Source organism: Bombina bombina, chromosome 3 (assembly GCF_027579735.1).
Source record: "Bombina bombina isolate aBomBom1 chromosome 3, aBomBom1.pri, whole genome shotgun sequence".
Classification (NCBI taxonomy): domain Eukaryota; kingdom Metazoa; phylum Chordata; class Amphibia; order Anura; family Bombinatoridae; genus Bombina; species Bombina bombina.
The window spans coordinates 917986448-918274805 of NC_069501.1; the positions used below are offsets into that span (position 1 = coordinate 917986448).

Sequence of the window (288358 nt, forward strand, 5' to 3'; positions counted from 1 at the left end):
GAAGAAACAGTAACTTATTACCAATGTCTGATTAACATCCAGAAAAGGTAGAGAATATTGATTTAAAGTTCCATAACATATACTAGTGTGGAGCTGCAATAATCCAACTTTAAATATTATCATAAAAGCACCATGTGATGTTTAACATTGTACAAGGAGTAAGATTATGATGAAGAGTATAACAGTTCTAAAAGATATTGAAAGGAATGAGTTATAGATGATGAGGTCAAAGCAGGAGTATAGGGTTATGTGAGAACGTCTATGTGAACAAGCTGCTCTAGTTTCACCATGAGCCACCATCTTAGCCCACTCCTGACTTTATGCCTAAAATTGAAAGTCCCATAGATAACCTCTCTTTTCTGGTTGTGGTTCTAGTGGTACAAAGGTTGCCCAAATGAGTGGCAAGTAGATAATACTGTGTAGGTTGAAAGCACCAAGTAGCTAAAACATTGTGGGAATCTAAGAATTTTATTTTCCCTGATTTCTACTTACTTACTTTTGTATGTTCCCTCTTTTTCAGCCCTCTTTCATCTCAGTCATCCCCTTGATCAGTAGAGTGTGACACTCTAATTTCACCATTTAAGTTAGCATGTTGTATTACCATAGTGTTCATCTGATGTTCTTCTTCTGCTGTGCTCTATATGTCCTCAAAATCTCTCAGGTTGGTGGAATATATGGGATTCGCAGAGAGATCCCCATCAACAGCCCCCGGCTCCAATGGGGCCTTCAAATCGGGTCCCGGTCTTGAGAAGAATACCGCCACCACGTGCTTCTCTAACTTGCAGAAGTGATCACGTACTTCCATGTGTGCTCCAATGGGGCCTTCAAATCGGGTCCCGGTCTTGAGAAGAATACAGCCACCACGTGCTTCTCTAACTTGCAGAAGTGATCACGTACTTCCATGTGTGCCAAAAACTTTCACCTGATACTCCACTGCAGAGTAAGACTCTTACGAAAGTGTCCTTCAATATAGCCAGTGGTTTTGAGAGTTCGCTTTCACATAGCTGGTTATAAGCAGTCGACAATTATAAGCAAATGACGATTTGCTCTACTTAGGTTGCTTTCTAAGGGTTGGGGATATTTATTTTATCTTCCCATGTTAATATCCGCAACCGAGGCATAATTTGGGCAGCCCGGAGCAGTTAAAGATATGAAATTTATCGGCCTAAAACCGGAGCTGTGATGATACACAGCTGCTCAGATGCATGGCTGGCTCTGCCACCCTATCTGTCTTGTTTTAATTCTGATTTAGACCCAAATCTTTTGCTTCCTGTATCTTATAGTTTTCCATAATGATTGAAATACCTTTAAATATATATCAAGCTCCTATACAATAATTTTGCATGTCAATTGAAACATTTTAAAGTGGAGGCCAAATTGAGATGTAAACTACAACTGCAAAAATACAGTTGTAAGATATTGCAACCCCCAAACATGTTAAATCAAAAACTGAATTACTTTACATAGTGTTAAAGGTTTGGTTTTTTTTTTACTTTCGTTACTCAACTTTTAAAAAGTTAATTTATTATTAAAGACCCATTTATACAACTTTATAAGGAGTGAACTGCTGCATTTGTGTATAGAAAATACATTATGTGCTTCATTACTTGAGGTTTATTTAGGAGTACATATTTGTTTTAGGAATATTTCCATATATTAAAGCAATACTGCACTATTTTACTTGGGTGACACATATGGATCCACTCCCTTGACTAAGATGACTTTACCATTCTAATATATACAGAGGATTCTAAACTCTGATAACTGTCAAACTCCATCAGGCACAAAGGCTCCAGATACTACAACCTCCCCAAGCTTTTCACAAATCATATCTGGACTAAGATTTAAACAAGTAAGTGTACTACAAGAAGAAGGGCTCTCTAGCAGATTTATTTAGAATAACATTTGGCTCACAGACATATGTCTTTTTATGACTGCAATTAAACTGCCATCATTGGGGTTAACAACTCCGGTGTTAAACATGCCAAGATATGTGTAATTATGATGCAGCACTCTCAGGACTGTAATATATATCAGCGCTACAGATTATACGGCGCTATATAAATAAATTATAATAATATATATAAATATATTCATATTCATGGGAGGATAGGTTCAAAGTCCCCCAGTGGATGCCTAAAACTGCACATGGTACTGAACACTATATGCTGTACATACTTATAATAAAGCTTAATTTACAAATTAGGCATAATAAGACATTAACAACAATAACTAATAATGAAATAGAACAATAATAATATAAGAGTTATGTGATTTGAGCAAAATAAGAATTACTTCAACACAAGCACTGCAATACCATGAGAGTTGATTTGATAACCAAGATGGCTACTAAGAGACTAACAGCTGGGTAGCTTATACAACGTGAAAAAAATGCATGACCACACAAGATTTCATAACATTACTCAGAATTTTACACAATTTTAATTATGAATGTATGGACTAAAGTCAACAGTGGATAAGTGAAAACACGGTAACTGAAACAGCGGATACAGAGGTTTTACTGTATATATATATATATATATATATATACACTGTAGATATATATATATATATATATACACTGTAGATATATATATATATATATATATATATACACACACACACACATATACACACACACAGTATATATATATATATATATATATATACATACATACATATACTTTCACACACATACATTCACATATCTACACACAACAAGATGCATTCAAATGTGCATACTGAGATTATCACAATGAATTAATATTTTTCAAGCTTTCATCTATACATTTCAACCCCTGGCTGTAATACCTTTCAGTCCTTTCTGGTGACCGAGGGTTTAACTCATTATACACAGTATAACACATATTGGCAGTGTAACATTTAAAGTGGGAAATACAGTTATTTGTAATGTCAAAGAAGTTGCTGTACTGTTGCTGTGTAATTAGTATTAGCCAGATCCCTGTTTACAAATCTTTAAAAATTCACGATTGTCATACTGTATCTTGCAGGCAAAGAGAAAAGTTCGATATGTGAAATGAGAATTAAACTCCTGTAGTGTGGTGATAAGGAAAAAAAAATAATCAAACCATGCATAGTGGCAATTTTCAAAGTACCATGTTTTCACTGTATCACCGTTTCTTTAATATGATATGAAACTCATTATTGCAACTGAAATTCCATTTTATGTAGAGGATGGAAGGCTAATGTATGGCAGGGATAACATGAAAAATACATTGTGTTTTTAAACTCTGATACCGTTTTGAACGCTCTTTCAAATTAGGTCACCAGCAATTTCCTTGAGTTGCTGGTTTATGTGGAAAGCATGGCGGTTATAGCAGATAAAGTATTTCAGCAGCTGATATAAGCTTGTGTACTAGTTTTAATTAAACATTCCTGGGCTGTGCTGCCAGTTATCACACAGAAACAGCCTTAATAGGATTTCTGAAATATAATTGTTTTAACGGTAGCATCTTTAGGATAAAAGAAAATACACTTAAAACTACTTTTATTCTTTTTATTTTAATAACCACATACAATGTAACAGAACATAAAATTACCTCATTTTAAGTAACAATTATTTTGCCAGGTATTTGGGTGCTAATCACTTTTTTATAGGTAATTAATTCAGAGTGAAAAAAAAAAATTCAGACAAAAATAAACTACACTTTTCTTACAGTACTTAATAATCATCTGCTAATTAATCCTAATTAATAAAGGTAGTTTGCATGTTAATGACCAAATAATGTTTCACAAATGTAGTTATTTATTTTTTTAATCTTTAATTATTATTTTTATAATTATCATTTCATTTACCATCAAACATTATACACCATTGCTTGTTTTAATGAAAAAAAGGAAACACAAATCATGCACAGACATGAAAGTCCAAATAAAAAGAGACATGAAACCCAGAAAATGTATTTTATGATTCAGATAGAACATACAATTTTAAACAACTTTCCAATTAGCCTCTATTATTTAATTTGTTTAAAAGCATACCTAGGAAGGCTCAGGAGCTGCTGATTGGTGGGTGCACATATATACCTCTTATCTTTGACTTACCGTTGTGTCCAGCTAGCACCCAGTGATGCATTGCTGCTCCTTTAATAAAGGATACTAAGAAAATGAAGCACAATTGATAAAATAAGTCAGTTTGGAAGTTGTTTTAAATTGTTTCATATCCCTTTAAACTTTCATGATTCATACAGAGCATGAATTTTTACTTTTCAGTTAACTTTTTAAATTGTACTTTGTTCTCTAGGCATCCATTGTTGAAAAGCTTGGTAGCCTAAGGAGCATCTATGCTCTTCAGGGAGCAAGTTCTATGCAATCTCCTCCCTTTCCTGTCCTGAATAATCTATCTTTCTTTATAACTCCATTCTGACCTCCACCCTTGACAAAATAGCCCGTCCTTCCATAGCTTGCACCCCACGGAAACACCCCCAAGCTTGGCTCACACATCTAACACGCTAGCAGCAAAAAATGCACCCGCACTGCAGAATGGCACTGGAGGAAATCTTGCTCCTCTTCCAAATTCTTGCATTACATATTTATGTTGCACTCCTACTCATCTGCCCTCAACTTTTCCAAACAAAACAACTTTGCAAATATCATTTCATCTATGTCCCACCATCCTAAGCATCTTTTCTCCACTTTTAATAGCCTCCTATCCCACTCCTTACATTACCACTTCTCCCACAGCAAATGACTTTCAATGCATTTCAAAAACAAAATTGATTCCATCTGACATTAAATAATTTTCTACCACAATAACAGTAACAACACCTAGCAAATCACCACAAACGTTGACAGTCCACCTACCCCACATTCACTCCTGTTACAGAGGAGGAGGTTTCTGCTCTCCTTTCATCTTCCCATCTTACTATCTGTCCTCTTGATTTTATTCCCTCACAACTGCTACCTTCCCTTTCCCCAATTCTTACACCCATCTGAACACATATTCAACATCTCCCTTAAATCTTGTACATTTCCACCATCCCTCAAACATGCTCTAATCACACCTATTCTTAAAAAACATTCACTTGATCCAGCATCCACTTGCAACTATCACCCAAGCTATTTTCTTCCCTTCACCTCTAAACTTCTTGAGCAGATTGTTTATAAACACTTCTTATTTTGCCCCCAACACTGCCATCACCAAAGTGACAAATGTCCTGCTTACTGCCAAGTCTAAAGGTCATTTTCCCCATGCCTCTACACTGCATTGCTGCTCCAGACCCATCAATCCTTAGCTATTTGTGACACAGCTCTACTGTGGCTCTCTTCCTACCTTTCTAACTGTACCTTCAGTGTATCCTTCTCCGACTCCTTCTCCCCTCTTCCCCTCTCTGTTGGGGTACTACAATGCTGACTTCTAGGTCTGAGACTACACATCATCTCTAGTCTCATTAATCAAGTCCTGTGGGTTTCAGTATCATCTTTATGCTGACGACACCCAAATTTACCTTCCTGCACCAGACATTTCCTCCTCCCTGTTTACTTGTGTCACCATTTGCCTAGCTAATATCTCATCCTGGATGGCTTCTCACTACTTACAGCTAAACCTCTCTAAAACTGAACTCATTGTATTTCCTCCCTCGTCCAATCTCCCCATTCCCCAAATCTCACTTACTGTGAACAACACTGTTATCACCTCTACCCATCAGGCCCGCTGCCTTGGGGTTACACTTGACTCAGAACTTTATTTTGCTCCCCACATTAAGCCCTTAGCAAACTCCTGACAATTCCACCTTAAAAATGTCTCTAAAATACGCCATTTCCTCATTCAAAACACAACTAAGATTCTTATCCACTCTATTATCATTTCCTGCCTTGACTACTGTAATTCTGTCTTCTTTGCTCTCCCAAGCTACTGCCTGTCTCCACTGCAATGCATCACGAATGCCTCTGCTAGGCTCATTTTACTTAAGCATTGCAACACATCTGCTGCACCTCTTTGCCAACACGTCCACTGACTTCCCTTAGCCTGTAGAATAAAAGTAAAAATTTTTACCCAAACGTACAGAGCCCTCACCAACACTGCACCCTACTATAGCTCTGCCCTTGTCTGCAAATACTCCCCAACTTGCCCCTTCCACTCTGTCAAATACCTACTTCTCTCCCCATCTCGTATTACTTCCTTACACTCTTGCCTTCAATACTTTTCTAGAACAGCATCTATAAGAAGAAAACAATAATAGTCATATAGAAAAACTGATAGCACAGGTTTCCGTTAAATCAAACAACTTCCCTTCTGGATGAGGACACAGCATGCTTCAGCTTCTCTTTATGCTGACAGTAAAGATTGGTAGGTATGTAGCAGCACTGACCTCTTCCAAGGATAGCTTCACTCCAAAGGCTCTCCCTTTCGATTTACACACTCAAATAAAAGATATTTTTATCTACAATTTAGTATGTTAAATTAACAACAATACACTAAAGTACTGTATTCGCAGACATGAAGTTAATTGCCTTACTTTATTTGTAGTTCTGCATAAAACACTGTAATTTAGTGTTCAACAAAAACTCTGTTCAACAGTATCGGCTGTCTTTATCAAGAGATAAAAAAGTTCTCACAAAATGAGCTCTAGAACTGCACCTAACACATGTAACTCCTTCAAAAAAGAAAAAGGAGCACCAGGCAATTCCGTAGATAAAATTTAACTTTTATTAATCTTGCAGCAGCTTACAGCAACATTGCTTAAAAACAGTTCAAAACATCACAGCATTCAAGGGTAACGCATTTCAGTATTCGCCGTACTCATAGCATATAGGAACTTACCAATTGACTCTATTTAAAGGCCTTACCAACCTCTGATTGGTAAATTAAAAACAAAACAAATTTTCTATCTACCCTATCACTGACTAGATGTATTGTGGGTTGCATCATGCTAACAGACCACAGCACCTGGTGCATCCAAAATAACTCAAGAAATCATTTAACTGACTGTTGTCCGCTACAAGACATGAACCATTATATGTGATACAACCCAGGCTGATATTTTAATGGTCTTTATAAAGGACTTGAAAATAACCCTGTATTTGTGACACAATCTATCATATATTCATACTATGTTTCCAATAAAGATAACATACCACCAATGAATTGTTACTATCAACCTGTTTCCTTTTTTAATTTTGATATTTAAATCTCTATTATATCAGACTTACGACAAGGGAGGTCTGGGAAAGGGTCAGAGAACACTTCACCAATATAAAAAATGGTTCTTTAGCAACAACTTTAGTCCAGCATTTTAAAAATTAACATCAGAAGTGTCCTAGCTCTTTAAGATGGACAATAATAAAAAAAAATGCCAGTTATGAAGCAGGGGTCTAAAGACTGCTGCTCCATAACCTTTCCACCTGCTCTGAGGAGGCAGACAGACATTGCTGCAATTCAACCCGATCCAATACGATCGGGTTGATTGACACCCCGCGCTGGCGACCGATTGGCCGCATATATGCAGGGGGGCGGCATTGCACCAACTCACAAGAGCTGCTGGTGCAATGCTGAATACGGAGAGCATATTTCTCTCCGCATTCAGCGAGGTCTGTTGGACCTGATCTGCACTGACGGATCAAGTCCGACAGAACTTTGTTAAATAGGCCCCTAGGACTCAATTTTGAGTATCATGTGATAAATGTCTGGCAATGAAAGAATAGCTGGTAATATACAAATCACACAAACTTATAATAAAGTATGGTCCTTCTGTGTATATAAAAGCTGTTATCAGGATCATAAAACTGAAAATAAGATGTATAGATTATGAGATCTGGCTGTATATATGAATTGATTAAAATGAGTGGTATTGCCTTTGCCAAAAAATTTAATACATTTGCCTTTAAATATGTGAACAGTATAGAAAAGAGTCTTGAAAAAGATTATCACTAGACGATATGCTCTCTACATAAGGAAGTTTTGATTCATTAATCTTGCAAGCAATCTGAGTAAATGTTTAAAATGGTTGCTAAAGAGTATGAACTTATATGAGATAGATTATAGAGTTGATTTAAATATCCAAATTAAAAAAGGAAACATAGGTTGATAGTAACGATTCATTGGTGGTATGTTATCTTTATTGGAAACATACGGCTAGATTACAAGTTGTGCGTTAGGGTAAAAAAGCAGCGTTAAGAGGTCCTAAAGATGCTTTTATACTCCTGCTGGTATTACGAGTCTTGGAGGTTTAGAGTGACCGCACACTTCTTTGGCCTTACCGCAAAACTATGGGACTTCCATAGCGCTGATATTACGAGTCTGTCCTGGGAGGCCAAAAAGTGAGCAGTACACCCTAGTGTGTCAAGATCCCTAACGCATTTAAAAGTCAGTAGATAAGAGTTTTATGGTACAATGCTGTAGCATAAAACTCATAACTAAAGTGCTAAAAAGTACACTAAAACCCATAAACTACCTATTAACCCCCAAAACCGAGGCCCTCCCACATTGCAAACACTAAAATAAAATTTTTACCCCTAATCTGACGCTCCGGACACCGCTGCCACCTACATTATATTTATGAACCCTTAATCTGCTGCCCCCAACATCGCTGACAGCTATATTATATTTATTAACCCCTAATCTGCCGCCCCCAATGTCGCCGCCACCTACCTACACTTATTAACCTCTAATCTGCCACCCCCAACGTCGCCGCCACTATAATAAATATATTAATCCCTAAACCGCCGCACTCCTGCCTCGCAAACATTAGTTAAATATTATTAACCCCTAATCTGCCGGCCCTAACATCGCCGCCACCTACCTACATTTATTAACCCCTAATCTGCTGCCCCCAACGTCGCTGCTACTATATTAAAGTTATTAACCCCTAAACATAAGTCTAACCCTAAACCTAACACCCACTATCTTAAATATAATTTAAATAAGTCTAAATAAAATTACTATCATTAACTAAATTATTCCTATTTAAAACTAAATACTTACCTGTAAAATAAACCATAAGCTAGGCCTTAACATTGCCGCCACCTACCTACATTTATTAACGCCTAATCTGCCACCCCCGACGTCGCTGCCACTATATTAAAGCTATTAACCCCTAAACCTAAGTCTAACCCTAAACCTAACACCCACTATCTTAAATATAATTTAAATAAGTCTAAATAAAATTACTATCATTAACTAAATTATTCCTATTTAAAACTAAATACTTACATGTAAAATAAACCATAAGCTAGCTACAATATAACTAATAGTTACATTGTATCTAGCTTAGGGTTTATTTTTATTTTACAGGCAAGTTTGTATTTATTTTAACTAGGTAGAATAGTTATTAAATAGTTATTAACTATTTAATAACTACCTAGCTAAAATAAATACAAATTTACCTGTAAAATAAAACCTAACCTAAGTTACACTTACACATAACACTACACTACAATTAAATAAATTAACTAAATTAAATACAATACCTAAATTAAATTAAATTAGCTGAAGTACAAAACCAAACAAACACTAAATTACAGAAAATAACAAATTACATAAATTTAAACTAATTACACCTAATCTAATAGCCCTATTAAAATATAAAAGCCCCCCCAAATAAAAAAAAACCTAGCCTAAACTAAACTACCAATAGCCCTTAAAAGGGCCTTTTGCAGGGCATTGCCCCAAAGTAATGAGCTCTTTTATCTGTAAAACAGAATACAAACAACACCCCCAACAGTAAAACCCACCACCCACACAACCAACCCCCCAAATAGAATACTATCTAAAAAAAACTATGACCCCCATTGCCCTGAAAAGGGCATTTGGATGGGCAGTTAGCTCTTTTGCGGCCCAAACCCTAATCTAAAAAAAAAAAAAACCCACCCAATACCATTAAACCATTAAAAAGACCTAACACTAACCCCTTGAAGATTGACTTACCAGGAAACGTCTTCATCGGCAATCAGCCAATAGGATTGAGCTTGCATTCTATTGGCTGTTCCAATCAGCCAATAGAATGCGAGCTCAATCCTATTGGCTGATTGGATCAGCCAATAGGATTGAACTGCAATCCTATTGGCTGATTGCATCAGCCAATAGGATTTTTTCTACCTTAATTCCGATTGGCTGATAGAATTCTATCAGCCAATCGGAATCTAAGGGACGCCATCTTGGATGACGTCACTTAAAGGTACCTTCATTCGGTTTTAGTCGTCGTCAGAAGAGGATGTTCCACGTCGGATGTTTTGAAGATGGACCCGCTCCCCGCCGGATGGATGAAGATAGAAGATGCCATCTGGATGAAGACTTCTGCCCATCTGGAGGACCACTTCTGCCCATCTGGAGGACCACTTCGCCCGGCTTGGATGAAGACGTCTCCCGGTAAGTCGATCTTCAGTTGGTTAGTGTTAGGTTTCTTTAAGGGTGTATTGGGTGGGTTTTATTTTTTAGATTAGGGTTTGGGCCACAAAAGAGCTAACTGCCCTTTTAAGGGCAATGCCCATCCAAATACCCTTTTCAGGGCAATGGGGAGCTTAGGTTTTTTTTAGATAGTATTTTATTTGGGGGGTTGGTTGTGTGGGTGGTGGGTTTTACTGTTGGGGGGTTGTTTGTATTTTGTTTTTCAGGTAAAAGAGCTGATTACTTTGGGGCAATGCCCCGCAAAAGGCCCTTTTAAGGGCTATTGGTAGTCTAGTTTAGGCTAGGGTTTTGTTATTTTGGGGGGGCTTTTTTTATTTTAATAGGGCTATTAGATTAGGTGTAATTAGTTTAAATTTCTGTAATTTGTTTTTTATTTTCTGTAATTTAGTGTTTTTTTTTTTGGACTTTAGCTAATTTAATTTAGGTAATTGTATTTAATTTAGTTAATTTATTTAATTGTAGTGTAGTGTTAGGTGTTAGTATAACTTAGGTTAGGTTTTATTTTACAGGTAAATTTGTATTTATTTTAGCTAGGTAGTTATTAAATAGTTACCTAGTAAAAATAAATACAAACTTGCCTGTAAAATAAAAATAAATCCTAAGTTAGATACAATGTAACTATTAGTTATATTGTAGCTAGCTTATGGTTTACTTTATAGGTAAGTATTTAGTTTTAAATAGGAATAATTTAGCTAATTATAGTAATTTTATTTAGACTTATTTAAATCATATTTAAGTTAGTGGGTGTTAGGTTTAGGGTTAGACTTAGGTTTAGGGGTTAATAACTTTAATATAGTGGCGGCGGTGTTGGGGGTGGCAGATTAGGGGTTAATAAGTATAATGTAGGTCTCAGCAATGTTGGGGGCAGCAGATTAGGGGTTCATAAGTATAATGTAAGTGGCGGCGGTGTCCGGAGCGGCAGATTAAGGGTTAATAATATAATGCAGGTATCGGTGATGTTGGTGGCGGCAGATTAGAGGTTAATAAGTGTAAGATTAGGGGTGTTTAGACTCAGGGTTCATGTTAGGGTGTTAGGTGTAGACATAAATTTTATTTCCCCATAGGAATCAATGGGGCTGCGTTAAGGAGTTTTACGCTGCTTTTTTGCAGGTGTAAGACTTTTTTTCAGCTGGCTCTCCCCATTGATTCCTATGGGGAAATCGTGCACGAGCACGATACACCAGCTCACCGCTGACTTAAGCAGTATTGGTTTTGGAGTGCGGTAATGAGCAAAATTTTGCTCAACGCTCACTTCTTGTCTTTTAACGATGGGTTTCTGAAAACTGGTAACACCAGCGCTGCATGTAAGTGAGCAGTGAGGGAAAACTGCCCGTTAGCACCGCATAGCCTCTAACGCAAAACTCGTAATCTAGGTCTATGTATGAATATATAACAGATTGTGTCACAAATACAGGGTTATTTTATCCTTTATAAAGACCATTAAATATCAGCCTGAGTTTTATCACATATAATGGTTTATGTCTTGTAGTGGACAACAGTCAGTTAAACGATTTCTTGAGTTATTTTGGATGCACCAGGTACTGTGGTCTGTTAGGAGGATGTAACCCACAATACATCTAGTCAGTAATAGGGTAGATAGAAATTTTTTTTGTTTTTAATTAACCAACCAGAGGTTGGTAAGGCCTTTAATTAGAGTCAATTGGTAAGTTCCTATATGCTATGAGTACGGTGAATGCTGAAACGCGTAAGCAGGAACTCTCCCCTTGGATGCTGTGATGTTTTTAACTCTTTTCAAGCAATGTTGCTGTAAGCTGCTACAAGCTTAATAAAAGTTAAATTTTATCTATGGAATTGACTGGTGCAACTTTTTCTTTTTCGCTTGATTTACCTTTGAATTGGGGGCAAGTGAGCATAGGCACCAAAGGCATTGTTATCAGATCCTGGGAGCCAGTATCTATATATCTATACGCTGACAGTGCAAAATACTTTGAGAGAGAGACGAAGTTCACAGATGACGTCATCAGCTACTGCCCAAGGTTGACCCTCCGTCAACCTTGGGCAGTAGCTGATGACGTCATCTGTGAACTTCGTCTCTCTCTCAAAGTATTTTGCACTGTCAGCGTATAGATATATAGATACTGGCTCCCAGGAGCAGAGACAAGTCAGAGGCAGCGGTATATTGCGGCGACTCGTGTGAAGCCAAGCAGACTGCTTTCTGGACAGCTCCTGTAGACCGACCATGGAAGCCAGATACATCATATGGATGATCAACACAGCCTACTGGTAAGGCTAGAATGCAATGTGTGAGCTGACATTTGTGACGTGAATACTCTCTCAGTACTGACTGTCTGTTAGTTTGCTGTTGCGGGCAGTGGACTTAAAGTGATAATCAAGGCTGCGGAAGAGCAACATACCTGGTTTCCCAGTGTGTATTATAAACTACTGATTCATATGGTGCTAAGACTTTTTTTGTATCTACTTGTTTATATAAAAATGCCTTGCCTTGTTCAGCCAGACTTTCCTCTAGTCTCAAAAACCTCAAGTGTTCCTTTTAAAACATAGCTGTTCATGGATTCATATAACTTAGTTTAAGATGTCTCTACTACTTATGTTTCCCTATTACTCAACTTTCCTTAGATTGTGATCTTAAAAACCTCTCTAACTGTAACTCACTTTGTATAAAAGTGCATCCACAACTGATTGTGCTCAAGGGAAGGGCGCTCCTCTCCTTTTGTTTGCCAATGTAAGTTTAGTAATATACATTGTATAGTCTAACATAATGTAATGTAATTTTCTTTATTGTATTTTACCCTTATGATTGTAATGTCCCTTTTTATAGCACTGCCTAAAATGTTGGTGCTTTATAAATACATTATAATAATAATACCTTACATCCATGAAAGTGACAAGCTCTGTTCTAATGCAATCATTTGCTTATGCAATATTAAATTCCAATAGCAGGTGCCTCGCTTCATGCATTGGTGTGTTGACAGAATTCCTGCCTGGGGCCCAAGTAATTTGAAAAGCTTATAAAAGCTATAAAATAAATAGTTTAAGTAATTCATCCGATACAGAATAAACATTCTAGTTTCTGACACAAGAATGCAAACTGCAAGCTTTTATGTAACAAGCCATTGATATGAAAATACATAGATATTTGATTTCAAGTATTTTTACTTTTAAAATATTGCAAACTGTAAGATCTAGTGTGAAAAATATTCATAATTATTCTTAAAAGATTGTGATATCAGAATTGAATATCATGAATTTAGTTATTAAATGTAATCAATTAACCACAACCTAGGTATTTACAGAGTTTTATTGGAAAAGGCATCCAGTATCAATAAAGTACCTGAAACACTGTAAGAATCTTTATGAAAGACACCCCATTATCACTGTATAATAATTTTACACAAATCTCCAGCATGATATTGAACAAATTCCTCAGGCGAGAAACCCGTGTCGCTCGTAATTTAACCTCGCACATCGGGGTATCACATATACGGCCCAGCAGTTCATAAAGTGCTGTAAGTCGGATAAACTAGCGATGTCCAGAAATGTGCGTAAATACAAATTTCTGGAGTCGCCAGTGACTTACGGCACTTTAGAAACTGCCGGCGCCTAAAAAAATAATACAAAATATCAAATCTCCCGTAAAAGTCTAACCTGTCTCCAAGAAATAAACTCGACACGTAAAACCCCCTATATCCACAATCCTCCCACATTGCAACCAATAATAAATGTATTAACCCCTAAACAGACAACCCCCCACAACGCAATATGCCTAATTAAACTAGTAAACCCTAATCCGCCATTCACCCACATCGCAATCTACCTAGTAAAAGTATTAACCCCCTAAGTCCACCAACCCCAACATCGCAAACTACCTAATACATGTATTAACCCCTAATCCGTCATTAACCCACATCGCAAAGTACCTATTAAAACTATTAACTCCTAATCCGCCATTATCCCACAGCGCAACAAACCTTATAAATCTATTAACCCCTAATCTGCCAATCCCCCACAACGCAAATAACTAATTTAGTTACTAAGCCCCCTAACCTAACACCCACTAAATGAACTCCAAATTACATAAAATAATAAAATTCTAAATTACAATTAAAATAAAAAATCCTAACAGTACTAAGAAAAATAAACCTAAGATTTAATTAAAATAAATTAATCTAAAATTACAAAAAATAAAAAAGTCTAACATTACAGAAAGTAATAAACAAAATTATCCAAAATAAAAAAAATAAACCTAATCCCTATGAAAATAAACGACCCCCCCAAAAAAACACTAATCTAATGCTAAACTACCAATAGCTAAGTTAAACAGCTCTTTTACCATAAAAAAGTCCCCCTCTAACAGTAAAACCCACCACCCAAAAAAAACAACCTAACACTTGAAAATCCTAAACTACCCATAGCCCCTAAAGGGGTATTTGTATGCGCATTTCGCTTAAAAGGGCATTCAGCTCTTTTACTGCCCATAAAAAAACAGTCAGCTCTTTTAAGAGTGCCCAATAAATCCCTAATCTAAATAACCCCCTCAAAAAAAAAAAATCCTAACTCTAACCCCCAAATAGGTACTCACCATTCCTGAAGTCCGGCGTAGAAGGTCCTATTCCAGGAGGTGAAGTCTTCTTCCAATAGGAATGCAAGGAATGGCATATTTAAACCCGTACCTTGAATTCATTATTTAGTATACGGCAGTGATCGTACAAAGAGGATCCTCCACGCCCCATGGCTCCGCGGTTACCGGTCCTGCTCCACGATCATCTCCGCTCCATGCCGGCTTGGTCCTGGATGAAGAAGGAATTGGTCCCCGCTTGGAAGAAGATTCTGCCGCTTGGAAGATGTCTGCGCTTGGAAGAAGACTTCACCTCCTGGAACAGGACCTTCTCCGCCGGACTTCAGGAACGGTGAGAACCAATTTGGGGGTTAGAGTTAAGATTTTTTTATTTTTTGGAGGTTTTTTTTTTTTTAGATTAGGGATTTATTGGGCACTCTTAAAATAGCTGAATGCCCTTTAAAGGACAATGCCCATACAAATGCCCCTTTAGGGGCAATGGGTAGTTTAGGATTTTTTTAGTGTTAGTTTTTTTTTTTTTTGGGGGGGTTTGTTGGGTGAAGTTTTACCGTTAGAGGGGGGGCTTAGTATTTTTTTTTATGGTAAAAGAGCTGTTTACCTTAGGGCAATGCCCTACAAAAGGCCCTTTTAAGGGCTATTGGTAGTTTACTATTAGATTAGGGGGGGGTTTAATTTGGGGAGGTTTATTTTCATAGGGATTAGGTTTATTTTTTTATTTTGATTAATTTGGTTTGATTTATATGTAATAGTAGACTTTTTTTATTTTTTGTAATCTTAGATTAATTTAATTTTTTTATTTTTTATTTTTAAGAATTGTTAGCTTTTTTATTTTAATTCTAATTTAATATTTTTTATTTTAGGTAATTGGGGTTAATTTAGGGGGTGTTAGGGAGCTTAGTTTTTTAATTAGTTATTTGCGTTGTGGAGGTTTGGCAGATAAGGGGTTAATAGATTTATTAGGATTATTGCGTTGTGCGAATTTGTTGGATTAGGGGTTAATAGTTTTATTAGGTTTATTGTGTTATGTGGGTTTGGCGGATAAGGGGTTAATAGTTTTATTAGTTTATTGCATTGTGGGTTAATGGCTGATTAGGGGTTATTTGTTTTATTAGGTTTATTGTGATGTGGGTTAATGGCGGGTAAGGGGTTAATAGTTTTATTACGTTTATTGCGATGAGGGTTAATGGCGGATTAGGGGTTAATATACTATTAACTCCTAATCCACCATTATCCCATATCACAACAAACCTTATAAATCTTTAAACCCCTAATCCGCCAAACCCCCACAACGCAAATAACTAATTTAGTTACTAAGCCTCCTAACCTAACACCCACTAAATGAACCCCAAATTACATAAAATAATAAAATGCTAAATTACAATTAAAATGAAAAATCCTAACAGTACTAAGAAAAATAAACCTAAGACTAAATTAAAATATATTAATCTAAAATTACCAAAAATAAAAAAGTCTAACATTACAGAAAACAAGAAACAAAATTATCCAAAATAAAAATTTAAACCTAATCCCTATGAAAATAAAAAAGCCCCCCCCCCCTATAATCGAATGCTAAACTACCAATAGCCTTTAAAGGCACCTTTTGTAAGGCATTGCCCTAAGTTAAAAAGCTCTTTTACCTTAAAAAAGTCCCCCTATAAAAGTAAAACCCACCACCCAAAAATATAACAAAAACTAACACTTAAAAATCCTAAACTACCCATTGCTCCTAAAGGGGCATTTGCGTGCGCATTGCCCTTAAAATGGCATTCAGCTCTTTTACTGCCCTTAAAAGGCCAGTCAGCTCTTTTAAGAGTGCCCAATAAATCCCTAATCTAAATAAACCCCCGCAAAAAAATCCTAACTCTAACCCCCAAATAGGTACTCACCATTCCTGAAGTCCGGCGGAAAAGGTCCTTTTCCATGAGGTGAAGTCTTCTTCCAATAGGAATGCAAGGGACGCCATATTTAAACGCGTACCTTAAATTCACTACTTAGTGTACGGCAGCGACCGTACAAAGAGGATCCTCCACACCCCAGGGCTCCGCAGTCGCCGGTCCTGCTTTGCACTCATCTCCACTCCGTGCCGGCTTGGTCCTGGATGAAGAAGGAATTGGTCCCCGCTTGGAAGAAGATGTCCGCCACTTGGAAGAAGACTTCACTGCCTGGAACAGGATCTTCTCCGCCGGACTTCAGGAACGGTGAGAACCAATTTGGGGGTTAGATTTAGGATTTTTTTGATTTTTTGGAAGTTTTTTTTAGATTATAAATAGCTGAATGTCCTTTTAAGGACAATATCCATACAAATGTCCCTTTAGGGGCAATGGGTAGTTTAGGATTTTTTAGTGTTAGGTTTTTTTATTTTGCGGCGTTTGTTGGGTGGAGAGTTTTACCATAAGAGGGGGGACTTTTAAGGGAGGGGGCCCTTTTAAGGGATATTGGTAGCTTAGTATTAGATTAGGGGGTGTTTTTATTTGTGGGGGCTTTTTTATTTTTATAGGAATTAGGTTTAATTTTTTTTTTTATTAATTTGGTTTAATTTTTATGTAATGTTGGACTTTTTTAATTTTTGTAATCTTAGATTAATTAAAATTTTTTATTTTTTGTTTTTAAGAATTGTTAGCTTCTTTATTTTAGTTGTAACTTACGGATAGATTTAGAGTTTTGTCGGTAAAAAGCCGCGTAGCTAACGCTGCTTTTTTTCCAAGCACACCCTTGGCACCCCTGATCGGAACAGCCAATAGAATGCGAGTTCAATACGATTGGCTGATTGGATCAGCCAATCGGATTGAACTTCAATCTGATTGGCTGATTGCATCAGCCAATCAGATTTTTTTCTACCTTAATTCCGATTGGCTGATAGAATTCTATCAGCCAATCGGAATTGAAGGGATGCCAACTTGGAACCTTCATTCATCGTTAGTCCGTCGGGGAAGGAGGAGGTTCCGCGTCGGCGGGATGAAGAAGGATCCGGAAGAAAGAAGATAGAAGATGCCGCTTGGAAGAAGACATCGCCCGGATGGAAGACCTCTTCTTTGCCGCTTGGATCAAGACTTCGCCCGGATGGAGGACCTCTTCTTTGCCGCTTGGATCAAGACTTCTACCGGATGGAGGACATCTTCTTGCTCCACTTGGATGAAGAATTCGGCTCGGCTGGGTGAAGACTGCTCAAGGTAGGGAGAGCTTCAGGGGGTTAGTGATAGGTTTTTTTAAGGGGGTTTTGGGTGGGTTAGAGTAGGGGTATGTGGGTGGTGGGTTATAATGTGGGGGGGGGTATTGTATTTTTATTTTCATGCAAAAGAGCTGATTACTTTGGGGCAAGGCCCTGCAAAAAGCCCTTTTAAGGGCTGGTAACAGAGCGGATTACTTTTGTATTTTAGAATAGGGTAGGGAATTTTTTATTTTGGGGGGCTTTTTTATTTTATTAGGGGGCTTAGATTAGGTGTTATTAGTTTAAACTGCTTGTAATTCTTTTTTATTTTTTGTAATTTAGTGTTTTTTTTGTATTATAGAATAGTTTATTTTATTATATTTTATTTTAGGTAATTGTATGTAATTTATTTAATTAATTTAATGATAGTGTAGTGTTAGGTGTATTTGTAACTTAGGTTAGGATTTATTTTAAAGGTAATTTTGTATTTATTTTAACTAGGTAGCTATTAAATAGTTATTAACTATTTAATAGCTATTGTACCTAGTTAAAATAAATACAAAGTTGCCTGTAAAATAAAAATAAATCCTAAAATAGCTACAATGTAATTATTAATTATATTGTAGATATATTAGGGTTTATTTGATAGGTAAGTATTTAGTTTTAAATAGGAATAATTTAGTTAATTATAGGAATATTATTTCGTTTAATATGAATTATATTTATGTTAGGGGGGTGTTAGGGTTAGGGTTAGAGTTAGGTTTAGGGGTTAATAACTTTATTATAGCAGCCGCGACGGTGCGGGCGGGAGATTAGGGGTTAATAATTGTAGGTAGGTGGCGGCGATGTTAGGGAGGGCAGATTAGGGGTTAATACTATTTATTCTAGTGTTTGTGAGGCGGGAGTGCGGCAGTTTAGGGGTTAATACATTTATTATAGTGGTGGCGAGGTCCGGTCGGCAGATTAGGGGTTAATAAGTGTAGTTAGGTAGCGGCAACATGGGGGGGGGCAGATTAGGGGTTAATAAATATAATATAGGGGTTGGCAATGTTAGGGGCAGCAGATTAGGGGTTCATAGGGATAATGTAGGTGGCGGCGGTGTCCGGTCGGCAGATTATGGGTTAAAACATTTTATTAGAGTGGCGGCGATGTGGGGGGCCTCGGTTTAGGGGTACATACGTAGTTTATGGGTGTTAGTGTACTTTAGAGCACAGTAGTTAAGAGCTTTATATTCTGGCTTTAGCCCATAGAGCTCTTAACTACTGACTTTTTTTGGCGTTAGGAGTCTTGTCGGTAGAGGGTCTACCACTCACTTCTCCCAAGACTCCAAATACCAGCGTTAGACAGATCCCATTGAAAAGATAGGATACGCAATTGGCGTAAGGGGATCTGTGGTAGCCTGGAATCGCAGTAGGAAGTGAGCGTTAGACCCTTTCCTGGCTGACCCTATATACCAGCGGGCAGCCAAAAGCAGCGTTAGGACCCCTTAACGCTGCTTTTGACGGCTAACGTAGAACTCTAAATCTAGGTGTTAGTTTTTATTAATTTTGGTAATTGGGGTTAATTTAGGGGGTGTTAGTTTAGGAGGCTTAATAATTTAGTTATTTGCATTGTAGAGGTTTGGCGGATAAGAGGTTAATAGATTTATTAGGTTTATTGCGTTGTGTGGGTTTGGCGGATTAGGGGTTAATAGTTTTATTAGTTTATTGCATTGTGGGTTAATGGCGGATTAGGGTTTAATAGTTTTATAAGGTTTATTGCGATGTGGGTTAATGGAGGATAAGGGGTTAATAGTTTTATTAGGTTTATTGCATTGTGTGGGTTTGGCAGATTAGGGTTTAATAGTTTTATAAGGTTTATTGCAATGTGGGTTAATGGCAGATTAGGGGTTAATACATTTATTATGTTTATTGCGATGTGGGTTAATGGCGGATTAGGGGTTAATATACTTTATTAATTATTGCAGTGGGGGATTGCGGTTGACAGGTAGATAGATATTGTGCATGCGTTAGGTGTTAGTTTATATTTTCAGGCAGTTACCGGAGTTACGGTGCTTACATTTTAAGCATAAGACTTGCTGCGCCTGCCTATGTGTGACGAGGTGAAAATGAAGTAAGTCCTGCGCTGAATATGTGATACCGATTTGTGACAGGGTTCTATGTTAGCTTATGGGAGGAAAATTGCGGGCGCATATAAATGCGGCGCGGTATATGTGATACCAAAACCAAGTAAAGACCGGCGTCACTGGCTTTTGCAGGCGACACCGCATATGTAATCTTGCCCCTCATGCCTTCACATGCTGGGAAAGGATTAAGTAAATAGCTTCCTCTAACAGCAATCAGCAGAGAAAGGATTTTTCAAGTTATCTGCTAAAACACTATCTCCCCTGTTTTGCAGCACCCACATCTTGCTAACACTGAGGGTTATTTAATGTGACCACATAGAGTGAGAAGCTTTCTGCTCACAAGAAACTATTACAGCTCCAATTATTGTCTAGGATTATGGGAGAAAATAAGAGAGAATAAGATTTGCTCAAGAATTCATGAAAATAAATCTGTTTAAAAGAAACTCACAAAAACATTGATCAATGACTAGAAAATACAAATTAAAGGGACATGATACCCACACTTTTTCTTTCATGATTTAGGTAGAACATACAATTTTAAACAACTTTCCAGTTTACTTCTATTATAAAATTAGTTTCATTCTCTTGGTATCATTTGTTAAAGGAACAGAAATGCACTTCTGTTTTTTAACTGAACACATGGGTGAGTCAATGACAATCGGTGTATATATGCAGTCACCAATCAGCAGCTAGAACCTAGGTTCTTTGCTGCTCCAGAACTTACCTTAGTTAACCCTTCAGCAAAGGATAACAAGATAAGGAAACAAATTAAATAATAGAAGTAAATTAGAAAATTGTATACAATTGTATGCTATGTCTAAATCACGAATGTCTAATTATGACTTTACTGTCCCTTTAAATATGATAATATAAATAACAAAACTTGAAAATTAAAGATAAACAAAAAAACAGAAAGCCCATAGCTTAATATATAAGAATCTTTTATCAAAGAAGAGGCATTAAAGGCAAAAAGAAGCAACCACCATTACCCCATGCAGTAAAAGTTAAATCTGGGGCGAGATTACATAAGCGGTGTCGCCCGCAAAAGCCGGCGTCGCTGGTTTTAGTCAGGTATTGCTATCACGTATACGGCGCAGCATATAAAATGCGGCAGGTATATTTCACCCGTCGCCTGCAAATTTTACTCCCATAAGATAACATAGAACCGCATCGCAAATCGGTATCACATATTCAGACTTTTGCAGTGAAAATGGAGACATTTTACTCCATTTTCACAGCAATAACTAATAAAGTCTATTAACCCCTAATCCGTCATTAACCAATAACGCTATATACCTAGTAAACACCTAGATTATGAGTTTTGCGTTACGGCTTTTAAAGCAGAAAAATGGCAATTTCAGCATCAAAGCAGTAACGCAGCTATTGCAAGCCGTGTCGGTATAGCTATACCTCAAGCATTTTAGCCTGTAACACAACGTCCATTCCACACTCAAAAAAATTATGTTTTTGTGTGGGATTTTCATATTGCCGGTGTTGCAGGCTGTGCGGTGAGGCTAAATTGCTTGGTTACAGCCTATACCGCCTTCTGAGAGCGGTAGTTATGAGTTTTGCGCCACAAAAATGTTTCACAAAACTCATAACTAAAGTAATACAAAGTACACTAACACCCATAAACTACGTATTAACCCTTAAACCTCCAGCCTCCCACATTGCAAACACTATATTAAACTTATTAACCCCTAATCTGCCGCCCACCCACATTGCGACTATTAAATAAATTCGTTAACCCCTAACCTGCCGCTCCTGACATCACCGACACTAATAAAAAATATTAACACCTATTCCGCCGCTCCCTGACATCACAGTCACTATAATAAAGTTATTAACCTCTATTCTGATGCTCCCCGACATGACCCCCACTATAATAAAGTTATTAACCCCTAAACCTTTTGGCCTGCCACATTTCCGCAACTAAATAAACCTATTAACCCCTAAACCTCAGGTGTCCCATATCTCCGCCACTAAGTAAACCTATTAACCCCTAAACCACATCACAAAACACTAAATTAAACTATTAGCCCCTTAAACCTAATACCCCCCTAACTTTAAATAAAAATTACAATTTAACTATCTTTAAATAAATAAAAACCTACCTGTGAAATAAAAATAAACCTACCATTATACTATAAATTAACCTAACCTTACTATTCTAATAAAATAAAAAATACCAATTAAAATATCTAAATTACAAATGTAAAAAAACCTAGCACTACGAAAAAAATTAAAAAATCTAAAATAATAAACACTAAAAATACATAATACAAAATAAAGGAAATTATCAAAAATAAAAAGAATCAATCTAATAGCCCTATAAAAATAAAAAAGCCCCCGAAATAAAAACACCCCCTACCCTATAATAAGCTACCAATAGCCCTTAAAAGAGCCTTTTGTAGGGTATTGCCCTAAGTTAAACAGCTCTTTTACCTGTAAAAAAAAATACAAAGTCCACCCCAATTGTAAAACCCACCACCCAACTAACCCCCCAAAATAAAAAAAACTCTAAAAAAAAACATGTTACCCATTGCCCCTAAAGGGGCATTTGTATGGGCATTAAGCTCTTTTTTCATTGCCCTTAAAATGGCATTTAGCTCTTTTTCAAAAGCACAAACCCTAATCTGAAAAAAAAACACCCGAAAAAAAAAAAAAAAATACTAACACTAACCCCAGAATATCTACTCATGGTTGATGAAGTCCGGACATCCAGGCGGCGAGAAGTCTTCATCCAGGTGGCGACATCTTCATCCATAGCGGGGGCGTCTACTATCTTCATCCCGTCAGCGCGGAGCATCTAAGACATCCAGCGTGGAGCGTCCTCTTCATATGGTCCCCGCTGTACACTGAAGTTTAATGCAAGGTAGCCGTTTCAAAATGGCGTACCTTGCATTCCTATTTGCTAATTTGGATAGTTTTATTTATTTTGGAGGATTGGTTGGGTGGTGGGTTTTTACTGTTGGGGGGACTTTGTATTTTATTTTACAGGTAAACGTGCTGTTTAACTTAAGGCAATGCCCTACAAAAGGCCATTTTAAGGGCTATTGGTAGTTTATTGTAGGCTAGGGGGTGTTTTTATTTTGGGGGGCTTCTTTATTTTTATAGGGCTATTAGATTAGGTGTAATTGTTTTTATTTTTGATAATTTTGTTTATTTCTGTAAGCTTAGTGTTTTTTATTTTTCGTAATTTAGTGTATTATTTTTTATAATTTTATATTTTTTAATTTTTCTCGTAGTGTTTTTTTAAATTTGTAATTTCGATTTTTTTTATTTTATAAGTATAGTAAGGTTGGGTTAATTAATAGCTTAATGTTAGGTTTATTTTTATTTCACAGGTAAGTTTTTATTTATTTAAAAAATAATTATATTGAAATTTTAATTTAAAGTTAGGGGGGTGTTAGGTTTAGTGTTTTGCAATGTGGGGACCGGAGGTTTAGGGGTTAAAAGGTATATTTAGTGGCGGAGATGTAGGAGGCCGGAGGTTTAGGGGTTAATAGGTTTATTTAGTTGCAGAGATGTGGGAGGCCGGAGGTTTAGGGGTTATTAGGTTTATTTAGTTGCGGAGATGTGGGGGGCCAGCGGTTTAGGGGTTAAAAGGTTTATTTAGTGGCAGCGATGTGGGAGGCCGGAGGTTTAGGGGTTAATAACTTTATTGTAGTGTTGGCAATGTCAGGGAGCTGCGTAACAGGGGTGAATAACTTGTATTAGTGTTGGGGATGATTAGGGGTTAATAACTTTATTTAGGTGTCAGCGATGTTGGGGGCAGCAGATTAGGGGTGTTTAGACTTGGGGTTAATGTTAGAGTGTTAGGTTTAAACGTAACTTTTTTCCCCATAGACATCAATGGGATTGTGTTACAGAGAATTTTAATTCAGATCGCAGGTGTTAGAAAAAAACCTAACACTCTCTCGCCATTAATGTCTATGGGGGAAAGCGTGCACAAGCACGTCAAAGAAGCCCTTGGCTTTTGTGCGGTATGGAAGCTAAATGCCACCATATTGCACGCACAAGAAGGCATTTCAGTAACTTGTAATGGCAGCGCTATGGAGAGTGAAATAACGCAACTTTTTTGGCGTTAGTTTTGCACCCTTTTTAGCGCAAAACTCGTAATCTAGGTGAAAGTGATTAACCCTCAGGGTCGGACTGGGAATAAAAAGCAGCCCTATATCCCATCAAAGACATATAAATATAATTTAATGTGTGTTTTAAATATATATATATATATATATATATATATATATATATATATAAATATAAATGTTTGTGCAAATCCGGATTGGTGCTTTTCCCATCTTGTACTATATGAAATTTTTTAAATAGCACCATGGTGGTTGTTTCTATTAATGAGTAGTGATGTCCCGAACTGTTCGCCCGCGAACGGTTCACAGCGAACATAGCTTGTTCGCGTTCGCGTTTGTGGGCGAACACATGGCGATGTTCGATCGGCCCCTATGTGTCATCATTGTGGAAACTTTGACCCTTTATGTCACAGCCACCTGACACATTAGAGCCAATCAACGTCAGACACTCCCTCACAGACACTCCCAGCTACTCGGAATCCGCCATTTTAGACTCATAACGACCTTGCTTTTTTAATGAGAGGACGTGTTGTGTTTTTGCTCCTGACATTAATAGGAAAAACATAGCTAGGCTAGTGTATTTACAGTCCAGAAGGACTCCACTCATCTCTGCTGCAAGCACAGCACCCCAAAAAGCCCTTTTTAGGGCTATATTTCGTGCTGTTTTTTTTTTTTTTTCGTTTTTTTTTTTATTAGCATTTGCCTGGCTTTCAGCTGTGTGTTTAAGGCTCACAGCATATACTGTGACTACTGCCACCACTGATATCTCCCTAACAACATTAGTTTAAATTTAACTAACCCAAAAATTTAATTATTTTTCTAGTGTAATTTTTTTTTCATTTTCTATCAGGCCAGTGTCACACAGCATATACTCTGGTTCATTGCTCTGTGCCAGCCAGCAGCCACCAGTGTTAATATCCGTTTATAACATTATTTTAAATTTAAAAAAAAATAAAAAAAAAAAAATTGCTAGTGTAATCTAATTACATTTACTATCATGCCTGTGTCTGTCATGCTCACTCAGCATTAATATACCTCCTTTTTTTCAGTCTTTTGGTTAATTGGTCTGTGCCAGGCAGCCACCCAGCACTCATATCTATTCTTCTTCACCTTAATTTTAATATATATATAAAAAAAAAAAGTTTAAATTTGTTTGCTAGTGTAATCTAATATAATTTTCTATCCGGCCTGTGTGTTTTGCTGACATAGAGAGCCTTTTTTTAATTTCCCCCCCAAAAAAATAATTTCAATCATTTTTCTAGTGTAATCTAATAGTATTTTCTATCAGGCGTGTGTGTATCCGACTTACAGAGCTTACTGTTTTTAATAGCTGCCCTTCCAAGGCTATCAGCCACGACTCATATGTATGTGCTTAACCTTTTTCTAAAAATTTCCAAAAAAAAGTCTTTAAATCATTATGCTAGTGTAATCTAATTGTATTTTCTATCAGACCTGTGTCTAACTGTCTATCTGACTTACACAGCATACTGTTGTTATAATTGCTGCCCTACGTAGCAGCCAGCCAGTGCGAACACTCATAGAGTCATATGTGCATTTCACTTCTTAACATAATTTTAATATTAAAATCTAAAATTTTAAAATATTTTGCTAGTGTAATCTAACTTTATTTTCTATCAGTCCTGTGTTTTTGTCACTTACACAGCATACTGTGTTAAATTGCTGCCCTACCTACCATCCACGACTCATATCTGCCAGCCTGTCTGCCAGGGCCAAGTAGCCAATTAGTGGCACCAATCACAATTCTTGTAACAGTAATTAAAAAAAAAAATCATAATTTTTTGAACTGCAAATATTCAGTCTCCTAGTGCCATTGAATTTCATTTACCTCCTGCCTGCTACTGCCAGTCTTTTGTGCCAGGCCGTCTAGCCAACTATTTACACCAATCATAATTGTTGTCACAGACAGTATAGTTAGTAATTTAAATAAAAAAAATTTTTAGTGTTGATCTTAATCCTCAGTTTGCTCGTGCCCTAGAATTGCACTTTTCTACTGCCTTCCAAGCCTGTGTGCCAGGCCTACTTGAAAAATATTTACACCAATCATAGTTGTTGTGACAGTATTCTTAATAATTAAAAATTAAAATTGTTGGTAATAGTTGTTGTAAATCCTCAGTTTGCTGGTGCCAGTGAATAGCACTTTCCTCCTGTCTTGCAGCCTGCTGTGTGCCCGGCCCACCTAGCCAATTATTGCCAGCAATCATATTTCTTTTAACAGTATTGCAAAAATTGTCAATCATCATTGTTTTGACTGTCAGTAATCAGTCTCCTAGTGTCCTTGAATTGCATTTACCTCCTGCCTGCCAGCCTTTTGTGCCAGGCCGTCTTTCCAACTATTTACACCAATCATAATTGTTGTCACAGTATAGTTACTAATTAAAATTAAAAAATTCTTGATTGTTGATGATCTTAATCCTCAGTTTGCTCGTGCCCTAGAATTGCACTTTTTTACTTCCTTGCAAGACTGTGTGCCAGGCCTACTTGAAAAATATTTACACCAATCATATTTGTTGTGATAGTATTCTTAATAATTAAAAATTGTAATTTTTGTTAATAGTTGTTGTGAATCCTCAGTTTGCTGGTGCCATTGAATAGCACTTTCCTCCTGCCTTGCAGCCTGCTGTGAGCCAGGCCCACCTAGCCAATTGTTGTCAGCAATCATATTTCTGTTAACAGTATTGCAAAAATTGTCAATCATCACTGTTTTGACTGTCAGATGCAATTCAAGGACACTAGGAGACTGATTACTGACAGTCAAAACAGTGATGATTGACAATTTTTGCAATACTGTTAAAAGAAATATGATTGCTGGCACTAATTGGATAGTTTGGCCGGGCACACAGGCTGGCAGGCAGTAGAAAAGTGAAATTCAATGGCACAAGCAAACTGAGGATTAAGATCAACAATCAATTTTTTTTTTAATTTTAATTAGTAACTATACTGTGACAACAATTATGATTGGTGTAAATAGTTGGCAAGACGACCTGGCACAAAAGGCTTGCAGGCAGGAGTTAGATGCAATTCAAGGACACTAGGAGACTGATTACTGACAGTCAAAACAGTGATGATTGACAATTTTTGCAATACTGTTAAAAGAAATATGATTGCTGGCAACAATTGGCTAGGTGGGCCTGGCTCACAACAGGCTGCAAGGCAGCAGGAAAGTGCTATTCAATGGCACCAGCAAACTGAGGATTCTCAACAACTATTACCAACAATTTTATTTTTTAATTATTAAGAATACTGTCACAACAACTATGATTGTTGTAAATATTTTTCAAGTAGGCCTGGCACACAGGCTTGGAAGGCAGTAGAAAAGTGCAATTCTAGGGCACGAGCAAACTGAGGATTAAGATCATCAACAATCAAGAATTTTTAAATTGAAATTAGTAACTATACTGTGACCAAAAATTATGATTGTTGTAAATAGTTTGCAAGACGGCCTGGCACAAAAGGATGGCAGGCAGGAGGTAGATGCAATTCAAGGACACTAGGAGACTGATTACTACCTCCTGCCTGCCATCCTTTTGTGCCAGGCCGTCTTGCAAACTATTTACAACAATCATAATTTTTGGTCACAGTATAGTTACTAATTTCAATTTAAAAATTCTTGATTGTTGATGATCTTAATCCTCAGTTTGCTCGTGCCCTAGAATTGCACTTTTCTACTGCCTTCCAAGCCTGTGTGCCAGGCCTACTTGAAAAATATTTACAACAATCATAGTTGTTGTGACAGTATTCTTAATAATTAAAAAATAAAATTGTTGGTAATAGTTGTTGAGAATCCTCAGTTTGCTGGTGCCATTGAATAGCACTTTCCTGCTGCCTTGCAGCCTGTTGTGAGCCAGGCCCACCTAGCCAATTGTTGCCAGCAATCATATTTCTTTTAACAGTATTGCAAAAATTGTCAATCATCACTGTTTTGACTGTCAGTAATCAGTCTCCTAGTGTCCTTGAATTGCATCTACCTCCTGCCTGCAAGCCTTTTGTGCCAGGTCGTCTTGCCAACTATTTACACCAATCATAATTGTTGTCACAGTATAGTTACTAATTAAAATTAAAAAAAAATTGATTGTTGATCTTAATCCTCAGTTTGCTTGTGCCATTGAATTTCACTTTTCTACTGCCTGCCAGCCTGTGTGCCCGGCCCAACTATCCAATTAGTGCCAGCAATCATATTTCTTTTAACAGTATTGCAAAAATTGTCAATCATCACTGTTTTGACTGTCAGTAATCAGTCTCCTAGTGTCCTTGAATTGCATTTACCTCCTGCCTGCCAGCCTTTTGTGCCAGGCCGTCTTTCCAACTATTTACACCAATCATAATTGTTGTCACAGTATAGTTACTAATTAAAATTAAAAAATTCTTGATTGTTGATGATCTTAATCCTCAGTTTGCTCGTGCCCTAGAATTGCACTTTTTTACTTCCTTGCAAGACTGTGTGCCAGGCCTACTTGAAAAATATTTACACCAATCATATTTGTTGTGATAGTATTCTTAATAATTAAAAATTTAAATTTTTGTTAATAGTTGTTGTGAATCCTCAGTTTGCTGGTGCCATTGAATAGCACTTTCCTGCTGCCTTGCAGCCTGTTGTGAGCCAGGCCCACCTAGCCAATTGTTGCCAGCAATCATATTTCTTTTAACAGTATTGCAAAAAATGTCAATCATCACTGTTTTGACTGTCAGTAATCAGTCTCCTAGTGTCCTTGAATTGCATCTACCTCCTGCCTGCAAGCCTTTTGTGCCAGGTCGTCTTGCCAACTATTTACACCAATCATAATTGTTGTCACAGTATAGTTACTAATTAAAATTAAAAAAAAATTGATTGTTGATCTTAATCCTCAGTTTGCTTGTGCCATTGAATTTCACTTTTCTACTGCCTGCCAGCCTGTGTGCCCGGCCCAACTATCCAATTAGTGCCAGCAATCATATTTCTTTTAACAGTATTGCAAAAATTGTCAATCATCACTGTTTTGACTGTCAGTAATCAGTCTCCTAGTGTCCTTGAATTGCATTTACCTCCTGCCTGCCAGCCTTTTGTGCCAGGCCGTCTTTCCAACTATTTACACCAATCATAATTGTTGTCACAGTATAGTTACTAATTAAAATTAAAAAATTCTTGATTGTTGATGATCTTAATCCTCAGTTTGCTCGTGCCCTAGAATTGCACTTTTTTACTTCCTTGCAAGACTGTGTGCCAGGCCTACTTGAAAAATATTTACACCAATCATATTTGTTGTGATAGTATTCTTAATAATTAAAAATTTAAATTTTTGTTAATAGTTGTTGTGAATCCTCAGTTTGCTGGTGCCATTGAATAGCACTTTCCTGCTGCCTTGCAGCCTGTTGTGAGCCAGGCCCACCTAGCCAATTGTTGCCAGCAATCATATTTCTTTTAACAGTATTGCAAAAAATGTCAATCATCACTGTTTTGACTGTCAGTAATCAGTCTCCTAGTGTCCTTGAATTGCATCTACCTCCTGCCTGCAAGCCTTTTGTGCCAGGTCGTCTTGCCAACTATTTACACCAATCATAATTGTTGTCACAGTATAGTTACTAATTAAAATTAAAAAAAATTTGATTGTTGATCTTAATCCTCAGTTTGCTTGTGCCATTGAATTTCACTTTTCTACTGCCTGCCAGCCTGTGTGCCCGGCCCAACTATCCAATTAGTGCCAGCAATCATATTTCTTTTAACAGTATTGCAAAATTTGTCAATCATCACTGTTTTGGCTGTCAATCTGCAGTCTACTAGTGCCCTTGAATTGCATTTTCCTCCTGCCTGCCTGCCTGTGTGCCAGTCCCAACTAGCCAATTAGTGCCACCACTCATATTTATTGTAACAGGATTGGAATTTTTGTTAATCATAACTGTTTTGACTGTGATTCTTCAGTCTCCTAGTGCCATTGAATTGCAGTTTCCTTTCTCCCAGCATGTGTGCCAGACAGGCCCATTTGACAAATAGTGTCAAACAATCATATTTGTTGCCACAGTACTTGTAAGTTGTAATATTTTAAAAAATTAACAATTTTTGATTTTTAAAACATCTGTCTTTTTTGTTGTTGTCAGTCTCATAGCATATACTGTGCCCACTTTCACAGTGCCACCACTCAATTGGTGTAATAGTATTGTTAGTGTCCATTTAAAAAAAAATGACAGGCAGAGGCAGGCCACCCTGCAGGTTCCATGGTCATGGTCGGGGTGCTGTGATTCCTTTAGACCCTACAAATATGCACATTGTTCAGACGCCGGGTGCCAGGGGGGACGCAAAAACTTCTGAGGAGGACCTAGTTGAATGGCTAACACAGGACACCCAATCTTCTTCAGCTTACGCTGCTAGTCCTCCTAACCTTAACGCACCATCTAAGTCCAGCTGTGCTTTGGGCAGGTCTCAAGTGACCAGTGCCACTCCGCTGCCTGTCGCCACCACCAACACTAGCACCACAGCCACTTTACTTGATTTGTCACAGGAGTTATTGACACATCATTTGGAAGAAATTAGTGATGCGCAACCATCATTGACAGAGGATGTAGATAATAGTGATCAGTCTCAGTCAGGCAGCATTACCGACATGGAGGTACGGTGTGATGATGATGATGATGTTGTACCCACTGCTGCTTCCTTTCTTGATGTTTCAGATACAAGTGAAGCGGTTGATGATGATGTGTCGGTGGATGTCACGTGGGTGCCTGCTAGAAGAGAAGAAGAAGAGGGGGAAAGTTCAGATGGGGAGACAGAGAGGAGGAGGAGGAGATGATTTGGAAGCACAGGGAGGTTGTCTCAAGGAGCTAGTGGCACAGTCAGACAGCATGCATCGTCACCAGGAGTCAGCCAGACAGCACGCCGACGCCCATCAACGCATGCTGTTGCCACCACCAGAATGCCGTCATCGCAGAGCTCAGCAGTGTGGCATTTTATTTTGTGTGTCTGCCTCTGACAACAGCGATGCCATTTGCAACCTGTGCCAAAAGAAACTGAGTCGTGGGAAGTCCAACAGCCACCTAGGTACAACTGCTTTGCGAAGGCACATGGTCTCCCATCACAAAAGCCGATGGGAAGAACACATGAGTAGAAGCAGCACACAAAGTGAAAGCCGCCCTCCTCCTCCTGCTCCAGCATCTTCAGCCACGTCAACCAGTGCTGTGCTCCTTGCCCCCTCTCAACCATCCTCCACTCAGTCTCTCTTACGTAGCAGTTCCTGGTCATCTGCCCACAGTCAGGTGTCTGTCAAGGACATGTTTGAGCGTAAGAAGCCAATTTCTCAAAGTCACCCCCTTGCCCGTCATCTGACAGCTGGCTTGTCTGAACTCTTAGCCCGCCAGCTTTTACCATACAAGCTGGTGGAGTCTGATGCTTTCAAAAAATTTGTATCTATTGGGACACCGCAGTGGAAGGTACCTGGCAGAAATTTATTTTCACAAAAGGCAATCCCAAACCTGTACTCTGTTGTGAGAAAGGAAGTTATGGAATGTATGGCACACAGCGTTGGGGCAAAGGTCCATATGACCACGGATAGCTGGTCTGCAAAGCATGGTCAGGGCAGGTATATCACCTACACTGCGCATTGGGTAAACCTGCTGACTTCTGACAAGCATGGAATGCGTGGCTCTGCAAAAGAGTTGGTGACACCGCCACGACTTGCAGGCAGGCCTGCTGCTACCTCCTCTACTCCTCCTACTCCATCCTCTTCCATAACCTCTTCCTCGGCTGAGTCCTCTTCAACTTTTGCGTCTTGCTCCACATCTATGGCACCCCCCCCAGCTCCCCAGGTACTATGCTACATCCCGGGTACGGCAGTGTCACGCCGTCTTGGGGTTGACTTGCCTGAAAGCGGAGAGTCACACAGCACCAGCACTCCTGACCGCCCTGAACGCACAGGTGGATCAGTGGCTGACTCCGCACCAACTGGAGATTGGCAAGGTTGTTTCTGACAATGGAAGTAATTTGGTGGCGGCATTGAAATTGGGCAAGTTGACACATGTGCCGTGCATGGCACATGTGTGTAATCTAATTGTACAACGATTTGTCCATAAGTACCAAGGCTTACAGGACATCCTGAAGCAGGCCAGGAAGGTGTGTGGCCATTTCAGGTGTTCCTACACGGCCATGGCGCACTTGTCCGATATCCAGCGTCAAAACAACCTGCTAGTGAGGCGCTTGATTTGCGACAGCCCGACACGGTGGAATTCAACACTCCTAATGTTTGACCGCCTGCTCCAACAAGAAAAAGCTGTTAATGAGTATTTGTATGACCGGGGTGCTAGGACAGCCTCTGGGGTGCTGGGGATATTTTTGCCAAATTACTGGACGCTCATGCGCAATGCCTGTAGGCTCATGCGTCCTTTTGAGGATGTGACAAACCTTGTCAGTCGCACCGAAGGCACCATCAGCGACATCATACCATTTGTTTTCTTCCTGGAGCGTGCCCTGGGAAGAGTGCTGGATCAGGCAGTAGATGAGCTTGAAAAGGAAGCAGGAGAGTTGTGGTGTCCATCACCCCCGCAAACAGCCGAATCAGCATTGCTTGCTGGACCTGTGGCAACGCAGGAAGAGGATTGTGAGGAAGAGGAGTCAGAGGAGGAATGTGGTTTTGAGGAGGATGAGGAGGAGGAAGACCGAGCACAACAGTCATCCCAGGGTGCTCATTGTTGTCACCTCTCTGGTACCCGTGGTGTTGTACGTGGCTGGGGGGAAGAAGATACCATCAGTGAGATCAGTGAGGAGGAGGAACGCGACATGACTAGCTCAGCATCCAACCTTGTTCAAATGGGTTCTTTCATGCTGTCGTGCCTGTTGAGGGACCCTCGTATAAAAAAGCTGAAGGAGAACGACCTGTACTGGGTGTCCACGCTCCTTGACCCCCGGTATAAGCATAAAGTGCCTGAAATGTTACCAAATTCCTGCAAGTTGGAAAGGATGGAGCATTTTCATAATAAATTAAAAACTATGCTTTACACAGCGTATAAGGGGGATGTCATAGCACCATGGGAATGTAACAGGGGAAGAGATAAAATTAATCATCCTCCTCCCACGACCACGGCGGCAAGGACCGGGCGCTTTCCTGACGTCTTGTTGATGGAGGACATGCATACCTTTTTAACTCCCATGCACCATCACAGCCTTTCGGGATCCAGCCTTAGAGAAATACTCAACTGACAGGTAGCAGACTACCTAGCTTTAACTGCGGATCTCGACACTCTCAGGAGCGATGGACCCCTTGACTAATGGGTGTGCAGGCTGGACTTGTGGCCTGAGCTATCCCAATTTGCAATGGAACTTCTGGCCTGCCCCGCTTCAAGTGTCCTGTCCGAAAGGACTTTTAGTGCAGCAGGAGGTTTTGTCACTGAGAAGAGAAGTCGCCTAGGTCAACTATCTCACTTTTATAAAAATGAATGAGGGCTGGATCCCGAAGGGACTGACATTGGGTGATACATTTGAATAAAAAACTCCTGATGATGAGATGAGCTGGCTTGGGCTACAACTGGTACACAGGCTGGCCTTTTTTTTTTGGTTATAAAGCCGGAGGACTTGCTTGACTTATCCTCCAACAACTAGTGTTCAAGCCACAAGCTTTTAGGGCACTTTATAAATGTTTTACAAACATCAATTTTTCTGGCCGCTGCTACAGCAGTTGCTACAACAATACCCCAATTTTTCAGTCATTTGTACATTCCGAATTTTTCTGGCCTCTGCTACAGCTCTGTGGGTACAAAACTCAAATAAAAAAAATAAGGCACATTACACTAGTGATTAAACTGTTACGAATTGTACAACTTAACACACCACTCATATCCGGTGGACCATTAAATTGAACGCAAAATACCACAAATTTGAAAGAGTTGGACTGACCAAGCACCTTTATCCGTCTCTTGGTTGCTCTAAATTATCTCTGTGTTCCATCTATGCCATACCTGTACTCTATTGTGCAAAAGGGTGGCATATGTGGTGTTTCATGCTGTTGTGCCTGTTGCGGGTCGTGGCCCATGATATAAAAATGCTGAAGGAGAAAGACCTGTAATGGGTGCCCCATCCAGTTTTTAGAAAAATGTTACTGGTTCCTCTCAATTATCTCTGGGTTTCTAAAATGGATGCCATACCTGTACTCGCTTGTGCAAAAGGATGGCATATGTGGTGGTGTTTCCTGCAGTTGTTTCTGTTGAGGGTGCTTGACCCTCTTATAAAAAAGCTGAAGGAGAACGACCTGGAGTGGGAGTCCAAGCATGGTTTTTGGGGCTATTTCACTTTTACAAACAATTATCTGTGGGTTTCACAAATCAATGCCGTACCAGTACTCTATTGTTCCAAAGTATGCCATATGTTCTCTTTCCTGCTGGTATTTTGTTTGAGGGTCCTGGACCCTCTTATAAAAATGCCTAAGGAGAAAGAGGTGTACTGGGTGTCCACTCATTTTTCTTTTCTATTTCACATTTGACCAAAATTATTTCTGGGTTTGTAAAATTAATGCTGTACCTGTACTCTGTTGTTCAAAAGGATGCCATACGTCCTCTTTCCTGCTGGTGTTTTTTTTGAGGGTCCAGGAGTCAGGACCCTCTTATAAAAAGGCCTAAGGAGAAAGAGGTGTACTGGGTGTCCACTCATTTTTCTTTTCTATTTCACATTTGACCAAAATTATTTCTGGGTTTGTAAAATTAATGCTGTACCTGTACTCTATTGTTCAAAAGGATGCCATACATCCTCTTTCCTGCTGGTGTTTTTTTTGAGGGTCCAGGAGTCAGGACCCTCTTATAAAAAGGCCTAAGGAGAAAGAGGTGTACTGGGTGTCCACTCATTTTTTTTTTCTATTTAACAATTGACCAAAATGATCTCTGGTTTTGTAAAATCAATGCTGTACCTGTACTCTATTGTTCAAAAGGATGCCATACGTCCTCTTTCCTGCTGGTGTTTTTTTTGAGGGTCCAGGAGTCAGGACCCTCTTATAAAAAGGCATAAGGAGAAAGAGGTGTACTGGGTGTCCACTCATTTTTTTTTCTATTTCACATTTGACCAAAATTATTTCTGGGTTTGTAAAATTAATGCTGTACCTGTACTCTATTGTTCAAAAGGATGCCATACGTCCTCTTTCCTGCTGGTGTTTTTTTTGAGGGTCCAGGAGTCAGGACCCTCTTATAAAAAGGCCTAAGGAGAAAGAGGTGTACTGGGTGTCCACTCATTTTTTTTTTCTATTTAACAATTGACCAAAATGATCTCTGGTTTTGTAAAATCAATGCTGTACCTGTACTCTATTGTTCAAAAGGATGCCATACGTCCTCTTTCCTGCTGGTGTTTTTTTTGAGGGTCCTGGACCCTCTTATAAAAATGCCTAAGGAGAAAGAGGTGTACTGGGTGTCCACTCATTTTTCTTTTCTATTTCACATTTGACCAAAATTATTTCTGGGTTTGTAAAATTAATGCTGTACCTGTACTCTATTGTTCAAAAGGATGCCATATGTCCTCTTTCCTGCTGGTGTTTTTTTTTGAGGGTCCAGGAGTCAGGACCCTCTTATAAAAAGGCCTAAGGAGAAAGAGGTGTACTGGGTGTCCACTCATTTTTTTTTCTATTTAACAATTGACCAAAATGATCTCTGGTTTTGTAAAATCAATGCTGTACCTGTACTCTATTGTTCAAAAGGATGCCATATGTCCTCTTTCCTGCTGGTGTTTTTTTTTAGGGTCCAGGAGTCAGGACCCTCTTATAAAAAGGCATAAGGAGAAAGAGGTGTACTGGGTGTCCACTCATTTTTTTTTTCTATTTAACAATTGACCAAAATGATCTCTGGTTTTGTAAAATCAATGCTGTACCTGTACTCTATTGTTCAAAAGGATGCCATACGTCCTCTTTCCTGCTGGTGTTTTTTTTGAGGGTCCAGGACCCTCTTATAAAAAGGCCTAAGGAGAAAGAGGTGTACTGGGTGTCCACTCATTTTTTTTTCTATTTAACAATTGACCAAAATGATCTCTGGGTTTGTAAAATCAATGCTGTACCTGTACTCTATTGTTCAAAAGGATGCCATATGTCCTCTTTCCTGCTGGTGGTTTTTTTTGAGGGTCCAGGACCCTCTTATAAAAGGCCTAAGGAGAAAGAGGTGTACTGGGTGTCCATCGAATCATTTTTTTGATTCAAATTTCCATTTGCAAAAAATGATCTCTGGGTTCCTAAAATCAATGCCTTTCCTGTACTCTATTGTTCAAAAGTATGCCATATGTCCTCTTTCCTGCTGGTGTTTTGTTTGAGGGTCCTGGCCCCTCTTATAAAAAGGCCTAAGGAGAAAGAATTGTACTGGGTGTCCATCCAATCATTTTTTTTATTCAAATTCACGATTGCAATAAATTATCCCCGGTTTTCTAAAATCAATGCCTTTCCTATAATCTTTTTTCCACAAAGGATGCCATATGTCCTCTTTCCTACTGCTGGTTTTGTTGAGCGTCCTGGAGCCTCTGCTAAAAAGGCCTAAGGATAAAGAAGTGTAGTGGGTGTCTATTCAATGTTTTTTTAGATTTCCTGGTTGTAACAAATTTTCTCTGTGTTTCTAAAATCAATGCCTTTCCTGTAATCTATTTTTCAAAAGGATGCCATATGTCCTCTTTCATGCTGTTGTTTCTGCTGAGGCTCCGGGACACTCTTATAAAAAGGCCTAAGGATAAAGAAGTGTACTGGGTGTCCAATCAATGTTTTTTTTCTATTTCCCGGGTCATATAACTGATCTCTGTGTTTCTAAAATCAATGCCTTTCCTGTAATCTAATTTACAAAAGTATGCCATATGTCCTCTTTCCTGCTGCTGGTTTTGTTGAGGGTCCTGGAGCCTATGCTAAAAAGGCCTAAGGATAAAGAAGTGTACTGGGTGTCTAATCTATGTTTTTTTTAGATTTCACGGTTGGAACAAATTATCCCCGGGTTTCTAAAATCAATGCCTTTCCTGTAATCTATTAGTCACAAGGATGCCATATGTCCTCTTTCATGCTGTTGTTTCTGTTGAGGCTCCGGGAGCCTCTTCTAAAAAGCCTAAGGATAAAGAAGTGTACTGGGTGTCTAATCAATCTTTTTTTAGATTTCACGGTTGCAACAAATTATCCCAGGGTTTCTAAAATTAATGCCTTCCCTGTAATCTATTAGTCACAAGGATGCCATATGTCCTCTTTCATGCTGTTGTTTCTGTTGAACCTCAGGGAGCCTCTTCTAAAAAGGCCTAAGGATAAAGAAGTGTACTGGGTGTATAATCTATGTTTTTTTAGATTTCACGGTTGCAACTAATGATCTCTGGGTTTCTCAAATCAATGCCTTAAATGTAATCTATTAGTCACAAGGATGCCATATGTCCTCTTTCATGCTGTTATTTCTGTTGAGGCTCCGGGAGCCTCTTCTAAAAAGGCCTAAGGATAAAGAAGTGTACTGGGTGTATAATCTATGTTTTTTTAGATTTCACGGTTGCAACTAATGATCTCTGTGTTTCTAAAATCAATGCCTTTCATGTAAATCTAATTTTCTAAGGGATGCCATATGTCCTCTTTCATGCTGCTGGTTTTGTGGAGGGTCCTGGAGCCTCTGCTAAAAAGGCCTAAGGATAAATAAGTGTACTTGGTGTATAATCTAAGTTTTTTGAGATTTCACGGTTGCAACTAATGATCTCTGTGTTTCTAAAATCAATGCCTTTCCAGAAATCTATTTTTCTAAAGGATGCCATATGTCCTCTTTACTGCTGCTGGTTTTGTTGAGGGTCCTGGAGCCTCTGCTAATAAGGCCTAAGGATAAATAAGTGTACTGGGTGTCTAATATGTTTTTTTAGATTTCACGGTTGGAACAAATTATCTCTGGGTTTCTCAAATCAATGCCTTAAATGTAATCTATTGTTCAAAAGGATGCCATATGTCCTCTTTCCTTTTTTTTTTTCTCTGTATTTCTGTTTATTTTAGAAAATGTAATGCACTTATAGGTTCACTAAGATTATGACTTTGCACACTGCCATTTTCCATGCAGCATTTTGACATGTCGTGTGATATGACTAGAAGATTGAAGAATGGTATGTTTTGAATCTGCTGAGCATAATAATAAAAAAAATTTTTAATTTAACTTGAGTTAATAACTGAAGCATGACTTCAGGAGTCAGGTGTGGTCGTAGGTAGTGGTTGTTGTTAGCAGATTATTTTTGTTGCAAATTGCAATTGCCACAGCGTGCATAAAATGTGCGTCACTAGTCCAAATCTTACCTTTTTTTTCATTCAGGATTAGTTTGGGGTCCGGCGCAATATTGGAAACGCAAAAAACAGGTCTCTGTACCCATTGATATAAGGGGTGACTACTAGTGCTTTTACCAGGCTCCTCTTGGATAGCCCCATAAAGTGTGACTATGAATCCCAAAAAGAAAATTAAATTAAGGTTGAAAACTAACTCCTAAGTAAATTGTAAGACCTGGAGCTCCTCAAACACACGTCCTACCGCAACAGCTATAGGCGCCGCCCACCCAAATCTTACCTTTTTAATGCCAATTGATATTGCCACAGCTGGAACAACAGTAAATAACATGTGTGTCACCACAGTCTCCGAAGCTGTTGCCGGATGTATACAAAAACGCTGATAAAGTATTCCTTTCGGGGCGCAAAGAGATGGCTACCGGAACACTCCAGGAACTTCCCAAGACTAAGAGTTGCTGTCTTGTGTTTCTGGTGATGTTGGAGACATCTGGGTAGTGTACAGGGAGGGCAAAAATCCTCTCCATCTCTGTGCACCACAGGACAGGACGTCCTTGTCATCCATAAGCACATGAAATTGCTGGCATTTTCGTTGCTTCAAGAAGTTCAGTTTTTGTGGTGATAGTACATAATTAAATAAACTTTGGTTTCCTACCGTACTCAAGACAATCTTGTAGTTCAAGCTTCGGACTTGCTGTGGGAAACAGTGGCCTGTCCATACCAGGAAGATGATTTAGACAGAAGTAACAGGCTCTGATTGCAGGTGACACATGTTTATCGTCAATCATCAAAGGGGTTGCGTGCAGAATATGGCTGATGGCCCCTTATTCACATGTTTGTGCAGAGCAACAACATTTGCAAACAGCCAGAAGAAAGGTCGGTTCTCACCAGCCTTAAGTTGAGCTTCAATTACCAAATGCTGATATTCAAAAAATAGACAAACAGTGCCCTAAAAAACACATTTGCAATATGGATTCACCAGAGCAAGGTCATTGCAAGTATTTCCCACAATAACAAAATTAAAATGACACAACTATGAAATCTTGCCCTTCAAATTATTATTGTCACACTCCATTGTACTCCTATGCCCACCTCCCTGCTCTTGTTTTTGTTGAGGCTCCGGGAGCCTCTTATAAAAAGGCCTAAGGATAAAGAAGTGTACTGGGTGTCCAATCATTGTTTTTTTCTATTTCCCGGGTCATATAAATGATCTCTGTGTTTCTAAAATCAATGCCTTTCCTGTAATCTAATTTACAAAAGTATGCCATATGTCCTCTTTCCTGCTGCTGGTTTTGTTGAGGGTCCTGGAGCCTCTGCTAAAAAGGCCTAAGGATAAAGAAGTGTACTGGGTGTCTAATCTATGTTTTTTTAGATTTCACGGTTGCAAACAATTATCCACGGGTTTCTAAAATCAATGCCTTTCCTGTAATCTATTATTCACAAGGATGCCATATGTACTTTTTGATGCTGTTTCTGTTGAGGCTCTGGGAGCCTCTTATTAAAAAGCCCTAAGGAAAAATAAGTGTACTGGGTGTCTAATCAATGTTTTTTTCTATTTCCCAGTTGCAACTAATGATCTCTGTGTTTCTGAAATCAATGCCTTTCATATAATCATTTTTTCAAAAGGATGACATATGTCCTCTTTCCTGCTGCTGGTTTTGTCGAGGGTCCTGGAGCCTCTGCTGAGCATAATAAAAAAATAAAAAAAATTAACTTGACTTAATAACTGAAGTATGACTTCAGGAGTCAGGTGTGGTCGTAGGTAGTGGTTGTTGTTAGCAGATTATTTTTTATTGCAAAATGCAATTGCCACAGCGTGCATAAAATGTGCGTCACTAGTCAAAATCTGACCTTTTTTTTTTCATTCAGGGGTGTCCGGCGCCATATTGGAAAGGCAAAAAACAGGTCTCCGTACCCGTTGATATAAGGGGTGACTATAGTGCTTTTACCAGGCTCCTCTTGGATAGCCCCAGAAAGTGTGACTATGAATCCCAAAAAGAAAATTAAATTAAGGTTGAAAAATAACTCCAAAGTAACTTGTAAGACCTGGAGCTCCTCAAACACACGTCCTACCGCAACAGCTATAGGCTCCGCCACCCACAAATCTTAACTTTTTAATGCCAATTGATATTGCCACAGCTGGAACAAAAGTAAATAACATGTGCGTCACCACAGTCTCCGAAGCTGTTGTCGGATGTATACAAAAACACTGATAAAGTATTCCTTTCGGAGCGCAAAGAGATGGCTACCGGAACCCTCCAGGAACTTCACAAGAGTGGCTGTATTGTGTTTCTGGTGATGTTTGAGACATCTGGGTAGTGTACAGGGAGGGCAAAAATCCTCTCCATCTCTGTGCACCACAGGACAGGACGTCCTTGTCATCCATAAGCACATGAAATTGCTGGCATTTTCGTTGCTTCAAGAAGTTAATTTTTTGTGGTGATAGTACAGAATTAAATAAACTTTGGTTTCCTACCATACTCAAGACAATCTTGTATTTCAAGCTTCAGACTTGCTGTGGGAAACAGTGGCCTGTCCATACTAGGAAGATGATTTAGACAGAAGTAACGAGCTCTGCTTGCAGGTGACACATGTTTATCGTCAATCATCAAAGGGAATGCGTGCAGAATATGGCTGATGGCCCCTTATTCACATGTTTGTCCAGAGCCACAACATTTGCAAACAGCCAGAAGAAAGGTCGGTTCTCACCAGCCTTAAGTTGAGCTTCATTTACCAAATGCTGATATTCAAAAAAATAGACAAACAGTGGCTTAATAACACATTTGCAATATGGATTCACCAGAGCAAGGTCACTGCAAGTACTAAGTTCCCACGATAACAACATTAAAATGCCACAACTATGCAATCTTCTCCTTCAGATTATTATTGTCACACTCCATTGTACTCCTAGGCCCAGCTCCCTGCTCTTGTTTTTGTTGAGGGTCCTGGAGCCTCTGCTGAAAAGGCCTATGGATAATAAAGTGTACTGGGTGTCTGTTCAATGTTTTTTTTATTTCCCAGTTGCAACTAATTATCTCAGTGTTTCTAAAATCAATGCCTTCCCTGTAATCTATTATTCAAAAGGATGACATATCTCCTCTTTCATGCTGTTGTTTCGGTTGAGGCTCCGGGACCCTCTTATTAAAAAGGCCTGAGGATAAATAAGTGTAACAGGTGTCTAATCAATGTTTTTTTCTATTTCACGGGTCATATAAATGATCTGTGGGTTTCTAAAATCTATGCCTTTCCTGTAATCTATTATTCAAAAGGATGACATATGTCCTCTTTCATGCTGTTGTTTTGGTTGAGGCTCCGGGACCCTCGTATTAAAAAGGCCTGAGCATAAATAAGTGTAACGGGTGTCTAATCAATGTTTTTTTCTATTTCACGGTTGCAAATAATGATCTGTGGGTTTCTAAAATCAATGCCTTTACTGTAATCTTTTATTCAAAAGGATGACATATCTCCTCTTTCATTATGTTGTTTCGGTTGAGGCTCCGGGACCCTCGTATTAAAAAGGCCTGAGCATAGATAAGTGTAACGGGTGTCTAATCAATGTTTTTTTCTATTTCACGGTTGCAAATAATGATCTGTGGGTTTCTAAAATCAATGCCTTTACTATAATCTATTATTCAAAAGGAAGACATATCTCCTCTTTCATGCTGTTGTTTCGGTTGAGGCTCTGGGACCCTCGTATTAAAAAGGCCTGAGCATAAATAAGTGTAATGGGTGTCTAATCAATGTTTTTTTTCTATTTCACGGTTGCAAATAATGATCTGTGGGTTTCTAAAATCAATGCCTTTACTGTAATCTATTATTCAAAAGGATGACATATCTCCTCTTTCATGCTGTTGTTTCGGTTGAGGCTCCGGGACCCTCGTATTAAAAAGGCCTGAGGATAAATAAGTGTAACGGGTGTCTAATCAATGTTTTTTTCTATTTCCCGGGTCATATAAATGATCTCTGGGATTCTAAAATCAATGCCTTTCCTGTAATCGATTATTCAAAAGGATGACATATCTCCTCTTTCATGCTGTTGTTTTGGTTGAGGCTCCGGGACCATCTTATTAAAAAGGCCTGAGGATAAATAATTGTAACGGGTGTCTAATCAATGTTTTTTTCTATTTCACGGGTCATATAAATGATCTCTGGGATTCTAAAATCAATGCCTTTCCTGTAATCTATTATTCAAAAGGATGACATATGTCCTCTTTCATGCTGTTTTTTCGGTTGAGGCTCCGGGACCCTCGTATTAAAAAGGCCTGAGGATAAATAAGTGTAACGGGTGTCTAATCAATGTTTTTTTCTATTTCACGGTTGCAAATAATGATCTGTGGGTTTCTAAAATCAATGCCTTTACTGTAATCTTTTATTCAAAAGGATGACATATCTCCTCTTTCATGCTGTTGTTTCGGTTGAGGCTCCGGGACCCTTGTATTAAAAAGGCCTGAGGATAAATAAGTGTAACGGGTGTCTAATCAATGTTTTTTTCTATTTCACGGTTGCAAATAATGATCTGTGGGTTTCTAAAATCAATGTCTTTACTGTAATCTATTATTCAAAAGGATGACATATCTCCTCTTTCATGCTGTTGTTTCGGTTGAGGCTCCGGGACCCTTGTATTAAAAAGGCCTGAGGATAAATAAGTGTAACGGGTGTCTAATCAATGTTTTTTTCTATTTCCCGGGTCATATAAATGATCTCTGGGATTCTAAAATCAATGCCTTTCCTGTAATCGATTATTCAAAAGGATGACATATCTCCTCTTTCATGCTGTTGTTTTGGTTGAGGCTCCGGGACCATCTTATTAAAAAGGCCTGAGGATAAATAATTGTAACGGGTGTCTAATCAATGTTTTTTTCTATTTCATGGGTCATATAAATGATCTCTGGGATTCTAAAATCAATGCCTTTCCTGTAATCTATTATTCAAAAGGATGACATATGTCCTCTTTCATGCTGTTTTTTCGGTTGAGGCTCCGGGACCCTCGTATTAAAAAGGCCTGAGGATAAATAAGTGTAACGGGTGTCTAATCAATGTTTTTTTCTATTTCACGGTTGCAAATAATGATCTGTGGGTTTCTAAAATCAATGCCTTTACTGTAATCTTTTATTCAAAAGGATGACATATCTCCTCTTTCATGCTGTTGTTTCGGTTGAGGCTCCGGGACCCTCGTATTAAAAAGGCCTGAGCATAAATAGGTGTAACGGGTGTCTAATCAATGTTTTTTTCTATTTCACGGTTGCAAATAATGATCTGTGGGTTTCTAAAATCAATGCCTTTACTGTAATCTATTATTCAAAAGGATGACATATCTCCTCTTTCATGCTGTTGTTTCGGTTGAGGCTACGGGACCCTCGTATTAAAAAGGCCTGAGCATAAATAAGTGTAACGGGTGTCTAATCAATGTTTTTTTCTATTTCACGGTTGCAAATAATGATCTGTTGGTTTCTAAAATCAATGTCTTTACTGTAATCTATTATTCAAAAGGATGACATATCTCCTCTTTCATGCTGTTGTTTCGGTTGAGGCTCCGGGACCCTTGTATTAAAAAGGCCTGAGGATAAATAAGTGTAACGGGTGTCTAATCAATGTTTTTTTCTATTTCCCGGGTCATATAAATGATCTCTGGGATTCTAAAATCAATGCCTTTCCTGTAATCTATTATTCAAAAGGATGACATATCTCCTCTTTCATGCTGTTGTTTTGGTTGAGGCTCCAGGACCCTCTTATTAAAAAGGCCTGAGGATAAATAAGTGTAACGGGTGTCTAATCAATGTTTTTTTCTATTTCACGGGTCATATAAATGATCTGTGGGTTTCTAAAATCTATGCCTTTCCTGTAATCTATTATTCAAAAGGATGACATATGTCCTCTTTCATGCTGTTGTTTCGGTTGAGGCTCCGAGACCCTCGCATTAAAAAGGCCTGAGGATAAATAAGTGTAACGGTGTCTAATCAATGTTTTTTTCTATTTCACGGTTGCAAATAATGATCTGTGGGTTTCTAAAATCAATGCCTTTACTGTAATCTTTTATTCATAAGGATGACATATCTCCTCTTTCATGCTGCTGTTTCGGTTGAGGCTCTGGGACCCTCGTATTAAAAAGGCCTGAGCATAAATAAGTGTAACGGGTGTCTAATCAATGTTTTTTTCTATTTCACGGTTGCAAATAATGATCTGTGGGTTTCTAAAATCAATGCCTTTACTGTAATCTATTATTCAAAAGGATGACATATCTCCTCTTTCATGCTGTTGTTTCAGTTGAGGCTCCGGGACCCTCGTATTAAAAAGGCCTGAGGATAAATAAGTGTAACGGGTGTCTAATCAATGTTTTTTTCTATTTCCCGGGTCATATAAATGATCTCTGGGATTCTAAAATCAATGCCTTTCCTGTAATCTATTATTCAAAAGGATGACATATCTCCTCTTTCATGCTGTTGTTTTGGTTGAGACTCCGGGACCCTCTTATTAAAAAGGCCTGAGGATAAATAAGTGTAACGGGTGTCTAATCAATGTTTTTTTCTATTTAACGGGTCATATAAATGATCTGTGGGATTCTAAAATCAATGCCTTAACTGTAATCAATTGTTCACAAGGATGACATATGTCCTCTTTCATGCTGTTGTTTCAGTTGAGGCTCCGGGAGCCTCTTATAAAAAGGCCTAAGGATAAAGAAGTGTGCTGGGTGTCCAATCAATGTTTTTTTTTATTTCACAGTTGCAAAAAAATTATCTATGGCTTTGTAAAATCGATGCCTTACCTGTCATCTATTGTTCAAATGGATGCCATATGTCATCTTTCCTGCTGTTGTTTATGTTGGGGGTCCGGAACACTATTCTAAAAGGCAGAAGGAGAATGACCTGTACTGTACTGGGTGTCCAATCATGTTTTTGTTTTCTATTTCAGGGTTATAATAAATATCGCTGTGTAACTAAAATCAATGCCATACCTGTACTCGGTTGTTCAAAAGGATGGAATATGTGGTGTTTCATTCTGTTGTGGTTGTTGAGGGTTGTGGCCGTGGGACAGCGTATAAAACGGCTGAAGGAGAACAACCTGTACAGCCTTGCTCCTCTTTTTAGGCAGGCCAGCTCTTTGCATACATGACCACAGACTTTGTAAAGCATGCCTCTTTTAGGGAGAGGTGCAGCCATAATGCAGGGTCAAAAACTCTGCCTGCAACTGTTATACTCGATTTTGCGAAAGGAAGTAAGCTTACCATGGTTCCCTGCACGCACGTATTGTTGTTATATTTTGGTGAGGGTAATCATGATGGCCATGTAGACCACCACCGAGAGTCCTGGAAGTAACAGGGATGAGATGAAAGAGCTAAGAATAGTAGAACTTGAAACAACAGAGTTAGCCATGGGTGTTAGTGCAAAACCGCTTGGCTTTTTTTTGGCTTTGGGTGCGGCTATTCATGCAGGCCATATAGAGCTGACAACATTCGGTGTCGTATCAGCTATTAAACTAATAAGAACAGTACTACCAAAATACAGCCAATGAAGGGCCTTGGTAAGACTGAGCCAAGGTTGCATTGTAGTATTTGGTTAGGCTAGTCATGATGGCCATGTAGACCACCACCACCGAAAGTCCTGGAAGTAACAGGGATGAGATGAAAGAGCTAAGAATAGTAGAACTTGAAACAACAGGGTTAGCCATGGGTGTTAGTGCAAAACCGCTTGGCTTTTTTTGGCTTTGGGTGCGGCTATTCATGCAGGCCATATAGAGCTGCCACCATTCGGTGTCGTATCAGCTATTAAACTAATAAGAACAGTACTACCAAAATACAGCCAATGAAGGGCCTTAGGAAGACTGAGCCAAGGTTGGATTGTAGTATTTGGTTAGGCTAATCATGATGGCCATGTAGACCACCACCACCGAGAGTCCTGGAAGTAACAGGGATGAGATGAAAGAGCTAAGAATAGTAGAACTTGAAACAACAGAGTTAGCCATGGGTGTTAGTGCAAAATCGCTTGGCTTTTTTTTGGCTTTGGGTGCGGCTATTCATGCAGGCCATATAGAGCTGCCACCATTCGGTGTCGTATCAGCTATTAAACTAATAAGAACAGTACTACCAAAATACAGCCAATGAAGGGCCTTAGGAAGACTGAGCCAAGGTTGGATTGTAGTATTTGGTTAGGCTAATCATGATGGCCATGTAGACCACCACCGGGAGTCCTGGAAGTAACAGGTATGATGAGATGAAAGTGCTAAGAATAGTACTACTTGAAACAACAGAGTTACCCATGGGTGTTAATCCAAGACCGCTTGGATTTATTTTTGTATTGGGTGTGGCTAATCATGCAGGCCATATAGAGCTGCCACCATTCGGTGTTGTATCAGCTATAAAAATAATAAGAACTGTACTATCAAAATACAGACAATGAAGGGCCTATGAAGACTGAGCAAAGGTTGGATTGTAGTATTTTGTTCGGCTAATCATGATGGCCATGTAGACCACCCGTAACAGGGATGAAAGTGCTAAGAATAGTACTAATTGAAACAACCGAGTTAGCCATGGGTGTTAGTCTAAGACCACTCGGCTTTTTTTGGGTTTGGGTGCAGCTAATCATGAAGGCCAGATAGACCTGCCACCATTTGGTGTTGTAACAGGTATGAAACTGCAAAGAACAGTACTACTTAACACAACCGACTTACCATGGGTCCCAGAGCATATATTTGGTTGTTATATTTTGTAAGGGTAATCCTGCAAGCCATATAGACCTCCACCAATAGGGTGAGTATGAGTAACAGCTATTAAAATGCGAAGGACATTACTAATTAACACAACATAGTTACCATGGGTCGCATACCAAGAGCAGATGTCTTATTATATTTTGTATGGGTAATCATCCAGGCCGTATAGACCTCACCAAATAGGGGGAGTTACAAAGATTAAAGTGCTAAGAATGGTACTTAAAACACAACCTAGTTAAAATAGGTAGCAGACCGCATGTCTTATTATTATAATTTTTCAGGGTAATCTGGCAGGCCATATAGAACACCCCCGATAGGGGGGGGAACAGGGATTAAAGTGCTAAGAAAAGTACTAATTAACACAAGCTAGTTGGGTCCAAGAACGCATGTTTAATTATTAGAATTTATTAGGGTAATTATATATCTAACAAATCTATCTATTTCTCTTCTATCGATTCTATCTAACTATCAATCTATGTATATCTATCTATTCTACCTATCAATCTATCTTCTGTCCGGGATGTTTTGAGACAGCCACTTTGGGAATGTTAGTTGATTTAGACCCATTATGGCTTAAAAGCAGACTCTGCATAAACTATGTAATTTTCCATGGGAGTTTTGCCAGGGATCCCCCTCCAGCATGCGACAGTCCAGGTGTTGAAAAAACTTTTCCATCACTATTGTGGCCAGAAAGAGTCCTTGTAGGTTTTAAAGTTCGCCTGCCTATTGAATTCAATGGCGGTTCGCGACATCACTATTAATGAGTGCTGCGTTCCCCTGCAACATATATATATATGACAAAACTGAAACAAAGGGAAATAGATCTGAATCTGCACGGCTCGTACCTCTCTGATTATCATAAAAAGAGGATGATACCAAGGGGGTTCAGAATCAGAAACATCCCGACCATTGGAAGATCTAATAATGAATTTTGCATCAATTGGTGCAAAATTCTGAACAAGTGCTCATTTGACTTAATGTTACTTGTTATCAGAGATGTGGGTTGTCTACTCCAGATAGTCAAGGCTGAGATACAGACATTCGAATTGGAAAAACTGAATATATTCGAATCTGACACCAATACCAACTGGCTATATAAACTCAGTCTACAGATCAAGAGCTATAAACAGGAACTGATAGCCTTCAAGAACCGCAAGTTACAGACTGTCACACAGGACTACACGTACAAATCTATCTATAGGTGGATGCTGTCCCCAGAGGATAGGAGAACATACCGACCTAGACGTGAACGTAGATATACTAAAAAAATCGATGACAACAGTGGATACGAGCTCAGGAGATAGCTCAGGCACAGAAACCCCATTGGAAAGTTCCACTACTACTCAAAGAGGAGTTACGACCCGATCAAGGGGCAGTAGAAGTGAATGGGAGACCTCAAGTGCCAACAGATCGGCACTACCTCCATTGGCGGCTCATCCAACAGCCAACCGTTTTTTAGGAAGAAGCGGAGGCCACACACGAGGCGGGGGGGGGGGGCACAGCCCGCCGCCACCAACAACGGAGAATCTAGAAAATATTGTGATCAACATTAGCTCATGTATCTTGACCAAGACTGAATTGAGCTTACTGAACAAGGGTCTATCTTTTGTGCCATCCACTGGGATTAATGAGTTCGATGCTTATATTGATATTCAGAGGTTTGGCAGAAACTTAAGACTCAGAGAATTTTTTAATAGTGATCAAGAACAAGAGTGTAAATTTAGAGCTAAGGGTTTGTTTGACCCCTCCTCCAATAATTCCACCATCCATATTCTTACAAACTTTCTTACTAAATCCATTAAGGATAGACCAAGGATGAGGATCAGAGATAATCTCACCAGGGATGAGAGGTCAGCCCTTAAATCCTTGAAAGAAGACACCTCAATAGTGATTCGCCCAGCCGATAAGGGTGGGGCGATAGTCCTGTTGGATACTACATACTATAAGAGTGAAATCCTTGGACAATTATCTGACAAGGAAACATACATGCCACTAAGGGGTGACCCAATGTTCAGGCTAAAAAAAGAGAATTGACACAATATTGATGGAGTTCAAAGAAAGAGCACTTATCACACAACAAGATTATAATTTTCTATGCCGTGAACATCCATTAATCCCCTTGTTGTATACTTTACCTAAGGTGCATAAAAATGCTAATAACCCCCCAGGGAGACCTATTGTCTCAGCGAGGGGTTCGTTACTTCAACCACTAGCACAGTTTGTTGACTATTATCTACAGCCTCTGGTTCAATCGATGCCATCATATATACTGGACTCTAATGATTTTATCACTGGCATTAAGAAGTTGGAGAACATCACTAAAGGAGACCTTCTGGTTACTCTCGATGTGTCAAGCCTCTACACGGTCATTCCCCACCAAGATGGTATCACAGCTGTAACACAGGCCCTCAGGAAGGCTGCATACATTGGCCCATCTGAAGAGGTACTCATCTGTTTCCTCTCGCTATGCCTTATGGAAAATTATTTCCTGTTCGATTCTACATTCTACTTACAGATCTCTGGGACGGCGATGGGGTCCAATGTGGCCCCATCGCTAGCCAATCTATTTATGGCACTATATGAAACATCAATTATGAAGGTCTTCAACAATGACAACATCAGGTATTATTGTCGATATATAGACGACCTGTTTCTGGTATGGTCAGATGGGGAAGAAAGTTTAACACGATGGATTGACCATCTGAATACTCTTGAGAGTCCCATCAAATTTACTCACACAATCAGCAACTACACTGTGGACTACTTGGATGTCAGGGTCTTTAAAGTTGAAGGAAGATTGGGCACAACCCTATTCCGCAAAGCCACTGACCGGAACTCACTACTACATGCCAGAAGCTGCCACCAACCCAGCCTTATACATAATATCCCTAAGGCCCAATACCAACGGGTAATTAGAAATAACACCAATGAGATATTATGTGAAGAACAACTACAAGATATGACACAGCGATTTATTGAAAGAGGATACAGGCAAAAAGATCTGCTATATATGAAATCACATGCACTATCAGCTATGGAACCAAGAGCAGAGGCTCCACCCAAGCAAGATGATCAACTCACTTTTGTAACCACATACTCTCCAGAGATTATACCACTAACTCATACCATTAAAGAGGAATGGAAATTGGTTGAAGCAGATCACACGCTACCCTTCAAGAATTGGAAGGCACCAAGGATCAGTTTCAGACGAGGAAGAAACCTGAGAGACTATCTGGTCAAAGCTGACGTCAACCCTGAAGGGGGTACACGGACATGGCTGAGGACAAACAAGAAAGGCTGCTATCGCTGTATTAGCTGTGTCACTTGCAGTGGGATGATTACTGGCTCTCAGTTTCGTCATCCTGAAAGCAATAAAACATATGAGATTAAGCATTATCTAACTTGCACTACGCAATTTGTAATATACCTTCTGAATTGCCCCTGCGGAAAATTTTACATAGGCAAAACAACTGATGACGCGAGAACTAGGATGGCCAATCATAGGTCTAGTATTCGCTTGGCCATAAGAAATGGAAAGGCAGACCAGCCTGTGGCAAGACACTTCTTGGAGGCAGGACACACTGTCAATGATCTGAGATTTAGACTGATCGACCACGTACCTATTCCACGAAGGGGAGGAGACAGAGGAAATATGTTGTTACGCAAAGAATCTAGATGGATCTATGAACTGGGTACCCTCTGCCCCAGGGGTCTCAATACCCACACAGGATGGCAATGTTTTCTATGAACTGTGAGGTTCAAGATACACCAGTGGGGTGTTTGATGTTCTACACTATTGGGAGTCCATGATCCATTACTCCTCTCTCTCCCCCTTTCGATTCTCTTTTTCCTTTTTATTTTTCTCTTTTTCCTTTTCCTCTTTCTTTTCTTTTTTCTCTCTTCTAATTCTTTTTCTTTTCTTTTCTTTTTCTTTTCTTTCCTTCCCCCCCCCCCTTTTTTCTTCTTTTTCTTCTTCTATCTCTCATACCCTCTTTCTTCTCTCTTTTTTCTTTCCCTTTCTTCCTTCCATTCCCTGGCCCTTCTTTTCCTCTTTCTTTTTTCCCTCTTGACTCTTCAGTTTTCTTTTCTTTCTTGATTTTTCTTCTCTTCCCCTTTTCCTCTTTCTTTTCTTTTCTTTTATTCTAGTAATATGTTTTACTTCCTTATGTGACACATTAATTACATTAGGATTGAATTATGAGCGTAGAATTACAGATGGTAAGGTCTAATCATCTGTCCTCTCGGTCCTATTTTGCCTCTATGAGATTCTCATAGGTGGCACTCCGTTCATTATGTTGCTTTTTGTCCATTACATGGTTTTAACTTTATTTTATTTTATTTTATTTTAACCTTTGTATTATTTATTCACTTGTACACTTCTTTTGATACCCCGTGTTGTTTTTGTTTGTGGGGGTTTTTCTCATTCCGTACTGACATTCAGTATTACTAGTAGAATTTATGTTGTCATATACAGGGAGTGCAGTATTATTAGGCAAATGAGTATTTTGACCACATCATCCTCTTTATGCATGTTGTCTTACTCCAAGCTGTATAGGCTCGAAAGCCTACTACCAATTAAGCATATTAGGTGATGTGCATCTCTGTAATGAGAAGGGGTGTGGTCTAAGGACATCAACACCCTATATCAGGTGTGCATAATTATTAGGCAACTTCCTTTCCTTTGGCAAAATGGGTCAAAAGAAGGACTTGACAGGCTCAGAAAAGTAAAAAATAGTGAGATATCTTGCAGAGGGATGCAGCACTCTTAAAATTGCAAAGCTTCTGAAGCGTGATCATCGAACAATCAAGCGTTTCATTCAAAATAGTCAACAGGGTCGCAAGAAGCATGTGGAAAAACCAAGGCGCAAAATAACTGCCCATGAACTGAGAAAAGTCAAGCGTGCAGCTGCCAAGATGCCACTTGCCACCAGTTTGGCCATATTTCAGAGCTGCAACATCACTGGAGTGCCCAAAAGCACAAGGTGTGCAATACTCAGAGACATGGCCAAGGTAAGAAAGGCTGAAAGACGACCATCACTGAACAAGACACACAAGCTGAAACGTCAAGACTGGGCCAAGAAATATCTCAAGACTGATTTTTCTAAGGTTTTATGGATTGATGAAATGAGAGTGAGTCTTGATGGGCCAGATGGATGGGCCCGTGGCTGGATTGGTAAAGGGCAGAGAGCTCCAGTCCGACTCAGACGCCAGCAAGGTGGAGGTGGAGTACTGGTTTGGGCTGGTATCATCAAAGATGAGCTTGTGGGGCCTTTTCGGGTTGAGGATGGAGTCAAGCTCAACTCCCAGTCCTACTGCCAGTTTCTGGAAGACACCTTCTTCAAGCAGTGGTACAGGAAGAAGTCTGTATCCTTCAAGAAAAACATGATTTTCATGCAGGACAATGCTCCATCCCACGCGTCCAAGTACTCCACAGCATGGCTGGCAAGAAAGGGTATAAAAGAAGAAAATCTAATGACATGGCCTCCTTGTTCACCTGATCTGAACCCCATTGAGAACCTGTGGTCCATCATCAAATGTGAGATTTACAAGGAGGGAAAACAGTACACCTCTCTGAACAGTGTCTGGGAGGCTGCGGTTGCTGCTGCACGCAATTTTGATGGTGAACAGATCAAAACACTGACAGAATCCATGGATGGCAGGCTTTTGAGTGTCCTTGCAAAGAAAAGTGGCTATATTGGTCACTGATTTGTTATTGTTTTGTTTTTGAATGTCAGAAATGTATATTTGTGAATGTTGAGATGTTATATTGGTTTCACTGGTAAAAAGAAATAATTGAAATGGGTATATATTTGTTTTTTGTTAAGTTGCCTAATAATTATGCACAGTAATAGTCATCTGCACACACAGATATCCCCCTAAAATAGCTATAACTAAAAACAAACTAAAAACTACTTCCAAAAATATTCAGCTTTGATATTAATGAGTTTTTTGGGTTCATTGAGAACATGGTTGTTGTTCAATAATAAAATTAATCCTCAAAAATACAACTTGCCTAATAATTCTGCACTCCCTGTAGATGTATCTGGATTTATATTAGGGGTGTTTGATTGGAATTCAATTTTTTTCTGATTCGATTTTTTCTGATTCTTTTTCTGATTCGATTTTTTCTGATTCGATTTCTCATTTTTATTGTTTTATTTTGATACACCATAGGAGCTGAGACTCCATTTAACTTAGGGAATAGTAGGAATCATTATTGATTATACTTTAAACCATTTTTGTGTATATTTATATAGGGGTAGGTGTAAGCATATTGTTTATTTGGGGTGTTATCTATTTATTATATCATTTATTATGTGTTGATATTGTATCCCTTTTTTGTTTTGCTTTTATCATATACTTTTTGCTTTAAGTTTTTGGCTTTGGAGCAACACACCTTTTTGCAACTATTGCTTACGCAATTATCGCTCATGCATTTTTTCTTTTAATATTTGGAGCCCGCTCCTTGTGAGATAGTAGAGCTCATACAGTATATTTAAGGTGGGTGTGCCCATCAGTGTCAGTGTGACACGTAGAACTTGTCAAATCTCTGTGTTGTTTCGATACGCGCACAAGTGGGCGGTCTAATCCATGATTGGTTACATCACGGCACCTTGTTTACCTTTGTGAAGAGTGCCGTTGCGGAAGGATTATGTGCGGCACAAATAGGACTTATTTATTTGTGTAGTTATTTCTTATTTGATGACTCTCAGGCTATGCGGTATTGATTATCCGTATTCTAGTATCACTTGGGGTAGCTGATCTGATTAGGCTATTGATGTGCGCTAAATATAAGCGATTTATAAGTTGTCCCTCATTAATTTTAATTTTAGTCATGGATATGCAGCGATCTAAGCGAACGCTTATTTGGGATTTACAAATGTGACATGTCAGTTTAGAGGGGGAATGCGTCCCTAGTGACAGGTGGGCGTTGTTTCTGATCATACAACAATGACGTATTGAGCCTTGGGTGACAGGATGCTGCTGATTGGTGGAATTACGATCCCCAGGAGCCAGGGCGATGCTGATTGGTTGAATTACGATCCCTATTCTCACTGTTTGTTTGCGGTTTTGTCGGTATATTTACGCAATTTTTTAGTTGTTGTTTATGTCAGGTTGGAATGAGATTGCCCCTCTTTATTAACAATACGGAGTTTTATGTTTATAATGTTTTATTACTATTCACTTGATTCACTGTATATATTGGTGGTTTTCCATCATTGATTTGCTATTGGTCACTATGAAAGGTGTGCTATGTATCTTTGGCCATGATTGGTCAACCACTAGGGGAGGGTAATTTGGAGCCTATTTAAGGCCTGTATTTTCACATTGTTAATTTGTCAGAGGAAGGGACTGTTGCTGTCCCGAAACGTCACAATTTTGACTTAAAACTTTTTGTCACAGTTGGAACAGTTCAGTGAGTGCTTCTTTGCTACACTATAGATGTATGTATATGTTTTCGAAAGGACCTGCACTCTCACTTAATGGTGGCAGTACAAAGCTGCACATACTGTACATTGAAAGGAGGACCACACTCGTGGGATTTAAAGCATAAATTCTCACATATACAGTATATATATATATGTGTGTGTGTAATATTTATAGGGTTGTATATCTAAATATGTATATATACAAAAGAGCGTATAGAAAGTAAGCTATCCCAATTTAATAAATAGTAGATTAACCCCTAACTCATAGATATGCAGGGTAGAGGAGGTGATCTGGACAAAAAATTACTCCAGATGAAATGTAAATGGATATACAATATGAATACACTCAAACCCAAAGGCATGAATGAAGAGATAAATTTCGCCCCATTTTTGTAAAAAAAAGGTTCTATCTGCATATGCTGGAATACCATGTATATTATCATACATATGTCTGAATACCATATATAAATGACCATTATATGGTGTACATGTAATTATTAATAGTAGAATAATAGGATCAAGATATAATATATGTACATTTCCTTCGCAATTTTATTAATATATTTACAATTTGTTAGATGGATTTCCATGCAATACTATATTTATCATACTTGAGCACCTCCTATAACATTTTTTATAATGTATATAGGCATGTAAATAATCATAGTAATAGGTTTACATTATTGTGCAATATGAATTAACTGAACAAGTTTTTCTGAGAATACTTAAATTGGATAAATATCTTCTTAATTAGCAAGATACCACCTTAACATGAGAACACACCACTCACAGGAAGTACCAGGATTGGAACTTCCGAATAGAGTTTAAATTCCCGGCGGGGAGCATAATCAAACAGGAAAGGCACACTTTGAGAAAGCCGCATTGAGTTGCCCTGGTGGCGAAACACGTGTAAGCATAGTTTGCAGCATAACACCTCAGCTAGGCCGGCTGAGGGCTCTGTAACCTTTAGACCGTTGGAGGATTGCAAGAATAATGACCGCAGCTGACAGACACATAGGAGACCTAATGGACATTTACTTTGAGGAACGGCTTGACTACTCTGTGATTTACAGGAACTGAGTGGGTGAGATCATTACATTTGCATTTGTCTGCACTGTGGGTCCTTGAAGCGAGGGTTATCCCTTAGAAGGTAGCACCCTGCAGCAAGCATTGTTTGGTTATATATGAACATTGTTATCATACTTTCACGTTACATGACCGCAACCTGACTCGCAATATCATCTGCTAAACCATCTGCCTATCACATTGCTATGTTACATTGCAACGTTGCTTATTTTATTCACTGCTGAGCATCACATTGCTTTATACCATGACCCCACATTTCCAATTCATCCGTTCTTTCACCACAATAAAAACCAATACTCGCTTTTGGGAAAGAAAAGGCCGCAGCTTATTTATTAATAACTTTAACAGTTCACTTTATTCAACAACACTTTTTCAACTTTTGTTAAATTTAAATGCCCCCCTTAAGTGCTTGCCCACAGTCCTCATTACCAGCCCCCACCCCTTTTGGGGCGGGGCATCCACCATCACTTTCTGCTATGCAGACCACCCAGGTACAAGCCACTAACCGTCGGCGTAAGCCTCAACGGACCACAGCAAGCACCCCGCCAAAGCTGCGACATATCAACCTTCAACTTAATTCAGGGAGGGAGGGCGGGCAAAACCAGCCGTGATGCTCCTGGGCCTGAATGTGACGTCTCAGAGAAGGGGAGGGTATTTAACACCTCCTGTCCTGCTCCTCCCCTCCAGCGGAACCTTCCACTTCTCCAGGTAAGTGGGGGTCAATGTGCCCTCTTTCAATTTCCTTTAGGTGGGCTTTTCTTGACCCCACATTTCCAATTCATCCGTTCTTTCACCACAATAAAAACCAATACTCGCTTTTGGGAAAGAAAAGGCTGCAGCTTATTTATTAATAACTTTAACAGTTCACTTTATTCAACAACACTTTTTCAACTTTTGTTAAACTTAAATACCCCCTTAAGTGCTTGCCCACAGTCCTCATTACCAGCCCCCACCCCTTTTGGTGCGGGGCATTCACCATCACTTTCTGCTATGCAGACCACCCAGGTACAAGCCACTAACCGTCGGCGTAAGCCTCAACGGATCACAGCAAGCACCCCGCCACCACTCGCCCTTAGCGAGTACCGCCACACATAGCTAAGGCCTTTTCAATTCCCTCTTTTAGTGTAAAATTGAACAAGTGCAACCCCACCTCATTTAAGTGCACACCATCCTTAAGGTAAAAACACTTACCCGACTCACCCTCAAATTCAACATGTCTTAAACCAAACCCCCCCAGCCTCTTCACAAACCCACTAACCATCCTGTTCACCTTGCGTCTAGATGCCTCCAACTTTTTAATGTCCCATGCCGACTTCCACACCTGCCTACTCTCGATCTCCGACCATATGATTCTTAAACCTGGGAATAACTGACACAACCTCACAAAAACTTCCTTTTATCTCCTCCACCAGCTCCCTCTGTGAAATAAATCCCAAGTCATTCCCCCCCGCGTGAACCACGAGCACCTGAGGAGGGCCAAATCTTCTAGCGTGTTCAACCACCGTTCCCACCACTTGGCCCCATCTCATGCCCCTTATCCCAAACCATCTCACAGAAACCCTGTCTTCAGCGAGACCTAGCTGCATCCCGTTGTCTCTAACAGCCGCTGCCTTCCGCGCCCAAAAAACATATGAGTATCCTAAGATCCAACACCTCGCTGGACCTGTGAATTGAAAGAGATCATAAAACATCAGACGACCCCGCTGGCAACACCAAACCCGGTCTCACATACCCCCGATATCTCTCTGACCTCCATCTCCCGATTCTTCTAATGACCCTGCTGTCTAAACCCAGATTAGCTGCCTCCATAGCTGCCCCTATCCTGAATGAATGAGACCCAAAATCCGAACTCTGTAGCCCCATTGCCGTCAACCCCTTACGCAACACCGCCGTAAATTGAAATCTGGAAAGAGACGAACTGTCCGCATGAACCAGCAATGGCCCCGCCACATCGACTGATGCCCCAAGAAATTCTTGAACTGCTCCCACCGGACAGCAACGCCCCCCAACCCTATGCAGCCTCACCACCATCCCTCTGCCTTCCTGGTCCGTCTTAGACCGCCGGACCCACAATTCCACCACTCCATCCTTCAAAACCACTTCCTACCTTCGCAACCCGTTCCTATCCACTCGGCTCATTCCTACCAACTCCGACACCCTGAATGCCCCAAAGAAAGCCAAGACAAATGCCGTCGTAAACAACAACTCCTCATACCGTGAGGCGCAAATCTCCCTCAATTTCCCCATCAGCCCCTTGAGAATGGCAAACGTCACCGGTCTCCGACCGTCTGGCCTAGCGCCCCCCCTGCACAACCCTCTAACCGTCATGCGTACCACAAAAACCTTAGTCACATCCACGTGACCCAACATCTGAAACAAGAAGGCCAAAGCCACCATCCTTTTGCGACACTCGGAAGGAGATAGCCTCCCAGCCTTTGATCCATTGCAAAAGCGCACCAACAGTCTCCTCCCCTTCCCTCTGTCTCTGTTCCCGTTCCACAAAAAACCACCACAGTTTCCACACTCGGGCGTAAGCCCTCCATGTGCTCGGGGCCAGCGCCCCTTTCACCATGCTCACTGCCACCAAGCTGCCACAGATCCCCTGGACAATTGACTCCTACCGCGTCCGCCTCCGTGGCCGCCTCTCGAAACCTGTCCCACTGAAATCGTGACAGAGAGTCAGCAATCACATTATACTGGCCCGGAACGTGCACTGCCCTAAATGAAATATTGCACCGCAAACATTCTAAAACAAACGCCCTGAGCAGCCATATTACCGCCGGCGAATTAGCCGTGAGACGGTTGATGGCCCATACCACACCCAAATTATCTGAGTGAAAGCAAACCCTCTTGTTGCTCAGCTGCTCCGGCCAGATTCTGAGTGCCACCACCAACGGAAATAGCTCTAAGAACGTCAAGTTCTTCGTGAGTCCGCCTTCAATCCACTCGAGCGGCCAAGGCGCCATGCACCAACGACCCCCCAGGAAAGCCCCAAACCGAGGGCTCCCGATGCGTCCGTATACAGGCACAACTGGTCGTCCGACCACCCCGTCTCCTGCATCAGCAATTTACCATTGAAATCTTTCAAAAAGATTCTCCATACTTTAAGGTCCTCTTTGACCTCTTTTGTCAAGCGCAGATGAAATCTTGGGTCAGTGACACCCACCGTGGCCAAGGATAACCTCCTACAAAAGACCCGCCCATTAGGGTATTATTCGCCCAGCAAAATTCAATTTACCCAAAAGCGACTGAACCTCTCTCAGTAATACCTTCTTACTCCCTAGCGTCTTGTCAAGCACGCTCAGCAGATCCTGGATCATGTCATCTGGGAGTCTGCACTCCATTCTGACGGAGTCAATCTCGATGCCTAAGAAGCTGATCACTGTTGCCGGCCCTTCCGATTTCTCCGCTGCAACCGGGATACCAAAATCCCGCGTTACCTCCTCGAACACCTTGACCAACCGCTCGCAGGTCTCCGATCCCGCCGGACCGACAAACAAAAAGTCATCCAAATAATGCACGACTGAGGCTCGTCCTGCCTTCCCTCTTTACCACCCACTCCACGAATGAGCTGAACCTCTCGAAATACAAGCATGAGATGGAGCAACCCATCGGTAAGCAAAGGTCCACGAAGTAGAGCTCATCGAACCTACAGCCCAACAGATGGTGGCATTTTGGGTGAACCGGGAGAAGCCGAAAAGCGGACTCGACATCCGCTTTCACCATTAATGCTCCCCTACCCGCAGCCCGGACCAATCCCACCGCCTTGTCAAAGGAGGCATATTTTACCAATTCCGGGTCGATGCCACCGTTCACCGACCATCCCTTCGGGTACGACAGGTGATGAATCATCCGAAATCAACAACCCCCAATGGGGACACCCTCAGGTTCGGCAATGGAGGGTCCTTGAATGGACCGCCATCCTTCCCAACTTGACTTCCTTCAACAACTTCTCCCTCAAAATTCCCGGATATTCCCTACCCGATTTAAAATTGCCCACGACCCCAGACCCCTGATGCTCCATGTATGGGATCCTAAATCCCGTAGTAAAGCCGGTCAGGAGCAATTCCGCATCCCCGGCATGCCCCCGCTTATGGGCGTATGCCTCTAGCCACGGCACCATCCTTCCTACTTTCACCGGTGTCCGCGCCCTGTGCACTCACATCACCTGCACGAGCCCCTCCTCTCCCTTTTTTGAAGCACTTTGCTCCGGAATGAATCCCGCCGCACACAGAACACTCATGCTTGTATTTGCATGACGCTCCGAACCTGCACTGCCCTTCGTTGAACTGAAAGCACAGTCCCTTCCGAATTGCCGACCCTGAACCGCTATTCCCACTGTTGCCTCCACCTGCCTGTCCGTAGCTACGAAATGAATAGCTCCCCCGTAAAGGGGTCATCATCTCAAGCCAAATTCCCATGTCCCTATCGTCCCACCGCATCTCGGGAAGTACCGCCATTCGCTGCCGAAAACCCTCATCATATCTCCACCACACCATACGTCCTGTATGCACTCGATATCTCATCGTAGTAACAGAACAACGGAGCTCCGTGCTCCGGGGACTTTTCGCAAATAACGCTAGCCATGATACAGAATGCCCGGGACCAGTTCCCGAATGTCTTCGGTATCTTCCTCCACCTCTTTTTTCTCTCCTCCTCCTTCTTTCCTTTCTCCTTCTCATTCTCCTTAACCTCCAGTATATGCTCCAGAGGCAGCAGAGAGAATATCTCCACAAACCCCCTCTTCCCTATCTTTTCCTTCAGTTCACTCATCAGGTGAATACCCAGCGGTCCCACCAAGCACAAGCAAGGCCTCCTGAGGGCCCCCTCCGGGACCAGTACGACCTCCCCACCTCTCTGACTCACCGCCACATTGACCCCTTCACTGCTGCTGCGGCCCCTCCCGGGGTCCCCCCGACTGGGGCCACCCATGCTGCCGCCGCGACGCCCGCATTGCTCGGCCTCTCTAGCGCCGCCAACAACCCCTTCAGCCCTGCCACTATCACCTCTCTCTCTTCCCTCCCCGGAGCACTCACCCCTGGTGCCCCTGCGGCTAACACCTCACCTGCCTCCCGTTGAACCTCGCCCGGTCTGTCCTGCTGCTCCTCCGCAGGCTCCCTCCTTCTGTCCCTGTCTGGCTTCGCCGCGGGCTACCTCCTTCTATCCCTGTCACTCTCACAAGCCCTGCTGGTGTCCAGACGTCTACGCACGTTATCCATTCTAGCCGGGGAACGTCCTCTGCCAAGCCTGCTCCGTCCGGTATCCCTCTCCATACGCCCCCAAGTCGGGGATGGGCTATGGCCCCCTCCGCGTGGCCGTCTCAACGGAGACCTCGACCTCCGGCGTCCGCCGGACCCCCCCACTCTGGCCGTGGTCAGGACCTCTCTCACCCTACCGGTATCCGCCTCGAGCCCAAAGAGCTCAAACCTGTCTCCTCATCTTCTCCTTCCCCCCTCACGCCTAGCCTTTACACTGGTGGCCCCACCCCACCGCACTCTCTGCCTTATGGCGCGGCATTCTAGGCCTTATTGCACGGCTTCTTTTGCACCCACACCCTAGTCGTTACATCGGCCCCTACCGTCAGGCACTCCATGCCTATGGCGCGTTTTTTTTTCCCCTTTCCACGTGGCACTCCAGGCCTTATACGCGGCTTCTCTTGGCTCTCTCCCCTAGACTACTCTGAGGCCCCTCACCTAATCTGCCTCAAGGCCTTATTTCCGGCCTCGACCCCCACCCCGATTCTGCCCCCCCGTAAGCCATATCACCGGGACCTTGCCCGCTTACCCCCCAGACCCTGCTCAGGCCTTAGCTCCGGCCTCCCTCATAGCTCTCCCCCATGCTCCAGTATGCCCCCCAACTTCTCCCGTATCTGCTGCCAGCATTCTATAGCTCAGCGGCCTTACCTGTACCTCCGCCGCCTCCTCTCCCGGTCCACCGTCTGCCACGTCCTGCGCCCGGCTCTTCCCGACCTCGCCCGACCATGACGTCATCCGCCTCCGCCACCGCTCCGGATCTCCGGCCTCTTTGTCCTTCTGCTCGATCCGCCTCAGCCGCTTGACATCCAGACCCTCCACTCCGAAGCCTGGAGCCGTATCCTTCCGGACTGAGCCGCTCCGGAGGCCTCAACCACCTGGCCAGCCGTCTGCTGCTCCGGTCTGCTGCCGCACCCCCGCCTGGGGCTCCCGGCGTCAGCGTTCCCTCCTGCAGCCGCTCCCGGATCCACTGTTCCCCGTTTCTTCTCGCCGCCTCCAGCAAGTCCTGTAACAGCGCCTCCATCACCGCACTCAAGCACCGCTCTCAAAACCACCCGTGATGCTCCTGGGCCTGAATGTGACGTCTCGGAGCAGGGGAGGGTATTTCAGGTGTGCTTATGACAGTGTAATAGAGTTGTGAATAAAAAGCCAGGGAGTCTCATTCTATTATGAAGAGTAAAAGCAGCAGGAATGATTCAGCCCTCTGTGGCAAAAGGCAGTGTTAGGACCAGTCGAATTGGGGCACCTTGTAAGTGGTGACTGGCTAAGCAAAATATGGCCATATTGTGTGACTAAGTTCCCAATATTATTTAAAAAGAATAGTTGTCTCTTGATGTATTTGCAGGCAATTTTTTGCAACAGTTAAAAAAATATGTTGTACTTTTGAAAATGGATGTGCGCTGATACCTTATTGTTTGTGTAATTACTGGGTCATATTGGCAGCACTCCCAGATGTGCATCTAAACTTTTTGTAAGATGTGCTAAAAAAACAAATTTTGTATTTGTATTTAACATAACCAGGGAGACTGACCATCTCCCATTGGTTTAAGCACCCCACCCAAGTTCAGGTGTGCTCATGACAGTGTAATAAAGTTGTGAATAAAAAGCCAGGAAGTCTCATTCTATTATGAAGAGTAAAAGCAGCAGGAATGATTCAGCCCTCTGTGGCAAAAGGCAGTGTTAGGACCAGTCGAATTTTGGCACCTTGTAAGTGGTGACTGGCTAAGCAAAATATGGCCATATTGTGTGACTAAGTTCCCAATATTATTTAAAATGAATAGTTGTCTCTTGATGTATTTGTGTGACTAAGTTCCCAATATTATTTTAAAAGAATAGCTGTCTCTTGATGTATTTGCAGGCAATGTTTTGCAGCAGTTAAAAAAATATGTTGTGCTTTTGAAAATGGATGTGCGCTGATACCTTATTGTTTGTGTAATTACTGGGTCATATTGGCAGCACTCCCAGATGTGGATCTAAACTTTTTGTAAGGTGTGCTAAAAAAACAAATTTTGTGTATATATATATATATATATATATATATATATATATATATATATATATATATATATATATATACACACACAGAAACACATACACATATATATATTATAAAGAAAGTTACCAGATGTGATGATTAAAGGGAGTGAGGCTGGGAGCACTTTGTCAAGGCCGAACAACAACAGACATTAAAGAAGACAATAATTACTTAAGTCAGAAGCCCCCCTGTAGCCCATCCTGATCAGCTGCTTGCTTGACTCGTCTGCCTCTCTGTCACAATCTGCCTAAAAAGCAGGGCGGCTGTTCTGCTGCTCCCTCACCTGTTTACATATGATCATGAAAGAATTATGTAAATCACTGCCTTAACCTGTCAGTCTGATTGCACTGCTACTCGAGTCGTCAACCATTAAGTCACTCACTCTGCAGCTACCGGCCCACCCTGGGCCCTGACAACCCGGGCCACCAGGATTTTTCCAGGTATCCCGGTGGCCCAATCTGGCCCTGTTAACCCCTAAACCACCATCACCCCACAACACAATATACCTTAATAAACTATTAACCCCTAATCTGCCATTCACCCACATCGCAAAATACTTATTAAACCTATTAATCCCAAAACCGCCATCCCAACCAATGAAATAAACTTAATTAACCTTATAATCCGCCAACCCCCACAACGCATTAAACCAAATTAACCTATTAACTCCTAATCCGCCAACCCCCCACAACGCAAATAACTAATTACTAAGCCCCCTAACCTAACACCTCCTAAATCAACCTCAATTACATTAAATTAAAAAATACTAATTTACAATTAAAATAAAACTATTAACATTACTTTAAAAATAAAAAATACTAAGATTAAATTAATCGTACAAAGAGGATCCTCCACGCTCCATGGCTCCACGGTCTTCAGTTTCATCCATTACCAAGCCAGCGTGGAGTGGAGATGATTGGAACTGAAGACCGTGGACCTAACCTAACACCTCCTAAATCAACCCCAATTACATTAAATTAAAAAATACTAATTTACAATAAAAAAAAACAATTAACATTACTTTAAAAATAAAAAATACTAAGATTAAATTAATCATACACGCTCCATGGCTCCACGGTCTTCAGTTCCAATCATCTCCACTCCACGCTGGCTTGGTCATGGATGAAAAAAGAAGAGGTTCCCACATGGAAGAAGATATCAGCCACTTGGAAGAAGACTTCACCGACGGACTTCAGGAACTGTGAGTACCTATTTGGGGGTTAGATTTAGGCTTTTTTTTATTTTTTGGTGTTTTTTTTTTTTAGATTTAATGGGCACTTGTAAAAGAGCTGAATGCCCTTTTAAGAGCAATGCCCATACAAATGCCCCTTTAGGGGCAATGAGTAGTTTAGTTTTTTTTAGTGTTAGGTTTATTTGATTTGGGGGGTTTAATGGTTGGGGGGTTTTACTGTTAGGGGGGGACTTAGTATTTTTTAGAGGTAAAGAGCTTTTTAACTTAGAGCAATGCCCTACAAAAGACCCTTTTAAGGGCTATTGGTAGTTAAGTTTAGATTAGGCAGTGTTTTTATTTTGGGGGTTTATATTATTTTCATAAGGATTAGATTTATTTTTTTTTATTTTTGATAATTGTGTTTATTTTTTTCTATGATTGTAGACTTTTTATTTTTTGTAATTTTAGATTTTTTTTTATTTTTAAAGTAATGCTTGGATTGTAATTGTTTTTTTTTTTTAATTTTAGGTAATTGGGGTTAATTTAGGGGGTGTTAGGTTAGGGGGCTTAGTAATTTAATTAGTTATTTGCATTGAGGGTAGTTGGCAGTTTTGGAGTGAATTGATTTATTAGGTTTATTGCATTGTGGGGGTTTGGCGGATTAGGAGTTAATAGTGTTGATAGGTATTTTGCATTGTGGGGGTTTGCAGATTAGGGGTTAATAGTGTAATAAGGTAGTTGGCGTTATGGGTGAATGGCAGATTAGGGGTTAATACATTTATTAGTTAGATTGCAATGTGGGGGGTTGGCAGATTAGGGGTTAATACATTTATTATTAGTTTCAATATGGGGGTGATGGAGGATATAGGGGTTTTACATGTCAGGTTTATTTTTGGGAGGCAGGTTAGACTTTTACAGGAGATTTGACATATTTTATTATTTTCTTAGGCGCAGGCAGTTTCTAAAGTGCCGTGAGTCACTGGCGAGTCCAGAAATTTGTATTTACACACATTTCTGGACATTGCTAGTTTATCCAACTTACGGCAGTTTATGAACTGCCGGCAGGGGTTTATTGGTATTCCCCGATGTGCGAGGTGAAATTACAGGCGATGCGGGTTTCAGCAGTTTCGCTAAAGCCTGCGCCGTATATCTTGCCCCTGATTTTAGCACCATGCACAATTATTATTTTAAAGTTAAACAAACATAAGCAGAAAATAAGCACAGTGCACACTCACACTGGAACTTTTTTGTCATTTACACCCTGGCAGGATTAAGCTCAGCCGCTGTGAAACTTCCAAGTGATATAAATAATGTAGGGGGCACATGGGGATGGTACACAGATATGAAAGTGCAGTTATTATGTATGGAAGCAAATGTGCCCGCTCCGTCCGTTTTAACTAGCCGCTTTAGCTAGCAATATTGTCCTGGACAGGAAAGGAGGCAGGTGCACACAGAACAAAATCGTTATTATATATTAAATGTCCTATAATAAATCACATGCCATTTAAATAGTATCACAGAGGTCACAATCCCTAATTACTACTAATAACACCTTATAGTCTCATATTCATAGATTGGCACACCCTAGCTACAAATAAAATCACAATGAATCAATTTCAACATAATGATAAATATAGATAGATCTGCACTTACCATTTCTATCTATACAAGCTGCAGTCATTCACAAATATAAAGAGGAATTTAATTCCTTATTCATTCCTCTTAGTATTATAGACACCAATTTACAGTTCAAATAAACTTCAGGTAATTACCAGTTTGGATAAAATGATAGGAAATGGGTCCTATTACATTCTAACACCTAATATCCGATTTCTGTTCATTAATTTAAAACCTGTATATTTATATATCATCTCAATTTAAATGTAATATGGAAGGATTTGCACATGCTTAATTAAAAGAACAGTAAAGTGAAATTGGAACTTTCATTATTCTGATAGAGCTTGCAATTTCAAATAACTTTTCAATTTATTTCTGGTATCAAATTGCTTTTGTTCTCTTGGTAAACTTTGTTGAAGAGTAAACCTAGGTAAGTTCAGAAGCAGCAATGCACTGGTGGGTGCTAGATGGTGATGCACATATATGCCTCCTGTCACTGGCTTACTAGCTGTGTTCAGTTAACTGCCAGTAGTGCACTGCTGCCCCTCAGCTCCTACTTCAACAAAGGACACCAGAAGAATGAATGACATTAAATAACAGAAGTAAATTGTAAAAGTATTCAAAATGGCATGTTTTCTCTTACTGATTTTAATACCTGTCCTTAGGCCTCGCCAACAGGCCAGATTTTCAGGATTACCTTGGGTGAGGGCAGGTAAAATAACCATGTTTACTAATCAGCTTATTATTTCACCTGTGCTCTAGTTCAGATATCCTCAAAATGTGGCCTGTTAGGGAGCCTGAGGATAGGTTTGAAAACCAGTGCTTTATCTGAATCATGAAAGTTTAATAATTTTGACTTAAAGGGACAGTCAAGTCAAAATTAAACTTACATGATTCAGACAGGGCATGCCACTTTAAACAACTTTAACATTTAATTTTATCATCAAATTTGCTTTGTTCTCTTGTTATTCTTTGTTAAAAGCTAAACCTAGGTAGGCTCCTATGCTAATTTCTAAGCCCTTGAAGGCAGCCTATTATCTTAGTGCATTTTGACAGCTAGACAGTGCTAGTTCATATGTGTCATATAGATAACATTGTGCTCACTCCTGCAGTTACCTATGGGTCAGCACTGATTGGCTAAAATGCAAGTCTGTCAAAAGAACTGAAATAAGGGGGAAGTCTGCAGAGGCTTAGATACAAGGTAATCACAGAGCTAAAAAGTTTATTAATATAACCATATTGGTTATGTAAAATTTGAGGAATGGGTAATAAGTGTATTATCTATCTTTTTAAACAATAAAAAGCCTGGAGTAGAATGACCTTTAACTGTCCCTTTAAGTGTCTATACTCCCTGATTTATATTGGAGAAACCACAAGGATGGCAAGGGATTGGATTAGTGAACACAAATAAAACAAGCAAAAAGAACAGCCATTTCCTACAAGCTGGTCATTGTGTGCCACAAATGCATTTTGAAATAACAGATCATTGTCCAGTGAAGTTGCAAGGAAGAAATTGGGAGATTCTGTTAAATACATGTTTTTTTTTATATCTGCATATTAAGTCCATTATACCAAAATTAATAATTAAAGGGACACTGAACCCAAATTTTTCTTTGTAATTCAGAAAGAGCATGCAATTTTAAGCAACTTTCTAATTTACGCCTATTATCATTTTTTCTTCGTTTCTCTTGCTATCATTATTTGAAAAAGAAGGCATCTAAGCTTTTTTTTGGTTTCAGTACTCTGGACAGCACTTTTTTATTGGTGGATGAATTTATCAACCAATCAGCAAGGACAACCCAGGTTGTTCACCAAAAATGGGCCGGCATCTAAACTTACATTCTTGCATTTCAAATAAAGAAAATTTGATAATAGGAGTAAATTAGAAAGTTGCTTAAAATATCATGCTCAATCTGAATCACATTTTGGGTACAGTGTCCCTTTAAGGATTCTTAAAATCTCCTGTCTGGCGAGACTCTGTAAGACGACTGATAAGTATTATGAGACCATTCAGAGAATATTTCAAAGGCAATTTTTACCTTGGGAACTCATTAATGAGACTACACTAACATTTTTTTATGTAAAGAATATACACTTACTTTACAATATAATGCTAAGTGACATAAGCTATCAATTTCACTCTATTTATATGTATGAATGTTTGCAGATTGTATAGATAAACAATATAGAAATGGTAAGTATATGGACATTATCCTAATGCAAATGTTTCTTTATCTCTAGATATGTTGAACTTGATTAATTGTGTGTGTCATTAATTGGTCACAGCAGAGAAGGTAAGCTAAGTTACAACATGGCATGTTGTATAGACACTAAAACACTTACGGCTAGATTTAGAGTTTTGTCGGTAACGACCCGCTGGCTTTTTTCTGGCCGTACCATAAAAAATAACTCTGGTATTGAGAGTCCACATAAAGGCTGCGTTAAGCTCCAAAAAAGGAGCGTAGAGCATTTTTAACGCAACTTCAACTCTCGATACCAGAGTTGCTTACGGACGCGGCCAGCCCTCAAAAACGTGCTCGTGCACGATTCCCCCATAGGAAACAATGGGGCTGTTTGAGCTGAAAAAAAAACCTAACACCTGCAAAAAAGCCGCGTTCAGCTCCTAACGCAGCCCATTGTTTGCTATGCGTAAACACTTCCTAAGTCTGCACCTAACACCTAACATGTACCCCGAGTCTAAAACACCCCTAACCTTACACTTATTAACCCCTAATCTGCCGACCCCGCTATCGCTGACCCCTGCATATTTTTTTTAACCCCTAATCTGCTGCTCCGTAAACTGCCGCTACTTACATTATCCTTATGTACCCCTAATCTGCTGCCCCTAACACCGCCGACCCCTATAGTATATTTATTAACCCCTAATCTGCCTCCCACAACGTCGCCTCCACCTGCCTACACTTATTAACCCCTAATCTGCAGACCGGACCGCACCGCTATCATAATAAAGTTATTAACCCCTAATCCGCATCACTAACCCTATAATAAATAGTATTAACCCCTAATCTGCCCTCCCTAACATCGCCGACACCTAACTTCAATTATTAACCCCTAATCTGCCGACCGGAGCTCACCGCTATTCTAATAAATGTATTAACCCCTAAAGCTAAGTCTAACCCTAACACTAACACCCCCCTAAATTAAATATAATTTTAATCTAACGAAATTAATTAACTCTTATTAAATAAATTATTCTATTTAAAGCTAAATACTTACCTGTAAAATAAACCCTAATATAGCTACAATATAAATTATAATTACATTGTAGCTATTTTAGGATTAATATTTATTTTACAGGCAACTTTGTAATTATTTTAACCCAGGTACAATAGCTATTAAATAGTTAATAACTATTTAATAGTTACCTAGTTAAAATAATTTCAAAATACCTGTAAAATAAATCCTAACCTAAGTTACAATTAAACCTAACACTATACTATCATTAAATTAATTAAATAAAAATACCTACAATTACCTACAATTAAACCTAACACTACACTATCAATAAATTAATTAAATACAATTCCTACAAATAACTACAATGAAATAAACTAACTAAAGTACAAAAAATAAAAAAGAACTAAGTTACAAAAAATAAAAAAATATTTACAAACATAAGAAAAATATTACAAACAATTTTAACTAATTTACACCTACTCTAAGCCCCCTAATAAAATAACAAAGCCCCACAAAATAACAAAATGCCCTACCCTATTCTAAATTATTAAAGTTCAAAGCTCTTTTACCTTACCAGCCCTGAACAGGGCCCTTTGCGGGGCATGCCCCAAGTAGTTCAGCTCTTTTGCCTGTAAAAAAATAACATACAATACCCCCCCCCAACATTACAACCCACCACCCACATACCCCTAATCTAACCCAAACCCCCCTTAAATAAACCTAACACTAAGCCCCTGAAGATCTTCCTACCTTGTCTTCACCCTGCCAGGTTCACCGATCGGTCCAGAAGAGCTCCTCCGATGTCCTGATCCAAGCCCAAGCGGGGGGCTGAAGATGTCCATGATCCGGTCGAAGTCTTCATCCAAGCGGGGCAGAAGAGGTCTTCCATCCGACTGAAGTCTTCATCCAGGCGGCATCTTCTATCGTCATCCATCCGGAGCGAAGCGGCAGCATCCTGAAGACCTCCGACGCGGAACATCCATTCTGCCCGACGACTGAACCATGAATGACGGTTCCTTTAAATGACGTCATCCAAGATGGCGTCCCTCGAATTCCGATTGGCTGATAGGATTCTATCAGCCAATCGGAATTAAGGTAGGAATATTCTGATTGGCTGATGGAATCAGCCAATCAGAATGAAGATCAATCCGATTGGCTGATCCAATCAGCCAATCAGATTGAGCTCGCATTCTATTGGCTGATTCTAAAGGAACCGTCATTCGTCGTTCAGATCGTCGGGGCAGGATGGATTTTCCGCGTCGGAGGTCTTCAGGATGCTGCCTGCTTCGCTCCGGATGGATGACGATAGAAGATGCCGCCTGGATGAAGACTTCAATCGGATGGAAGACCTCTTCTGCCCCGCTTGGATGAAGACTTCGACCGGATCATGGACATCTTCAGCCCCCCGCTTGGGCTTGGATCAGACATCGGAGGAGCTCTTCTGGACCGATCGGTGAACCTGGCAGGGTGAAGACAAGGTAGGAAGATCTTCAGGGGCTTAGTGTTAGTTTATTTAAGGGGCGTTTGGGTTAGATTAGGGGTATGTTGGTGGTGGGTTGTAATGTTGGGGGGGTATTGTATGTTTTTTTTACAGGCAAAAGAGCTGAACTTCTTGGGGCATGCCCCGAAAAGGGCCCTGTCAGGGCTGGTAGGTAAAAGAGCTTTGAACTTTAGTAATTTAGAATAGGGTAGGGCATTTTGTTATTTTGGGAGGCTTTGTTATTTTATTAGGGGGCTTTAGGAGTAGGTGTAATTAGTTTAAAATTGTTGTAATATTTTTCTTATGTTTTGTAAAAAATTTTTATTTTTTGTAACTTAGTTGTTTTTTATTTTTTGTACTTTATAGTTAGTTTATTTCATTGTAGTTATTTGTAGGGAATTGTATTTAATTAATTTATTGATAGGTAGTGTTAGGTTTAATTGTAGGTAATTGTAGTTATTTTATTTAATAAATTTAATGATAGTATAGTGTTAGGTTTAATTTGTAACTTCGGTTAGGATTATTTTACAGGTAATTTTGAAATTATTTTAACTAGGTAACTATTAAATTAGTTATTAACTATTTAATAGCTATTGTACCTGGTTAAAATATTACAAAGTTGCCTGTAAAATAAATATTAATCCTAAAATAGCTACAATGTAATTATAATTTATATTGTAGCTATATTAGGGTTTATTTTACAGGTAAGTATTTAGCTTTAAATAGGAATAATTTATTTAATAATTGTTAATTAATTTCGTTAGATTAAAATTATATTTAATTTAGGGGGTGTTAGTGTTAGGGTTAGACTTAGCTTTAGGGGTTAATACATTTTATTAGAATAGCGGTGAGCTCCGGTCGGCAGATTAGGGGGTTAATCATTAAAGTTAGGTGTCGGCGATGTTAGGGAGGGCAGATTAGGGGTTAATACTATTTATATAGGGTTAGTGAGGCGGATTAGGGGTTAATAACTTTATTATAGTAGCGGTGCGGTCCGTTCGGCAGATTAGGGGTTAATAAGTGTAGGCAGGTGGAGGCGACGTTGTGGGGGGCAGATTAGGGGTTAATAAATATAATATAGGGGTCGGCGGTGTTAGGGGCAGCAGATTAGGGGTACATAAGGATAAGTTTAAGTAGCGGCGCTTTGCGGTCGGCAGATTAGGGGTTAATTATTGTAAGTAGTTGGCGGCGGCGTTGTGGGGGCAGATTAGGGGTTAATAAATATAATACAGGGGTCGGCGGTGCTAGGGGCAGCAGATTAGGGGTTACATAAGTATAACGTAGGTGGGCGGTCGGCAGATTAGGGGTTAAAAAAAATGTAATCGAGTGGCGGCGATGTGGGGGGACCTCAGTTTAGGGGTACATAGGTAGTTTATGGGTGTTAGTGTACTTTAGGGCACAGTAGTTAAGAGCTTTATAAACCGGCGTTAGCCCCAGAAAGCTCTTAACTACTGACTTTTTTCTGCGGCTGGAGTTTTGTCGTTAGATTTCTAACGCTCACTTCAGCCACGACTCTAAATACCGGAGTTAGAAAGATCCCATTGAAAAGATAGGATACGCAATTGACGTAAGGGGATCTGCGGTATGGAAAAGTCGCGGCTGAAAAGTGAGCGTTAGAAATCTAACGACAAAACTCCAGCCGCAGAGAAAAAGTCAGTAGTTAAGAGCTTTCTGGGCTAACGCCGGTTTATAAAGCTCTTAACTACTGTACTCTAAAGTACACTAACACCCATAAACTACCTTCTTTGAGTGACTCCAAATACCGGAATTAGCCTAAAACCAGCGTTAGGAGCCTCTAAAGCTGGTTTTCACGGCTACCCGCCAAACTCCAAATCTAGGCCTTATACTCCAGATTTTTATTGAATAAACATGCAACTCTTTTTTTTCTGCCCCCACCTGGCATGGCCAAAATCTCCCCAATCCATTTTGATTGAAGTTTATTTTTTCACAATGTTTTAGATGGGTTTCCTGAATCACAGCTATGTCTGGTTTTGTCATACTCTGCAGGTTCAGGAGTAAGGAGCTGTTGTGCAGAGGTGTCAGGTTTTGGGTTTAATGTTGTGTTTTGTCTGCGTGAGGTCTTTCCTTTTAGGCATAATTAAACAGGTACAAAGGTTTTAGGAAATAAAGGAGATGGTTTTATTTATAGGATAAAGCAATGTAGAGATATGCAATTAGATAAGACAAAGTCATATAGGTTGTTGTATTAGGCAGGAATACAGTTCTTTGTAATAACAGGCAGGATACTTGCATATGCTGTAGACTGGAACAGTGAAATAACAGGCAGGAATGCAGAGCTTTGTAATAAGCAGGATACTTGCATATGCTTGTAGAACTGTATAATAACAGGCAGGAATGCAGAGCTTTGTGTAATAGACAGGATATTTGCATATGCTGAAGACTGGAACTGTGTAATAACACGCAGGAAAGCAGCGCTTTGTAATAATAACAAGCAGGATACTTGCATATGCTGTAGAACTGGAACTGTGTAGTATTAGGCAGGAAAGCAGAGCTTGTATAACAGACAGGATACTTTGCATATGCTGAAGACTGGAACTGTGTAATAACACGCAGAATGCAGGGCTTGTAATATCAAGCAGGATACTTGCATATGCTGTAGACTGGACACAGTTGTAACTAACTGGAAACTTGCATAAACTGCAAACGGGTACTTTAAGGAAACTTGCATAAACTGCAAATTAGAACTTTGTAGAAACGAACAGGAAACTTGCATAAACTGCAATTTGGAACTTTGTAGAAACAGGATACTTGCATAGACTGCAATTTGGAACTTTGTAGAAACAAACAGGATACTTGCATAGACTGCAAATTGGAACTTTGTAGTATCAGTAAACAAGCAAGCAAAAGTACCTGAGTCAGTCCTTAGGAAAGAAAGTTTAGGGCATCAATTGCCAGGAAATCAGTCCAAAAATGAAACACAGTGCCAAGGGATTATCCAGAAAAGTAGTCAGTAATTTGAGCAGAAATCAGGAACCAGGGAGATCCAACAAATCTGTATTTTCACACAGGATGCAGGAGCAGAGAGTCTTTCAGAGTATTAACTCTTAATGTCAAGGCCCAGAATTGCAAACAAACCTCCAGATAAAGCAGGCTGCTGATTAAATGATTTGTTTCAGCTGGCAAGCAGATAGAGCCAGAGAGCCAAAGTTGCAGCAAACAGAAAAAACACAATTGGTCTTTTCCTGTGATCAAGCCAATCTGGTGGCATAGTGGTAAAACAACAGCCTGGGAAAGAACAGCTGCATAAATAGAGACAGGTCCCAGGTTCAATTCCAGGCTGAACCATGACAGGTTTAAACTTGTGCAGGTGTCTAACACTGCGTTTCCTTTTGACTGGGGAAGTTATACCCGCAACGTTCCATGACACTATATTAAGATATCATTTAAACCGTTCACTCTCTGTGGCAATAACCCAAAACAAGAGGGAGAAAGGAAAAAATATATATATAAAAAATTAAAACTTAAAGAAAACGTAAAATATGAAAATAAAACAAACTTTCAAGCTTAACAATAAAAGATATTAAACATCCATCCCAAGTCCACCAAACAGGGATAGCAAGGTGTCCGTACACGGCCCTTGCAGTGTCCCACCACAACCTTATTATATCTTTTCTTTCTGATTAAATAATAGGAAAATAAATATGTATGTGGGAATAAAGTTAGTGGCTTGTCAAGAGACAGCTAGCGATATTGGGGGATAAGTTATGGAATAAATAAAGCCAGAGTGAAATACTGGATGTGTATCTGGCATCTGTATAATAACACCCAGCTCTATACAGTAGTGACACTGGCACATGCGTATAGCCAGACAAGGGCTGGTTATAGGGTCAGTGGTATCTGCATCAGTATAATAACACAACCCAGCTGCTATATAATAGACACAGTAGTGACACTGGCACATGGGTATAACCAGAGAAGGGGTGGTTATAGATTCAGTGGTATTTGCATGAGTATAATAACACCCAACACTATATAATGACACAGTAGTGACACTGGCTCATAGGTATAGCCAGAGGAGGGCTTGTTATAGAATCAGTGGTATCTGCAGTCAGTATAATAACACCAAGCACTATAAAATAATGTTTTTATGTCAAATGTTCCTTGGTGTCCTTCAATAATGTCTGTACTTTGGAAAATGTCTGCAACAGCCTTTGCCTGTGCCTATCCCTGCCACCAAACCAATATCACCCTCCTTAAAAGCCTTCAGCGCCTTTTAAAAAAACAAAAACATAATCTATTGCTTCCAAAACCTGGGTTCTAGCTTGAAATTACAAAATGTCCTTACTTTTTACTGACAAGTAATAGATGAAGGAGACAGAATGCTAATAGTTCACTTTGAGGTTGAAAAGTATAAGATGGCAGAAGACTTCAACATGTCAATGCATCCTAAATTAAAATTAAAGTACGAGTTCCCCTAGACGCTACAATAGAGAAGCCAACATTCTCAATGATTTTTGTAAACACTTAAAATAAAAGATATTTGGAGAATCCATAATCTAGATAAAAAAAAATATAAACCTGTGAGTCAAAAGGATATAAAACATTTTCTAGAATAGATTTCGTCTTGATCAGTGAAAATATTCTTAGACAGGAGCTAGAAACAGGCATTAAAACTTTTTATTTATCTTAAAATTGGAAAATAGACAGAGTTGGGGGAGAGATGGCAAACATTTTTCCTTTCCTTAATATTTATTGGGAAATATTACATTCCAAAATTGGATGAAGAGCAAGTGAGGGAATTCCATCTATTCAATAATACCTACGCTAGAAAAGAGTGAAATCTATTGGAAACAGCCATGGCCTTCTTCAGGAAGAAATTAAAGCATTCTTAGTCAAATGGAAGAAGATTGCTAAGGCTCGAGAATTTCTAAGCCTTGAAGGTAGTGCTAGTTCATATCTGGTCATATAGATAATATTGTGCTCACCTCCTGCAGTTACCTATGAGTCAGCACTGATTGGTAAAAAAGCAAGCCTGTCAAAAGAAACTGAAATAAGGGGGAAGACTGCAGAGGCTGGTAGATGCAAGGGTAAGCACAGAGCTTAGAAGAAAGAGTAAAAAAAAAAAAGTATATTATATACTTTTCTTTCCTAAATATTTATTGGGAAATATTAAATTCCAAAATTGGATGAACAGCAAGTGGAGGGAATTTCATTCAATAATACCTACTAGAAAGATGCAAAAATCTATTTGGAAACAGCCAAGGCTTCATCAGCTAGAGAAAATCAATTAACAAATACACTAAAAATTGTAACAAGAAATATATAGATAATCCAGGTGGGATAAATACAAGAAGACAAAAACTGAAAGAGAGAGATTCTTAAAATAGTGCAGGAGGAGATAAAAAATAGAGCAACATTTGCGAATTTTAGAGGCAAAGCAGTAAAATGGTTGGCACATTTAGCAAAGGCGCGCAAGAAGGAAATTATATTGAGGCTATCAAAGATAAAAGAGGGAGATTTACAGACACTACAGAAATTAAAAATATCTTTCATGAATTATTTAAGAAACTGTGTACTCAAGAAATATAAATAGCAAAAAAAATCTTTCTGGGAGAAAAAACAGAATTTATGCTTACCTGATAAAAGTACTATCTCTTGCGGTTGTATCCAGTCCACGGATTCATCCTTACTTGTGGGATTATTCTCAATTCCCTACAGGAGAGTGGCAAAGGAAGCACACAGCAAAGCTGTCCATATAGCTCCCCCTCTGCTCCGCGCCCCGACGGTTAGGAGAAAAAGGAGAAACCATAGGGTGCAGTGGTGACTGGTAGTTTAAACAAAATTTTAAACCTTACTTTAATTGCCAGGGCTGGCCGTGGACTGGATACACCGCACAGAGAAAGTAATTTATCAGGTAAGCATAAATTCTGTTTTTCTCTTGCCAGGTGTATCCAGTCCACGGATTCATCCTTACTTGTGGGATACCAATACCAAAGCTTTAGGACACGCGGATGAAGGGAGGGAACAAGACAGGTAACCTAAAAGGAAGGCACCACTGCTTGCAAAACCTTTCTCCCAAAAATAGCCTCAGAAGAAGCAAAAGTATTTGAATTTGTAAAATTTGGCAAAAGTATGCAGTGAAGACCAAGTTCGCTACCTTACAAAATCTGTTCAACAGAAGCCTCATTCTTGAAGGCCCAAGTGGAAGCCACAGCTCTGGTGGAATGAGCTGTAATTTGTTCAGGAGGCTGCTGCCCAGGCAGTCTCATAAGCCAATCGGATGATGCTCTTTTCAACGAGAAGGAAAAATCTAAAAACACATTCACTTTACCCTCCCGTGGAGATGCTACTTGTTAGAGTGGCAAAGAGAATGACTGGGGGCAGAGCCAGAGGGGGAGCTATATGGACAGCTTTGCTGTGTGCTCTCTTGCCACTTCCTGTAGGGAATGAGACTATCCCACAAGTAAGGATGAATCCGTGGGCTGGATACACCTTGCAAGAGGAAATGATGGTTCCTAGACTCCTCTAAACAAGAGCATGGACTTGATAAACGGCCCCCATTTCAATAGAAGAAATCCTAAAAGGAATTAGACAAGCGAAAGCAAAGAAGGCGCCCGGGTCAGATCAACTCCCATAGAGTTTTACAAAATTCTGCAGGAAGAAATAGCTCCAGTAACTCCAGACCCTTTTCAATAGATATTATATACAAAATAAAATGGATTCCCGCTACTTCACAATGTTAAACATCACTCTCATTTTAAAAAAAAAAGATAAAAAATAGGGAATCAGTTTATTCTTACAGACCCATTTCCCTGCCTTAATAATGATTACAAGCTGTTAACAGCAATTATAGAACGTTATCAAAAAGAAGAAAATATATCCAAATTTATGTAAGAAAAAGTGCATCCAATTCCAGGGATCAACTACCTCTGCCCCCTGTTACACACAAAAACAACTTAGTCCGTATAAACATCTAAGCGTAAGCATGAGCTAAAGGATCCTACTGTAGAACCAAGGATCAATTATCCATGGCACTCTATCAGGATGTGTCTTAGCATTCCATGGTTGCTCCGTTGCACACAAAGCCCAAACAACTCCGGACACCATCTCTCACCTACTGGCCGATAGCAGCCCTCTGCTCATCACTCGTCTACGACGTGGTTGCTTTTGGTTGATCAGATAATTTATCTTTCCAAGCTCATTGGGTAACAGGGAAAAGCAAGAGGAGGGTCCCAGCACCAACCACCGCTCAACGGAGCAGGATACTGGTATGTTAATGTTGAAAAACAAGAAAGTCCAGCTCTGTACAATTAAAACAAAAAAAAAACCTTTATTATTCCATTTTAAAATAGGAGGTACAGCAAAAAAGAAGAGGCATAGATGCTAGGCTTACAAGTTTCGGCAAAGGAGCCGTAATCATAGCCTGTACATAACACCTTTCTCTAGGTATTTAACACACTTCTGTTATCTAATTGGTTAAAACCCAAGTACTTAATATGCCCTCAAATATGTTAACCCTTGCATTCGTCAGCTCTATATAGCACATGGTGCTCAATTGATACAAGCGGTAAAACACTGTTGTGAAGTTATATATAATATTTCAAGTTGTTTGTCATTAAATTACAGAATGACATATAGTACATTACCGTGTATAACCACTATTATTGTCAAAATCTCGCAATTATAGCTCAGAGATTCATCACGATCAGACCGGGTTTAATGTCAGCAGAAATCCCACTAAAAATATGCGCAGAGTGTTTGTTTGGGGGGCTTTTAATTGAACATATATACTTAAAAAGAAATAAGGTGCAAAAAAGATATACCTGATGCAGCCTTGATCACAATAGAGACTGCCGAAAAGGCATTTGATTCAATTATATTGGGATCACTTATTTACGGTCACTGAGAAAATTCGGATTAACTTGTCATTTCTTTGACTTTATTAAACTAATATACAAAAACCCTTCTGCATGTTTAGTAGATAAATGGATCGCCTACTGATAAAATTCATATCTTCAGAGGTACTAGACACGGGTGCCTGCTTTCACCCCTACTCTTTAATGTAGTAATTGAACCTTTGGCAATTCTACTAAGAAAATAATTAGAGGGGATCTATTTGGGTGGGGAAAAGATGGTTTTATCTCTCTATGCGGATGATTTATTGATTTGTATAGGTAATTAAAAAAAATTCCCATCCTAATCCAAATAATTCAGGACTATAGTTCTTTTACAGGCTATGAAATCAATCTGGCCAAATCAGAAATTCTATGGTTATTCAGAAAGACTAACAGTTTATTAGATCCCCCTTTTAAAGAAGCTAGGGATCATATTAAGTATTTAGGTATTATACTCAGAGATGAGGAGTGTTACCAATTCCCCTATCGGCCAAAGTTCAGCTAGTTAAAATGATCATTCTACCCAAAATTCTCTTCCTCTGTCAGAATCTCCCATTCTTCATAAGGAAAAACAATCTCAAAAAATTCCATGCAGAATGCAATCATCTTCAAAATAAAATCTTCAAAATATTTTTTTGCATATGTCCAAGTTAGGCACTATTATGAGACAATAACTAAAAATTATGGTCAAGATAGGTCTCTGGGAGTGACTTTACAAAAAACCCATGCACTTAAAAACAGTGACCTTATCAACACAGCAATTCTCCTAGGCAGAAATATGATCTTGAAAACATGGAAAGGGAGGTATAGTCCATGAATAAAATAATTCACTAAAAATATACTCCTTCAAATAAATATAGAACAATTTGAGGTCAATAAAACACACCAGAAAGGGGTTAGAAACTTTTTTTTGGAAGTGGCAAAAAGTAATATTATCTCTAGCAGAGAGAACCCAGAGATAAATTATAGTTCCCTTCAGGAAATCTGAATACTTTTGTATGGCAGTTCTGACAGGGAGACTCCCAAGTGCTTTGGGAGAAGAAATACGACAAGTATAGCAATAATACTTCTCTCTGGCAGCTTTTTTTTTTTCCCCTTCCCGGTCCACCTGGCCAGGCCATACTCCAGGAGAAAGAGTATAGGGCAGAGAAATCCAATAAAACATAAAGGTGTAGGTTTGAATATTTATGATTAATGTTTGGCGTAGGTTATGCCTTTTTTGTTTCTTTTTCTCGTTCGTTTTCTTTTTTTATCCTTTATTATGTGTAAATTTAGTAATTGGACAGGGGCTTAGGATTTTATAATAAGAAAAGATAAGAAATAAGATTCTGAAGAGAGAGCTATTTTTTTTCTTTTTTCTTTTCTTACATTGTATGCTGCCTGCCCCTTTTTCTTTTCTGTCATAGGTTACCAAAGCCTAAAACGATTATAAAAAATACATTAATTTTGTTCATAAGATGATTTAAGGCTCATTACCGATGTTGCTGTCTCTTTCCTTTTTTGTCTTTTGTCTTTTTCTCTTCATCTATGTGGAATGAACTATGAGATGAACAAATCATGTTAACTTGTACTATACAGAGATGTATCTGAACAATTATATTGTTTTTAATTTTTTGTTATTGTTGATGGTTGTAAGATGAATTTCTTATATTAATAGAATTTAATTAAAAATAAAATAAAAAATAAAATAAAAAACTTTACACTTAATTTGTCAATATTTAAACAGCTAATTAAACTTGAAAAAATACATCTACATGTTATTATCAGACTAATCTTTTCTTTGAATGCATTCTAGCTAGCATTCATTTAGTGTTTAGTGTCCCTTTAAGTAATCTATAGTAATATATGTTAATGTTGCCTACAAAGATACTTAAAATGCATTTTTCTTTACACACATAGACATTTGCACAATCAAAAAAATTAGATGAAGAAAATATTTCAGCAAGGATGAAGAATTAAAACATAGTCCTGATCCAACAGTGACACATGAATGCACCCCAATGATCAAAAGTGCTACAAGGTGGCATCACAGAGTGGCATTTACTATACATGCCATTGGTCGGCTCAGCGGGCTTTAGACAACAACCAGCATCGCCAACCATATTGGCGATGTATAGTAGAGTATCTCTAGAACATAACGTCCTTCTGCCTAACACCCCTAAACTTAAGTACCCCATGATTGCAAACTAACACTACAATAATAAAGATCTAAACCACAACATACCAACCGCAAGTCGCTAACTATTAACCCATATGCCACCAATAACCACCGCAAGTATCTATTATCCCCTATGCGGCAACATACCCACCACTATATCTAACTATTAACCCCTATGCTGCCACATATGCACCGCAAAAAACTATAAACCCCTATGTCTCCAACTATAAACCCCAGTGCCACCACATATCCACTGCAATAAACTATTAACCCCTATGTCCCTAACTATAAACCACTAGCCGCTATATACCCACTGCAAGTACTATGCTATTAACCCCTTTGCCGCCACATACCCCAAATACAAGCTAGCCTAACACCTAACCCCCCCCCAAACTACATCGCCTAAGTTACAATTAAAATCGAAACCACCAAACGCAATTTAACATTACTGTACCTAACGCTTAACACCCCCCAATAAATTACCAAAAAAAAATAAAAGTTACAAAAAAATAAAAACTAAGTAACAAAAAAAAACTACAGTACCCAGAATAAAAAAACACCATTATGCCTAACGCTAAACTACATTCCTCATAAAATAAAAACCCACCCAAAACAAAAGAAAAAACACCTTTAAAGGGCCTTTTGTAGGGCATTGCCCTAAAGTGATCAGCTCTTTGGGGGAAAAAATACAAAACCCCCCATCTAGATTACACGTAACCCCCCACCCCTAAATTCACAAAAAATAACTAAAAAATAATTGGGCTAGAAAATAAAAAACACTATTCTTAAAAATATAAAACTTACCCAAAAAAAACCTAACTACCCCAAAAGTGGTACTTACAGTTGATGGTGAATCTGGCTCCTCTTGACCCGATGTTGGACCCTCTTTATCCTGGAACCAGGCACGGAGGGCCTATCTTTGTTGTGGCGGAGGTTCACTTCAGCGGCCTCTTCTGCGGACTCCGCTCCGCAATCTTCTTCCACGCTGAGTCCCTATTCATCCAGGCTTCAGGCACCGGTGCCCCATCTTTGCGGTGAAAGAGGCGGCTTTTGTGACCTCTTACACTACCTGCCGCTCCACAATCTTCGGCTCTTTGGGGAACCCTGCTTTTCATGCGGTCACCGCCGCACACTGAAATCCTGGAAGAGTAGAACTCCAATATATAGGGGTGCCACTTAATTCCTATTGGCTGATTTTCAATCAAGTAATCCCTGTTGGCTGATTTGAATCAGCCAATAGCAAGAACTTTTTTAAATTTAAATTTGAATTATCTGCTTCTGGCATTTCCGTGTGCGGTGCCTGGAGCCTGGATGAAGAGGGACCCGTAGTTTATGAAGATTGTGGAGCAGAGGAATCGGAAAAGGCCACCGTGAAGATGGGCCCCCTGTGCTTGGAGCCTGGAGGAAGAGGGCCCAACATTGGATCAAGAGGAGCCGGATTCCAAATCAACTGTGAGTACCACTTTTGGAGTTAGTTATTATATTTAAGAATAGTGGTTTTTATTTTTACTTTTATTTTGCAGGTTAGGTTTTTTTGAGATATATTTAGTTTATTGGGGGGCTGGAGGTTGCTTGTAATGTAGATGGGGGTTAAGTCTTTTTTTTTTCTTTTTGGCAAAAGAGCTGACAACTTTAGGGCAATTCCTTACAAAAAAGGGTTAGTTTTTTTTGTTTTGGGTGTTTTTTAATTTTTGGCCATGTAGTTTAGTGTTAGGTATAATGTTTTTTTTTTTTTTGGATACTGTAGTTTTTTGTTTTTTTGTAATTTTGCTTTTTTTTAATGTTTTATATTTTTTTTTACTTATTAGGGTTAGTTTAGAGGGGGGCTTTAGTTTATAGTGGGGGGGGGGTAGGTGCTAGTGTAGTCCTAGTTTGCGTTGGGTGGTGGCAGTTTAGGCCTTAATCTCCTAACCACCCCCATACCTGCATTGGGGTTGATTATTGTTAGTTAATATTTAGAAGCCTTAATTTTCTAACCACCCCTCATACCTATATGGGGGTTAATTAATGGATTATTGATGGTTACCATTTATTAGGCCTTAAACTCCTAACCACCGCTCATACCTGTATGGGGGTTGATGAGGGGAATATTGTTCGTTAGTATTTTGCAGGTCATAATCTCCTACACCCCCCCCCCTTATTTGAATGAGTGTTGATTAGGTGATTATTGTTAGTATTTAGTAAGCCTTAATCTCCTAACCACCAGTAATACCTGTATGGGGGTTGATAAGGTGATTGATGGTTATCATTTTAAGGACTTAATTTCCTAACCACCCACATACCTTTATGGGAGTTAATTAGGTGATTATTGATAGTTACCATTTATTAGACCTTAATCTCCTAACAACCACCCATACCTCTATAGGTGTTTATTAGGTGATTATTGATGGTTACCATTTAGTAGGGCTTACTCCCCTAACCACCCCCCATACCTGTATGGGGGTTGAATAGGTGATTAAACTAGGGCAGCTTAGGGGTTAATATGATAATGCAAGGCATCCATACACTAATAAACATGCTGTACTGTATAATTAATGAAGAATAACTATGCACTGATAACATATATATGTTAGACACCTGAAGTATCTCACTGTTATTCCTATGAAATCTTATCTGTAAATATGTGGTTGTAGCTCTTTTGTATTAATACCTCAAATTTAATTCTGATACAAGAGGAGATAGAAAACAGTGAGCAGTTTATGATATAGATAGGAATTTGTGATCTGTAGAAATGTTCACAAATAGTGGTGTAGTCACTTTAAATAGCAGAGTGGAAAGTGAACCATTAGAAAGTTTGTCGTAGTAATGTTTAAACAAAGACAGAGTCTATAACGGTAATTTCCTTTGACAATCTGAATTTCCATTCATCCAGTTATCTTCCTTTTATTATTGACACACTCACACACAGTAAAAGCTATATACAAAATGAGAAGTGGTGCGTCTCTAAAATATGCTGCTGAACAGGTAAGCGTATCAATGATATGAGAGCGGTTTCCTTATGAAGATACACAGTATAACAAATATGCATACACAGATCAAGAGTCTGAAAACGTGTAAGTACCTTGGCAAATAAAGCGAGTGAAAACAAAGCTCTCAGTTGTAGCTGGAACTGTGAGCGGTTAGAATACTTACAATTCCGACTGGTGTGAGTGTGACTTACTTCCGGTTGAACAAACAGGATCCAGTCCAAAGCCGTGAACGGCAAATGAATGTACTGAAGTCCCAAAAAGGTATTTACAGAGTTGCTGCAAATATATGGCAGATGAGCAAATAGAAAACACTAGTGGCTGTAGATGACCTGCAATCAAATTAAGTGATAACCTAGAAGCAACTAACAAACGTCAGGTTAAACTTTAATTATCCGGCAAGTATCAGGTGTAACATGGTGGTTTGTAAAGGAGATCAAGAAGGTGGGAGTGAACCATCTTAAAGGTACATCACAATATAGATGCTTCCAGCTGTTCTGGTTGACATGCACTTTCTGCCTCCCTATGTTTCAGGGAAGTCTCCTCCCATTCTAGCCATTATGCCTACACATATGGGTCCTACGATGAAGCCCAAAAAATTAGATATACCCTTTAAAAAAAGAATGTCATGAACCAAATTTGTGCCTCCCCACCTGCAGGGGAGTCCTAAGGTGGTTGCTTAGTCTGCCTCTATTGTTTCACCGGCCTGAATATAATGCTAAAAAACATGTGTGACTTCTCTCCATGCCAGCGATTTTTAATCATCAGGCCCAAAGTCAAATCTGGTTTAGATAGGTCATACAAATTATGGTCTTTCAATGAAAATGATGGGTAGTTTCCTGTTCACTTGGAAGAGCACATATTAGGATTGGAACAATTTACCCTTGGTTGTAAGGGGAAGTTAAGATCCCCATTAGTAAAGTCTAAGATTCTCGTGAAAATTTTGTTAAAAAAGGAAGCAGCTTAAAACTTGAGACGTAAATTCACCCAAATGTCATACAGTCACTGTGGTGTTAATGTTAATTTATATTGTAAAAAAATACTTTTTACACTCTTTTGGCTTAACATACATACATATCCCGAGCTTTGTATTTGTCTAAGCAACAGCATTTCAGTCTTTTTGGGTTTAGAGTCTGCCCTCCCTGTTCTGTATTGACGATGACTATCTGATGACTTTTCAATCTTTCTGTGGTACAGTAAGGTACACCTACTGCTGTAGATAATCATCCATCTAAATTTTGGTTTCCTTAGAAACATTTCTGCAGACACCTCCTGCATAACATCCTTTTATCCATTTTCACTAACTTTCATTTTCTTATTAACATTCATAGTTTATTGATTATAAGCAAACCTACCTTCTCACACATATAACCACCTACAGTGCATGCAGACTATTTCTCACACTTGCATGCATGTTCACATATTCACTGAAACTCACATTCATGCATCTTCCATACTCATTGACACATTCTTAAAATCACACTATATATAATTTAGATTTGCTAACCTACAGATTAGATTATATGCTTATTTGTTATTTTTATGTTATATGATGTGTAGATTTTTTTTCTCATGTATTCTTAGGCTTATTTTACAGAGTAGACAGTTTTAAATGTTTAGTGGTTTAGCGATTCTCCTTACGTCTCTAATCCTAATTTGCGCCTCGCACTGTATTACTATCCCTCTCTACTTCTTGACAATGTGCTTGCCCGCTTTATTCACTGGTATTAACCACCAATAAATTATTCTCACACTTACCATAACTCCCTCCTTCTCCTGCTCCCATTTACTATCTCTCAAACTTGCTTACATTTGCTCACTCCCACTCACATTGATATACCCTACTCATGACTCATGACTATAAAATGTGTTTATAATAAAAAAAATATTAATAGTATTTAACTACTGATTTGTGTAGTTAAAAAATGTCAGGCATTTTGTTTAGTTCTTTGTAACTGGACATTCAGGAAACACCAGTTTCCAGTCGTAGATAATTTGAGACAGGACCAGTTCATACTGGAAGCTTAAATCATAAACAGTTCTGACATATTTAAAATCAAAATTTGGTTTAAAAGCTTTTAGCCAGATTCCCATAGGGACAAGTTGAAAAACAGCGTGACTGCTGTTTTTTCCATGGAAACAGCAAAAGGCATTTTGCAGCAGCACCAGAATAATGTTGCATTTTCATTGCCACTGTTTTACTATACCTGCATTGACTAAAGGAGGCTAAAACTCAATACGAACAGATCCAGTATAAATATTCATTCAAACCAGTGCATTCAGAGTATAAATTCCCCAGTATTCTACCAATACTGGGCTAGATTACAAATGGTGCGCTGTTGCATGCGAACAATATCGGGTTTTTGAGTGCTATGGAAATAGCGCTTGTATTACAAGTTGAAAGTGATCGAGGGGACACATTTGCATTTTACGCTCATTGGGTTAACACAACTAAAAACCTTGCATAAAGGGTAGTGCATTAAAAAATATAGTTGCTCTAAACACAACATAAATACATTAAAATTTACAGTTACACTCATATAAACACTATGTAATAAAAATTAGTCATAGAAATATAAAAAAAACAGTTATAAGGCTAACAATAAATATGTTATATGACAAGGTATTTGACTACATAGGGCTATATTGTATATATAAACGTGTCAACATATGTGTATGCATGTATGTGTATATATATTTATATATATATATATATATATATATATATATATATATATATATATATATATATATATATATAAATATATATATATATATATATATATATATATATGTGTGTGTGTTTGTGTGTGTGTGTGTCTGTATACATATGTATTTATGTATGTGCTTTACTGTTGATTTACTGTAGATATATATATATATATCACATACATGAAAATTGTCTTTTTATTGTAAATATGTATTCCTATATATATCTGTTAATTGCACACATCCTTGCACTAGCTTACATGACATCTCCTGTGCTAACACCAACAATTCAAGGGACCCCAAGCTCCTATGGGAATGCATTATCAAAATAAAATATATAATCAGCCCTTCACCTTGGTGTATATTCTAGTCTTGTTTTTGAGTATGTTAAGCTACCCTATATACATCAGCATAACATTTTTGCAATATTAGATTGGTTACATGGTCAAATGAAAAAACAGGGAAGGTAGCATTTTTACTGTTTCTTCAAGTGCTTACAAGGAAGTAAAATAGTATAAGCCACTTTAGACCACAGAGTGACCATCAAAGTTGCATAAAATCACTGAAAAACATGTGAAGCACCACATAGTGTGCATTTTCAAGTCCCCAAAAGGTGACCTTGCAACTGGCTACTGACATGTAGTTGGACACCAGACCTATAGCTAGAGCTTAAAGAAAGTTACCATTGTGAAACATAGACAAATGATTAAGTGTCCAATTGCATGGGTATTTGAAAATACATAGAAACATAGAATTTGACAGTAAAAAAGAATCAAAAAGGCCCATCAAATCTATCCATGTAACATGCTACTTTTTTCTTCTTAGGACAGCCTTATGCATGTCCCAGGCATTTTTAAATTTATTTGCAGTCTTTGTGTTTACCACCTCAATTGGAAGTTTGTTCCTTGAATCCACCACCCTTTTCCTCATATTTCTCCTGAAAATGCTACCCTCTAAATTAAGCTTAAATTAAGTATTTAGTCAGCTACCAATTGTACAAGTTCTCCCACTTAAGAAGATGAGAGAGGCCTGTAATTTTAATCATAGGTATACCTCAACTATGAGAGACACAATGTGGAAACAAATCCAGACAGCCAATCACATTGTCTGATTTGGAAAGAATTTATTTGCATATTATGGTGGAAAATAAGTATTTGGTCACCTACCAACAAGCAAGATTTCTGGCTCTCACAGACCTGAATCTTCTTCTTTAAGAGGCTCCTCTGTCCTCCACTCATTACCTGTATTAATGGCACCTGTTTGAACTTGTTATCAGTATAAGAGACACCTATCCACAACCTCAAACAGTCAAACTCCAAACTCTTTGGTGAAGACCAAAGAGCTGTCGAAGGACACCAGAAACACAATTGTAGACCTGCACCAGGCTGGGAAGACTGATCTGCAATAGGCAAGCAGCTTGGTGTGAAGTAATCAACAGTGGGAGCAATAATTAGAAAATGTAAGACATACAAGACTACTGATGATCTCCCTCGATCTGGGGCTCCACGCAAGATCTCACCCTGTGGGGTCAAAATGATCACAAGAACGGTGAGCAAACATCCCAAAACCACACGGGGGGACCTACTGAATGACCTGCAGAGAGCTGGGACCAACATAACAAAGGCTACCATCAGTAACAAACTACGCCACCAGGGACTAAGATCCTACAGTGCCAGACGTGTCCCCCTACTTAAGCCAGTACATGTCTGGGCCCATCTGAAGTATGCTAGAGAGCATTTGGATGATCCAGAAGCAGATTGGGAGAATGTCATATGGTCAGATGAAACCAAAGTAGAACTGTTTGGTAGAAACAAAACTTGTCGTGTTTGGAGGAGAGAGAATACTGAGTTGCAACCAAAGAACACCATACCTACTGTGAAGCATGGGGGTGGCAACATCATGATTTGGGGCTGTTTCTCTGCAAAGGGAACAGAACGACTGATTTGTGTACATGAAAGAATGAATGGGGCCATGTATCATGAGATTTTGAGTGCAAACCTCCTTCCATCAGCAAGGGCATTGAAGATGAAACGTGGCTGGGTCTTTCAGCATGACAACGATCCCAAACACAACGCCCGGGCAATGAAGGAGTGGCTTCGTAAGAAGCATTTCAAGGTCCTGGAGTGGCCTAACCAGTCTCCAGATCTCAACCCCATAGAAAACCTTTGGAGGGAGTTGAAAGTCCATGTTGCCCAGTGACAGCGCCAAAACATCACTGCTCTAGAGGAGATCTGCATGCAGGAATGGGCCAACATACCAGCAACAGTGTGTGACAACCTTGTGAAGACTTACAGAAAACGTTTGACCTCTGTCATTGCCAACAAAGGATATATAACTAAGTATTGAGATGAACTTTTGATATTGACCAAATACTTATTTTCCACCATAATATGCAAATAAAATCTTTCCAAATCAGACAATGTGATTGTCTGGATTTGTTTCCACATTTTGAGGCCTAGTTATCAAGCCGTCAACCTCAAATACGCTGGAATTCCGCAGCGTATTTGTGGCGAGGCTGCCCGGCAAAAGTAGAATTTTGTGATGTAAGCTTCGATCCGCCGGACTCAGTCCGACACAGATCGATTCTTACGTCACTCCAGATTTCCGAACGCAAGTAATTTTGGTAGTTATCAAATAACTACCAGATAGGCTCGGCACTTTTCCGGCCCAGCGTACCTGGTTTTCAATCTGCCGCCCTGGAGGCGGCGGATCCCATAGCGAAAGTTCATGTTCGCTGCTGCCCGACATCCCATTGATTCCTATGGGAAACATCTGCACCTAACACCCTAACATGTACCCTGAGTCTAAACACCCCTAATCTGCCCCCCCTACACCGCCGCAACTAAATAAAGTTATTATCCACTAAACCGCCGCTCCCGGAGCCCACCGCCACTCTAATAAACTTATTAACCCCTAAACCGCCGCTCCCGGACCCCGCCGCAACCTATATTAAACTTATTAACCCCTAATCTGCTCCCCCTACACCGTGACCACCTATAATAAATTTATTAACCCCTATCCTGCTCCCCTATACCGCCGCCATCTATATTAAACTAATTAACCCCTAAACCTAAGTCTAACCCTAACCCTAAAACCCCCCTAACTTAAATATTATTTTAATAAATCTAAATAAAATTACTATTATTAACTAAATTAATCCTTTTTAAAACTAAATACCTACCTATAAAATAAACCCTAATATAGCTACACTATAACTAATAATTATATTTAAGCTATTTTAGGATTTATTTTTATTTTACTGAGATATTTCTATTTATTTTAACTAGGCACAATAGCTATTAAATAGTTATTAACTATTTAATAGCTACCTAGTTAAAATAAAGACAAATTTACCTGTAAAATAAAAACTAACCTAAGTTACAATTACACCTAACACTACACTATCATTAAATAAATTATTCCTATTTAAAACTAAATACTTACCTGTAAAATAAACACTAAGATAGCTTAATTACATTGTAGCTATTTTAGGATTTATATTTATTTTACAGGTAACTTTGTATTTATTTTAACTAGGTAGAATAGTTATTAAATAGTTATTAACTATTTAATAACTACCTAGCTAAAAGAAATACAAAATTACCTGTAAAATAAATCCTAACCTAAGTTACAATTAAACCTAACACTACACCATCAATAAATAAATTAAATTAATTATCTACAAATACCTACATTAAATACAATTAAATAAACTAACTACAGTACAAAAAATAAAAAAACTAAGTTACAAAAAATAAAAACATATTACAAGATTTTTACACCTAATCTAAGCCCCCTAATAAATAACAAAGCCCCCCAAACTAAATAAATGCCCTACCCTTTTCTAAATTACGAAAGTTAACAGCTCTATTACCTTACCAGCCCTTAAAAGGGCTTTTGCAGGGCATGCCCCAAAGAAATCAGCTCTTTTGCCTATAAAAAAAAACACAATACCACACCCCAACATTAAAACTCACCACCCACATAACCCTACTCTAACCCAAACCCCCCTTAAATAATCCTAACACTACCCCCCTGAAGATCATCCTACCTTTAGCCGATTTCAGCCAGCCGACCACCGATGAAACAGAAGAGGACATCCGCAGCGGCCGAAGTCTTCATCCAAGGGGCGCTGAAGAGGTCTTCCATCCGATTGAAGTCTTCATCCAGGCGACGTCTTCAATCTTCATTAATCCGGAGCGGAGCGGAACCATCTTCAAAGCAGCCGACGCGGAGCCATCTTCATCCACCGATGCCTACTCGCCGAATGAATATTCCTTTAAGTGACGTCATCCAAGATGGCATCCCTCGAATTCTGATTGGCTGATAGGATTCTATCAGCCAATCGGAATTAAGGTAGGAAAAATCTGATTGACTGATCCAATCAGCCAATCAGATTGAGCTTGCATTCTATTGGCTGATCGGAACAGCCAATCGGATTGAACTTGAATCTTGAATCTGATTGGCTGAATGGATTGGCTGACTGGATCAGCCAATCAGATTTTTCCTACCTTAATTCCGATTGGCTGATAGAATCCTATCAGCCAATCGGAATTCGAGGGACGCCATCTTGGATGACATCACATAAAGGAATATTCATTTGGCGAGTAGGCGTTGGTGGATGAAGATGGCTCCGCGTCGGCTGCTTTGAAGATGGCTCCGCTCCACTCCGGATGGATGAAGATTGAAGACGCCGCCTGGATGAAGGCTTCAATCGGATGGAAGACCTCTTCAGCGCCCCTTGGATGAAGACTTCGGCTGCTGTGGATGTCCTCTTCTGTTCCATCGGTGGTCGGCTGGCTGAAGACGGCTAAAGTTAGCATGATCTTCAGGGGGGTAGTGTTAGGTTTATTTAAGGGGGGTTTGGGTTAGAGTAGGGGTATATGGGTGGTGGGTTTTAATGTTGGGGGGTGGTATTGTGTTTTTTTTTACAGGCAAAAGAGCGGATTTATTTGGGGCATGCCCTGCAAAAGGCCATTTTAAGGGCTGGTAAGGTAATAGAGCTGTTAACTTTCGTAATTTAGAATAGGGTAGGACATTTTTTTTATTTTGGGGGGCTTTGTTATTTTATTAGGGGGCTTAGATTAGGTGTAATTAGCTTAAAAATCTTGTAATATTTTTTTATTTTTTGTAACTTAGTTTTTTTTTATTTTTTGTACTTTAGTTAGTTTATTTAATTGTATTTAATTGTAGGTATTTGTAGATAATTAATTTAATTTATTTATTGATATTGTAGTGTTAGGTGTAATTGTAACTTAGGTTAGTTTTTATTTTACAGGTAAATTTGTCTTTATTTTAACTAGGTAGCTATTAAATAGTTAATAACTATTTAATAGCTATTGTACCTAGTTAAAATAAATACAAAGTTGCCTGTAAAATGAAAATAAATCCTAAAATAGGAAACAATATAATTATTAGTTATATTGTAGCTATATTAGGGTTTATTTTCTAGGGCCTAGATTTAGAGTGTGGCGGTAGCCATCAAAACCAGCGTTAGAGGCTCCTAACGCTGGTTTTAGGCTACCGCCGGTATTTGGAGTCAGTCAGGAAAGGGTCTAAAGCTCACTTTCCAGCTGCGACTTTTCCATACCGCAGATCCCCTTACGTCAATTGCGTATCCTATCTTTTCAATGGGATCTTTCTAACTCTGGTATTTAGAGTCGTGTCTGAAGTGAGCGTTAGAAATCTAACGACAAAACTCCAGCCGCAGAAAAAAGTCAGTAGTTAAGAGCTTTCCGGGCTATCGCCGGTTTATAAAGCTCTTAACTACTGTGCTCTAAACACACCCCCCTTTGAGAAAGCCGTGAGAACGGCGAAACATGTTAGGGCACTGGTGAGGAGTCAGGGAGCTCCTGTGTATAGTTAAATTAATCAGGAGCGCTAGAAAGCTAAAAGCGATTATCTGATGGTATTAGTAAAGTGCCAAGTGTATGTGCAAAGAATTGTGAAAATATTAATAAAGTGCAGAAAATGTAAATACTTCAAATAGGTGAGGTTTAATCGATAATTATTTATCTGAAATATATTATAAAGTGAATACGTGTAATCATAAAACCAGACAGGTATATGTCTATTAGCATATGCCTCTATGGATTACTCAAAAAAAAAGGGGTGAAATGATCATCTGATCAAAAATCAGTCTGTAATTTAAAACTGTGTATGGTGTTTAGAAAGTGCTATAAGATAGAATTAGGCGAAGGAAAACAGTCTCTTCATTGATTATTAAAATTATAAATATTAAATCTATAAATGCAGATTTAAATACTTAAATAGTGTAATGTGGGATTTAAAACACAAATTATCAACAGTTAATAAAAATGTATCAGAACATTCGGATTGTATGTAGTGGTGATGGTAATAAATGCACAATGAATAAGAAATTAGGCTCTGCCTAAAATTTAATCTGTTATAAACAAGTGCAAACAAATCTTATTATTGCTAAACACGGACATCTCCGTGTAACATCAAAGTTAAAATTAAGGTTGCCACCACATTTAAAAAGGAGAAATTGGCTTATAGACAGAAAAATTCCGGATATCCAATTGAACAGTCTGTATTATAAACGGGAAATCTTTTCTTACCCGTAATCAGTCCACAAAATCAGTTTGGAGGGGAGATTTTTCTGACTTACCCCCAAACAATTCAGCCATCAGTCCTGTAGTTAGAAAATTACCGCCGTAGCGGAGTGACGTCACTTTTTTATAGGCGCTGTCTGCAGAGTGCAATCTGATTGGTCCTTAGGTGGGCAGTGTCAGATTTCTCACTGCCGTGATCCTTTTGAATGGAGTATCCGCTCTTAAGTGCCAACGAGCACGCAGGATACTGTTTAGATCATCCGCTGTAAGGGGACAGCAGTCTCAGCGGTGTGTAGATACTATAGTCTCACCTCACTTCAAAGATAGAGCCGGTCTGATGCACACAGTTTCCAAATGTGTAGTAGATGTAGAATCTTTTATTTCAAAAGTGCTGGTGCCTATATGGAAAGTGCTGGTGCTATTTCACGGATTATGTTAACCAGACATTAACCAAGGCAGTATTTATGAAATAAAAAGTTTTTTTGGAAGCAGAATATCAATTCAAACTGCAAATGTAGCAACAAAGTTCAACAAAGTTCATAGGCAACTAACATCAACGCGTTCCTCCCTGTGCAGGGCTTTTTCAAGATGAAAGTGTTGCCAACAGTTGCACCTTTTTAAAGGTGTTCCTAATTTTCTATTGGTTCAATGAAATTAGTTAAGGTGGGTATTTGGAGTCAGTCAGGAAAGGGTCTAACGCTCACTTTCCAGCCGCGACTTTTCCATACCGCAGATCCCCTTACGTCAATTGCGTATCCTATCTTTTCAATGGGATCTTTCTAACTCTGGTATTTAGAGTCGTGTCTGAAGTGAGCGTTAGAAATCTAACGACAAAACTCCAGCCGCAGAAAAAAGTCAGTAGTTAAGAGCTTTCCGGGCTACCGCCGGTTTATAAAGCTCTTAACTACTGTGCTCTAAACACACCCCCCTTTGAGAAAGCCGTGAGAACGGCGAAACATGTTAGGGCACTGGTGAGGAGTCAGGGAGCTCCTGTGTATGTTAGGGCTTGCTCAATTTAGGATTCTTTTGATTTAGTTCAATCCTACCGGACACCTCAGATGGTATCCATGATCAGTATAGGACACTATTTGGTATTAATGTGGTATTAATAGCTTTATATAACTTGCGGTCACACGAATTAACAATATACGTTGGGTCTACTACCTTAGCTAATTTACTTCACTCTAAGACTGGCATGCTATGCAATAACGGCCCCAAGGCTCAAGGACACTTATACACCTGAATATACTTTAGGGGTTAATGTAAGGGCCAGGGAATATATCGGCTCATACAGATCTAAAGACTGGTGTTGAAATTAGCCATACTAAGTGTTTATTCTCTGGTGTGCGTGCAGCTAACATTGATTTTAGATGCAGCTGGCTAAAACTTTGTAGCTAATTTAATCATTCAAGCGAACCTGTAAGCACACACTGCCGCGGTGATGCTGCTGCTTAAATCTTGCAGTTAATCTAAGGATACAAGTGAACTTCTAACCACACACTGTGGCAGTGTCTAATACAGGTCTTAACTGCTGCCGGATAAGATATATTAAGTCGAATGAATCGACTAGACATACATATAATGACAGCTCTGTTGAGACCTTTAATTGTCTTTATTTAATTAGAACTGCACTAAACATCCTTGCGCAAATGTGTAAGGGCTGCACAATTTATTTTGCGCACTAATATTATATTCTTATAAATTACACTTACTCTCATGCAGGATTTAGCAATCCATTATTGACAAACTCACCCAACAATCTAGGGAATCATTAACCCTTCCTAGTATTGACAGAGTATGTGTTAAAACTATTTATATAAGAATGTTATATATGGGCTAAGATAAATATGATTAAATCTGTGTTGGAGTAACCACATATAATACCAGCCAATTGGGGTATTATCCAGCTAACTCTACCGATTGTAGAAAATATTAGCAAATTCAGCTACGAGTCTTAGAAATAACCAGACTGACTGGAGAATACTGAAACATTACAAACTGTATTAATCACATTGACATTGATACCCAAGTGTAATATTGGTTTTAGTACTGGAACGGTGGAGTGGAATCAATCCACGAATTCAGCTACTAGCACCACAGGTGACCTTATTGTGAGGCAAGCTATAAATACCACAGTATGCATAAAATCCATTGATATTTGATACAATTTAGCTGTCAGCCTCACTAATAACTTGATTTCTTGGGAAAATGCTGAAATATCACAGTATGCACTAATCACACTGATATCTGATACCCAAGCATAATTGTATTCTCACTTTGTGAAGAGTGTAGTGGAATGAACCCATAAACTTAGCTACCAGCATCAAAAGTGCCCTTATTGTTAGGCAATCCTGGAATACCCAAGTATGCATAAACGCACTGATATGTGACATCCAAGTATATATTAACATATTGACCACTGCCAATTTTTTGGATACTCAAGTATGCAATACATATACTGATCTATAACTCCTTGTAATGAACTAATCTTATTGATATTAGTTATTTGTACAAATAGTTATTATACTCTCACAATCTATTAGGTTCATAAGTATTATTATCTTCCAATATAAGTGAAGTTTATTATGTGATTTGGATTTAACATTGTATTAGATCCAAGATTTCTCACATATATAAATAACACATTTTATATACATCTGAACCTATTGAATCACAATTTGAGACATAATATTTGTAACATATTGTTTTTAAATATGCACATCCCTTAATTTTAACTCCATTTTTTATGTGTTAAAAAATTAAAAGTTATGTTTTATTCACGCTAGAGATCTTGCGATTCTATTTGTTGATCATTTCAAATTTCAAGTATTATTTGAACTCTATGCCTACCATGAGTGCTATAAGTGTATTCTAGAATGGGACTCATCCCATTCCTTTTTTTGTGCTCTAAAGTACCCTAACACCCATAAACTACCTATGTACCCCTAAACCGAGGTCCCCCCACATTGCCGCCACTCAATTACATTTTTTTAAACCCTAATCTGCCGACCACCACCTACGTTATACTTATGTACCCCTAATCTGCTGCCCCTAACACCGCCGACCCCTATATTATATTTATTAACCCCTAATCTGCCCCCCACAATGTCGCCTCCACCTGCCTACACTTATTAACCCCTAATCTGCCGACCGCACCGCACCGCTATTATAATAAAGTTATTAACCCCTAATCCGCCTCACTCTCACCTCAATAACCCTATAATAAATAGTATTAACCTCTAATCTGCCCTCCCTAACATCGCCGACACCTAACTTCAAACATTAACCCCTAATCTGCCGACTGGAGCTCACTGCTATTCTAATAAATGTATTAACCCCTAAAGCTAAGTCTAACCCTAACACTAACACCCCCCTAAGTTAAATATAATTTTTATCTAATGAAATAAATTAACTCTTATTAAATAAATTATTCCTATTTAAAGCTAAATACTTACCTGTAAAATATACCCTAATATAGCTACAATATAAATTATAATTATATCTTATTTTAGGATTAATATTTATTTTACAGGCAACTTTGTAATTATTTTAACCAGGTACAATAGCTATTAAATAGTTAATAACTATTTAATAGCTACCTAGTTAAAATAATTACTAAATTACCTGTAAAATAAATCCTAACCTAAGTTACAATTAAACCTAACACTACACTATCAATAAATTAATTAAATAAAATACCTACAATTATCTACAATTAAACCTAACACTACACTATCAATAAATAAATTAAATAAAATACCTCCAATTACCTAGAATTACCTAGAATTAAACCTAACACTACACTATCAATAAATAAATAAAATACAATTCCTACAAATAAATACAATTAAATAAACTAACTAAAGTACAAAAAATAAAAAAGAACTAAGTTACAAAAAATAAAAAAATATTTACAAACATTAGAAAAAAATTACAACAATTTTAAACTAATTACACCTACTCTAAGCCCCCTAATAAAATAACAAAGACCCCCAAAATAAAAAAATGCCCTACCCTATTCTAAATTACAAAAGTTCAAAGCTCTTTTACCTTACCAGCCCTGAACAGGGCCATTTGTGGGGCATGCCCCAAGAAATTCAGCTCTTTTGCCTGTAAAAAAACACATACAATACCCCCCCCCCCCAACATTACAACCCACCACCCACATACCCCTAATCTAACCCAAACCCCCCTTAAATAAACCTAACACCAAGCCCCTGAAGATCTTCCTACCTTATCTTCACCTCACCGGGTATCACCGATTCAATCAGCCAATCGGATTGAACTTGATTCTGATTGGCTGATTCCATCAGCCAATCAGAATTTTCCTACCTTAATTCCGATTGGCTGATAGAATCCTATCAGCCAATCGGAATTCGAGGGACGCCATCTTGGATGACGTCCCTTAAAGGAACCGTCATTTGTCGGGAAGTTGTCGGAAGAAGATGGGTCCGCGGTGGAGGTCTTCAAGATGGAGCCGGTCCTCATCGGATGAAGATAGAAGATGCCGCTTGGAAGAAGATGGTTGCCGGTCCGGATCTACTCTTCTTCCCGGATAGGATGAAGACTTTGGAGTCTCTTCTCGACCTCTTCAGCCGCCGGATGATGGATGTCTAGCTCCCGCTTGGGTTGGATGAAGATTTTGCAGCCAAGACCGATCGGTGATACCCGGTGAGGTGAAGATAAGGTAGGAAGATCTTCAGGGGCTTAGTGTTAGGTTTATTTAAGGGGGGTTTGGGTTAGACCCATCTTCTTCCGACAACTTCCCGATGAATGACGGTTCCTTTAAGGGACGTCATCCAAGATGGCGTCCCTCGAATTCCGATTGGCTGATAGGATTCTATCAGCCAATCGGAATTAAGGTAGGAAAATTCTGATTGGCTGATGGAATCAGCCAATCAGAATCAAGTTCAATCCGATTGGCTGATTGAATCGGTGATACCCGGTGAGGTGAAGATAAGGTAGGAAGATCTTCAGGGGCTTGGTGTTAGGTTTATTTAAGGGGGGTTTGGGTTAGATTAGGGGTATGTGGGTGGTGGGTTGTAATGTTGGGGGGGGTATTGTATGTGTTTTTTTACAGGCAAAAGAGCTGAATTTCTTGGGGCATGCCCCGCAAATGGCCCTGTTCAGGGCTGGTAAGGTAAAAGAGCTTTGAACTTTTGTAATTTAGAATAGGGTAGGGCATTTTTTTATTTTAGGGGGCTTTGTTATTTTATTAGGGGGCTTAGAGTAGGTGTAATTAGTTTAAAACTGTTGTAATATTTTTCTAATGTTTGTAAATATTTTTTTATTTTTTGTAACTTAGTTCTTTTTTATTTTTTGTACTTTAGTTAGTTTATTTAAATGTATTTATTTGTAGGTTTTGTATTTAATTCATTTATTGATAGTGTAGTGTTAGGTTTAATTGTAACTTAGGTTAGGATTTATTTTACAGGTAAATTTGTAATTATTTTAACTATTTTAGCTATTAAATAGTTCTTAACTATTTAATAGCTATTGTACCTGGTTAAAATAAATACAAATTTACCTGTAAAATAAATATAAATCCTAAAATAGCTATAATATAATTATAATTTATATTGTAGCTATATTAGGGTTTATTTTACAGGTAAGTATTTAGCTTTAAATAGGAATAATTTATTTAATAAGAGTTAATTTATTTCGTTAGATTTAAATTATATTTAACTTAGGGGGGTGTTAGTGTTAGGGTTAGACTTAGCTTTAGGGGTTAATACATTTATTAGAATAGCGGTGAGCTCCAGTCGGCAGATTAGGGGTTAATGTTTGAAGTTAGGTGTCGGCGATGTTAGGGAGGGCAGATTAGGGGTTAATACTATTTATTATAGGGTTATTGAGGCGGGAGTGAGGCAGATTAGGGGTTAATAACTTTATTATAATAGCGGTGCGGTCCGGTCGGCAGATTAGGGGTTAATAAGTGTAGGCAGGTGGAGGCGACATTGTGGGGGCAGATTAGGGGTTAATAAATATAATATAGGGGTCGGCGGTGTTAGGGGCAGCAGATTAGGGGTACATAGGGATAATGTAAGTAGCGGCGGTTTACGGAGCGGCAGATAAGGGGTTAAAAAAATATGCAGGGGTCAGCGATAGCGGGGGTGGCAGAATAGGGGTTAATAAGTGTAAGGTTAGGGGTGTTTAGACTTGGGGTACATGTTAGGGTGTTAGGTGCAGACGTAGGAAGTGTTTCCCCATAGCAAACAATGGGGCTGCGTTAGGAGCTGAACGCGGCTTTTTTGCTGGTGTTAGGTTTTTTTTCAGCTCAAACAGCCCCATTGTTTTCTATGGGGGAATCGTGCACGAGCACGTTTTTGAAGCTGGCCGCGTCTGTAAGCACTGCTGGTATCGAAAGTTGAAGTTGCGTTAAATATGCTCTACGCTCCTTTTTTGGAGCCTAACGCAGCCATTCTGTGAACTCTCAATACCAGAGGTATTTAAAAGGTGCGGCCAGAAAAAAGCCAGCGTTAGCTACGCGGGTCGTTACCGACAAAACTCTAAATCTAGGCGTAGGTAAGTATTTAGTTTTAAATAGGATTAATTTAGTTAATAAGAGTAATATTTATTTAGACTTGTTTAATTAATATTTAAGTTAGGGGGGTGTTAGGGTTAGACTAAGGTTTAGGGGTCAATACATTTATTTTAGGTGGCGGCGGTATAGGGGGGCAGGATAGGGGTTAATAGGTATTATGTAGGTGGTGGCGGGGTCCGGGAGCGGCGGTTTAGTGGTTAATCAGTTTATTAGAGTGGCGGTGGGCTCCGGGAGTGTCGGTTTAGGGATTAATACATTTATTATAGTTGCGGCGGGGCCCAGGAGCGGCGGTTTAGGGGTTAATCAGTTTATTAGAGTGGCAGTGGGCTCCGGGAGCGGCGGTTTAGGGTTTAATACATTTATTATAGTTGCGGCGGGGTCTAGGAGCGGCGGTTTAGGGGTTAATAACTTTATTTAGTTGCGGGGGGCGCTGGTATAGGGGGTAGAACAGTGTAGTTTAGTGTGGGTGCTTAGTAACAGCTTATCAATAAAGCTGTAGAAAAGCCGAAGAGCAGCGAGATCGGATGAGTGATAACTATCACAGTCTGCTGCTCATCGCCCCGTACTTGGTGCGCGGCTTTTTGACAGCTTTATTGATAACTTTGGCGAGCGTATTCAGGTCCGCGGCGGTGATGGTAGGCGAGCTTAGGCGGGCGTATTGGGGCCGGCGATGGCAGGTAAGTAGACAAGTTGATAACTAGAGGCCTTTGTCTCTCATAGTTGAGGTATACCTATGATGAAAATTACAGGCCTCTCTCATCTACTTAAGTGGGAGAACTTGCACAATTGGTGGCTGACTAAATACTTTTTTGCCCCACTGTATGTTTTTGTGGAAAATGCTTAAGCTTCCACTTTATTAAGTCCCTTCATTTATTTAAAGGTTTCTATTATGTCACTTCTTTCTCTTCTCTCCTCTAAACTATATATATTTCTGTCATATATTCTTTGTTTGTACATGTTATATTTTAGACTGTGTACTATTTTTGTAGCCCTCTACAAAGTACACTATGTGGCAGGCACCACACTTGCTGTTATACTTGCTCTAGCATGGAGCATTCTACCCTTGCTTCGGCTTGTCCTTCACATCCTTTGCTGATTTCTAAAAGTCATTGGTCCTGTGTGTTGATGGACTTTATTGTGGTTCTTCCTCTTTCAGATGGTTATGCCACAATCCTAATGATTGTGGATAGTTTAACTAAAATGGCTAATTTCATCCCTGATGTGTGTTTACCTACTGCCAGTGTGACTATGTGTAATCTGAAGGCATTATTTCAAAATTACAACAACAATCTGTAAAGATAAAAAACAGTACAACTCCAAGTTAAGGTTACATTTATACACACAGCGATCAAGCACTGTACATGCCCTTACATAAAACAAGAGGATTAAAAGCACAAGATTAGTTAAAAAGGTCCATTCATCAGAGTATCCCATGAGTCACCTGGCCAATTAGTCTGCCATATCCTACTCCGGAAAAGTTGTGCCTGTGATGTAGTACCAGGGGTACAGAAGCCTGTGAGGTTTTAGTCCCTCACAGGCTTCAGTACCCCTGTTAGAGTTTTTTTGTCCCTCACAGATTACACTTTCCACCATATTCCACTTGGCCGAAGAACAGCCACTGCCACAGTAAAAGAAGCCAGACCCACACTGAGGAGGCACACCCCTTAAAGCCCTTTCAATATTGATTTTGGTGACTATATGAGATTGAACTCAAATGTTTTTTTGAAAGTGGCAGCAACGGTTCTATATGAACTTATTTTAATTATTTTATAAACTGATTTGGACATTTTGAGAACGTTCTACTTTGTTGATTTAATTGAATCCTATAGGTATAGTAGGGCTGAATGTCATTCTGCAGTTCTTCAGATTACATGGATTACTCCCAGATATCTTATTAGATAGAGGTTCTAATTTTACTTCTTGATTTTGGAAACACTTCTGCTCCAGTTTACATATCTCTCATTCTTTGTCATTCCTGCAGATTTGGTTCCAGATCTTCAACTAAGTCCCGTATTACCTTGTAACCTCCAATTATGCAGACAAAATTGTTATCTATTTATCCTTAAAATAGGGAACAACATTATATCATTGTGTCATGGCCATCCAAAAGATGAAGTCCGACAACACACAGGAACTTTTAGGAAACAGTAAAAGATGTAAAGGACCAGCCAAAACCAGGGTAGAATGCTTCATTTTAAGTGTGGTTTCACCTAGTCTACTCTGTGTATTTGCAAATCCCTAAAAGGTGGCCTTGCAAATGACTACTCACAGTATAATATTTAAAAATTAATTTTATTTAAAAAAAAACATGTATGCTTAAAGGGACACTCAATCAAAATTAAACTTTCATTATTCAGATAGAGCATGCCATTTTAAACAACTTTCCAATTTACTTCCATTAACTAAATGTGCACAGTCTTTTTATATTTAAACTTTTTCAGTCATCAGCTCCTACTGAGCATGTGCAAGAATAAGTGTGTATGCATTTGTGATTGGCTGATGACTGTCACATGGTACAGGGGGAGTGGAAAAAAACTTTTAAAAATTGTCAGAAAAAAAATCTACTATTCATTTGAAGTTCAGACTAAGTTCTGTTACATTGTCTTGTTATCTTGCATTTGTTGATTATACAAATCTACTGTGTTGACTGGTCCTTTAACTCAATGGTGGAATACATTACTATATATATATATATATATATATATATATATATATATATATATATATATATATATATATATATATATATATATATGAGCTAGGAAAGGGAGGGCACTCTCAGGATTTATATACATCAAAGTTAGTTTATTGTTTATAACAACAACGTTAGAAAGTCATAAGGATAGGTCGACGTTTTGGCTTACATAGAAGCCTTCATCAAGACAGATGAACAACTGTTAAACGAAGAAGAAAAAATAACAGATTTAAAAACACAAAACACAACATCAATACGTAATCCCACCACCAAATTGTTTGCAGGCAGAAAAATAAACCCACAAATAATGAAAATAAACATAGAAAAAATAAAAATAAGGCAAACCCATACACATAGCGCTAGGAGATACAACAATACAGTCCCTCCAATACTCTCAATCTGCTCTGGATATACACTGGTGGGGTATATATTATAATCTTAGAAAGCAAACAAAGCGTATGTAACTCAATTGTAGGTAAAACACCATACGGCTGCACAGTTTATGTGTTATGCAAAGTCCAGTATACACTGGCCTGCCATATACATAAAAGACCCTTCAAAAGAGACTAGCAAGTCCCTGTGCAAACCTTAGTCCCATGTGCAAACCTTAGTATTGCACTAGTACCCCCTAAGTATATACACATGTACCTTACCAACATTTGACAGTAGTTACAACCTTGCAAATCCACAATGCCGTTAATACGTGCCCCACATGGTATAAGCTCAATAGGTAGTCTAACTTTCCAGTCCACAAATATAGATTAAACTCAGGCAATATGCGTTACACACCCACCGTTAACTACATGTGGTGCCCACAGCCCTAGCAAAAACATAAACAACCCCCATGTTTTGGGGCACAATATTAAGAAGCAGACAAATTATATTACCTCACAACGGCGACTTGCAGCCGCACACAACACCACCAGCAAAACAGAATGCCATTAACAGAAACTGGAAACTATTTAAGCCCTGATCACCAGGCTCTCATTGGTTGGCAATAGGGGTGTGTCAAAAACACACCTGTAGCAGCTGTATCAACTACAGAGAAGTGCAGACAGTGCTGGATACTCTAATTAACTCAATTATAACCATGTTCAGCTGATACCACAACAGCAGACACTATGGATGCTTAGAATTGGCAGGTGCCACAGATGTATATAACATAGTAGATAAAGAATGGAAGCCATAATAAACCAGAGGTAACTGCATTCAGCTACTGTATAGATCAGAGTATACAACAAAATAAGGATGGGATCGCATATTCTCATTATAATGCAGAGCAAATTACCGTTCCTCAAACGACCATAAATACATAGTCAAAGACATGACTAACAGTGTACAGATGTGAAAACCCAGAGATTTAGCGTTCCACAAACAACCATAAATACATACACTATGGATGCTTAGAATTGGCAAGTGTCACAGATGTAAATAACATAGTAGATAAAGAATGGAAGCCATAATAAACCAGAGGTAACTGCATTCAGCTACTGTATAAACCAGCGTATACAACAAAATAAGGATGGGATTGCATATTCTCATTATAATACAGAGCAAATTATAGTTCCTCAAACGACCATAAATACATAGTCAAAGACATGACTAACAGTGTGCAGATCTGAAAACCCAGAAATTAACGTTCCTCAAACGACCATAAATACATAGTCAAAGACATGATTCCCAGTATACAGATGTGGAAACCCAGAACCAATATATGGGGTCCATCAGCCATTAGACACACCTCAAGTGGATGTCCCACTAGGAGGGGGGAGTATGCAGAACCAACACTAGAGGATATATAATAGTAGAACGAAACATATGACGGCACACACCAAGGTAGCACCCCAAAGTGTCAACAAACTGGGAGTGCTCAAACCACTACGCATCATTTAATTTTGAAATGGGTAACCCATCCAGTGTAACATCCCAGCAGAGAGGGGGACAAGAGAGAAAAAAATCATATTACAAGATATTGGAAGTAATGACTACTATTCATAAAAAATGTCAAGATCAATATATTATTAAATGCATAATCAACTTAATAGAACAGGGAATAATCTAAATGCATATTAAGTCCATGTGGGCAGAGTGTGTTCAGGCGATAGATCCACCGGCTTTCACAGCATAATAGTTCCTTATGCCTGTTGCCACCCCTTCTGGGGGGGATCACCATGTCAATGAGCATTGCTTTCAAGGATGACACAGAAAGATTGTGTTCAATCAAGTGGCGTGCCACAGGCTGGTCCGCACTGCCATCCTTCAGTGCTGCCCTGATGGCACTTTTATGATTGGCAAGCCTCTCCCTGAAGGTAGTGGTGGTCTTACCAACATAATAACGGCCACAAGGGCAAGTCAAAAAGTATACCACAAACTGAGAAGTACAAGTTAGGCAATGCCTGATCTGGTAGGTCTTATTCGTATGGGGATGGTGAAACTTAGAACCAGTTAGCAGCGAGTTACATGTGACACAATTACCACACTTGAAACATCCTGGCTTGGCATTAGCCAGCCAGGTTTGGGGTTTCTTTCACAGATGCGTTTTCATCAACATGGATCGAAGATTCTGGTTGATCCTATGCACCACTCTTGATGGTGATGATCCAGCAAAAGGCAAAAAGTGTTCGTCCCTTATTAGGTGCCAGTTCTGGCGAACAATATCACCAATTTTATTTGATACTGGGCTGTATGAGGTCACAAAATTTAATTCATTATCATTTTCACCCGTCTTTGGTTTCCTTTCAATCAATGAAGATTGGTTCAAATGAGACACTTCCTTGAGAACCTGCTCCACTAGTCCCGGGCTGTACCCTCTCTCTATGAATTTCATCTTCATATCCTGTAGCTGCTTAGCCTGATTCATGAGATCGGAGTTATTTCGTATAACACTCAACAGTTGTGATTTGATGATGCCCGTTTTTAATTGTCTGGGGTGGAAGCTGTTACTTTGTAAGAGGGTGTTCCGGTCTGTCGGTTTAGAATACCAGGTATTATTCAATCTACATCCATTCTCTGTTATTGTTTTGAAGATACACAGGTCCAAGAAGTGGATTTGTTCATCACTGTGTTCACTTTTGAATCCCACCGAGAGTTCAGCTGTGTTGAGTTGATTTATCCATAGATCCAATTCCATTTGCGTACCACCCCAAACAACAAACAGGTCGTCAATGTAGCGTTTGTACAACAGAACTTGAGGATTACGGTTAAGGAAGATGTATTTTTCCTCAAACCAGGCCATAAAGAGATTGGCGTATGATGGTGCCACGCTTGATCCCATGGCCGTCCCGACCATTTGTAGGTAGTACTTATCTTCAAATCGAAAATAGTTATGCATCAATACCATTAGGAGCCAATCTAGGAACACCTCAATTGGAGGACCATCATACTCTGTACTCGCCACTAAGAAGCTTCTGACAGCCTCTATCCCTAGCTCATGCGGGATAATAGTATACAGACTATTCACATCTAGGGTTACCAAGATGCAGTGAGCAGGAAATGTGACATTTTGTACCATCCGTATCAATTGTATTGAATCTAGTAGAAAGGCCTCTGTGTTTCTCACTATGCACTGGAGATGAAAATCTATGTATACTGATACATTCACGAACAAAGACCCGACCGCTGAGACTATTGGTCTTCCATGGGGTTTCATCAGATCTTTGTGGATTTTCGGGATCGTGTATATGATCGGATATTTCGGGTGGTCAACTGTCAGGAAATCCAAAGTAGTATCATCTATATAGTTGTTATTGTAAGCCACTTGTAGACTGGTATCCAGCATCGTTTTGTATGCTTGAGTAGGATTGAATGTTAGACGTTGATATGTGGTAGTGTCATTCAACTGGGTTAACAGTTCAGATCTGTAGTACATGTAGTCCATAACAACCACCACCCCACCCTTGTCAGCTGGGCGTATGATTATGGTATCATCAGACTTGAGTCTCTCCAGGGCATCAAGTTCCAGTTTATTCAATTTTTTCCGACCAGAGGTCACATCTTTACAGGCGTGTTCTATGTCCCGGACACAGATATTTGTGAATGTTCGAATAGTCGGATGGGTGGTCTTGGGTTCAAAGTTTGAAGGTCGTGACAGAGCAGGTTTAGGTCCTGTAGGAGGAGAATGCTTAAAGTGATCTTTTAACTTTAAAGTACGTTGAAATGTCTGTAGATGTCTACCAAGCAGTGAAAAGTATTGGTCTTTGGAGTGGGGACAAAACTTAACCCTCTACTGAGGATATTGATTTCATAGTTGTCCAACGGTCTACTGCTGATATTGATGACCAAACCCTCCCTTTTGTTCAATTTCTTGGTGGTTTTCTTCCACATGCCTCCTCTGCGAGTAGCTGGCCTGTGTCTTTTTTTCTTTGAAGCCTCCTCGTTTTTTGGCGGTACGGTGGTCCGTCTTTGGGATCTTGTAAGCACCCTGTCCTTGAACTGTGCACTGTGTGTGGTTCCAGTAGCATTGTCTGACCCACTGGATTCTCCTCCACTGGTGTCCACTGTGTTTGCCATGGAATTCGCACTCCGTTCATATCGTCTACGCCTGTAGGAATTTTGTTTACCTGAGAGCCATTGGTACACCCTCTTCTCCCTATAATCAATTTCAACAGTATTTAGTTTTTTATTTTTGAAGCTGATAAGTTCTTTTTTGTATTTGTCAAGTTGTGTGGTCAGTTTATTAATCCAATCTTCATTGGACGAGTCACCTCCTCAATGACTAGGAGGATCCAGTTCAATGAACATTTGTTCGCTATGTAGCACCACTTGCGGCAGAATTCTGTATAGTTTCTACCAATAGCTGGCGAGTTTCTTACCCTAAATCCTTGAGGGATCATTCTCCTCTTGAAGTAGTCCGTGAGGTAGTTGGCATGTAATTTGTAGTCCACCTCTTTTCTCCTCAGGTTCAATATTTTGTAATAGATATTTAATGGCACCTCCTCAACTGTCTCTGATTCACATAGTTTCAGGATGCGTGCCGCATCTTCATCTGTGAATGCAAATATGCCTTCTTCCACGGCTACTCCTTCCTGGATGCCATATGAGAGACCACTAGTCTGTGGTAATTCATCCATATTGAGTTAACCATATATAGGAGGTTACTGAGATGTTGCAATGTCCTAGCACAAAAACAATTAATAAAGGGTTGCCTAGTTGCACCGCAAGTGATATTTAAAAACAACAGGTGAGTTGATGAAACAGTTATAGGCAGGACACGTATGATATACTATGCGGGTGCGTGGAAGTATATATTATATTATCCAATTAGCACGTGTTCCAGCACTCCAGCTTCAACTAATAATGAAGCACCTGGGTGCAATCCTCAATGGATTGTAGATAAGAGCTAGGAAAGGGAGGGCATTCTCAGGATTTATATACATCAAAGTTAGTTTATTGTTTATAACAACAACGTTAGAAAGTCATAAGGATAGGTCGACGTTTCGGCTTACATAGAAGCCTTCATCAAGACAGATGAACAACTGTTAAACGAAGAAGAAAAAAACATAATTTATGCTTACCTGATAAATTCCTTTCTTCTGTAGTGTGATCAGTCCACGGGTCATCATTACTTCTGGGATATTAACTGCTCCCCTACAGGAAGTGCAAGAGGATTCACCCAGCAGAGCTGCATATAGCTCCTCCCCTCTACGTCACTCCCAGTCATTCGACCAAGGACCAACGAGAAAGGAAAAGCCAAGGGTGAAGTGGTGACTGGAGTATAAATTAAAAAATATTTACCTGCCTTAAAAACAGGGCGGGCCGTGGACTGATCACACTACAGAAGAAAGGAATTTATCAGGTAAGCATAAATTATGTTTTCTTCTGTTAAGTGTGATCAGTCCACGGGTCATCATTACTTCTGGGATACCAATACCAAAGCAAAAGTACACGGATGATGGGAGGGATAGGCAGACTCTTTATACAGAAGGAACCACTGCCTGAAGAACCTTTCTCCCAAAAATAGCCTCCGATGAAGCAAAGGTGTCAAATTTGTAAAATTTGGAAAAAGTATGAAGCGAAGACCAAGTTGCAGCCTTGCAAATCTGTTCAACAGAGGCCTCATTCTTGAAGGCCCAAGTGGAAGCCACAGCTCTAGTAGAATGAGCTGTAATTCTTTCAGGGGGCTGCTGTCCAGCAGTCTCATAAGCTAAACGAATTATGCTACGAAGCCAAAAAGAAAGAGAGGTAGCGGAAGCTTTTTGACCTCTCCTCTGCCCAGAGTAAATGACAAACAGAGAAGACGTTTGTCGGAATTCCTTAGTTGCCTGCAAGTAAAATTTTAGAGCCCGGACTACATCCAGGTTGTGCAGTAGACGTTCCTTCTTTGAAGAAGGATTTGGGCATAAAGAAGGAACAACAATCTCTTGATTGATATTCCTGTTAGTAACTACCTTAGGTAAGAACCCAGGTTTAGTACGCAGGACTACCTTATCCGAATGAAAAATCAAATAAGGAGAATCACAATGTAAGGCTGATAATTCAGAGACTCTTCGAGCCGAGGAAATAGCCATTAAAAATAGAACTTTCCAAGATAACAACTTTATATCAATGGAATGAAGGGGTTCAAACGGAACGCCCTGTAAAACATTAAGAACAAGGTTTAAACTCCATGGTGGAGCAACAGTTTTAAACACAGGCTTAATCCTGGCCAAAGCCTGACAAAAAGCCTGGACGTCAGGAACTTCTGACAGACGTTTGTGTAACAGAATGGACAGAGCTGAGATCTGTCCCTTTAATGAACTAGCAGATAAACCCTTTTCTAAACCTTCTTGTAGAAAAGACAATATCCTAGGAATCCTAACCTTACTCCAAGAGTAACCTTTGGATTCACACCAATGTAGGTATTTACGCCATATCTTATGGTAAATCTTTCTGGTAACAGGTTTCCTAGTCTGTATTAAGGTACTAATAACTGACTCAGAAAACCCACGTCTTGATAAAATTAAGCGTTCAATTTCCAAGCAGTCAGCTTCAGAGAAGTTAGATTTTGATGTTTGAAGGGACCCTGTATCAGAAGGTCCTGTTTCAGAGGTAGAGACCAAGGCGGACAGGATGACATGTCCACCAGGTCTGCATACCAAGTCCTGTGTGGCCACGCAGGTGCTATTAGAATCACTGATGCTCTCTCTTGTTTGATTCTGGCTATCAATCGAGGAAGCAACGGGAAGGGTGGAAACACGTAAGCCATCCTGAAGTCCCAAGGTGCTGTCAGAGCATCTATCAGGACTGCTCCTGGATCCCTGGATCTGGACCCGTAACGAGGAAGCTTGGCGTTCTGTCGAGACGCCATGAGATCTATCTCTGGTTTGCCCCAACGTCGAAGTATTTGGGCAAAGACCTCCGGATGAAGTTCCCACTCCCCCGGATGAAAAGTCTGACGACTTAAGAAATCCGCCTCCCAGTTCTCCACTCCCGGGATGTGGATTGCTGACAGGTGGCAAGAGTGAGACTCTGCCCAGCGAATTATCTTTGATACTTCCATCATAGCTAGGGAGCTTCTTGTCCCTCCCTGATGGTTGATGTAAGCTACAGTCGTGATGTTGTCCAACTGAAACCTGATGAACCCCCGAGTTGTCAACTGGGGCCAAGCCAGGAGGGCATTGAGAACTGCTCTCAATTCCAGAATGTTTATTGGCAGGAGACTCTCCTCCTGACTCCATAGTCCCTGAGCCTTCAGGGAATTCCAGACGGCACCCCAACCTAGAAGGCTGGCGTCTGTTGTTACAATTGTCCAGTCTGGTCTGCTGAATGGCATCCCCCTGGACAGGTGTGGCCGAGAAAGCCACCATAGAAGAGAATTTCTGGTCTCTTGATCCAGATTCAGAGAAGGGGATAAGTCTGAGTAATCCCCATTCCACTGACCTAGCATGCACAGTTGCAGTGGTCTGAGGTGTAAGCGTGCAAAGGGTACTATGTCCATTGCCGCTACCATTAAGCCGATTACCTCCATACATTGAGCCACTGACGGGTGTTGAATGGAATGAAGAGTGCGGCAAGCACTTTGAAGTCTTGATAGCCTGTCCTCTGTCAGGTAAATCTTCATTTCTACAGAATCTATAAGAGTCCCCAGGAAGGGAACTCTTGTGAGTGGAACGAGTGAACTTTTCTTTTCGTTCACCTTCCATCCATGTGACCTTAGAAATGCCAGCACTAACTCTGTATGAGATTTGGCAGTTTGAAAGCTTGAAGCTTGTATCAGAATGTCGTCTAGGTATGGAGCTACCGAGATTCCCCGCGGTCTTAGTACCGCCAGAAGAGCACCCAGAACCTTTGTGAAGATTCTTGGCGCTGTAGCCAATCCGAATGGAAGAGCCACAAACTGGTAATGCCTGTCTAGGAAGGCAAACCTTAGGTACCGGTAATGATCTTTGTGAATCGGTATGTGCAGGTAAGCATCTTTTAAATCTACAGTGGTCATGTACTGACCCTCTTGGATCATAGGTAAAATTGTCCGAATAGTCTCCATCTTGAACGATGGAACTCTTAGGAATTTGTTTAGGATCTTTAAGTCCAGGATTGGTCTGAAAGTTCCCTCTTTTTTGGGAACCACAAACAGATTTGAGTAAAACCCCTGTCCCTGTTCCGATCGTGGAACTGGATGGATTACTCCCATTAACAAGAGCTCTTGTACGCAGCGTAGAAAAGCCTCTTTCTTTGTCTGGATTGTTGACAATCTTGACAGATGAAATCTCTCTCTTGGAGGAGAGTATTTGAAGTCCAGAAGGTATCCCTGAGATATTATCTCTAGCGCCCAGGGATCCTGAACATCTCTTGCCCAAGCCTGGGCGAAGAGAGAAAGTCTGCCCCCCACTAGATCCGATCCCGGATCGGGAGCCCTCAATTCATGCTGTTTTGGGGGCAGCAGCAGGTTTCCTAGTCTGCTTGCCCTTGTTCCAGGACTGGTTAGGTTTCCAGCCTTGTCTGTAGCGAGCAACAGCTCCTTCCTGTTTTGGTGCAGAGGAAGTTGATGCTGCTCCTGCTTTGAAATTACGAAAGGAACGAAAACTAGACTGTCTAGTCTTGGCTTTGGCTTTGTCCTGAGGCAGGGCATGGCCTTTACCTCCTGTAATGTCAGCGATAATCTCTTTCAACCCGTGCCCGAATAAGGTCTGCCCTTTGAAAGGTATATTAAGCAATTTAGACTTAGAAGTAACATCAGCTGACCAGGATTTTAGCCACAGCGCCCTGCGTGCCTGAATGGCGAATCCTGAATTCTTCGCCGTAAGTTTAGTAAGATGTACTACGGCCTCCGAAATGAATGAATTAGCTAGTTTAAGGACTCTAAGCCTGTCCGTAATGTCGTCCAGAGTAGCTGAACCAATGTTCTCTTCCAGAGACTCAATCCAGAATGCCGCTGCAGCCGTGATCGGCGCAATGCATGCAAGGGGTTGCAATATAAAACCTTGTTGAACAAACATTTTCTTAAGGTAACCCTCTAACTTTTTATCCATTGGATCTGAAAAAGCACAGCTATCCTCCACCGGGATAGTGGTACGCTTAGCTAAAGTAGAAACTGCTCCCTCCACCTTAGGGACCGTTTGCCATAAGTCCCTTGTGGTGGCGTCTATTGGAAACATTTTTCTAAATATCGGAGGGGGTGAGAACGGCACACCGGGTCTATCCCACTCCTTAGTAACAATTTCAGTAAGTCTCTTAGGTATAGGAAAAACCTCAGTACTCGTCGGTACCGCAAAATATTTATCCAACCTACACATTTTCTCTGGTATTGCAACTGTGTTACAATCATTCAGAGCCGCTAACACCTCCCCTAGTAATACACGGAGGTTTTCCAGTTTAAATTTAAAATTTGAAATATCTGAATCCAGTCTGTTTGGATCAGAACCGTCACCCACAGAATGAAGTTCTCCGTCCTCATGTTCTGCCACCTGTGACGCAGTGTCTGACATGGCCCTAATATTATCAGCGCACTCTGTTCTCACCCCAGAGTGATCACGCTTACCTTTTAGTTCTGGTAATTTAGCCAAAACTTCAGTCATAACAGTAGCCATATCCTGTAATGTGATTTGTAATGGCCGCCCAGCTGTACTCGGCGCTACAATATCACGCACCTCCCTCTGAGCGGGAGATGTAGGTACTGACACGTGAGGCGAGTTAGTCGGCATAACTCTCCCCTCGTTGTTTGGTGAAATTTGTTCAATTTGTACAGATTGATTTTTATTTAAAGTAGCATCAATACAGTTAGTACATAAATTTCTATTGGGCTCCACTTTGGCATTGCAACAAATGACACAGGTATCATCTTCTGAATCAGACATGTTTAACACACTAGCAAATAAACTTGCAACTTGGAAATACAATTCAAATAGAATAATATTAAAACGTACTGTGCCTTTAAGAAGCACAGAAGATCTATGACAGTTAAAAATTAATAAATTGAAACAGTTATAGCCTCAATCCTTGTAAACAACACAACTTTAGCAAAGGTTTAATCCCATTAGCAAAGATAACAATTTCTGAAAGCAGGAAACAAATTACAGAATAAAAGTTTTTATTTCAGTCAAACTATAATTCTCACAGCTCTGCTGAGAGAAATTACCTCCCTCAAAATAAGTTTTGAAGACCCCTGAGCTCTGTAGAGATGAACCAGATCATGCAGGGAATACAATGAGTTGCTGACTGAAATATTTGATGCATAGTAAAAGCGCCCCTCCCCCACACACACAGCAGTGAGGGAGAACAGAAACTGACAGAAAAAAACAGATTTAAAGGGACACTGAACCCAAATTTTTTCTTTTGTAATTCAGAAAGAGCATGCAATTTTAAGCAACTTTCTAATTTACTCCTATTATCATTTTTTCTTCGTTCTCTTGCTATCATTATCTGAAAAAGAAGGCATCTAAGCTTTTCTTTGGTTTCAGTACTCTGGACAGCACTTTTTTATTGGTGGATGAGTTTATCCACCAATCAGCAAGGACAACCCAGGTTGTTCACCAAAAATGGGCCGGCATCTAAACTTACATTCTTGCATTTCAAATAAAGATACCAAGAGAATGAAGAAAATTTGAAAATAGGAGTAAATTAGAAAGGTGCTTAAAATTTCATGCTCAATCTGAATCATGAAAGAAAAATTTTGGGTACAGTGTCCCTTTAAGCAACTGCCAAGTGGAAAAATGGTGCCCAAACATTTATTCACTCAGTACCTCAGCAAATGAAAACGATTTTACATTCCAGCAAAAACGTTAAACATAATCTCTAGTTATTAAACAGCTTTATGTCTTTCTTACAGTGTAATTCTAGTGAAGTACCATTCTCCCAGAATACTGAAGTGTAAAGTATACATACATGACATTATATCGGTATGGCAGGATTTTCTCATCAATTCCATTGTCAGAAAATAAAAACTGCTACATACCTCTATGCAGATTCATCTGCCCGCTGTCCCCTGATCTGAAGTTTACCTCACTCCTCAGATGGCCGAGAACAGCAATATGATCTTAACTACTCCGGCTAAAATCATAGCAAAACTCTGGTAGATTCTTCCTCAAACTCTGCCAGAGAGGTAATAACACACTCCGGTGCTATTTTAAAATAACAAACTTTTGATTGAAGATATAAAACTAAGTATAATCACCATAGTCCTCTCACACGACCTATCTAGTTGCTGGGTGCAAGAGAATGACTGGGAGTGACGTAGAGGGGAGGAGCTATATGCAGCTCTGCTGGGTGAATCCTCTTGCACTTCCTGTAGGGGAGCAGTTAATATCCCAGAAGTAATGATGACCCGTGGACTGATCACACTTAACAGAAGAAATAACAGATTTAAAAACACAAAACACAACATCAATACATAATCCCACCACCAAATTGTTTGCAGGCAGAAAAATAAACCCACAAATAATGAAAATAAACATAGAAAAAATAAAAATAAGGCAAACCCATACACATAGCGCTAGGAGATACAACAATACAGTCCCTCCAATACTCTCAATCTGCTCTGGATATACACTGGTGAGGTATATATTATAATCTTAGCAAGCAAACAAAGCGTATGTAACTCAATTGTAGGTAAAACACCATACGGCTGCACAGTTTATGTGTTATGCAAAGTCCGGTAGTGATGCGTAGTGGTTTGAGCACTCCCAGTTTGTTGACACTTTGGGGTGCTACCTTGGTGTGTGCCGTCATATGTTTCGTTCTACTATTATATATCCTCTAGTGTTGGTTCTGCATACTCCCCCCTCCTAATGGGACATCCACTTGAGGTGTGTCTAATGGCTGATGGACCCCATATATTGGTTCTGGGTTTCCACATCTGTATACTGGGAGTCATGTCTTTGACTATGTATTTATGGTCATTTGAGGAACGTTAATTTCTGGGTTTTCACATCTGCACACTGTTAGTCATGTCTTTGACTATGTATTTATGGTTGTTTGAGGAACGTTAATTTCTGGGTTTTCACATCTGCACACTGTTAGTCATGTCTTTGACTATGTATTTATGGTCATTTGAGGAACTATAATTTGCTCTGTATTATAATGAGAATATGCAATCCCATCCTTATTTTGTTGTATACGCTGGTTTATACAGTAGCTGAATGCAGTTACCTCTGGTTTATTATGGCTTCAAATCTTTATCTACTATGTTATTTACATCTGTGACACTTGCCAATTCTAAGCATCCATAGTGTATGTATTTATGGTTGTTTGTGAAACGCTAAATCTCTGGGTTTTCACATCTGTACACTGTTAGTCATGTCTTTGACTATGTATTTATGGTCTTTGAGGAACGGTAATTTGCTCTGCATTATAATGAGAATATGCGATCCCATCGTTATTTTGTTGTATACTCTGGTTTATACAGTAGCTGAATGCAGTTACCTCTGGTTTATTATGGCTTCCATTCTTTATCTACTATGTTATATACATCTGTGGCACCTGCCAATTCTAAGCATCCATAGTGTCTGCTGTTGTGGTATCAGCTGAACATGGTTATAATTGAGTTAATTAGAGTATCCAGCACTGTCTGCACTTCTCTGTAGTTGATACAGCTGCTACAGGTGTGTTTTTGACACACCCCTATTGCCAACCAATGAGAGCCTGGTGATCAGGGCTTAAATAGTTTCCAGTTTCTGTTAATGGCATTCTGTTTTGCTGGTGGTGTTGTGTGCGGCTGCAAGTCGCCATTGTGAGGTAATATAATTTGTCTGCTTCTTAATATTGTGGCCCAAAACATGGGGGCTGTTTATGTTTTTGCTAGGGCTGTGGGCACCACATGTAGTTAACGGTGGGTGTGTAACGCATATTGCCCGAGTTTAATCTATATTTGTGGACTGGAAAGTTAGACTACCTATTGAGCTTATACCATGTGGGGCACGTATTAACGGCAGTGTGGATTTGCAAGGTTGTAACTACTGTCAAATGTTGGTAAGGTACATGCGTATATACTTAGGGGGTACTAGTGCAATACTAAGGTTTGTACATGACTGTAGACCTAGTTGAGTCTTTTGAAAGTGTTACGAGTGCAATACTAAGATGTGCACATGCTTGTATACGTGGTTGTGGTTTTCTTTGAAGGTAGGGTCCAGCGTGACTACTGCACGCAATGTCAGGTTGTCAGATGCAAGATAAATGAGAATCAGGAAGTGATATAGTGCCTTTTTGTTGCTAAATGTATAATGTATAATGTATGGTGCACCTATCTGCTTTGAAACATTAGAACAACTGTATATGGTCTCAGAGCCTGAGGCGGTTTCTAATGAGGTATGGGGACTTGCTAGTCTCTTTTGAAGGGTCTTTTATGTATATGGCAGGCCAGTGTATACCGGACTTTGCATAACACAAACTGTGCAGCCGTATGGTGTTTTACCTAAAATTGAGTTACATACGCTTTGTTTGCTTGCTAAGATTATTATATATACCCCACCAGTGTATATCCAGAGCAGATTGAGAGTATTGGAGGGACTGTATTGTTGTATCTCCTAGCGCTATGTGTATGGGTTTGCCTTATTTTTATTTTTTCTATGTTTATTTTCATTATTTGTGGGTTTATTTCTCTGCCTGCAAACAATTTGGTGGTGGGATTACGTATTGATGTTGTGTTTTTAAATCTGTTATTTTTTCTTCTTCGTTTAACAGTTGTTCATCCGTCTTGATGAAGGCTTCTATGTAAGCCGAAACGTCGACCTATCCTTATGACTTTCTAACGTTGTTGTTATAAACAATAAACTAACTTTGATGTATATAAATCCTGAGAGTGCCCTCCCTTTCCTAGGTCTTATCTACAATCCATTGAGGATTGCACCCAGATGCTTCATTATTAGTTGAAGCTGCAGTGCTGGAACACGTGCTAATTGGATAATATATATATATATATATATATATATATATATATATATATATATATATATATATATATCTACAGTATATATGTACTGAGCAACTAATTTATCTGCATTTCACAATTGTAGCAGTCATCTCTTTAAGTTATATTTATAGTTTTCAACTACATGTTAGTAGTCACATTATTTGGGGATTTAAAAATACACAGTACACTATGCGGTGCTTCACTTATGTTTTTCAGTGATTTTATGCAACCTTGATGGTCATCCTGTGGTTTAAAGGACAAAATGGGAATTTTATGTTAAAAAATAATTAATCTAAAGACTGTATTCAAAAGAACTATAAGCTGCAATATTTTGTTATCTGATTAGATCTTTGTATGGAAGTGAGTGCTTTATTGTGCTTTTATTTTTACAAGTAATACAAGACAGTACAAATTTAGGCCAAAAAAAGGTTCTAGAAATCAATTCCAGTGTCTTTCTGATTTGCCCACAACCAGCAGCTGGATAATCATGATCAGTTTGCACAATCTCAAGTACACATTGGGGTGGATCTAAGATTGAAAATCTTCCCTTTATAATACAGAATCCCATTCACAAAAGTCAAAGAAACTCTAGAAGCAGGAAGGGGATCACTGAAAGACTTCTTTTGTCCATTAAGAAACGACAAGTCACCAAAAATTTTCACTTTGCAAAGTAGTATCAGACTGAAGGGATTAATATGGAAAGGCATCAGGGATCCTGGATAAATTGTATGCCTTGTTATTCTTAGACCCAGAATGATACTTAACAAAATTCAATCTTGTAAAAAGAAATGTAAAAAAATGCCTATATACCTGTATGGGACAAAGCTGCTTAGCAGAAAGGAGATATGATAGTTTACAATCTCCTGCATTATAATTATCCTCTCAGCAGGTGGCAAACGTTGAGAGAATAAGGCAACTGGATGCATCTGATACTTAGGATCCACCTCTGAGACAAAATATCACCTATAGCTACATTAGAGGCATCTATTTCCAAAAAGACGGGTCTCTGAACATTTAACTGGAGGAATGCTGGTGCTGTTTGAGCCTCTGGTGTCCAGACTAAAAAAATCTAATCTCTTAATAAGGTGAGTAATAGGAGCACAAACTCTGGAAAAATTAACTGTCTATGGAAAGTAGAAAAAAAAACTAACATTTGTAATGCCTTCTTATAAGTAGGGATAGGCAATTCCAGAAACACAGACATTTTCTTAGGATCTGATCTAATATGGTCCAGGCCAAAGGAACAGTAAAAGGTATTAAAACATAGCTGCATAGTCCTTATTGTTTTCTCCAAACTCCTTTTTAGGCCCCACAGGACAATCACTCAAGAAATGACCAGTCTTGTCATTGCAGAAATAAATATTATGATTCCTATGCTTTACACATTCAGAAAAGGAAATAATTCCCTTAATATCTCTAATTTGCATAGGTTCCTCCAAAAACTCAGGCTCAGCAGTGGAAGTTGCTACAGGCACATCATGTATTAATGTTTTTAATGCTATATAGTTTAACTATTAGGGAGTTTATCAATAAAGATAGTTATTCCAAATGTAAAATAAAATGCTTTACTGTGTTTCTTAATAAATTTATTTCAATGCAGTGCTTTATTATAATATGCAATAATATATATAATAGTTTAAAATAAAATAAATAAAAAATTAAGCAAAATTATATGCTATTGTGAAATTAACGTCTTGTATTTTCCCCCAAGGTTATACAATTGTTTATGTCTTATGACCATTCTTAATGGCGCCAATATTGTACTTTTTGTGTTTTAGCTCAAGGTTATAGGATTTGCTAATTACTCATGATGTAATGCCAAATAATTGTTTAAAAGTGTATAAATACCCCTTCCCTGAACTTAAAAGAGGGCAGAAATTATTATATGACCCAAAATACTCTGAAGACAGTCTGGAATGGTATAATATTTATTTATAAGCCCATTTTTACTTACATAATATTAGAGGTAGGTGCCTGGAATTTAGATTTCAGAAAAACCTCTCTCTAAGGCATTATAATGGGAAATAGCTACAAACCATTACAATTGGAACCCCAGATGGGTAAGAGAAAAAAATTAAATATGTATTTGATTGAAATTATACCTAGGTCCTCTTACATGTAAGAGAAGGTACTAAGATATCACGGCTAACCAACATATGCAGAATGTTCAAAAGCTGAATCAATTATTTTAATTGCAGAATGGCAGAGGAATTCCCAATGTAGAGGTTGTCTAACAATATACAATTAATATTGTAGTCTAGGAGCTAATTATAATTAGCAACATTTAAGAATAATGAAAGTGTAGCTTTATAACAACTAACATACTACATTGTACAAAGGGTAAAGGTCCAATAACATATAGAGTTATGAAAATTGCTTATTAGAAAGCCAAATAAAGTCTAAATAGATCTCCTGTCCCTTGTTTTCTTTACAAGTATATAGAAAATGTCTTAGTCTAAAAAAGGAAAACTTAAATCAAACGTAATGCACAAAGTGTAGCTGTAAAACAGTACTGCTAATATTTTAATTATGTATTACATCCCTCAGGTGAGCTAATTAATTGTGATAGGCCTTACTTAGTAGCAAATAATTTGTTAGATATTTCCTGTAAACCTGGTCTTATCTGTTGACAATAAAACCAGGTCTGTCAGGAAATATGGTAATAAAATTAACATTTTTATATGGATTAGCATGGAAATTAGCATACCTGCAATTGTACAGCTATACTGAGAATTTAATTTTTTCTATTACTGTATGACCTTAATGGCCATAGTCGTTATGCATTATTCAGAATTGAGCCTTCATAGCAGCAGTTGTGACCTTACATAATATATTTTAAAAACTACTAAATATTAACATGTTTAAAAATAATGTGTATGTATGTAGGTATATCTACAGCACAATAAATATGTGCTTAAATATCTATAAAAATGATTTATAGTAGAGTATTTTTATAATTATCTGGTTAATTATACATACATTAAAATATATTAAATGAAAATTGCATAATACAAAAGTACTAAAATATCTGCTCGAAAGAATTCCAAAAGGATAAAATAATTGTTGAATGATTGTTTAATTATGAATATAATTATGAATAGAATTAATATTTGGTTGCAGTAGAAAATGCATTTTTTATAATTCTACAATGAAATTAAGCTTGTTATAAGTAAAACAGGATGCATTCTTATTTACCTTTAAAAAAGTTATACTCCAAAGAAGAACATTTGGTGATTTGTATTTAACGCAACAGAATACATTTTATCTAGGGACAAGAGGCTAAAATAAAAGTAAAAAAGGGAAATTTTCCTTACAACTATTACTAGGAGGGGTCAGATTAAAATAAAGTCTTACATAACATTTAAAAGAATAAATGATACCAAACTAGAAATAAAATAAGGAAAATAATGATAATTGAAGTTTAAATGCACATGCTGCAATATCAATAGTTCAACCAATTATATAACAAAACAGCCTTTAATAAAAATCAGTTATTATTCAGCATTTTTTAATTCATGTAGCAAAAATATAGAATATTTCTGAACCATATATAGACGCAAATGGTTAGATAAAACATAGCTAACCAATACATAATTTACTTAAGTTAGAAATTTAGTAACGTACTTAAATATTAATATTAAGATACTTCTCCAGTAGAAATAAATAATCAAACAGCAACAAGTAATTATGCAGTTGTACACAAATAGTGAACAGTTTTTGGTACAACATGATAAAAAGAATAGGTAAAGGATAATTGAAAATTAGTATTAATTTATAAGGAACCTGTGTAACAAAATTATAATATACAAACATTTATTGTTCAGCATATTACACAGGGCAAGATACTATGGGGTAGATTTATTAAGCAGCGGATGCTGCTGTCTCCAGCCGAGGTTTCAGGTCCGCCTGAAACATAAGTTAAGAAGTAGCGTCATAAGACCGTTGCTCCCTTAACTTGTCCGCCACCTTTTAGATCGGGATGATTGACATCCCTGCTAGTGGCCGATTGGCCGCGAATGTGCTGGGGGTGGCATTGCACAAGCATTTCACAAGAAATGCTTGTGCAATGTGAAAACTAATCATGTTCGCTCCACATATGATAAATCTACCCCATTGTATGTATCATTTCCTAGATGTTTTATTTACCGTTACATTCTAATGATTTAAGAATTCTATTAAAAAGGTTTGCAGCTTTAACCACTTAAGAATAGTTCCATGGCACAACTGGATTACTTCATTGAGTAATTTATTTCTAAATTTGAAACTTTTTAGTGCTCCTTTACATACTTCATTTGTAATGGAAATACAGAATATCAAACATTACACAAATTAAAACACCTTTCAATGAACAACTTGAGCACTAATTCACTTAAAGCATACGTTTCAAATAGCTCTCCTATTTTATGCTGTTCACGGACACATATTATAAAGATAAGCACAGCATTGAGTAAAGAAGAAAAGCACAAAAATAATGAAATAATAAAAGTGAAATTTTACTGATATAAAAGTTAGACAAAAAACTAATGACTGAGATATATACAGTATATAGTAATCATGATGATCCACAATACTTGGTTTCTATAATATATAGAAATATTAGATCAAACAATTAAAAACAGAGATAGGTTCACTAATAATATAATACTCTACCTGAAGGTAGTTGTGTCATATAATTTGCCATGAATTAACAATCAGTCCCACATTAGACGATTGGTGTCAGTAAAGATGAATCAATCTTTCCGAATGAGTGAGATATAGGGGTAGATTTATTATATGTTGAGCGGCATGTTCACTCTACATCGCTAAATGCCGACAGCATACGCTCTCTGCATTTATCATTGCACAAGCATTTCATATCGGATCAGGGTGATTTCAATCCACCACCTAAAAGGTGGCAGACAGGTTAAGGAGCAGCAGTCTTATGTGAGCTCAAACGATGGGCCTCCGAAACAGCATAAATGGAGCCCATAGTGTGTTATACACAACAGATTTTAGCAATCCTAAACAAGTTTGCTAATAGAATGGAATACTCTCCCTAACCATACTGAAAAAGTAGACAGTATCTGCTTATAAAAAGGAAATTCCTTCTCCTTAATATGTAAGCTTTCTCAAGGACACTCGCTGGCAAGAAATTAAACAAAGCAGATAAAAATCCAACAAAGAAAAAGACAGATTTTAATAAGAAAGCAAATAATTACATAAGAAACAGTAAATTTAATTTAAGTCAAATACAATTTATACCTATGTATTGCACATATAAATTACTTAATACCAATAGAGTGTGCAATTATAACACAGAGCAATTGTATTCACACCACTGAAATCCATAATGCAGTGACTAAAGATACGTTTATTCATGCTTCAGTAACCTTACAACAGTCTCTTCAAGAATGATTTTATACACAAAACATAAATCTTACTACACTTGATGATTTGCTGCCTCCTATAAACCCTCAAACTGAAACGCCTAAGCACATTCAGATGACCACTGTACTATGTTATACTGATAACTCTGCACAAAGAAAATTTAGCATGTGAAAACACATACAAATAAAACTATGGCGCTCAAAAAGAGCCAAACATTTGCAGTATCCGGCTGAACAAACAGAAATAAAATTAATGTATTAATTTATACATGATAAAAGTTAAAATTTAAAAAAGTACTTTTACATCAGCATGATGCAATGCAATACAATAAAATCAATCTTGCAATGGTTATACACCAATAATGCACACATATAGTAAAGCCTTGCATGAGGGAGGCAACAGTTAAAATGGACAACAGCAAAGTCCAGAGAACAAATGCAATCAATAGTGGTAATGTGAAGTCGGTTATGGTGATGAGAAATCCAGGGACTTTGAATACAAAGTTCCCACAGGAAGACACGTGATCTGGAACTCCTGTAGTGAGACAAGGAATCCTTATCACAAAGTATATAAGTGAGTTAAAAAGGTATTTCTCAGTACTTACACCAGATAGGTGCTGGCGTCCTTAAAGGTTTCCAAAGCGTCCTTCGCTTTTTTGCAGGTGGTTATTGAAACCAATCAGAGTGATTGAAGCAGTGTGAAGAGGTAAGACAAACGTGTAGCAAATCCGACCGCTTGTATCTTTTTCGATTGCGGTCTTCACTATAGTGGATTTTTTGCTAACTACGCAAGCCTGACTTGGACAAAAACAGAGCAATGCGTTTTGGCAAACATGCCTTTCTCAAGCTCTGTTCTTACCAATCATTTGCAACGCTATATACCCTGCTGGAGTAAGTTTACTCCCATATAAATCCGCATAAACACTCTTGCAATTGTGAATATATGAATTAAAAAAATTAAATATATGGGAGTAAACTTAATCATTCAACTTAGTTTGCAGAAATCTCTGATTTGCAATAAAACATAGTTGCACAAAGGTCTTATATTAATGGCAACTAATTCTACATGTCTAACTTGCTTTGTCAATTCAAGTTTTCTACTTGGATTTCCAATGGCTTTCTCTGAGAAAAATGGTTACTAAAATGAAAGGTAATTGCTTCCTACCATAAAATAAAGCCTTATATTAAAATAGTATATCCACTAGCTAATAAAAAGCTTGGTTACACAGTATATATTGCTAAAAATACTTTAGCAGATTCACTTGCACAAAGTGTAAGTACAAATATGCAGTTATACAGTTTAAACTCATTCAGCTATTGCTGTAATAAGCCAGAAGTCTTGATGCAGAGTTGAATGCTTGCTTGGATAAATCCAGAACTAATCCACCTGGATATCCAATTACATTTAAAAAACAAACAAAAAAACAGAATTTATGCTTACCTGATAAATTACTTTCTCTTACGGTGTATCCAGTCCACGGATTCATCCTTACTTGTGGGATATTCTCAATCCCTACAGGAAGTGGCAAAGAGAGCACACAGCAGAGCTGTCCATATAGCTCCCCTCAGGCTCCACCCCCCCAGTCATTCGACCGACGGTTAGGAGAAAAAGGAGAAACTATAGGGTGCAGTGGTGACTGTAGTTTACAAAAATAAATTTGAACCTGACTTAATTGCCAGGGCGGGTCGTGGACTGGATACACCGTAAGAGAAAGTAATTTATCAGGTAAGCATAAATTCTGTTTTCTCTTACATGGTGTATCCAGTCCACGGATTCATCCTTACTTGTGGGATACCAATACCAAAGCTTTAGGACACGGATGAAGGGAGCGAACAAGTCAGGTAACCTAAACGGAAGGCACCACTGCTTGCAAAACCTTTTTCCCAAAAATAGCCTCCGAAGAAGCAAAAGTATCGAATTTGTAAAATTTGGCAAATGTATGCAGTGAAGACCAAGTCGCTGCCTTACAAATCTGTTCAACAGAAGCCTCATTCTTGAAAGCCCATGTGGAAGCCACAGCTCTAGTGGAATGAGCCGTAATTCGTTCAGGAGGCTGCTGTCCAGCAGTCTCATAAGCCAATCGGATGATGCTTTTCAGCCAGAAGGAAAGAGAGGTAGCAGTCGCTTTCTGACCTCTCCTCTTACCAGAATACACAACAAACAAGGATGATGTTTGTCTGAAATCTTTAGTTGCTTTTAAATAGAATTTTAAAGTACGAACCACATCAAGATTGTGCAACAGTCGTTCCGTCTTAGAAACTGGATTAGGGCACAGAGAAGGAACAATGATTTCCTGGTTAATATTCTTATTAGAAACCACTTTTGGAAGGAAACCAGGTTTGGTACGCAAAACAACCTTATCTGCATGGAACACCAGATAGGGTGAATTACACTGCAAAGCAGACAATTCAGAAACTCTTCGAGCAGAAGAAATAGCTACCGAAAACAAAACTTTCCAAGATAATAACTAATAACTTAATATCTATGGAATGCAAAGGTTCAAACGGAACCCCTTGAAGAACTGAAATAACTAAATTTAGACTCCATGGAGGAGCCACAGGTCTGTAGACAGGCTTGATTCTAACTAGGGCCTGTGCAAACGCCTGAACGTCTGGTACAGCTGCCAGACGCTTGTGTAACAGGATAGACAGAGCAGATATCTGTCCCTTTAAGGAACTAGCTGACAAACCTTTCTCCAATCCTTCTTGGAGAAAAGACAATATCCTTGGAATCCTAACCTTACTCCACGAGTAACCTTTGGATTCACACCAACAAAGATATTTCCGCCATATCTTATGGTAAATTTTCCTGGTGACAGGTTTCTAGCCTGGATCAGAGTATCTATAACTGATTCAGAGAACCCCCGCTTAGCTAGAATTAAGCGTTCAATCTCCAAGCAGTCAGTTGCAGAGAAACTAGATTTGGATGCTTGAATGGACCTTGAATTAGAAGATCCTGCCTCGATGGCAGTCTCCATGGTGGAGCCGATGACATGTCCACTAGGTCTGCATACCAAGTCCTGCGTGGCCACGCAGGCACTATCAGAATTACCGAAGCCTTCTCCTGTTTGATTCTGGCTACTAGCCAAGGGAGAAGAGGAAATGGTGGAAAGACATAAGCTAGACTGAATGACCAAGGCGCTACTAAAGCATCTATCAATGCCGCCTTGGGATCCCTGGACCTGGATCCGTAAAGGGGAAGTTTGGTGTTCTGACGGGACGCCATCAGATCCAATTCTGGAATGCCCCATAGCTGGGTTAGCTGAGCAAAGACCTCCGGGTGGAGTTCCCACTCCCCTGGATGGAAAGTCTGACGACTCAGATAATCCGCCTCCCAGTTGTCTACTCCTGGGATGTGAATTGCAGATAGATGGCAGGAGTGATCCTCTGTCCATTTGATAATCTTGGTTACTTCCTTCATCGCTAGGGAACTCTTTGTTGCCGCAACCATTAGACCGATTACCTCCATGCACTGAGCCACAGAAGGCCGAGGAATGGAATGAAGAACTCGGCAAGTATTCAAAAGTTTTGACTTCCTGAATTCTGTCAGAAAGATTTTAATTTCTACCGAGTCTATTAGTGTTCCTAGGAAGGGAACCCTTGTGAGCGGGGACAGAGAACTTTTTTCTACGTTCACCTTCCACCCGTGAGACCTTAGAAAGGCCAGAACAATGTCCGTATGAGCCTTTGCTTTGTGAAAAGACGACGCCCGTATTAAGATGTCGTCTAGGTAAGGTGCTACTGCAATGCCCCGCGGTCTTAGTACCGCTAGAAGGGACCCTAGCACCTTTGTGAAAATTCTGGGAGTGGTGGCCAACCCGAAAGGAAGGGCCATGAACTGGTAATGCGTGTCCAGAAAGGCGAACCTTAGGAACTGATGATGATCTTTGTAGATAGGAATATGTAGGTACGCATCCTTTAGATCCACGGTAGTCATATTGATCTTCCTGGATCATCGGCAAGATTGTCCGAATAGTTTCCATTTTGAAAGATGGAACTCTGAGGAATTTGTTTAGAATTTTTAGATCCAGGATTGGCCTGAAAGTTCCTTCCTTGTTGGGAACTACAAACAGGTTTGAGTAAAAGCCCAGTCCTTGTTCTGCAATTGGGACTGGGTGTATCACTCCCATCTTTAGGAGATCTTCGACACAGCGTAAGAACGCCTGTTTCTTTGTCTGGTCTGAAGACAAGCGAGAAATGTGGAAGCTTCCCCTTGGGGGGGGAGTCCTTGAATTCTAGAAGATACCCCTGAGCAACAATTTCTAATGCCCAGGGATCTGGAACGTCTCTTGCCCAAGCCTGAGCAAAGAGAGAAAGTCTGCCCCCAACTAGATCCGGGCCCGGATCGGGGGCAACCCCTTCATGCTGTCTTGGCAGCAGACGCAGGCTTCTTGGCCTGTTTACCCTTATTCCAGCCCTGCAAGGGTTTCCAGGTTGCTTTAGACTGGGAAGCGTTACCCTCTTGCTTAGCGGCAGCAGAGGTTGAAGCAGGTCCGCTCCTGAAGTTGCGAAAGGAGCGAAAATTAGCCTTGTTTTTGGCCTTGAACGGTCTATCCTGCGGGAGGGCATGACCCTTCCCCCCAGTGATATCCGCAATAATTTCTTTCAACTCAGGACCAAAAAGGGTCTTTCCCTTGAAAGGAATGTTTAGTAGTTTTGTTTTGGACGACACGTCAGCCGACCATGACTTGAGCCAAAGCGCTCTTCGCGCCATAATGGCAAAACCTGAATTTTTCGCCGCTAACTTAGCTAATTGGAAAGCGGCATCAGTGATAAAAGAATTAGCCAGCTTTAAAGCGTGAATTCTATCCATGACTTCGTCATATGAAGTCTCCCTCTGGAGCGACTCCTCCAGCGCCTCAAACCAAAAAGCTGCTGCAGTAGTTACAGGAATAATGCAGGCAATTGGCTGGAGCAGGAAACCTTGCTGAACAAACATTTTCTTCAGCAAACCTTCCAATTTTTTATCCATAGGATCTTTGAAAGCACAACTGTCCTCTATTGGTATAGTTGTACGCTTAGCAAGCGTCAAAACAGCTCCCTCTACCTTAGGGACCATCTGCCACGCGTCCCGCCTGGGGTCATTTATGGGGAACATTTTCTTAAAGATAGGGGGGGGACAAAGGGTACACCTGGTCTCTCCCACTCCCTAGTCACAATGTCCGCCACCCTCTTTGGGATCGGAAACGCCTCAGTGTGTACAGGGACCTCTAAAAACCTGTCCATTTTACACAATTTTTCTGGGACCACCATGGGGTCACAATCATCCAGCGTAGCTAAAACCTCCTTAAGCAGGACGCGGAGGTGTTCCAGCTTAAATTTAAACGCTAAGGAATCTGACTCTGCCCGCTGAGAAACTTTTCCCGTGTCAGAAATTTCTCCCTCGGACAGACCATCCCTCACTGCCACTTCAGAGTGTTGTGAGGGTACTACAGATAAATTATCCAATGCTTCTGATTGCTCATCCTCTGTATTTAAAACTGAGCTATCGCGCTTTCTTGGAAAAACTGGCAGTTTGGATAAAAATGCTGCAAGGGAATTATCCATTACTTCTGCTAATTGTTGTAAAGTAATAGGGGCCAATGCACTAGAGGTACTAGGCATCGTTTGCGCGGGCGTAACTGGTGTTGACACATGAGGAGAGAAAGAAGGACTATCCTCGTTACCTTCCATTAAAGAATCATCTTGGGCTACATTTTTAAGTGTCACTGCATGGTCTTTAAAATGCTTAGATGCTTTAGCACACTTTAAACACAAATGCAATGGGGGTACCGCCATGGCTTTTAAACACAAAGAACAGGGTCTATCTGAAGGCTCAGACATGTTTGACAGACTTAGACAGCACTACAATACAGTAAAAAACACTCTTTGAAAAAACGTTACTGTGCCTTTAAATAATAAAAAGCACACACTTTTTTACCAAATCACCAAAAAACATCCGATCTTGATTAAATTTTCAACGCATGATCCTAATGCCTTGAAATGATTGCACACAAATCAATTAACCCCTTATTGCTCAAACCGGAGCTAAATGAAGCAGTCTACCGGTTTAAAACACTACAGCACAGTGCCACAGTGCTGTGGCTTTACCTTCCTTAGGGATTATTTGTAGATGAAAATAAGTCTCCCTGGAGTCCTCCCTGCAATCTCTGGGCTCCCCACGTGAAGCTGCATGAAGCTGTCTTGTAAAACAACTGCGCAACTGAGGCGCGAAAATGAGGCCCCCTCCCTCTTCACTCCGGAGTTAAGGGACCTTCCTGAGACAGATTAGGTGTTTTATAATATGCCAGGCGTAATAAAACCCCAAAAAGTGTTCCAAACGTCTAAAACACTTGCACAAATATGAGATTATACTAATAAAGTAATCAATTTAGCCCATAACAGTGTCCACCAGTATTTAAGCCCTTAACCTAAGCCATCCTTCTATACTGAGTCTCAGAAAATGGCTTACCTTCCCCCATGGGGATTTCTGTCAGTCTTCTAGCATTACCAGGTCTTGTTAGAAAAAAATGACTGAGCATACCTGAAGCAGTTAAGCCTGCAAACTGTTCCCCCCAACTGAAGTTCTCCGGTACTCAACAGTCCTGTGTGGGAACAGCAATGGATTTTAGTTACAACATGCTAAAATCTTTTTCCTCTCAGGAGAAATCTTCATCACTTTCTGCCTCAGAGTAAATAGTACAAACCGGCACTATTTTAAAATAACAAACTCTTGATTGAAGAAATAAAAACTACAAATCTAACACCACAAACTCTTTACCCTCCCGTGGAGATGCTACTTGTTAGAGCGGCAAAGAGAATGTCTGGGGGGGCGGAGCCTGTGGGGAGCTATATGGACAGTTCTGCTGTGTGCTCTCTTTGCCACTTCCTGTAGGGATTGAGAATATCCCACAAGTAAGGATGAATCCGTGGACTGGATACACCATGTAAGAGAAAGAAACCACTGTGGACTAGATTACAAGTGTAGCGATAAATTATCGCGCTCACGCAGACTTGCAAATTTGCTCATTTGTGGGTGTGTGATAAATAACCAGCCATTACAATTGGCTGGTTATTGCTAACGTAAGCTCGCAGTAGCAATTATCACTAAGAAAATTAACGCAAGGTTAGGCCTCTTGTTCATTTTCTAAATGCCCCATAATAGCCTCCAAACTTGTGTGTTTTTTTTTTTTTAAATGTAGCAAAAATGTAACGGAAAAAAACTAAACAACTGCACTTAGCAGTTTTTGCAGAAAAAAAAATGGCACTAAAAAGTGCCTTTACATTGTGGTCTATGGGAACTGTGCGTTTCCTGTAAATACATATGTATATGGCTTGTATATTAATGTGTTAATATGTGTATATACACATATTAACACATACATATACTGTATATATATATATATGTATATAAGCATATACATATATATTTACATTTGAGGCCCATCACTGCATGACTCCCATGTAAGCGCACTCATGAGAGCAATGCTTCCGTGCAATGTGAGCGCAAGGTCGCGTTCATATTGCACCTCACCTGTAATACCAGAACACATTTGCAATAAATTAGCGCTCCACTTGTAATCTAGCCCATTATTGGGAAATAGACTTTTGATGCTTGCAATAGGTTTTATCATTTAATTTGGTAACTTGTATCGTAGCCTTTTGTCTACAATGGATTCATCTTGCAATGAGACCAGGAGCTATCTTGACATGGAACTAGACTAGAGCTTATGAAGATGACAAATCTATTATATTAAGAATAAAAAGACCTGTACATTATAATCTGCAACATGTAGTGATGAAGACCAATGGACTGAAAAAAAGTATGTACTGGAAACATCTTGTATTACAAAGAAAGGAAGTTTTAGGAATATCACAAACGATACTTCTAGATTCAATTATTTTATAAAAATAATAAAAACAAGTCAAAATCATCACCCCGTATGCAAAGAAAACTAGCAGAAGATCACATTAATGGACAATTATAAAAGATATAAGCTAATAACTTGGAATTACTTGCCTTTATACAATATTAGAAGCAAAAGCCATATAGAATAGAGATGTGCCATTCTGCATTTGTACCTTGCTACTATTTCAACTTTTAAGAAAAAAGAAAGCAACCTGCTGAAAAAAATATAGCAGACTTACTGTCCATCTGCTGAAATTACAATATAAAAGGTTAGATATCAAGAATACTGTGGGCTAGTGTTAGGATTTCACCTTGACTTTAATAGTTATTTTCTGATTTTTATCTTGACTGCCATTTTTGACTCACCTGTCTTGTCTCTGCCTGTAGCAGAGTTTGTAATGCTGCTCACTACTCGCAGGCTCCCTCTTATGGCCAAACTGGAGAACATCATTAGAGAGAGACATCACTCCCTATTAACTGCATTAGTTCTGTTTGCCATTGCCCTTGCATTGTCTCTGATCTCTCTGTGAGTTCATGACTCTGAATAACCTGGCTTGTTTAACATCCATTCTGGTTCCTGATCCCTGGCTAGTTCCTAACTTCACTGATCTTCGTGTTCCTGATCCTGGCTCTTCTGACTACTCACTTTGTAACAAAGGTGTCATAAATTTAGCATTTTACTTCTCTGTCTGGTTACTGGTACACTGACAGCTAGATTGCAAGTGAGCCGCAAACTATTTTGCAAGGGTTTTTGCGATCGTTTGCTCTGTTTTAATTATGCTCATATTACAAGTTGAGCGAAATCACAATTGTGCTAGCACAATCATGATTTTCACTAGAATCCTTACTGCAATCTGTTTTGCAAAACAAAAAGTGTCACAAAACACAAAAAACTAAATTTATGCTTACCTGATTAATTTGTTTCTTTCTTGACACCGTGAGTACACGGATCATCATAATTACTATTGGGAATATCACTCCTGACCAGCAGGAGGAGGCAAAGAGCACCACAGCAAAGCTGTTAAATACCACTGCCTTACCCACAATCCCCAGTCATACGATCAAAGGGAAAGGAGAAAGGAAGTAATATAAGGTGCAGAGGTGCCTGAGGTTTATGGAAAAATAAACTGTCTGAAAATACAGGGCGGGCAGTTGACTCACCGTGTCAAGAAATAAATACATTGATCAGGTAAGCATAAATTTAGTTTTTTTTCTAATGACACTGAGTCCACGGATCATCATACTTACTATTGGGAACCAATACCCAAGCCAGAGGACACGGATGATAAGGGAGGGACAAGACAGTTAGCCTAAATGGAAGGCACAACTGCTTGAAGAACCTTTCTCCCAAAGAAGCCTCAGCTAAAGAAAATGTAACAAATTTGTAACATTTAGAAAAAGTGTGCAAAAAAGACCAAGTGGCAGCCTTGCAAATCTGATCTACAGAAGCTCCATTTTTGAAGGCCCAAGAAGATGAAACAGCCTTTGTGGAATGAGCTGTGATTTTCTCAGAAGGCTGCTGTCCAGCAGTCTTATATGCCAAGCAAATAACACTTCTCAACCGACAAGAAAAATTAGTAGCTGTAGATTTTTTACCCTTAAGCTTCCCAGAAAAACAACAAACAAAGAAGAAGACTGGAGAAAATCCTTAGTCGCCTGTAAATAATATTTCAACGCACGAACCACATCCAGGTTATGCAACAAATGCTCCTTATGAGAAGAAGGATTAGGACAGAAAGAAGGAACATCAATTTCTTGATTAATGTTCTTATCTGAAACAAACTTAGGAAGGAAACCTAGGGCAGTACGTAGTACAACCTTATCAGAATAAAAAGAAGGAAAAAAAATTCACACTGCAATGCTGAAAGCTCCGAAACTCTTCTAGCCGAAGTGATAGCAACCAAAAACAAAACCTTCCAGGATAACAACTTAATATCCAAAGAATGCATGGGATCCAAGACTCCAAGGAGGAGTTGCAAAGTTAAACATAGGCCTAATTCTAACCAGGGCCTGACAAAAAGACTGAACATCTGGCACATCCACCAGATGCTTATGCAACAAAATATACAAAGCAGAAATTTGACCCTTCAGGGTACTAGCAGAAAAACCCTTCTCCAGATCCACCTGAAGAAAGGAAAAAATCCTAGGAATCCGAACTCTACTCCAAGAGGATGGATTCCAATGGATTCACACCAATACAGATATTTATGCCATATCTTATAATAACTCTTTCTGGTCACAGGCTTATGCGCCTGAATCAAAGTCTCAATAACCGACTTAGAAAAACCACGCTTGGATAGAATCAAGCATTCAATCTCCAAGCAATCAGCTTCAGAGAAATGAGATTTGGATGAAGGAAAGGCCCCTGAAGTAGAAGGTCCTTCCTTAATGGAAGACTCCAAGGTGGAAAAGATGACATCGCCACCAGATCTGCATACCAGATTCTGCGAGGCCACGCCGGTACAATGAGACTCACCGATGCCCTCTCTTGTTTGATCCGAGCAATGACCCGAGGAAGAAGTAAATAGATTGCACATCAGCAAAACTCGTTGCACCCTTATTTCAGGACTTTGGATGTTGCAACCAAGATACTTTTCCTCCCTATAGACTTAAATGGAGAACAAAAAGAAATCTAACACTTATCACTCACACACTAACCCAACACCTGTCAGGGTCCTTACCGCAGTCCTAGTCACTTGTAGTGAATTCATGGCCCTGGTGGTCCGTCTCGGCATCCCACATGGAGAGAAGCCGAGACCAGTCTAACTATCATCTACGGCTGCAGCACTCTAGGCGCACGTGGCAGCATGCAGCCTAGATGTAAAGGGCCAGTCACTAATTGCAGGAACTCCCACCTGGAAGGCGCAGGTGTGGGAGTCCCTATAAAAGGCTACTCAGTACATCACTACTTAGTTATTGCCTAAGAAGGTCCTTACTTGCTGATTCCTGCTCCTGATTCATGGCATACCTGTGTATACCCTGCATTTGAAGCTAAGTATCCTATGCTGTGATACCTGTGTATGCTTACCTTACTGCTGAGACCACCAGTACATTGTCAATTGTAATTCTCTGAAATATAATATTTTTTTTATTATCTTCAGGTTGGATTTTGACCTTTCAGTGCTTCACCTGTTTCTTTGCATTACCTCAGTAAAGTTTGTTCACAAAAAGACTTTCTTTGTTTTGATTTTCCATTCCTGCATATTAAGTTCCATACACCTCCCCTCACCCTCACAACACCTCAACTACAGCACTAAACAGAAAGTAGTTATACAAATTTTACACTCCAATGTTCTTTACTTGGAAGAAAATGTTCTTTTTAGTTCGAAATATATTTATATATACGATTATTTTTGTGAAAACGATATATCTATATGAACATATAGGTATAGATGTGTGTGTATATATATATATATATATATATATATATATACACAAACACATACATACACACACACACATAGTATATATTTAAAAAGAAAAAATATTTTTTTCTAAGTGTAAAACATTGGAATCTAAAATATTTACAGTATATACAGTACATAGTTAAACACTTTATTAAATATTACAATTTTAAAAAAGAAATTTTTTTTTTTTTAGCTTTTAAAGGGTTGTCCATTTGCACATAAATAAATCACATCATTCAAATTAATATTACATAATGAATCAATTAAAAAAAAAATGTTTTTAATGAAGATTCTGCATACCTTTTTTTTAGATTTCAAATGATCTTAAAATGAGCAGTAACCACAGCCCACAAAAGGCCGATTATTTTATGTTAACTAAGCTACCTCGCCCCATCCAATTGGCCAAGCAGTTGCACCCATTAGTTTTATGTGCACTTGTTTTGCAAGGTTATTGCATGAGCAATACTGGCATAAACGCACAGTAGCCCTCTTTGCTTTGACTAAAGATCACATGTACAGATGGGGCATACGTCATTAAAGCGCTGCTGATTATGCCGGCATTTGTATACTCGCAGCGCCTGCATATTGACACTTAGCAAGAGGGAGGGACTGCATATGCGAATGTGTGAGTCGGTAAGCACTTCTAATGTTCATGTGGGCCACCATCATGTTTCTACCCAGAAAGAACATCAGTATAGGGCCAACATAAGTATAATTATGTCTTAAATTATAAATTTAAATCAGAAATTACAAGGAAAGGAAACAAAATGTTTGTTAATTGCAAATATTTATAAAATATAAAACAGTTTTAAATGAGAAACATTTTTGGGTTTCCTTTTCCTTTAAGGTATTTAAGTGGAAAAGGCTCCAAAGTGTGTGTGTTGGTGTATATATACTGTGGATATAAAAAGTCTACACATCCCTACAATGCCATGTTTCTGTGATGTAAAAAATGAGACAAAGATAAATCATTTCAGAACTTTTTCCACCTTTAATGTGACCTATAAACTGTACAACTCAAATGCAAAACAAACTAAAATCTTTTAGGTGGAGGGATGTAGCAATAAAAATCTAAAATAATATGGTTGCATATGTGTGAAGTAAATAGATTGCACATCAGCAAAACTCGTTGCACCCTTATTTCAGGACTTTGGATGTTGCAACCAAGATACTTTTCCTCCCTATAGACTTAAATGGAGAACAAAAAGAAATCTAACACTTATCACTCACACACTAACCCAACACCTGTCAGGGTCCTTACCGCAGTCCTAGTCACTTGTAGTGAATTCATGGCCCTGGTGGTCCGTCTCGGCATCCCACATGGAGAGAAGCCGAGACCAGTCTAACTATCATCTACGGCTGCAGCACTCTAGGCGCACGTGGCAGCATGCAGCCTAGATGTAAAGGGCCAGTCACTAATTGCAGGAACTCCCACCTGGAAGGCGCAGGTGTGGGAGTCCCTATAAAAGGCTACTCAGTACATCACTACTTAGTTATTGCCTAAGAAGGTCCTTACTTGCTGATTCCTGCTCCTGATTCATGGCATACCTGTGTATACCCTGCATTTGAAGCTAAGTATCCTATGCTGTGATACCTGTGTATGCTTACCTTACTGCTGAGACCACCAGTACATTGTCAATTGTAATTCTCTGAAATATAATATTTTTTTTATTATCTTCAGGTTGGATTTTGACCTTTCAGTGCTTCACCTGTTTCTTTGCATTACCTCAGTAAAGTTTGTTCACAAAAAGACTTTCTTTGTTTTGATTTTCCATTCCTGCATATTAAGTTCCATACACCTCCCCTCACCCTCACAACACCTCAACTACAGCACTAAACAGAAAGTAGTTATACAAATTTTACACTCCAATGTTCTTTACTTGGAAGAAAATGTTCTTTTTAGTTCGAAATATATTTATATATACGATTATTTTTGTGAAAACGATATATCTATATGAACATATAGGTATAGATGTGTGTGTATATATATATATATATATATATATATATATACACAAACACATACATACACACACACACATAGTATATATTTAAAAAGAAAAAATATTTTTTTCTAAGTGTAAAACATTGGAATCTAAAATATTTACAGTATATACAGTACATAGTTAAACACTTTATTAAATATTACAATTTTAAAAAAGAAATTATTTTTTTTTTAGCTTTTAAAGGGTTGTCCATTTGCACATAAATAAATCACATCATTCAAATTAATATTACATAATGAATCAATTAAAAAAAAAATGTTTTTAATGAAGATTCTGCATACCTTTTTTTTAGATTTCAAATGATCTTAAAATGAGCAGTAACCACAGCCCACAAAAGGCCGATTATTTTATGTTAACTAAGCTACCTCGCCCCATCCAATTGGCCAAGCAGTTGCACCCATTAGTTTTATGTGCACTTGTTTTGCAAGGTTATTGCATGAGCAATACTGGCATAAACGCACAGTAGCCCTCTTTGCTTTGACTAAAGATCACATGTACAGATGGGGCATACGTCATTAAAGCGCTGCTGATTATGCCGGCATTTGTATACTCGCAGCGCCTGCATATTGACACTTAGCAAGAGGGAGGGACTGCATATGCGAATGTGTGAGTCGGTAAGCACTTCTAATGTTCATGTGGGCCACCATCATGTTTCTACCCAGAAAGAACATCAGTATAGGGCCAACATAAGTATAATTATGTCTTAAATTATAAATTTAAATCAGAAATTACAAGGAAAGGAAACAAAATGTTTGTTAATTGCAAATATTTATAAAATATAAAACAGTTTTAAATGAGAAACATTTTTTGGGTTTCCTTTTCCTTTAAGGTATTAAAGTGGAAAAGGCTCCAAAGTGTGTGTGTTGGTGTATATATACTGTGGATATAAAAAGTCTACACATCCCTACAATGCCATGTTTCTGTGATGTAAAAAATGAGACAAAGATAAATCATTTCAGAACTTTTTCCACCTTTAATGTGACCTATAAACTGTACAACTCAAATGCAAAACAAACTAAAATCTTTTAGGTGGAGGGATGTAGCAATAAAAATCTAAAATAATATGGTTGCATATGTGTGAACACCCTTAAACTAATACTTTGTTGAAGCACCTTTTGATTTTATTACAGCACTCAGTCTTTTTGGGTATGAGTTTTTCAGCATGGCACATCTTGACTTGGCAAGATTTGCCCGCTCTTCTTTGCAAAAACACTCCAAATCTGTCAGATTGTGAGGGCATCTCTTGTACACAGCCCACTTAAGATCACCCCACAGATTTTTGATTGGATTCAGGTCTGGGTTCTGACTGGGCCATTCCAAAACTTTAATCTTCTTCTGGTGAAGCCATTCCTTTGTTGATTTAGATGTATTCTTTGGGGTGTTGTCATGCTGAAAGATGAAGTTCCTCTTCATGTTCAGCTTTCTAGCAGAAGCCTGAGGTTTTGTTCCAATATTGTCTGGTAATTGGAACTGTTCATAATTCCCTCTACCTTGACTAAGGCCACAGTTCCAGCTAAAGAAAAACAGATCCAAAGCATGATGCTGCCACCAAAATGCTTCACTGTGGGTATGGTGTTCTTTTGGTTATATGCAGTGTTGTTTTTGCGCCAAACATATCTTTTAGAATTATGGCCAAAAAGTTTAATCTTGGTTTCATCAAACCAGAACACCTTTTGCAACATGCTTTTGAGAGACTTCAGATGTGTTTTTGCAAAATTTAGCTGGGCTTGGATGTTTTATTTCGTAAGCAAAGGCTTCCGTCTTGCCACTCTACCCCATAGCCCAGACATATGAAGATTACAGGCGATTGTTGTCACATGCATCACACAGCCAGTACTTGCCAGATATTCCTGCAGCTCCTTTAATGGTGCTGTAGTCCTCTTGGCAGTCTCCCAGACAAGTTTTCTTCTCGCCTGCGCCATATTTTCTCCACTTGATGGTGACTGTCTTCACTGTGTTCCATGGTATATCTAATGCCTTGGGAATTCTTTTGTACCAATCTCCTGACTGATACCTTTTAACAATGAGATCCATCTGATGCTTTGGAAGCTCTCTGCGAACCATGGCCTTTGCTGTAGGTTGCGACTAAGAAAATGTCAGGAACGACCTACTAGAACAGTTTATAGGTCAGTTTATAGGTCACATTAAAGGTGGAAAAAGTTCTGAAATTATTTATCTTTGTCTCATTTTTTTACATCCCAGAAACCTGACATTTTAACAGGGGTGTGTAGACTTTTTATATTATATATAATATATATATATATAATATAATATATATATACACACATACACACACACACACATATATACTGTATATGTATGTGTGTGTGTTTATAATTTTATATTAGTTATCGCAACCTGCACTAACAATAGCGCATCACTCTTAATCTAGCTCTATATCTGACACTGAAGATAATATAGTGGCAAATAATACCCAAAAATCATCTCTTGATTTTGAGCACATAAACACAGTTTTTGATGGCATATGTTTTCATCAAAATCCTGGTAGTTAAGTATCAGTATGGCAACAGGAAAAAGATGAAAGCAAAAATACATTAAATTGACATACGTCAGTAGTATGGTGGGACCAATAAGTAGAATGGCCGCACATATAATTTTTGTTGAGTTTTTTTTTATCAAAGGCACTAATTATGTTTTACATCAGGGACTGTACTGGACTGTGGATCTTCTACAAAAAGGTTAACTAGATTAATGGATGCTCCTCAGCCTGCCAAGTTGTCTTATTCAAGTCAGATCAAAACTCATTGAAGCTGTCTTTACCTATCACCAGTGGGTATTCTAGCAATTAACATGTGGTGAAGTTGTGGTACGTTTTTTTCAGCGAGATTTTAGTTTCAGAAAAAGGTTTTATGGAATCTACGCCATTGCAATGTCTAAACATTTTGCATATATTTATATATTATTCTGCATGAATTTCAGTGAATTAGACAAATAATAACCTCTTGCGTGTATTTCTGAGAATAACCTCTATAATGAAACAGCTTTAAATGGGATTGTTTTTAAGGGATATGAAACCCTAAAATTTTCTTTCAAGATTCAGATAGAACATGACATTTTAAACAACTTTCTAATTTACTTCTATTATCAATTTTTCTTTGTTCTTGTGGTATCATGTGGTTAAAAGCAGAGATGTAAGCTTAGGAGCCGGCCCATGTCAAGAACACTATAAGGCAGCAGTTTTGCAAGCATGTTATCTATTTTCAAGAACACTAAATGGCAGCACTATTTATTTCCATGCAGTGCTCCAAATGCCTACCTAGGCATTTCTCCAACAACGAATATCATGAGAACAAAACAAATTTTTATAATAGAAGTAATCTGGAAACCTGTTTAAAATGGTATGTTCTGTCTGATAGCCTGATATTCAAAACACTGCTGCCATTGGAGAGAAATCACACAAAATCTTTGAGATTTTTTTAGACCTTGTATTGTAAGAGTCTCTGCTTCACATAGAACATTACATAGCTACATTTCTCAAGATAACATTTGTGCTTCTACATTTTTTTTAGGGCCTCGCCATACCAATGAGACTTCTTAGAATATCTTGCCCGAGTGGTGAGATTTTGAATATGAGGCTCTGAATCACAAAATATTTTTGTTGGGTTTAAGTATTACTGCATATGGATTTTGGCCATCATATATAGGGTAGTGCAAACCGTTATGTCTTGTTTATATTTTGAATAGTAAATAAAATTACTTCCATTCTGTCTCCACTTTGCAATATTTTATATGTATATATTTAAGTCTTAGAGATTCCAGTGACACCCAGGATTTCCCAATAATTGGTGAGCTAAACACACATGTTGCTTTCTTTTGTCAATGAAATCTCAAAACTACCTCTGTGATCAGAGCAGGGCTTGTAGTTAGAAAACCCATAGAAACTGATTTTTCAATATTAAATATAAAAACATGTAATTCACAATGTTGTAGAGGTACAAAACCCTTTATCTAAGCTGCTTGGAAATGGAAAAGGTTTGACTTTTAGAATAGTTTGGATTTCAGAATATTTGTATATTTGCATCTTGAAAATAGACAAATTGGAGAGGGGATGGAACAAAGTGTAAACAATAATATTTTATGTCATTTAGGCAATATTTACATGTCATAATACAATTTATAAAGGCAACCTAAATGTAGTTTTAAATAGACTTGTGCAGCACTGAATAATTTGTTTCAAATAAATAATTTGAAAAGGATATTTTGAAAATTTGATTCTCATAATATTAGTGTGCTGCACTATTCAGTTTGTTTCAAATGAGACAATTATTGAATATTTGTGGACATTTATACTAGTTTTTGTTAACACAAATTTAAAATGTTCTCTATGCCTCACACCTTTGATACTTACCTGTAGAGAGCAGGAGAGCTGTGCTAATTCTCCTTCATAGACTCCAGGGCTGCGCTAATCCGACCCGTTTTCACAGAGTCCAAGGGGCCAATTTATCATAGTGCGAGCGGACATGATACGATGTAGCGTATCATGTCCGTCGTGCATCGATAAATGCAGACAGCATACGCTGTCGGCAATGCTGCCCCGTGCAGATTCGCGGCCAAAGAACTTTTCCAGGAATGGAAAGATGCTCTGACAGTATGTTCACTAACATTCATGGACATTTTGGCGAGAAGTAAAAACTCAAAAAGAGAATCCTTAAAGGGCCAGATCAATGATTTAAAAATGGAATTGAGGAACCATAAAGAGGTTGAATATACTACCCTCAAGTCTAATATGAAAAGGAAGATCAGGAAATCTGATGATGATCTAATGAGGATTATGTGAGAAATAAAGTGTATGATTGGTCCCGTTTTGAAAGGAGAATAACCAGAAGAAACAAGGGAATGGAGTCGCCAGGGATGACAAATCCAATCAAGATGGGGCATCCTCACATAATAAGAAAAAGAGATAAAAAAAAAAAACAAAGCTAATACGCCGAAACCGGAACCTAAATTAATCTTTAAAAATAAGTCATCTTTTCTTCCACTGAACCTGAGATCTTTGATCAGGATTCACAGCTTTCAGATGAAAGCTCTTCCTCCTCCTCTCTCTCCCCCCACCCCTCCTTCTCATTGCAGGGTTCCACTAATGAGAGATCAGAAGGGAGTGAGCCAGTGGTACGTCCCAAGATGAATAACAAGGATGTCCCTTTAGGCAGAGGAAAAGAACACGTAGAGCTGGATGGAGAAGAAGGAAGAAGAGCCTCAAAACGGAAGGCAAAGAAGAATTAACCCGTACAGTCATGAATTTATCTGACTCTACTCCTACTATGGACCATATTGATGTGTTATCTAAGGGCTTGGGGTTTGCTCTGACTCATACTTTTTCAGCTTTTAATGCTCTGTTGGACATTAACAAATTTGTGAGAAAGTTAACTTTAAAGAGATTTTTTTCAACTGTTGATGATACTAATGGGGTATGTATGAGTAGTAATGAGATATGTGGTGAGACCCACTCAGGTCCAGATGAGTGTTGTGTTAATTCCAATTTTAGTTTAAATTTTGCCGATTTTTTCAATTTAGAACAACTTAAAAATGTGGATGCGAGTACAAGCCCTCTGATGGGGACATACCTAGGCCAAGGAAAGGCCAAGGAAAAGGGGATCAGAGTTTTATCCCACACATTTTAGGGGTACCATTTAAATATGTTTCAGAAGAAGGTAGAGCAGGAAGTCATGGATTTAGGAAAAGCAACAAAAATTGGTAACTCACATAATAATCTTACATTCAAACAGAGGATAGCAGTCAAACAATTGAAAGATAATCAAGATATTGTGATTAGATCATTGGATAAAGGCGGCAACGTAGTAGTATTGAATAAATCATACTATATTGCAGAAGCTAAGAGGCAGCTTTGCGATGGAATAACTTATAGAAAACTATCTTCCAATCTGGAACGGGATTTTACAAACAAATTGGCAAAGCTATTGGATGAGGCAGTTGCATTGGGATTTATGACAGGAGAAGTAGCTGCGTCGCTCATACCTCATTATCCAAAGACACCGGTCTTTCACCACCTGCCTAAAGTCCACAAGGATCCTCTGAATTCCCCTGGGCGTCCCATCATTTCTGGAATTGATTCATTATTTGGAATGGGTGGATTCAGTATTACAGCCCCTTGTTTAAGGGCTTAGTAGTTATCTGAAGGATTCAGGTCATCTTTTGAAGATTCTCAGAAATGTACAATGGGAGGAGGACTTTAGGTGGGTGGTGACTGATGCTGTGCGATTGTACTCAAGTATACAGCATGAATTGGGTATACGGGCAATATCTTTCTTTTTAAATAGCAGTACCAATTACTCATACGAGTTTAAAATATTTTTCTGTGAGGTTGTTGAGTTCTTGCTATCCCACAACTTTTTTATGTTCGATGGAGAATATTATTTACAGATTTGTGGAACAGCAATGGGGGCTAAGTTTGCCTCCTCATTTGCTAATTTGTTTGTGGGGCGGTGGGAACTCAACCCCCTCTATGATGTTGAAAAGAACCCTTTTGCAGACAATATAAATTTGTTTATGAGATTTATCGATGATCTGATTTTTGTGGTTAGAAACAATTTTGTATTTGAGAACTTTTTTTTTTTTATTATTATTATTTTTTATTGAGGTTTTGCATAACAAACATAAAACATAGATTGCCTTTTGATAACAGAAAAAAAAAATACAAATAGAATTGAGCAAACTATTTCAACCGTTATAAAATACACAATAGGCAGGCTAATGAAACCTCGATTTTACGATATAGTAGCATAAATGACTGACCAGTGTAGAGCATACTTTAGGACCAAATGGTCTATTATTATAAGAGATAACTGATGGTCGGGTGGGTAGATCTTCATGAGCTTCAAAAAGAAAAGGAATGAATTTATATAATTTGGGGGGGGGGGGGGATTTCAGCGGGTAAGCACCGCTATGTAAATAAGGGGAAGGGTGGAGGGGCGGAGCCAAATGTATGCATAAGGGCAATTTAAGGAATATGACGGGACCTCTAAAGTTGCTATTAAGGAATTAATTATAGGTTAAAACGTTGGTAAAAAACCACATGACATTTAGTAATTTGAAATGTATGTGTACATAGAAGAGGGTATGTCATCAGGGGGTGAATGCTGTATGCATGGGTTGATGACTAGAAGAGTCATATAATAAAATATGGGGGGAAGTCCGGAGCATACGGTAATACTACATATATGGAGTAAGGCAAATATTATACTAGTTTCTAGACTAAAAGGGGAGAGGTAATAATGCTAAAATAATTTGTTTAACATTAAAGGAAGATGGCGTGGGGGATAGGCAAAATATAATTGCTATAATATGCTGTAAGAAAAAATAGCAACGTTCAATACCATTTATACTATGTAAAGTATAACTAACAAGAGCAAGGTATAACCCAAAAATAATTTTACACAAAACTCTGGTTTTGGAATAGTATAAACAACTTGAGTTAAGGTATCCTCATTGCATATTCATGAGGGCTATGCAACCTCTCTGAGTATAAATCTAAGTAAGCTGATAAAAACATAAACAATATAAATATGCAGTCTTGCGTATAATATGTGATAAAAAGAGCTAATTACATGAGTCCATATCATTGCTAAAAACTAATAGTTAACTTAGATATGATGCAGAGGCATATAACACAAGAGAGATGTAGTCTCTGAGGGAAATACACATGCCTGTATCAAGATGGAACCTGAACTAGATTTACTGATATCTCACATTAAATATGTGATTAGCCAAAGCTGGAATTTTCCCCTAGAAGGGTATATTTGTATAGACCCAATGTAGAGTCAGGGCACATAAAAGGCTATTAAAGATATCCATATTATGAGTAAAGGTAAACATATACGCAATGAACAATAGCTATAAATGCCCTGGACTATAAGCATTATAAATGAAAAAGCAAAAGAGCATAGTAAGTGTCACGATTAGTGATGTCGCGAACCTAAAAATTTGGGTTCGCGAACGTCAAACTCGAACTTCCTCAACTGTTTGCGAACCAGCGAACCGCCATAGACTTCAATAGGCAGACTAATTTTAAAACCCACATGGACTCTTTCTGGCCACAATAGTGATGGAAAAGGTGTTTCAAGGGGACTAAAACCTGGACTGTGGCATGCCGGAGGGGGATCCATGGCAAAATTCCCATGGAAAATTACACAGTTGATGCAGAGTCTGGTTTTAATCCATAAAGGGCATAAATCTAACATTCCTAAATTGTTTGGAATAACGTGCTTTAAAACATCAGGTATGATATTGTATCGATCAGGTAGTGTAGGGGGTACAGTGCGCAGTGTAGGTGATATACCTGCCCTGACCATGCTTTGCAGACCAGGTAGTGGTCAGATGGACCCTTGCCCCAACACTGTGTGCCAGACATGCCATTATAGCAGACTTATATGGCTTTGGCGTTGCTTTTTGGTAATTAGAAGGCTGCTAAATGGGTTAATTAGGGAGCATGTAGGCAGCTTGAAGAGTTAATTTTAGCTTAAGTGTAGTGTAGTAGACAACCCAAAGTATTGATCTGGGCCCATTTTGTATATTTCATGCCACCATTTCACCGCAAAATGCGATCAAATTTAAAAAAAAAACTTTTTTTCGCAATTTTAGGTTTCTCACTGAAATTATTTACAAACAACTTGTGCAATTATGGCACAAATGGTTGTAAATGCTTCTCTGGGATCCCCTTTGTTCAGAAATAGCAGACATATATGACTTTGGCGTTGCTTTCTGGTAATTAGAAGGCCGCTAAATGCTGCTGTGCATCACACGTGTATTATGGCTAGCAGTGAAGGGGTTAATTAGGTAGTTTGTAGGGAGCTTGCAGGGTTAATTTTAGCTTTAGTGTAGAGATCAGCCTCCCACCTGACACATCAGACCCCCTGATCCCTCCCAAACAGCTCCCTTCCCTCCCCCACCCCACAATTGTCCCCGCCATCTTAAGTACTGGCAGAAAGTCTGCCAGTACTAAAATAAAAGGGTTTTTAAATTATTTTTTTAGCATATTTACATATGCTGTGGTGTAGAATCCCCCCTTAGCCCCCAACCTCCCGGATCCCCCCCAAAACAGCTCTCTAACCCTCCCCATCTCCCTTATTGGCGGCCATCTTGGGTACTGGCAGCTGTCTGCTATTATTTCACAGTCAAAAAAGTGTTGTTTTTTTTAAATGTACACTACTGTTACACCAGATATGAGTGGTGGCACTGGGCAAGTGGGCACAGTATAAGCTGTGAACCTGACACGCACGCTGGCAGGCAGGCAACTGCAATTAGATTACACAGGAAAAAAAAAAAGCAGACTGATGTTCTAGCCCTAAAAAGGGCTTTTTGGGGTGCTGTCCTTACAGCAGAGATCAGATGAGTCCTTCAGGACTGTAGTGGACACTGAATACACTAGCCTAGCTATCGATTTCCCTATTAAATCAGAAGCAGCTACACTGTTCCTCCTCTCACTAAGAATGCAGCTTCCGAATGAATCTAAAATGGATGCTGTCCAGGAGGTGGGAGGGTCTGGGAGGGAGAGTCTGCTGCTGATTGGCTGTAATGTGTCTTCTGACTGTGAGGTAGAGGGTCAAAATTTACTCAATGATAAAGAATAGGGGGCAGATCGAACATCGCATATGTGATTAGCCAAAGCTGGAATTTTCCCCTAGAAGGGTATATATGAATAGACCCAATGTAGAGTCAGGGCACATAAAAGGCTATTAAAGTTATCCATATTATGAGTAAAGGTAAACCTATATGCAATGAACAATAGCTATAAATGCCCTGGACTATAAGCATTATAAACGAAAAAGCAAAAGAGCATAGTAAGTGTCACGATTAGTGATGTCGCGAACCTAAAAATTTGGGTTCGCGAACCGGCGAACCGCCATAGACTTCAATAGGCAGACTAATTTTAAAACCCACATGGACTCTTTCTGGCCACAATAGTGATGGAAAAGGTGTTTCAAGGGGACTAACACCTGGACTGTGGCATGCCGGAGGGGCATCCATGGCAAAATTCCCATGGAAAATTACACAGTTGATGCAGAGTCTGGTTTTAATCCATAAAGGGCATAAATCACCTAACATTCCTAAATTGTTTGGAATAACGTGCTTTAAAACATCAGGTATGATATTGTATAGATCAGGTAGTGTAGGGAGTACGCCCGCTTCACAGTGCGCAGTGTAGGTGATATACCTGCCCTGACCATGCTTTGCAGACCAGGTAGTGGTCAGATGGACCCTTGCCCCAACACTGTGTGCCAGACATGCCATTATAGCAGACTTATATGGCTTTGGCGTTGCTTTTTGGTAATTAGAAGGCTGCTAAATGGGTTAATTAGGGAGCATGTAGGCAGCTTGAAGAGTTAATTTTAGCTTAATTGTAGTGTAGTAGACAACCCAAAGTTTTGATCTGGGCCCATTTTGTATATTTCATGCCACCATTTCACCGCCAAATGCGATCAAATTTAAAAAAAAAAACTTTTTTAGCAATTTTAGGTTTCTCACTGAAATTATTTACAAACAACTTGTGCAATTATAGCACAAATGGTTGTAAATGCTTCTCTGGGATCCCCTTTGTTCAGAAATAGCAGACATATATGACTTTGGCGTTGCTTTCTGGTAATTAGAAGGCCGCTAAATGCTGCTGTGCATCACACGTGTATTATGGCTAGCAGTGAAGGGGTTAATTAGGTAGTTTGTAGGGAGCTTGCAGGGTTAATTTTAGCTTTAGTGTAGAGATCAGCCTTCCACCTGACACATCAGACCCCCTGATCCCTCCCAAACAGCTCCCTTCCCTCCCCCACCCCACAATTGTCCCCGCCATCTTAAGTACTGGCAGAAAGTCTGCCAGTACTAAAATAAAAGTTTTTTTTTAAAAATGTTTTTAGCATATTTACATATGCTGTGGTGTAGCATCCCCCCTTAGCCCCCAACCTCCCTGATCCCCCCCAAAACAGATCTGTAACCCTCCCCATCTCCCTTATTGGCGGCCATCTTGGGTACTAGCAGCTGTCTGCTATTATTTCACAGTCAAAAAAGTGTTGTTTTTTTTAAATTTACACTACTGTTACACCAGATATGAGTGGTGGCACTGGGCAAGTGGGCACAGTATACACTGTGAACTTGACACACACGCTGGCAGGCAGGCAACTGCAATTAGATTACACAGGAAAAAAAAAAAAAAAAAAAGCAGACTGATGTTCTAGCCCTAAAAAGGGCTTTTTGGGGTGCTGTCCTTATAGCAGAGATCAGATGAGTCCTTCAGGACTGTAGTGGACACTGAATACACTAGCCTAGCTATCGATTTCCCTATTAAATCAGCAGCAGCTACACTGTTCCTCCTCTCACTAAGAATGCAGCTTCCGAATGAATCTAAAAGGGATGCTGTCCAGGAGGTGGGAGGGTCTGGGAGGGAGGGTCTGCTGCTGATTGGCTGTAATGTGTCTTCTGACTGTGAGGTAGAGGGTCAAAATTTACTCAATGATAAAGAATAGGGGGCAGATCGAACATCGCATATGTTCGCCCGCCGCGGCAAACGCGAACATGCTATGTTTGCCGGGAACTATTCGCCGGCGAACTATTTGCGACATCACTAGTCACGATGCAATTAATTATGTAACGCAAGGCAGGAGGAGTACTTGGGGGTGGAATTGTATATACCTCAGAACATGAATCAGCATTAGCGCTAATACCTTATATAGGTAAAGTTTACCAGAGTTTATAAGGGCATAACTAGAAAAATAAGTGCTGCAAGTCTTATCCATAATTGAGGGTTAATGGAGTAGTCCATATGATCTGTAGGAAATAGCAGCGCTGCGCAAGTTGCAGCGTAGCTAAACTAAGTTCAGGAGTGTTCCGAGGGCCATAATCGTGTCTTTTTTAGTAATCACGGGAAACAGACACGGGAAGCAACTTCTCTTTAGCCAATACCCCTTCTGAGGTTATAGAGGGCAACCGAGTTCAACAATTACCATGATATCCTGTAGGCGCTCCTTCTAGCTGCAATATCCGGAGGCTTCCTCCTGTCAGATTCCAGTGCAGGGACGCCATCCAGTAACTTAGATGGATTTGCGCAGGCCTTCAATGGGGATCCCATGCTGGTATAGCGGACGGTCTCCACCATGTCCGGTTGTGGCATAGCATCTAAATGATCTATGGGTAAAGAGGCATTAACCACATCTCTAAGGTAATAATGGGGTGGTCAAATTGGCGCTCCAGATCTGAGAGCCCTCGGCAACAAGCAGGTACTGGAGAATCAGCCCTACACTATTGAGATCCGTCAAGCAAACAGTCTTCATTGACTACTTCCATAGTAGGCAAAACAGCTGATATTACACAAGTCTGCTCCGGCTTAACTGGGTTCTCTCCTATTACTGTGAGTTGGTTTGTCAAATCTCGATTAGTTGGCTGCAGCAGCATTGAGATTTCAGCAAAGTTCTCATCCATCCGCCATGCTAGTTTTTCCAGCAGGTACAGCACCGTAGCATGTGAGTCTTCCATAGGTGCCAGTGCCATTTTCATAGACATAGACAGGTTCATGAAAGAAATTATTATAGAAGTAGTTTGAGCTCCAATCTATTGCGAAGCTTTTAAAAGTCGCAACTGAGCTCTGCATCCTCGTGGCAGTTTCAAAAGATGTAATTTGAAGTAGAAGGTCTCTCTCTCACTCCTGATTCGGAATTATTGTTCAATTTCCAACATAAATTTGTAGGCACTTTGGGTGCAACAAATATTACCAATTATTCCCCAAAATTAGCATGAAGAGCCAGAGCTCTTACTATATGCGCCCAGCAAGCTTGGCAGTTGGCTCCGCCCCCCTATTTGAAAACTTTTTGAGTTATGTTAATAACAATGATCTTGGTTTAAGATTCACAGGAGAGATGCAGAAGGAGAGAATTAATTTCCTGGATCTCACACTTGTGGGATCGGTAGAAGAAAACAGAGTAGTCACTGATACCTATAGGAAGTCTTCATCAGGTAACACCATTTTGCATGCTAGATCATGTCACCCACTTCAATTGATTAGGTCTATACCAAAAAGCCAGTTTTTAAGGCTCAGAAGGAATACCAATTCTGATGAGCTTTTTGAATAACAAGCTGAAAATCTAATTGCCAGGCTGGGATCTAGGGGTTATGACGTTGAGATGTTAAAGCAGATAGCAAAGGAAGTTAGTGATGCCCATTCAAGAACAACAGTATGCACTAGAAGCACTACCAAACAATGCAGATTTAATGATGACACAGTGGTATTTTCTACTGAATTTTCATTACAGTTTAAGCAACTGTGTGATATTGTTAGAAGAAATTTGCCTATTTTGAAAGGGGATGATCTTTTGTTTAAAGTTATTGACAATGTCAAATTTGTTCCAAAGAAAGCCCCCACTTTGGCTACTATCTTTTCCCCGAGTTTGGTCACCAGTAATCAAGACATAGGAGCCAGTAATTGGCTGTCTAAAAAAAGGCACTTTCAAATGCCTGTCTAGAAATTGTGTCACATGTGAGGTTATATCATCAGACAATTCATTTCAGAGCAGTGTCACTGGTGAGAGGTTTAACATAGGACATTATGCCAACTGTGGTACAAGTTTCATGGTTTACCTTCTGGAGTGTGAGCTGTGTCAGGAACAGTATGTGGGTCAAACTTCACGCACTTTATGATCCAGAATAGGTGAACATAAGAGGGACATTAGGAATTACATTTCAATGGAATTAATTTTAGTAATGAGCCTAGGATTTTGGTAAAAGTTATAGATATAGCTAGAAAGCCATTGCGGGGTGGTAATAGGTTTAATATTCTTACCAAAAAGGAGCTATATTGGATCTGGAAGCTGAACACTAGAGTACCAAAGGGTTTAAACAAAGAGTGGCATATTAAATATTATGTAGGGTAACTTGTGTAGTATAGAACATATATGTGTTTTTTAGGAGTGTATTTATACATTTATACATATATATTTTCACGTTCTTATATATTCACAAAAGTGCTTAATAATAATTGATTATTGATTTATTGACTAATATTTCAAATGCTACCATATCACTCCTGTCTTGTTATTGGGATGTTTCATCATTGTGATATACTAATTGTCTTTTGTTTTTCTTTTAACAATTTTTCCTTCTAACAATTCTTTCCACTAATCAATATCAATATTGTGGTTTTATTGTTTGAGCACGAATCTGTCATTGAAATATTTATATGTTATAAGGATGTACATGCATATATTATTGATATATTATTCATGTAAAGAAAGATGTACACTACAGGATATTATTTCAGTATCCCATAATATTTGATATTATCTTGTTGAGAGTTATAAATGAGTACAGCTCTATTAGTCCAGGGTGTTTGCTTTAACACCTGGTATCTTAAAGTTTACTTATTTATTTTAAATATTCACATTCATTAGTGTGCATTATATTGATTTTTTTGTACTCATGCTGCACGTTGAAAATATATTGTATACTCAGCTTACCTGTTGATGTGGCAACTATGTGTGCTATTTTGATTGGTGGAGCAGGGTATAAATTGTTTTCCCAAGTGAAGGAGATTATGCCTATAATTAAGTGCCGCAGGGCACGAAACATGTAAGGTCTTCTCCTCCTCTATACATGTTTGTAACATGAGTGTTGATTTTTATCACTTTTTCGAATAAAGGATATTTTTTAATTTTTACCCTGGAGTGCCGCCTATTCCTCTTTCCGTCTCCCTGGCTGGCTCAGCCTTTTTGTCGGCTGGCACTGCTCCAATACGGACATACCATTTCTGGCTTCTTTGAACCCTGCTTGGATCATTCCTCCTGCCGTGTGATGCGGACTTGAGCGACGCCGTCCCTTTCTATTACATGGAGCTTGATGCCCCTTGTCTAAAGACCGCTGCTCCATAACTTGTCCGCCTGCTCTGAGGCAGTGCAGAAATCAACCCGATCGAATACGATCGGTTTGATTGACACCCCCTGCTCGCGAATCTGCAAGGGGCAGTATGATACGTATGCTGTCGGCATTTATCAATGTGCAGCGGTCATGATACGCTACATTGTATCATGTCCGTCCGCACTATAATAAAAATACCCCAGAGTGTGGCTGGCTCCCCCTGCTCTGCAGGTAAGTAATACACCTAATTTAAAGAATAACAATTATACTCATGAATTAAATTTGCTATTCTTTAAATTAGATAGTGAATTCATTTGAATATTCATTTTGTGAAAATGAAATGAATAGCTACATTTTTGTTATGAATTGTCATTTGTAACTAAACACCTGTAATATATAATAGTAAGAGTATGAGGTACAACAGATGTGCACACATATATAGCTGATACTGTATGTGTAGTTATTAAAAGAGATTGTAAATCTTTAGATATAATGACTTTACAGTCACATTTTTATTTGCACAAAAATCTTTTTAAAAGTGTGTCTAATGCAGAGATATAAGGATGGCATACTGTAGACATAAATATTCTAATGTTGATGGATAGTAAAGATAGGGGGCACCCTTGTAAGTCTGTATATAATATACTCAAAGTGAATGATATTAATTGAGTATCGTCAGATTGGAGGCAATCAAACGAATGGAGCTATTCCACCTAAAATATAAATTATTAATATATATCTATGTACACACAAATAGACATAGAATTGAATATAAGTACATATAAATGTGATCACATATATTAAGCAGAATAAAATATGATAATCTCTGAAAACTAACGTGGATGATAAAATCCTAGATAAATAAACAATAGTGTTATCTATAAAATAGTTGTTAAAGGGACAGTCTACACCAGAATTTTTATTGTTTTAAAAGATAGATGATCCCTTTATTACCAATTACCTAGTTTTGCATAACCAACACAGTTATAATAATACACTTAAACCTCTGTGATTATTTTGTATCTAAGCCTCTGCAAACTGCCCCTTTATTTCAGTTCTTTTGACAGACTTGCAGTTTAGCCAATCAGTGCCTGCTCACAGATAACTTCACGTGCATGAGCACAGTGTTATCTATATGAAATACGTGAACTAACACCCTCTAGTGGTGAAAAACTGTTAAAATGCATTCTGAAAAGAGGTGGCCTTCAAGGTCTAAGAAATCAGCATATGAACCTCCTAGGTTAAGCTTTCAACTAAGAATACCAAGAGAACAAAGCAAAATTGGTGATAAAAGTAAATTGGAAAATTGTTTAAAATTGCATGCTCCATCTGAATCATGAAAGTTTATTTTGGCCTAGACTGTCACTTTAATAGATATTTCTTGGTAAAAAAATAATTTCTCATTAATAGATGGTAATGTCCACAGTGGAAAAATGGTGATAAAGGTCAAAGGCAGCTATCTGTAGAGGATCTAGACCACAACCTGGGAAACAGCCACTGGTTGGCTGAGAAACGTGTTGCTATTATATTTTAACTTTTTATTAAAGAAAGTTTAAATATATTTACCACTTGCTGCCGGACCATTATTATTGTTTGTTCTTTGTCCTATACTTCACCTTCGGATTATTGGGAGTTCCAGACTGCCGGATACAAGTCTACTGGGTGACTATATTGATCCCAGCTCTACCAAATGTGAGTGTAATACTTACCTTTTCTATACATTCCCTGCCTGTATAGACAATACTAGGCCATATAGGCACTTGTTTGTGTTCTCTTTCTATCATCTTCTGCAGAGTATTGAACATCCACTGGAGTACAGTCTTCTGGGTGACTGTTATTGACCGCAGACCGCTCATTCTGCACCATCAGGGGTGCTTCACCTAATGTGAGTGCATCTACTCAACCTAATATTTTCATTTGCATTAAACAATATTGGGCAATGTGGCGCTTCTGTGTTCTTATGTTGTCTTCTAATGTTGATGCTTAATAATAAACTTTTTATAATTATGTACTCCTGCTCATTTATGAAGAAGGGGGGGGGGAAAGAAAATTTTGCACTTGTAATTAATATGAGCAAACTGAAATGTGAAGAAACAGAGCAGAAAAAAAGGGCGCCTCCTAGTGTAGCCAATTTTTATAAAAGGAATAATGCAAAAGTAAGCATACTCACAATGTGTGAAGGCAGAGATAATGCCTAGGTGAACGTTCTGGGAACTTCACAGTGTCCCAGCTAACTGTGCACTTTGCTTAGGGCTGCTCCTCCCAAACGCAGAAAGGATATCTGTAATCTGGAAATCAAGAGAGAAAACAAGAGGGCGACCCCTAGTGCAAATCAATGTGGAACCAGTGATGAATATCTGTTGCAGCTTGCGAATGGATACTCACAGAAAGTATTGCACCCTATAGTGCAAATGAAGCATACTAGGAATAATATGGTGTCCTAGTGCACAAATCCGCCCAAAAGTACTGTCGTGATGAGAGGTGAACTTCAAATATATCAGGTTGATGAAAAAACAGAGAACTCCAGTATCGATAAAAAAGTTTAATTAAAAAAATACACAGATCTACAATGACATCTGTAGTAAAATTGCAACGCGTTTCTAAGCGCTAACCACGCTTTTTCCTCAGGCAAATTTGCCTGAGGAAAAAGCGTGTTTTTTCATCAACCTGATATATTTGAAGTTCACCTCTCATCACGACAGTACTTTTGGGCGGATTTGTGCACTAGGACACCATATTATTCCTAGTATGCTTCATTTGCACTATAGGGTGCAATACTTTCTGTGAGTATCCATTCGCAAGCTGCAACAGATATTCATCACTGGTTCCACATTGATTTGCACTAGGGGTCGCCCTCTTGTTTTCTCTCTTGATTTCCAAACTGAAATGTGGTTGTTCTAGTGCTACTTAACATTTGGGTTTAAATGCTATATAATTGCAGTAAATTAAGTTGTCTAGTTATCAGCACAGAAAGCGATTATGAGGTATTTAGTTAAGTATTAAAACGTCTTGTATACAGTATATATATATATATATATATATACATATATATATATATATACATATATATATATATATATATATATATATATATATATATATATATATTAGTTAGCGCACAGCACAAGATATATTTTTAAAAAACAAATAATAAAAATATAAATAAATTTAATTGCTATCATTGCTACATTATTAGGGTTAACTGTTCATTCCTAACTGATACATACCTCAGTAGTCCTTAACCTTTTTTTGGTGTATTATTGCTTCTAAATAGTGTGTAACATTTTATTTTTGTCTGGCATAATTTTTTACCTCAGGACCATACTAGGCAAGGGCATCTATCTGTAATTGGTATAATTATCAAAGAAAAAAGGGACTAGAACTCATTAAATACAAAGCACAGGAACGCTGTGTAAATTGGCTACACCGCTCAGCCATTCACTATATTGTTGTGAATGGTCTCCGGAAGTTATCCACTATATTGAAATGTTTCTGTAAAACAGAAGTGAGATCAGGGAGTATAATTCATATATTTTAAGATTTTGATGGTTGTTTATGATACAGCACCAGGGCCGGAAGTTTTTTTTTTAATAAATGATGGTGGTCCAGGGAATTTGCCCACCAGTAATTGCAAGTAGAAGTTAGTTCACATTATTATAAGCGGGAGATACAAGGTGGGAAAGACTTATTGTACCTGCCTGTGGTTTGTGACTGAATGCAGTGGTACAGCGGCAGAGTCAGAGGCTCAGTAACAGGGTAAGTAACCCTGCTTAAAGCAAAGGCAACTTTTATCTTCTGAAGCTGGTACAATTGTGCTTATAAAAACAGACTCCAAGGGATCACAGGACAACAAATTGTGTTACAAAAAGGTACAAAATACTTTTTTTTTTTTAAATACATGTGCAACAAGTTTTTTCACACTATACAGAATGCAATAAATTAAATCTTTATATAAAGTCCTTTTTATAAGGGTAATCCGCTGAAAGGTATACTCTACTCAGAGAATAAGCTGTGAAAACTCCCAGAAATACTTTGTTCTTTCTTCTGTCTATATTTTTATTAACATACAAAAAGTGGACTTCCGGTGGGCGGAGCTAGCGGCTGGCAGCAGGAGAGAAGAGCTCCGCAATTCAACTCTAAATATATCCTATTTTCTGCTGCCGGCTGCCTTATCCCACGTTGCCGCCTTGTTGGGTAGCTGTAATAAGACCGCAACCGGCCAGGACAAGATCGTGAAGGGCCGAAAATCGACCTTGCCTCGGAAGGCATTTATGACTGCGCCACGTTGTGCACCTAACGGACCTTGCGGGCGCCATCTTGGAGGATCCCTCCCCATCTCCATACCCGTCTCAGCCCTGACGGAGCTGCAAAATCATACAGGCTAAGGAGTACACCAGCAATGCTACATGTTACCGGTCAGGCCGGACTATCTATCTTTGCGACGGCTGCAGAGGGGACAATAACAAGCGGTACTCAGGTAACACGCACCCTAAAGGAACACTGCAGGCTAACTGATTAACTCACTTTAAAAAAGCAATGCCGATGGTAACAGACTGCACCTAAGTAAACCGGCCTGCTTCACTTTACCTTAGAAAACTTATATCAGGACACAAGTTGGTAAATAGTTGGGGGCCTGGTATAGAGAGCTGCAGCACTAGAGCTGTGAACAAACCCAGCAACTTCTGAACGCATAGGGGCTTGACAAACAGAACACTTTACCCCATTGCATAGCTGGTATAGCTAAATTTTTTCAGGACTATATCTATGGTCTATATCTTCAGAGCGGGGCAAAAAATTTTTCCTACTGCGTAGCTGGTATAGCTACATTTTTACATCTGTCTTTTGTGATCCTGTGATTGTACTCGAGGCCTATAACTTCTGAATGAATAATTTGCCAGACAAGTGATGCACTTTACTGTTTCATATCTACCTCAGTGAACTTATCTTATTGCACTTGGGACTAACATTTCTGGTGTGAGACAGGAGGGGAGTGGAGCCTGTTGGGCAGGAGGAATACTTTTGTGGTGAATGCAGCTTAATTGTTTGTTTCTTACTCATCTTGCTTTCTCACAACCTGAGGGGCTGTAGTATCACACAGAATTTCAGTGCCACTTCGTGGTATATTCACAACGTTCCAGCAATCTCAGTCCTCTTGTATAATTTGTTCTATGAAAGTGGACGAGTATTTTCACAGGCTGTCTTCGCCTTCAAGTAGCACCATGAGTCAAAGATCAAAAAATCAGGAAAAGAGGCACAAAATCCTTATAGAAACACAGGCAAACACCTCACTTGCATACATTGAAAATAATTCGCCAGGTGATCACTCCTCACTCTTGCAAGAGCTTAAAGCATTTTTCTTACCAAAGATGGACAGTTTGCAAGCTGGTGTTGATACCTTAACCAGTGAGGTGAGGCTTTTTTCTACACATATGTCTGCTGCAGAACAGAGAATCTCAGGGGTTGAGGATAGGCAACAAGAATCAGAAATTTCATTGAAGCACTTACTGAAACAAAATCAACAGCGAATGGATAAAGTAGAAGATCTAGAGAACCACAGTAGACGAAATAACCTGCGAATTGTGGGTGTTCTTGAATCCATCAAGGATAAAGATCTATTGGACTTTGCCGCCTCAACCCTTCCAAAGCTTCTAGGTATGCCTCCGGATTGCCTTCCACTGGATATCGAAAGATCACACCGCATTGGCCCTAACAGATATCTGGACAACTCCAGGGAAAAACCACGTCAAGTAATCTTTAAGTGTTTAAATTTCCAGGATAAGCTAGCCATTCTCAGAGCATATAGAGCAGCTAAAGAAGTCACTTATGAAGATCACCGCCTCTTGTTATTTCAAGACTTCTCGGTGGAAGTCACTAAAAGACGCAAGGACTTTGCCTCACTCTGTTCCACCCTGCATGAACAGGCGTAGATTTGCTCTTATGTTTCCAGCTACCCTGAAGATCCAGACCCTTTCAGGTCCAAAGACTTTCCATACGCCTGCAGCAGCACAAGCTTTTCTGTCCACAGAGCGAAGGCAGGATAATGGCTGATGAGACTAACAAGTATCATTGTTCTCAGTTTTTGCATAAAATGTATCTCATGATATGCTTTGTTTTTCTCTTGCAGAGATCCTGGTTGTGGTTGGTGTGTGCGCTTGTGGGGCTTGGGGAGGGAGCACTGGGATGCCGAGTCCCCTTCTGCTTTTGGGTACTTGCCTCTGTTGGAAATACTCTCTTACGTCAATGGCGTTTGTAGGTGTTGCAGTGCCTCCTCTCCAGCCCACGTAGGCGACATAGGTTTCACAATAAGTATAGTTGTTCATATGGTTTATTTTCCTAATACTCTCAATGTTTGCTCTAGTCCCAGCTCCTACATACACCACTTTATTAAGGCTATGCAATACCCCCCACGGCACAAAAATCATGGTTCAGAAAGGTATGCTACTGGTGGAGTCCCTGTTCATCCTAGGTTTCCCCCTCCCTTTCCTGCATGCTTGGCCCTTGTCCTGCATTTAGCACCTTTGGACAGCGATCCCCTGTCTGCCCTCCATCTCCTGGTGTCCACTGCCGTTGGTGTTGCAGGGATACTTTGTTCCGGGGGTGTTGATTCTGAGTGTATGCTATGTAATCTCCCACCTCAACCCTTGTCTGGCCATTGTATGTCTGTTGCCTTCCCTTTGCCCTGTGCTGCATCCCTTGAGGTAAAGCCATACCTTGAAATGTTGAGTATGTTTTTCAATATAAATGCAATCGTGGTTGGCAATTTTTGGTCCCAATACAGAAAATCTAATCATTGTATATCTGGCCCCATTGTCTTGCCCTATGCTGAGCCTCTTGAGGTTATTTTATATTTTGCAATGTTGAATATATCTTGCACTGTTTATACAGCTGTGGTTGGAAAACTTCGGCCTCAGCATAATACTAATGCTACTATGTGTTCTTGCTTTCTCTGCAGCTGCTGTGGAATCAATGCCTGGGGGCCTCTGGCTCCCCCTCCTCCGCCACACCGCCAACTAATGAAAGCTCAACACTGTCATCATACAAACATAAGTCAAAATACACAGCCTATACCCATTGCATTCATTGTAGCAGCTGGATGGGCTCCCCTATCGAGCCGCATGTTTTCCACCACTATAAGTTTCAGACGTGATACCCCTGCATCCCTTGCATTTAATGTAACACCTAGATGGGTTTCCTTGCCGGGCTGCATGTTTTTCACCACTATAAGCTTTAGATATGTTACCTCCAATTAAAGTCATTGCTTGGAATGTAGGGGGCATCACATCCCCGGCAAAGAGGAGCATGATTCTTCACCACTTAGACTCATTACGGGCTGACATAGCTTTGCTCCAAGAGACGAAACTGACAGCTGAGGAACATGAGAAGTTAAAAATATGTTGGGTCGGACAAGTTCTAAGCTCCCCCACGGAGGGTAGGAAGAGGGGGGTTGCAGTCCTAGTACGCAAAGGCTTAGCAGCTGCTTTTTCTAAGGTAGAGATAGACAAGAAGGGGAGATCTATAATTGCCTTAATCCAGATGGACACTTCCACATACACCCTTTGCAATGTTTATGGCCCTAATACATACGACCCTGACTTTTGGACGAACCTTCTAGCCACATTGGCCACATACAACGCTCCTATAATTATGGGGGGGGTGATTTTAACTTGGCCCAGGCTCTCCCCCTGGATAGGTTTAAGGACCCTTCTGTCTCAAAAGCCTTGAAGATAAGTATGTCTAGATATAAACGTGAGGTATCCCTTGTTGGCTCCTTTAAAGAAACTTTGAACCTGGTAGATGTGTGGAGAGCTAGAAACCCTGTTGAGAGAGATTTTACTTGCCTTTCTAAAACGCACCATACCATGTCGCGTATTGACTATTTTTTGACTGCACCAAGTATTACGCCACAGATTTCTTCCACAAGTATAGGTCAAGTTACTATTTCAGACCACGCCCCAGTCACTCTGATCCTTCAGCCTCAGCTTCCTAAGCTTCCAAATAATAATTGGAGATTCCCTCTTCACCTTTATAACAATATTGAGTTCCGTCGCCATTTAAAGGCCTCCTGGACACACTACACGTCAGACAATACTTCCCACTTAAGAACTCCAGATTTATTTTGGCATGCCTTCAAAGCAGTGATGAGAGGCCACATAACCTATTTTACAGCGCATCATAACAGGCAGCTTAAGAGGGTGGATGGGGCTCTTCTTTCTCAGCTCACTGAGGCCTACAATAACTATCTATCTACCCCTACGTTGCTGACTAGGAAAACGTACTATGACCTTAAGCAGACTAGGGATACATACCTCGCTCAACAAGACAATAAAGTCAATATTCACAGGCAGGGGCGTTATCGGCATGGTAATAAGGCTGGCAGGTTACTCGCAAAATTGGTTCACTCTTATAAGCCTAAGTCCCAGGTTCTAGCTATTAAACCCAGGGGTACCATAACTGTTGACTCTAAGGAAATCATGGCCGAATTTGTAGACTATTATACCTCCCTATATTCTAAACAACTAATTCATTCAGAAGCAAAGCACCATTTTTGGGACGCAGTGCAACTCCCCACTCTTACGGAGGACCAGACCTCCCTCTTGAACTCCAAGATACACCCTCAGGAGGTTCTTAGGGCCATTCGGCAGAGCAAGCTGGGCAAAGCGGCGGGCCCTGACGGGCTGCCCGCGGAATATTTTAGGTTATTAGATGAGGAGCTGGCCCCTGTCCTATCTTCCCTGTACTCTGCGTATTTGGCAGGCACTGAGCAAATGAATGATAGATTTTCTGAAGCCAACATTTGTCTTCTATTGAAACCCGATAGGGATCCCACTCTCACCTCCTCTTATCGCCCCATTTCATTGTTAAATGGAGATTATAAACTTCTGATGAAGATTTTGGCGGATAGGTTGGCGACGGTTTTACCACACATAGTCCATGCTGACCAAACTGGCTTCGTAAAAGGAAGGTCATCAGTGTTAAATATTAGGAAGACTCTTGGTGTGGTGGCCCATTATTGGTACAACGCACATGCACAATCCCCCTCTCAGCTACCAGATGCTTGCCTTTTGGCGCTTGACGCTGAAAAGGCGTTTGATCGGATTGAGTGGGACCATCTACACACTTCATTATTTCACTTTGGTATCCGGGGTAATTTTTCTAACTTCTTACAGCAATTGTACACGGCCCCTAAGGCATCTCTCATAATAAATGGAGAACTTTCTCCCTCTTTCACGCTGCAGAGAGGTACGAGACAGGGGTGCCCCCTTTCTCCTCTCCTCTTTGATCTGGCTATTGAGCCCCTAGCGTCCTACATTAGACAGCACTGTGCAGGTCTAAACATACATGGCCGACGGCAGCATCTATCTTTATATGCTGACGATCTGTTGCTCTTCGTAGGTAACCCTGGTACCAATTTGCACCCTCTATTGGATATTATTGAGAATTTTGGCAAGTTTTCAGGATACAAGATTAAAGTGAAGGTAAAGTTTTATTATCCACCTATCGTATTTATGATCCTGTTACTAACTTAAATCCAGTCGCTAGGTTTGTTTTTAATAAATAATGATTTATTTAGGTATTTTTCTAACTATATTTGTCTTACTGTTCCCTGCATATTCTCCTCCCATCCACCATTTCCTGGTTTATCATACTGTGACGTATAGAGCGGTCCCACCCGCTCTATACGTGTCTACTAAGCTCGTGCACATCGAGCATGGGATAACCACGCATGCGCATAATTTTTTCACAGCGATCTTTGCGCATGCGTTAATAGCGGTTTTTGCCGTCTGAGTTCCTATACTATGCCCACAAAATACAGTTTATACTCTGCATGCGCGAAACGTGGATGCGCACGCTTGGCAAATGCGAAGTTGAAGATCTTACGCATGCGCATCTACAGCCATCCGATAATGACGTAAATTGACGGCCGCCTAACGGCCAGAGAATCAATTGAATGGCTGAGCAACGTGATCGTTGTTTATAAAAAAAAAAATATTTCACGGGTTGAATTTCGGATAGCCGAATACATAAAAATAATATAAGATATCGCAGGTATTATAAAGATTGTGAAATATCGATGAATGAAAGTTATATTTATTTTGCTTGATATATGTAATTATTTATAATAAAGCGTTTCACTTTACCTTCACTTTAATATCGACAAATCTGAAGTCACATGGTTACAGAACTCTTGTAACACAAATCTGGCGGATACTGGTCTCACAATCACTGAAGGCTGCTTTAAATATTTGGGCATTCGTATACATGTTAATCCTCATAAATTATATTCTCTTAATCTCAGTGGGATTGTAAGTGATATTAAACAAATGTTGCTGAGTTGGGTGAAGCTCCCCCTTTCTCTTTCGGGAAGGGTGCATCATGCGCAGTGCATTAGAGTGTTAATAATACTATGTGTCTAGCTAACAGTATAGGTGTTTTGATTGACAACAGCAACTGAATGTAAATGTCACAGTTTTAAATACATTGTCTTTAAAACACTCACTATTTAACCCATTACTAACTAAACTGACTAATCCTATCTAAGTTAATTTAATTTATAACTCTACCATATTCTATATCTTAATTTATATCTAAATGTTTTATCTATGAATAACATATTTAATGTGTAATTCTTCTTTGAAATTGTATATTTTCCTAATCATGATTTTATAATTTATTCTAATCATGATTTTATAACTCCACAGCTCTTCCTAAGCTTCTTTATCCCTTGCAAATGTTGCCCCTTCTTCTCACCCAACAAGACATCGCCTCCTTGCAGACTTCCATTGGCAATTTTATTTGGCAGGGTAAGAAACACAGGATAGGTAAGACTCCTCTGTCAATGCCGGAAGGTGGGGGTGGACTCCGTCTTCCCAATATCATGTGGTATAATTGGGCAGCCCTTTCTAGATTTATACTGGATTGGCTGGTAGGGAATGACTTCTACACTGTCCCTGATCTAGAGTCTAACTTCATTAAACCACTACACTTGGCTTTATTGCCTCATGCGGATCTTAAATCATTACCCATGTTTGTACAAAACCATGTCTTATTTAGGGACCCCTTGAGAGCCTGGGCCAAGATTTGCAGACTCTGGGGATTGCAGAAATCTACTAGTAAATATCTTCCAATACAGGGTAACCTCAACTTCCTTCCTGGATACACTACACAGGCATTTCAGACATGGCAAGAATCAAAACTCACCAGACTTTATCAACTACTGCATCCCTTGACCTTTGACATAATACCCTTTCAAGACTTGCGGGTGAGTTACGACCTCCCGAGCACTCACAGGTTTGCATACTTCCAATGCAGACATTACATCTCTACACTAATTTCAGGGGGATTGTTGTCTAAGGAACCTTCCAATATAGATAGACTATGTGCCTTGGCAAAATTGGGACCTTACAGACTCTCACACACATACAATCTATTGCATCACCATTTTGAGGACTCCACTTTGCGTGGGATTGTATCAAAATGGTCTCATTTTGAAGACTTAGAGGTGGACACTACGCTGATTACTTTGAGCTTTGAGAGGGCAGTTCAGGGTACTATTTCTGCAAAACTGAGAGTATTGCACCTAAAGTTCCTGCACCAAGCTTATATTACCCCTGGCATGCGTGCAAAATGGGTTCGGGGGGCACGTGATTTATGCAGTAAATGTAGCCGGGATTCCCCTGATTGGATCCATCTGATGTGGGGGTGCCCAAAAGTGCAGAAGTTTTGGCAGAAGATTTCGTTTTGGCTGGGCAAATTAACCAAACAAAATCTATCCCTCTCAGCACAGTTTGTGATTTTTCTGATGCCTGGAGACCAGACACATAAATACAACACTTTTATAATTACAGTCCTCATGTTAGCTAAACAGGCTATTCTTAGGGAGTGGGTGGGTGAAAGAACCCCACCATTTCAGCAGCTGCTTAGAGCAGTACATACTCAGATGCTAATTGAGCAGGCAGACACAAGGGGAGACCCTGAGAAAAGAGTGAAGAGGTTTCTCCTTAAATGGGAGGTATATTTGATGCAGTTACCGGACATAGTTAGGGATAGAGTTCTCCTTCCCTTTAAAAACAGTCAGTATGTCCTAAATGAAAATCTAAAGGGTAATTGGTGTCTCTCCACTGATTCAAACTGTTGAGGATTTCTTTCATTTGCGAAGGCGTGGTGTTGGCTGGATGGGGGGGATCCGGTGGTACCCTGGGTGAGTATGAGCATAATTGTTGTTTGTTGATCTTTCCGTTTTTCCTTCTATGCTATTCTCTCTCTTTCCTTATCTTAGCCATTATGCTTTTTCTTTTTCCTTTCTTCTTCTTCCCTTTGTTTGACTGTATACTAAAACATTCTTGAAAAAAAGATGAGTCCAAGGGCATGCATGAAGATTTCATTTAAGTATTGGGCCTTATAACACGGTCACTGCTTTATATGTCTTACTATGCATTTGTTGATATCAAAACCTATTATACCAATGTGATTGTACTTGTCATGTATGTCTTGGATTCTTTTCTATAAAGTTAAAAAAAAAAAAAAAACATACAAAAAGTGATAACTTGTAATAAATCACAATAGAATAGTGATAAACAAAACAAAACAAAAAATGATATAAAGTACTTGAAATAGGAAATTAAGTCCCAGGGGTCTTGCAGATGTCCTTAAATAAAAGACAGAAAACACAATAGTGAAGTCCTATATTACGCACGTTTCACCAGTACAATACTGGCTTTTTCAAGGATATATATATAAAATACGATCAGGTATATGTAGAAATATGTATTTATAAATACATAGAACATATTCTGCTATGTGAAGAACATTGGAATGTGATCAGGTTTGGGCGTGAGTAGGGTGTTAGTTTTTTTTCCTTCAACTATTTTTTTTCCTCGGTTGACTTCTATAGGGAATAGGTTATCGCACGAGCAATATTCTAAGTTCTTTTTTTTAACGCTCATCACGTTAGCGATCGAGCAAAAACATTTTACTTTCAACTTGTAATACGAGCGCTACCCAACGCATGCAAAAAGCTTACTTCTAGTGCAGTTAACGCTCAAACGTGAGAGTGAGTGAGATATTGTAGATTAGCGCCAAAAAATGTGTCTTAGTCTAAAGAATATGCTTTTCTATATCTCTGACTGCTGCTAACAAAAAAGTTCTCACTTTCACCATAGTGAGAGAATTTGTTTAAAAAACGTCTGTACAGGTGGTTGTTATTAGCGCTTTCAGGGATAGGTATCAGTATATGTAGTATCAAAAAAGTGTGAAAAGAAATAGCGCTCCAAGCCCAGACGTAAAAATCCAAATTTTATTCCAAAATGCATAAAAACATACAAAGTAAAAAGCGGTCAGCACACAAATGTGCAAAAAACAGGTGAATGAACAGGTGCAAACAGCAAACGTTTTGTGCACTTGCGCACTTGGTCACTGCTAGTTTGTGCACCTGTTCAAATCTCTATTTTTAGCTAATGATCTTAAAGAAACATAGCAATTAACACAACCTGTGATTTGTATATGTGTAAGGGAGCCTATGACAAGAAACATATGCTGATACTGTGGTACAAACCTGCTCAACGGAGCACTCCTGGGATCTTTGGGTAACGACTTGATAATCTTCTATAGGCACAAATAGAGAGAGGGTAAGGGGACCATGTCCCAGATATATATGTCCACTTAGGTAAAACACATAGGCGGCAACTGCTTATCCCAGTGCGTCTGCAAACGCACCCATGGCAAAAATGTGGTATCCAAAAAGTGGGAAAAGAAATAGCGCTCCAAGCCCAGTTGTAAAAATCCAAATTTTATTCCAAAATGCATAAAAACATGCAAAGTAAAAAGCGGTCAGCACCCAAATGTGCAAAAAACAGGTGAATGAACAGGTGCAAACAGCAAACGTTTCGTGCACTTGGTCACTGCTAGTTTGTGCACCTGTTCAAATCTCTATAGCTAATGATCTTAAAGAAACATAGCAATTAACACAACCTGTGATTTGTATATGTGTAAGGGAGCCTATGACAAGAAACCATTTTGATGTATTAAATATTATAATGCCATATTAATGATAGATTATTATGATTAGACATGTTCTTAAATTATTTATACTCAATGTTGTCTGTACCTATTAGAGAGAATAATTGTTGGAAAAATAATAATAAATATCCTATATATATATGAAAATACTGTGTAAATTGAAATACTCTATGTATGTATTCTTTCAGGAGGATAAAGTATAACTAGAACTGAAAATACTAGAATTACATACTATTTGGCAAACAGATCTAAATCCCTTCTCATATTTAGACCCAAAGGATAGGTAGTTTGTAGGTTAAACATCCAGAGAATTTCCCTTTTATCAAGGGTCATTTCCCTGTCTCCTCCCCTTCTCCAAAGGGGAACAAAATCTATTCCCTGGACAGTTAGAGCTGATGTGTCAGAGTTATGTAATGTTTGAAAGTGTCTAGATACAGGTGTATCTTAATGGTCATCTTCTATGGAGCGTAGGTGCTCCAGAAATCTCTCTTTCAAGGGTCTCTTAGTTTTCCCTGTATATTGTTTATAGAAAATTTTGCATGTGAGGAGATAAACCACGAGTAGTAGCACAGTTAATATGATACATTTTGTAATTCCTATTAGTAAATGTGGATGTGAATTCCTCTCCCTCACTTACAAAATCGTATGTTGTACATATCGGACGCCTGCATTTATAAAAACCTCTCCTTTGTTGTAACCAACATGTTGTTTTTTTAGCTTTTAAATCTGAAGGTGAAAGGAAGTTAGCAAGGGTTTTACCTCTTTTTGAAACAAAGTCACACCCATCTTTCAGAATGTCTTTCAAAGTTGGGTCAGAATAAAGAATAGGTATTGAATCTTTGATAATGTTACATATTTTATTGTATTCTAGACTATATGTGGTGATGAATTTGATTTTTTGATTGTTTGATACACCTTTTTGTTTGGTTTTATATTTAAGCAAATCTTGTCTTGGGGTTAGATCTACCCTTTGTTTAGCTTTATTCAAGATTTTTTTCAGTGTAACCTCTGTCCAGGAACCTTTTTGTTGCTTCTTGTGATTTTTTTTGATATTCAGCATTAGTTGTGCAATTTCTCTTTATTCTGGTGTATTCACCTTTGGGAATACCCTTGACTACATGTCTTGGATGACATGAATTGTATTTGAGAATTGTATTCCCTGCTGTCAATTTTCTGTACATGGTAGTTTCAACAGTGTGATTGTCAGTACTTGTTAATGTTATATCAAGAAAATGAATCTGTTTATTACTCTGTTCACTGGTAAATGTTAAGTCACAGTTATTATTGTTAAGATATTTACAAAAGTCTGCAACGTGGTCGTCCTTGATAAGGAGAACTACGTTGCTGAGTCTCTGAGACAACTTGGTGATACAGCAGTTTATATTAAATTGAGGGACAATCTCACAATGAAATACAGGAATGAACTGACTAATTTGGTCCTTTATGCAAGACAAAATAATATCATTAACAAATCTATTCAAGAAAGGATTGTTCCACAATTACCAGTCATTCCTGTATTCCATTACTTTACAAAAACACACAAAAATTTACAATTTCCCCAAGGCAGACCAATCATAGTGGGCATAGATTCCTTGAATGAGCCCATGTCAGAGCTTATAGATTCTTTCTTACAACCTTTGGTCAGGGAATTACCAAGCTACATACAAGACACCATGGCCCTTTTGAATAGAATTCAAAATTTGTAATGGGAACCTTCTTACAGATTTATCTCAGCAGATGTTTCCTCACTTTATACTACTATACAACATGAAAAAGGAATCACAGCGATTTCCTGGAACAACACACCGATTTTACATCTCCTACTAAGATTTTTATATTGAGGGCTATAGAATATCTTTTGAGTCACAATTTTTTCATGTTTCAAAACAGCTTCTATCTCCAGAGACGTGGGACAGCTATGGGGGCTAAATTTGCCCCTTCCTATGCCAACCTTTTCATGGGTTGGTGGGAGCTGTCCCACGTCTTTAGAGATAGAAATCCTTACAGAGAAAGGATCATTCAATTCTACAGATATATTGATGATCTGCTTTTTGTGTTTGAGGGAGATGAGGATTAAGCGGCAGACTTTTGTAAATATCTTAACAATAATAACTGTGACTTAACATTTACCAGTGAACAGAGTAATAAACAGATTCATTTTCTTGATATAACATTAACAAGTACTGACAATCACACTGTTGAAACTACCATGTACAGAAAATTGACATCAGGGAATACAATTCTCAAATACAATTCATGTCATCCAAGACATGTAGTCAAGGGTATTCCCAAAGGTGAATACACCAGAATAAAGAGAAATTGCACAACTAATGTTGAATATCAAAAACAATCACAAGAAGCAACAAAAAGGTTCCTGGACAGAGGTTACACTGAAAAAATCTTGAATAAAGCTAAACAAAGGGTATATCTAACCCCAAGACAAGATTTGCTTAAATATAAAAACAAACAAAAAGGTGTATCAAACAATCAAAAAATCAAATTCATCACCACATATAGTCTAGAATACAATAAAATATGTAACATTATGAAAGATTCAATACCTATTCTTTATTCTGACCCAACTTTGAAAGACATTCTGAAAGATGGGTGTGACTTTGTTTTAAAAAGAGGTAAAACCCTTGCTAACTTCCTTTCACCTTCAGATTTAAAAGCTAAAAAAACAACATGTTGGTTACAACAAAGGAGAGGTTTTTATAAATGCAGGCGTCCGATATGTACAACATGCGATTTTGTTAGTGAGGGAGAGGAATTCACATCCACAGTTACTAATAGGAATTACAAAATGTATCATTATATTAACTGTGCTACTACACGTGGTTTATCTTCTCACATACAAAATTTTCTATAAACAATATACAGGGAAAACTAAGAGAGCCTTAAAATAGAGATTTCTGGAGCACCTACGCTCCATAGAAGATGACCATTCAGATACACCTGTATCTAGACACTTCAAAAAATTACATAACTCTGACACATCAGCTCTAACTGTCCAAGGAATAGATTTTGTTCCCCTTTGGAGAAGGGGAGGAGACATGGAAATTAACCTTGATAAAATGGAAATTCTCTGGATGTTTAACCTACAAACTACCTATCCTTTGGGTCTAAATATGAGAAGGGATTTAGATCTGTTTGCCAAATAGTATGTAATTCTAGTATTTTCAGTTCTAGTTATACTTTATCCTCCTGAAAGAATACATACATAGAGTATTTAAATTTACAGGGTATTTTCATATATATAGTATATTTATTATTATTTTTCCAATAATTATTCTCTCTAATAGGTACAGACAACATAGAGTATAAATAATTTAAGAACATGTGTAATAATAATAATCTATCATTAATATGGCATTATAATATTTAACCCCTTAACGACCAAGGACGTACGCCACACGTCCTCAAAAAAAATACAGTTAATGACCGAGGACGTGTGGCGTACGTCCTTGGTCTTGAAAGCAGCTGGAAGCGATCCTGCTCGCTTCCAGCTGCTTTCCGGTTATTGCAGTAATGCCTCGATATGGAGGCATCCTGCAATAACCCCCCTTGGCCATCCGATGCAGAGAGAGCCACTCTGTGGCCCTCTCTGCACCGGACATCGATGGCCGGTATCGTTGGTGGGTGGGAGCTTACGTGGGAGGCGGGTGGGCGGCCATCGATGCTCTGTGTGGAGTGGAGGGGGGCGGGATCAGGGGCGGGAGCTATGGGAGCGCGCACGGGAGCGCGTGCATGCACGGGGGGTGGTGGGCGGGCGCGTGCACGGGGCGGGAGCGGGTGGGAACCGCTACACTACAGAAAAAAAAAAAAGCTAAAAGTTAAAAACACTTACACAATTTCTATATTAAAAATGTAATCTAAGGGACCTGGAAGGGGTTGGGGGTTGGTCTTGGTGGGGTGGGAAAGCTACACTACAGAAAAGGTTTTTTTTTTTTTTTTTTTTTTTCAAAGCTTTATTGGGAATTAAAGGAAAGAGCAGTACAGACATCAAAACATGATAAAATACATAAAGGTTAAACTCAGCGTCTGTTATAATAATCAATACACAGCTGCAAAAACCTTGAGTGGAATGGAAGTAATAGATAGTTTGTGAGCCGTTCCCACTTCCCATTCATAATTAGTTCGATGTCTACTAAACAGAAAGAAAAACTCCACAACTGTGTAATAATATACAACTTAATTAAGCAAGAAATAACTCAGAGGTAAGAAAGCCGGGATTCCTATGTTGAGGACAAGGAATCCTAAAGAGAGAAAGGGAAGAAGAGAGAGAAGAAAAAAAAAAAAAAAGGGTATTTTTTAAAGAAAAAGGCACATTTTTTGCAAAACTGGGTACTGGCAGACAGCTGCCAGTACCCAAGATGGCGCCCATTATTGCAGAGGGGAAGGGTTAGAGAGCTGTTTGGTGGGGGATCAGTGAGGTTGGGGTCTAAGGGGGGATCCTACACATCAGCATATGTAAATATGCTTTTAAAAAAAAAAAAAAAAAGGGCCAAATACCTTTTATTTTAGTACTGGCAGAGTTTCTGCCAGTACTTAAGATGGCGGGGACAATTGTGGGGTGAGGGAGGGAAGAGAGCTGTTTGGGAGGGATCAGGGGGTCTCATGTTTCAGGTGGGAGGCTGAGCTCGACACTAAAGCTAAAATTAACCCTGCAAGCTCCCTACAAGCTACATAATTAACCCCTTCACTGCTAGCCATAATACACGTGTGATGCGCAGCGGCATTTAGCGACCTTCTAATTACCAAAAAGCAATGCCAAAGCCATATATGTCTGCTATTTCTGAACAAAGGGGATCCCAGAGAAGCATTTACAACCATTTGTGCCAAAATTGCACAAGGTGTTTGTAAATAAATTCAGTGGGAAACTTAAAATTGAGAAAAAAATTTAATTTGATCGCATTTGGCGGTGAAATGGTGGCATGAAATATACCAAAATTGGCCTAGATCAATACTTGGGGTTGTCTACTACACTACAGGGAGTGCAGAATTATTAGGCAAATGAGTATTTTGACCACATCATCCTCTTTATGCATGTTGTCTTACTCCAAGCTGTATAGGCTCGAAAGCCTACTACCAATTAAGCATATTAGGTGATGTGCATCTCTGTAATGAGAAGGGGTGTGGTCTAATGACATCAACACCCTATATCAGGTGTGCATAATTATTAGTCAACTTCCTTTCCTTTGGCAAAATGGGTCAAAAGAAGGACTTGACAGGCTCAGAAAAGTAAAAAATAGTGAGATATCTTGCAGAGGGATGCAGCACTCTTAAAATTGCAAAGCTTCTGAAGCGTGATCATCGAACAATCAAGCATTTCATTCAAAATAGTCAACAGGGTCGCAAGAAGCGTGTGGAAAAACCAAGGCGCAAAATAACTGCCCATGAGAAAAGTCAAGCGTGCAGCTGCCAAGATGCCACTTGTCACCAGTTTGGCCATATTTCAGAGCTGCAACATCACTGGAGTGCCCAAAAGCACAAGGTGTGCAATACTCAGAGACATGGCCAAGGTAAGAAAGGCTGAAAGACGACCACCACTGAACAAGACACACAAGCTGAAACGTCAAGACTGGGCCAAGAAATATCTCAAGACTGATTTTTCTAAGGTTTTATGGACTGATGAAATGAGAGTGAGTCTTGATGGGCCAGATGGATGGGCCCGTGGCTGGATTGGTAAAGGGCAGAGAGCTCCAGTCCGACTCAGACGCCAGCAAGGTGGAGGTGGAGTACTGGTTTGGGCTGTTATCATCAAAGATGAGCTTGTGGGGCCTTTTCGGGTTGAGGATGGAGTCAAGCTCAACTCCCAGTCCTACTGCCAGTTTCTGGAAGACACCTTCTTCAAGCAGTGGTACAGGAAGAAGTCTGCATCCTTCAAGAAAAACATGATTTTCATGCAGGACAATGCTCCATCACACGCGTCCAAGTACTCCACAGCGTGGCTGGCAAGAAAGGGTATAAAAGAAGAAAATCTAATGACATGGCCTCCTTGTTCACCTGATCTGAACCCCATTGAGAACCTGTGGTCCATTATCAAATGTGAGATTTACAAGGAGGGAAAACAGTACACCTCTCTGAACAGTGTCTGGGAGGCTGTGGTTGCTGCTGCACGCAATGTTGATGGTGAACAGATCAAAACACTGACAGAATCCATGGATGGCAGGCTTTTGAGTGTCCTTGCAAAGAAAGATGGCTATATTGGTCACTGATTTGTTTTTGTTTTGTTTTTGAATGTCAGAAATGTATATTTGTGAATGTTGAGATGTTATATTGGTTTCACTGGTAAAAATAAATAATTGAAATGGGTATATATTTGTTTTTTGTTAAGTTGCCTAATAATTATGCACAGTAATAGTCACCTGCACACACAGATATCCCCCTAAAATAGCTATAACTAAAAACAAACTAAAAACTACTTCCAAAACTATTCAGCTTTGATATTAATGAGTTTTTTGGGTTCATTGAGAACATGGTTGTTTTTCAATAATAAAATTAATCCTCAAAAATACAACTTGCCTAATAATTCTGCACTCCCTGTACACTAAAGCTAAAACTACCCCAAAAAGCTCCCTACATGCTCCCTAATTAACCCCTTCACTGCTGGGCATAATACACGTGTGGTGCGCAGTGGCATTTAGCGGCCTTCTAATTACCAAAAAGCAACACCAAAGTCATATATGTCTGATATTTCTGAACAAAGGGGATCCCAGAGTAGAATTTACAACCATTTATGCCATAATTGCACAAGCTGTTTGTAAATAATTTAAGTTAGAAACCAAAAGTTTGTGAAAAAATTTGTGAAAAGTGAACGATTTTTTGTATTTGATTGCATTTGGCGGTGAAATGGTGGCATGAAATATACCAAAATGGGCCTAGATCAATATTTTGGGTTGTCTACTAAAAAAAAATATATACATGTCAATGGATATTCAGAGATTCCTGAAAGATATCAGTGTTCTAATGTAACTATCGCTAATTTTGAAAAGAAATGGTTTGGAAATAGCAAAGTGCTACTTGTATTTATGGCCCTATAGTTTACAAAAAAAGCAAAGAACATGTAAACATTGGGTATTTCTAAAATCAGGACAAAATTTAGAAACTATTTAGCATGGGTGTTTTTTGGTGGTTGTAGATGTGTAACAGATTTTGGGGGTCAAAGTTAGAAAAAGAGTGTTTTTTTTTTCCATTTTTTCTTCATATTTAATAATTTTTTTATAGTAAATTATAAGATATGATGAAAATAATGGTATCTTTAGAAAGTCCATTTAATGGCGAGAAAAACTGTATATAATATGTGTGGGTACAGTAAATGAGTAAGAGGAAAATTACAGCTAAACACAAACACCTCAAAAATGTAAAAATAGCCTTGGTCCCAAACGGACAGAAAATGGAAAAGTGCTGTGGTCATTAAGGGGTTAATACATCAAAATGGTTTCTTGTCATAGGCTCCCTTACACATATACAAATCACAGGTTGTGTTAATTGCTATGTTTCTTTAAGATCATTAGCTATAGAGATTTGAACAGGTGCACAAACTAGCAGTGACCAAGTGCACAAAACGTTTGCTGTTTGCACCTGTTCATTCACCTGTTATTTGCACATTTGTGTGCTGACCACTTTTTACTTTGCATGTTTTTATGCATTTTGGAATAAAATTTGGATTTTTACAACTGGGCTTGGAGCGCTATTTCTTTTCCCACTTTTTGGATACCACATTTTTGCCATGGGTGCGTTTGCAGACGCACTGGGATAAGCAGTTGCCGCCTATGTGTTTTACCTAAGTGGACATATATATCTGGGACATGGTCCCCTTACCCTCTCTCTATTTGTGCCTATAGAAGATTATCAAGCCGTTACCCAAAGATCCCAGGAGCGCTCTGCTGAGCATGTTTGTACCACAGTATCAGCATATGTATCCTTCTTTGAAGAAGAAATATGAAGAAACTGGTGTGAAAGAATAAAATGTGTTTCTGAGGAGTATGAGAAATGATCCTGTATCCGTCGTTTCCAGTAACAGACCTCCAAAACTTTATGTAACTGTAGCCTTTGTAACTGTAGCCTTTGTAAACGATCCTAGAGGTATGTCTGAAACCCCCTGGGAGCTCAGTGCAAATATTACAAGGAGCTCGTATTAAATAGGGGTTGTCAATTTTGCTCTAGAGCTAGGGTCAATAAAACTAATATTTTATTGAAAATAGTTTAAAATGATTCATACTAAAAAGAATATAAGCTAAAAACGCTTAAAATATTTTTAAAAAGATAAGTGTTAAAAGGTAAGTAGTTTAGATACTTAGCTTTCCGATGTATTTCGTTTGTAGAAAAAAAAAAATCTAAGCAGGTATTGCTGATACTGCTGTGAGTGAATTTTGCCGAACGGCTGGTCTGACTGACCTGGATGTGACGTCACGAATGAGCGTCACGTGACCTTACATGTTTCGTGAGCGTCTGTGCTTTCTTCGTCAGAGGATCCTCTGACGAAGTGAGCACAGACGCTCACGAAACGCGTAAGGTCACATGATGCTCATTTGTAATGTCACATCCGGGTCAATCAGACCAGCTGTTCGGCAAAATTCAGTCACAGCAGTATTCGTTTTAGCTTTTAGTATGAATCATTTTAAACTATTTTCAATAAAAGATTAGTTTTATCGACCCTAGCTCTAGAGCAAAATTGACGACCCCTATTTAACACAAGTTCCTTGTAATATTTGCACTGAGCTCCCAGGGGGTTTCAGACATACCTCTAGGATCAGTTACAAAGGCTACAGTTACATAAAGTTTTGGAGGTCTATTACAGGAAACGAAGGATACAGGATAATTTCTCATACTCCTCAGAAACACATTTTATTCTTTCACACCAGTTTCTTCAAATTTCTACTTCAAAGAAGGATACATATGCTGATACATTTCCCTGAAAGCGCTAACAACAACCACCTGTACAGACATTTTTTAAATTATATATATATATATATGTATATATATATATATATATAAATATATATATACACACATATACATATATATATATATATATATACACATATACATATACATACACACACACATACACATACATACATACATACATACATACACACACAGAACAGAGTTTTGCACTCACATTACAAGTTATCAGATAATTTTTGCTTTTACACAAAAATGTGTTCTTAACGCTTTTGAAAACCTAGAATTAACTTTATTAAATGCTATTGTGCATTAAAACTCACCTTAAAAGTTATGGAAATAGATTAAAAACTTTTGCACTCAATTAATTTTGCATATTCGTGTTATCTGACATAAATTTGTGTAAAATAATTAACTTCATTAAAAAAAAAGCTTTAAAAGTACAAAGAAACAAACCAAGAAAGTCAGATATTAATCTTAACAACTATACAAATACAGTCGATATAAGGCCCTCTACAATATGCATAAAGAACCACAATTTTTGTAATTATATAATACTAGCAACTTAAATGATATGCCTATATATGTACTTAAAGGGACATAATACCCAAATGTTGAAGCACTTGGAAGTAATGCAGCATAGCTATAAAAAGCTGACTTGAAAATATCACCAAAACATCTTTATGTAAAAAAGGAAAATATTTACCTCAAAATGTCCTAAGTATTTACACTGTAAAGAGACTTTAAGCTGCCAGTCAGGATGCTTGTCCAAGGACAAGCTAGGGAGTGTGCATCTGTCATGTGCAGGCACAGTCATGTTATTTTCATATTCAGCTTATGAAAGTTTAGTGTGAAATCACTGCAAAGCAATGCAAGACCTCAGCTGATTAGCTATTGCGTTATCTTTCTTTTTTTTCTTTTCTTTCAACTTGCAGCTTTACAGCAGCTCTAACTGTTCACAGAGCACTTACTCTGGTGAGCTGAATACATTTTGAGGTCAAATATTTTCCCTTTTACATAGAGATGTTCAGGTGATATTTTTATGTCAGATCTTTACAGTTATTCTGCATCACTTTCAAGTGATTTAGCATATGAGTATTATGTCCCTTTAAGCCCACTGAGGCCTGGTGAAAAGCAATTGTTACTGCGAGAAGCACAAAAGTGATCGTGAAGTGTGTATATTTTTACAGCTAGAACCCATAATACAAGTCAGGCATGAAAAAAAAAAATCACTTGCGCAAGCTCGCGCTACACTAGCGCTAAAAATATTTTTATGGAAAGCTCAAAGTGGAAGCTCACAGTCGTATTGCAAGTCCATGGATAACCCTTGTACTTGAGCGATAATAACATTACAGCGGGAAATAGTAAACAAAGTGAAAAGCTTTGGTAAATTTATTTTGACTCCTCAAACAGGACTTAAAAAATAGGTTTTATTTTCACACTATCTCAAGGCTTTTTACAAAAACATTGATTTTGTGCATAGACACAATAAAGCCAGTACAGTGAAAAATTACATTTTGGCGCCAACTAGGAAATTTTTTACAGTATAATGCGTATAAATTACACATCATATACACGTTTAATGTATACCCATGATGCCCTAGCTTAAATGTATGACTAAATTATTTAAAAATGTTGCTATTCTTTACGAAGAATTTCACACATATATTTCTATTGTCATTTTAAACTGTTTAATGGGATTGACGTAAGCAACAATATTGTAAGGGATAATCTTGCTTAATGGACTTTGCATTAGCGATTTGAATTTGTACAAGGTAAAACTTGTTATTAAGGCCTCAATATATTAATTCTTATATGAAGAACCATAAAATCTTTAGAGATAACAACAGGATAAACAAATTAGTTGAGCAGGACTTTCAGGCCTATACATGACTTATGTTGGATATATATCTTTTGTATATGTTTCCTTCTCAAAGACAAAAGCAGCAACTCTTGTACAGTTACATTCTGCAACAAAACACAGGGAAGAAAATCTAAAATAACCAAATCAAAAACATTATCAAACAGACCACTTTGTACCTCATACTATAAATGCACTATAACAAACACTGAAGCATTCATATTGGCATCCTACATCAGTTTGAATATGGCCTGTATATCTATCTAAAACTACAAGATTAGAAACCTAAACTTAAAGGGACAGTCAAGTCCAAAATAAACTTGTTTGATTCATGATTCAAAGAGGGCATGTAATTTTATACAACTTTCCAATTTACTTTTATCACCAATTTTGTTTTGATCTCTTGGTATTCTTAGTTGAAAGCTAAACCTAGGTAGGTTTATATGCTAATTTATTAGACCTTGAAGGCCGCCTCTAATCTGAAAGCATTTTGACAGTTTTTCACCACTAGAGGGAGTTAGTTCATGTGTGTCATATAGATAACATTGAGCTCACGCACGTGAAGTTACCTAGGAGTCAGCACTTATTGGCTAAAATGCAAGTCTGTCAAAAGGACTGAAATAAGGGGGCAGTTTGCAGATGCATAGATACAAGGTAATTACAGAGGTAAAATGTGTATTATTATGCAAAACTGGGGAATAGGTAATAAAGGGATTATCTATCTTCTGGTGTTGACTGTACCTTTAACTATATACAGTCATGAGAAGCTTTCAAACCCAGTATAGGGCCAGATTATGAGTGGAGTGCAAACTTTGCGCCCGAGAGATAAGGGGTATATCACAAGGGTTTGCACTAATCGGGCTTGCCCCTCGTATTACGCTAGAATGATTACTGCAACTTCAGAGCTCTGGTTAACCGTTTCGCAAAACATAAAAGTGTCACAAAACACAGCACAAATACATTATAAAGTTACACTTATAATAACACCATCTAATAAAGATTATTAAAAAAAAATTGCACATAAAAGTTATAAAGGCTCAAAGATATGAGGTCTCAGGTGAAATAAAGAGACAGGCAAAGGGCTTTAACATTGAGACAGATACATATACATCTCTAAATATGTATATGTATGTATACAGTATATGTGTACATATATTTATATGTGTAAATAGGTATTTACAGACAAATATTCCATTGGTATAAAGATAACACCACTAGGAGAAAGAAAAGAGAGAAAGAGAGCCCAGGATTTCCATTGGTATAAAGATATCCTTTGAAGAGATACAAGGATACCATCCCACCAAAAGCCAGGGGACCATCTTTATCGTTGACGAGCCGACAACTTATCTCATATAATTGAGGTACTTTTTGGTAAGCACAATATACTTACCTTAGACAAAGACTTGTTAAAAACTAAAGAAAACATCATCATTTTGCCTTAAGAAACTTATTGAACATTTCATATACACCAACTAGTGCTTACTAATAAGAACTGATAATACTACCACAAGTACGTAACTTCTGTACAGCAGTGCGCCCCTTTCATTTTTGATATCCTCTTTCTACTTCTAATTACAACAGTGATAAGGGTACACTGTATCAATACACAGGCAGCACGCATACACACTATTGAGAAAGTCACTGATTACACTATACCATCATAGACTAAGAGTTTTTAGCGCTGGTGCCCTTCCTTTACTTTATATATATATATATATATATATATATATATACCTATATATAATTATATATAATTATGTATATATATATATATATAAAAATATATATATACACTGTATATATACATACATACACACAATATATATATATATATATATATATATATATATATATATATATATATATATATATATAAATAAAACAAATAAATCCAAAGGATGCACTCGCCTTGATTCAAAATATTTTATTAGTTAGTTAACGTTTTAGGGGAGTAACCCCGTCCTCAGACTCCTGCGAATAAAACAAAGTGAAAAGAAATGACTTACCATATTGTGTATTTATGGAGGGAGCTTGAGGAACACCACCGACCTTCGCGCCGCCTGACCCGAACCCGAAAGTGCATCCCATGACGTCACCGCACAAACGCCAGCGGCAAACAGTCCGCCCCTGTGTGTCAAGAAAATACCTATTATGCGGAGTGCGCATGTGCAGTGCAAATACATTATGTGATACAGCATATTGGCGTTTCAATTTGTGATACAATGTTACTTGTGTTGCTAAGAAAAAAACAAACAAAACAAAAATTGGCATTGTGTAAATTAAAAAGTACAGGGGGAGCGGGAGGCTGATTAACAGAATGTACAAAAATAGTGATGAGTTGCTGGGTACACTAGCGCCCTGCGATAAATAATGCCACAATTTTTGAGTCAGGTCAAAAAATGTATATAAGGGCAATATACAGGGGCTATATACAAGGGTTTTATACAAAAGATAAATGGACCTGCATGATTTCCCGGGAAATTACTCATGGAAAGGCCAAATTGTTAACTTGTAACAGTAGTAAAGGTGTACTAGTGTAAGGCATGTAGTAAAGAACAGAACAAATATACAGAAAAAAACATTTGCAGCTTCATAAATCGGCCCCTATATCTGAGGACAATCTGGCCAATTTCTTAAACTGCAAGGGATACCTTTTAATTATTTAATACCAACACTTAATGATCAAAATAGACCGTCCTGACATCTTGTACTAAAGAATGACAGAAATATAATTTTTCCTCGGGAGCTCTAGCTGGTTGTACCTACCAAGATGACTGCAGTACAGAAGGTCCCTGCTAATAAAATATTTTATTGCAATTTATTTGCAATATTGATTGTGTGTTTATTCAAGTTCGTTACATAGATCGTTATCTGTGTAATTAAATTATAATTATTAGACTGCAAAAGGGATTAACAACCACAAACTGCAGCCAGTTGTGCAATGCAAACAATTCTCACCCAACCTGCTGAATAGCCTTGTGATGATTAAGGTTAATGGTTCTGAGTTTTAAAAGAATTAAAATATGGCCTCATAGACACAAGGCTGTTTAAAGACAAAATATTAGTGTGTAGGTGGGGGCCCTGTCTTTTATGGACATTTTTTTTACAGCTATGAAATGTATGGACAGGCATATGATGTTTTGTTTATGTGTTATTTGCTGATTATGTATATGGTTTCTTTGTATTTTTTGCTGCATGGCTGCACAATTTAGCAGACAACGGATGTAATACGATGGTTATTTAGGGGTCTGAGGTACAAAGAGGAATGGCATGAGTAGACATTTGCCATAACATTCCTTTTTTTATATGTTAGTAATAGAATAAAAAAGCAAATACATCTGCATGTTCTGATTACAGAAAACAAGCTTTTGTGATTAACAAAAGCATTGTATGCGAAAAAATGAAATACTTTATTACACTATGTTTATCTCTACTAATGGGCTGAGTACCCAGTACAGTTATCTGTTGTTGGGATGTATTACATTAATTTCCAAAAATTAACCCCATCACAAACAGCTAACAATTTTGTGTTTAGTTGAAAACAATGCAATTGTTATATAGACATGAGCATAACTACAAGAGTTCTTGAGACTAAGAGCTAACCTCTCGGGGGGCCTATGTGGCCTTCCAAGCCTCCCCGTAGCAATGTCACTATTGATTGCAAGTTCCTGGGCTCCACCTACACCATCTGGCTTTTCTATGTGCCCCCTGCAAAAAAAGAGGATCAGAGTTATAGGAAAGTCAAATATGGAATTGCTTTTTCAAGATGGTGGCAGATATTACAAGATGTCTGGCACAGTGTTATTGTACAGAAAAATCTTCCACTATATTTTTACATGAAGGCTGCACAAGCTCAACTCTTCTTGCACATACGAACCAGGGTAATGTATAACTCATAGTCACAGAGCTGTAGCTCCTCCTTCTTCTACTGCAAACAGCCAGAAAAGGGCACTGTTTAAATAGAGGATCTCACCACATCCTTTGTCCTGGAGCCCAGTGATATCTAGTTATGCCTCTGTATACACAGTTTTCAGGCGTGGTATCTTCCTCTATACTCTTATCTGCAACACAATTTTAAATGTGAAAACAATTGATTGATAAACAAACATATAAAACTTTATATAATTTGAATTTGTGTCCAGAATTTGATATCCCACGATAGGGAATACAAAAAGCAGATTTTTTATTCTTATGCCTATAAGCTACAACACCTTTAAAATATTTAAGTACTACTTTCTGTATTTATTTATACACTTGTATATGTTAATTTGTCTTTAAATAAGTAGCCTGGCTTTAGCTAAAACATAAGTCTTCGAATAGCTCACCATTCTCATATGAAGTAAACCTTCAAAATTAATAAAAATTTCTTGGGTGCTTACAATATTTTGAAAACACCTTGATTGTGTCCAGTCTAGAAGAACTCTGACCCAATTTATCTATTCCACAGCTTAAGTTCCATTTAGTAAATTGCCTTGAAATATGTGCTGACTATACTAATTTAAAATAGATGCATCAACAAAAAATGTTCCGTTTCAGTAGGTAGGACACATTTTAGCTTTGCACAGATTCTGTAAAAAAAAAAAAAAAAAAAAAAAAGGTATGATTGTCATCTTTCTAATTATAAATAAAAAAAACATTACATTCAGGTGTAACTAAGTCAGTAAATATTTTAAGATAAAAAAGCTGTTTCATTTTCATGAGAACAACCTACTGCATATCCCCAATGACATATTTGTTCTATACTTAAAGTAGGAGAGTATAAGTGTTTTTAATTCACTCATTTATATAGTATTCTTTTCATACTTGCAATCAGACACTCGATTAATTTCTGCCATATTTAAAGCCAGTATTCCAATTCTTGCAAAAACCCTTACAATTGAATGTGTTAATTAGATATAAAACAGTCTGTTTCATTGTTGTAATAAAAATGCACTAAGCAGTGGGTTATACTTTATAGCAATTAATTCAATATGTATTAGTCATCAATTTAAAATTATTTTACAATTTTTTTTATTTTTTAACTTAATTTGTGCAGGGTTCATTACTTCCTGTCACAGCCCCACAAGTGTTTCAGGTCACAGAAGGAAATAACTCTAATCAGATCCGATAGGGATGATTGACAAGTGCTGCTCTCATGCAATTGGTTGTGCGCGAATAGGGGGTGCAGCTCCACAAGCAATTACTTATGCAATGTTAACTGAAGGAGGTGGATGCTGCCTTCTCACCGTGATTCCAGACAGATGAGTTTCCCAGACAGGCTATGATAAATGGGGACCAATCAGTCTTCTTTATTTTTATTAAACTTTTTTTTTTTTTACTAAAGGAGTACTATTTCATATTTCTTTAAAGGGACATGAAACCCAAAATGTTTCTTTCATGATTATGATAGAGAATACAATTTTAAAAAAACTTTCCAAATTACTTCTATTATTTTATTTGCTTTCTTCTATTGTTCTCCTTTTCTGAAAGGTTTATTTGGGAAAGCTCAGGAGCAGCAAATAATCTACCCAAATCATGAAAAAATCATGTCCCTTTAAGCCTCTTTTCATAGCAGTGATAAGCACTGGAACATCTAGATGTGTGCTGGTTAAATGTGACGGGCAATTTACATGGCTTTCTCAGATAACTACTTGCAAGTAGATAATAGGTAGGAAATGGAAAACAACATCAAAAAATGTATCCATTATTCACATATTATTGTAATCTATATAAAGGCAAGTAAATGGCCATAATGTTCTTCACTTACAGGATAATGTACTTTTTATTCCTAAAGTGATGGTAAAGTTTATGGAATTAGTGCCCAGTATATAAAAATAACAAGGGCACTTTAATTCATTTACTTTACAAACACGCTTTTTAAAAAAAATACCATTTCAGAGCAGATGGCCAGAGGATTGGCGGTCTGTTTATCGTAACAAAAAGGTAAGCGTGTTTGTAAAGTTTACTGAATAAAAGTGCCCCTGTTTTTAAGAGTATTTTTAGACACTGGGCACTATATATATATATATATATATATATATATATATATATATATATATATATGTGTGTGTGTGTGTGTGTTTGTGTATATACCTATATCTGCATATCTGTTCCTATAGATATATAGGTATAGATATGTATTTTACCTGAACAGTATCAGACATAAATATAAATATATATATATATATAGATATAGATATAGATATATAGATATATTTATAGTATATATAGTATATATATTTAAAAATAAAAAGTACATTATTTTCTATATGAAGAACAAAGGAATGTAAAACATGCTTTTGTGCATTGTTACTCAATTTAGATCTTAATGGTCAGGTTATCGTACATGAAAATATTAAAATATTAAATATAAAATATTAAAGGGAAAGATTTAACAAGTGTCGAGCGGCGAGCGCTGTCCGCATTTATCATTGCACAAGCATTTCACCAGAAATATACAAAAAATATATTAACATGTAAAACACAAACAAATATATCAAACAAAAACCAATGTGTTAGTGCATAAAAGGATATGTCCAATTTTAAAAAAAGTAAGTCTCAGGCCTCTATTTATCAAGCTGTCAACCGCAAATATGCTGGAATTCCGCAGCGTATTTGTGGCGAGCCTGATTCGCCGTAGTTATCAAGCCCTACAGACCAGCAAAAGTAGAATATAGTGACGTAACATACGATCCGGCGGACTTAGTCCAACACAGATCGATGGTTACGTCACTCCAGATGTTCAAGTCCAAGTTTGGCACAATCTGACTACTTTTGGAAGTTATCAAGATCCTACCAGGTACGCTCGCCACTATTCCGGACCAGCGTACCTGGTTTTCAATCCGCCGCCCTGGAGGTGGCGGATGCCAGAGGAATCAATAAGAATCTGACAGCAGCGAAAGCTCATGTTTGCTGCTGCCTTATATCCCATTGATTCCTATGGAAACGTCTACACCTAACACCCTAACATGTACCCCGAGTCTAAACACCCCTAATCAGCCCCCCCCCCTACACCGCCGTCACCTACATTATACTTATTAACCCCTAATCTGCCCCCTCTACACCGCCGCCACCTACATAATACTTATTAACCCCTAAACCGCCGCTCCCGGACCCTGCCGCAAATATAATAAATATATTAACCCCTAAACCGACGCTCCCAGACCTTGCCGCCACCAACATTATACTTATTAACCCCTAAAACGCCTCTCCCGGACCCTGCCGCAACTATAATAAATATATTAACCCCTAAAGCGCCGCTCCCAGACCCCGCCGCCACCTACATTATACCTATTAACCCCTAATCTGCCTCCCCCTATACCACCGCAACTATAATAAAGCTATTAACCCCTAAACCTAAGTCTAACCCTAACCCCCCTAACTTAAATATAATTTAAATAAATCTAAATAAATATTACTATTTTGACAGCTTTCTTGAGGCGAACATATTCAGATCCGCGGCGGCGATGTTAGGCGAGCTGAGGCCTCAGTCCCAATTCCAAATGTGCATAGATGATCCCAAGGATTGCTCCTCAGTGGAAAGAAATATCTACTGCAATCGGGTTTCAAGGGTTATACCTCAAATAAAACAGAACAGTGCTGTCAATCCTGTAAGACTTCAGGGTTAATGTGCATGTAAAAGTAATATATTCACATGTTATAGAGCTTCACATCAAGCTCTAGATTTAAGTGCATAGGGAGACTCCAACAGGAGCAGATAGAAGTGAACTTTAGATGAATGTAAAACAATTTATTAAAACAAGTGTTAAAATCACAGAGGTTTACAGAAAACAACTATAGCTAGAACATCCGTATTAAACACAGACTGTCTGTTTAAAATTATGGAGGATATGTATCAAGCTGTCAACTTTGTTGCATTCGCCAGCATCAAAGCGCTTGCCTAACATCGCCTAGCATTGTGGCCGCAGATCTCAATACGCTCTCTTTATTTATGAAAAAAGCAGGCAAAAAAACACGCACCAAGTACGGGGCACTGAGCATCGAACTGTTGTTAACTAGCAGTCATCGATCTCGCGTTTATTCGGCTTTTCCCCCAACTTTACTTATACCCTGTCACTAAACGCCGCCACTAATCTAAAATGTTTCCGACACCTATCTCCGCCGCTCCCTGACACCGCTGCAACCGAAATAAAGTTATTAACCCCTATCCCGCTGCTCCCCGACAGCACCGCAACCTAAATAAAGTTATTAACCCCTATCCTGCCGCTAACCGACATCTCCGCAACCTAAATAGTTATTAACCTCTTTCCCGCCACTCCCCTACACCGCCGCAACCTAAATAAAGTTATTAACCCCTATCCCGCCGCTCCCCGACACCGCCACCACTAAATAAACATATTAACCCCTAAACCTGTGGCCTCCCACATCACTACCACTAACTAAACCTATTAACCCCTAAACCGTCAGCCCCCCCCCACATCGCCAAAAACTAAAGCTATTAACCCCTAAACCTAACACCCCCTAACTTTAAATTAAAATCACAACATCCCTATCTTAATATAAATTAAAACTTACCTGTAGAATTAAAATAAACTATTTTAAACTATTAATTAACCTACCCTAACTATTATACTACAATTAAATTAAAATACCAATTAAATAAAACTAAATTACATATTAAAGAAATATAAATGGGATAGGGAGGCTGGTAAGGCCTAAAGTTTGTATCTTTACCTTAGGCTGAAAGGCAACGCCCAGGTGAGAAAACCTTTTATGAAGGAAAAAATTATGGTGTGCAGACCCTCAAAGTAATTATATATTTATGCTTTGTAAGAGAGATTCCATAGTAACCGCAATGAGGTTACTACCTATATAGACAGGGATTTCAGCACATCTTTTTAATAATAATAAACCGCTGAAACAATTGTCCAGCTCCGCTTAATAGCGGTAAGTGGATGCTGCCCCCATTTACCATTCACCTGTAGGCCATCTCAAGAGCCTCTCTGATAAACAAAGTAAAATATGATTAGAACACATGAACCAATAAAACAGAGAAGCGTTGGTTGGGAAATGTCTAAGCACAGATTTAGCTGTACAATATTATTAAATGGGAATCACATGAAGCAGCATAATAAATATTCCAACTGTGAGCTAGCTGAACTGACAACACCTCCACTAGTGGGTGGTTACGAGCAAAGCGTAAAAACTGCCACCATAGTGAACCATGAGGATCTATGTCAGTAAAGTAGCCTGCAAGAGTATACACAAAATCACATTAGCAATACATCCATGTGTGTGGGAATATCTCCCAGTATTGTGCACAATACTTAAACAACCAGTCAATAACAGGTTAATTCCAATCTAAATAAATAAAGACTTTTTTTAACTGTAAAGGGTAATACCACAACTCCAGTAACAGAGGACACCACCAGTATAATTAAAGGTATCAGGCGTCTTGTTATAATGAATCTGGATCTATGTGCGTATAACCCAATTTACAGGCTGATTGGATTTTCCATAAGATTAATGGTATGTTAACAATGGTTGCGTATATTCAGGCTATCAAATAGCAAGGAGAGGCTATGGGGAAGAGGATTAACAACTCCAGTATTCAGCGGGCACCACCAATATTAAAAAGGTAACAGGTGTCATGAATGTTAGTTTCCCTGGATCTATGTTAACGCTCCCCCAAAGCCTTTTAGTGTTATCTGTCACAGTAAGATAGCAAATACATAAGACGGTTTGATACAATTAGAGTAATAAAGCAGTGTATATTTGACACCCATAGACAGAATTTCAGTTTCCAAAATTCAAATTGTCCTGCAAAGTAAATCCGTGTTTAAAACAGTGCATCCAAAACCTTCCGGTATAGTAAAGAGTTGCGGACTGGTGTGTCAAAGTTAAGACTTTATACTTGTAATACAACCGTATCTTCTGCTTTAGGTGGTTAGATATCCCAGTGTTGTTTCAGTGTAAGCTGGATCAACTTGCTTCATTTCTCCGTGATCCAGGGTTTTAAACAGCGTGGACGCTAACAGCGATCTGTCCAACAGACACGTCCACCTCCGCTCCTGACGTCACTGCCGACGCGCGTTTCACCCCCCACGTGACTGTCAGTAGTCATAGGGGTTTCCTCAGGGCAAAAAGCGGATGCCGATTCTAAAGGCAACCGTGTTAAGAACAGCCTTCTTTCGGCTCATAGGTGGATACGGACAGTAATAATAGCCAATAGAAATCCTTAGGTGAGCCGCAGCCCTCTTTTTTGTTTAAAGTAGAGGAAAAAGTGATATATATATACAGTGAATCAATTTGTTAGTAAACTGAAATATTTCATATTTTGACCATGGATCCGGAAGAAAGAAGATTGAAGATGCCGCTTGATAGAAGACTTCAGCCCGATCATGGACCTCTTCAGCTCCCGCTTGGATGAAGACTTCAGCCCGATCATGGACATCTTCAGCCCCCCGCTTGGGCTTGGATCAAGACATCGTAGGCTCTTCTGGATCGATCGGTGAACCCGGCGTGGTGAAGACAAGGTAGGGAGATCTTCAGGGGCTTAGTGTTAGGTTTATTTAAGGGGGGTTTGGGTTAGATTAGGGGTATGTGGGTGGTGGGTTGTAATGTTGGGGGGGTATTGTATGCTTTTCTTTTTACAGGCAAAAGAGCTGAATTCTTTGGGGCATGCCCCGCAAAGGACCCTTTTCAGGGCTGGTAAGGTAAAAAAGCTTTTCTATTTTAATTTTAGAATAGGGTAGGGCATTTTTTTATTTTGGGGGTCTTTGTTATTTTATTAGGGGGCTTAGAGTAGGTGTAATTAGTTTAAAATTATTGTAATATTTTTCTAATGTTTGTAAATATTTTTTTATTTTTTGTAACTTATTTCTTTTTTATTTTTTGTACTTTAGTTAGTTTATTTCATTGTATTTATTTGTAGGTATTGTATTTAATTAATTTATTGATAGTGTAGTGTTAGGTTTAATTGTAGGTATTTTATTTAATTAATTTATTGATAGGGTAGTGTTAGGTTTAATTGTAACTTAGGTTAGGATTTATTTTACAGGTAATTTTGTAATTATTTTAACTAGGTAACTATTAAATAGTTATTAACTATTTAATAGCTATTGTACCTGGTTAAAATAATTACAAAGTTGCCTGTAAAATAAATATTAATCCTAAAATAGCTACAATATAATTATAATTTATATTGTAGCTATATTAGGGTTTATTTTACAGGTAAGTATTTAGCTTTAAATAGGAATAATTTATTTAATAAGAGTTAATTTATTTCGTTAGATTTAAATTATATTTAAGTTAGGGGGGTGTTAGTGTTAGGGTTAGACTTAGCTTTAGGGGTTAATACATTTATTATAGTAGCGGTGTGGTCCGGTCGGCAGATTAGGGGTTAATAATTGTAGGTAGGTGGAGGCGACGTTGGGGGCGGCAGATTAGGGGTTAATAAATATAATATAGGGGTCGGCTGTGTTAGGGGCAGCAGATTAGGGGCACATAGGTATAATGTAGGTTGCGGCGGTGTACGGAGCGGCAGATTAGGGGTTAAAAAAATATGCAGGTGTCAGCGATAGCGGGGGTGGCAGATTAGGGATTAATAAATATTATGTAGGTGTCGGCGGTATTAGGGGCAGCAGATTAGGGGTACATAGGGATAACGTAGGTGGCGGCGGTGTGCGGTCGGCAGATTAGGGGTTAAAAAATTTTAATAGAGTGGCGGCGATGTGGGGGGGCCTCGGTTTAGGGGTACATAGGTAGTTTATGGTTGTTAGTGTACTTTAGAGCACAGTAGTTAAGAGCTTTATGAACCGGCGTTAGCCCAGAAAGCTCTTAACTCCTGTTTTTTTTCTGCGGCTGGAGTTTTGTCGTTAGATTTCTAATGCTCACTTCAGCCACGACTCTAAATACCGGCGTTAGAAAGATCCCATTGAAAAGATAGGATACGCAATTGACGTAAGGGGATCTGCGGTATGGAAAAGTCGCGGCTGCAAAGTGAGCGTTAGACCCTTTCCTGACTGACTCTAAATACCAGCGGTAGCCCAAAACCAGCATTAGGAGCCTCTAACGCTGGTTTTGACGGCTAACGCCAAACTCTAAATCTAGCCATAAGTTACACAATATCCCCCCACTAAATTACGAAAAATAAAAAAACTAATTATCAAAAATAAAAAAGGATTACACCTAATTTAATAGCTCTATCAAAATAAAAAAGCCCCTCCCCCAAATAAAATATCCTAGCCTACAATAAACTACCAATGGCCCTTAAAAAGGCCTTTTGTGGGGCATTGCCCCAAAGATATCAGCTCTTTTACCTGTAAAAAAAAATCTAAAGTAACCTAAGCTCCCCATTGCCCCAAAAAAGGCATTTCTATGCTCATTGCCCCTAAAAGGGCATTTAGCTCTTTTACATGCCCAGACCCTAATCTAAAAATAAAACCCACCCAAAAAACCCTTAAAAAAAAAAACTAACACTAACCCCCGACAATCCACTTACAGTTCTTGAAGTCCTGATTGAAGGATCCATCCAGCCGGAGAAGTCCTTATCCAGATGGCAAGAAGTCTTCATTCATCTGGCGCGGAGCGGGTCCATCCTAAAGACATCCATCGTGGAGCATCCTCTTCATACGGCCGCCACTGTACACTAGAACTTCAATGCATGTGACGCCATCCAAGATGGCGTCCCTTGCATTCCTATTGGGTGAAAGATTACAATCATCCAATAGGATTAAAGCTGCTAAAATCCTATTGGCGGTTTCAATAGGATTGGATGAAGATAGAAGATGCTGTCTGGATGAAGACTTCTTGCCACCTGGATGAGGACTTGTCCCAACATCGCCGCAACCTAAAAAAAGTTATTAACCCCTATCCTGCCACTCCGGACACTAAATAAACATATTAACCCCTAAACCTGTGGCATCCCACTTCACTACCACTAACTAAACCTATTAACCCCTAAACCGTCAGCCCCCACATCGACAAAAACTAAATTAAGCTATTAACCCCTAAACCTAACAACCCCCTAACTTTAAATTAAAATTACAACATCTCTATCTTAATATAAATTAAAACTTACCTGTAGAAATAAAATAAACTATTTTAAACTATTAATTAACCTACCATATTATACTACAATTAAATTAAAATACCAATTGAATAAACTAAATTACATATTAAAGAAACCTAACCATACTCAAATTATTTAAAATATACAATTAAACATTATTAAAAGTACTAAATTACAGAAAAAACACTAACCTCTGAAGATCAAGTCCCGCTTGAAGGATCCATCCAGCCGGAAAAGTCCTCATCCAGATGGCAAGAAGTCTTTATCCATCCGGCGCAGAGCAGGTCCATCCTGAAGACATCCGGCATGGAGCATCCTCTTCATACGGCCGCCACCGTACACTGGAACTTCAATGCATGTGACACCATCCAAGATGGTGTCCCTTGCCTTCCTATTGGCTGAAAGATTACAATCAGCCAATGGGATTAGAGCTGCTGAAATCCTATTGGTTGTTCAAATAGGATTGGATGAAGATAAAAAGATGCCGTCTGGATGAAGACTTCTTGCCGCCTGGATGAGGACTTGTCCAGCTGGATGGATCCTTCAAGCGGTACTATAAGAACTGTAAGTGAATTGATGGGGGTTAGTGTTAGGTTTTTTAAGGTTTTTTTGAGTGGGTTTTATTTTTATATTAGGGTCTGGGCATGTAAAAGAGCTAAATGCCCATACAAATGCCCTTTTCAGGACAATGGGGAGCTTAGGTTATTTTAGATTTTTTTATTTGGGGGGGGGGGTTGGTTGGTTGGGTAGTGGGTTTAACTGTTGGGGGGGTGTTTGTATTTTTTTGCAATGTAAAAGAGCTGATATCTTTGGGGCAATGCCCCACAAAAGGCCCTTTTAAGGGCCATTGGTAGTTTATTGTAGGCTAGGGTTTATTTTATTTTAGGGGGCTTTTTATTTTGATAGGGCTATTAGATTAGGTGTAATTCTTTTTTTATTTTTGATAATTTGTTTTTTATTTTTCGTAATTTAGTGTTTGTTTTTGCAACTTAGTGGGGTTTTTTTTCTGTAATTTAGTACTTTGTTTAATTGTATATTTACATAATTTGAGTAGGGTTAGGTTTCTTTATTATGTAATTTAGTTTATTTCATTGGTATTTTAATTTAATTGTAGTATAATAGAGTAGGTTAATTAATAGTTTAAAATAGTTTATTTTAATTCTACAGGTAAGTTTTAATTTATATTAAGATAGGGATCTTGTCATTTTAATTTAAAGTTAGGGGGTTATTAGGTTTAGGGATTAATAGCTTAATTCAGTTTTTGGTGATGTGGGGGGCTGATGGTTTAGGGGTTAATAGGTTTAGTTAGAGATGGTGATGTGGGAGGCCAGAGCTTTAGGGGTAAATATGTTTATTTAGAGGTGGCGGTGTCGGGGAGTGGCGGAATAGGGGTTAATACATTTTATTTAGGTTGCAGCGATGTTGGTGCGGCAGATTAGGGGTGTTTAGACTCCGGGTTAATGTTAGGTATAAACGTTACTTGTTTTCTACCATATAAATCAATGGGTTATATTTTATATGTCTTGCAGCATCGAACATAAGCTTTCATTGCTTTTAGACTCCCATTGATTTCTATGGTATCCGCAGCCTCCAGGATGGCAGATTGAAAACCAGGTACGCTGGGTTGGAAAAGACGCAAGCGTACCTGTTAAAAGTTTGATAACTGGGAAAAAGTGTCAGATAGAGCCGATTGTGTATTCGGAACATCTATAATGACATAAGCATCGATCTGCGTCGGATTGAGATCACCGGTTCGTATTTTACATCACGAATTTCAACATTTGCTGGTCTGTAGGCTTTGATAACTAGGTTGGATCAATCTCGCAACAATTACGATGTGGAATGCCGGTGTATTTTAGGTTGACTGCTTGATAGAAAGGCCTCTATGTCTATGAGTACGGTTTGTAGTTCAGAAGGCTGATCTTCACCCACAAAGTGTCACACGCTCAGTTCCGACGTATGTTTCACCAAATAGTCGCTTGTCTTTTTCAAGGATCCTTGAAAATGAGAGTGTATAAAGTTTGTGTAAGTGTGTGAGGTGTATGTGAGTGTCCAAGGTGTGTGTGAGACTGCATGCGAGTATGAGACTGTGTGTGTGAGTGTGTGTTTTTGAACCTCTAATCTGGAACACAAGGTTTCACAGAACACAGTTTGCAAAATAGAGGGTTAATCACATGAGGAAAAATATAAATTTAAAGATAATCACCAACTACACAAAATCAGATATATTTACCTTGTGTGGTGTGGTGTTTGCATACTTTTATAGCCCTATCAAATCTCCATCAGCAAAAATATGTGCGAGAATGTGTGAGAGTAATATGTGTGTGAGTTTGAGAGAGAGTGTGTGTGTGTGTGTTTTTGAGGAGTTTGAGAGTGTGTAAAAGTTTGAGAGGAGTTTGAATAAGTATAAGAGTGAGAGTGTGTGTGTAAGAGAGTCTGTGTGTGTGTGTGTGTTTCTGACTAATTTAACTAGAGTACACATACTAGACCTTGCTTGCATTGCAAGGGTTGTCAAGCTAGAAAATGTTGTAAAGGTAGTAAAAACTCCATATTAAAAAGTGTGCACTTGGCCAAAACTTGCACAGGTCAAAAATTTTGTGCACATTGCTCATACAAATTAGAGGGAACATTGCCACGTGGTGCACTGTTGTCACATGAGTTATCTGTTTGGAATGTGCACTTAGTAAATCCTGGCAGTTGGATACTGCTGAAAAAAAGCACCTGCTGCCTGCATTTTTAAAATATGTGGACCAGAAATCCACAAAGGAGAAAGATTCCAGTCCACATATTTCACTTTCCGACTCCACCTAGTGGGAAAGGCGCAGAACGTCTTGATTTTTTTATGAGCCATCAAACAAGACTCCTGAGTCTTGCTGCTGTGCTATTAAGCAGCAGTGGGTGTGCGAATGTGTGCCCCCACCTAGACAATTGTGATGTTCACCTATACCTTTAAGGTATTTACTCCTCTTATCTATACACCCTTTATATAGGAACCTACTTCCTGTTACTCATTGCTTGAATAATTTGTTAGTCTTAAGTAATACTGCTTCGGATCCAGAACCTGATTAATTGAGCCTACTTATTTCTCTGAGTTCCCAACTCGTTCCGCTAGGTTTCCTGCCTCATGGAATCCATCTACCAAGTTAAGTTCTGAGAATCTTGTTCATTAACTTTTTGGGCTTTCTCTAGTTACCTTCTACATTGTTCCGTAGCGACAACGCTACTCCAGGATTCCTCTTCACATCAGCTGTTCGTGGGAGCTCTGCATAGTGACTTACATGCAGACCGCTCCGACTGATGTCATCAGCCTCGCTTCCGATCTGGACCGCTCTGCAGCTGCAACTTCTCTAACAGTCGTTACAACAATTCTACCAAATGCAAGTATTTCTTGATTTATGCTCTAATGGACATTGCTACATATCTAAACAGTGATTACTGCAAGTTTAAAACAACTATAACTGTTTGCTTCATATTGAACTTGTTTCCTGGATGCTTAACCAAATGTAATTTGTTATATCAAACATTAGTATTTCCTACCACAAGTCTTTACTAAGAGATAAACTGTTTACCACATGGAAGTTTAACAAACTATAAGCTGTTACACCAAAAACAATACTATTTCTCTCCACAAATGTTTACTGAGAATTCCACAGAAATTTCAAGGCTTCAATTTGAAATTAATCAGCAGCTTCCGTCATTTTCGTTCATTATCTAATTGTACTTGCATCTTTCAACCTTGTATATTATTGCGTCTCAGGAGGTTCACTTATTTTAGTCTGAGGTAAAATACATTTGTCCTAAATCCTCTAGTTAAGTTAAACCTTAAGCTGCTGCTATTTGTGCTTAACACTTTCATTTCAGACCAAATTGCTTTTCCAAAGAATTGGGTTCTCTAATCTATATTGAACCTTTCTAATTAAGAAAAGCTACAAATTAACCAAACTAACAGACTAATTGTTGTTAAAGCATTACAACAATGCTCCCTGTCCAGCATTTAGCAGGTAAGGAGAATGGAGGGGTAGGCCTGAGGTGGTCGTTATTTTTACATGGTGTTCTAGCTCAATTTATTGTGTGTATAACATAGCAGGCAGGCAGGTGGCCGCTGTGCGCTTTAAATCTAAATAGATCAGACATACCACCCTATGTCACAGGTTGGTACATTGGTTAACTTCTTGTCATGCTAGCTCTGCCTCCAAATTTTTAATCAAATGTCACATTTGTTCAAAACATAGGAATTGCCCAGAATGACATGGAGTTAACCATCCCCAAACTATTATAGGAACCATATGTGGCTTACTTTAAAATGGGAATTGCAAAATAGCGCTTGTGTGCAATGTTAAATTCAGGCAGCTGCCCTTAACGCTCTTGATAAATCGAGCCCACAGTGTCACTGTAACCATCTGGCACCTGCCCTCATATGGAACTGGAGCACTGATCGCGCTCAGGTTCCATATGCGGGCAGTAGAATGTAGATGGGACTACTACAGTCCCTTGGGAGAGACTGCAAGAAGGCAGCGGTCCACAAAATAAGGAGAGTATTTGTTCTTTTGTCATTTGCCTAGAGATCTTTTGTGTTAACATCTTACATTATCTGTGCATTTTTTGTTCCATATGCGGGCAGATGCCTGGAGCTCAGGAACTCCAGCTCTCGACTAACTTAACAGCCGAGACTGCTGGAGCTTCATGAAGCTCAGATGTATATAAATATATGGTGTGGGGTACGATAGGCAGAGTGAGTACTGCACAACTTATATATACACGTCCGATTGGTTGAGTGGGTTAAGCCCTAAAAATTGCTTTATGCAGTTAAAAAAAAAAAAAAAAAAAAAAGCTTATATGTTTTTATTTGAAAAATCCACACCATACTTTTAACCAGAGATCTGAATTATGGTTAAGTTATGGAGTGCTAATTGCTACCAGCCACTTGTAATAAATTAGTGTTCCAATTATAATATAGTTCATAAAGTTATGTGTAATGAAACTGTTTTGTCATATATTTTCATTATTAATTTGTCCCCTTTTCATGTACTTTAGCTCTGGAAATTGAGCAATTTCTAATTCTCAGAACTTGAAATGCACCCTGCTGACCTGTCTAGGCTACCTCTGCTACATATATATTTCTAATTGGCTTTAGCAGATAACAAATGCAATACTATTTGATTTATACTAACTTTATGACAGTGGCTAGCCTTGTCGCCTGTGGACTAAAGCACAGATTAGCTCCTCTAATTAAGGAAAATGGGGGGTGGAGTTTGACTATTGAAAAATAACTGCACTAAAAAGAATGCTTATTTGCCATAAAAAGAATGCTTTTTTGTGATAGATATACACTATATATATATATATATATATATATATATATATATATATATATATATATATATATATATATATATATATATATATATATATATATACACACACACACACACATACATACATGTGGCCCTCAGTTTACGCCGGTTCAATTTGCGCCGTTTCAGAATAACTTTTTTTTAAAGTCATGTGACTGCTATTGAAAAGCTTTGGAAATCAATGCACTAATTAAAATAGCCAGTAGGTGGAGCTGTCCGCTTGTTTTGCAGCAAAGTTATGCAACTTAAAGGGCCAGTAAACCTAAAAAATAATTTTATACAATTCTGAAAATAGTGCAGAATTATATAACATTATATTAGCGTTAGCTTTATACAACCTAATATTCCCTGTGATTTTTTATTAAAAAAAAAAGACTGTTTTTCAGATCCGCTCTCTGTGCTCTTCTGAACGGGTCTGTTTTTATCACAGAGCTCATCTGGGCAGCTGTCTAGTCACAGCCAGGCCCGACCACACCATTACACTCAGTGCAGCTCGCTCCCACTGTCAGACAGAGCAGGAATGAGCTGCACTTAGTGTAATGGCGCGGTCGGGCCGGGCTGTGACTAGACAGCTGGCCAGATGCGCTCTGTGATAAAAACAGACCCGCTCAGAAGAGCACAGAGAGCGGGGTCTGAAAAACAGTCTTTTTAAATAAAAATTCACAAAGAATATTAGGTTGTATAAAGCTAACGCTAATATAATGTTATATAATTCTGCATTATGTGCAGAATTATAGAACATTATTTTTAAGGTTTACTGGCCCTTTAACAGCCTTAAATTGATCTGTGTACACAGACCAGATCTATTGAGCAAGATTTAGCAGCCACTTCCCTATTATCTTCCTGTCCAGCTGCTTGAGGTGAGGGTGCTTAACTGCCTATTAATCACTGCAGATTTAATTGCATAGAATAGGTGCAGACCCAATATTATCTAACATGCTAACAATGCAGAGAACTGATTGCAGAAAAATGCAAGTAAAAAAACGTTTTTGTTCATTAAACTTAGTTTGCTGATAATGCAGTCTGTTGTGTAATTATTTTATTAGGTGATGATTAGCAAATGGCTTTGTTCATTAAACTTATTTTGATAAGGATACAATCTATATTATTAGGTTTATAATGCTGTTTAGCATTTAATGTCTTCATTTCAAAGCTTTAAAAATAATGTATTAGGTGTTACTTATGACAATTTTAAGAGGGGCCTGGAACGTAACTTCCTCACTTCCCATTGACTTACATTATAAACTGGGTTTCAATTTACAATGGTTTTGATTTACAACCATTCCTCCTGGAACCTAACCCCAGCGTAAACTGAGGGCTACCTGTACACATACAGAGAGAAGTGCACTCACAGGAACAAACAACTGGCTCAATACCATTGTTAGCCTGTTCTATGGCAATTTACCACCTGGGTGCAGCTTTTAAGCCCAGTAATGCTTTTCACGGAGTAGAACTTTCCTGTAGTATATATCAGCCTGATCCCGCCTATTACGGTCAGTCCAGCGCCGAAATACCAGGCAATTCTTCTCCAAACAAGGAACACAGCAACCCCAGACAATCATTTCAGCCTTCATTGGGCCTCGTCAGTGAGGTGTAGCCATATTCCTCTAAGCACACTGAGCAAGAAGTCCCCATCTGGTTGCCCCTATTTCCCCATAGGGAGACTAAATACATACAGAGAGAAGTGCACTCACAGGAACGAACAGCTGTCTCAATACTATTGTTAGCCTGTTCTATGGCGATTTACCACCTGGGTGCAGCTTTTAAGCCCAGTAATGCTTTTCAAGTAATAGAACACACACGCATAATATATTTATATATATATATATATATATATATATATATATATATATATGTATAGAATTAAGTAGAATGTTACCATTCAGTGTCAGTGAGTGGAAACAGGCGTTACTCAAGTAAATGCGCTAGTCAGAGGTATGAAAATCTCATAGAGCAGCTATGAAGGTACAAATATTGTATGATAGACTAAGTCTATACAATATAGGAAAAATAGGAGTCAAAGGGTAAACAGCGCTTATGGAGATTCTTAAAAACTGAATAATATTAAAATCTCGGCAGTGTTGGTGGGTAAAGAAAACAAAAAAAAAAAAAAAAAAAAAAAAAAGGGAAGAGAAGTATATTAATATACGTATATATATTAGAGTCTTTGATAGGATATTGGAATCCTAGTGTAATGAAGGCGTAATAGATACCCTTACCAAAAGTTACCTCAATCCTATGAGGTAAGTTTGCCGCATTGGAGGATGTATCTAGTGGTTGAATGAATCCTGGATGTTCTGGTCTGTATAAAATCGCTGCCTCTTGGAGAAGAATGGGATGTGGGTCCCCTTTGTGCTGGTTTCTTTAGGAAACTTCCTGTATTTATTGCCTCTTGGAGCTTGGTTTTCTTGTCTTGGTATGAACTTTCTTGTCCAGATATATACCCTACAGGATGTCAGAGCAGGTGACGTGGTTACAGGGTACTTATTTCTTTTTTCTTTTCTTATTTTTTCTTCATTTTCCTTAGAGTTGTGTCAGCAGATACAAAACTCACGTCTGTGGTACACAAAGATATTTCCTTCCTTCCTAGTACTGTGTGCATAAAATATTTCCAAGCACGCCACTCACAAATTTCCCTTTTCCGACTCCGACTCGGATTCTAGGATTGAGGTAACTTTTGGTAAGGGTATCTATTACGCCTTCATTACACTAGGATTCCAATATCCTATCAAAGACTCTAATATATATACGTATATTCATATACTTCTCTTCCCTTTTTTTTTTTTTTTTTTTTTTTTTTTGTTTTCTTTACCCACCAACACTGCCGAGATTTTAATATTATTCAGTTTTTAAGAATCTCCATAAGCGCTGTTTACCCTTTGACTCCCATATATATATATATATATATATATATATATATATATATATATATATATATATATATATATATATATATATATACACATACACACACGCATATTATATATATATATATATATATATATATATATATATATATATATATATATATATATATATATATATATATATATATATACACACACATATATATATATATACACACACATATACACACATTTAAATAATGCTGGTATTTAGAGTTGTCTGAAGGGCTGCGTTAGGCTCCAAAAAGGGAGCGTAGAGCATAATTTACCGCCACTTCAACTCTAAATACCAGCGTTGCTTACGGTAGCAGCCAGCTTGAAAAACGTGCTCGTGCACGATTTCCCCATAGGAAACAATGGGGCAGTTTGACCTGAAAAAAAACCTAACACCTGCAAAAAAGCAGAGTTCAGCTCCTAACGCAGCCCCATTGTTTCCTGCACCTAACACCCTAACATGAACCCCTAGTCTAAACACCCCTAACCTTACACTTATTAACCCCTAATCTGCCACCCCAGCTATCGCTGACACCTGCATTGTATTATTAACCTCTAATCTGCCGCTCCGGACACCGCCGCAACCTACGTTATCCCTATGAACCCCTAATCTGCTGCCCCCAACGTCACCGATACCTACATTATATTTATTAACCCCTAATCTGCCCCCCCAACGTCGCCGCTACCTTACCAACACTTATTAACCCCTAATCTGCCGATCGGACCTTGCCGCCACTATAATAAATGTATTAACCACTAAACCGCCGCACTCCCGCCTCGCAAACCCTATAATAAATAGTATTAACCCCTAATCTGCCCTCCCTAACATCGCCGCCACCTAACTTCAATTATTAACCCCTAATCTGCCGACCGGACCTCGCCGCTACTCTAATAAATGTATTAACCCCTAAAGCTAAGTCTAACCCTAACACTAACAGTCACCCCCTTAAGTTAAATATAATTTAAATCTAACGAAATAAATTATTTCTTATTAAATAAATGAATCCAATTTAAAGCTAAATACTTACCTGTAAAATAAACCCTAATATAGCTACAATATAACGAATAATTATATTGTAGCTATTTTTAGCTTTTATATTTATTTTACAGGCAACTTTGTATTTATTTTAACTAGGTACAATAGCTATTAAATAGTTATTTACTATTTAATAGCTACCTAGTTAAAATAATTACAAAATTACCTGTAAAATAAATCCTTACCTAAGTTACAATTAAACCTAACACTACACTATCAACAAATTAATTAACTAAACTACCTACAATTACCTACAATTAAATCAACTAAACTAAATTACAAAAAAAAAAAACACTAAATTACAAAACATAAAAAAAGATTACAAGAATTTTAAACTAATTACACCTACTCTAAGCCCCCTAGAAAATAACAAAGCCCCCAAAATAAAAAAAATGCCCTACCCTATTCTAAAATAAAAAGTTAACAGCTCTATTACCTTACCAGCCCTTAAAAGGGCTTTTTGCGGGGCATGCCCCAAAGAAATCAGCTCTTTTGCCTGTAAAAAAAACATACAATACATCCCCCACCATTACAACCCACCACCCACATACCCCAAATCTAACCCACCCAAACCCCCCTTAAAAAACCTAACACTAAGCCCCTGAAGATCTCCCTACCTTGTATTAACCCAGCCGGGTATCACCGATCCGTCCGTGTATGCTTAAATTATACATTTTTTTATTTCCGGATATGGGGAGTCCACGGCTTGAGTAATTACTGTTGGGAATACCACTCCTGGCCAGCAGGAGGAGGCAAAGCGCACCTCAGTTAAACTGCTAAGTATCACTCCCTTACCCACTACCCCAAGTCATTTGAGCGAAGGGAAAAGGAGAAAAAGGAGTAACACAAGGTGTAGAGGTGCCTGAGGTTATAGTGAAAAGAACAACTGTCTTTTCCGGAAATAAAATTTATCAGATAAACATACATTTTTGTTTTTCTTTCCTAAGATATGGTGAGTCCACGGTTTGAGTAATTACTGTTGGGAACCAATACCCAAGCTAGAGGACATGGATAAATAGGGAGGGACAAGACAGGCAGTCCTAAACAGAAGGCACCACCACTTGAAGAAAGGCAACAGTATCACATTTGTAAAATTTGGAAAAGTATGCAGAGACGTCCAAGTTGCAGCCTTGCAAATTTGTTCCACAGAAGCTTCATTTTTGAAAGCCCAAGAAGAGGAAACAGCTCTTGTGGAATGAGCCATACTTCTCTCAGGAGGCTGCTTTCCAGCAGTCTCATAAGCCAAACTAATTATACTTTGTAACCAAAAATAAAGAGTAGTAGCAGTAGCTTTCTAACCTTTACGTTTCCCAGAGAAACAGACAAAGAAAGCAGAGGACTGGTGAAAATCCTTAGTCGCCTGTAAGTAGAATTTAAGAGCATGTACAACATCAAAATTGTGTAAGAAACGTTCTTTGGATGGAGGAGGATTGGGACACAGAGAGGGAACAACAATTTTCTGATTGATATTTCTATTAAAAACAACCTTCAGAAGGAAACCAAACTTAGTACAAAGAACCGCCTTATCGGCATAAAAAATAAGATAAGGGAAATCCCACTGCAGAGCTGAGAGTTCCGAGCCTCTTCAGGCAGAAGAGATAGCAACAAGAAACAAAACCTTCTAAAATAACAACAACTTAATGTCTATGGAATGCAACGGCTCAAATGGAGCCAGCTATAAAACTTTAAGAACAAGGTTAAGGCTCCAAGGAGGAGCAACAGACTTAAAAACAGGCCTGATTTTGACCATGGCCTGACAAAAAGATTGCACATCGGGCACATCCGCCAAACGTTTATGTAGTAAAACAGATAAAGCAGAAATCTGACCTTTCAGGGTACTGACTGACAATCCCTTCTCCAGGCCTTCCTGAAGAAAAGATACAATTCTAGGAATTCTAATTCTACTCCAAGAGTAGCCCTTGGATTCACTCCAATAAAGATATTTACGCATATCTTACGGTAAATCTTTCTAGTAACAGGCTTGTGAGCCTGAATCATGGTCTCAATGAATCACTCAGAAAAATCATGCTTAGACAGAATTAAGCGTTCAATCTCTAAGCAGTCAGCTTCAGAGAAACGAGATTTTGATGAAGGAAGGGACCCTGAATCAGGAGGTCCTTCCTCAGAGGTAGTCTCCAAGGTGGGAGAGATGACATCTCCACTAGGTCTGCAAACCAGATCCTGCGAGGTCACGCAGGGGCTATTAGAATCACCAACGCCCTCTCCTGTTTGCACTTCCATTTTTTACTGCTCTTGAAAAAGACGAGTATATCGTTGAAACGTGTAGAGCCAATTAATAAGAGGTTTCATTTGTCTAAATGACATGTTTTTAATAAATGCTTGTTTTTTATAACAAATATTTGTTTGCTGCCTTTAGGAAATAACTGCAAATATTCTGTGAGGAGCCGGATCCCGAATTATTCGGACTGAGTATACTGCACATTATACACACAGTCAGATACAACAAATTTCAGTGTGATTTCCATCATTTGCAGTTACACCTACATCAGGAGAGAGTAGATAAAAAAAACTCTACAACATATCGTTCAAATGCTATATTTGAAAAGGTTAGACTGAATATTTCAGAGTAAGTATACTGCACTAATTAATTGGTGTTGATCTACACAAATCACAAGTCAAGTTTCTTATTCCTCAGCCCTAACTGAAGCATCAGACAAGAATACATTAAAAGGACCTGCGCCTCTACACCCATTATCCACATTACTTTCAATTTACACTTGAATTGTTTTATCAAGTAAATATGTGTCAGAAAATAAAGCCTAATAAAAACATTTTAACCTTTCTTTTTTTAAAATAGTTTAAATGTTAGTCTCACACATGCTACAGCGCCTGCTTCATGCCCCAGTATAACCCATAAAACAGGATTATCTATGTCCCAATAAAAAAGCACTTATCTGCTCCACTGTCCGGCATGTAGACAGTTACAAGGTATGAGAGGACACAGTGTTCTTTCTTTTTCAAAGGTCTATGTGAGAAAGAGTAGCCAACTCTGGCTTTCTAAACTAGGGCAGCAATTGTTAGTAAAACACAGTAAGTACCTCTTTACAAGTTCCTAACTGCTTTCAAGCCACCACTACCCGACTGCAAGGAATGACGTGGAATACGGCTATATCCCAAAACTTGCTTGTAGATTAAATCAATTTTTTTCTTCAGACACCTAAACTTCAACTCCTCCATGCACCAAAGGCAAAGAGAATGACTGGGGTTGTGGGTAAGGGAGGGATACTTAGCAGTTTAACGGTAGTGCTCTTTGCCTCCTCCGGCTGACCAGGAGTGATATTCCCAACAGTAATTACTCAAGCTGTGGACTAACCATATCTTAGGAAAGAAATCAATGCAACAAAAGTCAGTACACCTTTCATTACTGAGATTCAAACGTTTTATTTTTTCAATACTTCATATGTCCACCTTTATTTTTGATGACAGACTCAGTCCTCCTGAGCATGGAGGATACCAGTGTTGCACAAATATCTGGAAAGATGTTCTGCAATTCTTCAGAGACAATTTTTTTTCAGCTGCTCTTTGCTCGAGGGGTTGTGTTGCTCTACTTTTATCTTTAAAATACTCTGAAGGTGATCAACTGGATTCAAATCAGGGTACATACTTGTTCAGGTCATAGTTTTCACTTTTTTCAACTTAAAGGGCCATGATACCCAAATGTTGAAACACTTGAAAGTGATGCAGCATAGCTGTAAAACGTTGACTAGAAAATATCACCTGAACATCTCTATGTAAAAAGGAAAGATATTTTATCTCAAAATGTCTTCACACCCCATTGTAAAGGACTTTAAGCATCAAATCAGTATGGCTGTCCCGGGACAGGCAAGGGAGTGAGCCTCATGCACACACTCATGTTATTCCCCTATTCTGTTTAAGGAAGTTTAATTTGAAATCTCATGAGATCGGCAGTGACTTCCGTTGGAGGAGGAGCTCTCATTGCACGCTGCTCATGGTTCAGCGGCTCTAGAGGGTCGAACTAAGATCCAGAATCTTTCTCCTAACGATTAGGCCTTTGGCCGTACCCACACCGGCTATCTGGGCCACTACTCTGCTGCATAGATTTGCTGCAGCTTGTCGAAGGAAGTCCTAAAACTAGCGGAGACGCCGCTACTCGTGCTCAAGGAAAGACCGGGGGAAGCGCCTCGGTGACCCAGAAAGAATAGTGAAGTACTATACCGTGGTCTGCCCGCCTAACTTCTACTTACCTCTGGATATCTGCCGGGAACCCTGTTGAGGGGCGAAAGGAAAAGAGTGCCTGCACCCTCCTGGTAGGGCGAAGCGGGAAGTGTCGGCTCCTCCTGAGGTATCTGGGTGTTTGACCCAGGCTATTGGCGGAGGGATCTGCGAGTGTCCGCTGTCTCATCGGTCCTGTAGGAGAGACGCACCTGGTTGGCATCCGTGTTGTTTGACACGCTACTCTGAAGCTCGGCTTTGCTCACACTGCAGTGGGTAAGATAGAGAAGCCTCGGCAACAAGCATCCTGTACCCGGACACTTCTTTGGAAATTGGTAAAGTAAAGCTGGGGGAATATTAGTGTTTGGTGTCATCTGGTTTGGCGACTCCCCTGATGCACTGGTATGTGAAATTTTTACTCAGTGGGATATATCTCTCCTTTTTGGGGAACATGCTGGATTGACTATGCTCTGCAGCGTCTAAAAGTAAAAAATAAGAAAGAAAAGAATGCTATACAAAACCACCGATGTGGAGTGAGATGAGGAAAAAAAGGGGGACATATTGAAAGTTCCTGAACTGGGATATTCTATAAAAAAAAAAAAAAGAAAAGAGGGAGTAATTTACAATTATATAGTCCTGTCTATTTTTTACACTGAACTTTTGCTAAAGAATGCTTAAAGAGCATTGGGACTATACAATTTTTTTCTGAATAACTGCAGTTTACTCTTACATCTAAGAGGCTATAATTAATAACTATGCAGGGGCTGTTCTTCTGCCTGTTGCTCCCTTGGATGTTTTTGAATCTATGCTATAGTGTTTAAATATTACGTGGAACATAATATCAACTTTGTCCTCAGGGCTATTAGTAAAATATATTGTGAGAGGTTTTTAGCATACGGGTTGCCTCCTCTTTAAAGACATATAGTCTTGTTTTTCTTGGTTGTTTTTTTTTAGTTTTGCACTCACTGAAGTTTTTTTTCCCTTTTTGTTTTTTTTTCTTTTTTTTTGTTATTTTTCTTTCCCATCATTTTCGGCCCAGGAAAGTGTTGGGGTAAAAGAAAGGGAAATTGAAAGGGGATATACACAACCCTTCCCTTCACCTGGGTTATTTCTATATAATATGCACATCTCACAATATTTTTCTTTTTTGCAGTAAGATACACAAGTAAGTCAATACTAGACTTTTTTTTTTTTTTTTTTTGAGAAAGTTTTAAACCACAAAACACAAAAAAGAAAAAAGAAGGGAAAAAGGGGTTTGCACTTGTTGTTATTTATGAAAGACCATAGTATATTGCAATCTGTATGGTCAGATTATTTGGTTATTGGTTATTCCGCTTCTCCTATAAGTGTTTTATCACAGTTTGATTGTATTTCACTTTTTTTTTTTTTTTTTTCTATTTGTCTATGGAAAAATATTTTACTCAGGTTAACCAACATTCTCTGAAAATGCCAGCCAAATCTAGAGAGAAAAAAAGGAGCAGATGTGAGTTTTGACTCTTCTGAAATTTCTCTCACTACCAATGATAATCAGTCTCTAATATTACATCTTAGTAACCTATTCTATCCCCAGTTTGAGATTATTAAAAAAGAGCTCAATGGTATTTCGATAGAACTTAATACACTTAACACAGAAGTGAAACAATTCGCTATCAGAATGTCAGAAGCTGAAGATAGGATATCTGACTTGGAAGATATAATTAACAAACAAGAAAGTATGTTAAGTAAACAACAAGCTAAAATTCAAAATATTGAGGCTAGGTTAGAGGAACAAGAAGATCGTTCTAGACGAAATAACATTAGGATAGTAGGTGTCCCTGAATCTCCAGAATATGACAATTTGATTGAATTTACCTCTTTAATTTTACCCCAAGCTTTAGGGTTCCCTCCACACGCCTTGCCACTATCTATCGAAAGGGCACACAGAATAGGACCTAGGAGACAGCCAGGAAACGGCCATAGCAGAGAAAGGGTCTGCATATTTAAACTTTTGAGGTTCCAAGACAAAATTGAATTGCTAAGATTATATAGAAAATTTGAAACATTTACCATGAAGGATAAAAAAATCCTTTTGTTCCAAGATTTCTCGATTGAGACAGTACAAAAAAGGAAAGCTATGTCTCCCATATGTACCTCAATGATAAATAAAGGAATAAAAGCATGCTTGATTTATCCTGCCAAGATTTTAGTTGGGGATAATGGTAATAAAATTCTCTTCTCTGAGGCCTCTAAAGCACGAGAATATATAGATTCTAGAGGAGGTTAGAAGACCTTTATGGTAGTAGTTTGTGATATATCTGGTAAATTAAGTTCCTATTTGGAAAAAGGACTAAATAATGAAACAGGATTATTTGAATTGCCTAATTTTAGGAGTTTTTCTCATTCCAGTGTGAAATCTCATGAGATCACAGTAAAAGAGTTCATGACCTCAGCACTGCTGATGCTGATTGGCTGCTGTTCATTTTTTTTTTTTTTTTACTTGCAGCTGGACAGTAACTGAAATATATTTTTTTACACTGAACTTACTCTGGTGAGCTGAGGAAACTGTGAGGAAAAATTATCTCTTTCTTTTTACATAGAGATGCTCAGGTGATCTTTTCCTGTCAGCTTTTTACACTTATGCTGCATCACTTTCAAGTGATTTAACATATGATTATTATGTCCCTTTAAGAAACTCTTTTGTGGTTTTGACAATGTGCTTTGGATTGTTATCATACTGGGACATTCCTCTTCTGACAAGCTTCTGTAAACTTGGAGTCATCTTGTCAGCCAGTATTTTGGTAAATCTACAGGCATTCATGGTGCCATATGTAAATGTCATTTCCTCAACATCTTTGCCCTAATGCAGCCCCATATCATCACACTCCCACCTCAGTGCTTCACTGTTGGGACTATGCATTCACTGTAATAATCCTAGCCAGGTTCACGCCAAACATGCTGGACCCTAACTGAGCCGAACAAAATTTTCTTTGTCTCAGCTGACTAAACAATGTGCTCCCAATATTCATCAGGCTTCTTTTCATGCTGTTTAGCAAAATTTAATCTTATAGTTTTGTGCCAAAGAGCAAGCAGGTTTTTTGTTTTTTTGGACATTATGCAATGTCTGAGCTGTCACAGAAAATCCAATTTCCATTTGATAGCCACTGAGTCAGTTCTGAAGCACTTGCCCGACTGCTTTTTTTAGAGTTAGATTGTGCAAGTAGCACACTGTCTGTGGCATCATTTTAGGACAAGAGCAACTGTAGTTCTGGTTCGTGGTGTTATGGCCCATAGATCCAAAATTGAGAAAGTGCTGGTGTTCACAGGTCATTTTATAGCCATGCTCATACAATTAGGCTAATTGGAAATCACATGTGTACTCTATTTTGTTTCAATGATCTAACTTGTGTGTCAATGGTCACAGGTGTGTCACTTTTGTTGCATTGAGTTTCTACTTTGGGGCCTGTATTTTAAATATTGTCTTTCTAAAGTATTTGTTATTGATTGTTCATAAGAAGAAATACCACACTTAAAAATAATGCAGCTATTTAGAGGTGATACAATTTAGAAATATTTGACATTTAAGTGATATTGCACAGGGGTGTACTCACTTATGTTGTATAATATATATATTTAAAGTACATTGTATTATATATATATATATATATATATATATATATATATATATATATATATATATATATATATATATATATATCAGTGTACTTAATAAGGGCTTGCCATTTATCCCTACCACTTTCCACCAGCCATTTGACACATTCCTGGACATCCAGAAGTTTGAAAGGAATATGAGGCTAAACAACTAAAGGAGATATGGTGCAGTTCAAACAAAGGAGCAGATTTGATCCAGTGAGCACAAATGCTAGCATTAAAACATATGCCAAACTATTGTCAGAGCAATCTAATGAAAATTTCCAACAGGGGAAAACCCTTTGTCGTAATAATATTTTCAGAGAAGAATGGCATGCCTTGGAGTCTTTGAGCAAAAATAAAGGACCTGATCTTCCACGAGTCGGACAAAGAAGGTGCCTTGGTTATTTTGGACTATCAATATTACCTACTAGAGGCATTACAATTGAGTGACACGTCAACTTATAAACAACTTACTCGGGATCCAACAAAGATATTTAAGGAGCAGATGGATTGTCTATTAAATAGAGCAGCTGAGGAGGGTTGGTTGGATACAAACCCTCTGAACTAAAGTGCAATTTCCATGCATCCCGCTATTCTATACACTCCTGAAGGTGCATAAACATGCAACCAGGCCTCCTGGTAGAACGATTGTGTTGGCTCATTGATGCAACCGATTGCCACCTATTTAGACAGCTTGCTACAACCACTTGTCAGGAATATGCCCTATTTTCTGTTAGATTCTACACAGTCATACCTAATGAACAAGGACTGCTGGCAATAAGAAACCACCTTCAGATATATCCATATGTGGGCCCTTCTTTGGAACTAATCATGGAACTATTGGAAATGTGCTTAACAAGAAATTCTATCTGCAATTAATGGGCACAGCAGTCCAATTTGGCCCCATCCTATGCCAATCTGTACATGGCAGAAATCAAACAGTTTGACACCCATCTGTTTAAACATCAACATATTAAATTATTTAAGAGATACATAGACAATTTGTTTATGGTATAGGAGGGCACTGAAGTTGAACTCCAGGATTGGTTTACCAACTTAAATGGCTTAAGGCCATCCTTACAGTTAAAAATGACATATGATGCACAAACAATAGATTTACAAGAAAGAGGGACGATTGATGACTACATTGTTTCTAAAAGAAACCCGATAGAAATTCTTTGTTAAATGTAACCACACACACACACTGCAGAGGAACAGGACCCGGTGTTGATCCGTTGAATCCCACAACAAAGAAAGCCAGCACCAGAGATTAATATAACACCAATTTTAATGCCAGAAAAGTATAACGTTTCAGCCCCCACTGGAGCCTTGGTCACATGCAGCAATTCAAACTATTCAATTCAATTTGGGGACCTAGGGATGACTAAAGGTCTGAATACACGGGGGGGCGGAGCTAGCCATCAAGGGAGCAAGACGTGCTCTGATAGAGCTCCTGATTCTATTTTTTTTAAAAACATTCTTTATGTCTGTAATACCACACAAACTGAACTAAGACTTAAGATCTGGCAGGGGATAACCACCTGTTGAGTTCAGAGATAACTGGAAACGCTGGAACCTACAGGAGAGACAACTTCTTGATTTATGGACTACCATGCGGTATTATACATCATACCCAGGGATACTATGAGACAGCGTGGATCTTAATCAGCATTGGCCGTGTTAAGGAGAAGCCTAATCCATATATCTTACAACCCCACTTGGTGTAAATACCCATCACGCTATTATCTGGCAGATCTGAGATTACCGTGGAGCGGAATTGTGCCCAAAATGGCGGAGCTCACTTTACTTCTCCTGCAGCTGGGAGACAAGCTTGACGCCCAATTTCTGTCACTACGGGCAGAACTTGCTGCTGACCGGGATCCAGCGTGTGAGGAGAGCGGACTAAGCGCAAAGAGGTCTCAGGATAAGAATATCGCTACTCGCATACCTCTGGTCGGCTCTCCCTCACTACCACTAAGAGAGCAGGAATACAGCTGGGATCTGAGTTGCCCATACATTGGGGATCACTGTTCGGCTTTTTTAGACAGCGACGTTCCAGTACAGAGATCCGCTCCATATCTTGCATGTATCAGCGGTGGTGAGTACTCCAAGGAGCCGGGAGATACATCTAGTTTGGTGGTTTACCGCACAGCAGGAGATATCTCTGACAGCTCCCTAGCTGTTGGAAATAATATGTCGGAAGATAGCCAGAGTTTGCTAGCGCACATAACCTGGGGAGATGTCTGTCGCATAGAGAAGGGGAGTTTTAAAAAGGATAGACATTGGAGATCTGAACTAACCTGTCACTACATAACTCAACCTCGATATCAGGGTAAGGAGTGTTATGCCCCTTCATATGGATTCTCACTCAAATGGCTCCAATGGGACACTCTAGAGCCTCTCAGAGAAGGAGTCGGCTAGATATGGATAACCTGATGCAGACGGTAACAGAGACACCGTTGTGTCTTGCTTCCTATGTGACTTAGTGTTGCTGCCCTAACAAACTTAATAAACAAGTTTATATATAGATGACTACTTTGCTGGACTATATGGCAATTCCTACTAGCTGTATCACATTATCAGACCTCCTGGCTGTTTACATTTGTCCTTCTTTAGCACTTAGTACCCTGTAAGAGATGTATAGACAGCAGTTATTTTATGTTTTTTTTTCTTTCTTTTTTTGCCACCCTAGGGTATTTAAATTATATTTCATACACGCCCAGTATAAATTAAAGTTATTTGAGTGTTAGCGTGTAAAGTGTAACACTCTTACTAGACTAGTTATACAGGGAGTGCAGAATTATTAGGCAAATGAGTATTTTGACCACATCATCCTCTTTATGCATTTTGTCTTACTCCAAGCTGTATAGGCTCGAAAGCCTACTACCAATTAAGCATATTAGGTGATGTGCATCTCTGTAATGAGAAGGGGTGTGGTCTAATGACATCAACACCCTATATCAGGTGTGCATAATTATTAGGCAACTTCCTTTCCTTTGGCAAAATGGGTCAAAAGAAGGACTTGACAGGCTCAGAAAAGTCAAAAATAGTGAGATATCTTGCAGAGGGATGCAGCACTCTTAAAATTGCAAAGCTTCTGAAGCGTGATCATCGAACAATCAAGCGTTTCATTCAAAATAGTCAACAGGGTCGCAAGAAGCGTGTGGAAAAACCAAGGCGCAAAATAACTGCCCATGAACTGAGAAAAGTCAAGCGTGCAGCTGCCAAGATGACACTTGCCACCAGTTTGGCCATATTTCAGAGCTGCAACATCACTGGAGTGCCCAAAAGCACAAGGTGTGCAATACTCAGAGACATGGCCAAGGTAAGAAAGGCTGAAAGACGACCACCACTGAACAAGACACACAAGCTGAAACGTCAAGACTGGGCCAAGAAATATCTCAAGACTGATTTTTCTAAGGTTTTATGGACTGATGAAATGAGAGTGAGTCTTGATGGGCCAGATGGATGGGCCCGTGGCTGGATTGGTAAAGGGCAGAGAGCTCCAGTCCGACTCAGACGCCAGCAAGGTGGAGGTGGAGTACTGGTTTGGGCTGGTATCATCAAAGATGAGCTTGTGGGGCCTTTTCGGGTTGAGGATGGAGTCAAGCTCAACTTCCAGTCCTACTGCCAGTTTCTAGAAGACACCTTCTTCAAGCAGTGGTACAGGAAGAAGTCTGCATCCTTCAAGAAAAACATGATTTTCATGCAGGACAATGCTCCATCACACGCGTCCAAGTACTCCACAGCGTGGCTGGCAAGAAAGGGTATAAAAGAAGAAAATCTAATGACATGGCCTCCTTGTTCACCTGATCTGAACCCCATTGAGAACCTGTGGTCCATCATCAAATGTGAGATTTACAAGGAGGGAAAACAGTACACCTCTCTGAACAGTGTCTGGGAGGCTGTGGTTGCTGCTGCACGCAATGTTGATGGTGAACAGATCAAAACACTGACAGAATCCATGGATGGCAGGCTTTTGAGTGTCCTTGCAAAGAAAGGTGGCTATATTGGTCACTGATTTGTTTTTGTTTTGTTTTTGAATGTCAGAAATGTATATTTGTGAATGTTGAGATGTTATATTGGTTTCACTGGTAAAAATAAATAATTGAAATGGGTATATATTTGTTTTTTGTTAAGTTGCCTAATAATTATGAACAGTAATAGTCACCTGCACACACAGATATCCCCCTAAAATAGCTAAAACTAAAAACAAACTAAAAACTACTTCCAAAAATATTCAGCTTTGATATTAATGAGTTTTTTGGGTTCATTGAGAACATGGTTGTTGTTCAATAATAAAATTAATCCTCAAAAATACAACTTGCCTAATAATTCTGCACTCCCTGTATGAGTTGTTGTATTACAGCTATTTGTCGCACATTAACACACTCTATTTCACTTAGAGCTTTATTGCAGGGTCTTAGTCTATAGTTCAGGGTGTGTTAGAAGTTTCTCCAGTCAAACGTTAGCTTTATTCCACTGCTCATGCAAATAGGCTGAAATCATAGAACATGGATATCTCTGGAGATTAGCCACTCACTTAAGTTTATTATTTCTGACCCTATACTGGTTGGTGCCTTGCGATGAAAATGATAGATGCTAATTTATACTACTTTTCCTTAAGATCAATAGTAGCTTTACAGGAAGATTCATGCAAATAGAATGTCATCATACAACATGGGTATATCTATAGATAAGCAGCTCACTTTAGATTTTTATATCTGACCCTGTTTTGTTTGATGCCTCGTAGTGAAAATGTTAGATACCAAACCAATTATAGTTTCCCTAACCTAGATTTATTGCTTCTAGCTAATTGGAGTAAGATATTTATATTGTTCTTAGCATTAGGAGTGACAAGCTAGGCTATTCTACCCCAGTTTTTGTTTGTAATTGATCTTACTACTGTGAATGTTGATGTATAATTCTCCCTTGCTTTGACACCCCTGTGTTAGTTGCAGCAATGCGGTCTTTTAACCATGATTCCCATGTGAAGAAGAACAGGTTGTTTACATGCACAGTAACATACTTCTTACTATTACATTCAGCCAGGCTTAGGCTGTTTATTCCTGAAGCCACTCAGATTTTAGCATAAAAGTATCTCATCATCTATATTTTCTCTCAGAATTATCCCTGGTCTGTTTTACATGTGTTATTAACTAACTTCCATGTTCATGCTGAAGCTTTTTATATGTATGTTCAAATGTTGCCACATCAGCCACTAGTACTAATGAAGCTCACAGCTTGTAAGGTGCCCATATCCCTATTAGTAAGCAGGGTATATTGTTTGATGATGATAAGGCCCATTTATAGATGCTGCTGGGCCGTGCCTACTGGGAAAGCACGGTCCAGCATATAAGTTTTTATCCCTTACTTATAAAGGCGTGTGGGCTTTGACTGCAAGGCGCTAGACATATGTTGTGCTACAAGTTATAAGATAAAATAACTAAATTGGTTCAAAGTATCTGGGTACTAACTGACAGTATGTACGGTGTCATATTATCCGTAGTAATGTCAGTGAGCATATATGTAATTTAGACTCTCCCTAGTATACCCCGGTTCTTTATAAAGTGTTTAATAATTATTGTTGTCTATATGGGTGCACGTGATCTCTCTATTACTTAAGTGTTGTGTTATATTTATATGTGTTATTGACTATAATTTTCTGTGACTATACAACTGTAATCCCTAGTTTATCTATGCTCTTATTCACATCTCTAGCACATAATAATTTTCTTGATTGAGCCTCTCTCCTCCCTTTCCCGCCGGTACTTATGCCTGCGGGTCATACCCCTTCTCCCTCTCCAACATCGCCTAGAGGTGGCACTCCCCAAGGAGAGGGGCTCACCCAGAAGTCCCCCAAGCCCCCTAGTCTACAATTAATCTGACGACCCCCCTCCATCTGACAATATATTTTATGACTCTAGGCCCCCTCTATAGGAATGTAAAGGTTTAGATGAGTGTGATTGTATTTATATTAAGTAATAACACCCTAGTCTTTCCTAAATTTGTCCCTGGCGTAGACACACTAACTGGCTCCGCCCCTCCACCCCCCCTTCCCCCCTATTACATTTTGAGCGGCTCTTGCCCGCTGCATCCCTCTTCCCCATATAACTATAGAGTCTCCCCCTCCCTAGTTTTACCCTCATCTGATTAGCTACCTTACTTGTCTTTGTATATAGCTAGGAGAGGATCATTCTTGCTTATACTACATCTGTTATACTCTAAAACAAAACTGAAGTCTCTTTATGTGATGATCCATATTGTACGGAAATGTTTGTGATACTAGAATACATTGTCTCCTAATTATGCTCTGTACACATTATTTTGTGAATGTTTTGTGACATACCTTATACTCTGTACTGGTTTTTGACTTCAATAAAAAGATATTAAAAAAAAAAAAAAAGGTCTGAATACACACCTGGATTGGCATTGCTTTTTATAAAAACATAATTTTATAGAATCCGTTTATGCTTTGTATATAATATGTTACTAAGTTTGTAAGTATCAGGAAAAAAGGTACCTGCTCAGAGTAGCTAGGAAGAATTAAAATTAGTAGATAATGCTGGTCTAATATAGTTTAGATAGCCTATGCCGATTTTGTAAATTTAACAGCTTAGCCCTGCTTTAGTTTATGGTAATCATATCTTCTTTAGTAGTATTCACACTGTTACGTAAGTTGTGGTTAGTGACAGAAGATTGTGCTGCAATATATTTTTTTTGTATGGAAATGCTGCGGTACCTGTTGTAATAGGCTATTTCTCCACAGTAGGTCACATGACGGCACATCAGGTTCCCATGGCAACGGCCGGAACTGGGCAGTAGCAAGGCTGAGACGCCATGGGAGTTCTGGTTGCGGCGAGGGTGTTTCAGGTGCTGTGGTATAAAAATTTGAGGTATGTGGTTCTTATGTTTTTATGGTCTAAAGATGGGGATAATATCCCCCGAAACATCACTATTTTAGTCAATAAAATATTTATAAACACCTGGTGAGTGCTGTATTTGGATTATATATATATATATATATATATATATATATATATATATATATATATATATATATATATATATATATATATATATATACACATATATATATATATATATATACACATATATATACACATACAAACACTGCAGAGGGACAAGACCCGGTGTTGATCCGTTGAATCCCACAACAAAGAAAGCCAGCACCAGAGATTAATATAACACCAATTTTAATGCCAGAGAAGTATAACGTTTCAGCCCCCACTGGAGCCTTGGTCACATGCAGCAATTCACAAGAAAAAGTCAGGCATAAAATATCAATCCCATGAAATCCCTTAAATACCCACACCCACCAATCAAATTCAAAGAACAGAACCGCCAAACTCTGAACCAATTAACACAGCTGTAACACATAATAATCCACATGAACAGCAAGGGTTCACTCGTAGCCATGGTAACATAGTGTAAGCAAAGAGCCAGGAGCTGCGTATCGCATCTGTGCATGCGTGCGTGATGACATCATCACGCAAACACGGATCACTATGGTAACTAATATACAAAAGCTTCAGATAGCGGCACAAAGTCGCAACTATTCAAGTATATGTACCGGCTAGATGCGTGTATAGTAACCATAGCAACCATACGTAGATCATATGTAAAGCAATACAAAATGCATACAATAAAGCATTAATATGCAACCTAAAACTAACATGCTGTAACTATAGATAAAAGGCTACTTTGACACATCGCAACATCTCAAATAGTTACAAAGTAGATACTGTGTTCAAGTGTATGAATCTGATAACAAAGTGCAAAAAAATATATACAATTAAAACCAAAAATAATTACAGTTGGCATATCACTGTGACACACACAGAGTAACCATTCATTGCTTATAGAGCCACATGAGGCACAACATACGATACAACAGGATCAACTTAAGCAAGTAGTAAAGTACTTCACTAGTGTCATAGGATAATGGCCAAAACAAACTAAGCTGTACACACTATTGCAACGTGCAGCAAGGGCATGGTAGAAGCTGATATATACGATGACAGGAAACCCACAATCACTGATATTATCCTATGACACTAGTGGAGTACTTTGCTACTTGCTTAAGTTGATCCTGCTGGATCGTATGTTTTACACCTGAATAAACGGTCCGGTATGACCGAGAAACGTTGTGTACAATAATAAAGTCTTTTCATATAGAATTAGACTTTGTTCGACGACTTTTTATTTTTCTAAATACCCCTTGTGGACAATATCCTTGCAGTTCTCAAACTGTGTATGTGATCTTTACAGTGGAAGTCTGTTTCCTGCAGCCCCGTCCTACTAGGAGTGTACGGAAGGGTTCTTCAACATCAGGGGAAGTTGGACGACTTTTAAGAGTCCAAGAGGCCTTGTAGCACTTCTCAAGTGCCATTCATTTTGCCACATGAGATAAAGACATCGGCAAAGTCCTATCAGCTGTTACATATCCCTAGAAGACGGAGAAAGTGTCTACCAGCACTACGCGACACTACCTCATACTGATTGAGGTTAAGGAGTGTAAGTAGATACCCTAAGGGGAACTTGTACTTCGATCACTGGGGATTTCTGTTCTAATCTATCTACTCTATATGGGGCATCGTTTTGGTTTTTACATCACCTTGCTAATCTGGAACTGTTAATATCTGCTCACATATAACTATCATTGAAGCTTATGACATCTTAAGAGACTTTTTCTTTCAGTTATATTTTTGCTGTTTTTTATGTGTATTTTTTATGTGTATTATTTATGTTATCTATGTATTTCGTACATCATTGATTTTATTTGGTTTATTATAATTTGTATCATAAGACCTCATATACTTTAAGTCAGAACTCTCCATCAGGAGGAATTCCTTCAGACATACTATTTATAATTTACTATTTATAGTTTATATTACATATACCTTCACTAACTGCGCCCTTTTTCATCTATCTTTCCTGTATATTTACTCTTATCAAGGCTGGAGGGTGTGGGGACCCACCAGCCCTGATAGATAGATAAGGGTAGCATCTATTCACTAATTCTTTCTATCCTTAGGGTTCTTTATTGCACAAAATTCACACCTCTTCTTTTTTCTATGATATAGATATATATACACACAGTATATATATATATATATATATATATATATATATATATATATATATATATATATATATATATATATATATATATATATATATATATATAATTTTATGTTTTCCACAGAGATAGGCACTCTGTAATCACAACTGCCAGGGTGAAACTTTACAAAATATACAGAAAGTTCAAAGAGAAAAGACATTCCCTGGAATCTGCATAAAACGTAACTTAATTCCACAAGTTAAAAAGGTAAACATCATGATGTTTCAAGACCATTGCGGTCCCTTTTTCAAATGCACAGCATATCGATAATCCTAAAAGAAAACAATATGACATCCCCATCCCTCAATACCTTATATACCTCTGTGTACACGATAACCCACATAATGGCACTATAGATCCAATTCAGCGTTCATATTATGGCTCTCATTAGTGACGTCATCAAAGCATGACTTGCAAGAATGCGTTGGTTACAGGGGCGTGTTGCGAGTTGACAGCTCAAAATTCAATTGATAGGCTTTCACATATACTATGTTTATATTATGGCTGTCCGCTCTATCAAGATAAAATAAAGCAATCATCAAATGTGAGAGTTTAACAAAACACAATTAAAATTAGAACACATAAAATATATACAGTGTCATATAATATGTACATCATGGAAATGACAGAATTTAAGTGACTTCATGAGTCTCAGAGTATGGTAGAATCCTTTGGCACCTGTAATTAATTATGTCACAGGATAGGGTTTTACGGGTTAGTGCAAAAGTCCCCTTTCTATACATAATCCATTCATCCTTTGTTACTTATTTTCCTGAATAGAACGGTCCAAAGTCCAACATGGTATTTAACCCTTTCAGGGCTAGAGTATACAGGGTGTATATCCACTTTGTTAACAGATGTAAAAGTGTATTTGCCCTGTTCTCTCCCCTTGTTAATGGGGGTATGTGGTCTATTACCATTGTCCTCAGACTGGACAAATTGCGTTTACAACGGGCAAAGTGGCGTGCCACCGGTTGATCAGTCACCACTTTTTATGGCTTCCCTGATAGCAAAATGGTAGTTATCCATTCTTTCCCTAAAGGTGGTAACAGTTTTCCCAATGTAGAAAAGGGAACAGGGACAAATCAGAATGAAGATGACAAAGTCACTTGTACATGTCATCCTATAGTTTATCTTAAACCTTTAATTCTCATGCAGGTGTTGAAATGTCCTTCTTTTTAGCATGCTATTGCATGTGATACAGTCCCCACATTGGAAACAACCCTTTTTTTTTTTTTTTTGTTAAAAGTTTTTTTATTGAGGGAATAACATTTACAGAGACAACAAACCGCTTGCTCAAGCAAACTCATGGCAATAATAGATATACAAGCAATTATCATGGACATAAGAAAAACACAAGACCATGTATAGTGTAGATACCTAATCATAACGAGTGAATTACATGCCCAAGTCAAAACATAGTTCGATTGAATAGAGATTGAGGAGAAAACCTACAAGCGCCCTCTTTTTCCCCCAAAGTCACCTGAGGCCACTTTTGGACCCCAATAGATTCAATTTACTGATCAGAGGGCTTTTAAATAATATAGGCCCATTCAAGGCCCATATTTACTCGCTCCTTCCTATGCCTGCTAGGACCAAATATAGGTCCGGAAAACTAAAAGTAGGGTTGAAGGAGAAGGCAAACTTAGATATAACAGTATTAGGAATGTACATATTAGATATTATAACAAAACAAACAAAGAAAAAAGGAAATAAGACTGCTTTAACTGTTACCCCAATAAGGCTAGGTATTAATATGTAAGAGAGTACAATCAATCATATTCAAGATCTATCATACTCTGCTGGGGCAGGAGCCAATATTTCATCTATAGGTAGCCATATGTGTCTAAATGCTAGTTAAGATACTCAATGCTATTTATCATCGCTATACATCTCATCAGGATCTCATTCTGTGAAGGACATAATAAACACTTAGGCTGATGACCTCGACCCCTTTGACTCTAAAACATCCTTCCAGCGAATCAATCAGATACGATAAGTATATATCTAGGTTAACAGCTATATATAAAAAAAAAAATTTGCAGAGATAAACAGTGTGCAGTATTTGGAGCACACGGTATTATACATAATACATCTTACATTAGTGAAATTCGGAGAGCCATTCTTACATACATGCAGGAACAAATCGTAGCAGAGGCTCTACGAACAGGACAGAGACTACAAAACTCTGTCATATAGTGAGTATGGAGGATGAGCCAACCATCCCATACCATACAGTGAGGGGGTGGGAGTATAAGTGCGGAAGGTAATTACTCATCCCCCACCCCAAAAAAGGGGGGGGAGGAGGGGGGGGCGGACCAATGGGAGGCAAACTAGCGATATTATGCTCCACACTTGTCGGCTTGCGCAGCGGATCCCACTATTATAGCTATGAAGGGCCTTAGATAATATTAACCATAAATACAATTAACCCAGTGAGATCCAGATGGACATAAATATTTATGGGAATGGCTGGTTAGAAACTACTCAGAAAATGTGTACAAACATTGGCACTTCTTTATGAGAAGCAACCAATACATACAAAATAGGTACTATGCTAGGGAGTAGTTAGTCTAAATAGTAAACATTTATAGCTCAGGCCAGCGACAAGCACACAGTGAGTATGTAAAAACTGCTGGGCTCCAGATCCTCATTGTTGTTCTAGAACATAGGAACATTTATTCCAGTGAGATCCAGTGAAACATTAATGTTTATGAAAATGGCTGCCTAAGAACCACTCAGTGGAATATATACAAACTTTTGCAAATCTTTGCTAGGAGCAGTAAATACATACAGGGTAGGTACTTTTCCCAGGAAGAGTTTGTCTAGCTGATAAAGAGTTATAGCCCAGGCCAGCAACTAGTGCACAGTGAATATGCAAAACCCACTGATCTCTAGGACCTTATTATTGTTCTGAAGTAGAGATAGTTAAATAGGACTTCTCAAAGCCCATTAGACTACTAGGGGTGCACAATTTACAGTAGGCAGTCTAATTGACCAGAACACCAACAAGGCATAGGCATAGTTTAGGTGGTAAATAGTATATGTTGCGTGAATAAAGAGAATAAAAACAGTAAGGTATGAAACAGTAGCTTGGTTACATATGAGAGGTATTCCTAGGCAGCTAAACAAGTACAGTCACTGTCATTAGATCTTCATGAGATCACCACACAATGTCAACTTCAAAAGTAGTTAGGTGCACAGGCTGCATAGTCTCCGATGTTACTCCTCATAAATGCAGATTCAATGGCTCTAACTTTTACTATCCAGTTATATTCTGTATGCATGCTTAATCAGCAATGGCGTTCATAGCGTAAGCAGTGAGTGAGTCAGGATACCAACCCCAAAGAGGAGCATGCAGGGTATGTAAAACCGTATTACAACCCAGAACAGCTGGAATCCCCTGCTCCCGCCCGATTCTCACCCTACTCCGGTTTTTATGCTGGCACAGCTAGGTAATCCAGGGCCCTGTGAGGGCAGGACAAACAAGTACATTAGTGCCATGCTACTAACCAGTGGGGGAGAGCCTGGAGATGCGTGAGTGGTGAAACGCTTTGTGGTGTCTGCCGCCTTGTGTGAGCGGCTGTCTTTTGTCCCCCTCCGTGTGTGCAGTCCACTTGTGACGGGTGAAAGAGAGAGGAGCTCCGACTCAAGGCCTGATCCGCTGGCGCCAAGGGCGAGTGATGTGCCTGGTAAGTTGTGGGCACTACGATTCTCTGCGGCTCCTGTGCTTCTGTGCGCTCTTCTCCCACACTGTCAGTCTGTGTGCGCGCCGCTTGCATGGTATTGATAAAGGCATCAAGCCTCTCGCAGATCCTCCTCCCATGCTCCATCAGGAGGTCCCTGAGAACAGTGTAGGATACTTGGGACTCTGTGTTGCGCAGCGGCGCTCCGTAGCTCTCTTTAGGCATGGTGACACCGCTGAGGTCTGGAGGGTTTTGAGAAACATGAAAGTGCTGCAGCGATTCCCCCCGCTGGGTGCACAAATCCATTGGCATGTAGCTTCAGTGCATGCGGGCAGCTCCCCCTCAGTTTTCAGCAGCTGTCTTCTTTGTCGGACTTGCTCTGACCTGTTCCGACAGTCTCTCTGCACAGGTCTGCTTAATGCTTAGGCCGCCATATTTAATGCCTCCACGATCTCCTCATTGAATACTCGTATTAGGTCTAGCATTAGTAGAGAGAGGCTTTTGTATGCCTCCAAATTCGATCACGCAGTATCCCCTCTAGGTAGGACTGTACAGCAGGTACTTCAGGCAGGCAAATTAGATAGTTAAATCACTTTTTTGTGAGCCCTAGGTCAGGAGCTCTGTAAAAATGCGGCCATCCACATCGGCGGTTAGCTCCGCCCCCTCGGAAACAACCCTTCTTGATAGATCTCAACCATGTGTTCCTTTGATAACATTCCAAAAGGTCTGTTTTGATCAATAAGTACCTTAGATTGTTTGCATGTTGATACACCATCCTTGGTGGTCTCATATGATGGAACGGTAATGATCTGTCCTATTTAACCAGTTACCAATGCTTCTTGATAGAGGAGTCTAATTGTTGATGCATAGTGTCATAAGTGGTGAAGAAGTTAATATGATCCTCTTGCTTGATTACACTCCCCTTCTTCAGAAGGTCATCTTGTAAATGCTCAGTCACCTTTGACTTTATTTCATGGACGATCTTAGCATTGCAACCATTTGCAATTTGTGAAATCTCCTCTAGTTGTTGGTCTGTAATTGGTGACTCTGTTTTATTAAGAACGACCCGAGTGAGTTGAAAGGCTACTATGCCTCTTTTTTGGTGCATAGGGTGATAGCTATGAGCCTCTAGCAAAGATTTGCGATCAGTAGGTTTTGTGTATAGAGACGTACCAAATCTACATGTCTCAGTGTCCATACCCTTAAAACTATTTTGGCCACCAATAAGCAAGTGGTATTCAAAGTGCTGAACCAAAAATGGGCCGGCTACTAATCTTATATTTAAATAAAGATAGCAAGAGATTAAAGAAAAAATGATAATAGAAGTAAATTAAAAAGTTGAATGCTCTATCTGAATCATGAAAGAAAAAATTTGGGTTTCATATTTATTTATTTATTTATAAAATATTTTACCAGGAAGGATACATTGAGATTTCTCTCGTTTTCAAGTATGTCCTGGGTCCACAAAACATTGCATTGATACAATAGGGTACAATAAAATACAAAAACAATAATAATACACAATATATGCAGAAATTTAACATAGAACAGGTAGGAAATATATAATCAATCATGACAGGTGCATTCTGTTTTGAGATATTTAGAGAGTATCTCTTAAAGGATATTAGGCTTGGGGAAGGTTTGAAAGTGTGCGGGAGGTCGTTCCATAATTGTGGTGCTCTGTAGGAAAAGGAGGATCGAGCTGCTTTCTTCTTTTATAGAGGCAAGCTAAATAATGTGCTGGTACTGGATCGGAGGTGGGAATAGCCAGGGAGAGCATTCTGCTCAGGTAGGGTTTGAGCTTCCCAGAAAAGCTCTTAAACACAAGGCAGGAAAGATGGAGGGTGCATCTGGATTCCAGCAACAGCCAGTTTAGTTCTTTTAGCATGTCACAATGGTGGGTCCTGTAGTTACATTGTAGCACAAAGCGGCAGAATGAGTTATACAATGTATTTAGTTTATTAAGGTGAGTTTGGGGTGCATGTGCATATACTTCATCCCCATAATCCATGATTGGGATTGGCATCAGCATTTGCTGTACAATATTTTCCTTTACTGTAGGGCTGAGGCAGGGTTTGTTTCTGTACAGGGCACCTAGTTTTGGATAACGTTTAGATGCAAGTTTTTGTGGAGGCCAAAAGATAGATTGGGCTCTAACAACATACCCAAGTATTTGAAAGAGTGGACTGCGGTCAGTGTGCAATTTGCTTTTATTTTGATGCATAGATGGGAATTTTGTAGTTTGTGTAATTTAGGTCCCGTTCCAAAGATCATTGTGACAGTTTTGTCAGTGTTTAGGAAGAGTTGTTTTTTTTTAAATCCACTTTTCTACCTCTGTGAATTTGTCTACGAGCACTGCTTCAAGCTGCGGCAGATCAGAATTGTTTGCATAAATTACTGTGTCATCTGTGTACAGTTGAGGATTTGCAGACATTAGGCAGATCATTTATAAATAATGTGAATAGTAGGGGGCCGAGAATGGAACCTTGGAAAATGCCATACGTGACTGGGAGAGGATGGGAGTCGCTGTCAAAAATGGAGACATATATCCCTTTAATAAATTCTAAAGTAAGAAATCACTGTGGAATTTTTGGGCTAAGTAGCTCCCTGTTAAATTAGATATAAAAATGGCATCTGCTAATTATGTTGTACAGTAAAGCTGCTTTGGGGCTAGCACAGATATATGGCTAATATGCAGAGAGGGACCCATATAATAATTTTGAAAACAGAAACCATGCTGAACCTGTTTTCAAGTTATATAGTGATATGCCAAGAACATACAAAATCGATAATTGTAACTCTTACTACACTTGATAAAGTGAATAACCCCTTATTACTGCAATTTCCATAAAAAAAAACTAACACTAAAAAAAATAAACTACCCATTTGTATGGGCATTTGTATGGGCATTGAGTATGGGCATTCAGCTCTTTTTCAATTGTCCAAAAAACTAATCTTTTTATAAAAAAAAAAACAAAAAAAAAAAACACTAACACTAAAGCCCCAAATACTCACGGTTCCTGAAGTCCGGTGGAGAAGGTCTTCTTCCAGGCAGGTCAATCATCTTCTATCTTCATCCACAGCGAAGGTGGCGCGGAGGTGCGGAACGGTGTTCCCAGATGTGATGATCCTCTGTGGCAGTCTTTGGTAGCGGCAGTTCTCAGTGGCTCCTCTTCATGCGATCATCTGCTGCACACTGAAGATTGAATGCAAAATACCCCATATTTATTGGGGTACCTTGCATTCCTATTGGCTAAAATTTTTGAAATCAGACAATAGGATGAGAGCTACTGAAATCTTTTTGGCTCATTTGAACAGCCAATAGGATTTCAGTAGCTCTATTCCTATTGGCTGATTTCAAAATTTCAGCCAATAGGAATGCAAGGTACCCCAAATTGATTGTGGTACCTTGCATTCAATCTTCAGTTTACGACGGACATTGGATGAAGAGGAGCCACCATGCTGCCGAACAACCCTGCCATTGTCAAGGACCGCTACCATTGAGGACTGCCCCTGAGGATCCAGGCATTGGGAACACAGCTCCGCACCTCCGCTCCATGCCGCCTTCAGTCCGGATGAAGATTAAAGATGAAGGATCAGTATGGAAGAAGACCTCCGCCGGACTTCAGGAACAGCAAGTACCTATTTGGGGCTTAGGTTCAGAATTTTTTATTTTAATTTTTGGGGTGGTTTTTTTTTTTAGATTAGGGCTTTTTTGGGCTAGAAAAAGAGCTGATTGCCCTTTTAATGGCAATGCCCATACAAATGCCCCTTCAGGGGCAATGGGTAGTTTAGTTTTTTTAAGTGTTAGTTTTTTTTATTTTGGGGGGTTTCTTAGTATTTTTTAGAGGTAAAAGAGCTGTTTAACTTAGGGCAATGACCTACAAAATGCCCTTTTGAGGGCTATTGGTAGTTTAGTATTAGATTAGGGGTGTTTTTATTTTGGGGGGATTTTTTAATTTTATAGGGGTATTAGTTTAGGTTTAAATATTTTATTTTGGATAGCTTTGTTTATTTTTTCTATAATTTTACTTTATTTTTTTTTAAAATTTAGCTTGTGGGGTTTCTATTTTTTCAACATAGACTGTCCTCTGGGCAGGCTTATCGCCTAGTTTGTTTATACTTTGGAACTTGATTAGAATTACAAGTTGTTTAGAATTGTATTTACTATTTGTATTGCACAAAGTTTTTAGCTTCATCCAATGTTTTTTTGTTTTTGTTTTAAACAGGTGCCAACCTTGCCTGATATAGCTTACCTTACTTAAATAAACATTTGTTTAAATAAACATTTGTGGTGCAGATAAAGTGTAACTATACTACATATGTCATGTCCAATCACGTCTCAAATGTTGCCATGGCAACCAAATAGACAAACAGTGGGGGGGGCAGAGGCGATCTTATCCACATATATGCCGAATTCCAATAACGCAAGCATCAATACATTTATGAGATTAACCCTCAAGGAGATGGAAGATTCTATAAAACATCATAAAAATGATACATTCAATAACTTCTCTACTGAGGAATGGGAAGCAGTAAAACAGCTCTCTAATGATAAAACTCTGATTATACGTGAAGCTGACAAGGGTGGAGCAGTGGTCCTACTAAAACTACAGTGACTACAGGACTGAAATAGTCTGACAACTAATGGATCAAAGTACTTATAGAAAATTATCATGCGACTCTACACTTGGATTTAAGAAACAAATAGATCAGTATCTACTGGCGGCCTATGAACAGGGCATTCTAGATAAAGATACATTGGCTTACTTGACAGTTATCTACCCATGGATCCCAGTGTTTTACACGTTACCCAAGATTCACAAACAACTGCACAATCCTCCGGGGAGACCTATAGTCTCGGCTATTGGGTCACTCCAACAACCCATAGCCACTTTTGTTGACTCCTTCCTTCAGCCACTAGTCATGTACATACCCTCCTATTTAAGGGACTCTGCTACATTACTATAACTATTATCTTTGATGGAAGGGATAGGTGAAGATGATTATCTTGAAACACTCAACATAACAAGTCTTTACACTGTTATCCCTCATCATGAGGGCCTACATGCAATTGCAATTCAATTGGCAAGATATCCGTATGTGGGACCACCCCATGATCTCCTACTGTACCTCCTGGAATTCTGTTTAACTACTAACTATTTCAGGTTTGAAAACCAATTCCTCCTACAGTTAACAATGTGGCCCCATCCTACGCACATTTGTTCATGTCCATTTTTCAAGAATTTGAAACAGATTTATTTTGAAGATATTATAATAAGTTTTTCAGGAGGTACATTGATGATCTCTTTCTTATCTGGACAGGGACCATAAATGAATTAGAAGCATGGTTCATTCAACTGAATTCAACTAACCCAGCACTCAAATTTAAGATGCAGTATGACTCATTACAAATTTACTTTTTAGATGTGCTGTACAAAGGTGAGGGAAGGATTCAGTCCACCTTATTTCAAAAAGAAACTAACCAAAATGAACTGCTGCACTATTCCAGTTGACATCCCCCAGCATTAAAAAAGGGCACTGCCTAAGTCCCAACTAGAAAGGGTACTAAGGAACAACACAGAGGACGTTAACAGAGACCACTTTCAGGAACAAAGTCACCCCACTAAACTTCTCAAAGACCAACTTAAACTTTCGGAGGTCCCAAATACCAGAAGAAGGATTGATGACAACAGAATGACATGTGTCACTACTTATACTGGTGACAAAAGAGAAATAGAAGCTTCAATTAAGAAGCATTTGGAGATTATCAGTACAGATCAATCTCTTCCCCTATTGAATATGTCATCTCCACGTATAGGGTATAAAAGGGCTAGGTCCCTTAGAGATATTCTGGTCAAAACTGACCCTCAACATTGTTATAAGAAGATGACCTGGTTAGATAGTAAAAAACCTGGTGTCTATCTTGCTTAGGCTGTACCACCTGTGGAGGCCTTATCACTGGATCGTCCTTTTCACATCTGCATAGGAGGAAGAGCTACAAAACATAAATATCGCTTAACGTGCACCACCACATATATTGTGTATTTGCTCCATTGCATGTGTGGGCTTTTTTACGTTGGAAAGACTTGTGATGACCTCTGTACACGAATGGCAAAACATTGGTCCGCCATCTGGACAGCTATCAGTAAGGGATCCTTGGAGCTACCGGTGGCACGGCACTACCAGGAACTCCAATACAGCGTGAAAGACCCTAAATATATGATCATCAATGACATTCCCCCCTATGAGCAGAGGGGGTGATCGCAACAAATTACTCTTACAGAAGGAGGTGAAATGGACTTATCACCTGGAAACATTAATTCCAAAGGTTCTCAATACCCATCTAGATTGGTAGGCATTCTTATAAAGCACTTGTTTTGAGAGTCACAGATCTTGTTTGAGAGCCACAGTCTATACAATCTTCTTTTTTCCTTTTCTCTATTTCTTCTTTGTTGTTCTTTTATTTCCTTTGTATTTCTTTTTCATGTCTTTATATAGTATTTTTTCTGAGCCCTATGTTAGTATTACACTTCTCCCTTAGATTGAATATTATAGGGCTCCCTTTGTTGCTAGATTTCGCTATTATGTTATTTTTGATGGTTATTTTGTTACTTTTGTTTTATGCTTATTGGATATTTTGCCTAAGCCATTCCACTTCTACATTGCCAATCACGCACTTCCTACTATTGGTATATTCGATTGCTATGGCAACTTCTGAGGCGTCATTGATTGGTCGGCACGGTGTACACACTATATTCACGTTGTATATGCAATCTCTGGGTTCGGTTATTGCTCATACTCTGTCTATAGTATAACTTTTTATTTATTTTTTGTTTCTTATTATGATAGTACTGTTGATGACTTGTGTCCCTTGTTCTACATGAGCTGTGTCCTTTCGGATTGGATCACCTCTGCCCCTCCACTGTTTGTCTATTTGGTTGCCATGGCAACATTTGAGACGTGATGATCGGACACAACATATGTAGTATAGTTACACTTTGGGGCCCATTTATCAAGCTCCTTCAGGTTTGCCAGAAACACCAGTTATGAAGCAGCGGTCTAAAGACCGCTGCTCCATAACCTGTCCGCCTGCTCTGAGGAGGCGGACGGACATTGCCACAATTCAACCCGGTAGAATACACAAGAGTTCACAAGAGATGCAAGTGCAATGCTGAATGCGTAATGCTCTCCACATTCAGCGATATCTGTCGGACATGATCTGCTAATTGGATTATGTCGGACAGACACATAATAAATAGGCCCCTTTGTCTGTACCACAAATGTTTAATTATATTCGATATTTCCTCTAATTGGCCATTTATTGATGGTTTTGTCTGTTTGTTTATGCTTACTTTTTAGGACAGCTTTGAACCACGCTGCCCGGGATGATGACATCACAGTTTGGGGCATGTCTACCTGGGAGAGAACGTGGAGCCTAATAGTTGCTTATAAGCTTGGTGGTGGGTAAGTTTGATTTTATACACTTTTTGTCTGAGGACGGACCGTATGGTCCGAAAACATTAACAATAAAGTGAAATATTGATCAAAAAATTCCTATTGGAGTGTGTTTCTATGCTTCTGTGTGTATTTTTTTTTATTTATTTTTTCTAACACCTGAGACCTGATATCTTTGAGCCCTTATAACTTTTTTTAATATTTTTTAAGTGTTGTTATGAGGGTAACTGTACTTTTTAAGGTATTTTTAATGTGTTTTGTGGCACTTTTTATTTTTGCAAAATAGTTAACCACAGCTCTGAGATCACAAACGCTTGCTCCTCACTTGTAATCTAGCCTAAAATAAGTAATACAATAGTGCCCTACCTTCCTTATTTAAGCATGATTGTTGTATTGCAGTATCTTAGTTCTTCATTATAGTTTGATGTTCAAGCTTTAGCCTCTTCTGAAAAATGGAGACAGATCGTATAAAGTCCTCTTCATTGGGATTTAAGGGGGTTAATTAAATATGAGAACTGACTCTTCCCTCACTTCTGATTGGTTTTATTAGGGTTTGAAGAGTGTTATGGTGTGTTTTTGTATGGGGTAGCCAGGACCGCCACTATAAATTTTGGGGCCCTTGACTTAACCATTGATCACCCCCCCCCCCCCCTTTGACATGTGCAATTTTTGACCAAGTGAATAAAACTTATATGCACTTTATTCTTAAGTGTAGTCAAACTTGGAAATGTTGTAAAGGTAGTAACACTCAAACACAGAAACGCACACACACACACAAGGATTCACATATAGACACTATAGCAGACAAGCAAAGAAACACACTCAACTCAAACACAGATACCCAAACAGACACTCAGCACTTGTTTACATAAACCTGACAAGTAATGAGGTAGACTACAGTTTTGTCAAAAAGGGAGATTTACAAAACCAAATATGGAGTTCTGATTATCTTTTTGTCAAGGAAGATGCCAACTAAATGATGACAACAGCATGCAGTGGCTGAAAGGAAGGGCCTTGAACTGCCTAAACAATAATTTAAAGGTTAAATGGTGGATTGGTGACTTCCGGAAAGGTCTCATTAGTCTTAAAGTCTGTAGAAAGATGTGAATAATCAGTAGTAAGGTCAAAATGTCCTAAAAAGGAACAGACAATGGACACACACACTCAAACTTGCACATACACCCAAGGAAACACCGACAGAGACAGCCTCAGAAAACACACACACACACAAACAAACACCCACAGAAAACACACAAAGACATACACACACAGAGAGACAACCACATAAAACACACAAATACATACATACACACTCTCACAGAGACACCCACAGAAAACAGACATACATACATACACCCACCCTCACAGAGGCATCCAGATAAGACATACATCTATACACCCTCACAGAGACACCCATAGAAAAAGCACAAAGACATACGCACACACCCTCACAAACATCCACAGAAAATGCATGCACACCCACCCTCACAGAGAGACCCACAGAAAAAAAATACATACAAACACATATAGAGACACATACAAAAGCACAAAGACATAAACACAGACACCCACAGAAACACTTACAGGAGGTAACATTTTTCCACATTGCATCCCCTAAATCAACAGTGTGTGACATGCATGATAAAAAAAAATTGCAGAAATTAAGAGATCACTTTTTAAAGAATGATATTTGTAAATGTGCATACAAAAATAATTCTGTGAATTCAAAATTGTACATTAATGATCTGGGTAAATGGCTAGATGAAGAAAAGTACTTTTAAAAGGTTGACATATGTTTGTTTTTGTGTCCCCATTTTCCCCAACCAAGAGCACCTCTTCAAATATAGTTTACTAATGTTCAAATCTGTCAGCTGTACTTATGGATTTTGAAAATGCTGTAGTTTATATGGTCTTGGTGGAACCATAAGCTATGGTACTCATAGCATTAGATCTGGTTAAATACAGGATTTAGGCTTGTTTGTATGTATTTCAAAATTAAGTCAGTTGTAGTGTAAACTGAACAGTTTTAAGTTAACCTGTCTCATTTCAAACACTGAGTAATCTTATTCTGAGAGTATAATATTTTATGGAGATGTAAAAATCATAGATAAAATGCCTCCTTGCATCTGGAAAATCCTTGCATAAAGGGGCAGTAAACTGGAATGTAATATATATATATATATATATATATATATATATATATATATATATATATATATATATATATATTTATTAAAAAACTCATATCTGCCAAAAGGGCACCTACCATTTGTGTATTGAGGAGGAAACATTTCTGCATGGCTTTAAATATAGAATTTCTACAGCATTGTCAAATAATCATAAATACACTGCTGCTAAAGAAAATGTGTTTTTATGGACCCCTAGCCCCACCATACAACTACTACCACACTGAAGTTACAATCTGAAATTGCACAAAGAAATAAAAAAACATTTAGTAAGTCCTACCTCCTCTGCAAATGAAAGTGATCTGCCGTCTGCTCAGGTACACACTGTACAAACAAAGTGCCAAGTCTGTCTCACACTGTGCATAGTGGTTTAGTGCACACTCAGAAATCATCTCAAATGCTAATACTTTACTCATTGTAATAGCACTCTGCTGTAGTACCCACTGGTGGCTGCCAATTTTTTTTTATTTTTTTTTTAAGTTGTTCTTGCCTCATGGCCCCCCCCCCCCCCCCTGGCCCATTGGGCCCCCTAGCCCATTGGGCCCATGACAGGAGTCACCCCTGTCACCCCCTGATGGCAGCCCTGGGGGTAGCCTTGTGTGAATCCCTTAGATAGTATGGTGTGTCATTATTGTGTCCTGGGGAAGACTGCATTTCAGCATTTTACACCAATAGGAGAGTAAGAAGTCAAAAATTACAAAAAAAATGCAGCAGTCAAAAAGGAAACTTATGTATGCATTTTAATTTCTACAATTGAACATAAATTTTCCTTTTAGTTTAAAATTCAACCAAAAAATGCATTTTCTACTGTGAAAGATTGATAAGAAGCAAAGAAAAAAAGCTTAAAGGGACAGTATACACCAATTTTCACGATTACGTGATTTGAATTATTACTTATTTGGTTACATCGGAACTTTATTCCGATGTAGACAAATAAGTCCCGGCAGGAAGGGGTTAAAGCCCCCCACAGTGTTTGTCATTACCACCTCTTGTGGAAGTTTATTGCATGAATCAATCACCCTTTCTGTAAAGAAGTGCTTCCTCAAATTACTCCTGAATATACTACCCTTCAGCGTGAGATCATGACCTCTTGTTCTTGAAATTTTCTTTTTATGTAAAATACTCACAGCCTCAGCTTTACTAAGCCCTTTCATTTACTTGAAAGTTTGCACAGATTCAAGTTTGTTTATATCCTTCTGGAGATATGGCCTCCAGAACTGCACACAATATTCAAGTTGAGACCTAACATTTACATATACAGTTCTGCACCAGCAAGAGACTAGAACCCTGAAATTCTTGTTTATTTGTGCATAACATGTTATTTTGATTTTTCATGCAATCATTGCACCACATAATTAGTGAAGAGGAATATGTTGTTACACTGCAAACAAAAACTGAATAATAACCGGTTTCAGATGTTCTGTAAAAGGATTATCTCTGCTGTGAAGTCCCAACACATGCATCTTTCATATCTCCTGTAGGTGGCAGTCAAGATTTAAATTATACCTAAACTGCAACCCCATCAAATGAAGATTATATATAGCATAAATGTTTCAGAGTTACATATAAATCATCACATTTACTATCATAAAGGTTGCAGTCTCCATTCATGTTAACATTTGAGCTTTCTTTTTTTTTCATCTAAGAAAGAATATTTTCTGTTTGTCCGTGGCTGCACAGAAGGCATCATGACACATTTTCACACTTACGTAGTACTTTGGCAAAGAACTATCTCCTAGATATAAATAGAAAAGCAAATTCAGTCTGAAATGTCTCTACATTGTACATTTATGACATCATTTGCAAAAGAAACTTCAAATCAATATTATAGTGAAATGAAAACACTCTATTCCTTGGTCTCCTCATTACTCAGTCTAAGAGTGTATACAGTCTAATACATACTCTGTTTCTAGTGACTTTGCTTTAATATACTGATTCTAAAGTTTAATATATGTTTGACAGAATCAGTCAAAAAATGCAACAGTACGTTGATAGCTAAGTGAGCTCTTAAAAGGTGCCCTCTATTGTTTAGATGTTCTGTCTTTGAACATTTCTTTGTCACTGTGTTTCTCTGGCAGTGTTTACACAAATGTGTATTTTTCCCAGACATACAAGGACTGAATACTTACAACATATACAAAATAAAGGGGTTTGATTACACAGAAACACAGTTAGCATCAGTGTATTTGGTCTAAAAATATATTTTTCTAGTACTTACTGGCGCTCTGAATAAACATTTGCATGAAATAAGACACATTTACCTCACTGCAAGAGCTATAACTGATTACAAGTTCCAGCAAACAGACTGCATTACATGTAATTGAATTGCAACTAATGAATACCAGCTAAGAACCAGATTACAAGTGGAGCGCTAAATATCGCTTTAGTGAAAGAGATATTTGCACTCCACTATATAATACCAGCACACACTAATGTGCACTGGAATTACAAGTTGTCACATTGCTGGGAAGCATTGCGTTCACAAGAGCGCAATTCCATAGGCTCCTATGGGAGTCTCGTTCTCATGACATACGGCATGAGAAACTTGCGAAGCGAAGGGGGTAAGTAGTGCAGCAATGGCAGTATATATATATATATATATATATATATATATATACACACACACACATACATGTAAATATATATGTATATAAGAATATAAATATATATTTACTGGGAACACAAATTTCCCATAGACCGCAATGTAAAAGCACTTTTCAGTGACGTTTTTTTTTTTTTCTAACACCCCACTCCCGCCAACTTTACCCCCAAAATACTGCTTAGTGCAATTATTTTATTAAAAGATAAAGATGCTGCTATGTTTATTTTTTAATAAAATATACTGTACTGTATTTTGGTGGCATTTGGGGCACATTTATAAAATTAACCAGAGATCTAATCTCTTGTTAATTTTATAAGTGAGATACACTAATCAGCCACTTGTAATAATGAGCCAGGAAAATGAGCCAGTTTGCGTGTGCACGATAATTTAGTGCTCCACTTGTAATCTGGCCCTTAAAGGGATAGTTTAGTCAAAAATAAACGTTAATGATTCAGACAGAGCATGCAATTATAAGCAACTTTCTAATTTACTCCTATTATCAATTTTTCTTCGTACACTATTTTTATTTGAAAAAGCAAAAAATGTAAGCTTAAAGGGATGTTAGACACATTTTTTTTTGCATAAATGTTTTGTCGATGATCCATTTATATAGCCCATACAGTTCTTTTTTTTAAAATGTATAGTTTTTCTTATTTTTAAATAACATTGCACGGATTTTCAGATTTCTAACCAAGCCCCAAAATTTTAGGAGAATATCGACATATACCTACTCCAGCTTGCTCCTGTTTGTGTAAAGTGTCTTTTCATATGCAGAGGAAGGAGGAGTGTCTGTTTTTCCCACTTGCAGTGGGTGTTCTAGCTGCCTTTTTAACAGAGCTAAATTGGGAGCTTCAAAGTAAGTTTTTAAACGTTTTTATACTGGATTTTTATATAAGTATATAAATAGGTGTATACTGTCCCTTGAAGAGCCGGCCCATTTTGGTTCAGTCCGTGGGTAGTGCTTGCTGATTTGTGTCTAAATGTAGCCACCAAACAGCAAGCGCTACCCAGGTGATGAACCAAAAATGGTCCGGTATTCTATCAGAATCTGCTCCTTTGTCAGAATCTGCTACCTCTGACTGCGTTTGCTCTGTATTACGTAATCGCACTTCACATATTTTAAATAGGAATGCGATTATGTAAATCAGCCGAATGAACAACTGGCTCAATACCATTGTTAGCCTGTTCTATGGCGATTTACCACCTGGGTGCAGCATTTTAGCCCAGTAATGCTTTTCACAGAGTAGAACTTTCCTGTAGTATATTAGTCTGATCCCGCCTATATATATATATATATATAAATAAAAAAATTAACTCTGCCCTCAATACTCCACGTGAACACTTACTATAATACAGGGAGAAGAAAAACATATCACGTATCCCACTAGTAGTCAAATACAACCCTGCTGTGGAAGGGATACGAAAAATCATAAAAGACTTACAGCCACTACCCTTAAAGGATCCCACACTCAAAAAAAATCTTTCCAAAACCCCCAATCCTGGCATACAGACAACCACCTAACCTAAAGCAGAAACTGGTACATAGGAAGCTACCCCTTGAGAAAAAGAACACTCAGAATGGAACCAAGTGCTGCTATAAAGCTCTCTGCAAACCGTGTCAACACGTTTGTGAAAGCAGCACAGCAAATCACAATAATAAATCTTATAACATTAAAGGGGCATATTCATGTATATCTGCAAATGTGGTATACATGATACATTGCACTGCATGTGAAATTGGATGCTATATTGGAGAAACAAGCCAAAAACTGCACCTTCGAATGAACTTACACAGGCACTCAATCAAAAACCACTGTGAAACAAAATACTGCACCTCTGTTGGTCACCATTTCACCCAACCTGACCACTCCATCCAAAACCTCAAAATCAAAATTCTCAGAGGCAACTTCAAAAACACCATGGAAAGAAAAACCTTTGAAATGAAAATGATAATGCACTTCAACCTGTTTAATTCTGGACTAAATGTGGACTCTGGATTCTTAACACATTATCAAAATTTGTTGTAATGTACTTTCATTTAGTCAATTACATTGTATATTCCACATTCTTTATACATAGGCACACAGGTAAGCCTATGTCTACACTTTTGTCTTTTTTAACTTTTGTATTCCCCCTGTATATACAATTTCACATCTTTATAGATATTGATTCAATGTTGATATATAACTTTATGTCGGTATATGCTCTATGTAAAGCTATATATTTCCCCTGTCTGTTCTCCTACACTGGACACAGTCTGTCTGTTACCTAAGCCCCCCTCATGATTTTTACGACACTTCCTCCTCTCCCTGCACTGTCTTCTTAGCTATTCTGCGTTTTAAGATACAATCTGTAAATTCCATTGAATTGGTCAGTATTGATTTAGACTTGATAAAGGAAGGAACTCTTCCGAAAGCTTGTCAACTTATAAATGTATAGTTAGTCCAATAAAAAAAAAGTATCATTGCTCAATGCAATACTCTTGTTATTTTGATATCTAAATCTCTGGACTAACAAGGCTACTCCAATCAACGTGTTTGTGTATATATATATATATATATATATATATATATATATATATATATATATATATATATATATACACACACATACACAGTTGTATGCAAAAGTTTAGGCACACCTGACAATTTCCATGATTTTCATTTATAAATAATTGGGTGTTTGATAGATCAAAATGAAATTGCTGATCCAAATAACTGAAGGACAAAGCAATATTTCAGTAGTGAAATGCGGCTTATTGGATTAACAGAAAATGTGCAATATGCATCAAAACGAAATTAGACAGGTGCATACATTTGGGCACCCTTGTCATTTTGTTGATTTGAATACCTGCAACTACCTAGCACTGATTAATTGGAACACACAATTGGTTTGGTGAGCCCATTAAGCCTTGAACTTTATAGACAGGTGCATCCAATGATGAGAAAAAGTATTTAAGGTGGCCAATTGCAAATTTTTGTTCTCTTTGACTCTCTTCTGAAGAGTGGCAACATGGGGGCCTCACAACAACTCTCAAATTACCTGAAAACAAAGATTGTTCAACATTATGGTTTAGGGGAAGGCTAGAAATAGATATCACAGAGATTTAAGCTGTCAGTGTCCACTGTGAGGAACATAGTGAGGAAATGGAAGACCACAGGCACAGTTCTTGATAAGGCCAGAAGTGGCAGGCCAAGTAAAATATCGGAGAGGCAAAGGCAAAGGATGGTGAGAACGGTCAAAAACAGCCCACAGACCACCTCCAAAGACCTACAACACCATCTTGCTGCAGATGGTGTCACTGTGCATCGTTCAACAATTCAGCGCACTTTGCACAAGGATAAGCTGTATGGGAGAGTGATGCCACGCCACAAACAGAGTCGCTTGAGGTATGCAAACGCACATTTGGACAAGCCAGCTTCATTTTGGAAGAAGGTGCTGTGGACTGATGAAACAAAGATTAAGTTATTTGGTCATAACAGGGGGCGTTATGCATGACGGCAAAAAAACACAGTGTTCCAAGACAAACACTTACTACCCAGAGTAAAATTTGATTGATGTTCCATAATGCTGTGGGGCTGTGTGGCCAGTGCTGGTACTGGAAATTTTGTTAAAGTTGAGGGTCGCATGGATTCCACTCAATATCAGCAGATACTTGAGAATAATGTTGAGAAATCAGTCACAAAGTTGAAGTTACGCCGGGGCTGGATATTTCAACAAGACAACGACCCAAAACACTGCTCAAAATCTACTCTGGCATTTATGCAGAGGAACAAGTACAATGTTCTGGAATGGCCATCCCAGTCCCCAGACCTGAATATCATTGAAAATCTGTGGGGTCATTTAAAGTGGGCAGTCCATACTCGGCAACCATCAAACCTTACTGAACTGGAGATGTTTTTTAAGGAGGAATGGTCCAAAATACCTTCATCCAGAATCCAGACACTCATTACAGGCTATAGGAAGCCTCTAGAGGCTGTTATTTCTGCTAAAGGAGGCTCTACTAAATATTGATGCAATATTTCTGTTGGGGAGCCCACATTTTTGCACCTGTCTAATTTCGTTTTGATGCATATTACATATTTTCTGTTAATCCAATAAACCTCATTTCACTACTGAAAAACTACTGTGTCATTTAGTTATTTGATAGATCAAAATGAAATTGCTGATCCAAACACCCAATTATTTATACATGAAAATCATGGAAATTGTCAGGGGTGCCTAAACTTTAGCATATGACACAACATATAGCATACGACACAACATATATTTCAACAGCGCATGTGTAGCGGCAGCAAGATCCGACACAACTTTCTTGTCAGAATCTGCTACCTCTAAATGTGCATGCGGCTGATTTACATAATCGCGTTCCACACATTCCTATTTAACATATGTGGAGTGCGATTATGTAATACAGAGCATGCGCAGTCAGAGGTGGCAGATTCGGACAAAGGAGCAGATTCTTAATAAATACTGGCCCATTTTTGGTTCAGCACCTGGGTAGCGCTTAATGATTGGTGGCTACATTTAGACACAAATCAGCAAGCGCTACCCAGGGACTGAACCAAAAATGGGCCGGCTCTTAACCTTTTCCCGCCGTTATGCCGTTGTATTCCGTCACAGTGGCACTGGACTTTAAATCCGTTATGACGGAATACAACGTCATAGCCAACGGCTGTCTTGAAGCCTACTGCGCTTGAAGGATTTGATTGGGGTCTGGAGGGCGTTCCTAGCATCATAGGGACGCCCCCCAGACCCGATCCCACAATCTAAATCTTGTGATCGTTTGCACGATCGTGTGATTTCAATTTGTCTACATCGGAACGTTGTTCCGATGTAGACTTTATAACCCGGTCACGAAAGGGTTAAAAGGGACAATATACACATATTTATATACTTATATAAAAATCCAGTATAAACACGTTTTTAAAACTTAGAAGTTCCCAAGTTAGCTCTGTTAAAAAGGCAGCTAGAACATCCACTGCAAGTGGGAAAAGCAGACACTCCCCCTGTATATGAAAAGACTCTTTACACAAACAGGAGCAAGCAAAATGTTGGGGCTTGGTTAGGAGTCTGAAAATCAGAGCAAAAAAATCCAGTATAAAAACGTTTAAAAACTTACTTAGAAGCTCCCAATTTAGCTCTGTTAAAAAGGCAGCTGGAACACCCACTGCAACTTGGAAAAACAGACACCGGTTCTTAAGCTTACATTCTTGCTTTTTTTCCAAATAAAGATACCAAGAGAACAAAGAAAATTAATAATAGGAGTAAAGTAGAAAGTTGCTTAAAATTGCCTGCTCTATCTGAATCATGAACGTTTCATTTTAAATAGACTCTTTAATGTAATATATTCTCCCTATTTTATCCCCAACCTCAAGTGAATGAAAAAGGTTTATTTAAGATATACAAATGCCATGGTTTTTCTTTGCTGAATTTAAGAAACAGTATTAAAATATATTGAAGGTTTTTTACACCATTTTTCTGTCCTGACAATTAATTGTTATCATACTTCTCAAGGCTTGTCCATCTACACCAATAAAATTGCAGGTGTTCTTATTTGCCACTAAGTGAGTAATTGATTGTTATCAACTTGCACAAAAAATGTACTCAGTAGTTACAATTTTTTTTTTTTTTTTTTAATTAACAAAATGTATTAATTTTAACATGCCCAAAATGCTACTCTTTCATATGCCTCATTATTTTTATTTTTTTTCTAGAATGCAATGTCCCTTTAACTTATTTTGTTTTATTATAAACAATGGAATTATGTGTGAGTGTGTATATATATATATATATATATATATATATATATATATATATATATATATATAGATAGATATATAGATTAAGAATTATTACTATACATAGCTGCAATGTTTTTGAAAGGATACATTATTATCAAACACATTTTTCGTTTTTGTTTTCACATCACACAATATCCCATGAACAATTTTTGATAGGCAAAATAGGTAATGTTTTCATTTGATATTATCTTTAACTGAAGGCAGGTGGCTAAAGGGTTAAATTAGTTGTGCTAGCAGCTGTCTGGATAAACGCTCACACAGAACAAACAAAACAAACAAAAAAAAAGGATTTTCTTATCCCTTAAATGTTAAAGAACATTATTCAAGGAAGAACAACTATTTAGATGAAACTCAAAACCATTTCAGAAAATCAGAAATTAAAAGGAAGACTGAGCACACAAAAACACGGGCTGTGGAGGGAGGGGAGTTTGGGCTATGTGATCTCTCAGCACAGTAGCTACTCTAGTGTTCAGCAGTAGAGGATAGGGGAAACATGCCAGTAAAATGTAAATCTGTACGCAAGAAAAAAAAAGCAAGTCATGTTTTTAAAAAAATGTTCTAAGTTTGCATGAAATGTTATAGAAGTATTACTTCTAATAACTTACACAATTTTCACCTTGTAGCTTAGCAGTTTTAGTGAATGCCATTTTCATACCAGTAACACAAATTACTCTGCCCTTCCCCTCTAAGCACTTTCTTAATTGATGCATCTCAGTCTATTGGCTAAGGCTGTGTCCATCGATTTGCATGAGCAGAGAGAGGGAGTGTCTGGCTGCTCTAACACCAGGAACTAAATGACTGCAGTTTCTTTGGGATTGAACTGCCAGGGGAATGAAAAGATTTTATACAACCCCGTTGTAAAGAGCTGGCTTTGAGAGCTTCTGTCTCTTGACCTGGATATGGGGCAGCAAACCAGTCCGAACAGGATCAGTCTTAGGAAGGTACAGGTATGTGATTAAACTGTAAATATCAGGACTTGCTGCAACCTGTAGCTCCAGAGATTACTAAAATTATTTAATGATATCATTTTATAGAAACCCTTTAAGTGTACATGATAACATTAAGTTAATTGCATGCAGTTATATCAGACATAAAGCTGTTAGTAGCAAACATTTTACTTGTTTATATATTAATATTTTTCCATAGCAAAATGCAATAAGCAGAAAGCTTTTTTTTTCTTTTATGCATTTGTATGTATTGCATCAACATTTATTGACCTAATCTATTGTAATATGGATAATATAGATATGTATTTTATACTTAAAAATATCTTTATGTGTTATTTAAAAAAAGGTTAAACTGTAATGGTAATTTGTGATTATGTTTTGACACAAATGTGATTTTGTTTATTTTTACTTTTTGTGCAGCATTTGCTTTTGTGTCTGCTCTCTGTGTTATTTGGACCCATGCTCAGCTCTGCAAGTTACACCAGAGCAACGGAATTACTTTACTCAATAAACGAAGGATTACCCAAGGGAGTTGTTATTGGGAACATTGTGGAGGATTTGCATTTGGATCGCTTTGCTGACCCTCCTCTTTCCTTCAGTCTGGCATCAAAGGGGCTCAGTGAGAAATATGTGAGCCTTAATAACAGAACAGGAGAGCTGTGCACATCTGCAGATGAGTTGGACCGGGAAGCCCTATGTCAACAAAGCCTTGGTGGTCAGGATTGTGTCCTTTTACTCGACATCATCATTTTGCCTCAGGAATATTTCAGATTTATCAAAGTTAAAATTGCAATTATTGATGTTAATGACAATATACCCCAGTTTCCTGTGCCACAGATTTATATCACTGTGCCTGAAAATGCTCCTGTTAATACCAGGTTAGTAATAGAGCATCCTGCATCTGACCCTGATGGGGGATTCAATGGGGTCCAGACCTACAGATTGGTGGATTATTATGGTGTTTTTACATTAGATGTAGAGGAGAATGAGAGTGGGGAAAGGACACCGTATTTGATCATAATGGGACCTTTGGACAGAGAGGTAAAATCAGAATATAAGACTATTATTATTGCTGAAGATGGAGGAAATCCACCTCTCCTGGGATCTGCCACAATGCTAATTCAAATTAGTGATGTAAATGACAACTGCCCTCAGTTCACTGAATCTCTGATTAATGTTACACTTTCAGGAAATTCTAGCACTGGGGCACATGTGACAACAGTGCATGCTGTAGATAAAGATTTAGGGCCCAATGCTCAAATTACATATGCTTTCAGTGAAAGAGTTTCCAAAGCCACAAAGGAATACTTTAACCTTAATGAAATCTCAGGAGTTATTAAACTCTCTAAGAAGATAGATGGCTCTACAATCCAGCTGCACAAGTTAACTGTGCTTGCAAATGGCCCAGGATGCATCCCAGCAGTTATAACTGTATTTGTTTTCATAAATAAAGTCACATTTAGACCACCTGATGTTGTTCCTCGCTATATAGCTAATGAAGTCAATGGAATAGTTTACCTGAAAGAGTTAGAACCAGTCAATTCTCCTATTGCATTTTTTACTATAAAAGACCCTGATGACAAATACAAAGTAAATTGTTACCTTGAAGGTGAAGGGCCTTTCAGATTATCAGCATATAAGACATATAATAATGAATATCTGCTTGAAACAACAGATACATTAGATTATGAGCAAAAACAATTATATAACATTGCAGTGGTGGCCCGTAGTTTGGACGGATTCCTTGTAAAGAAATTTATAAAAGTGCAAATTCTAGATGAAAATGATAATGCTCCTGTTTTCACCCAATCAACAGTCGAGTTAACTATTGAAGAAAATAATGCCCCTAATGCATTTCTGACCAAACTCTCTGCTACAGATATTGATGGTGGTGAAAGTGGTCATGTTTCCTTTTTCTTGGGGTCTGATGCCCCGTCCTATTTTTCTTTAGACAGTTTAACAGGAATTCTTTCAGTCACCACCATGTTAGATAGAGAAGAAAAGGAGAAATATAGGTTCACTGTTAAAGCCAGGGATAACGGCACACCTCCACAAGAGTCAGTAGCCACCATACATATTACTGTGCTGGACAAAAACGACAACAGTCCTCGCTTCATCAACAAGGATTTTAGTTTTTTTGTTCCTGAAAACTTTCCAGGCTTTGGTGAAATTGGAGTAATTAGCGTCACAGATGCTGACTCTGGACAAAACGGATGGATAGCACTTTCAATAGTGAATGGAAGTGATATTTTTGTAATCGACACTGGGAAAGGACTCCTGAGAGCAAAGGTCTCATTGGACAGAGAACAACAGAGCTCTTATACTCTTTTGGTTGAAGCTGTTGATGGTGGAGACCCAAGTTTGTCTTCTACAGCAAAAATAACAATCCTCCTGTTGGATGTTAATGATAACCCCCCTGTTGTTTTGTTTCCTCAGTCTAATATGTCTTATCTCCTTGTCCTCCCGTCAACTCTGCCAGGCTCCCCAGTCACTGAAGTGTATGCTATTGATAGGGACACAGGAATGAATGCTGTTATTGCTTATAGCATTATAGGAAGAAGAGGCCCCAGGCCAGAATCATTTAGGATAGATGCCAAGACAGGTAACATAACTCTAGAAGAATCCCTGATGAGAAATGATTATGGTTTGTACAGATTGCTAGTGAAAGTTAGTGACCACGGTTATCCAGAACCACTTTATGCCACTGTGATGGTGAATTTGTTTGTCAATGACACTGTAAGTAATGAAAGTTATATTGAAAGTTTGCTAAGAAAGGAACCAGACATTAATATAGAAGAGAAGGAACCTCAAATAGCATATGAGCCCACCCATAAAAAAATGGAAACCGATTCATGTGTACCTACTTTGGTAACACTTTCTATATTAAGTCTGGGGTCAGTCATATTAGTCACTATAATGGGAATGTACATCTGCTTAAGAAAAGGAAAGAAGGATCACAGAATAAAAGAAAACATGGAGGTTCAGATTCCTTTAAATGGTAAAATAGACTTCCATATGCTCGAGAAGAAACCAATAGAGATTTCAAATATTTAATATTTTTTAGATGTATCATGTAATACAATCTGAAATTTTGGAGAATACAATAACCTAACACAATGTGTTAAGAAAGTTTATAATGAAGGGCCACTAATTTAAAACATATATAATAATATATGTAAATAAATCTTTACAGCTTTGTTAATTAAAGCAAAAATTGTTACAAAATATGTAAAGGTTTTTTTTTTGTTTTTTTATATACATGTAAATGAATCACACTAAAGCTATTAGATATTTGAGATGCTTATTCAACTTTTGTTTTCATGTGTGAACACAGAAAAAAAACTAAAATGTGTACTGTGGAATAATTTTTTAGTTAAATTATTATCCAGCAGGGGGCTAAAACTTCAGTATTAGAATATATATGTGTTCAAAACAAAAAAATAACCTAAAATATAAATTATATATTTTTAATGTTTTCTTGCCATGTATAAGGTTTTAACTGCAAAATTCCCTTTCTATATTTATAAAAAAAATAGTTTAAAGAAAAAAAATATTAAATAATCGAATGTGTTTTACCTCAGTAATTTCACATTTACTAGAAGTGCAATTCATTACCAAGCAAAACTGCTCCAATGTTAATTCCTTGTGCAGAAACACAAATATCTTTTTTCTTTTTTTTTTCTCTCAACATTTTTGAGTATATAAAAGCTTTACTGGTTATGTATACAGGTATACAAAATGTATGTTGATAATTTAATGGTTGAATTTATAGGACAATCATTAACTGAAATGCTTGACAACATATTTTCTTTCTTTTTTGTTTTGCATTTTTATTAAGATACATATTTTTTTCTGAAAAGGTTATAAACAATGGAAATGTATTAATCCTTTTTTTCAGAGTTTAGCTTAGATGATTAAATATATTTTTTTTAGAGAATATAGAAGAGGGAACAATTATTTATTCATTCTATTAAGGCAACATAGCATTTTATTATTAATATTATTATTGATTATATTATTATAACCTTATTATTTTAATTTAATTCAAAGCATACATTTTCAGCTTTGTGACTGACTGTCAACATAACTTTTGTATAACACATTGTTGATTCTACAACAAAGCAGTTTTTCAACATTTACCACTATTCTCCTTTTGGTGTTCCCTTGTGTTTATTAAGTTTGTTTTTAAATTAAATACTACCATATAACTGGGTATGTTAACCCATGACTTGCTGAAGTGATGTTGCCCTACAGATTGCAATTTTTATTACTGTATCCATGTGATGTTCAACTGTATATACCAGCAAAGGGAAAGATTACACATATTTCCAGCATCATGTCTGTACTGTACCAAAAGTGTTTATATGTCTTTAAATTAAAGCTATATATTTTCATAAAACATATTTCAGTTTTTTATTATTATTAAAGAATTGCAGTAACTATGTTTAAATCAAATGCATTTTTTATTTCATGGTTAGAAAACATTGCTAATGGTTTATACAGAAGATCTAAATATAATTGTAATGTCTTTAAAAAAGACAAATGATAAATCAAGAAAAAAGTAAATTGTCTTTTTTCCCCTTGGGCTGTTTGGCCCTTGTTTAATCTTGAACAAAACATGTTTTTGTATGGACCTGTCTATGCATTACTTTTGATTAGTTTAGTAAAGAGGGCATGCAAATTGTGAGTCAGTCCAGTGTAAATTTATAAACTTTAAAATTGATGTAAGGACATTTATAAGAATACATTATGACAGGGCCAAATAGCCTCAGAGAAAACTAAACTGTGACTAAAAAGTTTTTTAAGTTAAAAAACACTCGCACAACACGCACACATTGTGCTTATGATCCCATGTTTTAGCAATACAAACTGTATTTTACTAGGAATACATCAGAGCAGAACTGTTTATATATAAAATAAAGCAACTGTATCATGTGTTTTTAAGCTGCTAATGGTGCTAGTTATTTGTTAATCCTTTTTAGATATTTTATAATTTGAAACATTTTAAATAATTAAAAGCACTGTTGTTGTTTTCAGTATATTAATGCCCTTAGAGTTAAACATTTTAATCACCTTGTTTGGTTAGTTTGTAGATGGACATTATTTTTAACTTTTAAGATCTTTATCTCTTAAAAAACATAATAAACATTGAAGCTATTAATAGTGTGTAAACATTATTCTGGAACACACTCCTCTTTCAGGTTCTTAGTAGTGTGGATACAGAATGCATAATGGAATTTTGTGGTAGAGCAGCAATGTGCTACAGGGAAATCTGTCACAACTGAGCACATATTTTCTCTCTCTAGAAACCTTTAAATGTTGTTTGTATTTATTACAAGTTCCTAAAGGTGGTCTATTAATGTGTGCATATATAACTAATTATGTTATATTTCAAATCAGCATCTACAGTCTAGCTATTGGCTAGATTATATTCCAGTTGTCATTTAATGGACATTTTTACTGGTACTACCAGGGACATAAAACACTAAATTGTTTCATATTTCACATAGGATATGCAATTTTAAACCACTTTCCATTTGACTTCTGTTATCTAATTTGTTTAATTCTTAGTATTCTTTGTTAAAAGGCATACCCGCTTAGGAGCTAGCTGCTGATTGGTAGCTATATATATATATATATATATATATATATATATATATATATATATATATATATATATATACCTCTTGTAGTTGGCTCACCAGGTGTGTTCAGCTAGCACCCAGTAATTTATGGACGCTCCTTTAATAAAGGATAGCAAAAGAATGAAGCAAATTTGATCATTTAAGTGAATTTAAAAGTTGTTTAAAATTGTATGCTCTTAACTGATCCATAAAAGAAAAATTGTGGGTTTTATTTTTCTTTAAATTTACAACTAGAATGTGACCTAGGCAAACCTGTACAATGTTGCCTATCTCTTGTTGATACATGTATTGGTCAAGAACAAAAAAAGGAATTATACAGAATAGTATTGTACATTTATTTGTAGTCATAACAATTATTTTTATTAATCGTACATCTGGAACAAAATGTCTCTATTTAGTAAACAACAACATTTTTGTGCATTAAAGCGATATAAACCCCCAAATTTTTCTTTCATGCTTCAGATAGAGTATGTGATTTAATTGTCAAATTAGTCTTTTCTTTCAAATTTACTTCTATTATCAATTTTTCTTTGTTGTCTTGGTATCTTTTGTTGAAAAGCAGGTACGTATGCTTAGGAGCCATCCCATTTTTGGACACTATATGACAGCGGTTTTGCTAGAATATTACCCTTTTGCAAGAGCACTAGATTGCAGCACTATTTCCTGCCATGCAGCGCTCCAGATGCCTACCTAGGTATCTCTTCAACACAAAATATAATGGGAGCAAAGCAAATTTGATAATAGAAGTAACTTAGAATCTTTTTTTTTTCAATGGTTTGCTCTGTCTGAATCACAAAACATTTTTTGGGGGGTTCAAACACCTTTAATGCCTAGTTAGTTAAATTCTATATTTTTTGATTCTCAAATAGTAATTATTATTGATAATAATTTAAATTAAAAAAAAAAAAAAAAAAAAAAAAAAAAAGCTGAAAACAGCTAAAACAATTGTGAAAACACAATAAAATTGTACAAAGCCCCGGAAGTTCTTAGACAGAGATCAGTAAGTGATATGGTATTGTAGCAAAACTAAATGGTATTTGTAAAATGTTATTTAGTTTGTGTTAGCATGAATACGTCTTGTGTATAAAAGATGTCATAGTCTGGCAAACTTCTAAGAGTGTCTGTCATTTCAAATGAAACAAACACCACTTCCCTGTTTTTTAGGAGCCACCTATCCCTGTAGTTATTTATAAAAGCTGATAGCAGAGCTTTTAGATCAGTCTTCACCAAAATGTTGCCCTGGATCACAATAAAGCCTATACCACTGCTGAATAATTTGCCAATTGTCCTATATTCTAATCCTTATATGCTTGTTTTGTATCTATTATATTCCTTGTGTGATCTGCCTGGGTCACATTCACAGGGGTATCTGTCCATAATTTTGTAACCAGAATGTCATAGGCCATGATCTATACTAAAATGAGTTCTCAGCACCTATTACACCCACGTGCAAGAATGTTACTTTCCTGATCAATATTACTGGTGCGTTTTTAGGTTTATTATGATTCTTCCAAAAACTTAAGCAAATTATATCTCTACAGAACTTCATGTAGATTTTAATAGTGAATTTTATAGATTTTTTTTTTTTTCATTTATTTACATGAAAATATTTCCCTGTGTGGTAATCAGAATTAACGCTGCCCTTAAAGTGATAGTAAACTCTCCCCGGAATGTTAGTGATATTACTTGTAATAAATTGCGCTATAGCTTACTTTTTAAATGTAGATATGAAATTCAAATTCCCTACGTTCCACCGCCCACTTCGAAAGTAAAGGTTTGAATTGTTGTCAAATCATCACTCTAGCTACAACCAAAGCGCCATATGGGGAGAGTGCTGATTGGACAACATTTCATATATAGGGTCAGTGTAAGCTTTGAAATCGAATTAAACCGAAGGTGGGAGGCTAAGTGTAGTAAGGGTAGGAAAATTGTGCACAATTATATTAAAGGTATATGAATCCCAAACAATTTATTTTTTTATTCAGACAGAGCATACAATTTAAAACAAATTAAATTCAGTTTTCTACTATTATCAAATGTGTTTTGTCCCCATGGTATTCTTTGTTGAAGAGATACCTAGGTTGGTGTCTGTAGCACTACATGGCAAGAAATATTACTGCCATATAGTGCTTCAGACAAGTGGCTTACATTTCTGCTTTTCAACAAAAGATACCAAGAGAACAAAGAAACATTGATAATAGATGTAAATTAAAAAGTTGTTTGCAATTGCATGCTCTTTCTGAGTCACAAAAGAAAAAAGTGTTTGTGTAAGAATTTAAAGCACAGAGAGAAGTTTAGCAGACTATGGAGGGCTTGGAATAAGGTTAAGGCTACAGTGATGGTCAGGGCTAGAGTTACCCCCCACCCTTTGAATGCCAGCAAGTGCTGAAAAACACTGTCATTGACAACATTATGGCCACTGTAATATCACAACTGCAATATTATGATAGACACAATATTTCAATCAAGGATACATTTTCCAATTAGAATCCATTGTTAGGCAGATACGTAAGCTAAAGCATCACTGAAGCCGGCATCACTGAAGGCCGACTTCAGTGATGCATCCACTCGCTCCGTTTGCCTCCGCAATCTCAAGGTATTCCGGACAGTTCAGTTATCCTCAGCTACAAGGTGAATAAAGGATAGGAGGGCTCCTCTTCCTCCTCCGTAGCATAGAACAAATACATCCAAAAAGAAAACACCTCTCATAGAGGAACGTAGTAAAAAGTCACAGTGACTTTTTACTACGTTCCTCTATGAGAGGTGTTTTCTTTTTGGATTTATTTGTTCTATGAGATAAAACATGTTACCAATGAAATACATTTAAAAAATGTCATATGCCGGTAATTAAAGGGACAGTCAACACCAGAATTTTTGTTGTTTAAAAAGAAAGATAATCCCTTTATTACCCATTCCCCAGTTTTGCATAACCAACACAGTTATAATAATAGACGTTTTACTTCTGTAATTATCTTGTATCTAAGCTTCTGCTGACTGCCCCCTTATTTCAGTTCTTTTGACAGACATGCAGTTTAGCCAATCAGTGCTCAGTCCTAGGTCACTTTATGTGCATGAGCTCAATGTTATCTATATGAAACATGTGAACTAATGCCCTCTAGTGGTCAAAATGTATTCAGATTAGAGGCAGTCTTCAAGGTCTAAGAAATTAGCATATGAACCTCCTAGTTTTAGCTTTCAACTAAGAATACCAAGAGATCAAAGCAAAATTGGTGATAAAAGTAAATTGGGAAGTTGTTTAAAATTGGATGCCCTATTTAAATCATGAAAGTTTTTTTTTTTGGACTTGACTGTCCCTTTAATCATGCGTAATTTACTTGGATTTCTGCTGTGGTAATTTGTGTTTATTTTAGTTCATATAGAACTAGACATTTTAAAATATTTTAGTTTTAACTATGTTGTATTTAATATATAATTTTAATGGAACATTCATTTAAAGTTTTATATATTCTGTAAATCTATTGTTGGTTGTTTCATTGCTTTTAAAAGAAAATATATCTACTATCCAAGTTTTATTTGTTTGTTTACTAACCAGCAAACACACCACTAAAATCTCAACAGATTATTTTTATATTTGTCTTCTTGAAATGTACCTTTCTGTATTTTTTTTTTTATTAATCTATTATTTACATACATGTTCCTTTCCACAAGTCTTTTCAGTAGACTTATTCTATATTTGTATTCTGTGTCTGTTTCTAAATTCTTAGAGCAAGGCTTCCTGTCATATAAAAGACATCTCTGAAAAAAGGAGAATTCTTATGAGATTTCTTTTCAGATCAAAATATTACAGGTGAAAAGATCCTAAAAAGAAGGAAAAAAATTAACAAAGACATTAGAAAAAAGCAAGTTTAAAACCAAAGCCACCTTGTGAATTTTACAATATGACTTTTTTTGAGTGGGGTGACAATGTGAGCTAAAGGAACAATCAGTATAATACTTAAAATGACTTTTAAAGTATGACATCTGAGTTAATGCATTTACAATTATTGTAGGCTCAGAGAATCCTTCCCTGATAGATATGCACTGTCTTTTTTATAGACATTTCTCTTTATGTCAATTCTCATGCTAAAGTGATTATAAGTTCTTCAGAAAAGAAACTCTTCAAAAGGATATTAAACACAGCTTGCATTTGTGTAAAATTAGGCTTGTCCTATGCACCCTAGAAAAGCCAAAAAGCAAATTCTGTAATCTACAAATGCTGAAACTCAAGAAGCTGGTTTATGCAGTTTGCAACATTTTGATATATGACAGATTTTATTTTTTTTTAACTCTCTAGGGTGCGTGGCTCAAAGTACAATTTTGACACAAAAGCAAGAGATGTTTTATGTATCTTTAATGAAAATTGTATTTACTATGTGCTTGTAATTTTTATTATAAAATTGTACATTTGCCGCTGTTAATCTGTATTCTCCTAAATAGGGATATGTAAATAAAATAAATACATACCCATATGTACATAAATGGTAACATTACTGCAACACCAAGAAAAAATAAATATAGAAAACTGCATATATGCAAATGGATTCAATTGTAAAAAAGGACGACTAAACTTAAGACATCATTAGGTATAATATACTGTGTTTTTTGGCAATGCACAATTGCCAGTGGTTTAAAAACAAAGTTTTATGCCAACACACATAATTGTGTTTTGAGTTGCATTTTAGCCTGTGTTAAAGGGACATGAAACCCCAATTTTTTCTTTCATGGTTTAGAAAGAGCATGCAATTTTAAACAATTCTCTATCTGAATCATGCCAGAATTTTTTGGGGTTTAGTGTCCCTTTAAGGGCATTTCTTAGTAACAATTGTAGTGTAAAATTTTCAAAGAAATAATTTCAACAATTTTAACCGTAAATTCCACATCAAAAATCTTCTCAGCTGCAATAGCCTTGAGGCCAAAGTGCACCAAGGCTAATTCCTTGACCAGTGTCTATTTGTACTAGTACAAGAGCTTTGGCATGTAAAGCTGGAAAGGTATCAGGCTTCAGTGCAATTTCACAAGCTGCAATTAACCTTCTCAGACCTGAAAAAACATGTTCTATACAAACACTTGAAAGATTTAACATTGTACATATGTACAAAGAACATGTCTTAGAGACATTCAAAAAAAAGAAAGCAAACACTTAAGATAGAAATTGGATGACTTTCACGTGACATAGAAAAAAAATAGGATAGGCTATAATTAATTGAAAAGGCTTCTCTTCAACACTAATACAGAAATGCAATGTCTAAAGTATTTAGGCACATATGAAAACAAACATAAGGGCTAAAATGAAAAGCAGAAATGAAAATTATTATTCTGCATGTGCCAAGTTGTTTTTATAACGTAGAAGGATCCAATCTCTGGCTTGAAAAGGCAAAAAAAGAACAGGATATAAAGCTTGTAGTGGTATTGGAACCATGTTCAACGTAAGGCTTTTGGTACTTCAGGTGTTAAGGTTGTCCCTATATTGCCCATTTCATACAATTGCTTTGGTGTCTGAACCAATGCAATATTTCTCTGTGATTGCATTTTACCCTAATCTGCTTGTATGCAGCACATGTGGGATTGCCACCTTTTACCAGGATGCTTTTAGAGGGTATTTGGCTTGAGGGCATCACATATGTGTCATGGGTGTGAAGATGGCTTTACATATGCTCCAAAAGTATTTGACAAACATGCAGTTGCTGACCAGTGAAAGGATCATATTTTGGCTAGTAATTATATAAACATGCCTGTTGTTTACCAGGGAAGGGATCATATCTCGGCTAGTAATTTTATAAACATACCTGTTTCTGACCAGGGAAGGGATAATATCTCGCCTAGTAATTTTATAGACATACCTGTTGCTTACCAGGGAAGGGATCATACCTCAGTAATTATATAAACATACATATTTTTTTTTACCAGGAAAGGGATCATATCTCAGGTAGTAATAATATAAATATATCTGTTGTTTACCAGGGAAAAGATCATACCTCAGGTACTAATCATAATAGCATACCTGTTGTTGACCAGGGAAGGTGATGATATAAAGATATCCCAGCGCCTACTAAAACCTTATTGGCCCAGGGAGGTGATACCTAGTTATCACCTAGATGCAATGATACGTGAGAAGGTTATTCCTAGGCGCCAACTAGAGGCTAAGGTTTGCAAAATATTTATTACAACTCAAAGTTCAAAGAATAAAAGCAAAATTAAAATGCAATACTAAAAATACAATTAAAATACAATGTAAAAAGGCATGGATCCACGCTAATAACAATGAGAATATGATTGTGAAATATATATTATGTACTATAACAATATACACAGGGCAATTCTGCAAAAGACAGCATAACACAGATGTGCTGCAAAGTGACTTGGTGCAATACTCCAAAGTGCTAAAAATGGGGTAGTAACAACCAGTAAATACAATAAAAAATAATTCCAATAAAAAATCAAAATTAAAAAATATTGTCCAGTGTGTAAAAAATATGTGTTCCAAAAATAAAAGTCAGTGCAAGAGGTAGTCAGTGCGGGAATAAAAAATTCACAACCTTGGTCCAAAATGAATCCGCTGGGGTACTCCTATAGGTGTGCTTCCAAAAAGGTTAGTGTGTTAGCAAGTGTTTGCTATTGATGTCCAATGTGAAAAAAACAAAAACAAAACAGGAATTGTTAGTGAAGGTGTAGCCAGCCTGGGTAGGCTGATATGGTGAAGACAAGTGCACAATAAAAAGGCACAGTAAAAACAATTCCAAAGGCAAAAAAGTAGAAAAATAAGGAAAAATAAAAACCTGTGAAGAGAAAGATAAAATGCAATGTGTAGAAAAATCACAATATATTCCTCCAATTAAAATAAGGCTTACCAGTGTTGTCTACGCGTTTCGGCCTTCTCTGGGCCTTTATCAAAACTGGTGTGTACTACTTACTGATGGCCTTATATAGGGGTTGTATAATTACAACCAGAAGTACTTTGATTTAGCCATTTCCGGTTTGGCGAATTTTTATATTTATCAAAAATTGTTGATAACTGAGTCAGATAGTCTATTTACTATCAAAATTAGTAGTGCTAAGTAGTAATAACAAAACACCGCTTTATCTACTAATTTTGATAGTAAATAGACTATCTGACTCAGTTATCAACAATTTTTGATAAATATAAAAATTCGCCAAACCGGAAATGGCTAAATCAAAGTACTTCCGTTTGCAATTATACAACCCCTATATAAGGCCATCAGTAAGTAGTACACACCAGTCTTGATAAAGGCCCAGAGAAGGCCGAAACGCGTAGACAACACTGGTAAGCCTTATTTTAATTGGAGGAATATATTGTGATTTTTCTACACATTGCATTTTATCTTTCTCTTCACAGGTTTTTATTTTTCCTTATTTTTCTACTTTTTTGCCTTTGGAATTGTTTTTACTGTGCCTTTTTATTGTGCACTTGTCTTCACCATATCAGCCTACCCAGGCTGGCTACACCTTCACTAACAATTCCTGTTTTGTTTTTGTTTTTTTCACATTGGACATCAATAGCAAACACTTGCTAACACACTAACCTTTTTGGAAGCACACCTATAGGAGTACCCCAGCGGATTCATTTTGGACCAAGGTTGTGAATTTTTTATTCCCGCACTGACTACCTCTTGCACTGACTTTTATTTTTGGAACACATATTTTTTACACACTGGACAATATTTTTTAATTTTGAATTTTGATTTTTTATTGTTTTTATTGGAATTATTTTTTATTGTATTTACTGGTTGTTACTACCCCATTTTTAGCACTTTGGAGTATTGCACCAAGTCACTTTGCAGCACATCTGTGTTATGCTGTCTTTTGCAGAATTGCCCTGTGTATATTGTTATAGTACATAATATATATTTCACAATCATATTCTCATTGTTATTAGCGTGGATCCATGCCTTTTTACATTGTATTTTAATTGTATTTTTAGTATTGCATTTTAATTTTGCTTTTATTCTTTGAACTTTGAGTTGTAATAAATATTTTGCAAACCTTAGCCTCTAGTTGGCGCCTAGGAATAACCTTCTCACGTATCGTTGACCAGGGAAGGGATCATACCTCAGGTAGTAATCATATAAACATACCTGTTGTTTACTAGGGAAGAGATCATACCTCGAGTAGTAATCATATAAACATACCTGTTGCTGACCTAGGAAGGGATCATATCTCAGTTAGTAATCATATAAACATACCTGTTGTTTACCAGGGAAGAGATCATACCTCGAGTAGTAATCATATAAACATACCTGTTGCTGACCTGGAAAGGGATCATACCTCAGGTAGTAATCATATAAATATACCTGTTGCTGACCAGGGAATGGATCATACCTCAGGTAGTAATCATATAAACATACCTGTTGCTGACCAGGGAAGGGATCATACCTCAGGTAGTAATCATATAAACAAACCTGTTGCTGACCAGGGAAGGGATCATACCTCAGGTAGTAATCATATAAACAAACCTGTTGCTGACCAGGGAAGGGATCATACCTCAGGTAGTAATCATATAAACATACCTGTTGCTGACCAGGGAAGGGATCATACCTCAGGAAGTAATCATATAAGCATACCTGTTGCTGACTAGGGAAGGGATCATACCTCAGGTAGTAATCGTATAAACATAACTGTTGCTGACCATGGAAAGGATCATACCTCAAGTAGTAATCGTATAAAAATACTTAATATACAAAAAGTAGAGGGTGCCACATAGTGCAGATCAGCAAGTCACACCAAGTATATATCTAAAGCAGAAGTCAGTCTTACTCACTTGGTGGAAAGCACGTATGTGCTTTACAAGCAGGCCGGAACCATATAAGTTGTCTGGACTCTCAGGCAGATCTTTAGCAGAGGTAATCCTCGTCCCATGGTAATAGGAGTCCAGGGATATCCACACAAAGCCACAGGGAGCCTTCTTACGGATGCTTCTGAGGACTCCTAGTGCAAGGATATTTAAAATTATCCTCCTATGGAAGTCTGATATACTTATTTTAACCCCTTGGCTGCCAGAAAGAGCTGCAAGACTTCCTACAGACCAACTCTCTCACAGAGTCCTGGGCTTTAAGGACTGTATTGATACATAAAAATGTCCTGGTGGTCTAAATATCTGTGTGCTTCTTGGATTAGTTCCAGTCAAGCTCCTCCTTTATTGCGTGCTGCCCTCATGGCCTCTGAACCAAATATTCAGGGTTTAGAAAAGCATTTTTATGTATCAATACAGTCCTTAAAGCCCAGGACTCTGTGAGATAGTTGGTTTGTAGAAAGTCTTGTAGCTCTTTCTAGCAGCCAAGGGGTTAAAAGAAGTATATCAGACTTCCATATGAGGATCATTTTACATCTCCTTGCACTAGGAGTCCTCAGAAGCATCCGTAATAAGGCTCCCTTTACCTCTGCTTAAGATCTGCCAGGCGACTTATATGGTTCCAGCCTGCTTGTATAGCACATACATGCTTTCCACCAAGTGAGTAAGATTGGCTTCTGCTTTAGATAAATACTTGGTGTGACTTGCTGATCTGCACTATGTGACGCCCTCTACTTTTTGTATCTTAAGTATGTTTATATGAAGGGATAATACCTCAGGTTTTATTCAAATAAACATACCTGTTGCTGACCATGGAAGGGATTATAACTCCGGTAGTAATCATATAAACATACCTGTTGCTAACCAGGGAAGGGATCATACCTCAGGTAGTAATCATATAAACATACCTGTTGCTAACCAGGGAAGGCATCATACCTCAGGTAGTAATCATATAAACATACCTGTTGCTGACCATGGAAGGGATTATAACTCCGGTAGTAATCATATAAACATACCTGTTGCTAACCAGGGAAGGGATCATACCTCAGGTAGTAATCATATAAACATACCTGTTGCTAACCAGGGAAGGCATCATACCTCAGGTAGTAATCATGTAAACATACCTGTTGCTAACCAGAGAAGGGACTATACCTTGGGTAGTAATCATTTAAACATATCTGTTGCTGACCATGGGAGGGCTTATACCTCAGGTAAAAAATCATATAAACATACCTGTTGCTAGCCAGAGAAGAGACTATAACTTGGGTAGAGGTCACATAAACATGCTTGTTGCAGGAAAATAGTATTGCAATGGCTAGTTGTCACATAATCTTGTAGATATTAGTGGTTATATTTTTAATTGATCATTATGTTAGTTATATAATTTAAAAGAAAGCAAAAAGGCTTTTAAAATTAAACTGGCAAAGGGGAGAGAAGAGGAATAATTTTAAAAAAATCGATAGAGTTGAAATAATATTGCAATCTGGGAAATTATGGAAAGAATATTTTGTGGGCATCAATGAATTTACTATTGTGCCAGAACCTTTAATTTAAAGGGACATTCCAGCCAAAATTGGAATCCACATAGATCAGTTTTAAATAGATTTTTTTTTTGTAATATACATGTATGAGTAAAAAAGCTTCTAATAAAAGCAATAGCTGTTTCAAAAGTGTATTTTAAGTATGCAAGATGCACCACAATTTGAAATGCAGCACTTGCTAGGAGATCCTAAGGTGCTGGTACCATCTTGTAATGACTCACTGCTAGATTACGAGTCTTGTGTTAGCCTTAAAAAGCAGCGTTGAGAGGTCCCAACGCTGCTTTTTAACGCCCGCTGGTATTTCGAGTCTGGCAGGTACAGGTGTACCGCTCACTTTTCTTCCATGACTCGAGCATACCGCAAATCCCAATTTAGTATCCTATCTTTTTAATGGGATTTGCCAAACGCTGGTATTACGAGTCTTGGAAGAAGTGAGCGGTAGACCCTCTCCTGTCAAGACTTCTACCACATTTAAAAGTCAGTAGTTTTATAGGCTAACGCCGTAACACAAAACTCTTAACTAAAGTGCTAAAAAGTACACTAACACCCATAAACTACCTATTAACCCCTAAACAGAGGCCCACCCCCACATCGGAAACACTTTAATAAATATATTAACCCCTAATCTGCCGACCGGACATCACCGCCACATTAATAAATATATTAACCCCTAAACCACCACACTCCCGCCTCGCAAACACTAGTTAAATTTTATTAACCCCTAATCTGCTGTCCCGAACATCGCCGACACCTACCTACATTTATTAACCCCTAATCTGCCACCCCAACGTCGCCGCAACTATATTAAAGGTATTAACCCATAAACCTAAATCTAGACCTAACCCTAACCCCCCCTAATTTAAATATAATTTTAAATAATCTAAATAAAATTACTACAATTAAATAAATTAATCCTATTTAAAACTAAATACCTGTAAAATAAACCCTAAGCTAGCTACAATATAACTAATAGTTACATTGTAGCTAGCTTAGGGTTTATATTTATTTTACAGGCAACTTTGTATTTATTTTAACTAGGTACAATAGTTATTAAATAGTTATTAACTATTTAATAACTTCCCAGTTAAAATAAAGACAAATATACCTGTAAAATAAATCCTAACCTAAGTTACATTTACACCTAACACTACACTATCATTAAATAAATTACCTAAACTACTTACAATTAATTACAATTAAATTAAATAAACTAAAGTACAAAAAAACCCCACTGAATTACAGAAAATAAAAAATAATTACAATTTTTAAAAACTAATTACACCTACTCTAATCCCCCTAATAAAATAAAAAGCCCCCCAAAATAATAAAACTCCCTACCCTATACTAAATTACAAATAGCCCTTAAAAGGGCCTTTTGCGGGGCATTGCCCCAAAGTAATCAGCTCTTTTACCTGAAAAAAAAAGACAATACCCCCCCAACATTACAACCCACTACCCACACACCCAACCCTACTCTAAAACCCACCCAATCTCCCCTTAAAAAAAAACTAACACTAACCCATTGAAGATCACCCTACCTTGAGCTGTCTTCACCCAGCCGGGCACAAGTGCACCTCCAGAGGGGCAGAAGTCTTCATCCGATCCGAGCAGAAGAGGTCCTCCAAGCGGCAGAAGTCTTCATCCAGATGGCATCTTCTATCTTCATCCATCCGGAGCGGAGCGCGTCCATCTTCAATCCAGCCGACGTGGACCCATCCTCTTCAAACGAAGACCAAGCGAAGAATGAAGGTTCCTTTAAATGACGTCATCCAAGGATTCTATCAGCCAATCGGAATTAAGGTAGGAAATGCAATCAGCCAATAAGATTGAGCTTGCATTCTATTGGCTGATTGGAACAGCCAATAGAATGTGAGCTCAATCCTATTGGTTGATTGGATCAGCCAATAGGATTTTTCCTACTTTAATTCCTATTGGCTGACAGAATCCTATCAGCCAATCGGAATTCAAGGGACGCCATCTTGGATGACGTCATTTAAAGGAACTTTCATTCTTCGCTTGGACTTCGTTTGAAGAGGATGGCTCCGCATCGGCTGGATTGAAGATGGACCCGCTCCACTCTGGAGGTCCACTTGTGCCCGGCTGGGTGAAGACGGCTCAAGGTAGGGTGATCTTCAAGGGGTTAGTGTTAGGTTTTTTAAGTGGGGATTGGGTGGGTTTTAGAGTAGGGTTGGGTGTGTGGGTGGTGGGTTGTAATGTTGGAGGGTATTGTCTTTTTTTTCAGGTAAAAGAGCTGATTACTTTGGGGCAATGCCCTGCAAAAGGCCCTTTTAAGGGCTATTTGTAATTTAGTATAGGGTAGGGAATTTTATTATTTTGGAGGGCTTTTTTTTATTTTATTTGGGGGATTAGAGTAGGTGTAATTAGTTTAAAAAAATTGTAATTGTTTTTTTATTTTCTGTAATTTAGTGGGTTTTTTTTTCGTACTTTATTTAATTTAATTTAATTGTAATTAATTGTAGGTAGTTTAGGTAATTTATTTAATGATAGTGTAGTGTTAGGTGTAAATGTAACTTAGGTTAGGATTTCTTTTACAGGTATATTTGTCTTTATTTTAACTAGGAAGTTATTAAATAGTTAATAACTATTTATATAAATATAAACCCTAAGCTAGCTACAATGTAACTATTAGTTATATTGTAGCTAGCTTATAGTTTATTTTACAGGTAAGTATTTAGTTTCAAATAGGAATAATTTATTTAATTGTAGTTATTTTATTTAGATTTATTTAAATTAAATTTAAGTTAAGGGGTGTTAGGGTTAGACTTAGGTTTAGGGGTTAAAAACTTTATTATAGTGGCGGCGATGTTGGCGGTGGCAGATTAGGGGTTAATAAATGTAGTTAGGTTGCGGCGACGTTGGGGGGGGGCAGATTAGGGGTTAAGAAATATAATGTAGGGTTCGGCGATGTTGGGGCAGCAGATTAGGGGTTCATAGGGATAATGTAGGTGGCGGCAGTGTCCGGAGCGGCAGAGTAGGGGTTAATAATTATAATGTAGGTGGCGACGATGTCAGGGACGGCAGATTAAGGGTTAATAAGTGTAAGATTAGGGGTGTTTAGACTCGGGTTCATGTTAGGGTGTTGGGTGTAGACATAAAATTCCTTTCCCCATAGGAATCAATGGGGCTGCGTTAGAAGCTGGACACTGCTTTTTTACAGGTGTAAGGTTTTTTTTCAGCCGGCTCAGCCCCTTTGTTTCCTATGGGGAAATCGTGCACGACCACGTTTAGCCAGCTCACTGCTACCATAAGCAACGCTGGTATTGAGGTGAGATGTGGAGCTAAATTTTGCTCTACGCTCACCTTTTTGCGGCTAACGCCGGGTTGAAAAAAAACTGTAATACCAGCGTTGTCTTAAGGTAGCGTTAAAAAAAAGGCTCGTTAGCAACGCACCCCTGTTACCGCAAAACTCGTAATCTAGGCGTCAGTTTCTTAAATACTGACATGATAAAAGCTGCATGAGCAGCTGCAGTATTTAAAATACTGGTACACTGAGAATATCTAGCTATGCTTCACATGCACGTGCAGAAACCAATTTTAACACTAAAACAGAGAGAACTTTTTATTAGAAGCATTTTTGACAAAACATGTATATTGCAAATATGTTTCTATCCAAAAATATAATTAATCTACGTGCAGTTAAATTTTGACCGGAATGTCCCTTTAAATGTATACCGTTTACACGCCACTGCTTTTTAAATGAACAAGCTGTGTCACAAGTCCATTGTATAAATTTATACAAGCTAATTTGTGTTAAATAACATACACCTAGATTACGAGTTTTGAGTGCTATAGGGAAAGTAAAGAACGCAACAAAAGTTGAGTTATTTAACCCCTATAGCTCTGCCATTACAAGTTTTAAAAAAACCCGGCTTGCGCAGGCGATATGGAGATTTTGAGCTCCATACCGCACCAAAAACAAGCACTGATTTGACGTGCTCGTGCACGCTTTTCACATAGACATCAATGGGGACAGCCGGCAAAAGAAAGTCTAACACCTGCGATCGCTGAAACAAAAGCTCCATAACGCAGTCCTATTAATGTCTATGGGGAAAAAGAAAATACAGTTTAAACCTAACACCCTAACATAAACCCTGAGTCTGTACACCTCTAATATGCTGCCCCTGACATCGCCGACGCCTGCCTACAGTTATTAACCCCTAATCTGCCGCTCCCAATATCGACACCACCTAAATAAAATTATTAACCCCTAATGTGTCGCTTCCGATATCACCGCCACTATACTAAATATTAATCAATATTCCGCCGCACCCCAACATCGCCGCGACTAAATAAAGTTATTAACCCCTAAACCTCTGGCCTCCCACATCATTACCACTAAATAAACCTATTAACCCCTAAACCACCAGCCCCCCACATCGCAACAACCTAAATTAAACTATATTAACCCCTAAACCTAACCCTAAAGTAACCCTAATCCTAACCCTAAACCTAACCCTAACACCCCCTAACTTTAACATAATGAAATTAGATCTAAATAAAATTTACAATTATTAACTAAATAATTCCTATTTAAAACTAAATACTTACCTGTGAAATAAAACCTAAGGTAGCTACAATTAACTAATAGTTACATTGTAGCTAGCTTAGGTTTTATTTTTATTTCACAGGTAAGTTTGTATTTATTTTAACTAGGTAGACTAGTTAGTAAAAAACTATTAACTATTTAATAACTACCTAGTTAAAATAATTAAATTACAAACCCCCACCCCCCAAACCTACAAAATAAAAAAAATATCTAAAAAACCTAAGCTACCTTTCATTCTATTGGCTAATTCGAATTAACCAATAGAATGAGAGCTGCAAAAATCATATCGGCTGATTTGAATAGCCAATAGGATTTTAGCAGTCCTAATTCCTATTGGCTGATTCAAAATTTTCAGCCAATAGGAATGCAAGGGACGCCATCTTGAATTGCGTCCCTTGGATTGAAGATTCAGTGTACAGCGGTGACCGTATGAAGAGGATACTCCGCACTGGATGTCTTCAGGATGGACCCTCTCCACGCCTCCGGGATCAAGATAGAAGATGCCGCCTGGATGAAGATTGAAGAGGCCACCTGGATGAAGACTTCTCGCCGTTTGGATCAGGACTTTGCTGCTGGGATGAAGATTGAACAGGCCATCTGGATAAAGACTTCTCACCGCCTGGATCAGGACTTCAACTCTGGGATGAAGATCATTCAAGCGGACTTAAAAAACTGTAAGTGGATCGTCAGGGGGTTAGTGTTAGGCTTTTTTAAGGGTTTTTTGTGTGGTTTTTTTTTTTAGTTTAGTGTCTGGGCAGTAAAAGAGCTAAATGCCCATACAAATGCCCTTTTCAGGGCAATATGTAGCTTAGTTTATTTTTTAATTAGGTTTTTTATTTCGGGGGGTTGGTTGTGTGGTGGGTTTTACTGTTGGGGGGGTCTTTTACAGGTAAAATAGCTGATATCTTTAGGGCAATGCCCCACAAAAGGCCCTTGTAAGGCTATTGGTAGTTTATTATAGGCTAGGGTTTTTTTTTATTTTGGGTGGGCTTTTTTATTTTGATAGGGCTATTAGATTAGGTGTAATTCTTTTTTATTTTGGATCATTTTGTTTGTTATTTTCCGTAATTTAGTGACTTAGTACAAAAAGTAATTTTTAGAGTTATGTTAGGATTTTTTTAATGTGTACTTTAGTTTAATTTAATTGGTAGTTAGTTTCATTTTAGTTAAATTATTATACTAGTTTAAACGGTAGTTTAAACTTAGTTTTTTAATTTGACAGGTGAGATTTAATTTAATTTAAACTAGGAAAATTGTAATTTTAATATAAAGTTAGGGTTTGTTAGGTTTAGGGGTAAATAGTTTAATTTAGTATATTTCGTTGTGGAGGGGCTTGCGGTTTAGGGGTTAATAGGTTTAGTATAGTGGCGGCGGTGTAGGGCTTAATTACTTTAGTTTAGTGGGGGCGATGTGGGCGGACTAGGTGTTAATAATATTTTAATAGTGTTTGCGATGCGGGAGGGCGGCAGTTTAGGGGTTAATAACTTTAGTATAATGGTGAGGATGTCAGGGAGTGGCGGAATAGGGGTTAATATTTTTTGAAAGTGACTGCGATATCGGGAGTGGCAGATTAGGGGTTAAGAAATTTTATATAGTGCGGTACTGACGTTGCGTTACAGGCTAAAAGGCTTGCGGTACACCTATACCGACAAGACTTGTAATGGCTGCATTATGGAAAATGATGGGTTATGAGCCACAACGCTGCTATTTGACTCATAACGCACAACTCGTAATCTAGGTGATAGTTAAGTTATTTTAATTGAGCAAGGAGCGCAGGCATAAAATTTGCTGCCAATTCTGTAAAAAAAAAAAAAAAAAATTAATAAAAGTTACAAAAATCTTAGAGCATGCAGTTTTAAGAGACTTTCCAATTTACTACAAGCATCAAATTGTGCACAATCTTTTTATATGCCAACTTTTTGAGACACCAGCTATTACCGAGCATGCACAAAAGTTCACAGTGTATATACATGAGTCTGTGATTGGCTGATGCCTGTCACATGATACGAGGTGGCAAATAAAAGTACATTTTGAAATTTGATAGTAAAAAAATCTGTTGCTTATTTGAAATTCAAAGTAAGTTCTATTGCTTTGCCCATTTATGTATTTGCTGGTTATGCAATGCTACCAAATGTGAGTACTGAATTGGCTTACTATCTACATTTCCTCATTTGAATATGCTGTTCCACACATGAGGCGCCCCTCTGTTCTATGTTTTTCCTGCAGTTATAACCCCAAGCAACCCACACAGAAATGTAAACACCATGTTTTACACAGAGTGCGGAGTGATTGCACAGCAGGACTGCTGACAGGCTTGCATTTAGTATATTGTAGGAAGTGTAACTGCCCATTACTAGAAGATCTCACTATCCCTCTAACAGACTGTGCTCCAGCTTCTCCCAGCAGCAGCAACAGTATTTACTGAAGCGTTTATGTTCTCTGTCCAGGGGGAACTTAGTACCTCCTGCAAAAATAGTGCAGGAACTTTGTTCCAATGCGTTCTCGCCTGATTTTAACCCTGTGTGCAGCCACCAAACACCATCTAAATCCAAGTATTACATTGCTGCTCCTGAGCCTATCTAAGTATGCTTTTTTCACAAAGGATATTTGTCTCAACACAATTCTGTCACATTTACATGACTATCACCAACAATGAATGTTACCTTGTCTAGAAGGCTAGGACTAACCAGGGATATGATTCTTATATATTATATTGTTATACATTAAAAATTATATAGTTTTTAAATTGTTTGCCTGGCCCTTCATGTAAAAAAAAAAATGAGAGCCTCATTTGAAAAATAGGATACTCCTGTGGCCGTTAAACAATTGTTTAGTAAAATACATATATTATATCTGCACATTTTAGTTTTTTTTATGTTTTTGTATTTACTTATATAATTTATTGGACTGCTATTGTTATAAAAAGAAACACAAAATCAGAAAAAGTTTTACAGACCTAAACTAAAACAAAATGATTCCTATGTGCCTTTAAATCTTTTTTTTCTAACCTCAAAGGAGGGGAGATAAACAACCTTGCTATATGAATCCTCACTGACAAAATTTACCACAAGTAAGCCTTCAGCCTCTCTAGCTTTAATAGCCTTCCCAATATTTTCAGTCCTTTTTATTCTTTATAGCTAATTCACTAAAGAATGGAGAGATGAAAGTATCTTAGTGATCTTAGCTGCTTATAATAATATAGAAACCGGTGAAGCAGGAGAGACCTATTAAAGGGACATGTTATCCAAATGCTGAATCACTTGAAAGTGATGAAACATACCTGTAAAAAAAACTGACTAGAACATATCACATGAGCATGTCCTATGTAAAAAATGAAGATATTTTACCTCACAGTTTCCATAGTAGCCAAATCCTATTGTAAAGGGACATTTAGCATCCAATCACGATGCTTGTCCTGGGACTTGCAATGCAGCATGTATTTGGCATGTGCAGGCACAATCACATTACATCCCTCCTTTAATAAAGTTTACAATGAAATCTCACTGATTATGCTAATTGGCTGTTGTTTTTTTCCACAGATAGTAAAATTAGTAGCAGATGGATAACTGCCTACAGAGAACTTACTCTAGTGAGCTGAAGAAAATATCTTTCTTTTTTTCACATAGAGAATTTGATATGTTTTCTAGTCTGCTTTTTCCAGGTATGCTGCATTACTTTTATGTAATTTAGCATATGGGTAACCTGTCCATCCTATAACATAAAAAGCCAAGTGTGTTTGTCCGAAGCTGTCATGCACAGTAGAGACTGCACAAGGACAAACACACCTGGCCTTCAACAGACTGACCTGGCATCTGATCCTCTGCTGCGAGAATAGTAGGCGTGATGGGGCGGGGCTGACCAGGCGTGGCGAGGCCAACCGGGCATGACGTGGGCCGGGCGTGAAGTGGGCAGAATCGGCCGGGGTGGATGTGACAGGGGCATGGCCGTGAGAGAGAGCTCAAAAGAGGGGGGATAGAGAGAGAGCAAAAGAGAGGGGGGAGAGAGACAGCAAAAGAGAGGGGGGAGAGAGAGCAAAAAAGGGGTCATAGAGAGAGCAAAAGAGAGGGGGAGAAAGGAGAGAGAGCAAAAGAGAGGTAAGAGAGAGAGAAAAAGAGAGGGGAAGAAAGAGAGCAAAAGAGAGAGGGGGATAGAGCAAAAGAGAGGGGGAGAGAGAGAGCAAAAGAGAGGGGGAGAGAGAGCAAAAGAGAGGGGGAGAGAGAGCAAAAGAAAGGGGGAGAGAGACAGCAAAAGAGAGGTTGAGAGATCATAAGAGAGGGGGGAGAGAGAGAGTGAAAGAGGGGGAATAGAGAGATCAAAATAGAGGGAGAAAGACAGCAAAAGAAAGGGGAGAGAGAGCGAGCAAAAGAGGGGGGATAGAGAGAGCAAAAGAGGGGGATAGAGAGAGCAAAAGAGGGGGAATAGAGAGAGCAAAATAGAGGGAGAGAGACAGCAAAAGAAAGGGGAGAGAGAGCGAGCAAAAGAGGGGGGATAGAGAGAGCAAAAGAGAGGGAGAGAGACAGCAAAAGAGGGGGAGAGAGCAAAAGAGTGGGGGGAGAGAGACAGCAAAAGAGTGGGGGAGAGAGAGCAAAAGAGGGGGGATAGAGAGAGCAAAAGAGGGGGATAGAGAGAGCAAAAGAAAGGGGAGAGAGAGCGAACAAAAGAGGGGGGATAGAGAGAGCAAAAGAGAGGGAGAGAGACAGCAAAAGAGGGGGAGACAGCAAAAGAGAGGGGGAGAGACAGCAAAGAGGGGGAGAGAGCAAAAGAGAGGGGGAGAGAGCATAAAAGGAGGGGGAGAGAGAGCACAAAAGGAAAGGGAGAGAGAACGCAAAAGAGAGGGGGGAGAGAGTGAGCAAAAGAGAGGGGAGAGAGACATCAAAAGAGGGGGGATAGAGAGAGCAAAAGAGGGGGATAGAGAGAGCAAAAGAGGGGGATAGAGAGAGCAAAAGAGGGGGATAGAGAGATTAAAAGAGAGGGAGAGAGACAGCAAAAGAGAGGGGGAGAGAGCAAAAGAGGGGGGATAGAGAGAGCAAAAGAGGGGGGATAGAGAGAGCAAAAGAGAGGGAGAGAGACAGCAAAAGAGTGGGAGAGAGCAAAAGAGAGGGGAGAGACAGCAAAAGAGGGAGAGAGAGCATAAAAGGAGGGGGACAGAGAGCACAAAAGGAGGGGGAGAGAGAATGCAAAAGAGAGGGGGGAGAGAGTGAGCAAAAGAGAGGGGGAGAGAGACATCAAAAGAGGGGGGATAGAGAGAGCAAAAGAGAGGGATAGAGAGAGTAAAAAAGGGAAGAGAGAGTAAAAGAGGGGTAGAGAGAGATCAAAAGAAAGGTAGAGAAACAGCAAAAGAGAAGGGAGAGAGATAGCGAAAGAGAAGGGGGAGAGAGAGCAAAATAGGGGGGATAGAGAGAGCAAAAGAGGGGGGATAGAGAGAGTAAAAGAGGGGGATAGAGAGAGCAAAAGAGGGGGATAGAGAGAGCAAAAGAGAGGGAGAGAGACAGCAAAAGAGAAGGGGAGAGAGAGCAAAAGAAAGGGGAGAGAGGGCGAGCAAAAGAGGGGAGATAAAGAGAGGGAGAGAGACAGCAAAAGAGAGGGACAGAGCAAAAGAGAGGGGGGAGAGAGAGCACAAAAGGAGGGGAAGAGAGAGCACAAAAGGAGGGGGAGAGAGAACACAAAAGAGAGGAGGGAGAGAGTGAGCAAAAGAGAGGGGGAGAGAGACATCAAAAGAGGGGGGATAGAGATAGCAAAATAGAGGGATAGAGAGAGTAAAAAAGGGAAGAAAGAGTAAAAGAGGGGTATAGAGAGAGCAAAAGAAAGGTAGAGAAACATCAAAAAAGAAGGGGGGAGAGAGCAAAAAAGAGGGCTAGCGCACAAAAGAGAGGAGGGAGAGAGAGCGCAAAAGAGAGGGGGAGAGAGATAGCAAAAGAGAGGGGGAGCGCGCAAAAGAGAGGGGGAGAGAGAGCGCAAAAAAGAGTGAGAGACAGAGAGCAAAAGAGAGGTGGAGAGACAGAACAAAAGAGAGGGCGATAGAAAGAGCAAAAGAGGGCGATAGAGAGAGCAAAAGAGGGGGAGAGAGCAACAGAGGGGGGATAGAGAGAGCAAAAGAGAGGGGGAGAGACAGCAAAAGAGAGGGGGGAGAGAGCAAAAGAGGGGGAGAGAGACAGCAAAAGAGAGGGAGAGAGAGAGCAAAAGAGAGGGGGAGAGAGAGAGCAAAAGAGAGGGGGAGAGAGAGAGCAAAAGAGAGGGGGAGAGAGAGAGAGCAAAAGAGAGGGGGAGAGAGACAGCAAAAGAGGGGGGATAGAGAGAGCAAACAAGAGGGATAGAGAGAGTAAAATAAAGGGGAGAGAGAGTAAAAGAGGGGTATAGAGAGAGCAAAAGAAAGAGAAACAGCAAAAGAGAATGGGGGAGAGAGCAAAAAAGAGGTGGAGCGCACAAAAGAGAGGAGGGAGAGAGAGCGCAAAAGAGAGGTGGAGAGTGATAGCAAAAGAAAGGGGGAGAGAGCAAAAGATAGGGGGGAGAGAGAGAGCAAAAGAGAGGGGAGAGAGACAGCAAAAGAGGGGGGATAGAGAGAGCAAATGAGAGGGATAGAGAGAGTAAAAGAAAGGGGAGAGAGAGTAAAAAAGGTATAGAGAGAGCAAAAGAAAGGTAGAGAAACAGCAAAAGAGAGGGAGAGAGACAGCAAAAGAGAAGGGAGAGAGATCAAAAAAAGAGGGGGAGCGCACAAAAGAGAGGAGGGAGAGAGCGCAAAAGAGAGGGGGAGAGAGATAGCAAAAGAGAGGGGGAGAAACCAAAAGAGAGGGGGAGAGAGAGAGCAAAAAGAGAAGGGAGGGAGAGAGAGAGAGCAAAAGACGGGGGAGAGAGAGCAAAAGAGAAGGAGAGAGAGAGAGCAAAAGAGAGGGGGAGAGAGAGCACAAAAGGAGGGGGTGAGAAAGAGCAAAAGAGGGGAGAGAGAGAGAGCAAAAGAGAGGGGGAGAGAGACAGCAAAAGAGAAGGGGGAGAGAGCAAAAAAGAGGGGAGCACAAAAGAGAGGGGGAGAAAGGAGAGAGCGCAAAATAGAGGTAAGAGAGAGAGAAAAAGAGAGGGGAAGAAAGAGAGCAAAAGAGAGGGGGAGAGAGAGAGCATACGAGAGTGGGAGAGAGAGAGCATAAGAGAGGGGGAGAGAGAGAGCAAAAGAGAGGGGGAGAGAGAGCAAAAGAGAGGGGGAGAGAGAGACCAAAAGAGAGGGGGAGAGAGAGCAAAAGAGAGGGGGAGAGAGAGAGCAAAAGAGAGGGGGAGAGAGAGCAAAAGATAGGGGGAGAGAGAGAGCAAAAGAGAGAGGGAGAGAGAGCAAAAGAGAGGGGGAGAGAGAGCAAAAGAGAGGGGGAGAGAGAGAGCAAAAGAGAGGGGGAGAGAGAGCAAAAGAAAGGGGGAGAGAGACAGCAAAAGAGAGGGGGAGAGAGAGCATAAGAGAGGGGGGAGAGAGAGAGAGCAAAAGAGAGGGGGAGAGAGAGAGCAAAAGAGAGGGGGAGAGAGAGAGCAAAAGAGAGGGGGAGAGAGAGAGCAAAAGAGAGGGGGGGGAGAGAGAGCAAAAGAGAGGGGGAGAGAGAGAGCAAAAGAGAGGGGGAGAGAGAGCAAAAGAGGGGGGATAGAGAGAGCAAAAGAGGGGGATAGAGAGAGCAAAAGAGGGGGATAGAGAGAGCAAAAGAGAGGGAGAGAGACAGCAAAAGAGAAGGGGAGAGAGAGCAAAAGAAAGGGGAGAGAGAGCGAGCAAAAGAAGGGGGAAATAGAGCAAAAGAGAGGGAGAGAGACAGCAAAAGAGGGGGAGAGAGCAAAAGAGAGGGGGGAGAGAGACAGAAAAAGAGAGGGGGAGAGAGCAAAAGAGGGCGATAGAGAGAGCAAAAGAGGGGGATAGAGAGAGCAAAAGAGGGGGGATAGAGAGCAAAAGAGGGGGAGAGACAGCAAAAAGGGGGAGAGAAAGCAAAAGAGGGGGAGAGAGCAAAAGAGAGGGGGAGAGAGAGCAAAAGAGGGGGATAGAGTGAGCAAAAGAGGGGGATAGAGAGAACAAAAGAGGGAGAGAGACAGCAAAAGAGGGGGAGAGAGCAAAAGAGAGGAGGAGAGAGCAAAAGAGAGGGGGAGAGAGAGCAAAAGAGGGGGGATAGAGTGAGCAAAAGAGGGGGATAGAGATAGCAAAAGAGGGAGAGATACAGCAAAAGAGGGAGAGAGAGCACAAAAGGAGGGGGAGAGAGTGAGCAAAAGAGAGGGGGAGAGAGACATCAAAAGAGGGGGGATAGAGAGAGCAAAAGAGAGGGATAAAGAGAGTAAAAAAGGGAAGAGAGAGTAAAAGAGGGGTAGAGAGAGAGCAAAAGAAATGTAGAGAAACAGCAAAAGAGAAGGGAGAGAGACAGCAAAAGAGAAGGGGGAGAGAGAGCAAAAGAGGGGGGATAGAGAGAGCAAAAGAGGGGGATGGAGAGAGCAAAAGAGAGGGATAGAGAGAGCAAAAGAGAGGGAGAGAGGAAGCAAAACAGAAGGGGAGAGAGAGCAAAGGAAAGGGGAGAGAGCGAGCAAAAGAGGGGGTTAAAGAGAGGGAGAGAGACAGCAAAAGAGTGGGGGAGAGACAGCAAAAGAGGAGGAGAGAGCAAAAGAGAGGGGGGAGAGAGAGCATAAAAGGAGGGGGAGAGAGAGCGCAAAAGGAGGGGGAGAGAGAACGCAAAAGAGAGGGGGATAGAGAGAGCAAAAGAGAGGGATAGAGAGAGTAAAAAAGGGAAGAGAGTAAAAGAGGGGTATAGAGAGAGCAAAAGAAAGGTAGAGAAACAGTAAAAGAGAAGTGAGAGAGACAGCAAAAGAGAAGGGGGGAGAGAGCAAAAAAGAGGGTTAGCGCACAAAAGAGAGGAGGGAGAGAGAGCGCAAAAGAGAGGGGGAAAGAGATAGCAAAAGAGGTGGAGAGACAGAGAGCAAAAGAGAGGTGGAGAGACAGAACAAAAGAGAGGGGGGAGAGAGAGCAAAAGAGGGGGATAGAGAAAGCAAAAGAGGGGGGATAGAAGGCGCAAAAGAGAGGGGGAGAGACAGCAAAAGAGAGGGGGGAGAGCAAAAGAAAGGGGAGAGAGAGCAAGCAAAAGAGGGGGGATAGAGAGAACAAAAGAGAGGGAGAGAGAGAGCAAAAGAGAGGGAGAGAGAGAGCAAAAGAGAGGGGGAGAGAGAGAGCAAAAGAGAGGGGGAGAGAGAGAGCAAAAGAGAGGGGGAGAGAGACAGCAAAAGAGGGGGGATAGAGAGAGCAAACAAGAGGGATAGAGAGAGTAAAAGAAAGGAGAGAGAGAGAGTAAAAGAGGGGTATAGGGAGAGCAAAAGAAAGAGAAACAGCAAAAGAGAACGGGGGAGAGAGCAAAAAAAGAGGGGGAGCACACAAAAGAGAGGAGGGAGAGAGAGCGCAAAAGAGAGGGGGAGAGAGAGAGAGCAAAAGAGAGGGGAGAGAGAGCACAAAAGGAGGGAGAGAGAGAGAGCAAAAGAGAGGGGGAGAGAGACAGCAAAAGAGGGGGGATAGAGAGAGCAAATGAGAGGGATAGAGAGAGTAAAAGAAAGGGGATAGAGAGTTAAAGAGGGGTATAGAGAGAGCAAAAGAAAGGTAGAGAAACATCAAAAGAGAGGGAGAGACAGCAAAAGAGAAGGGGGGAGAGAGCAAAAAAGAGGGGAAGTGCACAAAAGAGAGGAGGGAGAGAGAGGGGGGGGGGAGAGAGCAAAAGAGAGGGGGGGAGAGAGAGAGCAAAAGAGAGGGGAGAGAGAGCACAAAAGGAGGGGGAGAGAGAGAGCAAAAGAGAGGGGGAGAGAGACAGCAAAAGAGGGGGGATAGAGAGAGCCAACGAGAGGGATAGAGAGAGTAAATAAAGGGGAGAGAGAGTTAAAGAGGGGTATAGAGAGAGCAAAAGAAAGGTAGAGAAACATCAAAAGAGAGGGAGAGAGACAGCAAAAGAGAAGGGGGAGAGAGCAAAAAAGAGGGGAAGTGCACAAAAGAGAGGAGGGAGAGAGAGCGCAAAAGAGAGGGTAGGAGAGATAGCAAAAGAGAGGGGGAGAGAGCAAAAGAGAGGGGGATAGAGAGCAAAAGAGGGGGGAGAGAGAGCAAAAGAGAGGGAGAGAGAGCAAAAGAGAGGGAGCGAGAGCAAAAGAGAGGGGGAGAGAGAGCACAAAAGGAGGGTGACAGAGAGAGAGCAAAAGAGGGGGGAGAGAGAGAGCAAAAGAGAGGGGGAGAGAGACAGCAAATGTGGGGGGATAGAGAGAGCAAAAGAGAGGGATAGAGAGAATAAAAGAAAGGAGAGAGAGAGTAAAAGAGTGGGAGAGAGAAAGCAAAAGAGATGGGGAGAGAGAGAGCAAAAGAGAGGGGGAGCGAGAGAGCAAAAGAGAGGGGGAGAGAGATAGCAAAAGAAAGGGGGAGAGTGAGAGCAAAAAAGAGGGGGAGAGAGAGAGCAAAAGAGAGGGGGAGAGAGACAGCAAAAGAGGGGGGATAGAGAGAGCAAACGAGGGATAGAGAGAGTAAAAGAAAGGGGAGAGAGAGTAAAAGAGGGGTATAGAGAGAGCAAAAGAAAGAGAAACAGCAAAAGAGAATGGGGGAGAGAGCAAAAAAAGAGGGGGAGCGCACAAAAGAGAGGAGGGAGAGAGAGCACAAAAGAGAGGGGGATAGAGATAGCAAAAGAAAGGGGGAGAGAGCAAAAGAGAGGGGAGAGAGACAGCAAAAGAGGGGGGATAGAGAGAGCAAACGAGAGGGATAGAGAGAGTAAAAGAAAGGGGAGAGAGAGTAAAAGAGGGGTATAGAGAGAGCAAAAGAAAGGTAGAGAAACAGCAAAAGAGAGGGAGAGAGACAGCAAAAGAGAAGGGAGAGAGATCAAAAAAGAGGGGGAGCGCACAAAAGAGAGGAGGGAGAGAGCGCAAAAGAGAGGGGGAGAGAGATAGCAAAAGAGAGGGGGGAAAGCAAAAGAGAGGGGGAGAGAGAAAGCAAAAAGAGAAGGGAGAGAGAGAGAGAGCAAAAGATGGGGGAGAGAGTGCAAAAGAGAAGGAGAGAGAGAGAGCAAAAGAGAGAGGGAGAGAGAGCACAAAAGGAGGGGGTGAGAGAGAGCAAAAGAGGGGGGAGAGAGAGAGAGCAAAAGAGAGGGGGAGAGAGAAAGCAAATGTGGGGGAGGGGATAGAGAGAGCAAAAGAGAGGGATAGAGAGAATAAAAGAAAGGGGAGAGAGAGTAAAAGAGCGGTATAGAAAGAGCAAAATAAAGGTAGAGAAACAGCAAAAGAGAGGGAGAGAGACAGCAAAAGAGAAGGGGGAGAGAGCAAAAGAGAAGGGGGAGAGAGCAAAAAAGAGGGGGAGCACACAAAAGAGAGTGGTAGAAAGGAGAGAGCGCAAAAGAGAGGTAAGAGAGAGAGAAAAAGAGAGGGGAAGAAAGAGAGCAAAAGAGAGGGGGAGAGAAAGAGCATAAGAGAGGGGGAGAGAGAGAGCATAAGAGAGGGGGAGAGAGAGAGCAAAAGAGAGGGGGAGAGAGAGCAAAAGAGAGGGGGAGAGAGAGAGAGAGCAAAAGAGAGGGGGAGAGAGAGTAAAAGAGAGGGGGAGAGAGCAAAAGAGAGGGGGAGAGAGAGCAAAAGAGAGGGGGAGAGAGAGCAAAAGAAAGGGGGAGAGAGACAGCAAAAGAGAGGGGGAGAGAGAGCATAAGAGAGGGGGGAGAGAGAGAGCAAAAGAGAGGGGGAGAGAGAGAGCAAAAGAGAGGGAGAGAGAGACAGCAAAAGAGAGGGGGAGAGAGAGCAAAAGAGGGGGGTAGAGAGAGCAAAAGAGGTGGATAGAGAGAGCAAAAGACGGGGATAGAGAGAGCAAAAGAGAGGGAGAGAGACAGCAAAAGAGAAGGGGAGAGAGAGCAAAAGAAAGGGGAGAGAGAGTGAGCAAAAGAAGGGGGAAATAGAGCAAAAGAGAGGGAGAGAGACAGCAAAAGAGGGGGAGAGATCAAAAGAGAGGGGGGAGAGAGACAGCAAAATAGAGGGGGAGAGAGAGCAAAAGAGGGGGGATAGAGAGAGCAAAAGAGGGGGATAGAGAGAGCAAAAGAGGGGGGAAATAGAGCAAAAGAGAGGGAGAGAGACAGCAAAAGAGGGGGAGAGAAAGCAAAAGAGGGGGAGAGAGAGCAAAAGAGGGGGATAGAGAGAGCAAAAGAGGGAGAGAGACAGCAAAAGAGGGGGAGAGAGCAAAAGAGAGGGGAGAGACAGCAAAAGAGGGAGAGAGAGCACAAAAGGAGGGGGAGAGAGAACGCAAAAGAAAGGGGGAGAGAGTGAGCAAAAGAGAGGGGGAGAGAGACATCAAAAGAGGGGGGGATAGAGAGAGCAAAAGAGAGGGATAAAGTAAAAAAGGGAAGAGAGAGTAAAAGAGGGGTAGAGAGAGAGCAAAAGAAATGTAGAGAAACAGCAAAAGAGAAGGGAGAGAGAAAGCAAAAGAGAAGGGGGAGAGAGAGCAAAAGAGGGGGGATAGAGAGAGCAAAAGAGGGGGATGGAGAGAGCAAAAGAGGGGGATAGAGAGAGCAAATGAGAGGGAGAGAGACAGCAAAAGAGAAGGGGAGAGAGAGCAAAAGAAAGGGGAGGGAGCGATCAAAAGAGGGGGTTAAAGAGAGGGAGAGAGACAGCAAAAGAGAGGGGGAGAGACAGCAAAAGAGGGGGAGAGAGCAAAAGAGAGGGGGGAGAGAGAGCACAAAAGGAGGGGGAGAGAGAACGCAAAAGAGAGGGGGATAGAGAGAGCAAAAGAGAGGGATACAGAGAGTAAAAGAGGGGTATACAGAGAGTAAAAGAGGGGTATAGAGAGAGTAAAAGAGGGGTATAGAGAGAGCAAAAGAAAGGTAGAGAAACAGCAAAAGAGTAGTGAGAGAGACAGCAAAAGAGAAGGGGGGGAGAGAGCAAAAAAGAGGGTTAGCACACAAAAGAGAGGAGGGAGAGAGAGCGCAAAAGAGAGGGGGGGAGAGAGCAAAAGAGGGGGATAGAGAAAGCAAAAGAGGGGGGATAGAAGGCGCAAAAGAGAGGGGAGAGACAGCAAAAGAGAGGGGGGGAGAGCAAAAGAAAGGGGAGAGAGAGCAAGCAAAAGAGGGGGGATAGAGAGAGCAAAAGAGAGGGAGAGAGACAGCAAAAGAGAGGGAGAGAGAGAGCAAAAGAGAGGGGGAGAGAGAGAACAAAAGAGAGAGGGAGAGAGATAGCAAAAGAAAGGGGGAGAGAGAGAGCAAAAGAGAGGGGGAGAGAGACAGCAAAAGAGAGGGGGAGAGAGACAGCAAAAGAGGGGGGATACAGAGAGCAAACAAGAGGGATAGAGAGAGTGAAAGAAAGGAGAGAGAGAGTAAAAGGAGTAAAAGAGGGGTATAGAGAGAGCAAAAGAAAGAGAAACAGCAAAAGAGAATGGGGGAGAGAGCAAAAAAGAGGGGGAGCGCACAAAATAGAGGAGGGAGAGAGAGCACAAAAGAGAGGGGGAGAGAGATAGCAAAAGAAAGGGGGAAATAGAGCAAAAGAGAGGGAGAGAGACAGCAAAAGAGGGGGAGAGATCAAAAGAGAGGGGGGAGAGAGGCAGCAAAATCGAGGGGGAGAGAGAGCAAAAGAGGGGGGATAGAGAGAGCAAAAGAGGGGGATAGAGAGAGCAAAAGAGGGGGGAAATAGAGCAAAAGAGAGGGAGAGAGACAGCAAAAGAGGGGGAGAGAAAGCAAAAGAGGGGGAGAGAGCAAAAGAGAGGGGGAGAGAGCAAAAGAGGGGGATAGAGAGAGCAAAAGAGGGAGAGAGACAGCAAAAGAGGGGGAGAGAGCAAAAGAGAGGGGAGAGACAGCAAAAGAGGGAGAGAGAGCACAAAAGGAGGGGGAGAGAGAACGCAAAAGAGAGGGGGAGAGAGTGAGCAAAAGAGAGGGGGAGAGAGACATCAAAAGAGGGGGGGATAGAGAGAGCAAAAGAGAGGGATAAAGAGAGTAAAAAAGGGAAGAGAGAGTAAAAGAGGGGTAGAGAGAGAGCAAAAGAAATGTAGGGAAACAGCAAAAGAGAAGGGAGAGAGACAGCAAAAGAGAAGGGGGAGAGAGAGCAAAAGAGGGGGATAGAGAGAGCAAAAGAGGGGGATGGAGAGAGCAAAAGAGGGGGATAGAGAGAGCAAAAGAGAGGGAGAGAGACAGCAAAAGAGAAGGGGAGAGAGAGCAAAAGAAAGGGGAGGGAGCGATCAAAAGAGGGGGTTAAAGAGAGGGAGAGAGACAGCAAAAGAGAGGGGGAGAGACAGCAAAAGAGGGGGAGAGAGCAAAAGAGAGGGGGAGAGAGAGCATAAAAGGAGGGGGAGAGAGAACGCAAAAGAGAGGGGGGATAGAGAGAGCAAAAGAGAGGGATACAGAGAGTAAAAGAGGGGTATAGAGAGAGTAAAGAGGGGTATAGAGAGAGTAAAAGAGGGGTATAGAGAGAGCAAAAGAAAGGTAGAGAAACAGCAAAAGAGAAGTGAGAGAGACAGCAAAAGAGAAGGGGGGGAGAGAGCAAAAAACATAATTTATGCTTACCTGATAAATTCCTTTCTTCTGTTGTGTGATCAGTCCACGGGTCATCATTACTTCTGGGATATAACTCCTCCCCAACAGGAAATGCAAGAGGATTCACCCAGCAGAGCTGATATAGCTCCTCCCCTCTACGTCAGTCCCAGTCATTCGACCAAGAATCAACGAGAAAGGAGTAACCAAGGGTGAAGTGGTGACTGGAGTATAATTTAAAAGATATTTACCTGCCTTAAAAACAGGGCGGGCCGTGGACTGATCACACAACAGAAGAAAGGAATTTATCAGGTAAGCATAAATTATGTTTTCTTCTGTTATGTGTGATCAGTCCACGGGTCATCATTACTTCTGGGATACCAATACCAAAGCAAAAGTACACAGATGACGGGAGGGATAGGCAGGCTCATTATACAGAAGGAACCACTGCCTGAAGAACCTTTCTCCCAAAAATAGCCTCCGAAGAAGCAAAAGTGTCAAATTTGTAAAATTTGGAAAAAGTATGAAGCGAAGACCAAGTTGCAGCCTTGCAAATCTGTTCAACAGAGGCCTCATTCTTAAAGGCCCAAGTGGAAGCCACAGCTCTAGTGGAGTGAGCTGTAATTCTTTCAGGAGGCTGCTGTCCAGCAGTCTCATAGGCTAAACGTATTATGCTACGAAGCCAAAAAGAGAGAGAAGTAGCAGAAGCTCTTTGACCTCTCCTCTGTCCAGAATAAATGACAAACAGGGAAGAAGTTTGGCGAAATTCTTTAGTTGCCTGCAAGTAGAACTTGAGGGCACGAACTACATCCAGATTGTGTAGAAGACGTTCCTTCTTTGAAGAAGGATTTGGACACAAGGATGGAACAACAATCTCTTGATTGATATTCCTGTCAGTGACTACCTTAGGTAAGAACCCAGGTTTAGTACGCAGAACTACCTTGTCTGAGTGAAAAATCAGATAAGGAGAATCACAATGTAATGCTGATAACTCACAGACTCTTCGAGCCGAGGAGATAGCCATTAAAAACAGAACTTTCCAAGATAACAATTTTATATCAACGGAATGAAGGGGTTCAAACGGAACACCCTGTAAAACGTTAAGAACTAAGTTTAAACTCCATGGCGGAGCAACGGTTTTAAACACAGGCTTGATCCTAGCTAAAGCCTGACAAAAGGCCTGGACGTCTGGATTTTCTGACAGACGCCTGTGTAACAAAATGGACAGAGCTGAAATCTGTCCCTTTAATGAACTGGCTGATAAACCCTTTTCTAAACCTTCTTGTAGAAAGGACAATATCCTAGGGATCCTAACCTTACTCCAGGAGTAACGTTTGGATTCACACCAGTATAGGTATTTGCGCCATATTTTATGGTAAATCTTTCTGGTAACAGGCTTCCTAGCCTGTATCAGGGTATCAATAACCGACTCAGAAAAACCACGTTTTGATAAAATCAAGCGTTCAATTTCCAAGCAGTCAGTTTCAGAGAAGTTAGATTTTGATGTTTGAATGGACCCTGTATCAGAAGGTCCTGTCTTAGAGGTAGAGACCAAGGCGGACAGGATGACATGTCCACTAGATCTGCATACCAAGTCCTGCGTGGCCATGCAGGCGCTATTAGAATCACAGATGCTCTCTCCTGTTTGATTTTGGCAATCAATCGAGGAAGCAGCGGGAAGGGTGGAAACACATAAGCCATCCCGAAGTTCCAAGGTGCTGTCAAAGCATCTATCAGAACCGCTCCCGGATCCCTGGATCTGGACCCGTAGTGAGGAAGTTTGGCGTTCTGGCGAGACGCCATGAGATCTATCTCTGGTTTGCCCCAACGTCGAAGTATTTGGGCAAAGACCTCCGGATGAAGTTCCCACTCTCCCGGATGAAAAGTCTGGCGACTCAAGAAATCCGCCTCCCAGTTCTCCACTCCCGGGATGTGGATTGCTGACAGGTGGCAAGAGTGAGACTCTGCCCAGTGAATTATCTTTGATACTTCCATCATTGCTAGGGAGCTCCTTGTCCCTCCCTGATGGTTGATGTAAGCTACAGTCGTGATATTGTCCGACTGAAACCTGATGAACCCCCGAGTTGTTAATTGGGGCCAAGCCAGAAGGGCATTGAGAACAGCTCTCAATTCCAGAATGTTTATTGGAAGGAGACTCTCCTCCTGATTCCATAATCCCTGAGCCTTCAGAGAATTCCAGACAGCGCCCCAGCCTAGTAGGCTGGCGTCTGTTGTTACGATTGTCCAGTCTGGCCTGCTGAATGGCATCCCCCTGGACAGGTGTGGCCGATAAAGCCACCATAGAAGAGAATTTCTGGTCTCTTGATTCAGATTCAGAGTAGGGGACAAATCTGAGTAATCCCCATTCCACTGACTTAGCATGCACAATTGCAGCGGTCTGAGGTGTAGGCGTGCAAAAGGTACTATGTCCATTGCCGCTACCATTAAGCCGATCACCTCCATGCATTGAGCTACTGACGGGTGTTGAATGGAATGAAGGACACGGCATGCATCTTGAAGCTTTGTTAACCTGTCTTCTGTCAGGTAAATCTTCATTTCTATAGAATCTATAAGAGTCCCCAAGAATGGAACTCTTGTGAGAGGAAAAAGAGAACTCTTCTTTTCGTTCACTTTCCATCCATGCGACCTTAGAAATGCCAGAACTAACTCTGTATGAGACTTGGCAGTTTGAAAGCTTGAAGCTTGTATTAGAATGTCGTCTAGGTACGGAGCTACCGAAATCCCTCGCGGTCTTAGTACCGCCAGAAGGGCACCCAGAACCTTTGTGAAGATTCTTGGGGCCGTAGCCAATCCGAATGGAAGAGCTACGAACTGGTAGTGCCTGTCTAGGAAGGCAAACCTTAGATACCGGTGATGATCTTTGTGAATCGGTATGTGAAGGTAAGCATCTTTTAAATCCACTGTGGTCATGTACTGACCCTTTTGGATCATGGGTAAGATTGTCCGAATAGTTTCCATTTTGAACGATGGAACTCTTAGGAATTTGTTTAGAATCTTTAAATCTAAGATTGGCCTGAAAGTTCCCTCTTTTTTGGGAACCACAAACAGGTTTGAGTAGAACCCTTGTCCTTGTTCCGACTGCGGAACCGGATGGATCACTCCCATTAATAACAGATCTTGTACACAGCGTAGAAACGCTTCTCTCTTTATCTGGTTTGTTGACAACCTTGACAGATGAAATCTCCCTCTTGGGGGAGATAATTTGAAGTCTAGAAGGTATCCCTGAGATATGATCTCTAGCGCCCAGGGATCCTGAACATCTCTTGCCCAGGCCTGGGCGAAGAGAGAAAGTCTGCCCCCCACTAGATCCGGTCCCGGATCGGGGGCTCTCGGTTCATGCTGTCTTTGGGGCAGCAGCAGGTTTCCTGGCCTGTTTGCCCTTGTTCCAGGACTGGTTAGGTTTCCAGCCTTGCCTGTAACGAGCAACAGCTCCTTCCTGTTTTGGTGCAGTGGAGGTTGATGCTGCTCCTGTTTTGAAATTCCGAAAGGGACGAAAATTAGACTGTCTAGCCTTAGCTTTGGCTTTGTCTTGAGGTAGGGCGTGGCCCTTACCTCCTGTAATGTCAGCGATAATTTCTTTCAAACCGGGCCCAAATAAAGACTGCCCCTTGAAAGGTATATTAAGTAATTTGGACTTAGAAGTAACATCAGCTGACCAGGATTTTAGCCACAGTGCCCTACGTGCCTGTATGGCGAATCCTGAGTTCTTAGCCGTAAGTTTGGTTAAATGTACTACGGCCTCCGAAATGAATGAATTAGCTAGTTTAAGGACTCTAAGCCTGTCCATAATGTCGTCTAGCGTAGATGAACTAAGGTTCTCTTCCAGAGACTCAATCCAAAATGCTGCCGCAGCCGTAATCGGCGCGATACATGCAAGGGGTTGCAATATAAAACCTTGTTGAACAAACATTTTCTTAAGGTAACCCTCTAATTTTTTATCCATTGGATCTGAAAAAGCACAGCTATCCTCCACCGGGATAGTGGTACGCTTAGCTAAAGTAGAAACTGCTCCCTCCACCTTAGGGACTGTTTGCCATAAGTCCCGAGTGGTGGCGTCTATTGGAAACATTTTTCTAAATATTGGAGGGGGTGAGAACGGCACACCGGGTCTATCCCACTCCTTAGTAACAATTTCAGTTAATCTCTTAGGTATAGGAAAAACGTCAGTACTCGCCGGTACCGCAAAGTATTTATCCAACCTACACAGTTTCTCTGGTATTGCAACGGTGTTACAATCATTGAGAGCTGCTAAGACCTCCCCTAGTAATACACGGAGGTTCTCCAATTTAAATTTAAAATTTGAAATATCTGAATCCAATCTGTTTGGATCAGAACCGTCACCCACAGAATGAAGCTCTCCGTCCTCATGCTCTGCAAGCTGTGACGCAGTATCAGACATGGCCCTAGTATTGTCAGCGCACTCTGTTCTCACCCCAGAGTGATCGCGCTTGCCTCTTAGTTCTGGTAATTTAGACAAAACTTCAGTCATAACAGTAGCCATATCATGTAATGTTATCTGTAATGGCCGCCCAGATGTACTAGGCGCCATAATATCACGCACCTCCCGGGCGGGAGATGCAGGTACTGCCGCGTGAGGCGAGTTAGTCGGCATAACTCTCCCCTCGCAGTTTGGTGAAATTTGTTCACATTGTATAGATTGACTTTTATTTAAAGTAGCATCAATACAGTTAGTACATAAATTTCTATTGGGCTCCACCTTGGCATTGGAACAAATGACACAGATATCTTCCTCTGAGTCAGACATGTTTAACACACTAGCAATAACTTGCAACCTGGTTATAATCTTTTTTAGCAAAAACGTACTGTGCCTCAAAGAGGTACTAAACGATTAAATGACAGTTGAGATAATGAACTGAAAAACAGTTATAGCATCAAACTTTAAAACAACACAACTTTTAGCAAAGGTTTTGTTCCCATTAGTAAAATAACAATAATTAAATTTGAAATAAAAATTACAGAGCAACGTTTTTATTCACAGTCAATATAAAATTCTCACAGCTCTGCTGAGAGAATATACCTCCCTTCAAAGAAGTTTGAAGACCCCTTAGATCTGTCAGAGATGAACCGGATCATGCAGGAAATATAAGAGTAGCTGACTGGAAATTTTTGATGCGTAGCAAAGAGCGCCAAAAACGGCCCCTCCCTCTCACACACAGCAGTGAAGAGAAACGAAACTGTCACAATTAAAGCAAACAACTGCCAAGTGGAAAATAATGCCCAAATATTTATTCACTCAGTACCTCAGCAATGTAAACGATTCTACATACCAGCAAAAACGTTTAACATGACAAATACTTATTAAAAGGATTAGTGACCTTTAACAGAGTAGTTCCGGTGAAATACCATCCCCAGAATACTGAAGTGTATACATACATGTCATTATAACGGTATGGCAGGATTTTTTCATCAATTCCATTCAGAAAATAAAAACTGCTACATACCTCAATGCAGATTCATCTGCCCGCTGTCCCCTGATCTGAAGCTTTTACCTCCCTCAGATGGCCGAGAACAGCAATATGATCTTAACTACTCCGGTTAAAATCATAGTAAAAAACTCTGGTAGATTCTTCTTCAAACTCTGCCAGAGAAGTAATAACACGCTCCGGTGCTATTGTAAAATAACAAACTTTTGATTGAAGTCATAAAAACTAAGTATAATCACCATAGTCCTCTCACACATCCTATCTAGTTGTTGGGTGCAAGAGAATGACTGGGACTGACGTAGAGGGGAGGAGCTATATCAGCTCTGCTGGGTGAATCCTCTTGCATTTCCTGTTGGGGAGGAGTTATATCCCAGAAGTAATGATGACCCGTGGACTGATCACACATAACAGAAGAAAAGAGGGTTAGCGCACAAAAGAGAGGAGGGAGAGAGAGCACAAAAGAGAGGGGGGAGAGAGAGCAAAAGAGGGGGATAGAGAAAGCAAAAGAGGGGGATAGAAGGCACAAAAGAGAGGGGAGAGACAGCAAAAGAGAGGGGGGGAGAGCAAAAGAAAGGGGAGAGAGAGCAAGCAAAAGAGGGGGGATAGAGAGAGCAAAAGAGAGGGAGAGAGACAGCAAAAGAGAGGGTGAGAGAGAGCAAAAGAGAGGGGGAGAGAGAGAACAAAAGAGAGAGGGAGAGAGATAGCAAAAGAAAGGGGGAGAGAGAGAGCAAAAGAGAGGGGGAGAGAGACAGCAAAAGAGAGGGGGAGAGAGACAGCAAAAGAGGGGGGATAGAGAGAGCAAACAAGAGGGATAGAGAGAGTGAAAGAAAGGAGAGAGAGAGAGTAAAAGGAGTAAAATAGGGGTATAGAGAGAGCAAAAGAAAGAGAAACAGCAAAAGAGAATGGGGGAGAGAGCAAAAAAGAGGGGGAGCGCACAAAAGAGAGGAGGGAGAGAGAGCGCAAAAGAGAGGGGGAGAGAGATAGCAAAAGAAAGGGGGGGAGAGAGAGCAAAAGAGAGGGGGGGAGAGAGAGAGCAAAAGAGAGGGGAGGGAGAGCACAAAAGGAGGGGGAGAGAGAGAGCAAAAGAGAGGGGAAGAGAGAAAGCAAAAGAGGGGGGATAGAGAGAGCAAACGAGAGGGATAGAGAGAGTAAAAGAAAGGGGAGAGAGTAAAAGAGGGGTATAGAGAGAGCAAAAGAAAGGTAGAGAAACAGCAAAAGAGAGGGAGAGAGACAGCAAAAGAGAAGGGGGGAGAGAGCAAAAAAGAGGGGGAGCGCACAAAAGAGAGGAGGGAGAGAGCGCAAAAGAGAGGGGGAGAGAGATAGCAAAAGAGAGGGGGGAAAGCAAAAGAGAGGGGGAGAGAGAAAGCAAAAAGAGAAGGGAGAGAGAGAGAGAGAGAGCAAAAGATGGGGGAGAGAGTGCAAAAGAGAAGGAGAGAGAGAGAGCAAAAGAGAGGGGGAGAGAGAGCACAAAAGGAGGGGGTGAGAGAGAGCAAAAGAGGGGGGAGAGAGAGAGAGCAAAAGAGAGGGGAGAGAGAGAGAGCAAAAGAGAGGGGGAGAGAGACAGCAAATGTGGGGGAGGGGATAGAGAGAGCAAAAGAGAGGGATAGAGAGAATAAAAGAAAGGGGAGTGAGAGTAAAAGAGCGGTATAGAAAGAGCAAAAGAAAGGTAGAGAAACAGCAAAAGAGAGGGAGAGAGACAGCAAAAGAGAAGGGGGAGAGAGCAAAAGAGAAGGGGGAGAGAGCAAAAAAGAGGGGGAGCACACAAAAGAGAGTGGTAGAAAGGAGAGAGCGCAAAAGAGAGGTAAGAGAGAGAGAAAAAGAGAGGGGAAGAAAGAGAGCAAAAGAGAGGGGGAGAGAAAGAGCATAAGAGAGGGGGAGAGAGAGAGCATAAGAGAGGGGGAGAGAGAGAGCAAAAGAGAGGGGGAGAGAGAGCAAAAGAGAGGGGGAGAGAGAGAGAGAGCAAAAGAGAGGGGGAGAGAGAGTAAAAGAGAGGGGGAGAGAGCAAAAGAGAGGGGGAGAGAGAGCAAAAGATAGGGGGAGAGAGAGCAAAAGAAAGGGGGAGAGAGACAGCAAAATAGAGGGGGAGAGAGAGCATAAGAGAGGGGGGAGAGAGAGAGCAAAAGAGAGGGGGAGAGAGAGAGCAAAAGAGAGGGAGAGAGAGACAGCAAAAGAGAGGGGGAGAGAGAGCAAAAGAGGGGGTAGAGAGAGCAAAAGAGGTGGATAGAGAGAGCAAAAGAGGGGGATAGAGAGAGCAAAAGAGAGGGAGAGAGACAGCAAAAGAGAAGGGGAGAGAGAGCAAAAGAAAGGGGAGAGAGAGTGAGCAAAAGAAGGGGGAAATAGAGCAAAAGAGAGGGAGAGAGACAGCAAAAGAGGGGGAGAGATCAAAAGAGAGGGGGGAGAGAGACAGCAAAATAGAGGGGGAGAGAGAGCAAAAGAGGGGGGATAGAGAGAGCAAAAGAGGGGGATAGAGAGAGCAAAAGAGGGGGGAAATAGAGCAAAAGAGAGGGAGAGAGACAGCAAAAGAGGGGGAGAGAAAGCAAAAGAGGGGGAGAGAGAGCAAAAGAGGGGGATAGAGAGAGCAAAAGAGGGAGAGAGACAGCAAAAGAGGGGGAGAGAGCAAAAGAGAGGGGAGAGACAGCAAAAGAGGGAGAGAGAGCACAAAAGGAGGGGGAGAGAGAACGCAAAAGAAAGGGGGAGAGAGTGAGCAAAAGAGAGGGGGAGAGAGACATCAAAAGAGGGGGGGATAGAGAGAGCAAAAGAGAGGGATAAAGTAAAAAAGGGAAGAGAGAGTAAAAGAGGGGTAGAGAGAGAGCAAAAGAAATGTAGAGAAACAGCAAAAGAGAAGGGAGAGAGAAAGCAAAAGAGAAGGGGGAGAGAGAGCAAAAGAGGGGGGATAGAGAGAGCAAAAGAGGGGGATGGAGAGAGCAAAAGAGGGGGATAGAGAGAGCAAATGAGAGGGAGAGAGACAGCAAAAGAGAAGGGGAGAGAGAGCAAAAGAAAGGGGAGGGAGCGAGCAAAAGAGGGGGTTAAAGAGAGGGAGAGAGACAGCAAAAGAGAGGGGGAGAGACAGCAAAAGAGGGGGAGAGAGCAAAAGAGAGGGGGGAGAGAGAGCATAAAAGGAGGGGGAGAGAGAGCACAAAAGGAGGGGGAGAGAGAACGCAAAAGAGAGGGGGATAGAGAGAGCAAAAGAGAGGGATACAGAGAGTAAAAGAGAGGTATACAGAGAGTAAAAGAGGGGTATAGAGAGAGTAAAAGAGGGGTATAGAGAGAGCAAAAGAAAGGTAGAGAAACAGCAAAAGAGTAGTGAGAGAGACAGCAAAAGAGAAGGGGGGGAGAGAGCAAAAAAGAGGGTTAGCACACAAAAGAGAGGAGGGAGAGAGAGCGCAAAAGAGAGGGGGGGAGAGAGCAAAAGAGGGGGATAGAGAAAGCAAAAGAGGGGGGATAGAAGGCGCAAAAGAGAGGGGAGAGACAGCAAAAGAGAGGGGGGGAGAGCAAAAGAAAGGGGAGAGAGAGCAAGCAAAAGAGGGGGGATAGAGAGAGCAAAAGAGAGGGAGAGAGACAGCAAAAGAGAGGGAGAGAGAGAGCAAAAGAGAGGGGGAGAGAGAGAACAAAAGAGAGAGGGAGAGAGATAGCAAAAGAAAGGGGGAGAGAGAGAGCAAAAGAGAGGGGGAGAGAGACAGCAAAAGAGAGGGGGAGAGAGACAGCAAAAGAGGGGGGATACAGAGAGCAAACAAGAGGGATAGAGAGAGTGAAAGAAAGGAGAGAGAGAGTAAAAGGAGTAAAAGAGGGGTATAGAGAGAGCAAAAGAAAGAGAAACAGCAAAAGAGAATGGGGGAGAGAGCAAAAAAGAGGGGGAGCGCACAAAATAGAGGAGGGAGAGAGAGCACAAAAGAGAGGGGGAGAGAGATAGCAAAAGAAAGGGGGAAATAGAGCAAAAGAGAGGGAGAGAGACAGCAAAAGAGGGGGAGAGATCAAAATAGAGGGGGGATAGAGGCAGCAAAATCGAGGGGGAGAGAGAGCAAAAGAGGGGGGATAGAGAGAGCAAAAGAGGGGGATAGAGAGAGCAAAAGAGGGGGGAAATAGAGCAAAAGAGAGGGAGAGAGACAGCAAAAGAGGGGGAGAGAAAGCAAAAGAGGGGGAGAGAGCAAAAGAGAGGGGGAGAGAGCAAAAGAGGGGGATAGAGAGAGCAAAAGAGGGAGAGAGACAGCAAAAGAGGGGGAGAGAGCAAAAGAGAGGGGAGAGACGGCAAAAGAGGGAGAGAGAGCACAAAAGGAGGGGGAGAGAGAACGCAAAAGAGAGGGGGAGAGAGTGAGCAAAAGAGAGGGGGAGAGAGACATCAAAAGAGGGGGGGATAGAGAGAGCAAAAGAGAGGGATAAAGAGAGTAAAAAAGGGAAGAGAGAGTAAAAGAGGGGTAGAGAGAGAGCAAAAGAAATGTAGGGAAACAGCAAAAGAGAAGGGAGAGAGACAGCAAAAGAGAAGGGGGAGAGAGAGCAAAAGAGGGGGATAGAGAGAGCAAAAGAGGGGGATGGAGAGAGCAAAAGAGGGGGATAGAGAGAGCAAAAGAGAGGGAGAGAGACAGCAAAAGAGAAGGGGAGAGAGAGCAAAAGAAAGGGGAGGGAGCGATCAAAAGAGGGGGTTAAAGAGAGGGAGAGAGACAGCAAAAGAGAGGGGGAGAGACAGCAAAAGAGGGGGAGAGAGCAAAAGAGAGGGGGAGAGAGAGCATAAAAGGAGGGGGAGAGAGAACGCAAAAGAGAGGGGGGATAGAGAGAGCAAAAGAGAGGGATACAGAGAGTAAAAGAGGGGTATAGAGAGAGTAAAGAGGGGTATAGAGAGAGTAAAAGAGGGGTATAGAGAGAGCAAAAGAAAGGTAGAGAAACAGCAAAAGAGAAGTGAGAGAGACAGCAAAAGAGAAGGGGGGGAGAGAGCAAAAAAGAGGGTTAGCGCACAAAAGAGAGGAGGGAGAGAGAGCACAAAAGAGAGGGGGGAGAGAGAGCAAAAGAGGGGGATAGAGAAAGCAAAAGAGGGGGATAGAAGGCACAAAAGAGAGGGGAGAGACAGCAAAAGAGAGGGGGGGAGAGCAAAAGAAAGGGGAGAGAGAGCAAGCAAAAGAGGGGGGATAGAGAGAGCAAAAGAGAGGGAGAGAGACAGCAAAAGAGAGGGTGAGAGAGAGCAAAAGAGAGGGGGAGAGAGAGAACAAAAGAGAGAGGGAGAGAGATAGCAAAAGAAAGGGGGAGAGAGAGAGCAAAAGAGAGGGGGAGAGAGACAGCAAAAGAGAGGGGGAGAGAGACATCAAAAGAGGGGGGATAGAGAGAGCAAACAAGAGGGATAGAGAGAGTGAAAGAAAGGAGAGAGAGAGAGTAAAAGGAGTAAAATAGGGGTATAGAGAGAGCAAAAGAAAGAGAAACAGCAAAAGAGAATGGGGGAGAGAGCAAAAAAGAGGGGGAGCGCACAAAAGAGAGGAGGGAGAGAGAGCGCAAAAGAGAGGGGGAGAGAGATAGCAAAAGAAAGGGGGGGAGAGAGAGCAAAAGAGAGGGGGGGAGAGAGAGAGCAAAAGAGAGGGGAGGGAGAGCACAATAGGAGGGGGAGAGAGAGAGCAAAAGAGAGGGGAAGAGAGAAAGCAAAAGAGGGGGGATAGAGAGAGCAAACGAGAGGGATAGAGAGAGTAAAAGAAAGGGGAGAGAGTAAAAGAGGGGTATAGAGAGAGCAAAAGAAAGGTAGAGAAACAGCAAAAGAGAGGGAGAGAGACAGCAAAAGAGAAGGGGGGAGAGAGCAAAAAAGAGGGGGAGCGCACAAAAGAGAGGAGGGAGAGAGAGCGCAAAAGAGAGGGGGAGAGATAGCAAAAGAGAGGGGAAGAGAGCAAAAGAGAGGGGGAGAGAGAGCAAAAGAGAAGGGAGGGAGAGAGAGCAAAAGAGGGGGGAGAGAGAGCAAAAGAGGGGGGAGAGAGAGCAAAAGAGAGGGAGAGAGAGAGAGCAAAAGAGAGGGAGAGAGAGAGATCAAAAGAGAGGGGGAAAGAGAGCACAAAAGGAGGGTGAGAGAGAGAGAGCAAAAGAGGGGGGAGAGAGAGAGAAAAAGAGGGGGGAGAGAGAGAGCAAAAGAGAGAGGGAGAGAGACAGCAAATGTGGGGGGATAGAGAGAATAAAAGAAAGGGGAGAGAGAGTAAAAGAGCGGTATAGAGAGAGCAAAAGAAAGGTAGAGAAACAGCAAAAGAGAGGGAGAGAGACAGCAAAAGAGAAGGGGGGAGAGAGCAAAAAAGAGAGGGAGCGCACAAAAGAGAGGAGGGAGTGAGAACAAAAGAGGGGGGATAGAGAGAGCAAAAGAGAGGGGGAGAGAGAGAGCAAATAGAGGGAGAGAGAGAGAGCAATAGAAAAGGGGAGAGAGAGAGAGCATAAGAGAGGGGGGGAGAGAGCAAAAGAGAGGGGGAGAGAGAGCACAAAAGGAGGGGGAAAGAGAGCGCAAAAGAGAGAGGGAGAGAGAGAGCAAAAGAGAGGGGGAGAGAGAAAGCAAAAGAGGGGGGATAGAGAGAGCAAACGAGAGGGATAGAGAGAGTAAAAGAAAGGGGGGAGAGAGTAAAAGAGGGGTATAGAGAGAGCAAAATAAAGGTAGAGAAACAGCAAAATACAGGGAGAGAGACAGCAAAAGAGAAGGATGGGAGAGAGCAAAAAAGAGGGGGAGCGCACAAAAGAGAGGAGGGAGAGAGAGCACAAAAGAGAGGGGGTGAGAGATGGCAAAAGAGAGGGGGAGAGAGCAAAAGAGAGACGGGAGAGAGAGCAAAAGAGAAGGGAGAGAGAGAGCGAGCAAAAGAGAGGGGGGGGGGAGAGAGCAAAAGAGAGGGGGAGAGAGAGAGCAAAAGAGAGGGGGAGAGTGAGAGCAAAAGAGATGGGGAGAGAGAAAGCAAAATAGAGGGAGAGAGAGAGCACAAAAGAGTGGGGTAGAGAGCGGATGAGAGAGGGGAAAAGAGAGGGGGAGAGAGAGAGCAAAGAGAGTGGGAGAGAGAGCAAAAGAGAGGGGGAGAGTGAGAGCAAAAGAGATGGGGAGAGAGAGCAAAAGAGAGGGGGAGAGAGAGCGCAAAAGAGAGGGGCAGAGAGCACAAAAGAGAGGGGGGGAAAGAGAGGGGGATGAGAGAGGGGAAAAGGGAGGGGGAAAAGAGAGGGGGAGAGAACAAAGAGAGGGGGGGAGAGAGAGAGCAAAGAGAGGGGGGAGAGAGATTGAAAAAAAGAGAGGGGCAGAGAATAAAAAAATCTTACTAATACTTTGTAGAACTCCAATATATAAAAGTCATCATAGCAGCAATATGTTCCAGGACTGGGAGGTCTACTAGAAAGTGAGGTTATCTAGAATTTGCCAAATTAAGCAAGAAAGTGCAGATATTGAGAGAGTGATAGAGAGAGTAAAAGAAAGGGGAGAGAGAGTAAAAGAGGGGTATAGAGAGAGCAAAAGAGAGGGAGAAAGACAGCAAAAGAGAAGGGGGGGAGAGAGAGAGCAAAAGAGAGGGGAAAGAGAAAAATACAGGGGGAGCGTGCAAAAGAGAGGGAAAGAGAGAGAGCAAAAGAGAGGGGGAGAGAGAGAGAGCAAAAGAGAGGGGGGAGAGAGAGCAAAAGAGAGGTGAGAGAGAGAGAGCAAAAGAGAAGGGAGAGAGAGTGAGCAAAAGAGAAGGGGGAGAGAGAGAAAAAAAGAGTGGGGGAGAGAGAGGGCAAAAGAGGGGGGAGAGAGCAAAATAGAGAGAGGGGGAAAGAGAGAGCAAAAGAGAGTGGGGAGAGAGAGAGCAAAAAGAGGGGGGAGAGAGAGATCAAAAGAGAGGGGGGAAAGAGAGAGAGCAAGGGGTGGGACCGCTGTACTGCAAAAAATGGCCCGTGTACATGGGCATTAGGACTAGTTTAACATATTTTGCTAAGGGGTTCTCTTTTTGAAAATATTTCTTCTCAGTATTTACATTCCATGTTGCTAATGGAATTTCTTGCTAGCATATATTAAATATGCTGTATTTGCTAAATCTTATTTAATCCCTTAAAGGGACGTAATAAACAAATGTTAAAGCACTTGAAAGCGATGCAGCATAGCTGTAAAAAGCTGACAAGAAAATGTCACCTTAACATCTTTATGTAAAAAAGGAAGATATTTTACCTCAGTTTCCTAAGTAATCACACACTTTAAAGGGACATTAAACGATTTGAGATTATAATGAAAAATGATAAATTGTGTGTGTGTGTGTATATATATATATATATATATATATATATATATATATATATATATATATATATATATATATAGACAGCAGACAGGCCAGCACTCACGGTTAACATTTCATCCACCCAGGGTGCTTCCATGGTATCGATAGTAGTAAGGAATGGGGATGCACTCGCCAGGATTTCCAAAGTTACCTTTAATGTAACATTTCTGGGTGTTACCCCCCTTCGTCAGACAATACAAAATAGCAATCGTTAATTTGTATTGTCTGACGAAGGGGGTAACACCCAGAAACGTTACATTAAAGGTAGCTTTGGAAATCCTGGTGAGTGCATCCCCATTCCTTACTAATATATATATATATACCTCTGCAATATAATTTCATTATTTATTTTGTGTCCTTTTTTTGTAATTCCATTTTGAAATTGTGAGCTTTTCAGCTTCTGTTAGAAATGGAGATGCATAACCCTGTTATATTCACACAGCCATTGACTACACGCTCTAGTGACCTATTTAGAACTGTCCCTAATTGGCTACAGCAGAGAAGGTAACCTAAGTTACAACATGCCTGCTCCCATTGTTTTATTGAGACTAAAAGTTTACACTTATTTTGTCACTATTTAAACAGCTAATTAAACTTTAAAAAATACATCTACATGTATTAAAGGGCAACACCAAAATTGTTATTGTTTAAAAAGATAGATAATGCCTTTACTACCCATTCACCAGCTTTGCACAACCAATATTGTTATATCAATATACTTTATAACCTTTAAACCTCTAAATTTCTTCCTGTTTCCAAGCCACTAAAGACAGACTCTTATTGCATACTTTTTATGAGCTTTTCACAATAGGAGAGTTCTAGTTCATGTGAGCCATATAGATAACATTGTGGTCAAGCCCTTGGGTTGTGCACAACACAGCACTAAAATGCAAGTCAATAGATAATAAATAAAAAGTCATGTGATCAGGGGGCTGTCAGAAGAGGCTTAGATACAAGGTAATCACAGAGGTAAAAAGTGTATTAATATAACCATGTTGGCTAAACTGGCTAATGGGTAATAAAGGGATATCTATCTTTTTAAACAATTACATTTTTTTGAGTTGACTGTCCTTTTAACAGACTAATCTTTTCTTTGAATGCATCAGTCTATCTAGCATTTATTTAGTGTTTAATGTCCCTTTAAGCAGCCAATCCAGGACTTGCAAGGGTTTGGCATGTGTAGGCACATTCATGTGATTTTCCTATTCAGTTTAAGGAAGTTTACTATGAAATCGCACAAGGTTTTATGGAAATCTCATGAGGTCAAAGCAAAGCATGACCCCAGCTCTGCTGATGCTGATTGGCTACTGTAATTTTTTCAACTTGCCGCTGGAAACAGAAAAATTATTATTTTTTTTTTATTTATTTTTTTAAATAAATAAGAACTTTTGTTTTATGGCAAAATGGGTACTGGCAGACAGCTGCCAGTACCCAAGATGGCAGCAAATAGGCAGTGGGGGAGGGTTAGAGAGCTGTTTGGGGGAGATCAGGAAGGTTGGGGCTTAGGGGGGGTTCATCAGAGCTACATAATTATTATTTTTGTTACAAAAATTTAAATACAAAACAAAAAAAGCCTTTTATTTTAGTACTGGCAGACTTTCTGCTAGTACTCAACATGGCGGGGACAATTATGGGGTGGGGGAGGGAAGAGAGCTGTTTGGGAGGGATCAGGGGATGGGATATGTCAGGTGGGAGGCTGATCTCTACACTAAAGCTAAAATTAACCCTGCAAGCTCCCTACAAGCTACATAATTAACCCCTCTAGTGGGCATAATACAAGTGTGGTGCGCAGTGGCATTTAGTGGCCTTCTAATTGCCAAAAAGCAACACCAAAGCCATATATGTCTGCTATCTCTGAACAAAGGGGATCCCAGAGAAGCATTTACAACCATTTGTGCCATAATTGCACAAGCTGTTTGTAAATAATTTCAGTGAGAAACCTAAAGTTTGTGAAAAAGTGAACTTTATTTTTATTTGATAACATTTGGCAGTGAAATGGTGGCATGAAATATACCAAAAGTGGCATAGATCAATACTTTGGGTTGTCTACTACACTACTCTAAAGCTAAAATTAACCCTACAAGCTCCCTAATTAACCCCTTCTCTGCTAGACATAATACATGTGTGGTGCGCAGCAGCATTTAGTGGCCTTCTAATTACCAAAAAGCAACGCCAAAGCCATATATGTCTGCTATTTCTGAACAAAGGGGATCCCAGAGAAGCATTTACAACCATTTGCGCTATAATTGCATAAGCTATTTGTAAATAATTTCAGTGAGTAACCTAAAATTGTGAAAAAGTTAACAATTTTTTTTTATTTGATTGCATTTTGCGGTGAATTGGTGGCATGAAATATACCAAAATGGGCCTAGATCAATACTTTGGGTTGTCTACTAAAAAATAATATATACATGTCAAGGGTTATTCAGGGATTCCTGACAGATATCAGTGTTCCAATGTAACTATCGCTAATTTTGAGAAAAAAAATGTTTTGGAAATAGCTACTTGTATTTATTGCCCTATAATTTACAAAAAAAAAAACAAAGAACATGTAAAAATTGGGTATTTCTAAACTCAGGACAAAATTCAGAAACTATTTAGCTTAGGAGTTTTTTTGGTGGTTGTAGATGTGTAATAGATTTTGGGGGTCAAAGTTAGAAAAAGTGTGTTTTTTTCAATTTTTTCATCATATTTTATATATTTTTTATAGTAAATTATATGATGAAAATAATGGTGTCTTTAGAAAGTCCATTTAATGGTGGAAAAAACAGTATATAATATGTGTGGGTACAGTAAATGAGTAAGAAGAAAATTACAGCTAAACACAAACACCGCAGAAATGCAAAAATAGCTTTGGTTCCAGACGGTCAACTAATGGAAAAGTGCTCTGGTCACGAAGGGGTTAAAGGGACATGAAAAACAATTTTAAACAACTTTCCAATGTACTTCTATTATCTAATTTGCTACATTCTCTTGATATACTTTGCGTAAAAGTGTATCTAGATAGGCTCAGTAGCTGCTGATTGGTTGCTGCACATAGATGCCCTGCGTGCATTGCTATTTCTTTAACAAAGTATATCTAAAGAA

At 39.2% G+C, this 288358-nt stretch overlaps 1 protein-coding gene across 1 annotated transcript; it reads left to right on the forward strand.

The window, feature by feature from the left end:
* The first annotated feature begins 236423 nt into the window (after nt 1-236423).
* On the forward strand, nt 236424-240969 carry PCDH20 (protocadherin 20). The gene is made up of 2 exons (XM_053704935.1): nt 236424-236566; nt 236987-240969. Exons 1-2 carry the CDS (start codon nt 236519-236521, stop codon nt 239618-239620), a joined length of 2682 nt encoding a protein of 893 aa, XP_053560910.1. The 5' UTR covers nt 236424-236518; the 3' UTR covers nt 239621-240969.
* Nucleotides 240970-288358: the final 47389 nt, after the last annotated feature.

Coding starts and splice junctions, on each gene's coding strand:
- PCDH20 (XM_053704935.1), top strand. CDS start 236,519: ATGGGGCAGCAAACCAGTCCGAACAGGATCAGTCTTAGGAAGGTACAG. Junction 236,567..236,986: donor TCAGTCTTAGGAAGGTACAG/GTATGTGATTAA, acceptor CTTTTTGTGCAG/CATTTGCTTTTGTGTCTGCT.